Below are 240,657 nucleotides of genomic sequence, written 5' to 3'. Positions count from 1 at the left end.
GCAGGACCTTGCAGTAGCAAAAGACGTCTTCTGGCTGCTGTATCCTCGTCCATACTGCGGTATGGAGCACCAGCCTGGTCTGCGGCTCTCGAAACCCATCGGAATCGTAGAAAACTAGACCGTACGTTTCGGCTCATGGCGATGCGAGTGGCGAGCGCGTATAGGACGATCTCGTTGGAGGCAGTCTGCGTTATCGCCGGTATGATCCCGATTGGCATCACTCTGGCGGAAGACGGAGAGTGCTACAGACGGAAGGAAATCAGAGGTATCCGGAAAACAGCGAGAGTAGAATCACTATTGAAGTGGCAGCAGGAATGGGACTCGGCGGAGAAAGGTAGGTGGACGTATGGGCTCATATCGGTACTATCGACCTGGCTGATGAGGAAGCACGGGGAGGTGAATTTTCATCTGACACAGTTCCTGTCTGGACATGGCTGCTTCAGGCAATATTTGCACCGGTTCGGGCACGCAACGTCGCCACTCTGTCCGGAGTGTGAAGACGTGGAGGAAACACCAGAACACGTGGTATTCGAGTGTCCCAGGTTCACCGCAAGACCCGAGGGGCTGCCTGCCCTTCATGCCGGGAACATAGTGGAGGAAATGTGTCGCGAGGAGGGCACCTGGAACGCTGTGAACAGTGTAATCGTGCACATCATGTCCGAGCTACAGCGGAAGTGGAGGGTCGACCAGCGTGGTAATAACCCCTGACCGTAGAAGAGAAACAACTGCGAGGGCTGCTGCAACGGACTGTACCCTACGAGAGTCACTGTGACGGAGTGCGCGTCATGTTGGAGGGCATTGCCTAATCGGCGCTCCGTCGGGAAGAGAAATCCTGCGAGGGTGGCTGTGATGGGGCGCGCGTCAAGTTGGAGGGCGCCTCCTAATCGGTTCACGTCTCGACAGGTGAGAAACCCCGCGAGGGTGGCTGTGACGGGTTGCGCGTCAAGCTGGAGGGCAATTGTTAATCGGTACACGTCTCGACGGGTAAGCGGAATCTGGAGAGCAGGACAACAAAAGGGTGGCAATGCCTGTTGGTGGATTGGATGGAGGAACACTGCGAGGGTCGTCTAGACGAAGCGAGCGCCTAGGAGGGCGTCATCAGATCGGTGTGTACCCCACGAGAGCTGCTGTGACGGAGTGCGCGTTATGTTGGAGGACACTGCCTAATCGGCGCTCCGTTGGGAAGAGAAATCCTGCGAGGGTGGCTGTGACGGGGCGCGCGTCAAGTTGGAGGGCGCTTCCTAATCGGTTCACGTCTCGACAGGTGAGAAACCCCGCGAGGGTGACTGTGACGGGTTGCGCGTCAAGTTGGAGGGCAATTCCTAATCGGTACACGTCTCGACGGGTAAAAGGAATCCTTTGCAACGGATGTGCGCGGCGGAGTACAACGGATTCGTAAATGAGATATACAGAGAAAAAGGGAAGGATCAACGCTAGTTAGCGTTGAAAACTCGTGAAGTGCATGAGCACAGCCGCCCCCTGAAGTAGTCGCCTAGATGTGGTTCCGGGGGGAATGAGGCTATGAGTAGAGGGCTTGGTTTTTGTGGGTGCGATCCCCACTCGACGTCTGGGTTATCCCTTCCCAGATAAGGCTGGAACATATCTGCACTGTGTGTTGCCCAGGTACGACAACTGCGCGAGTGTACTTCGCAGAACGCGCCAACCAAAAAGCGCTATACCGGGCTGTCTGCGCCGCCGACAGAGGATACAGCGCTCTGCACTTGGCGCAAGCGGAGTACCAACTCAACTGCAATCTGCAGACAGTGGAGGAGAAGATTGCAGCTTGGAAGCAGAAGGCAGTGCATGGTGCCCACCTCCATCAACTGGACCGGCCACACGTCGACAAGGCCGCATCTAATCTGTGGCTAACGCGTGGTGAACTCTCTTCAGTAGTAGAAGCCGACATGGACAGGATAATGCCGACGAGAAACTGCAGACGGTACGTCTGGCATCAAGACGTTGATGACATTTGCCGGATGTGCCATCAACCAGGTGAAAACATAGAGCACATTATGGGAGGCTGTCCCGTTTTGGCCAACGCAGCCAACAACTGGCGCTCCAATGTGCTCTACTGGAAGACAACGTACCAAACTACCGGTACCTGCCTGCACCTGTCCTGGGAAATGACCGTTTCAAGCTGTACTGGGATCGCACTGTTCTGACCGACCGCTCGATCCACCACAACCGCCCAGATATAATGGTTTACGACAAGAGCGACCGCAAAGTCACCATCATCGATGTCGCTATTCCACTGAACCAGAATCTGGAGGAGACCCACGGTCGCAAAATCTGCAAGTACCGACCATTGGCCGTGGAGCTCAAGGAACTGTGGGGGCTAAGGGAGGTCCCAAGAATTGTTCCAGTCGTTCTCTCTGGAACTGGAATTGTCCCGAAGACACTTCTGGAAGCGCTAAGGGTGTTGAATATGGAGAAGGAATTGGCCGGCATCCAAAAGTCGGTCATCCTTAGCACCTGCGCGATTGTCCGACAATTTCTCGGTCAGAACTGAAACAGCACGAGCATGCAGATACGTGCATTCCGCAGAGCCTAGTCCTCCTTTGGCATTCAGAAGCCCGGGGGCAGGTGAAAATTCTGGCTAGGTTCGCCTAGTTAAGAAGTGAGATAAGTCTGCCAAAAAAAAAAGCACCGTACTCCCCAGATATAGTCCGGTGTGATTTTTTTCTATTTTCGAAACTCAAATTACCGCTTCTCGCGACCCATTTTGATAGCATTGAAGACATAATGACAAATTCGCTGCGTGAATATGATGGAATACGTTATCGAAATCTCTTGCAGTAAATATCAGATACAAATCACATCCCTACTAAAGATTTGTTAAATTTATAATGTTAAACTTGATAATTTTCAAAGGGTATGCGAGTTAGTATGATGAAATAATTCGGTACCGGGGAACAGTCTAGCCCTACAATCATAATTATCGTGAATGGAGGACCAGATAAGAATAAAAGACGTTATAAAGAATTATGAAGAAAGGTAATAGATAGGACGCTTCATCCTTTCATAGGCACCTAGCACCTACACCGTCATCCTCAACGAGAGCACTCCTCTTTGGTCTATAATCACCATAGTTTTAGATATGTGCAAGCGCAAGATGATGGAAGATTAGTTTTTTCACTCAACACTCGGTTGTGCGAAAGTGTGGAAAGAGAGCGCACAAACTCTCCACAGTGTAGCGAATAAATTCACTGGAGAGTACACTCTGATGAGCTAATAACTGGCGGATGCGCCCAGGTAAAAGAACAGAAGTGGCTTTCAATTAACTTAGCGCTGTGGTTCGCTGAAAAAAGTGTGGATTATATGTCGAATGAGATTGCACTCAGCAAACATTAAATCGCATAACAAGCGTATATATAACATCATATGCCCTAAAATTTGGTTGGCATATAATGCGCCTAACTGGCATATGCATGCAAAAGTGGAGGCCATATACATACATGGCAAATGCTTACCGAATTTGTTTGAATGAATATGCAACTTTGACCAGCTATAATAGCGATTATGTTGAAATTGAATTGCGATCGAATGTGAATATATTCATGAATTGTCAAAGCACCAAATGCGACTTTTGCCATACTCATATACGATTTATTACAGACATAGAAAAAAAACAAATGGCGCAAAATATTTTCGTGAAATGTTTATTATAGCCTCACGAATCGCCATTTTTATATATGAGTATTTATGTTTGTAGAAATTATAATTGTTTGATTGACTTGTGTTGGGAGTGGAATATGAATGTTTAAAATGGCACAGATTGATGTTTGGTGAAAACTGCTCCGATGTGGGTTTGAACTCCGGTCGACTGGATTATCATCCACCAGCTGCTATCTGAAATTTAATTCAACAGCGGTTAAAACTTTCGAGTGCATCAGCATTTCATTGACATTTCAATATGATGTAATATATTCTTCATTAGGATCTAATATGATTTACTGTTTCATGATTTTCTTCAGTATGCAACACGATTTACTACAGTACTGAATCGATTTAAATTATACGCTTATACGACACACAAACTGCATCAGCGTAATATCCCAGCAAACATTAAATCGCATAACAAGCGTATATATAACATCATATGCCCTAAAATTTGGTTGGCATATAATGCGCCTAACTGGCATATGCATGCAAAAGTGGAGGCCATATACATACATAGCAAATGCTTACCGAATTTGTTTGGATGAATATGCAACTTTGACCGGCTATAATAGCGACTAGTGCCATACTCATATACGATTTATTACAGACATAGAAAAAAAAACAAATGGCGCAAAATATGTATTATATATTTATATATTATATATTTATTATTGAGTATTTATGTTTGTAGAAATAATAATTGTTTGATTGACTTGTGTTGGGAGTGGAATTGAATGTTTAAAATGGCACAGATTGATGTTTGGTGAAAACTGCTCCGTTATGGGTTCGAACTCCGGTCCTCTGGATTATCATCCACCAGCTATCTCGCGCGGCTATCTGCAATTTAATTCAATAGCGGTTAAAACTTTCGAGTGCATCAGCATTTCATTGACATTTCAATATGATGTAATATGTCCTTTATTAGGATCTAATATGATTTACTGTTTCATGATTTTCCTCAGCATGCAACACGATTTACTACAGTACTGAATCGATTTAAATTATACGCTTATACGACACATAAACTGCATCAGCGTAATATACGCATATGATGCGGATTAAATATATTCTACGACAATGTACATCATAAAATTGATGTTTATTATACCGATATGCGACTTAATTTGGTAATGGTATATAAAATCGAGTTTTTAAATTTTAGGCGATTTCAAATATACACGATACATACTTTGATTGATATTATATGCGATTATGATTTATTCGGAATTCTTGTAAGACTTGGCACGTGCAAAATTATACGATTTAATGTTTGCTGGGATAAGCATATGATGCGGATCAAATATATTTTACGACAATGTACATCATAAAATTGATGTTTATTATACCGAATTGCGACTTAATTTGATAATGGTATATAAAATCGAGTTTTTACATTTTATGCGATTTCAAATATACACGATACATACTTTGATTGATATTATATGCGATTATGATTTATTCGGATCTCTTGTAAGACTTGGCACGTGCAAAATTATACGATTTAATGTTTGCTGGGCACTCTTCAGTGTACTCGTTAGTGTGGCAGAGTGCGGATCACGCGCTTCATTGCTGGTCACAGATTTTCGCACACTTGAACTCCCAAGAGTAAAGAGAGTGTAAGATAGTGTGACTCGCTCGCTCCAAGATTTCTCCCAACTAGCGCACACTGGTTCTTTATATATTCGCCAGTGAAATGAAAAAGCGTATGGTTTTTCTTTGGTAAGTGAAGACTGCATCGTTAGTTTAGGCATGAAACTCGCGCGCGGGTGAAGCATTTTAGTGAAAATGCCATAACTGAGTACCAGGGTATCCTCCACAATAAGCTTGTTATGCTTGTAAATGCATAACAAGCTTATTGTGGCGAGCGAAGGAATATTATCCCGTACATAATCGCGCAATCGACTAGGTTCCCGTGATGTAATATGGAAAAAAAGGAGCAACACAAGAAGTAAGTATTGTTCCTCGCTTCTTTGTACCATCGAAATTCACTATGATCTTGATATTTAACTGCAATAACTATACTCATGTCCATTTTGCGATGGGAAGCGATTAATCGGAGCTCATCGCGTGCTATGACAAACTGATCGCTTTAGATCGCGCGTTTTTTTTATGTTTCATTCCACTCCATTTTACGTGTAAACAACCCAGCACAAGGATGCCAAATTTGATGACATGACTTCATTTTGTAAACAATTGAATTGTGAGATATTTAATTTAGTAATAGATTTTATGTATGGGATATTTTGCTCAAAAAAGCCTCAGCCGAACATCTAAATTGAAAGTACAGTGAATGAAACATTTTTCTCAATATCATTTGGTTACTTTTTCTCAAGTTTATATATATTTTTTTTTCATTCACTCAATCAACGGCAATATTCATTTTCATGTGCACGTATTTCTGAATGCTTTATGATAAACCACGGTCAACGTCATTGAGGATCGTTTTTTCGGTGAACTTAATATCGTGTTTTTAGAACTCATTGCAACAAATAAAAAAAAACATTATAATATGCATTACGTTCAAGTTTGTACCCGCGCCTGCATCGCATCGCGTTCGCTCGGCCTTGGATGTCAATGAAAACATGAAAACAAACTGATGTTATATCATGAAGAGCGGGACACGGATAATTCTTTTGCATCTCACAACTCACACTCTCTGCAGCTCCTCAGCTCTTCAGCTCAACAGTTCTGCAGCTCTGCAGTTCCGCAGTTTTTCAGCTCAGCAGCTCTTCCGTTCTCAGCTATGAGCTGATCCGAGCTGATCCAGAATCCGCTCATAATGATGAAGCGATTCATTTGAACAGCTAATTGGTGGATGGTACATCTTTGCGCTTAGATGTCGGAGATAGATTTCGATAAGAGATCATTTTTACGTATTTTTCCTCTATTCTATATCACCGTGTATGCGTGTTGATGTCTGGAACGGCAAGTAGTTTATTATTATTTTCGTTTTGTCTGATTCATTGTCTTCTAGGTGCTCGAAGCGTCTGGAAGTTGAGCGAAATTTGCTTGATCATTCAAAAAAGCCTGTGACTGTACTTCCACAAGAAGCATAAACCGTGCAAGAAGAGTTAAACTTGTGAAATTTGTTGGGTTTATATTTGATTGTTCAGCCCTACGCAGATCCATTCGAAGTACAATCGGAGTTGAAGAAGCAAGTGTGTCCAAAAAAAAAGTTGAAGCAAAAAAGTGTCCTGTTGGTATTAATTCAAATTATAAAGCAGGTAGAAAAATAGCAAATTGGTAGTTTTCCGCTGACATCCTTCTGCGGTGTTTTATTTTGCTGGGAAAACGAAAAGTGCATTGCGAAAAGCAAAATGGTGTTCCCGCAGGCGTTGAAAATAACAGTACATCAAAAGGATGGAAATCCTGAAAACTTTCTCATGAAGGTCATGAAGAATCAGGAGGTTTGCTACAATTTCATAAATTTGAAGAACGAGGTTGTCACTCGCTACCCGGAGTTGCTGCAGTATTCTGATATCAAGTTTTACTGGATTGGTGAGTGTTCATCGTGAAAAAAAAAATGTTTTCGCTAACTGCGCACTTATTTTGTTTATTTTCTCATGGTTCGCTTTGTCTCATAGGGAAATTCAAATTTGTATACATATTTCGTAATAGATATTTGAAGGTATTTTACGCCATTGTGTGTGCACAGAAGAGGAAACTTATATAATGGATTGCACCCGTTTGAGTATCCTTAAGTCTCGATTTTTTCTGGTTTATCGAATCTTCGTTCGCATATCGAATTATTTGGAACGACGTAATTATATTAGAAAAAAAATCTTTTCTGACGAAATCGCATTAGTTTTCTGGTTCAATAAATAAATTTTCGATTCACATCGAGTTATAGCGAATCATCAAAGACAAGACGTGTTCTTTCAAGAGTTTCAAATGTTGTGTTTTGATGTGGTGGTCTCTCTATCGCTCTCGCTCTCACAGTTGGTCTGTTTTGATTCGTTTGCCTTCAAATGTTACACATGCTTACGTGCATACGCACCAACACAAATGTCCGTGTTCCCATATAGCCCTCGAAGTGCTGGCGGCCGACTAAATGTAAATGTCCGTGTACATCTGGACTGGTGTCCACACTGAGAGAAATAATTAGTAAATATAACGAATTTTTTGGTAAATACTACCAATCTATAGTCATTTTCGACCGTACTAATAAACACATATGTCAAGCAGAACCATGATTCGGAAGCCCAATATCGGCTACATTTTCTCGCCGAAAATGCACGTATCAGAATTATATCCTTATTATACCTCCGTATTGCCTTATGGGAACAATGAAAATGGTTAATACGCGCTTTTCTCACCAGTTTTCAGATATGACAATATCCAAGCTTACTAATGTTATCGAGTAAAATATACTAATCTCTGGTAGGGATGCGGGTTTGTTGACAATATGTACAAAAAATTTGTACATTATACTAATTTTGCATTACCAAATGTATTTAGTAGTTTTCGACCGAGGATTTTTCTAAGGGCACTTGTGAGATCTTGAGATAAGGATATTCATTATGGCGGGTTTACATTAGGGAGATCTATAGCTATAGATGGATTTATTCACCCGAAAATAGATGCAAACGGGTGAGAATATATATGATACACTTCTTCGAGGTATATGTGTATAGAGGGTATAAAATAAATTCAGGCATATGTAAACGCTGGTAAATTTTTCAATGTTTAGAAATCACTAAAGTTGGATGCAGTTCTATTTCAGGTGAATAAATTCACCGAAAATATGAATGTATTCATTATATAAGTTCGGGCTAGTGCAAACGGTTGATGCGATTGCTATAAATCTCATAGTTCTTCACACGAATATATCAACCCATCCTTAGAGAAGAGATTGGAATTCTCGAATATATTGTATTCTAAAAACTCCCGTTTTTTTGTTCTCGATTGATTTATATCTGTATTGAAAATGAATTTTCTATTTCAATCAAATTCCGCAATGACAAATGTACAGTGTCGACAACTGTGGGCGACATTCGTAGAAAATTTCATGACTCGCCTATATTCGGAATTTTCCTGGAAAATCAGAGAATATCAGGGATTTTTTCAAGTTTTGAGTCGACACCCTGGGTGAAAAGATGCTACCTGTTTTTAGAATAATGGTTTTTATTTCTTTAAGAACGGCGAATGTATGTGCGAATTCATGAAAACTTATTTCGCTTCGTATGGTATTTGAAATAATTTGATGGCTGTCGATCAATTGTATGATTCATTGTTGGGGAAATATCAATCAAAGTGTCAACAAAATAAGATTGAATCGAGATGTCAAGTGTTACTAAGATAACAATCCAAAGCACAAAGCACATAAAGTTCTAACATGGTTACGTTACAATTGCTCAAGAGTTAGGCCGAGGACATATTGAACGTGATGCGGCGAAACTGTTCATCGAGTGTTTTGCTGCGTATGAATGCAAGTGATGGTTGCCAGACGATTTTCATAAATATTTTCCCAATTGAGCCCATTGAACGAAAATAAAAACTATGGATGGGTTATACCTATGATATAACCGCAAGGTTGACGTAGGACTGCCGTTGGCTTAGTAATCAATTGTATTTCTTCAACTAGCAATAATCAGTCAGCTCGCGCAGTCCGAAGCCGCCGGACGCAAAGTTGTTCGTGTCCGTTATTGTGTTGGAACAATACCGTTATCGGTTTCGCTGAAGTGATTGTGTCGCTCTAACGGTGTTTTCTTTATTGCGAGAGTGAAGTGATAAGTAATCACAACCAGCGGGAGGGAGAAGTCCTCCACTGCGGGCGCTGTGAGCGTGTGCCGTTCCTCGTCATCGTATTGTGGTGCGATACACCATTGCTGTTGTGCCAAGCGATCATCACGTGGTTCGATTGGAGCACCGTTACAAATCATCCGCACCGTGCGCTTCAAGTATTTTAGTTTATATATATATTAGGTTAAGGATTTAAAAAAAAAAAAGAAAAAGTATAATTGTATATCTGCCATAATGGCAGAGTGCGATCCTCTTGATATGGACATTGAATCTGATGTTTCCTCCTCACTAACTACTGGGAAGTCGCTTAAACGCGTTCCCCCCTCAGACGATGTCTTTTCAGAGGAAGAGTTAATCAACCTCAACAAGCCCCCTTCAAGAAAATTGGCAAACTTTTCCACTTCGCCCCCTCAATCTCCCGCTCCCGCTTCCGATTATCTCCCGAACTTGCCTCCCAGCCCAACTGTTCCCGCTCCCGCTCAACAATCGACCTCGTCCTCCCCCGCAGTTGTCCCCTCTCCGCGTGTCAAGGTCTATCCAGAAGATGCATCTGGATCTGGCCCATGGGTTGTTTTCTTCCGGCCAAAACCCAACGGGAAATCGCTCAACGTCATTCAGATCATGAAAGATCTGACAAAAAATTATTCCTCCGTGGTCGAAATTAGAAAGGTTCGACCGAACAAACTGCGTGTTGTCGTGGCTGATCGGAAGCAAGCTAACGAGATTGTTGTCGACAATAGGTTCGTACTAGAATATCGCGTCTATGTGCCCTGCCATAACGTAGAAATTTCGGGGGTGATCACAGGAACGGGTCTGACGAGCGCATTAATAAAAGAGGGAGATGGCAGATTTAAAAAGCTCCCTTTGACGAAAGTTAAAATTTTGGACTGCCATCAATTAGGAAAAGTGTCCCAGGAAGAGGGAAAAACAAAATTCACGCCGTCCGACTCGTTTCGAGTAACTTTTGCTGGTTCCGCCCTCCCTGACTACGTTATGGTGGACAAATTGAGGCTTCCGCTGCGTCTCTTCGTGCCAAAGCCCATGACTTGCAACAAATGCAAGTCAGTTGGTCACACAGCAGACTACTGCGCCAACAAGGAGCGCTGTGCCACTTGCGGAGAGCAACATGTGGGCAAATCCTGCAGTGCGACTGAGCATAAGTGTCCATATTGCGGGGGGACCCCACATGAGCTCTCAGCTTGTGAAAATTACAAGAGTCGCTGGGAGAAACAGAAGCGCTCTTTAAAGGAACGCTCGAAACGCACTTTTGCGGAAATTTTAAAGGGCGCTTCTCCACAGGCCCAACAACAACAACATCCAATCTCCTCACACAATATCTTTTCCACGTTGCCAGTTGACGAAATGGAAGCGGACACAGCTCACGGGGGTACACCATTTATTTCCCAAGGGAATCCCCGGCGCAAAAATGTGACCACTCCCAAAATTCAATCACAAGTCCCTCCGGTGATATCCCCTGTTAGCTTGCCTAAAAAAACGAGTGCAGCGGACAAGCAAAATCAGGTTCCTCCTGGCTTCCGTGGGAATAGTTCACCTTCGAACGACCCAGCACTCGAGGGGACATCAAAAACCCCAACTGTCCCTATTTTTCCGTCCAGCTCAACTTCCCAATCGGGATTTATAAAGTTGTCTGACCTTTTGGATCAAATCTTCAAGTGTTTTAACGTTTCCGACTCCATCAGAACCATTGTCATTTCAATGCTTCCAGTATTAAAGACAATTTTGCAACAATTGATGCAAACATGGCCCCTCCTTGCAATGATTATCTCTCTTGATGTCTAATTCAAATAGAGAGGTCGGAGATATCACTGTTTTACAGTGGAATTGTCGTAGTCTTATCCCTAAATTGGATACATTCAAATTTTTAATTCATAAGTTCAATTGTGATGTTTTTGCTCTGTCCGAAACTTGGCTTTCTTCGCGAGATGATCTCTCTTTCCATGATTTCAATATTGTACGCTTGGACCGTGATGACAGATACGGAGGGGTGCTATTGGGGATCAATAAGTGCCACTCATTTTTTCGAATTGACCTTCCACCTATTGGAGGGATTGAAGCTGTTGCTTGTCATGCAAACATCAGAGGCAAAGACCTCTGTATTGTCAGCTTGTATTGGCCTCCGAGAGCTGCGGTTAGCCGCAAGCAACTTGTTGACATGTGCTCACTCCTTCCTGAGCCACGATTGATCTTGGGAGACTTCAACTCTCACGGAACTGCCTGGGGGGAACAGTACGACGACAATCGTTCATTGTTGATATATGACCTTTGTAACAGCTTCAATATGACCGTTTTGAACACTGGGGAAACAACACGTGTACCTAAACCTCCTGCTAACCCAAGTGCTCTTGACCTCTCGCTTTGCTCGAATTCACTATCGTTAGATTGCAAGTGGGATGTAATCCAGGACCCCAACGGTAGTGATCACTTGCCAATCAAAATTTCCATCACCATTGGGTCGAATTCTTCTGAATCTATAAACATGGCATATGACCTCACAAGACACATTGACTGGAAAAAATATGCGGACGCGATTACTCTAGCCATCAATTCCAGAGATGGTTTACCTCCATTGGAGGAGTATAACTTCCTTTCTCGTTTGATCTATGACAGCGCAGTTCGCGCTCAAACGAAACCCAATCCAGGTTCCACCATTTTCCGAAGGCCTCCCAATCTATGGTGGGATAGCCAATGTTCCAAGCTTTATGTAGAAAAATCGAATGCATTTAAAGCTTTTCGGAAACGTGGTACTCCTGAAAATTTTCAAACGTATTTAGCCCTTGAGAATCAGTTCAAAAATTTGATCAAAGGGAAAAAACGTGCTTATTGGCGAAATTTCGTGGGAGGTTTGTCACGAGAAACGTCAATGAAAAAATTATGGAAAGTGGCTCGAAACATGAGAAATCGCTCTTCATCCAATGAAAGCGAGGAATATTCACATCGATGGATCTTTAATTTTGCACGAAAGGTTTGTCCTGATTCAGCTCCTGTGCAAAAATTTGTTCGAGATATACCACAAGATAGGTGCGATCTTGATTCCGAGTTTTCGATGGTAGAATTCTCTCTTGCTCTCCTTTCATGTAACAATTCTGCTCCGGGATCGGATAGAATTAAGTTCAACTTGCTGAAAAATCTCCCTGATGTGGCGAAACATCGCTTGTTGAACTTATTCAATCGGTTTCTGGAGCATAATATTGTTCCAGATGATTGGAGACAAGTACGAGTTATAGCTATTCAAAAACCCGGAAAACCCGCGTCCGACTTCAATTCGTACCGCCCAATAGCAATGCTGTCTTGTATACGGAAATTGTTGGAGAAAATGATCTTGTTTCGCCTTGATCGATGGGTTGAAACGAATGGCCTACTCTCAGATACACAATATGGGTTCCGCAGGGGCAAGGGGACGAATGATTGTCTTGCGTTGCTTTCTTCAGAAATTCAATTGGCTTACGCCGAAAAAAAACAAATGGCTTCAGTATTCTTGGACATAAAGGGGGCCTTTGATTCTGTTTCAATAGAGGTCCTGTCAGACAAATTACACTCTCGGGGTCTGCCGCCTCTATTGAATAATATGTTATATAACTTGCTTTGTGAGAAACATTTGAATTTTTCTCACGGGGATTCGACAGTAAGTCGGGTCTCCTACATGGGACTCCCCCAGGGCTCATGTTTAAGCCCCCTTTTGTACAACTTCTATGTAAGCGACATCGACAATTGCCTTACACAAAATTGCAACCTAAGACAACTTGCAGATGATGGAGTGGTGTCTGTCGTAGGATCAAACGAATCCGAACTGCAAGGACCCTTACAAGATACTTTGAACAATTTTTCAACCTGGGCCATTGGGCTAGGGATCGAATTCTCCACGGAGAAAACAGAGATGGTGGTTTTTTCTAGGAAGCATAGACCAGCAAAACCAAAGCTTCAACTTTTGGGTAAACCGATCACTCATGCTATGTCTTTCAAGTATCTTGGGGTCTGGTTCGACTCCAAATGTACTTGGGGGGCCCATATTAGGTATCTGAGTAAAAAATGCCAACAAAGAATAAACTTTCTCCGTACAATTACCGGCACCTGGTGGGGAGCCCATCCCGAAGATCTTCTAATGTTGTATCGAACAACTATTCTCTCAATGATGGAGTATGGCAGTTTCTGTTTTCAATCAGCTGCCAAAACACACCTCATTAAACTCGAGCGAATTCAGTATCTTTGTCTCCGTATTGCGTTGGGATGTATGCCCTCAACGCATACCATGAGTCTCGAGGTTTTGGCAGGCGTACTCCCACTAAAAGATCGCTTCAATTTATTATCTCTTCGGTTCTTCATTCGGTGTAAGGTTATGAACCCATTGGTGATCGGGAATTTTGAGCAGCTGATCGAGCTAAATTTTCATTCTGGATTCATGAGCTCATATCATGAATTCGTCTCCATGCAGGTTGATCCTTCTTCGTATATTCCCAACCGTGTTTGTTTTCCTGACTACATCAATTCCTCTGTACATTTTGATCTGTCCATGATGCAGGATATCCATGGAATTCCAGATTATCATCGATCGGGGATCGTTCCTACGATTTTCGAAGCAAAGTATGGGCGTGTCAATTGTGATAATATGTACTTTACTGATGGGTCCTCTATGAATGAGTCCACAGGATTTGGAGTGTTCAACAAATTTTTTAGCACCTCACACAGTCTTCAGTATCCTTGCTCAGTGTATATTGCTGAATTGGCAGCAATACACTGGGCGCTGGACAGCGTCGCCTCACGACCTGTTGAACACTATCACATTGTAACGGATAGTCTTAGCTCTGTCGAAGCTATCCGTTCAGTGAGGCCGGAAAAGCACTCGCCGTACTTCCTTGAGAGAATACGAGAAATTTTGAGTGCTTTATCCAAACGCTGTTATGTCATTACCTTTGTCTGGGTCCCTTCACATTGCTCAATTCCGGGTAATGAGAGGGCTGACTCATTAGCAAAGGTAGGTGCAATTGAAGGCGAAATTTATCAGCGTCAAATCGCCTTCAATGAATTTTATTCTTTAGTTCGTAAAAATACCATCGTTAACTGGCAACGCAAATGGAACGAAGATGAATTGGGCCGGTGGCTCCACTCAATTATCCCTAAGGTTAGCCTCAATCCGTGGTTCAAAAGTCTGGAATTGAGTCGGGACTTTATTCGCACCTTCTCCCGACTCATGTCCAATCACTGTTCGTTAGACGCGCTGCTTTTTCGTTTTAATCTTGCCGACAGCAATCTCTGCGGTTGTGGCCATGGTTACCACGATATCGAACACGTTGTTTGGTCGTGCGAGTTGTATCTTGTCGCCAGATCGAATTTAGAAAACTCCCTTCGGGCTGGAGGAAAGCAGTCCAATGTGCCGGTGAGAGATGTGTTGGCTCGGTTAGACCTTGATTACATGTCCCAAATATATGTTTTCCTTAAAGCTATCGATCTTCGAGTGTGATTGTTTATACATCCTTTTCCCCTCCTTTTCGTCCTTCGCGAGCTATCGGTTCCCTTCCTACTAACATTAGAATAAGTTAAATTGTAAATACATATTAGATGTAAGGATAGTTTTAAGAATTGAGTGTGAAGTGTCAGTGTGAATGAGAATGTGAATGTGAATGTGAGTGCGAGTGTAAACACACATCTCCTTACATCCCATCCTTTTCCTAATGAAAATGTGTCACCCTTCTAAACTCGAGTCGACCGCGAGTAATCGGTTTCCTATTTCATTAACCATAGAATTAAGGAAACAACATGTTGATATATGCTAGTTGAAATATAGTTAAGAGTTTGGCTCCATTAAACTTATGTAACTGAGCCTGTAAAAATAAACGGATTAATAAAAAAAAAAAAAAAAACTAGCAATAATCCCTCCTCAGATGTTCCTCATTGGGTACGATATCGCCGCTGCGCAGAGCTATCTTTTGTGTGTATCGATTAAACTAGTGAATTAATGAAACTATTTACGAATTCAATTGCAAACAAATCCCAATTTAATTCAATTCATGCATTATGGTAGTAGTTATCGCAGCAAATAGTAATCAACATTTTGCCTTTTGCAGTATGCGTAGAAGTTCAGTGAAGAGATATCTTCCAATTCAGTCTTGAATAATCGAGCCAACGCGTTGCATTTGTACCCGCTTTTGTAGACCGTGTTAGCAAAACGAATTCCGGAGTGTGAAAATGCATGGGGGTATAAAAGTATTGCCGACTTGAATGTATCTGGAATGCCGATTTACCCAACTTCTTGGTTTCGGAATCTGTATTGGGAAAACCACATTCCAATTTGCAAAAACGCAAACGAGTGCAAAAGTACCCGCTGCTTGCATCTAATTTGCTATGCCAATTTCCCTTGGCTCCATAGTTTTGAAGTCTGTGTTTGGGAAACATTCCAATTTCCAGAAACGCAACGAGTATAAAAGTACCCGCAGCTTGCATCTATTTCGCAATTTCGATTTCCCCTGGCTCCATGATTTTGAAGTCTGTGTTAGGGAAACGTCCATCCATTCTAGAGATCGTACCTCAATTGTGGCGCAATCACAACTGAGTGGATTACCGAGCGGCACTCGCTTATATACCGATTGGTGTGATGTCAATAGTCTATTCTGAAAGCAATTTTAGGGCTATTGAAACAAGTTTTTGGATCAGAAACTAACAAGCATATAACGCGTAGACATTTTATCTTTCGAATGAAGTGTTTATCATACCATTTCGTTCAGTTGTTTGGGAGCTATTAACGCTCAAAATCTCGTTCTCCGGCGTAACGCTTTCATTTTCGAAACTTTGAACTTATACCCCAGTATAGAAATGAAAGACGTAGTCCTACGTCAAAATTGAGATTATTATTAATTCAATTGTTTATATAATGAAGACACGTTATCATATATGACATCCTTGTGCTGGGTTGTTACATGTAGAATGGAGTGGAATGAAATAAGGTTGAAGACAGTTGCAATGACAAGATTATCATACTAAACATTGAATCATATAATTGATCAACACTTCTGGAATCGAATTCAAATAATTTCGAATAACGTAAGAATATTAGTTTGAGTCAACTTCCATACATACCACTCTGTAGCCATCTTGGAAGTATAAACACAATACGTCAGTGATCAGCCTGTTTCAGTGGTTGACAAAATGTTATTCCACTTCTGCTTCTTCGAGAACAACAGTTTATCGGTGGTTTAGTGAATTTAAAATGGGCCGTACAAGCACCGCATCGTAAAACAAGTGCATCGACTCATTAATTGAGGCTGCATTTCAAGAGAACAAGTGGCATACATTTTGCACGAAATTTGAAATTGAAAAAGCTATCCGCGCGATGGGTGCCGCGTTTGTTGACCGTTGATGATTCAACAGCCGGTTTGGCGTTGTTGAAGCGTAATCGAGTGAACTTCTTTCGACGTTTTGTGACAATGGATGAAACGTGGATTCATTACCACAGTCCAATAGACAGTCTGCAGAGTTGCACAGAGGCATATTTTCGAGATATATACGTTTCGTACTACAGAAAGGTATGTGCTCCCGTGGCCGAGTGGTTAGCGTCTCACACTATCATGCCGGGGGTTCGGGTTCGATTCCCGTTCTGACCGGGGGATTTTTCGTCAAAGGAAATTCTTCCGACTTGCACTGTGGTCACGCGTATTCTAGAGCTTACCACTCCAGAGTACATTTAAGGCGTGTTATTCGGCATAGAAATCTCAACCAAGAGACAAATAAGCACTCGTAGTGTCGAGAACATTGCTGCCGCGCATTAATTGAGGAAGACCCAAATCAGTCTCTCACACATCGTTCTCAAGCGTTGGGAATCTCTGTGACGTCGTTGTGGCGAATTTTGCGAAAAGATCTTGGCCTACATCCTTACAAGATTAAATTGACGCAAGAATTAAAGGTGTTTCACCACCATAAGCGTCGTAAGTCCATGAATTGGGCTGAGCAATAACCTGAAAATGATCCGGATTTTCATCGAAAAATCATCTTCGTCAATAAGTCACCACTGCATCCCTAAAAAATACGGTTTGGTGCGGTTTATGGTCCGGCGGCGTTATTGGGCCGTACTTCTTCCGTGATGATCAAGACCGGCACGTTACTGTGAATGGAAATCGCTACCGCTCAATGATAACCGAATATTTTCTACCCGAATTGGATGGTATGGACTTGGACAATATGTGGTTTCAACAGGATGGCGCCACAAACCACACAGCGAATTTAACAATCAATTCATTGAAAACCAAGTTTGGTGAGCGTGTTATATCACAAAATGGCCCAGTCAGTTGGCCGCCTCGGTCGCGTAATTTGACGCCGTTAGACTATTTCCTGCGGGGCTCCGTCAAGTCTATGGCCTATGCCAACAAGCCAGCGACGATTGATGAACTTCGTACGAATATCGAACGTGAAATTGCAGCAGTATCGGCCGATTTATGCTTGAAAATCGTCGAAAATTGTGTTCAGCGTCTGGACTGCAAGCGTAACCGTGGTGGCCATGCAAATGAAATCGAGTTCCATACATAATGGCATCAATTGTACTTTCACATGAATAAAGAATTTTATTGATATCCAAAACCGTTTTTGTTTTATTTAAAAAAAACAGGAAGTGGGTTATATCTATGGTATAACCGCAAGGATGACGTAGGACTCTCGTTGATATAGAGATCATTTGTATGAAGTTGAATCTGAATTCATTCTGAATGAATGAATATTTGGAGAACTTCGAAAACGAGAGCGTTACGTTGGAGGCACAAGGTTTTATGCATCCAATATTGGATACGGAAATATCCTACTGATGGGGAAGAATAATCTTCAGAAGCTATCCTGTTGATTGCGATTGATTGAAAAACCACAAAACCAAATGTATTTGGTCACAGTGTTACATGGATAGAAAATATTCAATTAAACTCTTTCACATGAATATATTTTGAAAATTCCCAGAGATTGGCAGATTATTTTCAGTAACGATTAGATATTTCCACATTTTCCTCGATACTGGAAGCCCACCAGTGGTTAATGCCAACTCGATAACCACCTGTTAATAGCACTTGATTGAAACATATTTGGTCACAGTGTTACATGGATAGAAAACATTCAATTAAACTCTTTCACATGAATATATTTTGAAAATTCCCAGAGGAACTGGCAGATTATTTTCAGTAACGATTAGATATTTCCACATTTTCCTCGATACTGGAAGCCCACCAGTGGTTAATGCCAACTCGATAACCACCTGTTAATAGCACTTGGTTGAAACATATTTGGTCACAGTGTAACATTGATAGAAAACATTCAATTAAACTCTTTCACATGAATATATTTCGAAAATTCCCAAAGGAACTGGCAGATTATTTTCCAGCAATGATTAGATCTTTCCGGAACTTTCTCGATGCTGAATGGCATCCTAACGGAAAGAGTTCTGCGCGTGTATGTGTCGATCCTTCGCCGTCCACCTCCTCCAGCACGTTAGGCAACGATGTTGTCTTGTCGATGTCCTCACGAAAAATTAATGTGTCTCACCACCAGAATATCGCTTAAGTATGCTTTTTGTGTGTGATTGAATCGAGAGAAGGTGTGGTTTACGATGGCAATTTGGAAGGCAAACTAGAGGGGAATGAACTCTCTGAGCTCGGAACTTTCGGCGACTGAGCAATAATCGATTGCGGGCGCATACAATATTGGATACGGAAATATCCTACTGATGGGGAAGAATAATCTTCTGAAGCTATCCTGTTAATTGCGATTGATTGAAAAACCACAAAACCAAATGTATTTGGTCACAGTGTTACATGGATAGAAAACATTCAATTAAACTCTTTCACATGAATATATTTTGAAAATTCCCAGAGGAACTGGCAGATTATTCTCAGTAACGATTAGATATTTCCACATTTTCCTCGATACTGGAAGCCCACCAGTGGTTAATGCCAACTCGATAACCACCTGTTAATAGCCGCGCGTGTATGTGTGTGTAGCGATGTCTTCCCAGGGAACCGTTTGTGGCATCACTCTCCTCCTGATAGATTCCCTTCTGGCCTAGGGTGCACAAACAGGCTCTTGGTGACACCGTTCATCCGCGCTTTCATGATAAATAAAGAGCTTCACCGCAACAGCGACAACATGCTCCAATCGCTGTTCAATTAGAACTGAGTGGATTTCCGAGCGGCGCTCGCTTATATACCGATTGGTGATTTCAATAGCCTGTTTTGAAAGCAATTTTAAGACTATTGAAACAAGTTTTTGGATCAGAAGGTAACAAGTATAGAACGCGTAGACATTTTATCTATCGAATGAAGTGTTTATCATACCATTTCGTTCAGTTGTTTAGGAGCTATTAACGATCAAAATCTCGGTCTCCGGCGTAACGCTTTCGTTTTCGAAACTTTGATTTTACACCCCGGTATAGAAATGAAAGACGTAGTCCTACGTCAAAAAACTTTTTGTGGCACAAATTTCAAAATAGAACAAATACAATTTACCTGAATTCCTTGCTGCAACCGGAGGACTCTTGAGTCTTATTGAATGGTTTACGTTTAAAATTCACTGTGAAAATTAGGTAAAGGAATACCAAATGCAATTTTCAACAACAAAATGTGCCGTCAACGCGAATAGCCAGCAATCACGAACATTTTCATTTAACATAAGTGCAATTTAATAGTATTTTGGTAGAATTCCGTATAATTCAACAAAAACTTCTAAAGTCCAGAAAAAAAATCCAGGGCATTCATCTTGTATCGTCAGGGAGTCGCATTGTTTATTAAAATAGTTATATAATTTAACAATTCAACAATTCGTATCTGCCCAGAACTCAGCTGACAACGATTCCACAAAAGCCAATCGGGCCATACGTCTGTCATTTAGTCGAAGCTGATTCTTGATTTTGGCGCCAGTTCTAAAAACAACATTTCGCCTGGAATTGATGCCAACATCTAGTTCAGTGATCCTATGAACAACTGGATACAGTACATCCTCTCAGTATCTGCCGCTAGTTCTGTCACTATCAGCATTTGTACCGAAGTAAATCGTAAAAGAAGCGATCCGAAAGGTGACACTACATTCAAAATATTTTAGGTGGTCTTTGGTGAAATAAAAATCGATGTATGCGTTAAATAATATGATTCAATGATTTTCATTGGTTTTTTTCAAAATATAAAACTGATTTTAAGCATGCTGATTTGAAAGATGCCGCTTTTGTAGGTGGCCATACTATACTTTCACGAATTACACATTAAAGTGCGATACACAATAGTATGCAAACAAAGTTTATCCACGCCCTAGTGAAAAATTTGATTTCTCCCTAAAACTCACCAGAATATCAAAACACTGTTAATTGTTATTCAGTTTATTATTCTTTATGTAAAAACAAAGCCAATTTAGGAGAGTTCAAAATAAAAAACCAATTCTCTTGCATGACATGGTGCTGAATAAAGTTGAAAAATAACGCAAAAAAGTATATCCACCCCTTTGGCTCACATAATTTTAGTACTTCGTGTGATTACCTTTGGCTTCAATAATTGTTCGGCATCGTCGTCGCATCGACTCAACAAGTTTGGTAGTTGTTTCCGGGGTGATTTTGTCCCATTCAGTTGAGAATACCTGCCGCAATTACTAAATGCTTGTTGGTTTTCGCTCCTGGAGCTTAATTTTCAAAATCTCGATCTCGGGGCTCGATCGGATTATGGTCGGAAGACTGTGCTGGCCACTCCAGAACCTTGATACGCTTATCTTTGAACGACTCCCAAACCAGCTTCGAGATGTGCTTCGGATCTCCGTCTTGTTGGAACGTATATCTGTGCCCCAACTTTAGCTTTTGTGTAGACACTGGTAGTTTTCGCTTTAAAATCTTCTATCTTCCATCTTCTATATATATATAAATGGATTTCTGTCTGTCTGTCTGATTCTTATTGACTCGCAAACTACTGATCCGATCGACATAAACATTAGTATGTAGGGGTTTTAGGGGTCGGGGAAGGTTCTTATGATAGTTCAAGACCCCTCCCCTAGGATGATAATGAATGTATGGGAAAAAATCGACCCTAAAATTTCAAAATTTCAAAAAGTCCAATTAGCTAAATGTCGAACTAATTGTAAATTAATGTACTTTCAATCTGGAAACAATTTAAGAATTGGTGAAAATTGAATAATCAGGAAAGTCCCCAACTATCAATAAGCTCAGAACAACTTCCAAATTCACATACTCATCAGATCCTGGCAAACAAATTATGAAAACATCAATTTGTGTTTTATTATTATTTTGTATAATGTTTTAGAAAGCATTGAACTGTATTTCCTAAACTCTTTTTTGGAAGGTTTAATGGCCCTGAAAAGCGCCTTGTTTTATGGAATGGTTCCAATTTAGAAAACTTAGTACTCGTGGTTTTGAAAAAAAACCATTTCGAACGCCCTCGATGCCGCCTTGTTCTGGATTTGCCACCAAAGCAGTTTGTATAAAGAACAAACTTTTTTCTTCTGCTACCTGATGCCGTTTTGCGATTGCGTTTGCCACTCGCCACTCGCTGCAACTGCCTGTTGTTGTCTTGATGTCCACCGAACCGAATGTGTTCTGTTCCGAATGCGGGTTTTCTTATCGTCGCGAGCAGCTTTGCCAGCTAACTCGATCACTTCGGCGGCCGAAACTATATAACGCCGGCTAGGTAGACTGGTGCATTGGTACTAACGCGCTCGGCCTAGCTACCCTTGCGGGAAAATCCAGACCAACACGGTTCGAGCGGGATTTTGCCTTTCCCTTCACTTTTCCTCCTTTGCCATGTCCAGACATGGCTGCTTGGGTTGGTTTGTTGATGTGTTGTGATGCGAACTGATGTGGTGTACGGTTTGAATGAGAATGATCGTTACGGCAGCGGAGCGGGGATTTTTAAGCTGACTGGCTGGCTCGAGAATTATTCATGTGTGAGACTGCGACCAATGTTTCGTTCATATTTTTTTTTCCTTTCCAATCGTGCTTCATTCTATTTCGCTGCTGCTCTGGTTGCCCGTTTTGGTCGGTACGATTTGAGGGGCACAAAATGAACCAATCAAAAATGGGCACATAGTGCATTTGGACAATGCTTGATATTTCACAATTATTCAATTATTTATCTCAAGAAAAATGAAATGTTATTCGTTATGATAGATGCGTAGATATATTTCCTATCAATTGATGCAAAAACCTTTGCGATCTATTGAGAAAAACTCGAGTTATAAGCGTTCCAAATCTTGCATTTTTTCCTACTTGTTTAGTGCCTAGATTTCCATTTCACCCCCTATATCTTCCGGTTAGACGTAGTCCTACGTCAAAACACACTCCTATATCGTCTTCCATCTATATAAATAAAAATGGATCGCCGAATGTGTTGATAAGAGCAAAACTCGAGAAAAGAATTATCCGATTTAGGGCTGTCTTCATTCTATCATATTTTCTGTGCCAAACATTTATTCCATGTAAAGGAGAAACATGTTATTTGCAAGTGGATGAAAAATCTTGCACGAATTGTGTCTGAAAATAATACGATATTATAATGTCGAGTTTTGGTAGAAGTACTGAAATTTTATAGTAAAAAATAATTTGAAAGGGTAGATTAGAAGATCAATGAATAAACAGTTCTGCGATTGGAACCATGATCGTCCGCTTAGTAAGAAAACGTGGATGTGATAACGAAAAATAGATTTTGGGCGGGACGAAGTTTGCCGGGTCAGCTAGTGTCCAAATAAACCTCCTCGGTCATGATTTCATCGATGAACTCAAGTTCTCTAACGCTGGGTGTTGCCATAGATCCCCACACCATGACTCCACCTGCTGAAAAAAAATGAGTGGGTTATATCTATGATTTAACCGCAAGGTTCACGTGGAACTACCTTAGCTCAGCAATCATTCGTTTGTATTGATTAAATTCTTGATTGAATGAAACAGTTTCCAAATTCTATTGAGTTCAATATATTTGCTCTGTGAGTGAAAAAATGAAGAAATGCCGTGTAAAGTCAATTCATTTATTGTGATTGATTGTTCTTCGTTACAAGTAAATTTAAAGACGGACCTTTTACGTTTGGTATGATGACTAGAACAAAATATATGTACGGAAGAATTATCAAACGTTTGATGAACTAGCCTAAGGCTGAAAATCTTTCCAATAAAGACAAAAAAAAATTATCAAACGATTGTTTTATTTTACATTTCCCTCTGAAGTTTACATCCCAAAAGTGTACATACTTCTCGAATCTCGAATTTGCTTGAAACTGGGAAGTTCATTCGCTTCTAGTGGCTGCACGATTTTCCCAGGTTCCTAAGTTTAGAAGATTATGTTAGGACAGACATATTCCACTCTGCACAAAGGCAAGCAAGGACAAAAGTACTCGCAGTTTGCATTTATTTGCAGAGCCGATTTCCCCAGAAACCTCGGTTTTGAAGTCTGTGTTAGGGAAACACATTTCAATCGGAACAAAAATACCCCCGATTTGTATGAATTCGCAATGCCGATTTCCCCACGCTTCATGGATTTGAAGTCTGTGTTAGGGAAACACATTCCAGTCGGAACAAAAATACCCCCGACTTGCATGAATTTGAAATACCGATTTCTCCAGGCACCTTGGTTTAGAAATCTCTATTAGGGAACACATTTCGGAGGGAACAAAAGCTCCCCCTACTTTCGTGTGTTCTTTTTCTTCTTTTTGGCTTTAAGAGGGTTTAAACTTTTCAGTTCACTCGCCTCTAGGCTCTTTCGTGTGTTTGCAATGCCGATTTCGCTGCTTGGTTTTAAAGTCTGTGTTAGGGAACATTTTTCGATGAGAACAAAAGTCCCCCTACTTTCATGTATTTGCAATGCCGATTTCCCCAAGGCTGCTTGGTTTTGATGGCTGTGTTAGGGAAACCGTAAATCGGGCCAATCAAAACGATACAGTTAGGGCGTTTAGATAACGCCTAATATTTTACAGTTATTCAATTGTTTATCTAATGAAAAACAACATTTTGTTAGTTGCGATAGATGCGTAGAAATATTCCCTTTCAAGTGATGCAAACATCTCTCCTATCCAGTACGAAATGTTCGAGCTATAAGCATTCGAAATCTTTCATTTTTTCCTGCATGTTCTGTGTTTAGGTTTTCATTTTACCCTCCATATATTCCGGTTAGACGTAGTCCCACGTCAAAAATCAAAGTCATGCTCAGTTGGTTGAAATATCAATGTTGGTAAAGTAACTCACCACCGCCATGCTTGATTGTAGGCCGCAAACTTTCATCGGTTCTTCGCCAAGTTAGAGTTAGGACTGGGTCTTCTATGCATTTAAACGACATCGAGTAATCATTTCCATTCAAACTCCAACAATTCGAATTTGTTTTCGGATCTGCCAATCTGATAGAGAGTAAATTGCTCCACGAATACGGATGAATTATTTTGCATTTGTTTTGGGACAAGGCAAGGTTTGCCACATTTGCATAGAACGATTGAATTTGAGACGAATTGATTTAAGAATGCAAAAGATGATGTCGATCGAATCGTGAAGTCGAGTTTCAAACCAATCGGATTATGGGATATGGTTGATTGTTCGTTATTGTTACAAGGTGTTCTTGACTCTGACAATCGTTGGGCAGAACTATATTCGCTTCAGCTGAGCAAAACATTCAACTTTCACAATAATTGCTCACCTATTTCAGTATTAAGTATTATTAGGGCACTTATGTTCAGGCCTGTTGATAGTAATGAATAAATGAAATGAAATTAATAAATGTTGAGTTCTGCAATTCTATGTAGAAAAATTGTAAGGGGTTGTATCTAGGACACGACCGCATATTTTCGACGTAGAACTACGCAATTACATTATGCAATCCACTTGTGTACCACTTCCTATATTCCTATTAAATTTTTGTAGTGGATTATGTTCTTCGTTATAAATAAATTTGATGAACATCGTTTTACGTTTGATGTGATGCCAAGCACTACCAAAATATATGAACGGAAGAACTGTCAAACAATCATTGTATTTTACATTTCCCTCTGAAATTATTGCACATCTCATGTTTATATGGATTCTCGAACCGCGAAAGTTCATTCACCTCTAGTATCTGGAATAACGATTTTCCCAGGCTTCTCAGTTTAAAAGTACGTTTTAGGGAAACATATTCCGGTCTGCACAACAAGCGAGTACGAAAGTACTCAACACCAAAAAATACCCCCGATTTACATGTATTTGCAAAACGGATTCTCCCAGGCACATTAATTTTGAAGTCCGTGTTAGGGAAACACAGTTCAGTGCGAAAAAATACCCCCGACTTGCATGGTTTGACCAGGCGGATTGCCCCAGGAACATTGATTTCAAAGTCCGTGTTAGGGAAACACAGCTCGGTGGGAACAAAATACCCCCGACTTGCATGTATATTTGCGGAGCGGATTTCCACAGGTACATAGATTTTGAAGTCTGTGTTGGGGAAATCGTAAATCAGGTCAATCAAAACTTGGCAGTTAGGGCGTTTAGATAACGCTTGACATTTTACAGTTATTCAATTGTTCATCTCATGAAAAATAACATTTTATTAATTGTGATAGACGAATAGAAATATTTCCTATCAATTAATGCAAACATATACCCGATCTGTTAAGAAATGTTCGAATTATAAGCATTCATAAAACGGGTAGGATTAGCACACAAATCGGCAGAACAAATGTATGGGAAAAGAGGAAGTGCTTCCAGTTTTCATGAATTTAAACCGAATTCGTTCACAGTGAAAATAATTGTTAACGTTAACTTTATTTCATAAAAACGTGACCTGTTTTCTGATTTGGCACCCTTGCTGAAAGACGTAGTTCTACGTCAACAATAAATACATTTGCTAGTCCATGAATTAACGAAGCAATATGGCTGTATTTTAAATTCAAAATACCGATGTGAATACTTTATTGAATGAAATAATGCGCTACCAAATAGGCCGGTACATCAGCACCATTGAAGTTGTCTGACGTATCGTTGGACCCATTTCATGAACAGTTATAAATCTTTATAACGGCAAGCGCGTATATTCCAACAATGAGACAATAATTAAACGAAACTGATTTTCTTCATTCTATTTTTCTACCTTATGACTAAAATATATTACTTTTTTCACTTTACATTTAACTTTTAATTTAATAATTTTTTTTTATTTAACTTAACATCATACATGTCAGTTATACAAAAAGTTTTACATTATACACACTTTCGTTCAAATCCTTTCATTTGTTCTGTTTTATTGATCAGATTAGAATAATTTTATAGATCGTTAAAACATTTAAACCCAATATATTATATATATATATATATATATATATATATATATATGTTTCATTTAATACCTTAAATATTCACTGGAAATAATTGATATGGCAGAACAACGTTTACAGGGTCAGCTAGTTAAATTTTATATTTTCTACAATTTGTGTTTTCTCCGTAAATAAAAAAACAATCAAATAAAGCCATAAATATTCTTTCAACTTTCAGACGAGGAAGGAGATGAGATTGCCATTGTCAACCAGGCTGATTATATGGACTGCTTGGATGGATTGGCGGGTGCCACGGTGATAACGCGTCGGATTTACGTGAAAGGTGTAACCAAGGAGGGTCAGTCGAACCAATGTGAGCCCATGGAGGAAGCATCTGCTTCGAAACAGGACACATCCGCCCCGAATGTTCTCCCCGAGGATGTTTCCGTCCACACCAACATTGTGTGCGATGTGTGCGACGATACCATCCGAGGATATCGTTACAAGTGTATGCAGTGTTACAATTACGATTTGTGTATGCGCTGTGAGGCCAACTTTCGCCACAAGGATCATCTAATGCTGCGTATTCCATCGCCGGATGTGTATCGGCGTACCCCGTCCCGTCTGTTCGAGAAATTGCGCAGTAAGGTAGCTGATATGTCTGCTTCCAACCAAGATGTTGACTATGAGAACTGCAAGCGTTCCAAGCGTCATCACCGTAGACACAGGTGAGTTGATCGATAGATTTTGTTTTGTTTTAGTAACGTGTGATAAGATATCGCGAAAGCCGCGACACTGATGAGTCATGGTGGTGTTTGAATGAAAGTATCTATGAGCAACAGGTGGTGCCGGTTCAGTAACCGGTTAGCATTTATTTTCTGGTTTACGCAGAAAAACAAAATCCATGGACACATACTGATTTGAAGGCTTGATCATGGCTCGCGGTCAGCAGCATAACATAGTTGGGGTGGTTTTGGTACACTGATTCGTCAACTAATGTGAACGCTCAGTTCTTGTTTAACATCTATTATGCTCCTCTGGCGTTTGATTTTTAGAGGCGAATGAACTGTAAAGTTTAAAGCCTCCTAAAACAAAGGGGTGAAGTGAAACTTGATTTGGGAGGCCCAGATTCTATTGTTTTATTAATATAATTTTATGAATAATGCAAGTTAGTGCCCCATCTAGTATGATGATTGAGTTTGCAAAGCGAAAATACATCAGATGAGATAAGCAAAACTGTATCAGCGAAAATTTCTCTGATACCAATTGGCACCGACCGTATATTAGTCATCAAACTCAAGATTCTCGGTTGGCGAGTTTTATTCACACTTTGATCCCATTGAGCTACATTGTGCACCAAACAGTAGTTAAGTGTATATCCTTTTTTTTTCGCCAGAGAAATATCGTTCCATTGAAATACACATAGATAATAACGTTGTCTATAGTAGAATCGATGTGAGCGAGTCAAAATATTTCTTTACGTTTCGGAAATGAACATGTCCTTGTATTCGTTTTTCGATTTCATAAAAAATTGTTCGTGAAACTGTTATATGACAAGCAACAAGGACAACAAGATAATTTGTGAGAGCTGAATCATAAATCAATCACTGTTTGTACGCCGAAAACTGGCCAAAACATTTTTTTTGCAATGAAAACAGAAAAAAAACTATCGCTGACAGAATTGAATACTGCGGTCATTAGAGTGCCAATGGATGTATGGCAAAAAAAAATTTCAAAAATTTCATATCTCAATTTTGGCGAGTCCGACACTGCACCACTATCCTACATGGGCTGAAACGTTCCTGGATTTTTCAAAAGATGGCGCCACTGAAAATGAACAAGACTCATTTCGAGAGGTTCATCTGTCACTAGCTTTTGTGTGAAGTTTCATGACACTTCGTTTATTTGTTCACAAACGACAGTTGTTTAAGTATCACTGCCTGAGCATTCGTATGAAAAATGGAGAAGAGGAATATCGTATTTTGATCAAACATTGTCCTGAGCAACTCCTTCTTCTTTCTTTGTTTTTAAGAGGCTTTAAACTTTGCAGTTCATTCGCCTCTAAAAACTCCTGAACAATCAATGCAGTTTATCGGTGGTTCAGTGAATTTAAAATGAGATGCACAAGCACCGCAGATGTACCTTGCTCTGGAAGGCGAAAAGAGGCTCGTAATCGCAGAAATCGTAAAAAAAGTGCATCGCCTCTTTTTGAACGATTGTAAAATGAAGTGACGAAGAAGATATGCACGACATTTTAGACATAAAAAGTTCTACGCGCTATGGGTGCCGCGCTTGCTGACCGTCGACCAAAAACAGCGGCGCGTTGATGATTCAACAGGCGTTTTGGCGTTGTTGAAGCGTAATCGAGTGGATTTCCTTCGACGTTTTGTGACAATGGATGAAACATGGATCCATTACCACACTCCTGAGTCCAATAGACAGTCTTCAGAGTGGCACTGAGGCATATTTCAAAGACTTAGACGTTTTATACTACCGAAAGGGAGTCGAAATGTTGGAAACTCGTTATATCAAGTGTATTGCCCTCGAAGGAAACTATGTCAGCTTTGCCTAGAAACGATCGTTCTCATTAAAAATCCCGGGACTATTCAGCCCATGTCGTACGTCAAACTTTGTTAAATTAGAATTGAAATATAGGGGAAAGTCGGGAAAGACGGACACCCCTGATGATGTACAAACTTTCAATATAATGTATCAATACCTTTGACACTTACTGTGTACACTTAGCTGGCTTTCTGTTAAAATTGTAAATAAAAACAAAAAAGTAATCTACAAAGCGCAGCTCGATGTAAATTTTTGTCTGCAGAAAATAAGGTTTTTATTGTTACCGAGTTATTTTTCGGGCTATTTTTCGTTACGTTGATGTTTAACCATCGCTTTTCTTCCAATTTATCGAATCAGTGAGAAATATTGACGAAAATAAATTACTAAAAATTTTACTGGGGTGGTATAAAAATTTGATTAACTTTTAATTGTATTATACATTAATATATGAATAATTGATCCAATAATATTGATTAAAAATTTAAGTTACCTTAGGGATAACAGCGTTTTTTTTTAGAGTTCATATCAACAAAAAAGATTGCGACCTCGATGTTGGATTAAGAGTTATTTTTAGGTGTAGAAGTTTAAAATTTAGGTCTGTTCGATCTTTGAATTCTTACATGATCTGAGTTCAAACCGGTGTAAGCCAGGTTGGTTTCTATCTTTAATAATTAATTATATTATAGTACGAAAGGACCTAATATAAAAAATATAAATTTCATTAAAATGATTAATAATGTTTAATTACTATTTTGGCAGATTAACATTACTTGCCTTACTAATCAAGTCGGGTAAGACTGATACTGCACCGACAAAAGACATACATTTTGTTTTAAAAACAATTTGATTATCTCCTCCTCTCTTGATTCTTTGATGATTCTGATTTTATTGTAAAAAGAAATCTAGACTATCAATTTCTGGTGAGATAGCATTATAATTTTTGTAAAATTCATGAAAAAGATCAACTTTTACTTAGGGTGTCAGTTTTTACCACCCTTCGACGAGGGGGTGGGCACATTAATTTTGAAGTCCGTGTTAGGGAAACACAGTTCAGTGCGGAAAAATACCCCCGACTTGCATGGTTTGACCAGGCGGATTGCCCCAGGAACATTGATTTCAAAGTCCGTGTTAGGGAAACACAGCTCGGTGGGAACAAAATACCCCCGACTTGCATGTATATTTGCGGAGCGGATTTCCACAGGTACATAGATTTTGAAGTCTGTGTTGGGGAAATCGTAAATCGGGTCAATCAAAACATGGCAGTTAGGGCGTTTAGATAACGCTTGACATTTTACAGTTATTCAATTGTTCATCTCATGAAAAATAACATTTTAATAATTGTGATAGACGAATAGAAATATTTCCTATCAATTAATGCAAACATATTTCCGATCTGTTAAGAAATGTTCGAATTATAAGCATTCAAAAAACGGGTAGGATTAGCACACAAATCGGCAGAACAAATGTATGGGAAAAAAGGAAGTGCTTCCAGTTTTCATGAATTTAAACCGAATTCGTTCACAGTGAAAATAATTGTTAACGTTAACTTTATTCCATAAAAACGTGACCTGTTTTCTGATTTGGAACCCTTCCTGAAAGACGTAGTTCTACGTCAACAATAAATACATTCGCATTTGTGAGATAGCATTATAATTTTTGTAAGATTCATGAAAAAGATCAACTTTTACTTAGGGTGTCAGTTTTTACCACCCTTCGACAAGGGGGAGGGAGGTGTTTTGAGATTCAGAAGTTTTTAATATTGAATTCAATTTTTGAGTAAAATTTTTTAACAGTGTACTAAAAATGTTATTTTTTTCTAAATTTGTATTGAATTTTCCAACAACTTTTTCTTTTTATCCAATTTGTTTATTTATTTATGCGCATTAGCATTTTAGCTGTAACAGAGCCTGTTTTTAATCGTGTACATGTCACATATTTTTCGTCATAACTATAAATAGCATATTACACAGTTGCCACATTAGGCGTAAGAGTATTCCTTCTATACCATTGCATATGGTACATTACACAGTAGCCTCCTTCTGTTCTTCCATTGTCCAGTTAGACCGGACAGCGGAGAAAGTTGATATGATCATAATTGTGTTATTTATAGAACAACAGCTCGATGTTGCTTGCAAAGCAGAGCAGTTGTATGGATGAATCGATCTTATTCCGATCGTGGATCGTTCTCCATCGCTGATGATTGTTGCCTAGACGTAGTTATTCTGTAATAACACAAAGATGGTCAATTGAGGGCCCTGAGTTTTGAACTCACGATCGATCGAGCACTTTCAACAACTTTGTCAAACATCATATCTTGATAAGACATTTGGATTTTGAGTGATGATTTTTTTAAACCAAGATAAATGATTTTGAATATGCCTTTTTATAAAATCAGTCGTAATTTTAGTTGGTCATATGATAATGAAAATTGTGATTTTGTATAGCTTTCATCATAAGTACCAAGTTTCAAAAAATCGGAGAGGGTCGATTCAAAATTTGCTGTTTTTTGGTTGAATTGGCGTGGAATTGTTCTATGGAAAAAAGTGACCTTCGAATTTTCAAACTTTTTCAAAAATGTTGATTCTCACTAGAAAGTATCCTCAGCTCAATCGGACTTTAATTACTAGTGTCGCAAAGACGTCAAAGTTTGAGTTTTTTAAATCCGTAAAATCATCAAATATCTTAAAATTACATAAAACGCCGAAATATACTGTCACCTAGAAAAAAAAATTAGTGTCAAAAATTAACTTTTTGAGACGCTTGGTCGTTTTTCCGTCTCAAAAAGTCATTTTTGACACGGTCAACATTTTTCGACGTCTAGTTTAGGAGATCCTTTTCTCAGAGTGGTACAAAAGTTTATCGATCTTAATGTAAAATGCTTTGAAATTTGAGCAGATTTTCAAATTAACTCGCTGCATTAACATATACTGTTGATTGTTCGCTGTCTAGAGTGACACTGAAACATCCATCTTAGTTTTTAAGTAGTTCTTGAGTAACAAAAATTTCAATTTTGAAAAATTATTTTTCCAATGGTCCAAAGAACGCTCAAAATGGCCGCAGAAAATCTGAACCGAATCGATAGTGTGATGGAGTGGCGACAGCTATCGTTGCGAAACAAATTTTCACCATCAGGTTTCCACCGGAGAACACCGCTCTTATCGCTGGAAAATATTTGCTTCACATCTGGCTTGAAATGCACTCTGCACTTTGACGCCACTTTTCACCAGGAAACAATGCTCGAATTCACAAAAAAATAATGTTCGATCGGAACAGTCAACAATAAGTCTTTCTCGATTTCTCAGTCATCTAGCTAGCGATCAGATGACAGCAGCACTGTCGTAATCTCGCAAAGTGGCCAAAATTGACATTTAACTCTTTTGTTATAGATCTTTAAGGAATACTAAATACTTTTTAAAATTACGAAGTTTTACAGAAAAGCGAAAAAATTACCCCGTAAATGGTTGAATGCGGAGTGACGTAAGCGCCATCTGCCCTATGATATGACGTAAGGTCAAGTTGATTGTGATGCGTTGTGATTTTTGTCAATGCACGTAGCGCACTCAGTGTGTATCGCAAACATTCTTCTCGAGCAAGACACGATGCGATCATATATTTGTTCCTGTTCGTTATATATTTGGTAACGCATAAAACCAACAATTTATACGTATGATTCAAGCGTACACAACCAATCTCCACCAACGGTATGAATACCGACGCGGTTTGTCCTATTCAATATTTTTCTTCTTCTCTACTTCTGACCGTCAGTGCATGCTCTGTACTATACTTACTTCTCGCATATTCTGAGGCGAAAAATTTTGCACGACATTCAACACGGTAGCAAAATAGAAACTGAGGCTGGCCAGCCAGTTGTACCGCTTTTCTTACATTTTTTCCTGGCAACGAGCAAAACTGCTGTGTGTGACATCAGCATTGAGGAAGACCGCTGTCTTCTAGCTGGAGCAAGACTGCAACTTGAACAAGGATGATCATGGTTTGCATTAAAAAGAGATAAAAAAATAATTTTTTCCCGCCTCGGGCCTTGAAAGTGTCAATTTGGAAAACTAAACTAGACTAAACAGAAAAAAAACTCCAATGTATGTTCGCCAGCTGGATCCATTTGCATTCTACTGTAGAGCTTATAGATTTTCTAGTAATGATCGCGATAAGATACATCGTGCATATTTGGCTTCCTGTGATTTATTTCGTTCTAATTGTTGTGTATTCGATACACTATTAAACATCAGCCAGTAATCACAGTTCGTATAAATTCGAATAATTTGGACATTTTTCCTGTCTCATTTCAGCAAGGACCGTGAAGATTCGAAGGATCGCCAGGAAGAGAAGGAACGCAAGGAGCGCAAGTATCGTCGCGAGTGCTCGGCAAAGGCTTCCGAGCAAAGGCGGAGTACTGCCGGTGGTCGTCGTTGTGGAACCGGTTTTGGTCACAACTTTAACTTTTCCCACCTGATCAACCAGGTTATCGATCCCGCCAATATTCATTCGGCGTTCATGTCGTCCGATGCCGCTGCCGCTGCGGCAGCAGCCGCAGCTGAATCGGCCCAAGAGGCAGCTTGTGCCGCAATGAGCAATTGCCCACTGTTTGCCGCTCATCCGACCAGTACTGCTTCCGCTACCGCAACAGCATCTGCATCTGCATCCGCATCTGCTCCCACAGATAGCGAAATGAATGCAAGTGCTGAGAGACCCGAAGAAGCTTCCGCTTCCTCGTCGTCAAATGAGCCAAAGCCGCAAGTCAAACCGGTTTCCCCTGCTTCGGAGACTCGTCAGCTTGATTTTTCCTGGTTGGCTCCGACACCTGAGAGCATCCAAAGAATCAACGAAACCTTTTCCAAACTTTTGGATCCACTTGGAATGAACATTGAAATACGCAGTAACGGTTCCACACCGAAACCAGCCCAAACTCAGACGCCAACCGAGGAGAAGAAGGATCAAACTACAGAAACAGCCAATACACCAACTACAAGCACCCCAAGTCAGACCACTTCGGTGGCTGGCGGAACTACCAGTAAGTCAACAGAGATGGATCCGATCGTTGAGTTGGAGAAAAAATTAGAAACCACTTTGCTTGCTGAACCGTTGAAGAAGGTTGAAAGAGCATTAGAACAATCGCAGGATGCCATGATGAGTACCAGCGATGATGATTCTTCTTCCGTAAGCAGTGTGTCCCTATTGAGTGACAATGATGAAAATGCAGCAGCTGCCGCCGAAAGTCTAGAGAAACGATGGACTATTGTTGACTTACTTGATGACGACGAAGAAGTCGTCAAGGAAGTGTCTGATCAGATTGAATCTGGTATGGAAGAAGGAGGCCAAAATGTTACTGAAGCTACTGTTTCTGCTTCAACTTCAAAAACATCTGCAGCTCCTGCGACTCCAGCATCAGTCCCCGAAGTTGCTTCTGCTTCTTCCGCCAATAATGTCGTGACACAAATCGATTACGAGCAACTGGGAAAAGCCTTGAAGCAACATCTTGAAGCTGAGAAACTGGGCTCACAAACACCTGCAGCAGCAAGAGCGACATCCCCGGCAGCTACCGCCCCGGCACCAAAGGAAAGTTCTCCACCCCGCGTCGTCCCTACAATGGCGCAACCATCTACATCATCAGTCTCACAAGCAACTAATTCTGTTCTGGTTACACACAGTTCGAGTGAGTTTCACCTTTAGTAATCAATACATTAGGAAACTTATAATGAATTCATTTTTGAAACTTGGTTAGTTCCAAACTGACTCTGTAATATAGCGAATTCGTTTTTGTTCAGTTTCAACCCCAGTGCCGCAAAACGTTTTTTTATTCACTCAGTTGCGCACTCAGTGTCGCACTAGTTCGCCCCGAAAGCTGCTAGTTTCGCACTGAGATGCTTCACGGGTTGGCACTTGGGTTCACAAATACAACTATACTGAACTGTCAAGTTCCGAGTATTGTTTTGGAAAATCTAGAAATGAAGACTATGAAAATGGAAAAGCTACTGCTCTTGCTTTTGTATTATTGGAATCGTCATCCAATTCGGATTCTGATTTTGAAGAGTATATTCGTGTAGACGGCATTAAGCTCCGTGTGCTTTCATTGGGAGGCGAACATTATTATGGATATTCAAGAGGAATAAACATGCTCTCAAAATCAAAATTATGAATGAAAATTTACTTTAACGTATGGAATATTTATTTTATGTGATGGAATAAGAGGGTTTTTTTTCCGATTTTATATTATAATAGTAATTATTTGTGGAACAAACAGGAAATGCATCGACAAATGGTTAAGTGAGTGTCAGAACTACATGTGTTAGGTAATCAAACAATATGAAGTAAAAAATGTCATTCAAACTTTTATATTTTTACACTGCACTTGGCCCTTCTTATCTGATAGAGAATAATTTACCTCCCAAGCACTAATATCGCCACCAGACGTCGACACTGTACATTTTCGTCGCAAATATAAACAAATCAGACTATATAACGCACACCAACAAACCACCGCATTCGTGAAACTGAAAACGTTTTTTTTATTACAGAGTCAGTGTGGCACTGACTCAGTTTTAAAAACGAATTCGCTAATAGAGAAACGTTTTCGGGTTCACGAATGAGGCGGTTTGTTGGTATGCGTGATATAGTCTGATTCGTTTATATCTGTGATGACAAATGTACAGTGTCGACGTCTGGTGGCGATATTAGTATTTGGGAGGTAAATTACTCTATCAGATCAGAAGGGCCAAGTGCAGTGTAAAATTATAAAAGTTTGAATGAAAATTTCTACTTCAAGGTGTTTGATTACCTAACACATGTAGTCCTGCCACTTAACAATTTGTCGATGCATTTCCTGTTTGTTTCCCAAATAATTACCATTATAATATAAAATCATCATTAGACACAGTGTTCGTTTAATGTTTTTGCAATTTCGAAAAAAAAAATTTTTTCAGCACATAAAATACCTATTCTATACGTAAAAGTAAATTTTCATTCATAATTTTTATTTTTAAAGCATGTTTATTCCCATAATCCCTAATTATGTTCGCCTCCCAATAAAAACACACGAAGCTTAATGCCGTCTACGCGAATATACTCTTCAAAATCCAAATCCGAATTGGGTTACGATTCCTATAATACAAAAGCAAAAGCAGCAGGTTTTCCATTTTCATAGTCTTCATTTTTAGATTTTCCAAAACAACACTCGGTATTTGACAGTTCAGTATAGTTGTATCGGTGATCCCGAGTGCGAACCCATGAAACATCTCAGTGCGAACCCAATAGCATTCGGGTTGAATCTAGTGCGAAACTAGGTTGAAACTGGGTGAATAAAAAAACGTTTTGACAGCAGTTAGGTCGGAACTGGGGTTGAAACTGAACAAAAACGCATTCGCTATTAATTATCATTCTCATTCTCCCACAGGACCTCATGTAAATTTCGCTGTCAATGCCATGGTGGCAATGGGATTCAGTAACGAAGGAGGATGGCTTACCCAATTGCTGGAGTGTGTCAATGGCGACATCCCCAGGGCCTTGGATCATTTGACTCCCCACAAGATAAATCAATAGAGGCCTTGGAAGGGTTACTACACATATTCAATTATTTTAATCACAATATATGCAAAAAAAAACTTGACTATTACCCTTGAGAATGCAGCGATTAGATGAGCAATACACACTTTTCTGTAGATTTATCGATTCCCAATAAACAATCTGCGGCAATGAAACGAAAAACAAACAAAACAAAAGTAATGTGATCGTTATATTAAAAACATTGTGAATATATATTTTTTTTACATTTTCTAATTTGCTATAGATTTTAGACGAAAAAGAGTCGATAAAATTCAACATTCGAGAAGAAATACCTAAATACGCAACAATTGCACTCCCTTGATTGTTTGTAGTGTTAAGTGAATTGTACATCCACCCCGGCTATATTTTATACCCAATAACTATGTTTCTATACTAAATGGTGTTGATTATAAGGGTTAAACACTAACATGTGTAAGAATGTTTTACTGTATTTATCACATCCCTCAAACGGTCAGACTTGTAATTATAAGGTTCGAAGGAGTCTAAACTGGCTGTGAAAAAGGTTTTATTTAAAAGCAATAAACACAAAAAAATTAGACTAGGGCCAAAATTGTTTTCTTTCTTTTTTACAAAAATATATAATCAAAAAACTATGATACCTACAAAATTCAGGTCAAAGAATGAAATTTTGAAAATTATTTAAATTCGAATAAAAAAAATACAAAAAAAAATTATCTTAAAAATTAAAATTCACTTTTCTTAAAAACGTTTTTTTTTAATCTATTTATATACACTCGATAAAAAAAATGAGAGGAACAGAAAGCAAAGCCGGATATTTTAAGTGATTTTTGACATGCTTTAACTTCGTGAAAAATCAACGCATATCAATGGGATGCGCATCATTTTGAAGCTCTAACTTTCAGGTATAAGAATATTTTACGTACATATTTTTATCTTGGTGTGTGTACGTGAAGTGGGCAACAAGATCGGGAAGAAATGAAAAATCGATACAAATACAAATGGAACACAAATTTCTGCATTACTCGAGAATGATTCAAGCAAATGAAACCAAATCAGGCATATTGAGGTTTTAGGGTGCCATAAATGTTTATATGGTGGTTAGACTCTCCACTCCCCTCTCTAAGGGGGTGCTGCCATACAAATGAAACACAAATTTCTACATTACTCGAGAATTATTCAAGCAAATGAAACCAAATTTGGCATGTGGAGGTTTTAGGATGCAATAAATGTTTCTATAATGGTATGACATTTCTTCCTCCTCTGGAATGAAGAGGTAGTCCCATAAAAATATTACACATATTTTAACCGAACATATTCCAACCAAACATGACTATTGAAAATTTTCGGAAAATTCTGAAGGGAGGGGAGAATTCGTAAAATTAAATTCCCACATGTTCTAAAAATTACATAGTGACATAGTGACGAAGTGACGAAGAAGGAATTTAACGATTTAGGGCTCTCTTTATTCTATCATATTTTCTGTATAAAACATTTATTCCATGTAACGGAGAAACATGTTATTTGGTTGTGGCAAGTGGTTGAAAAATCTTGAACGAGAATTGTGTCTGAAAATAATCTGATATTATAATGATGAGTTTTGTTAGAATTACTAGGAATTTTATAGTAATAGTTTAATTCAACGGTGTCAATTAGAAGATCAATCAATGAACAGTTCTGCGATTGGACCCATGAACTTGCTCATAGTAAGAAAACGTGGATGTTTGAAGGTATTGATAACAAAACATAAATTTTGGACGAGACGAAGTTTGCCGGGTCAGCTAGTAATTCAATAAATAATCGTTGCACCGCAAATCGAAATGCGGTTTTGAAAACTTCAATAAATTCTGCACAAGGATAATTTGTTACTTGGGCGAAAAAAATTTTTTTTTGCATCGATTTAAAAGAAAATCCAAACACTGGATTTTTATAGTGGGCCTGATTCTCGAATACACTTCACGGTGGAAACGAAATAAACGGCACGCCATTGAACTACGTTTTACGAGTTAGTGAAGTGTCGAAGATAATGATGAGTTTTCAGGCAGAATGAGCGCATTTCAAATAAAAAATCATTAATGAAAATTAACTTCTTCGTATCAAACTGGTATTCAATGCGAGTGGAAAACTTTGTTTTCTTCATGTGGTATAATAATGTCATACAAAAATTTAATCTGAAGATAATTTGATATTATAATGATAAATTTAGTGGGAAACTAATCTCGCATCCAGATGTCGACACCGCACCGTTGTCATCGCGAATGCGTTTCATACCGTTTCCACCGTGAAGTGTATTCGTAGTGTATTCGAGAATCAGGCCCAGTGTTTTACAAAATCCACTGTAACTCTGCAAATATCGCAGTAAGTTCTAATGTTTACAGTCAAATTTCTAGCCTAGTGTATTCCCTGAACATCTGTGAGCTTTTCATATTGATACATTCAACCGTTTTGACGTAGGACTACGTCTAACCGGAAGATATAGGGGGTGAAATGGAAATCTAGGTACTGAACAAGTAGGAAAAATGCAAGATTTGGAACGCTTATAACTCGAGCACTTCTCAATAGATCGCAAAGGTTTTTGCATCAATTGATAGTAAATATATCTACGCATCTATCATAACGAATAACATTTCATTTTTCTTGAGATAAATAATTGGATAATTGTGAAATATCAAGCATTGTCCAAATACATTCGGTGGACATCAAGACAACAGGCAGTTGCAGCGAGTGGCGAGTGGCAAACGCAATCGCAAAACGGCAGCTGGTAGCAGAAGAAAAAAGTTTGTTCTTTTTACAATCTGCTTTGGTGGCAAATCCAGAACAAGGCGGCATCGAGGGCGTTCGAAATGGTTTTTTTCAAATCCACGAGTACAAAGTTTTCTAAATTGGAACCATTCCATAAAACAAGGCGCTTATCAGGGCCATTAAACCTTCCAAACCGCTAGAGCAGTGGTTTTCAACCTTTTCTGCTCCATTCCCCCTTTACGAAAATTAATCCCAGTGCTTCCCCCTATCAGTATTTTGTAAGTAAATCTGTAGCATATCAGTAAAATAATGAAAGAATACAAACGGCTGTCAAGTTATATTCTCAACAAATATGATTTTGTACTTGTATCTGATTGTAAAAAAAGGTATATAAAGTCAGTATGGCACCTGCGTCTGAATGATTTCCGCCAAAATCGTAATTCTTGAGCACGTTGTCGAAAAGCACACCTCTTTTTTCATCTTCGATATCCACTTTGTTACGGTGTTTTCTTTCCATCAGCAGCATTGTAGGAAATCCAGATTTACATAAATACTACACACAAGACAACAACACTCGTAACGCTTAATTCGCATATCAGGATAAAAATCGATCATTTGCAGATCGATGAGTTTGTTCTGAAATTGATCCGCAACTTTCGTCACTGCCAGTCGAAAGGGAATTCAAACCATGTCCAAATCTTGATGTAAGGAAAATATGTTTCAAGTTTAACTTGTTGTAAAATATCTTGACAAATACTGTACAATTTCCTTTTTAATTGTCTGTACTGTTTCGTCGTCCTTCAAACATTGTGAAGGTGTTCAATCGAACATTACATTCCAGATTTGGAAATGTTTGCCGAGGATTTTTTTTTTTTTGATAGTCAGTTTTGTTTATTTCATGTTTTTTTTTCATACAATAATTATTTCAGCTTTTTAAAAATAAAACCTTATTCATTTATGATTAAATAGAAGTTTAACGCATTCACATCAACGTTATTGTCAGCCTTATTCACGAAATTAACATAATTTATTGTTGTTTTTATGAACATTTTCCGTCTATTGTGTTCAATATTTTTTAGTGTTGGACGCATCACTTCATCGAATGATGGTCTCTGCCAACCGCCAAGTGCGGTAGATAACTTTCGTTGAATGAAGGTCCACGCTGCTGCCACACGCGGGCACTCACTATACTTGTGTGCAATAGTCTCCACTGCCGCATTACAGTGAAGGCAGTTAGATCCATCTGCACGCTGCATGATGTTCAACAGTCTTCGGTGTTCCACTTTTTCATTCACGAAAAGGTACATTGAGCTTCTTTGGCTCGAGGATAGTCCTGTCGACGATATATTTCTCCACACTTGACGCCAATTCGTTGCTGGATAATTTATTTCCACTCTTGGAAGTTCTGTTTTCTCAATAAAGAAACGGTGGATCAGCTCACTGGATGGGTTTTGTTGGAGTGAAAGTGGAAGGAGGGGTACTTGTTTCACTATTTCTCTTAGACAAGGCATATTTGCTATCTGAGGATTTGATCGAGTTCGGATGAAATTATAAAATGGCATCGAGTCGACCTCTTGAAGATGTCGGTTGATGAGCAGCGCTTTGCATTTAAACGCTGGTAGCTGCAAGCTCAATCCACCTTTTTCTTTACTACGCGCTAGTTGCTGCATCGGGACACGTGCTGGTAGACTTCTCCACAGGAATGACCCCATAGCAGACGTGATTTTTGCTATGTGGACATTATTCGGTCCAATGTTTGATGCTAGATACCACATTATCGATGACACAAACGTATTTAGCAGAGTCACTTTTTGTGTAAGTGTGAGAGCCCGAAGCGAGTGCAGCCAGATATTTTGCGTTATACGCGCAGCCACCGCATCCCAATTCAGTTTAATCATTGCTCGTATTGAATTTGTAAACATTATACCAGAATTTTTATCACCATTCCTGTCTGAAGCCACGGCACAACCAACCGATTTTCGTCGATCATTCCCACATCAATCGCAGTCGTTTTGTGTCTATTCAATTTCGCACCTGCAACCGATTCGAACCGGCTGAACAACTCATTCATGCGTTCGATTTTATCTGTAGATGTCGCAATTACGCTGATGTCATCTGCGTAAGCAACACATAAATCGCCGTCACAGATTCGCTTTAGTCGTGTGAGTAACGGATGGAGATAGAGTACAAAAAGTATCATTGACATCGGATCTCCTTGCCTCACCGATCTTTCGATGGGAAATTCTTGTGAGAAGTGTCCGTTTATTAACAAGCGTGACGTGGCACGCTCGGAAATGCGTTGCATAAGGTTGACGAAGCTCTGGTTTACTCCAAGAGCTAGCATCGTACGGTGTAGGAAACGATGTGAGACCCGATCGAACGCGTGGTCTAAATCATAGGAGATTAACTTCCCTCTACTTTTTCTCGCAGTGAGTTCGGCTATCCGGTCTTTTATTGACAGCGTGGCTTCGAACATCGAGCGGCCAGGGTTGCAGCTCTTCTGCGCTTCGCACGGTAAACGATGATTTCCAAGCACGTGTTCTAGTCGTGTTTTCATTATTCGACCGAGGATTTTAAAATCCACATTTAACAGTGTTATCGGTCGGTACGCTTTTGCAGTATCCTCTCCGCTCCGTTTTTTTACGAGTACGATGGTTCCACTTACGAACTCTACGGGCAGATCGGTAGTCATAGCTTCGTGGAGCACTAGATTTAGCTCTCTATGTATTACACCAAAAGCTCTCTGATACAGTTCTTTCGGTAAACCATCTGCACCGGGCGATTTCTTTGCTGCCGAAGTTTTTATCGCATGGAGTATCTCGGCGGTGGTTATGTCTGCCATCAACGCCGTGTTTGCTTCGTCATTTTCAGGAATCGCTCTGTCACATTCGAACCTATCGCCCCCTTCTTCTCTTCTTTCTGTTGCTGTGTAGAGTCCTCTAAAATATGCTAACATGTGACTCTCGATTTGTTCAGCGCTTTGCAATGAATCGCCTCTCTCGTTTTTCAATTTAGTGATGGTTGTTTTTTTTCGTCTTCGTTCTCCCAGCTGGTATGTGGAGATGCTTTCGCCAGCTACCATAGTGTCGTTGATTCTCATGAAGCTTTTTGAGAATTCACGCTGCAGCGTCAGCATTTGAGCTTTTATATGATTTATCGTGTTTATCATGGCGGGATTTCGAAAATATTCGTCATATGCGAGACGAAGCTGCACGTATAATCGTTGATGTTTTGTCTGAAATTCGTTGTAGACTTCTCGGGACTTCCAACGAAAGAACGCTTTGATTTTTGGCTTCGCGCAAGCTAGCCACCATGTTATCCAGCTGGGAAAGTTTCTTCTTTGCCGAGTCCAGAACTGCCACCGAATCTGAAGCTCGTTGATGTTTTCATTTGAAAGAAGATGAGGGCGGAGGCACCAAAAACCCCGGCCATGTGCATTGCCGAGTTCTGGGAGGCAAATTCGCGCTGTAAGAGCTTTGTGATCTGTGAAAGAGCATACATGAGTGGCGGCGCTCCTCAGTTGCTCACAGAGTCCATTACTGACGTACATGCGATCGAGCCTGGATGTCACATTATTGGTAATATACGTGGGCGCAGGGGTTGTGGGATAGAGCCTAACCCAGATATCGTGCAGCTGTAGTTGCCGCACCGTCGCTTGTAGAGCGGGACTCGTGTTTAAGTGTGTGGCGTCGTTTGGTCGGAGTACGCAATTGAAATCTCCGGCGAGAATCACGTGCTCGGTGTTGTGTCGGAGATAGTATGCGATCGTACCGTTGAAGAAACGCTCTCTCTCAGCCCGCATGGCTGTTCCCGATGGTGCGTATATATTGCAAAGTGTCGTGTTTTGCACTCTCAGTGCGATGAGGCGTCCATCCAGGCTCTTTTCGACATGCGAAAATTGGATGTGTTCTTTTACAGCTATTGCTGTCCCCCTTCTGGCGTGGTCCACATTACACACAATTTTATATCCTGGGAGAGTTAGGTGCTCGTTCTCCACCTCTTGAAGAAAGACGCTGTCAAGTTCCATCGTGCGAACAAAAGTTCGGAGAGCGTCAAGTTTGGTCTGATTTGTTATCGTGTTTATATTAAGCGTCGCGATGTTATAGCTGACGAAACGACTTTTTTTTGTGTCGGTTCACCCCGCTCGTCGTCGCTCTCTTTTCGCCGTTTCTTACCCGGCGGTCGTGTTCGAAGTGTTCGATTACTGGCTGAGGTGGATAACGAATCAGTTTCGTGGCCATCGGATTTGCCACCACTTTTGCGTACCACTCCGCCACTAGCAGGGGATCTTTGAACCTGTATAACGTTCAGTGATCCACCATCCGATGGCTGAGTCGCACTTAGTAATGCGGGAAAAGCGGATATATTTGCGGTGAAGCTGGCGCTTCGGCTGGTACTTGAAGTCGACGAAGTATCTGTTTCGTTACCGTCGTGTTTCTCGTTGTTAGATTTTTGAAATAATGCGCTGCTAGTATGGGGTCGTTGAGTTTGTACCTCGTTCCATGACCCACTTTCCGAACGCTGAATTCTGCTAGGTGAGGCGTGTCGTGCCGATTGGTCTGATTCCACATCTACGGAGCTCGAAGGGGGTTTCAGTAGCTGTTGTTTTTGTCTCGGTGGTGGCATCGAGTTTGCAGACTCTGACAGTCTTTGGTTTAGTGTCGGCAACTTTGATTTTTTTGTTGCTCGCGTTGCTGGGGCAGGCTGTTTCGCAGCATCAGCATAAGATTTCTGCACTTGCAGCTTTTTGTTCTGGGCGCACGTAACTCCATTATGTATGAAGTCGCGACAGTGACGGCAGGTTTGTTGTTGTCCGAAGTACGACAGGAGAGTGCGCTCGCCATCTATCGTTACCCACGACTCAATGTTCCGCTTCACTACCATCTTCGCAACACGGATACCAGTGGCTATGCCCGGGAAGTATAAATCAGAGCCGCATATTTGCTCTTGTACGGATATGACCTCCCCGAAGTTGCTCAGGAATTCAGCAATTTTTTGGATGGTGACTCTCTCGGACAGATCGAATATTTTTACCTCGACTGCTCCATCCTCCATCGTAATGCGTAGACGGTACTTCTTTCCATCTGTATTTACTTCGTGTTTGTTATCGTTTTCATCGCAAATTTTCTTCGCTAGCTCTGGACTGACGACCTTTACGAATGCGCATCCTTGTGTTCTACTGCACTGTATACGTGTGACTTCTCCTTGCTTCAACCCGAGTACTGTACCACAGAATTCGTGAATTCTTGGATAGTCTGGTTTCTTTGGTAGGTTCGCATATTCAATGCGAAACGTGTTCTCGCGGCGGTTCATCACAGAGTCGCCTCACGCGATGACACACAACGGCTCACCGTTGCAATGTGAGAAAAACTTGTATTTACTTCGAATATAGTTTTAGATCGACCTTCGTGTAAGCGATATCAAAGCGCGTCTGCTCAGCACGAAAGTTGAGCGCTAACTGAGGATCGCAAATTTTAGCGTATCCAATAAAGTTTTTGTGGCAATTTTTGTTAATCATTGTGAAATTCAAAGCGAAGTGAATGTGCAATAATCCTATGCAGAATTCCCCCCTTTCAATGACCAAATTCCCCACTAGGGGGGAATTCCACACCGGTTGAAAATCACTGCGCTAGAGTATAAAACACGCGGACCCCAAAAAAATATGTTATTTTCTTTCAAACCGTAAACCCGTGTGGTTGTATGGCATCATTTCACATCACATCGCATCAACGGATTGGTGCCGGAGCACCAGTATACCTAATAGCGGTTATAGAATTTCGGCCGCCGGAGTGCTCGAATTGGCTTGCAAAGCTGCTCACGACAATAAGAAAACCCGCCTACAGAACAGAGCACATTCGGTTCGGAGGCAACAACTAGTTTCAGCGAATGGCAAACGCAATCGCAAAACGGCAGCAGGTAGATGAAGGAAAAAGTTTGTTTATACAGACTGTTTTGGTGGCAAAACCAGCCACCGTAAAACACCGCGCTTTTCAGGGCCATTAAACCATTCAACGAAGAGTTATTAAAAGTTATTCACAATACCAATGCATTCTAAAGTGACATAATATGACATATAATATAAGCTGATTTATTTTGTTTATGCTTGTTCTTGAACTTATTGGTGGTTGGGGTCTTTTAAATTGAAAAAGTGGCTTCAAATTACAACACATTGTATGCAGGATGGCATTAACGAATTTTCTCGGTAGCAAGAACTGCTTTCTTTGGTTGATAACTGATGTTGAAAATTGACTGACGTTATATCTGCATTGTATAGAAAATTAACTAAGGAGCAACATGATGAGCTATGTATTTCCTGCTGCTCTGTTCTTATTTTAAAGGACTTTAATCCGAAGGTCATCCGTCCCTGTATTTACTGTTGGTTTTTCAGAACGCTTCTAGCTCGTGTATTTCTCGACAGATCGTAGAGTTCGTCTCCAAAACCTCAGTTCTTTTTCAATTTTATTAACTTTGTTTGCGGAGACTACAAATCTTACAATTCATTCGTCTCCGAAACCACAGTTTAAGGTACGGTAATGTGCTCAATAGTGAAATATATGATAGTGAATGAGCTGATAACCACCTATGCATTCCCTATCACAGCCATCATTTTGATTGTACGATATGTGCATACGCCGAAAGATGCCCGGCGTTGAACAATTAATAAATACGATACCTTCAGAAAAAAAACAAGAACCAAGTTTGTAAAAAAACGCAAAAACACAACACCAAAGGTTCTTTTCAGAACCCCCAACATGTTCATGAAGAGTAAAGAGTAAACTAATCCATTTTCCAGGTAGATAGGTAGGTATTCACGTACGAGAAGAAAATAAAAAAATATATTCGCAAAAGCTGTCCCCTTTGCAAAAGCAAAAGCTGTCCCCTTTGTATAGTCCTACGTCACTCCGGTTATGTCCCCGACATTACCCACCCGTCTTTTTTTTCTAGCCGATATTTCAAAGTTTGGAGTGAGTTAGAGGAGCATTTAATCGCAAATCATCCCAAAAGTACAAATTCTTTGATAAGGTTAATTGGATTTGCTGTTGAGTTGGTTAGCAAAAAATTGTCCAGAATATTTTTGAAAAAACAAAGAAAAAACGATTCTTCATCTCTTTCGGATATTGTTTCCCACTACACTAACACACACCAAGATAAAAATATGTACGTAAAATATTTAAAACCTGATTGTTATAGCTTCAAAATGATGCGCATCCCATCGATATGCGTTGATTTTTCACGAAGTTAAAGCATGTCGAAGATCACTTATAATTTCCGACTTTGCACTCTGTTCCTCTAATTCTTTTGTCGAGTGTAGGGGAAAAGGGGGCAGTTTTGGACGGGGGCAGTTTCGGACAACGCTTATAAAAATTAAGTAGTACAATTTTCAACCAAAATATAAGTAAGTTAACAGCCCTTCCACCAACAGCTGTCATATGGTTTGACATCTCCTGGCCGTTAATTCCTTATGAAAACAACACAGTGCCCTTTTTCATACACGTTTCGAAACTTTTGAGCTTGAAGTTGTAAGTATTTCCCTAATTCCTTTGTGAACGATTTAGAAATTTAAGTACACCACCACAGTTAGTAACTAATATGAAATGAAATAAACGTACATACAACGGGGAAATAAAGGTCTATTTATTAGATGAAATTATGATTTGTCTTCGGATGATGGTGGGGCACATTCGGACATCGTTCACGGGGAACATCCGGACACTGTTTAATACCTCATAAAATTTGTGTCTGATTGTTGTTTACTAACAAACACCTAATGATGGTTCGAAACTACAAATAGAAAACCTATAGAACCAGCATCAACGAAGATGGGATGGAAAGAGCTATCGAACGAGTTTTGAATAGAACGTTTTCATGATTCTAGCTCACAGGTGGTCCAACTCCATTGCTATTTGCTCATTTCCCAACTAACGGTTGCATAACGGGAAAACTGTTTCTCAATGTTCTGGAATATTTGAAAAAGGTAGCAAAAAGCAACGTAAACGAATCAATTTCAAAAAATCAAAAATCAATCAAAAAGTCATTGCACTTTGGAAACAATTAAAAATTGCAGAGAAAATTGCACAATTCACGTATCTTTTCCACTTTATGTCACAAATCGCAACCGCTGGATGTTTCAGTTATGGGCCCTTTCGAGCAAAAGCTCTCAGTTTCCCAGAACGATTGGCTACTCAATCATCGTGGAAAAACTATTCCTATACACGACCTTTCAGGTATAGGGCCTGATTCTCGAATACACTTCACGGTGGAAACGAAATAAACGGCACGCCATTGAACTACGTTTTACGAGTTAGTGAAGTGTCGAAGATAATGATGAGTTTTCAGGCAGAATGAGCGCATTTCAAATAAAAAATCATTAATGAAAATTAACTTCTTCGTATCAAACTGGAATTCAATGTGAGTGGAAAACTTTGTTTTTTTCATGTGATATAATAATCTCATACAAAAATTTAATCTGAAGATAATTTGATATTATAATGATAAATTTAGTGGGAAACTAATCTCACATTCAGATGTCGAAACCGTACCGTTGTCATCGCGAATACGTTTCATACCGTTTCCACCGTGAAGTGTATTCGTAGTGTATTCGAGAATCAGGCCCATAGTTGCATCGGCTTATAATGCTTCTTTCAATCTGAGTAGTATGGGTTCAAAATGACAGGTTGCTATCCATTCTCAAGAAAGGTTTTTTCGGACAAGGATTTCGAATGCTCAAATGATTTAACCTACTGGAGCGGAAGTAGCAACTGATTCATCGGGTAATACAACAATGCTGCAAAACATTGCGTCTACAGCACAGATAGATACTTTGGCAACTTTGTTCCCGGAAAATGTTGAACCTTTTCCAAAAACTTCACCGCGGAAAACCACCACTCGAAAACGGAAGAAAGCAAAATCACGATTTTTTACTGACTCTCATAGCAAGTAGTTTCCTTTCAGACAAATACTAATAAACAGAAAAATGCAGAATATGCTGGAAATAAAAGGAAACGGAAGTAATTGTTTGAATGAACATAAAATTTTAATTTTTTTTCGTTGTCCGAAAGTGCCCCGGGACTGTCCGAAATTGCCCCACACATGGAGCACATTCGGACAAAAAGGCAATTTTCGTAATCGCATCAACGCACACCTCTAACACACTCATATGATACATTGATGTCCAAATGACAACCAGGAAGAATTCAGGATTTTTTTTAAGTTTACAAAAAATATTAAAAATCAAGGAAAAAAAGTGTATATAAATGGATTTCTGTCTGGATGGATTTCTGTCTGTCTGTATGATTCTTATGGACTTGGAAACTACTGAACCGATCGACATGAAAATTGGTATGTAGGAGTTTTTGGGGTCGGGGAAAGTTCTTATGATAGTTCGAGTCCCCTACCCTCTCTGTAAAGGGGGGCTGCCATACAAATGAAACACAAATTTCAACATTACTAGAGAATTAATCAAGCAAACGAAATAAAATTTGGCATGTGGAGATTTAAGGATGCAATAAATGTTTATATGGTGGATAGATACTCCTCCCCCCTCTCTAAGGGGGGCTGTCATACAAATGAAACACAAATTTCTGCATAACTCGATCACTAATCAAGCAAATGGAACTAAATTTGAAATATGGAGGTTTTAGGGAGCAATAAATGTTTTCATGGTGGTTTGACACTCCTTGCTCCTCTCTAAAGAGGGGGAGGGGAGGGTGCTGAACAACTCGAGAACTAATCATATAAATGGAATTAAACTTAGCATATAGAGGTTTCAGGGATCGATAAACGTTTCTATGGGGGTTCGACACTTCTCCCTCCTCTCTGAGGGGAGGCTACCATATAAATGAAACACAAATTTCTGCATAACTCGAAAACTCGGTTTTTGAATATGAGAAATGTTTCTACGATGGAATGACACCCCTCCCTCCTCTGAAATGGAGAGGGCGTCCCGTAAAAATTATATACATATTCCAACCAAACATGAAAATTGAAATTTTGACGTAGAACTACGTCTTTCATTAAGGGTTTTTATGAAATAAAGTTAACGTTAATAACTATTTTTGACGCGAACGGATTTTGACGATTCACATACCAAATGAATCGGAAATTCCCTAAGATTTGTTTGATATGCTATACATTACAATATCATAGTCTGTATATGGTTCAAATTGATGAAAATTGGAAGCATTTCCATTTCCTCATACATTTGTTCTGTCCATTTGTGTGCTTTCCCGATGGAAAAAGTAAAGTTATCCAAGGACCTTTTTGAAGGTTAGAGACGAATGAACTGAAGAAGTTTAAAGTCTCATGCAACGGAGGAAGGCAGGCTTTCAGCCTCGTTCTGTATTCAAAGCAATGCATATCGCTTGTTCTTTCTTGTTTTGCGACATCACATGTCTTCGTTTCGGATTGAGCTGTGGACGCGACCGAATTACTCACTCGCATCATTCTAACGCCATTGCATTAAGGTTCTGAGCTACACAATTGTGTGGGGAATCATCAAGCTAGGTTATCGTCAGCTCGCCAAGAAAATAATTGTTCTGGAATTTTGTCAGTGATTTAGTTTCGCATGACGGTAGGAAAACTCTCTTCACAAAGGATGACAGCTAAGCTAATCTAGACTGACAATATTAACAGAAAGGGCTTCTGTTGAAAAGAGCGGAGAACGGAGATAAGTGTGTGCATATTTAGTTGCTTCAAGCCATCGATATATTGATATTTGTGTGAGTACGTGCGTGCTTCATAACCCGTACGTAGAAATAGTGCATCTTCGCTACGCTGAAGGCCCATTTGTATCTGCTTCCGTGTGCCCTGTAACGCCCTGTAACGATTGTTTGGTGTTGAAAATTATGCAGTCGTAATGATAAATATAAACAAGAAGGGGAAATAGGAGGAGAGAAATATTTACGCTATGGTAATAGTAATGAATCTCTGCTGAGGCAAATATTCAGCCTTTTTCCAAGCAGTTAACGTTGTTTGTTTTCTGTCATCAATGCATTGAACTGACGCTATGGTGAAGCAAGTGTTAAGGTTGTGCACCGAAAAAAAAATTGGGGAATACCAAGTTATTAATTTATTTAGGTTCGCGTGCCAGTCGCAAAACTGCTTTCAACTAGGATTGCATTTGTGCTAATCTTGATCATAATGAAGCAGTGCTACTCTTTTCGAGGTTTTTGAGATTAACAGATGGAGTTTATTTCGTTTATTTAGTCATCAAGAAAGTAAATGTCGTTCTGGAATTTTGTATGTGATTTGGTTTCGCTTGCCAGTAGCAAAACTTTCTCCACTAAGGATGACAGCTGCGCTTATCTCGAGCATGTATTGTTCTGCGAGCACAAGAATGAATAATCAAACAATTATCGTCAAATGATTCTACAATAAAAAACAATTCAGGGCGACCAAACTGGTAGAATGGTTGTTTCAAAATTTTCATTGCATTATAAAATAATATCCGCAGTTATAAACAAGCGACTTCAATTAAACTACAGCGTAGTTTTACGTCAACAATGCGGTCGTGTCTTGAACACAACCTCCTATAATTTTTTTTAATGTGATAAAACGCACTCGTATATCTTTTTCTATCTGTATAAATAAAAATGGATCCCCGAATGTGTTGATAAGAGCATAACTCGAGAAAGGAATTGTCCGATTTAGGGCTGTCTTTATTCTATCATATTTTCTGTAATTTTTCTGTCTTTTTTTTGTAACGGAGAAACATGTTATTTGCAAGTGGTTGAAAAATCTTGAACGAGAATCGTGTCTGAAAATAATCTGATATTATAATGACGAGTTTTGGTAGAAGTACTAGGAATTTTATCATTTTAAAGGGTAGATTAGAAAATCAATCTATGAACAGTTCGGCGATTGGACCTATGAACGTGCGCTTAGTAAGAAAACGTGAATGTGATAACGAAAAATAGATTTTGGGCGGGAAGAAGTTTGCCAGGTCAGCTAGTTCTTGAATAAATAATATGAATAGCCTTTACAATTTTCAACAAGTTGTCCATACATTGGAAGATGGACACTTTTACAGGGAAAAAGTTTTTCTAACAACAAGAGAGAGAGAGAGAGAGAGAGAGAGAGAGAGAGAGAGAGAGAGAGAGAGAGAGAGAGAGAAACGTATTAATTTTGAGGGGAGTCACTTCAAGATGCAATGAAGTCCATTTGACGAGGGAGAATGAAATGATATAGTCGAGTCGGTAGAGGTAGATAGCGACTCAACGCCCGACTGACTATTGAGTCATGTTGAAACCGCGTGAAGATGCCAAAGGTCATTTATAACTGAATACGACGGGGAATTTCTGACTAACCTAAAGCCGGGTTCAGACGGTGCGAGTAAGCATACGAGTCGGTCTAGTCAGTTACTGCAGTACAGCTACTCACACCGTGTGAACACATCATGCCAGTTAGTGTCATGTGTGATTCGGCGTGCGAGCTACTTCAAATTTTTTTGAATTTACTCGCACTCGCATCCCTCAAAACGTCAAAAACAGAATTTAGCGCTCGAATCAGGGATGCCAAATCTTTACATTGTCTTTACATGTCTCTATTTTTAAGATATTTGAAAATATGCGAAGATTATTATAGACTTGAAAATTATTGAAAAAACAAATAAAACCCTCATAGTTTCTAAGCGGAATCGTTGTTATTAAACGGTTTTATTTAGCTTGCCCTGTAATCTGTTTGTATGTTTGTAACATGTCCCACATTAGTAGAAATTTGACCCCCTTCTTGTTGACCGATTGATCTGAAATTTGGAACACACCTTTATCTCTGTAGTCATTACAAAACTGCGTATTTCATTATCTTGTAAATCCAAGATAGAGGCCGCTACAAAATGGCGGATCCCTTTCTTCCTCAAAACCTCATCAATGTGGGTTTTCCAAAACCCCATCAATATGGGTATCAAATGAAAGGGCTTGACTAGCAGAATACAGTTATTTAAGAAAAATGCAAATCCAAGATGGCTGCCACTACTAAATGGCGGACTACATAGTTTCCCAAAACTTCATTAATATGGGTGTTGGGGGGAAGCAAACTACGCCACTGATGACTTGATCTGAACCTGCGCATCCGGACGGTGCCACTCCATGACGCACCCAGACAATCATTGACAGCTAGCTGTCATCACTGTCATTCTGAAAACTTCTCTCGTACCACACATTCTTTGCTAATCACAAAAAAGGAGTAGAGATAGAACCCAAAATAAAGTTGAATTCCCAAATTGTTAAATAATTGAATCATCCTGTCGTGCTTTGAATTTAAAACGAGGAGATCAAATGTAGGTAAAACCTAATAATGTAAAGTTCTTGTTTAATTATTGTTTCTCTTAATAAATACAGCTTTGAGCTCGCTATACATTGATAAAAACGCGTGCTGAATAGAACCTCCGAAACCCCCGTAACAATGGGTATCAAATGAAAGGGATTGACTAGCAGAACACGGTTATTTGTGAAAAATGCAAATCCATCAAAATTCTACCAAATGGCGGACTACATATTATGTCAAAACACCATTAATATGGGTATCAAATGAAAGGGCTTGAATAGTAGATCACAGTAGATCATGAAAAATTAAAATCCAAGATGGCCGCAATCACAAAATAGCAATATACTTTATTAAACGGTTTTATTTAGCTTGAACTGTTCGTATGTATGTATGTATGTCTGTAGGATTGTCCCACAGTAATAGAAATTTGACCAATAGGAACTGACCGGATAGGAACTGCTGTCATTTTAAAACTGCTTATCTTGAAAAATCCAATTTGGCCTCCGCTCAAAATCGCTGATTCCATATCATCTCAAAAAAAAGGTTGATTGAGATATGTGTATCAAACCAACGAACTTGACTTGGAGAACACACTATGTATTTTCTGCAATCTACTCAATATCGGTATCAAATGAAATTTTTTGACTGATAGAATACAGTACAATGCCTTTATTGTAGAGAAATATTCTAATGAAACAGATAATGTACTAAAAACTAGAAAATAAAATGAGTAAACAAAAACTTTTTAAATTATAAAATCCATTCATTTTCATTATCCACAATTAGTGATTTCATCATATGTCCCACTATTTTATTTTAGTCTTATCAATGCCCTAGACTAATGAAGGAGAGGTGTGATAACTACTAACTGCAACTTGCCTAATTATTTTCTCTAGCTTTTAGTACATTATTATGTTTAATCACAAATAAACCGTTTAACTTAAAAAGTTTTTTTACTCATTTTATTTTGTTTTGCACGCTGGTGGGGCACGTTTTCTTTTTGAGATAGTTTTCTTGGGATTCTAAATATAAAATCATTATCGGGCACAATTTTCATTCGAAATTCACTCACAACTTCCAAAAAAGTATTGTTCTAAAAAACAGAATACATATTCCATTTAAAAAAGTAGATTTTCATTCATTATTTTAGTTTTTGAGGCGTATTTATTCCTCCTGCAAATCTACTATCATTTTCATTTCACAAATTGGTACACGAAGCTGCTGTCAAGGCGAAATAATTCAAAATTTGAAAAATCTTTTAGACTGCCATTTGTAGCACTACATACTTTCGGAATTATTTTAGCTATGGATGCTTTCGAGATTCTAAAAAAATATCGACAATAATCTGAACGATATTCCAGAAGAAAGGTACAACATTTCTAGTTTCACTTATGTAGGTATAGCATCCCTCATGAGTGTATCTTGCGTTGTATTTGTGGAGCAATTAAATCCAACAGTTTTTTCACTTTTTCAGGTGTTATTCTCAACACTGCTCTGTACTCTCGGGGATCATCATCGTAGAGTTACTTCAATATTGTATTTGTTGCTCCTTTTTTTTGCATCCAATTCCTGGACCGAATCCTTTTTTCTTTCTGCTTTTTCCGGATAGTACCTTCAGTTCAAAGAAATTCAGCACAAAGTATTTTTAAACACGGCCAGTGTGTGTTTAGCGATAAAATTGTGTAATGATAAATTCAACTGAAAATCTAAGACGAAAACTGCCAATAAAGAAGTCGATTTCGGATCAATCATCTGACAAATTCGGATCTGATTGCTGTTTCTGACGATTTGATGGACATTTGAAAAACCGCCTGGCATCTCTGGAAAACCTGTGCCGTAGTATCTAGTTTCTTGCCAGCAGCTCACATTGTGTGAACGGACAAGGCGAGTCAACCATTTGTCAAGCGAGTTCACCGGGTCAGTAGCTGCTCATTGTGAAGCCAGCTACTAGCAACGTATAAATGGGCCTTAAGTTGACTATGACTATGCCGAGCCCTGGTGCTGCCAATGGCCAGTCGAGTTGGCATGAAATTCGTGACTAGCTTTAATATGATTCTTTTGATAACGTAACGTTCTCATAATGTACATAATTATATAATATTTCGTTATTCACGTTTTTCACATGGGTGAATACTTTAGGATGTCTGTTTTATGAATACGAGTACGAGCTGAAAATGACTAACTGAAATTGTATGCTCTAACTACCATGCTTTTGTGGACATTTCGCGATGATGACATTGGGCTTCCTGTTTCGACTAGTGAAGCGAAAATGATAATGGATTTGCAAATGTGGAATAAACACACATTCAAGATAAATGTTATCATTAAAAAATATTTTTTCCGTGTTAAATATGTATTTCAAGCAGGACCCGAAATCTTCGAAGGTGAAAAATGAGGACCGACTCTACTCGCATTAGTATTAGTTAGTATTAGGCGTGCAGAATAGCGCACACACACTGCACACTATTTTATACGTGTGAGTAGTTTTCGTGTACGCTACAAAAAAATCTAGCTCACCTGCAAAGTACGTAGAATAAGAAGGTAGTCTACTCCCTGCTTTGTTCAAGTAGTGGTAGGCAAAGAAAAAAAGCAAAAAATAGTTATTAACCATAGATCGAATCCATATAAATTCAAACATTTTTTAATTTTTTAAATTATAACACAAGAACTGTCTCGAAATATGTTTCGAAATAATGGAATAGTGGTATACTTCATTATTTTAAAATTGAAAACAGTAAAATTATCGCACCTGTACTATAGAAATAATGCAAAACCGATAAACAAATGTGTGGAGAGGTTATATCGAAGCAGTGTCGTTCTCGTTCCCGATCCAAGGAGCGAATGCATGGGATAACTAAAAACATCTCCGATTAGTTTATCTCATTCGAAATTATTCTGTTCCGGCATAGCGGAACGTGGTATTTCAACATTTTGCTGAAGTAAACAAAAACTATTCAGTATGAAATCGATAGAAATTCACATAAAACGTTACTTGCAGTGAAAAACAAGTACACTATCGTGTTTAATGTCGACTAGACCGGCGATTTTGCCACTTTTTATGATGTTTATAACTTTTAAAATCGAGAAATATTGAAAAAACTTCAGAACTTCGAACAAATTGAGGATTTTTTATTACTAATTTCGTTGTGTGTGTAATACATGCGCTCTCCGTGTGTATACACAGGAAATATCCCTTACCTTCTATTCTATGTACTTTGGCTCACCTGTAGCGTTTGTCAAACCACGGTGAACTCAAACATCGATGCATGCAAACGTGTATGGGAGAGAGAGAGAGGAACGAATTCGTTTTGGGGGAAGTCACTTCAAAATGTAATGAGGACAATTTGACTGGGAAGAATGGAATGATATAGTCGAGTCGGTAGAGGGAGATAGCGACTAAACGCCCGACTGACTGTTCAGTCGTTTTGGCGGAGAAACTGCGTGAAGAGCCAAAAGTCATTTACCGACTAACCATGGATATAGTCAGTCGGTTAGTCAGCCGACTATCCTCAGTTGACTATGACTATGCCGTGCCCTGATTCTAAGTAATAGGGTAATATGTTTTTACAAGTTAGATAACATCTTGAATGAATCTTGTGTCTGTTGTTTAAGGACTCCATAATTCAACAACATCGTCCTCGTTGTGTCTGATGATTATTTGATATTATTATGGGCCCTATTGAATACCTGAAACCGGGAAAATTGAAGAAAAATTTAAAAGAATTTCATGCTAAAAAAAACAAAACATCATCATTTTACTTGCTGCGCAAAACGTAAACGATCGGTGAGACATCTGGATTTTTCTTTTGAACTAAGAAAATGATGATAATGTAATCTGAAACTCAAAAATAAATCACGTATATTTTACTTCCGGGCTTCCAAGGTAGTTCTCACCTAAGTGGTGCGGAATCAATCCACTTCATTCTCAAGCAAATTCATGCATGTTTTCAAGCGATTTCTTGCAATAAATTCTCAGACCACCAGAGATGCCAGATTTACAAATATGTTTGTATATTTACAGACATATCTGTAAAACATTCATCACATCTATTCATCACATCAAAAATATTTGTCTCACCATATGACATTTTTCCATAGTTTTAATACAGAAAAGTTATTATATTTAGTATATATCAATACACATGACGTTAGACCAGCGATACTCAATCTGCGGCCCGGCAGTCCTTCTGGTTGGTCCATCTGGTGTGTATGAACTTTTGCCTTGACATCATTGCAGACGAAAGAGAGGATACGGTTATTCACAATTAATGAAAAATTGCATTCTCTGCAGGTAAGGAAAAATCTTGAACGAAAATTGTCTCTGACAAATATTTTCTGTTCTAGATAAGATTGTTTTGCTGAAATGCAAGGAGATTTATTGAAAAATAGTTAAGTTAGGGTCAGGACTATGTCTTCTAAGTATTTAAACAACATCGAATAAAAATTTTCATTCTATTTTTAACAAATTACATTTGCTTTCGGGTCTGCTTATGACGAAATATGGGTTACTGTTCGATATTGTTACGACAGACATGGTTCATGGCCGTGTGGTGATCTAAAACTTGTATAGCCTTGCATGGCGGATGGAAAATATACACTGCATTTTCTTATAAATTTCATCAACGACAAGACCGCAAGCCTTGGTGGATGTCCAATATATCAACGGTGAAATACTGTTTTTTATAAAAATTAACAACGCGTATGTATGTGTATGTATGTGTATGTATGTATGTGTAGATCGTTGAAACATTTGAACACCTTACAGCACATAAGTTATTAAGTGGTCCAAAAAATATTTTTTTTCCACTTTTTCCCAAAAATGACAAATGAAAATTAATAACTTTTGAATCACTGAATCGATTTAGATGATCGACATATAAAATTGACCTAGCCTTTTATTAAAAAATATTTAACTTGCGAAAAAAATAATTTTATTTTAGTAATTATTGATTGTAGTCGTTTTTTATTTTTTTATGACTTTCGACTAGAGGGCGCTATATTTTTTTATATTTTTTATTGAAGGCTGAGGATTTTTTACACAACATATCTCGATATCAGAGATGCTATAATTATCGTTTTTAAGTTAGAATCCTATCTTTAACCGAGAAAACTATGAAAAACTAACTAAATCAATAATTAAAAAAACAAAACTCAATTTTTTCGCAAAAGTAATATTTTTTCAAAGAAAAATAACTCGTAAGCTTCAATTTGATATGTCGATGATATGAATCGGTCCAATAGTTTGAAAGTTATGACTTTTTGTAGTGGGATAAATTGTTTTTCGAACCATCGATTAGTTTTGAAAAATCATATTTCAAAAACGAAAAAATAGCATCTCTGATATCAAGATATTTTATGTAAAAAATTCTCAGCTTTCAATCCATATTAAAAATAGGATCCATATTATATGCAAGTTAAATATTTCTCAATTAAAGCTCATTGGCTTAAATTTGATATGTCGATCATCTAAATCGGTTGAGTGGTTCGAAAGTTATAAATTTTTGAAAAAAGTCATTTGGGAAAAAGTGGAAAAAAATGATTTTTGGGATCACCCTAAAATGGAAATGGGCACCCTAATGACAAATTAAAAAAATACGAGTTTAAACAGACATTCACATGTTTTTACAGACTTTTTTTTTAAATCATCTGGCATCTCTTCCTTCACTTTTTATCGAATATTTCCATCGCAGGAGTAAACATTTACGTGACTCTGACTTTGTTTGTTTTTATTACGTTCGGAAAAACGTTATGACAAAGAGAGGGGACATTAAAAATGCGTTGCTCAGTGAAAGGCTGAGATGCTCTTTCAGAGATGCAATGGTTAATTAAACAATTGACGGAAAAATGTAGTTCGTTCATTTTATAATTTTACTTATTTTTGCCCTTGACAACAATACCTCTTTTATAGTGTTGATTATCATAAGAAAAATAACACTCCTGATCGTTGGATCTCTTTTGACATTTCAATTGGATCTTTTTTGACAGCCGTTTTGATTCAGTCCGCACTACCTAGGTTCTCACATGCAGGAACCATGCATTTTTCAACTTGTTTTTCATTGTGCTCGCGAATTTCCATTTTCGATTCAACCATTGTCAATACTTATATAGTTTTCACAAATGAAAGAGGTAAGAAAATAACATGTTATATATGAAATTGTGTAGAATTAAAATTCTTCCAAACTCATCGCAATCAAATAATCGTTCATGATTATAATATTGTAATTTATAGAATGAACTACAAACCTTCCATAAGCTCACATTGCAAAATTTAAAACCATCAGCACTTTCACCGCAGCGCCGCCAAAAGCACGGATGTCGCTACCAGATGTCGACGCTGTACCCACATCATCGCGGAACTCAGCCATATAGTTAATGTGCGTTTCCAATTGCGAAAAAAAAATAAGGCTCGTATCTAAGCCTCAGCATAGCTGATCAATCGAGCCGGTAGTACTGAACATTATTTAGGATCAATTCTAGTGTAAATTAGGTACGAAACGAGAATTTCATTTTCATTTATCCATTGAATTTTGATTTTTCAAACTACATACAGACAAAAATGATGAGATAATTAAAAATAAATCCAATTTTTTTTATAGTTAATAGCTCTTTAACACTGAATTTATTTAGATGCAATTGGTTGAATTTGACGGGCAAAATTAGCTGGTTTTGCAAGTCAGAGACTAACCAGCTCGAAAGATTGCAAGTCTCAAAAATAGAGAACAAAAAAAAAAAAAGGTTTTACTAGCGTGTTTATGATTTTGGCGTGACTAGTGGACATCCGAGTATGGATTTTGGGAGACATGCGAAAAGCTCCAGTTTTCCAATACTAGTAGTTATTTTACTATCTGAAATTTTATTTAGTTTGTCCTTATTGTTCTAGTAACTTTGAACTGGCGATGAAACTGACAGTGATTTGGCCGGATACCGGATAACGGCTTCGAGGCCAGATAGCCGGATACCAGGCGGCCGGATATTCGGCTCTTTATAAGCTAATACAACACTAATAGATACGACAGAAACGACATTTTTAAATAAGAATTATGAACGAATACAAAATTTTTCGCTCAGAATAAATATCCTATTTAACACGTTAAGCCCTGTGTCGGTTCCTAGGGACTGCCGTTGAGCTTTTCGTTAGAAAAAGTTGATGGGTCTGAGCCAAGGAGCACGGACGGGATCTTGACATAGGACTGTGATTGTGTGTAGTAATTGCATTTGAATTGAGTTTTTTCATGGTTCAAAATCTGTATTTTTTTTCTCTTTTGATACATCAAATGGTTGCCATGAAAAAAACCGTTTCCTGTATGAATTAGTATCCTTTAACGGGTTAGAATCCGGAAGCACGTTCGTGTAACTGCTGTAGTAAATTGATCTTATTGGGTGCTAAGTTCTGCATATGTATTGGAAAGGGAAAGTAGAATTGACATGAGCATTCGAGGAAGTGAAGCGGGTTCCTTAGGAAGATATAGAAATATAGAGAGCATAATATTACGATCGCGACTACTCAAGCTATCATAATCCTCACGCATATCAGATTATGATAGCTTGAGTAGATACGGACGGGATTGTTACTGTATACCCTTTTGATCTTCTAAATCAGTAGCCAGTTAAATTCACTTATTGCATTTTTACATAACATGCTCGATATTGTGACATCCTGGACCACAATTACATGAATTGTTAGTAGCAAGACCTACACGATAAAAACGCGAATTTAGCACGAATTGATTGGACAACATACAATACAATAACTGATAAATTCCTATTATTGGTAGATGGAGAACAATTCATTATACGCATCAATTCACATTGTGAACTAAACGCTCGAATTGAGGCAAAAAGATCGTTGCGTCGGGGAAGAGTGCGAGTGGTTAGTGCAATCGAAAGAAAATATACCCGTTTAATCGTCAAATTATTAACTTATTTCACTCTTTTCACAGTTCATGTTTTAAGCAAAAAAAAAAAAGAATGCTGGATAAATTTCCTGTCTAATGGTATATAACACAACATATGTCGCAATAACGTTTTTGAGTAATATGCGTTCGAAAACTCTTAATGAATCGTTACATTTTTCGTGGAGTGACCCCCCCTATATAGAAATCAAAGCATAGTCCTATGTCAAAACGTTGATCACTGGGACTGACAGTTAAAAAAAAAGGTTTGTTTTCGGGTGTATTCTTGAATGGCGTTAACATTCCCTGAGGAACTTTTTCCGTCTCAACGTATGCATTAGCTAGCGTCATTTATTAACACTTAGTTGATATTTCTTAAGCCAAATAACACGCCTTGAATGTATTCTGAGGGGCAAGCTCTAGTCGAAGTCGAAGGAAATTTCTCTGACGAAAAATACCCCGGCCAGAACGGGAATCGAACCCGAACACCCGGCATGATAATGTGAGACGCTAAACACTCGGCCACGGGTGCACTATAATATGTATTATAATATGTGAATACTTTCTAGTAAAATTTCTAACTTTTTTTGCATACAAAAAATATATGTGTGCGCGGACTGACACTGATAATGTACAAATGCTCTCGATACGGGCTGGATGGAAAGCGCAGCGAGAATAATTTGGGACTCAACGTGTTAATAGTGTATCAAGTGTATCAAGATTCTGGACTTCTGGAAATCATTATTGTAACGATACCAAGGTGATATTGTCATGGCCCACAGTGTCAGTGTGTGTGTGACGTGAAATATAGTCTGCAAACGAACCATAGCTATTCATTAGAAATAAATCAATTTTAAGATTTCATGTGTACTTTTCCTCAAAATATCACGAAATCGTAAGTATTTTCAACAATTCTTTGTTTATTCCCCATAAACTTCATTTTGAATGTGATCAATGACGAGATTTTTTTTGTTTATCGATGTAATTCCACCCTGTGATACATTGATATTCATTAATCATTTTCAGTTAGATAGTTAAACATCCTGCCAAAAGCTAAGTTTTGTTTTTTGTTTGTTAAAACCCGTTCGAGTACATATAACAAACGACCCTTTTCATGTCCACCATTTGGAGTTTCAAAAGGATTAAACTGATTTCTGAACAATGAAATGAATGTCATTTAAAAACAACAATTGTTCCGATCAGTCACAGTCCTTCGTTAAGCTTACGACCGTGCCCCTAGGCTCAGACTCTTCTACTTTTTTTTTCTGATAATGGTTTTATATCATAATATTGTAATTTTTGCAAGTGTAATGAAATAGTTCTAATAGTCACGTTCTGAAAGATCGTGGTCCCTGCGGCGACACAACTGGCACGCGAAACCAAATCACATACACAAAATTCAAGAACCGCATTTATTCCCCACACAATTTTGTGGCGCAGATCCTTAACGCCTGCCTTGATATGGCCATCGATGCAATGATTGCAATGCCATCAGCGTCATCAGCGTGTGATATATTTGGTCGCGTCCACAACTCGAGGGGAAATAAAGACATGTGATGACGCAAAACGAGGCAAGCGATGTGCGTTGATTCGAGTATAGAACGAGACTGAAATTTTATCTCTTCTCCTTTTTGTTGAATTTTAGAGACTTTAAACTTTAAAGATTGTAGTGCGGAGCGGTGTATGAAAATTGTAGGGGAATGTTCTCCAAATCGTTTCAGGATAGTTCAGCATCTCCGTGAACTCACAAGCGGAAACAAATCAACTGATCCTGATGAGTAAATCTTTTGAACGATGATTGTTTCGATCAATTATTTGTGGTGTTATAATTTTGTTGGCAGCATTTCTTTTTCTTCTTCTTTGTTTTTAAGAGTTTTTAAACTTTGCAGTTCATTCACCTCTAGTGGGTAGCACAATTTACACAACTCATCCGTGCACTGTATTCTCTTGGAAATAAAACATAGTATTCAGATTAAAATGGTTGGTTCATAATCGATCTAATTTATTTTCCCATGCAGTCATAATATTATATCATACAGATTTTCATTAGTTTACATAATCTTGTTGCTCTCAGATGAAAGTTGCATTTTAAATCTAAAAACTGATTTCTGTTTTTTTTTACAATTATATACTTTTACACCCCGATGTTTCGCTAGCAAAAACCTAGTCAAGTTTAAATCTTCCTCCTATTTTTTCGAACATGATCATTTTTTCCGCTGTGAATCTTCTTAACTGTTGCGCTTGACATGGTTCGAATCATAAGACTAATAAATAAGTAACTATGTACATGAAAATTGATTTAGAAATCAACGCCTTAACGCTTAAGAGACCATTGTAACTTTGAATTTGATTATGCTACCTTTCAGTGAGTGAGAAAATGCCCGAATGACTCCCATCTCAAGTTCGCTGTTATGCGCTCTATCATACATTATTTACATGAAACGAAACGGGACGCTTCCTTGGCAAGCATCTGTAAGCAAACATTCAACGCTACGCAACCCTAGTGGACAATTAAATAAAGTAAAGTACGATTGGCTAGAATTCTGAGGTTACGGACAGAAAAGAAAACTGTTTACAATAAATTAAATTACTATTCCTGCGTACGAAACTAATGCGAAATATATATACGATTGAAAAACATAAAATATTGCCACCTGTTTATTACTCCTGCTCAGTCGATTGTACGTGTGGAGGAGGAGAAAACGCGATCTTTTACCCTACGAATTTTAGGTTACTCTCATTTTAGGTTAAAAACATTGCCACTACCCATGGGGGCTCTACGGGCTGCCCTGCATGCTGTCGTCGCTCTCCAGATATGTCACATAGGAATCGGTACTGTCCGGGTGATGGCCGCTCATGTCCATGTGCGAGGTAAGTGGTGGACCTTGGCCCTGGCCAGGCATCGGCTGCATGCCACCGCCGCCTCCGACGTCGTAACCGTGCATCTGTAACAGAGAGGAATTAGGAAAAATTAATTACTATCTGTGTGGCTTTCGTGTTCCGTTGGAAGGTGTGTGAGGAAATGCTGAGCGTTGAAAATGAACTATTCGATGTTCAACCAACCGTATTTCTCGAATTAGCGCGTTCGATCGCATTTATCGGAAACAAACAAATTGGTGATGAAAGGTACATGTGTACTCCCTGCTCCGTCTGCGAAACAGCGGTTGCTCTCGAATGCTCAGATACCTATCAATTAGTCTGGCTGGCAGAAGATGGGCGATCACGTAAATGGTTCTTGAGCAAAGTGGTCAGGTCATGGAACAGGACTCAGAATGATGGGTGATGTTGTCCATGACCAGGTACTCAGATCTACTGGGATTTCTTTGCTTTTTATGTGCTTTGAAAAAATTACATACTACTATATACCACGTGAACAACTTTAGGAGGGTAGGGGTTGTGAAAATGTTCACGCTTGTCCAGGGTATAGATAATGGCCAAGTGGAAACGTTAAATAAATATTTTGAAAAAGCAGCATTTATATCTGCATTCCACAATATATGAAAACTATTCTGCATTTCCAAGATATTCACCATGATATCGGAGAAAACTAAAATTCATTTGAACAAAGTTTGATAGCTTATTTAATGTTTATTCTAATTGGTATTGTTATATAGCGCATTTCATTAAACCTCCCTTGAGGTTTTGAAGCTTATTTCAAGAAATGTCAACAAAGAATATATTGCGCAACTGCGGACTGAGTTTTATGAGTTTAGAAATGATAATTGGCTTAATAAACCATTGATTAAGTGAAAATAGTCCCCGTTCTTCCACAAAAACGGAACTGTTAAAACTCATTTTTTTTCTTTCAGCTTTGAAGTTTTAGTTGCAACTCAAATCATATCCATGAAACTCTTGATTGAAACGGCATGCAACCGAAAACCTATGATTTGTGAAGTGATCGTTTGAAAGATCTAGGTTAATCTATTGTATAGTAACGGGTGTTAAATAAAAAATGAGAATTTTTTCAATCACATATAAAAAAAATTTTTTTTTCATCGATTTCAGTATTCTTTATTAATAACATAATGTATTTTCCTCAAAAAAATGTCAGTGAATGTTTGAGTAAGGGCCGTGGTCTGCTGTTCGACGCAACTTTGTCGCGATGCTCTCACAAGAACGTTGTACGGCACTTACGTCCATTTTCCGGAGACAATTCCGGATTCTTGTAGTCAGTTGCTTCGTGTCCTTGGCCCACCAATTGTTTTTATACACTGAGGCACTGAGTGAGCCACAGAAATTTTCTATTGGGCGGCACTGGGGCAAGTTTGTTGGGTTACGATCTTTCGGCACGAACGGTATCTTTTTCTCCTCAAGATACGCTAGCGTTTTCTTGGCGTAATGGGAAGACGCCTTGTCCGGCCAGAAGATGTACTTCCCATCCGCGTGATGCTCGTTCAGGAACGGCAGCAGGATTTTATCGAGGCACTCTTCTCGATAAATTTGTTGGTTGATTGCCAGACCGCTCGGCTTAAACCAAGGCTTTGAAAAGCCCCGGTCGGAAATGGCGATGTACAACATAACCTTTTTTTCAAACTTGTGCTTGAACTTGTATTTCACTTCAGGCGGTGTGGATGACTTGTCGCTGGAGTAGTAATTATCATTCCATGGAATATGCGTTTTGGACAGCGGAAAATAGCTTTCGTCGTCCAGAACGAAAGACGTCCCGCGGTATTTTTTGGTCATCCACCGACACTGTGATTTAACCGTCTCAATCTGCTCCTTCGTGTACTACGGCGACCTCGTCTTCTTCCTGCAGACGATTCCTTCCATCTTGAGGGTCCGATGGATCAATACGTAAGAGCAGCCATATTTCCGACCGGCGTCACGCAGGCTGGTTGCGTCCTTGTTGTCAAACAGCTTCTTTAACTATGTCTTCCTCTGCTTCGTCATTATCGTCACCGGACGACCACTTTCGACCTTCCGCTCTACGTTCAGGGAACCCAGGATACGATATACCGTACTGACAGGTACATTTTCTTCCTTAAAATGTGCCACCGTGAACTTTTTTCCTTGCTGGAAATGCGTTTCGTAGAACCGTACAATGCGTTCGCGGAGCACGTGCTGTTTCGACGCCATCTTTGCTTTGACTAAATTCAAACTAGCAAAACCAAACACGCCTACTGTTTCTAGGGAGCCCAAAGAGCAATTTTCTTGGATAAAGAAAATTTTACGCTCTTTATTTCAGTTACTGAAAGGTATTGAAAAAATTCTCATTTTTTATTTAACACCCGTTATAGGCCCAAAATAATAGAAATACAATGTCACCATTAGTCGAATTCTCGAGCGTAAAAAAGCAAATGTCTTCTACCGACAATATGCCTTCAGACCGCTTAAAGTTCTCCAGAATTTAACCTTCTTGCATGATTTTTTCTTCATTGATGAAATAAATCAAGGTCCAGACACGATCAACTTAAAGTGAACTTGTTCTTTCATATAATTTCAATGTTATGATGGAAATTTCCTCCATGCACTTCTTTTGACGATATTTCCGGTCAATAGTTAGAATTTCATGGGAATCTCTGGCATTTCTGATGCAGATAGAGAGATCTAATAGGAATGTCAAAAGAGATCCAATAATCAGACGGAAAATATTTTATACTTAATAATCTTCTACATGGTAAAAGTATAGTTATTAAAGACAACAAATAATCGAATTAATAAAAATAAACGAAACACATCTTCTCATCAATTAATGCTAGCGATCAAAATCATAACGGCTTAATTGACGTTTTTCCAGGAACTGAAATTTCAGTATTATTGATATATTCTAAACTTGATTACAATTCAATTTTGCTTCCCGCCAAAAATTTTTTTTTTAATTCTGAGGGCTGGAACTACATTATTTGAACATTTTCATTCATAAAAACAACTAAAAACATGAATACAAATCACAACATTTATTTCTTTCGAGTTCATTTAAAAGGCAAAAATTAAGAATAAATTCATAATACTTAAATGGTTTTAATCGCAGTGACTTTATTTGGTGAACCTCTGGTTTACAAACAATCGAAATTGAACAATGCTCGAGTCACGAAAACGTTTGTTCTTTTGAATGGGGAAAAGTTGACAACCAGTGAAGGGAAAAAGAAAGTTTCTATAAAGACATTTTTCAAGCAAATTAACTTGAAAAATAAATCTGATTGAATCCGCATGACCTAGGATGCCGGTTTTCACTCAGAGAAATTAAGGTGAAGGTGGATAGAAGCCACAAATGGCTGCCACAATGGCACTCATTTCTTTCATCTTCCTCCCTTACCACTCGGCCGATAATCAATAATTTTGCGAAACAGTGTGTAGAAAATGATCGTTTTCGCACACTTCCCATCAAGTAATATCAACCAAACTCTAATCGATTACTCACAAGATATTAAATTTTCATCTGCCGTTGCAATGTATAATGAAAAACGTCGGAAAACTCGTCGAAACGTTGAAACAGCTATGAAAACCACTCAATAAAATGTAATTCCTGAGTCATAGCATTTCGGGTCATGACAATCAATATAATAAAAAAAAAATTATTATTTTTACGTTTAATGGGTCTATAATGTATGTTTTAGCAACATTAGCATTGGTTAACAGGGGTCTTCGTAGCCTAATTGGTTGCGTGTCCGCTATTAAGCGAACAATCATGAGATTACAACACTGGGCCCTCATCTGACCATCTTTGTGTGTTATTCTAGTTACTACGTCCACGCAACAATCATCATGTGATGGTGATCCCAGCCTCTCACTCCACGTACGATCGATCTGCTGCATCAGTAATTGGTGCTATGTATAAACACAGTAATGGAATCCTCATATCAAGAGTCCCGCTGTGAACAGTTCAACTGTGAACATTCGAACAATAGGAATATTCTTACGCCGAAAAATGCGTCCTGTGTTGTGTATCGATAGAATAGGAATACTCTAACGCCTAAACGGCTAATGTGTAATATACAAAAATGTGTATCGATGAGATAGGAAAACTCTTACGCCTAAATGGCTACTGTGTAATATACAACATGAGAGAAATGTACACTATAAATTCGGCTCTGTTACAGCTGAATTGCTAGATGAGCCTAATAATAAAAATAAACAGATGGGATAAAAAAAAACCATTGGTTAAGAAAATTGTATTGCAGAGCTCGAAACACTGCCACGGCTACCTCTGCTGTCAAAAATAGTAAACGGTAAAGTATTACATTCAATCAAAATGCACCGGCCAACGAAGAGAAGGTTTAAAGCTCTCCAACGTGAATATGTAAAAAACAATACGATCGACGAAGGAAAATATTAAGAAATTATCAACATCGAGTTACTGTGCGGAAGAACTTGTTAATACCAAAAGAGCCCCAATTCGAATGTGTTATAAATTTGATCATGTTACGCTCGCGTAAAATCAGAATTTTACTTCATATGCAAATACACCTTCTATATATACTTATATTTGCAATTGTTCATCGGAACACATCGTTCTTACATTTTACTTCAGTACACCCATACCTCACTTTACGGCCTAGATACGTTCCACGAAAATCGGCCGCAAAGCGAGCAGCCGCATAAGGAATCAATTTTTCTAATACAAGTTGATACAAATTCAATCGGATCTGTTCTAAATTTGTTTGTAACATGGTTTATCATTCTAAATGCACTTTATATTTCTATTCAAGTTAAATCAAAAATACATTTTCAAAAAACTTTTTTTTTTCTTTTCTACAAAAAACTCAAACTTTCATGGCTGTGCGACACAAATAAATGAAGTTCGATTGAGCTGATATTTTGTACAGGGCAGCTTTTCGAGGGAATCAACATTTTTAAGAAGGTTCCGTTTAAAATTTCGAAATGGTCATTTTCATTGGCACTCTAATATGAATCTCCCTAGATATATCGACATTGAAAAAAAAATTTGCCGTTATAACGAAACATTTTAGGCCGTAAATCGAAAACGTGTCCTAATTCAAGAGAGCTGTTGTAGTGAAATGCCTCATAAAGAGCAGCCATATAGCGAGGTATGAGTGTATTGACTCGTGTCTCGTGTCTCGACTCGTGTCAGTGAAGCGCTGCACAGTCTGATAAGTGAATTGATCTATTTACGTGTGCATTGCTCTTCTCTAAACAAACACTATTACCCCATGAAAACAAGTGCTTTTACCCATACTACTACAATGGCTTCCGGGAGTGCGAGAATTTCAGCATTCATAACTCTTTGTCGGGTGAATGAAGTGGAATCACTTCATTCGAATGATAAAACGAGTATATGTGATGTTTGCGACTTATTGACCCAATTTTTTTTCTCTCAGACTTTCTCAGTTCATTAGCCAATTTGGAAAACTAAATTAAATACTCGATCTTGAGAAAGGCCAATTAGAATGCTTCACTGCCAAATGCCAGATCCTTAGTCGGATGACTGATAAATCGTGAAAGATTTATTGGTGTGTTTTTTCCGATGGAATAATTGATTTTCGTGAATTCGAGCACTGTTTCCGGGTTGAAAGTGGCGTTAGAGTACAGCACATTTTAAGCCGAATGTGAAGAAGGTATTTTTCAGCCGTGCGTTTTTCGGTGAAAATTTATTCCGCGGGGGTTGCTAAAGAGATTCATTCTTGAATTTCTGTAGTGTTTGTTTCTCGCCGACTATAATTTCGTGGTCATACATGAACAATACGGTCGTGTCTTGGACACCACCCTTGTTTATACATTTTTTGCGACCCGCGACACCTTGACTAGCACGTGTTTGTGGCCTATATGAAAAATAGGTTGAGTACCGCTCGATTAGAAAATATAGCAAAAAAATATAGTTTTCATGAATTTTCGTACTTTTCTTCGGATACCCTCGAACAAAGTTTGAACTCTCCGTTGGTCGAAATGTTTCAGCACGTCATATACTTCTGTAGGCTTCAAAGTGAAATTTTTACCGTCGAAAGATACAGGTATGCCAAACAATTTTCTGTCAAGAAATATCAGATACCCCTACTACCATCGTTGCTATAGAATGAACATTGATTCCGGATTCTAAACGTTTCAAGCTTTAAACGTTCAATATAGGTCTGTTCCGCTAGAATAATGCCAAACCTAACGTCTCAGTTTCTGTCCGGCAAAAATTCTTGAAGTTTGGCTGGGATTTGCTACTCCACTCGCTATTACCAGATATTGCATTTACAGATTATAGAATAAGCTCAGGTCGCTGGAAAAAAATATTTAAGGGCAAGAATTTCGACTTATTGGGAAGCATGAAAAGCATCTTGCCCAGTTGTTTGACCAGAAAACAAGATTTTGCGATGATTGAATTTTCGAGTGGCGTGAAGGATTATGAACGAGCCAAAACTATATAACACAACTCAACATTTTTGTATAACAGCGGGAAAATATCCATATCGATTTTCTATAGCCCTGCTGTCTTGTTTCGAGATTCCAATTTTCGTCGATGTTTCTTTTCATCGTGTTTCCAACAACTAAATTTCAAAAATGAAGTCCTTGATGATTTGGGCTGATTTTCTTGGAAACTCAGCCAGCTTACATCGGTTTATGATAGAACATCTCCGAGATTAAGAGTTTTGCACCGTATTCCTATACCTGTGTTACACCCCGCTCGAATCTGGTTTGCTGGTTTTTTATGCTTTGCTTAGAACGAGCGAAGACAAAACGGGCGCTAGAATTTAATGTGTGTGTTTAAAATGAGGTGCGCATCACACAAGTGAGAAGCGATGTTTAGTAGCTGAATTTTTCGCCGTGTTCGTTCCGCGCTCTCGTGTTTATGAATTCTGTACGCTTAGTACCAAGAGAGAATACGTGTTTGTAATGAACGCGTGCTGATGAAAATTAAACTCAAGTACAGCGCAGCGTATGTTTTCTGAAGACTGGATGGAACTATTACGTAATATAACGTGATAAGGTACATGAAATCACAAAAACAAAACAAAAACTTCACGGGCGAGGAACAAATCAAAGATTTGAGAACAAATCAGTTATCGCTAATCACTAATAAAACTAATATTTTTCTCAACAAAAAACATAGGATAGAACCAGACCTCAACTGGAATTCAAGTTAAATTCAACAATTTTCCCCAAAACGGAGAAATATACACGTAGGCAACAGAGGGAGGGGTATGAAAAATATCCACGCTTGTTCACAGAGGGGGAAAGGGGTGTCTAAAATCGTGCTTTTCCTGTCCACGTGGTTTATGGACAGCCCCTAAACAAGCAAATGTGTTTCTGATCCCAACAACAAAGTGCTTATAATAATCATACACTCAATAGTAACTTAACACGTTGAGTCCCGATTTTTTCTTGCTGTGCTTTCCATTCAGCGCACATCAAGAGCTTTGGCACAATATCAGTGTCGGTCCCAGTTCCTAAAGATACTTATTGTATAAATATAAAATAGTCAGCAATTAAGTCTCTTTTCTCTTGAATGGCGTTAACGTTCTCTGTGGATCTTTTGCCGTCTCAACGTATGCATTAACTAGCGTCATTTTTTTAATACTTAGTTGAGATTTCGTAAGCCAAATAACACGCCTTGAATGTATTCCGAGGGGCAAGCTCTTGAATACGCGTGACCACCTTTTCCTTTGACGAAAAATCCCCCGGCCAGAACGGGAATCGAACCCGAACACCCGGCATGATAATGTGAGACGCTGACCACTCGGCCACGGGTGCACTTAAAAGTAGTCACATTTTGTAAAACATCCGGAAACAAACCGTATATATTTTTATTTTCTCATTTTATAAATATCAGTCCTAGTCAGTCAGCATTTTCCTAACACAAAGCTCAACGTCGACCCTTAGGGACCGACGCTGGGCTCAACGTGTTAACGATAGAAGCGGAAGGGGTTACTAGCGACGGTTTAAAACACAATTCACAATTCCAAGGATGCATCAGAGCAGGGATTCTCAAACTATTTTGAGCAAGAGCACCTTTTCCAGAATGAAGTGACCTTAGACTCCTACAGTCAAATTTATTCGCAAAATTCTATCTCTTGGTTTTTCCTATTCATACAAAATACATACCAATTTAAAATTTTGGCGGTTGGTTAAGTGAGTGAACAAAATTCAACAAAATAGACATTCATTAATTTTTGGAAAAAAAAATCATAACAATCGCAAAGTCAAAAAATCTGTGATGTGATGGAAGAATCTGGTTTCTTTCTTCCAATCTATCTAAATCCGGTACAATATTGGTGAACTGAAGCTGTAAATGTTCGCTTTCGTTGATTCAAACGTTGAGTTCAAACGGATTCTTTGTTTTGTCAGAATTTTTCACGCTTTTTTACGAATTTTCATCTTGTACGAACTTGTGCACGCTCGTCGACTTGTAGAGTTTTCGAAACAATGACAACAATAATAATTTCTACTAAATAAAGTCATTCTTATATCAAGCTGGTTAACGTAACACAACCTATACAGTATCTGTAATGTTTCAAATAAGAATTTGAATTGAACTGATAGAGGCAACAGGGGTCGCTTTTTAGACCTCGTGGATCCCCAAAATCCGTTTTCGTTTATGTCGACCCCAATTTGAGAATCCCTGCATTAGAGGATGTTCCTAATACAGAAACTCCCATGTAGGCGTTCGTAAATCGAACACCCAATCGAATACTACCGAAAAAAAACCGAACCATTATTTTATCAACCAACTAGACAAATTATTTAGCAAACTAGAAGATCTGGCAACACTGGTGGCAGGCCACTTCTCAAAAGCGGAGAACCAACGATTCGTTGTTTTTTCACCCGCTACGCGGCAGTGAGAGCAAGAAATAGCGAACCACAGGTGCTGCTTCGCCACCAGCAGGAAGAGATACAGAGATATTATATTTTAATTATGTAGCGATATGACAGGTTTTAGTTTGCTGTTTTTGCCACCCCAGCTAGAAAAAAAGCTGCTCGTGGAATACAGCGAGCGAGCTTCCCGAAAAACCAGAATTAAATTCGCGGAATTGCACCGTTCTCGTCGCGGTTGAATGGTTATGAATAAATTTGCACTGTTTACTTCTTCTAGATTCCGCCTCCACTATGTTGGTTGAGCTTTTTTTTCGGGTCGGTTTTGCCCATCCTTTATATTTAATATCGAGATTCCGCCAATAGGGTTGGCTGGAGGTTTTTGCGGCTTACCTGGTTGACTAGATGCTGGAACGCAGGTGTATGGGTGTTGATCGCGCCATTATTATCGAGATCCGAGTGCAGCGCGAAATCCGACAGGGCTTTCCATGGGGGCTGATAAGCGGTTACTTCTAGGCCGTGCAAATTCAGCGGAGAATCGTGCCGCACGGGGGAGCTGGCCACCATTGGGATTCCCTGCATGCCGTACCCCAGCTTACGACCTTCCTGTTTGGGATTCGAGAGAGAGAGAGACGATGGAGCGCGATTAAGTTGGTTGGAAACTGGGACCGGGACCGAGATTAGTGCTGCGTGAAATATTAGCATTCTTCATTACCTTCTCCTGTTGCATTTGCAGCTTCATTTGGATGGTTTTCTTCTTGTCCTTACACCGCTTGTTTTGGAACCAGACTCGGATAACACGCGGCGACAGGCCGGTCATCTCCACCAGCTGCTCCTTCATCAGGGCATCCGGTCGGGGGTTAGCGTTGTAGCAGGTTCTGTTAGAAGGAAGGAAATTTCATAAATATTTTTCTGGCTTGTTTAAATCATCATCTGTATGTTCTTTTATTCGAATATTGACTATAATTAGACATAAGGATTTAAACAATGATAGTTTCAATCTTCTATAGCTTCTTAGTTCATGATAGAGGGCGCTAAATGAGTGTCAATCAACAAATAAAACGTACTAAAACGTTGATACAGCAAAGTATGGTTTCATTCAGTAGTCGCATCGTGGCGACGGAGATGGGGTTCTATTGAAGAGTGAATGTACTGAACGAACTTTAAATGACTGAGCGAAGAGTGGGGGCCTAAGTCAGCATGTATAAATAGTCTTACAAAAGACCAAAGTACTAGAGACATGGAAACGATGAACATATAGAACTTCAAATGTAGTTTTGTAGCGCATATTTTAGGTAACGTTACTTCGGTGTAATGATAAGGAAAAAATCCCTCATGGTGAATCTCAAATGTCTGTTTACCAAGTTCGATTGTAAAGTTAAAGGTGAAAGCTTCCAGTCCCTTATCAACATGTTTCATAACATGTTTGTTGTGTTTCATGTTTGTTGTCAGAAACGTAGTATGTAGGAAGCAGGACGGGAAGATGGACACTTATGTACGATCGATAAATTTTATTCTTATTTTAAATTTGAACGATGTGCAAACTTGCAAAACAGTGCATCAATACTTTTGACACTTACTGTTTGCACTTAGCTGGTCTTCTGTCAAAATCTATATGAAAAATTGAAGGCCAAAGGTGTTGCTAAGCGTAAAACCCGAGAAAGGAAGAGTTCGATTTGAGTCGTCTTTGTTGTATTCTTCTCTTCCCGTAGATCAATATAGTGGAGAGAAAAATCGGAAAATTTAATTCCCATATGTTCGAAAATCACATCATGATAAGCGATGATAAGTCCATTCGATGTTTGCGACAATGAAATTGATCTTTGTTCGAAGGTGAAAATTGATTTTAACGCGTGTTTTAACTTATAACACGTTAAAAAGACATGCAAACAACATAAAAAAGTTATAGATTGACTTAATTGCTCCACATCATCGTATTTGTTGACGGCTATCGCGAATCAATTGATTTTTTTACTTTCTATATAAATGCGGTAAACTACGAAATTCATTCGCTTCAGCCTTGAAAAAGACCAATTTGAAGATCAATCAATGAATAGTTCGGGGATTAAAGACATGAGCGGTCGCATAGTTAGAAAACGTCAATTTGGGCGGGACGAAGTTCGCCGAGTCAGCTAGTTGTTAACAAAAACATAAGAGTGATCTGGACAGAACAGTTCGATGTAAATTTTCGTCTGCATGAATTAAGGTTCTTATTGTCAACAAGTAGTTATTTGGGTATTTTTGTTACATGAGTGTTGCACCATCACTTTTCTTCCATTTTATCGAATCAACGGTAAGTTTTCTCGTTAAATTACATCATTCCAAGAACAACATTCATGCGGTACAGACAGGGTTGCCACATTTAATTCTGTAAAATGTTTCGAAAAAATCTGTATATCTGTATTATTAGCAAAAAAATCTGTATCAAAAAACTAACGGAAAAATGAAAAGAAAGGTTTATTTTTCTTATCTATGGTTTGTTAAAGTCGTATCAATACAACAAAATAAATTATAATAGGTTTTCTCATGATAAATTGCATGATGTTTATACATGGTTTTGTTGAACTTTGTCTTCAAATTTTCTGTCAATTTAATCCTTGACGCTCTTCGTTGAACCCTAACATAGTTCTTCGCTTTTGAAATAGAGTCTATCATTGTGGGAGCCAACCTTTGTTTTGTTTGCATTGTAAAGCGAGAATATTCATTCAGCACACGCTGATGAATGTGAAATTACCAGAAAGTGTCCCACAAACGACTTTAGTGGAGAAGTGAGGTGACATTTCATATGGTTCAACATTTTTTGTAAAAAAAAAATATAATTAGTAAGACAGTCGACACAGAAAATGCACTGTAATTAATTCAATATTTAAAATTGAATTGACAAAAATATAATGAAATTCTACATCTTTGCTGAAAATCTATAATTCTGTATATATAGATTCTGTATCTGAAATTTGACGAAAAATCTGTAAAATAAGAATATTCTGTATATGTGGCAACCCTGGGTATAGAACATAAAACGTTTATTCTGTAATTGAAAATTTTCAAAATGATTCCATGTGGCTAAACGAGTGTCTAACACTGTATGCCTGTATTCTGTCAACTATTAAACATGAATGTCATCCAATTTGTGATGTTTTTAGTTCTACATCCAATATAATTTTTGGCACATCTTTCGACATCTTCATTCATTACAATTAATGAGCTTTAAAGAAACAAGGAATGTGCTATACACCCATACTGGTACAGCATTTACTCAAGCGAGAGAGGCATCTGTCGCGAAAGGGTTAAAGGATCACGTTGTTTACGCTCTCCGATTTGCCCTCAGACAACACGTTCCGTGTATACTTTTAAGATTCAACTTCATTCTATCATGTGGTGTTATATTCTCGTGCATTAGTATAACAGCGCCAGTTGTTATGTGGATAGCGTGGTCGTGTGGTCCTTGGAATCCAGCCGGACTTGGTTCAATCCCTGTTTGACATCGCTTTGAGTTTTTTTCTGGCACAATTCCAAGCTGACCTTCAGTCTGAGAGAATGAGAGCTCTGCTCCATGCATACCAACATTTTAACACTCTTAAAAAAAGTGCGTTTATTTCTGCATTTGATGATATCTTTTCTGCCAAGTGAAGGCGATCTGGCGTAGTGGTATCATCCATGCCTCTCACGCTAATGGTCACGAGTTCAATTCTCACTCCCGACATTCTTCCAAAAATGGAAGTAAAAAGTGACGAACCAGCCAAATGAGTTGAAAGTCACTATAATACAGATAAAAAAAAAAATCTTTTCTGCCAACGCTTGATTGGGTCTATTCAGGTTTTCTTCTGGAGTGGAGTTTTCAATTGTCATTTTAATAGTACAGTGGAACCTCGATTATCCGCGAGCGGATGATCCGCGGTGCGGAATATCCGGGCATGCAAGTTCCCTAGTAATTCTATAAACCTTCCTGAAATTTGTCAGTGAGTGGTAGAGTCTTGCTCTTTTGTTTTGGTCATGGCTTTCACATTATCTGATCACTGATCTACACGACCTTACAGATTGACAGTTCAATAATTTCTGTATTGATTAAACATAGTTTTCATGCTAAAATATCTTTTTTTCCTGTTTGCACCTTATTTTTAGCCCTTTATTGCATTATCCGCGATTTTCGTATTCGCGGTGATCTAGCCCGACTATTTCGCGGAAAATCGGGGTTCTACTGTATTACGAAACATCTATTTGTACGAACATGTAGTGGTAAGCGTTACTGCTATGTCTTCTTATGCCTCTCTCAATACCACTTTCTTTAGAAGACAACAAAGACAATTGAAACCTTCAACAAAGATTGAAACCTTCAGTTGAATAGTTTGTGAGCGTACTTTCGCATGCAAAATGAAACACTTTAAAAATGATATTAAATATTGTTTATTCGAGCCGTTTTAATCATCAATAAAAGCTTCTGTTTTTTAAATTGAGAGGAAGCGACAGCAGATATGAACGAAAAAAGAATTCTTGTTCCGGGATACATAGAAACTCAACCAATTTCGCTTCACCTTGATAGACTTGAACCAATATATTGAAAATGGCTCCCGCTGAAGTGAAAGGTGCAAGTGACAAACATATTCGTTCCTGAATATCGAAAATGACAAGCCTCAAGTTGCATTCATTTCCCATTTAGGAATGGAAGCATTCGAATGGTGCAAATTGGTAATCCCAACACGTGATTTGAATGTCAGAGTCATATGTTGTAACAGTGTGTGTCAAAAAATTAGGAAAGAATTTGTTAGATATAACAGCGAGTGTCCGAAAAGATTCATCCTTAGCCCAACCAACTTTGAAATGGGATGTATATTGGAGTGATAACGTTAAAGTTCCCTAAGGGAGTCAAAATCTTTGGGTTTGCAGACGAAATTTCCGTACCGGTAACGGGCGAAGTATGAGAGGAGATTTGGACTGGTAGCCGAGGCGAGATCTGGACACATGGAGCAAACCTTTAGATAGCGCACCACAATGCTGGAATCGTGCTGGTCACCAACTGCAGAACTGTTCAACGAGCGAATATACCCGTTGGAGAACACCATTATTTCCAGACGCAATTTCAAGTGCTTGGGTGTGATAATCGACGACTACAATAGCCATATCAACTACGCCTGGATACCTCCACAGATTTCGACATGCGAATTCACCTCATTGCTCGCAGTGTACTCACATAGTGGAAACACCGAACCACGTAGTATTTCCCGTAGATACCCTCGGTTCAACCAAGAACGTTGCGTAATGCTCGCATCTGGCGTAGATATCAACGTGTGCAATGTGACAGAAAAATGTACAGTGACGAGAGCACTTGGAATGCTGTAGCCAGAGCGATAACTTTAATAATGACAGAGCTTCAAAGCAAATGGAGAGTTGACAGCGGTTTAGTGCATAAGCACAGTCACTAATGCTAACAGTGATCGGATATGCTTGCTTTTGACAGCGTTTGATTAAGCCAGTGATTGAATGAAACAATTTCCGTATTTAATGGCGAAAAAATCGGAATTCAGGTCAATTCATTCATTGTGAAAGATTACGTTCTTCTTTGCATGTCTTACGTATGCAATGTTCATTTCATCCAAAATCCATTACGTATGCCATGTTCAAACTTCCAAGATATGTGAACAGAAGAATGATTAAACGATCAATGTATTTTACAATTCCCTCTGAAGTTATTGCATCTCCCAAGTGTACGTATTTCTCGAACCCCAAATTTCCTTGATTTGATGAACTTCAGGCACTCAGTTTTGATTTTGACATGTAAGTTGAACGCATATTATTCAATCGACGTTATCGCAGCAAATTGTTATCGAAATTTTGCCAAACGCAGAAATTCAGTGAGTTGAAGACATGAAGGGATATCTTCCAATGCAGTCTTGAATCACCGAGCAAAAGCATTGTGTTCATACCGCATGCATGTACAAAAGTACTCGCAACTTGCATATATTTGCAATGTCGATTTTACCAGACTTTTTGGTTTTGAAGTCTGTGTTAGGGAAACTCATTCCGGTCAGCAGAAATGCATGCGAGTACAAAGGTACCCGCACCTTGCATCTATTTTGCAATGCCGATTTCCCCAGGTTCATTGGTTTTGAAATCTGTGTTAGGGAAACACATAGATTCCAGCGATGAACTTCCATCCCGGTACGGAGATGAAAAACGTCGTCCTACGTAAAAAAAATGAATACTGACCGCTGTAAAATGTATCAAATCCGTATTCGGAAAGTCTACCAAAAAGAGTTATCGAGCGAGTAGACAACCCAACCGAAGCCTCAAAAAACAAACAATGGGCAGAATCTGGGCTCGTAAGCTGTACGAACAGGGGCTCACAAAACCCGATGGATGTGTCTTCATCGACGATGAAAGCTGATTTCAACCAAATCAAGTTCCAAAATTAATTTTTAGCGTATGTTTCGTCATCCCGATTTATTTTTTTCTTTTTACTCTTGGGAAACACTTTCCCAACTCCATTTTATAATGAGGTGAAATATTATCACGGACTTACGCAACAGCACCAGTAGCTATGTGGACAGCGTGGTAGTGTAATTCAGCCTAGCATTCCTGCCAGCCTTGGTTTGATCCCCTTTTAACATCGGTTGAACTTCTTTTTTTGTACAATCACAAAGGAAAGAGATGAATAAAGAAAAAAAGAGAAAAAGCATTTTTTCTGCCAAAGATCAAATATTTTCTGGTGTAGTTTGAGTGTACAAGACCTCTGCTCGCAGCAAGGTTCCTAACTTATTCAAGTATGGAAGTATGTTCGTGGAAAAAATCGTGCCTTGGCAAGGGATCTGTTCCTGTGGCAAGAAAACCAGCATTTTTCTGACGGATAACACCATGAATACGAAAGTATATAAAAAAAAGGACAGTTGAATGTCTTCTGTATTGATAAAACATAGCTTTCATGCCTCAATATTTGTTTTGTTCGTGGAATAAAATGAGGCCTTTATTGCGTTACCCGCGATGGCCGCTCAATTCCGCGGATAATCGGGGTTCTACTGTACTGGGAAATAATGTAGCGAAAAGTGAAAATGAACCATCGACGTTGGCCAGATGAACAATTGTTCGAATCGACTGGCCAAGTCCGTGACTGAGGCAGGTGAAGTGAGAGAATTTTTTTGAAATGACGACGAATGATTTGTTACACTTTTTTTTGGAAAGGTTTGTTATTACCTTTGTTGCATTTTAAGAAAGTGTCTTGATTTAAAGAATAATAAATGATGTAAACTTTAATCACATTTTTGTTTATTTTTAATAAACACCAAAGTTATCGACGAAATAGTGATTTCATATCAACTACCAAATATACCTAATATCTTGTTCGGCTCTGACCGAATAAAACCAAGAAAAAAAAGCGAGTGGAGATGAAGCACATTAGTTGAACATAATACGGCCAGTAACACAAAACCTGTTCACAAATTACGTCAATACGGCTAACAGTTTCAAATCAATCAAATCGCTTTGCTGCGTGTTGCTGAGGAGCGGTGTAAAAGGAGCGAACTCCGGCAGCGACAGTTGGCGGGCGGTCCAAAGATGAAAGTGACAGCCGCTCGAGCTCTGTACCAATCATCCCCCGCATGCAAAGCGGTTGTCTGTGAACCGATTTGTCCGAATCGTGCTCTCGTGACTTTGACATGTTTAGCTTTGCTTGCTTTGCCGTAAGTCGGGCTGATGTGTCGATTATTGAGCCGTGGAATAAAAAAAGGTGTGATCAGCACGTTCGGTGAGCGTAATAAAATTTTACAACCATTCTAAATAAGGGAGAATCGAGGCAGAAACAGATGTATGCGTTACCTTAAGGTGTGTAGTTGTTTCTCGTTGAGCACCGTTCGCACCCTGGTGGGTTTCCCGTCGGAAGGCCCGGAGGGTCCTTTGCCACGCATACTTTTGTGGGAACCGGATTCACTGCCCGAATCTGAAAAAAACCATTGAACACAAAACAAATATGAATTAGCGTTGGCCGCGGAGATTCGTTCGATTTATTAGCAAATTTTCAAAAGGCCCACTTCCGATACACACACGACCGCGCACATTTCCTCCGGAAAACCAAATTTCTCAACCTTTTCGTACATGACGCTAATTGTTGGGAGCACTTTACCAATTTGTGCCACTAGGAGCCGTTCCGAAAAACCCGACGAACGAAGCGCGCAACCCCGAGTTCACTAGACTTCAAAAATCTCCCCATCGCTCTGATTCGGTTTCGGCATCGCGCGCCCCGTAGATCTTCTCCTCGCAGCATCAACAAGACACACGTAAAATATACACAAATGGCAAACTCAACCGCAGAGAGTTGTCTTTTCATCTTCGCCGTCGCCGTGATTAAGTACAATTGCTTCTTCTCCTCGCACGTATATGTGCACATGCCGCTGTACAGAGAGTACGCAAAGTCTATCCTTTTGCGGCCGGGCCGGCCGTAATTACCATAATACATATTCCATACCGCGGCCTCACTCACTTGGCCTTTCAACTTCCTCCATCCGAAGCTCCAACTACTAGGGAACCTCGCAAGTCGAAACGCTCGCTTGTCGGTGCAATGTGGGCTTCCCTCAGGTGTGTGGATATAATCCGGTGAACAGCGCACAAGAAAACTATTGATTCGATTTGAAAATACATTTTCCGAATACTTTCGGATGATTGCCTCTCGGCAATCGCAATGTTCTACGCCACAAACGTTTCTCCCGCGTTTTCCGGCATTGCGTTCTGACCCCCAAAATTCGGTGGTTCCGCTAATTGTGCCTACAATCAACTAGATGTGTTTAACGCTAATGAAAGAAGAAAATCATCTCTCATTTCAAAACCTCAAACGCTGCCGAATTCATACGGGAATCATTATCAGGTCGGCTTCGTGGGTTCTCGTTGCTGGTTGCTTACTGTGCTCTGGCGGTTTTGTTTTCCGCCGGTATCGATTACTGCAAATTGAACTACACAATGCTCTGTTAGGGGAAGCACATGTGTTCCATGACCTCGGACCAGAGGCGGCTCCACCAGAAGAATCATGATGAGAGACGGAAAATGGCTTATCGTTGCTAGGCCAACCGAAGTTTTGCGCGGTGCGGATGCATCGCGCTGACGAATCGTCTTCATTGGAACATAGCATGACGCTCTTGAGCCAGCCCGCAGGCGAACGCACCTTGAACTTGGACAGCTCAGGAGGTATCGGAAGCAGAAGCTGGTCTTTCGTCACTCTGGGATGTGCGCGCGCGAGGTGTCAATTATTTAATGACGCACGTTTGGTCGGAGTAATTGTGGCTATGCTGCCCGTGGGATGGCTACATGATTTTTATGCAATCGGCGGAGGTAGAGGAGCGTAATGAGTACCGATTATGTTAAATGTAAACAGTGCAAGGTTGCACGAAAATTGTCCGAACGTTTCGTTGGTTGGCTAGTGTTTCTGTCTCGGAGGAACATGAAATTTGGTGTGCTGGATTTTCTGATAGTTCCAATACAAAACCAACGCTTTTATTTCATTGATGTTATCTAAAAAATGGCGGAGGAAAGGTATTTGAATGATTCGAGCAACAGGGCTCATGTTAGCTCGAGAAAATCGGTTTGAGCTATCGTTGTGCAATAGCGAGGAAGGTTAACAGATCCGAAACAGTGATAAGCAGTGCGTTCAAGAACGGCGATCACCAAAATGAACTAGGGGAACACCGAAATAAGTAACCGTGACCACGTGGAACTGAACATAGGTGGAATGCTGTTTGGTTCTAGGATTAGAAAGGAATTTGGACTCTCGATTACCAAATCTGAAATACACAAAAGAGGTCAACAAACGTAATCTTATTTCAGTTCAGCTTGAATTTCGGGGTGCGCCAATAAAAAAAGTCGGAAACGTTTTCATCTTGTTTTGTGAATCTTCTGATGTTTTTTTTTGCAGTGTCATTGTCAGTCATTACATTGAAGAGTTTTCCGTTATGGTACATTTTGCTGTATTTTTTTTGCAAACATTCTTTGTCGCAACATACCATGTCCCACTGTCGGTTCATGTGAGCTTTAGCAAAACTCAGATGTCTTCCGATGTGAGATGGTGTAAAATGAAGATTTTTAACCTTTTAAGTCCTTTTTATGTGAGGATATTTAACCACAATTTGACGAATTGTCACCCGAACAGTTGATTAGTTGAAATATTGCCTTATTTGCACAAGGGATTTTGTGGTATTCGAACCTGTTCTAGCTATTTCTCGAACCTGTTCTAGCTATTTGCTTACCGTATCCTTGAGGATTCGCTAAATAATTTGGCACTACTTGATGGGATCGTCCAATCCAATGAGAAATTTCTCTGATACCAACACTTTCTTGGTGAAATGCATCGATTTATCTTTCTTCTCTCTCCGTGAGGACTATTCCCTTCGGCATTTTCCAGATTTAATTGATCAACACAACTAAAACGATGGAAAATGTAATTGGTATTATGAAAACTTGACAGTTGAAAATACGAAAACATTTGTTTACGCTCAGCGCTTGCACACACATATGAAAATCATGCAGTGTATGGTAGTCACCAGTACCTACACACTAGAATATAAATTGAATAATTGTTTATTTACAATGACACAAATCAGCAAGATCTTATAGAAGTTGGACGGAGTGTATATGGACAATATTTTGCACAGCCTTCAATATAATATCATATTTATACTGTATTACTGTATTACAGCAAAGTTAGTGTTGAAAGACCCCAAATGCAAGCATTGATATCACACAAGACATAACACAAGATTCACAATATTGAAACCGGCCTAACTTTCATGAAACGCATCATTATTAGAATGATAACGTGGGTTTATGATTACACTCAAAATTGATTTCGGTGCAACAGCATCATTAGCTATGTGGATTGCGTGGTCGTGTAAAACGGTCTTGCATTCCAGCCGGCCTTGGTTCGATCCCCGTTGACGTTGTTTGGACGTTCCCAAAAAAGATGGAAAAAGAAAAAAGAAAGAGATGTCTGCATCCATACATACAAACATTTTAAAGCGTTGGGGAACAGATGACATTATTTGTTCATTTGAAGCTACAAGGCATGAAAAGACATGGTTTCTGCCGAAAATGAAATGCTTTCTAGCAACATTAGTTTGGGTGTACGACACGCAACCCGAACCCGATTGTCTAAAGGCGCGTCCACATTATGCCGAATGATGCCGATTGGCCTGTATCAGGCGGCATATTCGGTTCGTTATGTAATGTGGACGCCCCATCGGGTGCACGAAGTCGTCACGAACACACGAAGCTCAATGTCGTCAACGCTAATTTACTTCGTTTTGTTTTGGTTCGACTTTCTCGAACCGGACCCACTTGTTTCGGGTTAGGTTCGGTTTGATTCGAGTCGGTTTTCGGCATGCGGCAAGCCCGGGCGGTACGTCCACATTTAGTCGGCTATACCGGGCGGCCAAGGCCGATTGGCGAAATGTGGACGCGTCTCAATGAGCAAAGCCCGATTCTCACGGTTTTCAAAGATTACGAGGGTGTCCAATGCGCTTCATAAATTTCTGCCAGACACTTGACACGGGATATTATTAAGTGATATGAAATAATTCACATGAAGAGATATAAATATTTGTTGGCAGCCAAGTTTGTGAATTTTGCACAATGATAACGCACAGTCACACATTTCTATCATTATATCCATGGAATTCAGACTCTGAACGGATGACCGGATGAACGGTTGTCGGACTACAGAAATAACCTACAATGCCGTCCTGTACCTTCTTCCTGTTCGAAGATGACTACGGAGAACGCGTTTTGGGGGGGGGGGGGATGGTCAAATTAAAACCAGTCAGATGGTGATACTGAAGAGTGCGTTCCAGAAGACTTTCGAGAATTGCTTCGTTGCTGTCCATGGGAAGTACCTCAAAGGGAACAATATTAATTTTGATGAAAAAGAATGCATTTTGAAATTCACATTCACATACACCGGCAACGGCAAACCGAAGTTGATTCCATAAGAATTGCATGGGAGAATAATTGACGTAACGTGACGGAACATGAACGTGACTTGGATGTTGGGTGTGAATCGCACTTTATACCCATGATGTTCTTCCGCGTCAGAATATTTCTAGCCTACTTGTGACTTTACATTTTTTCTTAGTGGTTGTTTCTAATTACAGTTGTTTTCTGGAAAATAAATTTTAATTTTAAAAATATTTTTTTTCAATGAATTTGTTTTCAAAAATTTGTTTTATATTTTAAAATGAAAACACGAATAATTTTCTACGTTTCATTCTATAACCAAATATTTGTAGGTCTGATAGATTTTGTGTGAGAATTTTTTTTTTGAAATTTTGAGTTTGAAAAATTACTTATCAGAAAAACTTTTCCTCTATTAACCAGTTAACTGAGATTGGCGAGTACATTCGTCATGCGTATAAATCAGTAATATTTAATTGAATTTATTGCTTTTTCAGTTAAATATGTATATAATATATGCTTATGTTAACTAAAAAAGTAAATATTAGTGATAAAATTTGAAATTTGAAAAAAAATAAACCCATCTTTCACTCTATAATTGAAGGATATACTCGTCATGGCTCGATTCTGGCGACACAAAACTGTGCGCACTTTTAAATTGAGGAGACACAGTTAACTGGTTAAAGGGAAATGGACAAAGAGAGAGGGACATTTTCCGATGCATGGACGACATGTTGAAAATTGTAAGAGCATATATTTTCCTGAGAAATACGTTTTTGAGAAAAAGGAGTTTTAATTTTCGAAATAATATTTTTTTTTCAACGAAATTAAAAAGAATTTTTGTGTTTTTTATGAGACAATTTTCTACATTTCATCTTTTGACCAGAACATTGCAAATATCCAATGTCCTGGAAAAAAGGTAATGAAGAAGGTCGAGTTTAAAGCGACATAACTATTTTTCTTTGATTGCCCACCGCATTCATGTAAAAATTCTATTTTCAGGAAGTAATTTATCAATTAAAAACGTACATTTTTGTAGAGCTCCCGCTGAATATGAGACTAATGTGATAGCGTGAAGTGGACATTTGTGAAGTCACGTCGAAAAAGACGGATAAAAGTGATATTTCCATGTGCCCTTTTCACTCGCCCATGTTCATAGAAACAAACGAAGTTTCATTATTTTACCGTTATGATGTTTCGAAGGCTCTCAGTGTCGCTGTGTATGTTGTGAGATAATAATCGCCAATTAATAAAAATTTCACCGAAAACGTTACCGCTTTCGAGAACTAAGCACACGACTGCTCTCTGGACCTTTTTACCACATGAATAATCGAAATAAGCCACGATATAATTGTCATCTGTTAAAAAGTTGAATGATTTCATGAGAATTTTGGCTCAAATTATCATGTAACCGCAAGTACTTTCAACATTGTTTTGTTTCTTCCATATACATTCCATATTGAATGCAATTAATTACGACACGATATTTGGCTTGCCAATACAGATACACTTCGCCTACTGCTCCACCTCTATATGTATCTCATTAGCAGATATCTTAGTTTAATAAATATTGCGAATATTTTTAAAAGCTGTGAGCCGTTTAATAGGAGACATATTTTCACTACTTTCAATGCATAGTACTCAACTGTAGTACAAATAGATATTATTTAATAATTCATTAAAGTTTGATATATAGATAGCCATCAAATAACACCCCAGAAAATTCAAATAACACGCGAGAATTACTATAATGTTAAATATTGGATAAAATGATTCTTTTAAGTCTTGCCAGATGAGTCATTGCTGATTTTGAACATCAAAAAAGGGCTTTCGTTGGAATTTCAACATTTTCGAAATAATCTATTATTTACGCTGAGTGGGAGTGAGAATGGGTCAAGCATAAAATAGAACATATACAAGTAAGTTGCAATGTACATGCAGAAATACACCAATACAATCACAATTAGCAGTCCTAATGAAGTTCGTCTTTATGAAACGTAACGCTTCCGTTTTAAAGCTTGGAACTGGCCAGTTTATTTACCGAATTCGGATGCGATTGAAAACCTTTGGGATATGACGATACAACGGATGATTGCTGATAATCGTCGATTTCGAACAATTCAAAAACTGAAAACCGCTGGCAACACTGTATAAATTGATTGAAGGTATGCCGAATCTTTCCGATCATTAGTTTATTTTCTGTTTCTTTTTCATTTCTTCACAAAAACTGTGAGAGGTTCATCATTTTGGAAAACCTTTTCTCGAAAATTTACTGTGGGTATACAAAAATTGTTGTTATTGTAATAAAAAAATTCTCAATATCTATCATAACTATGAGTGGATAGTGTGGATAATAATCAAGACGAAGAATGTACGAGATAGCCTGGAGGGCATTCTGTGATTCCGGAAAGCTGAAAATTCCATTTATTTCTCATTAAATGAAAAGTTTGTACATAAAAAAGGAAACAAATTAGATGAAATCTGGTAATATTTGGTCGTAAGCTGAGCAAACTGTCGTATAATTCCTTTGAATGATGCACAAGTTCATTAGAGGACTATATATTCCAAAACTCTTACTGATATTCCGAAAGTTAAACTTAGGGAGGAGTATCGTTAAAATGCAAACTTCCTCTCCTTTTCGTAGGTTGGATTCTAAAGATCAACACATGATATTACATTGAGCAGAATTTTTTAAATCGTTTCATTTCTCATGCCTCAGATCAATCGTATTGCTTCTAGCATGATCGTGACAGATTTAAAAAAAGGTAACAGATTTTAACTGGATAAATATGGTACATTTCTATAAGTGTCAATGAAATAGAAATAAATAGTTTTTTTTGTCCAATTTTTTTTTCTAGGCTCATTTGCATTTTAGCTGTAAACAGAGCCGAATTTTTATCGTGTACATGTCACATATTTATCATATCTATAATTAGCACATTACACAGTTGCCATTTTTCGGCGTTAGAGTATTCCCTTCTATACCATTCCATATGGTACACATTTACACAGTAGCAGCCATTTAGGCGTAAGAGTTTTCTATCTGTTCTTCCATTATCCAGTTAGACCGGACAGCGGAGACAGTTGATTGATCATTGTTGAGTTATTTATAGAACAGCAGCCCGATGTGTCTTGCAGAGCAGAGCAGGTGTTTAAGTTCATATTTCGACCGTGGATCGATCTCCGTCGCTGATGATTGTTGCGTGGACGTAGTTATTCTGTAACAACACAAAGATGGTCAATGAGGGCCCTGAGTTTCGAACTCACGATCGATCGCTCACAAAAAGAGATGCCAGCGAACGCGCAACCAATGTGGCTACGGAGGCCCCCAAATAAAATAAATAGTTGTATTGCCTTGATTCATTCACATTTTACTTTAAGGATACATGACACACATGTACTATCACTGGAAAAATTCCAAAAGTACTTATCTCTTCCACAACGTGCACCTAAACTAGCGTTGGCTGAAAACATTTCATCTTTGGCAGAAATGATGCCATTTCATGTGCAGGAGAGTCAAATGCGCAAATAATGAGCTGTTCTAAAAGCTTAAAAATGGTCTGTATGTATGCGAGCTGGCATCTCTTTTTGTTTTATTTTCTCATTTCATTTGGGATTGTGCCAAAAAAAGTCCATACGACGTCAATGGGGATCGAACCAGGGCCGGCTGGAATGCTAAGATATTTCATATGACCACGCCAACCATATAGCTGCCAGTGCTGTTATATAGAAGCGTGATAATATTACACCTCATCATAAAATGAAGTTGGAAAGCGTTTTCTAAGAGGATAAAGAAGAACATGAACGAGAATATATCTTTCTCTGTCTAGGTCGAGTATTTGGCAAACTATACGAAAAGCTTTCATATGCTTTCATTTAAATGTGTCTCCTGTTTCGCTCGCTCATATTGGTTCTAGCATTTATATTATACAAATGATATACATGTATTGGGGAGTAGAACATTTTCTGTTATTTTTCAGCTCATTTGATGTAATAAATCGGAATGCCATAACATGTGCCAAAAATTAACTTTAGGCGTGGTCTCAATGTTATCAGGTTACTACATTACAGTAGAAAGTTGTATACATTTGTACAGATGAGCTGCGATGTGTGGAAAAATATTCCAATAAAAGCCATTTTACAATTGAAGTAAAGTAATCAACTAGGCTCATTCGGGTGTTATCTTGTATTCCATTATTGCATGTAACAAAGTTTAGTGATCGTTGAATATTAACCATTTGATATCTTTGCCGAAACATCTTCTTTGCACAAATGATCACATTATGATTAATATGTAATAAACGCCAACAATTTTTTTTCGGTCGGCTAGCGAGCTGAGTGTCTTCAGTACACGAAAACGAATAATTTCATTACTAAATATTTGGAGGAAAAAACAAGACATTCGTTTCACTCGTTGGAGAGATAATCGCAGCGATTAACCGGAGATTATAGCCAGGGATTCGGTGCTCCGGTATTTATGAATTGGAAAATTATGCCAGCAAATTTAAACTCGTATCATCGCGTGGAGCTGCTAACGTTCACTGACACTTAGCCAATTCAAAGTGAATTACACCGGTAGTCAAACTCCAAACCGCCCCAACCTTCGCCCCCCTCTACCGCTCTGCGTTTTTACGTTCATCGATCGAGCCAGAAGAAATCGCTCACCGAGAGCTGTTGTGTTTTGGAACCGAGGCCGTGCCGTGGGTCGGCCTTATTTGAAGCAATAGTAAGCGCGGAACGGGCACGAGTGCAGTATTGTTTTTTTTTAAATCGCCCAGCCTAGCCGTTTGGCCGTACGAACTCCTTTTGAGTTCACCGCCACCGCAACCAATGCGATAGCCACGCCGGGGTATAATTATCTCGAATGTAGAATAACAAAACTTGTATAAACGGAAAACAAAAGAAAATGATAAGTTAACAGGGTACACATTCGGTGGGCGCGAGCGTAAGGCCATTCAGAGAGTGACCAGAGGTTTCCAGCTAGGAAAGTCTCCGGCACGGCACGGCATGGCACCCGACGGCACGCAGTATCCGTGGTACATGGGGACGATGGCGTGTCCAAATTTGGCATGCGCTGTGTCGGGACAGTGCATTATTCGGCCATACACCAGTCCGAGATTAACTGGGAGAGCAGCAGCGGAGAGAACTTGTTTTGCCTCCTTACTACTACCCCATTTGCTTATCTTTACGCCATGGAAGCACACCACGGACGCCCAAACTATGCTACCTTGACCCCCCCCCCCCCTGAGGATGGGTGCTTGCCAGTATATTACCCATGACTTCTCGGAGCACGAACCGGGTGGAAGCCATTGAATATGGATATGCTCTCGTGCGCGGGCTCGGAATATACTTATGTACATACATACAAACATACATTTGCCTTTCGATGATTCGCCTGTTGTGCTTTCTTTCTCCCTTTTATTTTTGTGGTCAGTCAGTCAGCCGACACTGACCGATTAACTGATTTCCATAATTGTTGAATGATGATGATGATACAGTTTTCAAAAATGATGGCTAATTGTCAAAAAAAAATATGCTTCGGCGGTTGCTTCTATCCTCTTCGATTCTGTTTCAACGAAGAATTGCAAGTCTCTATCCGTAAGCGCGGCGGCTTTGCCTTTAACTTTTCAAACTTTTGTTTTTCATGACGGAAAAAAGGTTTGGCTACTCCAATAGGGAACAGCTATGGGAGCTAATGGAACGCTGGGTTTGAGTGATGTGATAATTATCCCTGAACACCATTAGCGAAATGAAAAGTCAGCTCACGGGGTAGTATCGAACATTCGCTTCTAAACTACGATTCACGGGACGAGCCAATGCGGACGCATTGCATTTTTCCGCAAAAAATACGACAACTCCACCACGGTGAGTGGACCCCGTTGAGGTTATCTTGATGACACAAATTCATTGCGGAGATCACCGAACGAAAGCTCATTATCGGAGCAAATTTTATCATACGCGGAAACCACCCACTTTCATGCCGGCGGAGGCCATGTTTGCAAGGGCTACACTAGAAACCCCCTTTGATGTAGTCGGCAGACTGTGCACTATAACATTATGTCTAACAACGAGCGGCGACAAGCGATTGGCCGCGATGCAAAGGTATGCCGCCGCCACCGCCGCAGCCTCAAAGTCTGCGCTCCGAAGCACGCGCTAGTGTTGAACGGTTTCCCCGAGGTGGTTCTATCGTTCCATTATTTCGCAGGAAAACCGTTGAGTTGAGTTCTCGGGTTTTTGGGGCCACTTCTGAAGCCCCTTGGAAACGCGCGGCTGAATAGAGCGGAATTGATGCGTCTTTGTCGGCTTGTTCGACAACGGCCGGAATTGGTTACAATTTATTAATTATCAGGTCAAACAGCGATTGATAAGGGGGCGACATTGATTGCGGCACCGGCGTTCGGTCTGTTTGAAGTGGGGAACCTGTGCTTTGTAGAGGTGAATGTGGCTGTTTCTCTCGAGCATGTCTCTCGAGTGTCAAGGTTTTGTAATTTGCAGGTTGTCGGACAATGGTACAGTGTGATTCACATCGGAGTTTGAACTTACCCGACATCGAGCCAAGCTCGCTTGAGTGATTGTTATTGCTTATACTATTATTGTTATTGTTGTTGTTTTGGTTGGTGTTACTGCTGATGTTGTTATTTGGCTCTACGGTCTGGATAATACTGTTTTGGGTGGACTTCTCCAGGTGATCATGATCCTCTTTGCAGTACAGGGCTCCTCCGTCCCGTAACGCAAACTCGTCACCTGCGACGAAGATGGTTAGGTTGGGTAAGTATAACAAAAACCAGAGTCCAAAATTGCTGTGCCAAGCCTTACCGGGAATCAGCTGTCTCGTGCAGGCGGAACACCGAAAGCATTCTATGTGGTAGATTTTCGTTTTGGCCCTCATCACGAAGTCGTTTTTACTAAAGGAGCTTCCGCATTTATCACATTTTGTACCAAATAACCTGTCATCGAAAAATTTGAATCAATCCGTTAGGGAATGCCGTCAACGAAACATTTAGCCGAGGACACCTTACCTAACATAATCCCGCTTACAGTACGTTTTGCCATCCCTCACGAAGCAGGTACAGCTCTCGTCCAGGAATTGTCGACATTCCTGGCACTTCAGACAGGCCGCGTGCCACTCCAGGTCCGGTGCTACACGCAGGATGTACTGGTCGTGAATTTGGCCGCCGCAACCCACGCACAGCGAAAGGCGTTCCTTTTCTAGGGGCAAGAGAGAGAACGGAAAATGAAATTGGTTAGAAATGGTTGGAAATTGATTTTAGTTGTGTTCTAGATATAGATAGTTCTTAATATTCAGATTATCAGTGATGTTTCTGTTGAAGGTAATCAAGGTATACAACGTCAGAATTATTCTGGGATCACAATAAGACATTTTGGACGTGCACAACGTTGGTTTCCAGTCGCTGTCAGTGTTCTGATAGGAATGTTTATCAACTTAGTTGTTGATACTTGTTCACTGCTCGCAAATGATAAACTGATAGATGTACGATTTAATTTTCAAAAGAGCAGACCAAATACAAACGCTTCGATGGGTCACGCATCGAGTAATGTCACCACTCTGCTGAGCGTCTTAGCGCCATGAGATATGCCAGCGCACCACGAGAGAGACTCGATGTTGAACGTCAAAGGGTTAAGAAAAATAGTCAACTAACGTTGCTTGATCTAGGACTGAAATTAATTTTTTTTCATATTTTTCATTGAAAATGGTTTTATGTCGAGTGAATTGTATAAAGCTGTACTTCTGATCTGTGCTAGAGCCTCGATACGATCTGTAGTCCAAGCGGTATTCTGTCATTTATTTTGTTTGATAAGGCACCCAATTCCTGTGAAGGTCAATTGAATGTGGCCGAAATTTTCAAGCGGGTGAAACTATCGAAGAACGCTAAGAAATATTCGTTTTGGTAGGCTGTTTGCACTTGTGGCTTGAAGAGCGACATTTTGATCTATGAAATAACACCTTACATATTCATTTTAAAATTATATAGTGCTTATCTCATCGTTCAAGAGAACTTTTGTAGTCACATTTTTTTTTCCATTTCCATCTCAACGACTTATTTGTCGGAAAACAATGGAAAGATATCCTGCTGCTTTCGTTACATTCAGTTCTGCTAATGTTGACTCAATCATACACAAACACTTCCCAACTGACGGTATGAAAACCAACTCGGTGCATCTTTTCATTTCGGCTTTGAGAACAAAAATTGATTGATTGCAGCGAAGACAGTAATCATTGGGCACCTCGTTTTTCTTTTGACGTAGGACTACGTCTTTGATTTCTATATAGGGGGATCACTCTACGAGAAATGTAACGAAAAATTATGGGACTTCAAATGCATATTGCAAGGGGGTCTTCGTAGCCACTTGGTTACGCGTTCGCTTACTAAGCGATCGATCGTGAGTTCAAACTCAGGGCCCTCAATTGACCATCTTTGTGTTGTTATAGAATAATTACGTCCACGCAATCATCATCAGCTATGGAGATCGATCCACGGTGGAACAAAGATCGATTCATCCATACAACTGCTCTGCTCTGCAAGAAACATCGGGCTGCTGTTCTATAAATAACCCAACAATGATCAATATCAACTGTCTCCGCTGTCCGGTCTGCTGAACAATGGAAGAACAGATAGAATACCCTTACGCCGAAATGGCTACTAGAGTGTAATTTACCATAATGTAATGGAACAGAAAACCTAACGCCTAAATGGCTACTACTTCTACTGTGTAATTTACAATTTATAGAAACATAAACATATGTACATGTACACGATAAAAACCCGGCTCTGTTACAGATAAAATGCTAATGAGCCTGATAAATAAATAAATGGGATAAAAAAAATGAATATTGCGCAAAATTGTTATCGCGATATATGTTATACTAAAGGGTGTGTCACATCAAATTGCATCACGGAAAAACGCAGTAGAAATTTAATTTTTAGGAATTATATCTTCAGCTTTCGCTTATAATCAGATTATAGTGTATAGATCACGTTGGCCATGCTTCACTGTAAATTTTTCGTAAATTTGGAAAAATGTCGTCGAACGAAAAAGAGCGTCGTGAATTAATCCTGTGCACTCATTTCGAGAATCCGGAGTTGTCACATCGGGACATCGGTAAGATGATAGGAATCGTCCAATCCACGGTCAGCAGAGTACTAAAACGATACTTCGAGTACCTAACCATCGACCGGAAGGTGAAGAACGGCAAAAATGGATGCTCCGTCAGTGAAAAAGATCACAAGCGCGTAGTTAAGCAGTTTAGACGTAATCCGAGAAGTTGGGTCCGGGATGTCGCCAATAAGCTGAATTTGTCAAGTTCATTCGCCAGCGGACCAAGCAGCGGGAGGGCCTGCGTACATATAAGGTTCAGAAAGCTCCTAACCGCGACGAAAGGCAAAACATGGTGGGGAAGACGCGAGCCCGGAAGCTGTACACCGAAATGCTGACGAAGCCGCATTGCCTGGTAATGGACGACGAAACCTACGTCAAAGCGGACTTTCGTCAGCTGCCGGGCCTGTTGTTCTTCTCCGCAGAGGACAAATTCAGCGTTCCGGAGGAGATTCGCAAGCAGAAACTATACAAGTTTGCCAAAAAGTACATGGTGTGGCAAGCGATCTGCTCTTGCGGAAAGCGGAGCGCCCCCTTCGTGATGACCGGCACGGTAAACAACGGGCAGGTTTACCTTAAGGAGTGCCTACAGAAGCGCTTACTACCACTATTGAAGCAGCACGAGGGCCCGACCATCTTCTGGCCGGATCTCGCTTCGTGCCACTATTCAAAGGACGTGTTGGAGTGGTACGAAGCCAACGGGGTCACCTTCGTGTCAAAGGAAATGAACTCGCCCAACGCGCCGGAGCTTCGCCCAATAGAGAAATATTGGGCGATTATGAAGCAGGCCCTCCGGAAGAACCCAAAAGTTGTCAAATCGGAAGCGGACTTCAAGAGAAAATGGATTTCTGTTCAAAAAAACTACAACCTGACGTTGTACAGAACCTTATGGACGGGGTAAAGAGGAAGGTGCGAGCATACGGGCTTGGGCTCGAAGTATGAATAAAAAGGAAATGCCAAAAGTTGTTTAATAGTTTTTATTTCACTGTCTAAAATTTTCAAAAGGATCGGTCTACTGGGCGAATTTCTACAGCGTTTTTTCCGTGATGCAATTTGATGTGCAATTTGATGTGACATGCAATTTGATGTGACATATACTATTGGCTGTGAAAATTTATTCAGCTTTTTTTTTATTATGACACAAACAGTGAAGATAGTAAAACAAGTAAACTATTTAGCAACTAATGTAGGTATGTTTTTTAGATTTTACTCGCCGTTCGAGCCATGGGGGAAATGTAACAAACAACATGTTTGCATACAATTCGGGCGTAAGCCTCTGTGATAGATTTAGGCAAACCGTTCGCCAAAAAGATTGAACAAATGGTAGTTAGGCTAAGGTTACTTTGGATCGGAGTACGCACGAAAATTTGATTGTACGAATGGAAACAAACAATTTTGTTCGATAGAAGCTGACGAATTCGAACGAAGCAAGGAGAAAGCAATGTAACCACACCAATACAACTGAATGTGGTTGTTTACTTTTACTATTGCATACAATTCGTACGATCACTTTTCTGTATCCAGTGTCACCGCCGCCTTAGCCTTACGAAATGATTCCGAGCGAAAGGATTGCGATCGAACTGTTCGGGAACGAATGAAGTGCAGCTGAACTGGATACATGTGGAAAGCAAAGTGCGTTGGACGGAACGGATAAATATGATGAAAAAGCTTGGAGAAAATAAAAAAGAGGTAATATTATTGTCATTCACAAGCAAAATGCATGTAACGCTTCACTTATTTTGTTAATGTATGGTTATTTTTAAATTTATTATTAGGATTGGTTTCATTGCAATTTGATTCTCGGGAAAGCCTTTAATTTTCAATCGATTGTATTTTTTTCAATTCATGTGTAATATTCATATACTTTCTGTTTATCAGAAAAAAATTCGGAGAAAGCTGAGACAATTCATGAATGGAATAAACAAATAATTGTTGAAAATGAATGGAATAAACAAATAATTGTTGAAAAATGATTTTCATAGCTTTCAATCCATTTTTTGGCCTATTGAGTGTAAAAAAAATTATTGAAAAATCTTGGATCGAGTTTTTTTCATGATTGAATTACTATTAAATATGACATTCAATGGAATCTAGCTCGAGACCATCAGAAAATATGAAAAATTGCCAATATCAAATTATTACATGCATCATTGTCGGTGAGAAACATATTTTTATATACTATTTGTGATTATTGAAGAAGAAGAAAAAGCACCTTTTTCACATTAATTAACAAAATACTAATTTCATACAAATTGAAAGATGTCCTATCTAATCTAACGACATCAATGCCAGGAAATGAAAATCTTTGAGGTGTTGGGCTCCAGCCTAAATTCAATGTTGAAAAACGGTTCAAAAAAACTGGTTCACTCAAGTGAACGGTTAAAGACTGATCTGTTCATCAAAGTGAACTGTTCTACGCCATGGTCTGGATTCTTATTCGTTTTCACATGTTTTTGACAAGGTGAGTCGATGTGTATTTAGAAATGGTAAGCATCAAAAGAAGAGGAAATAAATTGGAAGATGGCGATACTCTATTCTCTCCAAAGCTTCGTTTCGGAAGGTTTCGGATATCTTATCAACCCAGCTACACTTCCCTAAATCCACTTGTGCCTACACCTCTTCCTTCCCTAATAACAAGAAGCACCCTTTTGGAGCGGTTCACAACAGAATTTGTCAGAAACTTTACAAGAAAGACTCACGGTCATGAGATATCTAAATTGCTTCCCCTGTCAATTTAATTATTACGAGTCTCCACAGGCAATGTTTTAGACAAGGTTAATTTCGCCGAAGCAAGCTGTCTATTCAAACTTAACTTTAAAAATGCACTGTAGATGATGGCTTCTTCTCGTATTTAGCTAAATTTAACAAACTAAAAAAAAGGCGACCGAACGATTATTATATCTGTAGGGACGGTTTTATTCAAAAGGATTTTCATTTATGAATATCGATACAAGAAAACCAAAGAATGTCGAGTGTTTCGTGTTGATCTTGGAATATCTAACTACGAGGGTCACTATTTATATTTCGGAAATTGGCAACACTGATGTCATGTGAGTCCATCTGACGGTTCCATAGTAAAGTTTGACATTTTTGACGATATACGTACTCAGAACATTTTGTCATACGGACGCTATTTGTTTAATTTATATTTAGTTGAAAGTTTGGTCTCGGCGAAAAAATGGAACTGAATCGTGAACATTTTCGTGCGATGACTTTCGACGTGGATTATCACTACAAGAGTGCGTCAATCAACTTAATTTGACTTTTGGCGATGAAGCTCCATCAAAAACCACTGTGTATCGCTGGTATAGTGAATTCAATTGTGGTCGTAGTTCGCTGTCCGACGAGTTTCGTGAAGGTCGTCCAAAATCGACTGTAGTGCCAGAAAACATCGATGCTGTGCACGAAATGATTAAGCAAGATCGTCATGTAACCTATTGTGAGATTGAGGCATCCCTAAGCATTAGTTCCACCAGCATATATGCGATTTTACATGAACACTTAGTTTTGCGAAAATTATGTTCACGTTGGCTCCCACTTAATTTGACAATCGCTCAAAAAAAAGGCTCGTGTCGATTGGAATAAATGCTTTGAAAATTGGTTTAAGCGCATGCAAAAGTGTATCGATCATCGTGGCGAGTACTTTGAAAAACAATAAAAATATATTCGCAGCTTAACTATTTGTTTTTGTTCCTATTCCCGAAATATAAATAGTGACCCTCATATCTGATTTTTTCAACATTTTTATATTAAAAATAGACAGGATTAATAATTTTCTGAATTCTCTGATTCCGGATTTTTTTTTGCCAATACAACTCTTACAATCCGTTTGGAGTTCAGTTCAGTTCATATAACCAATGGTTTTTCTAGAGCCACCAATTTGAGTACTTAATGAGTTAAATTTACGGACTAATGAACAGTTACGAAATCTCCTCAAAGTCCTACGTCAAGTTTGCATCTGTGCCTCTGCGGTCAGACCCTTCTACTTTTTACGATTGATTTCGCAATGGTATGGATATATTGAAACTCTGAGACGTTGCTACGGTAGTTGCTCGTTTTGGTCGGCACATTTAGAGAAGCACATTTTGGACCAATCAAAACATGTAATTATCGTATGGATAACGCTTGAAATTTTTCACTATTTGATCGTTTACAAGTTTCTTTACTTTGATGGATGCGAAGAAATAGTTCCAATCGATTGATGTAAACATCTCTGCAATCTGTCATGAAATTGACGGTTTATAAACATTATTATTTCGTCGCATGTTCAATGTTTTTATTTTCATTTAATATCATATACTTTTCTGTTCAACGTAGTCTTATGTTAAAAGAAAAAAAATAAAAAATAAAAAAAATAGTCAAACTGAAATTCACGTTGACGGAATTTAACTTCGTGTTCCGTTAACGTGAAGCGAAAGTGACTTCACAAGTGGAATAAACTTTGAAAATAACAATCATGAAAAAAAAAAAATTACTTTTGGGTATCAAATATGTATACCGTGTGATGGAGTAATGGAGTTTTTAAATCGATTAAAGAACTTTGTACAAGAATTGTATCTGATTTTATATTATACTGACATCGTCTGATCTTCATGAAAACGAACTAATTTTCATTATTTTTGTGATATTTTCAAGATTCACAATGTCGGTGTATGACACGGGAAAATATTTTACAATTGTACTTCACATTTTTTCAAACGTTTCACCATTTCGATCACTGTTTCCGAGAACTAATAATACTGGATCGTTCTCTGAACCTTTTCATCACTTAAATAATGGAAATATGTTATAATACATTTTTGTCGCTCATTGACAATTCAAATATCATGAAATCGCAAGTTTTTCAATATTTACGACACCAGATTTTGTTCATCAATACAAATATACTTCGCATACAAATGATGGAAAAAGCTCAAAGATTCCGAACACGGTTTTGAATACATTTATATCTTGGCAAATTTGTTTTTCTACAATCAAATTGTATTGTTTTTTGAAATACTGGGAACAAACAATTAGTTTTTTGTGTTTTTTTTCCGAAAGATTATGCATAAAAACATCGTTTCATGAAGGAGGGAGTAATCTGCAATACTTTGCAGAATATAAATCGCGTTGTTATTAGGCATTCGCTAGCAAGGTGTACACGTGTTCTGTTAAACTTTTTTTTTATTTGTTTGAGAATTAGTTCGTTCTTCCAAACCAGAACTGAGTGCATTAGCCCTGCTGAAAGCGTGACATAAAATTCTTGTACTTGAACCGATTTATTTGATATAGATCTACAAAAAATATATGGTGGGACAGTTATGAATAGAATATCAACATGGGACAATTGAGCTTGATGTTGTTTTTTTAAAAGCTGTGAACAAACTATAACTTTTTTTGTGTTTTTCCGGAATACTAGGCATAAAAACATGGTTTTATGAAGAAAAGTGAAAATTAAAAGTAACATGGGACAACTATGGGTAGAACGGCAGTATAGTTCTATGTGGCTTATTTAGCTAAAAAAAAGTGGTTTACTGAAAGAAAACAAATCAATGTACTGTTCTTTCTATTGATAGCCTAGAGCGATTCGCCGTTTTGTGCATCATTAATCACCCATTTTCAGATACACAAGTGAATTGCTTTCGAAATTACCGCGTTCGCCATTTTTTCAACTGAATAAAATGCCATAACGTTTACAAATGCAACAGCTTGAGCTTTTTGGTTCAAAACTTGTCAAACTTCGATTGTTTTGAATAAACAATCGAGGGCTATTCCAATGGAAACATATAGAAAACATATCGATTTTCAAAGTGGGCACTTTTTTGTCATGGTTTTTTTTAAATACAAAATGATTTTTTTTTGTTTTTTTGTAGAACCTTTTTTTCCAGTATTCCATAAGTGAAACGTTGAAAGAAAATAATAAATGAGATATCAAAAATGATAACAGTATGTTTACTACAATTTGAACCAAATTAATGAAAGAACTTTCTAAAATGATGAGGAGAGCACTTTATTTCCCCTATCAGTGTACAATCATTGAACGTTGCATTCGGAGCATCTGAATCTCATCTCTGTACGACTACAAGAATAAAAGGTTTAACCTGGAAGATGTCTTGAATTTGAAGAACACTCAAGCGTACGCTCTGGTTAAACTACCAAACTGTCGCCAAAATTTATCGGATTTTTTTTCTATACGATTGAAAAGATACGCATTTGAGAAGTTCGAAGGATTATGTTTTTTCAATTTTTGCTTTAAGTTTAGTACAGACTTGCTTCGGAAAATTCTCAATAAGGATTTTATCAAAACAAATAAAACAACGCTTGAAGATTTTCATCAAAACAGTTAGTTTCAATTTCGAGACTTTTTGTTACGATTCCACCCCCGTAGGGATTCAAACCCTAGAGTTTTCATGCAAGGTAATGGTAGCTAGCCCCCTAGTAAATACGTGGCTAAATTCTTTCCCTTTAAGTGTAAGCTGGAAACCATTTTGGTATTTTTCACGCGCGGATTTTTCCATTTTTTTTTGTTTCGAGGGCGAATGAAATATTACTCCAGTACAGGATGATGGTGGGCATAGTGATTGAAAGAAATCCACCCCGTCCTCCGACGCCTTACAAGGATAAAGTGAATTGATTTTCTCCCCTCGTCTCGCGCAAGCAGCCTGGACTGACGAGGGTCCGCATTGTCGGTGGGAGTGAAGGAAAAATGGCTCCCTCCTTCGGTCCGTAACTGCCGCCAGCGTTCGTCGTTTCCACTGTTCCGGCGCAGTGGCCACGGTGATGGCGATAGATCCGCTTCGATGCCGTTTTTCGGGCTGCAAGCTGGCCCGAGAAACGGATGTATTTAAATCGCACTTTAACGTGCTTAAATATTCGGGAGTGGTTGAGAGGGAACATTTTGCCGCTTTAATGTGATCCGGGGGGATATATGGTTTTCACATTAAGCGGATCCCCGGTGAGGATTTTGAGCTTCGATTGAAAAGATTTTAAACGATTATATTTCTTCCGCCGGATTGTTTCCACTTACTTAACACAAATCCTCGGCGGCAAATCTTCATTACGAGCCCATAAATCCCACGAATTAAAATAAACTAAAAATTCGTCTTTATCGCAAACATCATGAGTTATTAAAAAAGTAATTCGGAAGCGCAAGCTTGTATCGCTCGCATAAATTTGAACAAATTCTCGTATCGTTTGGTGTGTTCTTTTATCGAAGAAAACATTTCGTTTCTTGTCTAATTTTTCCTCAAGTCAAACAATTAATTCAAAACATCCACCCAAGTTCCGACAGGCAAGCGTCGAAACGACGCTAAATTCGTGAAAAGAAATATCTGTAACAATGTTAAAACGACATGAATAATTTATATAGGCGGAGTCAGAGCCTGTTCTCTGGTGTCCCAGGTCCCAGGTCTTGCGGCACAAAACGTAAACGACGGTGCAAAAAGTAGAAACAGAGCGATAGACACGGACGGACGGAGAAACTCGTTGCATCTCTGGTGGAAGCGAACCGTGTTCGGTTCTCTCTGTCTTTGTCACTCTCTCGGTCGGTTGGTACGATTCTTCAACTCCCCAACGTGGGTCTTTGTACTCACACAAACGAACGCAACGGCGCGCACAGGCAACCGGCAGCGTCAGCCTCGAGAGCGAGAGAGAGAGACGCGCGCGTGTTACGCGTTTTCCCGTCATCGTAGTTGGCGTAAGCGTTTGCCGTCGGATTGTCGATGTGTGCTTGGGCCCTGCTGTTTCTGTAGCTATCGGCATGAAACTAGACGGAGCTGAGCGGTGTAAAGCTCTCCGTGTGTTTTTTGTTGGGATGGAGGAGTCGAGGAGGTTTATGGGTAAGGCTGTGTGCGAGTCGCCGTCGGTGAATGGGAAGAGGAAAATGTGCATACTGGGAATACACGCCTCACGAAGACGACGACGACGACGATTAGAAAGACCGTGTCTACAATATTCCGCGCACTTGCATCATCTGGTGCTTTTCCTCCGCCAGTGGAGGGGGGATAAGGATATTATATCAGCCTACGGGATGCGAGAGGCTTGCGGTGGCTGCTGGGGTGCGGTGTTTGGAAAGTACATGGGGAGCATGATATAGTGTTACACATTCGAGGCATTTTCCCGCATAACCGCACAGATGTGCGAAAAACCGAAGGATTGTGCGTCATGTGTTTAATGCTGGCAGGTACTTTTGCTTTCTTCTGTGGATCTATATTGTATAAGAAGTTGAAGCTCAAGTTGGTAAAGCATTGCTAAAAAAATTGTTCATAAAGATTGTAGAGTTTTTCTAAAGTTTCTACAATGTTTATTTTGACGGTATCAATGATGCCACTAGGCAGTTTCCAAATAATTGTACGTCAAATTATAACCACCTGGACCTCTCCGTGGTAGCTGATGGTAGACACAATATGTTCGCTACGTATGCCCCTTCGAGATGGAGGAATAATTTTCTGATAATACGTACTATCTCTGTCTTTTACCGGAGTTAAATTATGCTAATCCCAAACATATCCCAAATTTTACTTTCCTCAGAGGTCCGACATATTCCCCACTATACCTCGTTCCCTCGTCTAAGATAAGACCGTTGGGGTTGAACGAATTTTCGTGGTAGCTCGAGCTTGCTGCGTACTCTTGAGATCGGTCCTTACGGTACACCGTTTTTCTCCCCTTTTTCATGTGAATTTTCGGTTCAGAAGCGTAACTGGTCGTAGTTCTTCGTTGTATCTAAGAGAGTGGAATTACTGACATATTTGTACTCGTCCTGCTTACATAGCTAGAATTTAAGTTCTTCCAGAAAACTGTTGGTTTACTCTGAAAGTGATATCTGCGTGGTTGAGGCATCGTTTATCGCTTTCACAGATTCATTTCTAGCGATTGGTCTTCTTCTCTAGCTATTCTAGTGTTATTAGACAACAGGGACAACGCAAGCTAATGGAGATCGGTGGAGGAAGCTGAGGAGTAGAATAAACACCACTTGGAGAAGAAGCAGCGACGAACAGTTTATAAAGGGCGAGTTATAACTTTTCTTCCTAAATTATATTAATGCAATGTTCTTCCTAAACTAGGTCACATGCAATGTTAGGATCCCTATACTCAGGCCCTACGGGAAACATGTTTAGGGTGTTCAAGTAAGGCCAAAAGTGCTTTATTAGCAATGTAGGAAAGAAACACAAATAAAAGTACCCATCGAAGAGCCGCCTGTGGCAGGCAGATAACTTAAGTTTCTCACTAAAAACAGTTCTAGTCTGGTTCTCACAGTACAGGAAAACCTGTTTTTGTGCGGTTGCTTTTTGTGCGATTTCTCATTTGTGTGACTGTTTAGGTGCAATATTATTATTTGTGCGATTAGTTTGTGTGATTAAAGACCCGACGTCATACTAAAATCGCATGAGAAGCGCCGCACAAACGAGGAATCACGCGAAAAGGGACCGCACAAAAACAGGTTTGCCTGTATAAATATCGTTTCATTCATAAGCCTTGATGTCTTAACTGGCGCAGTCGGCAGTCAAGCGGCACTTAAAGCTTTTAATTCTCTTAAAAATGGTCTGGGAATGCATTTCCCTTTTACTTCCTCCGAATTCGTACATTTCGTACCAATTATGGCTATAATGAGCCTATTAGCAGTATGTGTCGTGTGTTCAACCGTTGTTTTCATGTTTTTGACTATCACTTGTCTCGCTACGTGAAAAAGAGTTGGTTCCGTGGAGTGCTTGGACATACTAACCCAGTTTTGAGTTAGGATAAGTCGTATTTTTGTTAGAATTAAGATTGTGTCATTTGGACTGTATTTTCTGTTGACGCAAAAATGAGCAGGTTTTATGAAAATTGGATGGCTGCAAAACTTAAACAGGCAACATAAATTTATTACGACGAGTATTAAAATTACTCCACAACTGCTGAGCCTTAATAAGAAAGACTGCAGCACATTCGCTGGTCTTTAACTGGACACTGTCCGAGTAAAAACCATCTCAAAACATAGGTTTAGCACAAGATTATATTTGCCGCTTTTGTAATGCCGTAAGCGAAACTTCGGAACAATTGCTCTGTAACTGCGGAGATCTAACAAGACGCAGATTTCAACACCTTGATGAAGCTAAAGGGTGTGTCACATCAAATTGCATCACGGAAAAAACGCTGTAGAAATTCGCCCAGTAGACCGATCCTTTTGAAAATTTTAGACAGTAAAATAAAAACTATTAAACAACTTTTGGCATTTTCTTTTTATTCATACTTCGAGCCCAAGCCCGTATGCTCGCACCTTCCTCTTTACCCCGTCCATAAGGTTCTGTACAACGTCAGGTTGTAGTTTTTCTGAACAGAAATCCATTTTCTCTTGAAGTCCGCCTCCGATTTGACCACTTGTGGGTTCTTCCGGAGGGCCTGCTTCATAATCGCCCAATATTTCTCTATTGGTCGAAGCTCCGGCGCGTTGGGCTGGTTCATTTCCTTTGGCACGAAGGTGACCCCGTTGACTTCGTACCACTCCAACACGTCCTTTGAATAGTGGCACGAAGCGAGATCCGGCCAGAAGATGGTCGGGCCCTCGTGCTGCTTCAATAGTGGTAGTAAGCGCTTCTGTAGGCACTCCTTAAGGTAAACCTGCCCGTTTACCGTGCCGGTCATCACGAAGGGGGCGCTTCGCTTTCCGCAAGAGCAGATCGCTCGCCACACCATGTACTTTTTGGCAAACTTGGATAGTTTCTGCTTGCGAATCTCCTCCGGAACGCTGAATTTGTCCTCTGCGGAGAAGAACAACAGACCAGGCAGCTGACGAAAGTCCGCTTTGACGTAGGTTTCGTCGACCATTACCAGGCAATGCGGCTTCGTCAGCATTTCGGTGTACAGCTTCCGGGCTCGCGTCTTCCCCACCATGTTTTGCCTTTCGTCGCGGTTAGGAGCCTTCTGAACCTTGTATGTACGCAGGCCCTCCCGCTGCTTGGTCTGCTGGACGAATGAACTTGACAAATTCAGCTTATTGGCGACATCCCGGACCGAACTTCTCGGATCACGTCTAAACTGCTTAACTACGCGCTTGTGATCTTTTTCACTGACGGAGCATCCATTTTTGCCGTTCTTCACCTTCCGGTCGATGGTTAGGTTCTCGAAGTATTGTTTTAGTACTCTGCTGACCGTGGATTGGACGATTCCCAGCATCTTACCGATGTCCCGATGTGACAACTCCGAATTCTCGAAATGAGTGCACAGGATTAATTCACGACGCTCTTTTTCATTCGATGACATTTTTCCAAATTTACGAAAAATTAACAGTGAAGCATGGCCAACGTGATCTATACACTCTTATCTGATTATAAGCGAAAGCTGAAGGTATAATTCCTAAAAATTAAATGTCTACAGCGTTTTTTCCGTGATGCAATTTGATGTGACACACCCTTTAGTCTGGAGCCCAAGGAAATTTGGTCTGCGTCGCCGATCAGGATTAGAAAATTTTATCAAACAGATTATTCCTTATTTGCACCTATCTCGCTACAGCTTTCAGTCTACTCCTTTATCAATAAGCAGTAGATAAGCTTGAAGTGTAGTAGAAAAAGATAACCGTAAATATCTAGACAGTAATGTGTTCTTTCAACACGAACTAGACCCATTTTCTAGTCCGTGTTGGGGAGAGGCCTTTCTTCTGTAGGAGCATTGAACCACTGCGACCATTAGTTTGTTCAGTCACTACCCATATGCTGCCCGAAAACACGATGTCTCGATGTGTTTTTTTGGTTCCAACAAGTCTCTGTAGAAATCTGTAGAAATACAGATTATTCTGTAGATATGGTAACCCTGATTGAACCTCTGACTTTTAGCGTGAGAGGTACGGATGTTAACCACTACGCCATATCGCCTTCTCATCAATATTTCAGTTTTGAGTTTGTTACAGGTGAATATGTAATCAAACATTCAAATTAAATCTTGTATTCGTTCCTTGATCATTAGGTGGATCGAATTTAGATGGCACACCGAATTCGATTCTGATACTAATCAGAAAATTATTTTTTGCTCAAACTGCTCTGTATGAAATGAAGAACATTGTCTTCTTCATATATTTAAAGGTTCCTGCTATAAAGTTGGGCCATAGTTGCTTCTACTGACTGCCTACGTTCTTGATGTGCTGTATGTCAGATTCATGCAGGTAAAATACATCACCGGTATCCAAAATTGCCTTTTGAACTGCTTCAATAAGTTTATGAATTGCTTGCGCATCGCTATTAGAAGAATTCACTATTTATGATTTTCACAGTACGGTTTTAATGCAGAATGCAGAGATACACTATAAATAAGTCAAGTAGGCGAATACATAAATCCATGTTAGTTTGTAATATCAATTTTGGGGATCATAGCATTTGATCCATTCTTCCAACTCGAGTCCTGGAACTCATAACTGATCTTCGTCTTAGCATGTTGTTAAACAGGCAACACTGTTGGTCTGTTGATATGTTGATATGGTAAGTTATTTCCAACCATCAATTATTGGCTGATATTTATTGACTTTTGAAGATATACTGAACAGCTCGATAAGTCAGTCATTTGGCTCGATTTTGAAATTTTTCATTCTTTTAAATACACATGAACCATAATGCTAATTTTTATTCGAAACCGTTAGCTGTGTGATTTTTTCATACGTGGCTCAACAGTTCAGCGAGTCTGTTTTTTGGGAATGAACAAAAGATAAGTTGCATACCACGATTCTCCCACGAAAAACACTGAGAAAAAGTAGTTCCGGCGATGTTGAGGTATAAACTCAACACCTAACCCCACCGATACAGAGGAAAATAGATCCTTCTTACCATCCCCAATAACGGGACATTTTTCGCGAAACCTTCAAACCCCAATACTCGAGAGCTTCCTCTCCGATGACACACGTACACCAGCTGCGAGCGAAGCTCCACGAAACAAAGGAACCTGCCAAACTCTCCGAGTTCCCCCCAACATCAAAAGCGCTCGTTTTTCTTCATTTTGTAAATGCGTAATGCCGATGATGGCGGTGGATCGTCGTTATATTTGAGCCGTTCGAGCCGTCCACTCATTGTTAGTGCTTAGTGCTTCGTTTTCTTCCCACCGAAAGGAGCCGGGCAGGCGAACACAGGGAAGAAACACAACACAACAAACAGTGGATTCCTTTTTCGGTTTCGGAGGCCCTACCATTATTTCCCACTCCGCCAACCGGCCAACCACCCCATAATGCGCGCGGCTGTTGAGATTTTCTTTTGGATCTGCCGCTTATCTCCCTCGTTGATCGCAAATCACTGCCGAGCGAGCGCCCCTTTCGGAACATGCAAATGGGGACGGGAGCGCGGTGGGGGTGGAGTGTGGATGGCGGGGGTATTATAATATCGTACCCTGGCTTGGACCTGGACGGGGTTCGAGGCACGGCAAAACGGAGAGCGGTTTATGTGCGGGGAGGAGTGAGAAACCGCCGCGAACGTAAAATGTGGATTTTGAAGTTGATAGTTCCAGAAGGAGTTTTTTTGTTTTTGGTTGGCGGAAACACATAAGGATTATTACATGGCTCGCGAGTAGCTGAAAATATTTCGGAAACTCGTGACTCTTTGCTGTTGACTGTGGACAACATTATGAAGAATCGGTGGTTCTCCACATTCTTCGTTCCTCACTTTAATTGTTTTTCATTTTAATACTTTTATAATCTCTCGTAACATTACGATTTTCAAGAGCATACTCAATTCAAGCTGCCATGAACATTCTACACAAATTGGAGACAGCCTTTATTTTTGTTTTTAGCGAAAACCCAATTCCGTCGGCAGATCGTAGATCGTATTTTGAATTGGATACTGTTGACAGATATAGGAAACAACGATCGATCTTTCTTGAATTGCGTTAACGTTAACTAGCGTCATTTTTTAATACTTAGTTGAGATTTCTTACGCCAAATAACACGCCTAAAATATATTCCGAGGGGCAAACTCTTGAATACGCGTGACCACAGTGCATGTCGAAGGAAATTTCTTTGACGAAAAATCCTCCGGCCAGAACGGGAATCGAACCCGAACACCCGGAATGATAATGTGAGACGCTAACCACTCGGCCACGGGTGCACAACAACGATCGATATGACTTTCAATTTTTCACATAAGTATGCATAATTATTAATCTGTGAATTCCGGTTTTATATGCATATACCAAAACCTACTTTGTAGGATTTCATAGAAATCCTCGCGTCACGTCACATCTAGAATTTAGTGTTAAAACCCCAATCACAGAGGATTGTTTTGAATGTCGATGGTCTGTTGTTCCATCTACGACAACTCTTTTTGTGGGTATTATATATCATTAATAGAAGGCTGATTGTGCATTCCTGACTTGAACTACCTGAGTAATCAGTGATCAATAGCCCTAAATTAGCGTTATATCCGTATATAGGATATTGAACGAATACTATGTCCTGTAAGCTTATATAGGGCAAATATAACACTAAAAAGGTTTGTTTATTATTTGGATTTATTGAGCATTGTTCGAATTGGGAAGTAAGAGTTTTACTCGAAGATTTGATCTGACAAAGCCGGAAGAAAGAATTGGTCTTCTTTGGAGCATGATTTGGGTCGCTTCCCTGCAGGAATATAAATTTCTCTTTAAGGCCCGTCTGAATCAGTGAAACCTCCACATTTTCCCGCAGGATGTTGATATAGGAATCTGCCGTCATTAACCCGTCGATTTCCACAAGACTCTTCCCTAGGAGAAACTCCTCCAGACCATCACATTTCCTCCTCCATGTTTCACCGTGCCTTGGATGTGGTTCAGGAGAGCTCTTACCAGATCTGCGTAACACACGAATCCACCGCTTCCGGTTAAGCAACAATTCATCCGTCCAGAGCGCTACGAGACGGTGATGAACCGGGAACGGATAGCGGGATGGCTTCGTGAATCTCGAGAATAGTTGTCTTCGGGTTCTTCTTGATTTCGCACATGGTTTAGGTGTACGTTCTCATCTCCGTTTTCGGGGCGTTCCACCACTGATTCGAACGCTTTTAGTTTCAGAAGAATTTTCCTAACCTCTGCCTTGCTGATACTGTACTTCCTAGCGAAAGGCCGGTGAAATCAACCTTTTTGCACAACATAAACCAGTAATTTCGTACACACAAAGGTAGTTGTTCACGAAATCACTGCGTTCTCTATTTTTTCCAACTGAATCAAACACAATCACGTGTACAAATGCGAACCGCTTGCTTCGAAACATGTCAAAATGTCAAAACATAAACAATCAAGGGGTTTCCCGATGGAAAATTATCGAAAACATATCGAATTATCGGACTTTTGGGCACTTTTTTGTCACTGTTTTTTTTAGTACAGATTAGTTTTTCATTTCGTCTAGTGAATCTTTTTTGTCGGTTTTCCATGGGCGAAACTTTAGAATAATATAATGGATAGTATATCAAAAAATGATTACAGTATGTTTATTTTTATTTGAACCAAATGAATGAAAACTTTAATTTGCCTATCATCGTATTATGTTTCCTGTTTATGCGTTGCTTTTTTGAGTGTACCAGGAAAAATAAATATCATACTGATATGAGGTTCACAGTAATTATATGTTATGATACACTGCTGTTTGACATTAGCAATGCTGAATTAGTGCCATCATAGGGCTATATTTATCGTTATGATTTGTAGGAAATTAAAAGGCAGAAGTGCTGTATTAGGCAATAAATTGTAAATGTATTCAAAGTATTTTTTTAAAGAACATACATATATTTTCAAATTGAGAAGGATATACTCTTCATAACAATAAATCCAATCATTTATCAAGTGATTGTAGACACGCTAATTCTCTTAGAAGAAATCATGTTTCGAGTTAGTCTTTTAATACGCCTTGAGGCCCCAACCCCAGGGGTTCCTGCGGTTTAGACGGGGGAATAAGGTTTAGAGCAAAGTATGTGTTTTTTAACCTTTCATTTCTACGATTTCTTTACGTCGGGCGTGATTAAAAAAGCACATATTGGAATGAATCTTAGCTTGTTTTTCTAGTTCGGAGCTGTGGTTTGTTTCATGGAAAAAATATGTACAAGACATGACCGCATTTTTGGCGTAAGATTACGAAACTATTTTATTTAGTTCGCTTGTTGGGAGTGCATTGAAATATTAGAAATTAACCTTTAGTAGAAAGTTCTGATGACTCTGACGAGCGCCAATGGATTGCGTGTATTTGTAGAAGTAATTGAAATTGGTCGATTGATAATTCATTGCCCTCGCGAAAACAATAGAGAAGCCGGCCATATGTCGTAATCTCATGTGTCAATTCACGCATTTCACTGAGTATTTATCGCGAACGCTATCGAGTCGGTCTTCTCGGCAGTTGACACATCTTCGTTTACAGGCGATTATATATTTGTTGAACCAGCATAATTGTTCCACATTTCTTAACAACTTAATTCTACATTTGGCATCGCATGAAAATAACAACAATATGTGCGTGTGATGGAGAAATACAGAAGCGATTTCAACCAGACGGTATCGATAAACTTTCTGGACCGAGGTTCTAGAATTTACGGAAGCGTTACGTCCGTAGCTACAGATTGTTTAAATTCCAAATTTTTCGGGGCTGTTTTCCGGGGCCGATCGACCAATATAAAGAATTTTTGCCCAGGGATTTTGTCCGAAAACGGCCTGGCATCCCTCTTATTCGCTTTATGGTCATATGACTGCGAACCCCTATCATTCACACTGTGTTTCTCGATGAAAAAAAATGAAAAAAAAGAAACTTCAAAAAATTCACTTCAGAAATTCAGCTACTTTTGCTTTTCTGTCACTTCTAGATTATTCTGCCGATAGTAAGACGATTCTCTGCGTCTCTCTAGACATTTTCATGATCCATGATCATGATTTCTTGACCCAAAAATCTGTACCATCGAAAACATTCGTTGTAGAGAAAAATCTATTTCATTAGCCTGAATAAAATTTTCATTTATTTACTAAAAATACTTGCAAATGCAAGTCATTCGTGTGTTTGATGATGCTTATAGATAGCTTTTCTGAATGTACATTGCATGCTATTATTTATTTAAATTTTGGAGGTATTTGATCAAACCTTTTGATCTTAAAATAGCGTTCATCGTATCGTTGCTGAGTCGACTTCGAAACTTATTTTTGTTCTGATTATATAAAAAATCGCTCGTTCAAACAAAATCTATTGTATAAGAACCAGGTATACATCGATCTACTTAGTAAACGTTTCCAGGGTGCTCATTCGTTCTTTACGCACCGATATTCTGGTTAGCATCTTAGGAAATAAACAACAACGAAATTCCAGATTTCCTATTGCGAAGATTTTCCCAACGCTTTCCCCTGCCAATCATCAGCAGAGAAATGATCCCGGTGTATGCATTCGAACCGTTGTCGGACCATTATCGACAACACCTAAATCATACCCTCTATTTGTACCCCGGCAGGGCCCAAGTGGGTGCGTAGTTCCCCCACCCTCAGCCTCACCCTCGATGTGGTGGTACTGCTTTATCTTTATGGGAAAAAGCACTTAAAACTTGTACAAAGCTCACAGCTAGTGTGTGGCGCCTCGACAGTGTTTTGAAATGCTGTTCTTCTTCTGCACACGACTTTGTGCACTTCTAATCTGTTTGTCTAACAAGGTTCTCTTTTTTTTTCTTCTCTCCGGCGGGATCCAGAGACGCGGGACTCTATGGTTCAATTGATGATTTAAGCATTCCACACAGTACCGATGATCATACGCACTCATTGTGGTACCAATCATAAATGTACATATTCATGAGATCGTGTAAAAAATTAAAGTGAAGCAGAATTCATGAATATTTTAAATGTGGCAGGATGAGGTGCTAGCCGCTGTAAAGCTCGTCATGTCATGCATTTTACTAGTTTATCATATTTTTTTTCTGCTGCCAATCCAATCGCACACGTGATTCCATTACTATCCAGAAAAAAAAAGCTGGACTGAGAGAGTCAAAATGAGGGAGAGTGCGCATTAAACAGTGTATGATTTATTAACTTGATTAAAAAAAGAACCATGACACGGGGGACGGTACCGGTGGTTGGAATGTGACTGAAAAATAGTTTATAATTAGTACAAAACATGACATCACGAGATTATGTTTTATACCCTCTCCTCTGACTGTCGGCCGAACGGACGCGGACACGGAAGGCAGTGGGTGACTAAGAGGATCTCCACCTCGGGTCGTACTAATGCGGGCGTAATAACTCGGCTTGTTTCATATGTTTATTTACACAGAGCGAACTCTGCCTGGCTCCAGTGTGTGGAAGTGTGGGAGTAAATGAACAGTGTTTTTGTCGAAGCAAGAAAAAAAAGGTTATGATTAATAAACCTGTATTTGTATTAATTATGGTTCGAACGATTACAAAATTAATTTTATGACGGGGTACGGCCACTGACGGTTGTGCGACTTTGTTGCACTATACTGACCTCACCAGCTGGGCAATGTTCCATCCTCATAACTAACAGAGATGACATTCGATAAGAGCTCGCTAGTGCAAGTGCCATGAGACATTTAGATTTGCTCAAATATTCGATGTATATATTCTCAATAAAATCGGTTGAAATGACAAACAATCAAACCTGTTTTTGCCCGTCGGGTACCAATAAAATTTTCATCTTTATTCCAAAAGTTCACTGCGCGATGACAGCGCAATGGGGATATCTCATTAAATCGGCTCGTAATAATGTATGCAAATTGCGATTTGCCTTCTTAATCTTAACGCTCCGTACGTTCCTATTTTGGGGTGTTGCGTTTTGGGAAAGTGAAGTTAAAATCGAACACATTTTTCGACGCAACGGAACGGGACGGAGCGAGTCAAAGAAAGATTTGAAGCAACGATATCGTTGCAGGCTGGGGACTCGGACTCGACGACGATGGCGAACCAAACGATGACGATAATCGCGGAACAACTGCCCGTGTTGGTTTTATCAGTTCGGGGATCTATCAAAGAAGTTTAGCTCCTTTTTGCTTTGCGATAAAATACATTAAAAGCGTCGCTTAAAGTATCAACTACTGGTTTACGGCGAGATATAGCAATCCTGCTGATTCGCTATTCGCCAATCGAGTTCAAAATCAATAGTTATTCCAACTTTGAATTGAATGTGAAACCTCAAATCTTGTTAAGAGTTCATAATTTCCACTGTTATAAATCTTCGCCCGAGGAACAGTACATCTCTCACCTGCGGCAACTTTAGTCTGCGTTTCTCCTTTCTCGTTCTTCTGAAAGCCCAACAGCACCAACACAGCACAGATCACGTGAACCCACGGAAAAGGAACGAACAAAAAAAAAAAATACACAGTACCACATAAAGGAGCCGCCTTCTCCCGCAAGTTCCCAGAAATCGACCAACATTTCCAAGAAACGAATTGGAGCAGCCAGCACCTAGGGAGAATCCCTCCATTTCTTCGTTTCCCTCTGCTCGCGATCAGCGCTACCGGTTTGTGTGCGTCTTGTGCGCGATGCGTTAGTGAATTCAATCTCCGCCGCTAGGGGCCGCTCAACTACTTAAGCCGCCGGCCCAGGGACCGGGGATCTTCCGGGGCGGAACAAAACAGGGCGAGCAGAATGACTGGTCGGCGGACCGACCGACCGACCGGTGAATGGCTAATAACGATGACGATTGGATTGTTGCTCTGTTTGTGCGAATGCAAAGTCGGCATGCGATCACTCTTAAGTGGTTCGTGGATTTGGATTGTACGGATTGATGCGAGAATCTTTATTGTGTAGAGGGTTTTTTTTTGTTTGCTTGTCTGGCCGGTGGCCAAAATTGTGCCGGGCCTTTGCTCGACCCGGTCGGGAAGAGATAGTCAAGTTCACGATCATGAGTTTGACCGTCAGGAATCTGCATCGATGACGGATTCCAAACAGGAGGGATGTTCCATTTTGAGTCTCATCAACATGCTTGAATTACGAGTCTCCGATTACTGGACATATGGTGTATTGATATGCCCTCATTTATAGGCTTCTGAGCAGAACTCGAAAAGCGAGGAATGCAGGAAAGAGCTGATTGATTGTTATGTTTCTATATATGCTGGGAACATGTTCTATAAGTGGCAAGAAAGTTAGATTCGACGATCTTCTAGAATTGTCGAAAATTTGAAGCATTCCCATTTTCTCATGCATTTTTTCTGTCCAATTGTGGGCTAACTTATTCGTACCGTTCATAAGAAGCAATATGGTCAGATTCCATTGAATATTCCGCCTCGTCGATTTCGAAACTCTCCATTATTAGCAATTCCTTACCACAGAACCAACTTACAACAGTAGTTTTGATTTTTGTTTGCGTTCCTTTAATGTTGTTTGTAATGTGCTAGGATTAGAGAATTAGTATAGTTAATTTTAAGTCAGTCCGTGCGACGTAGTCGAAGATGATGTACTAAAAAAAATCGATAGCATGCATAGGCGAGGGACTATTTTTATATACCATTGGGAATTGTTCACACGAAAATCGGTTGCTCGAAATGCAAACACAGAAAACAAACACTGCAACATTTGAACGAACACTTTTGAGAGAGGAAATGTTGCAATTAAGGTTCCGCCCGGTGACAATTTATTGAAACGGGCAGAGCGTAAGAGAAGAGCGATTTTTTTTCATTATGTTTAGCCGGGAGAGAGCTTATCTGAATTTTAGAGTGTGTTTGGAATTACTAGTGATTTTTTTCGATCGATCATTCAATCTTCGTGAATTCGGACGAAAGATGCCAACCTCCCTGATTTTTCAGGATTTCCCAGACTTATTCACACTCAATTCCCTGAATCAAACACTCAATTTTGCCTGATTTTTAAGAAATGATTCTGATTTTCCCTGATTTTTGTACTCTTTACTTTAACAGAATGAAAATTATTCGTAATGAATACATTTGGATCCCTGTGAAGCGTGGAGCTCTCCAGTGTGCACATGCTTACATGAAATCAAATCCTCCTGATACGAAGCTGTACTTAACATTTTTGTCAATTTGTATGATCGTAGCAAAACGACTGAATAAGATTTCCCAGAGTGAACATTCTGAATTCTTTTGGCTACGCATAACTCTTTCGAGGCTTTTCAAAATAATGCTAAGTAATTTCTTGGAACCAGTATGTCTTACGAGTTCTACAAACGATAACGGCATTGAGTTTGAGAAACAGCATTACATTGTATGATGTGTATCTACGAGAGCCGCAGAGTGATTGTTGAAGGAATACATTTCAGAGCGTAACATTACTCAAGATAAACTATTGATTTCAAAGTCAATGTAATATGACTTTATATGACGCTTGCTCGTCAGATCCAAAGCGAAATCAACTTTAGTGCTGAAACTATAGTAAATATATCTATAATCGAATCAAATTTATAAAAATATTCAAAAAATTTATCCACTGTTGATCTGATTCCCTCATTTTGGTTGGTAAAAATTCGTTCCAAAGTATGAGAGATGAATTCAAAGAAATTATTTCCCTGCAATTCACTGTAGTGATGCTGTATGGTACTGGGAAAAAATTATAAACGATCAAAAGATCCCTGCAAAATTCTCTCAATGGCAAAAACTTCTACACTATGATCAGCATAAAAAACGCCTTGTACAATTTTTGATGAGAATGTGCTGAGTGAAAGATTGCGAAATATTGAAGAACAGATAAAAAAGAATGGAGAATGTGAAATAAAGTTGATTAAATATAAGTCTATAAAAATGATGCTTGTATTTTCCCAAAAATCGGCACGAACTTTCCGTGCAACCTAATATAAGCCATCCTGATTTTTTCCTGATTTTTATTCTCATTCTTCCTGATACACTGGAGTCGCTTTTTACGCGGGGGATACGTGCCGCGTAAACAAAAACCGCGTAAAAGAAAACCGCGTAAAAGAAAACCGCGTAAATTCCAAAATCCGCGTAAATTCCTAAATCCGCGTAAAAAAACCAGGTAATTTTTAAAATCTGTTTAAAAATCTAACAAACAGTGAATTATTAGTTTAAAATGCAACCCATATTCAAACAATTGATTACCTGAATTTTATTTCTCATCTACTAATTAGTGATACAACAAAAAATAATTTCGTTCAAAGTCACATCACTTAGCTTATTGAATATTTACGCGATTGATACGTGCCGCGTAAATTCCAAAATCAGCGTGAAAATAAACCGCGTAATTTCCAAAAACCGCGTAAAATAAAACCGCGTATAAAAAAACCGCGTAAAAAGCGACTTCAGTGTATTTGCAAATTATAGTTAGCAACCCTGATTCGGATATTGTTTTCGGCCTCAAACTGACAGCGCAATACAATCCGGATGTAAAAGTGGTATTTTCTAGCGGTGAAAGCTGTGTTAGTCGGTGGAAATTGGAGGTTAGTACTTGTTATACTAAAGTGTTCATTATCAAATTTCTATAATGTTTGTCGTCGCACAGATATTTTAGACCTCGCCGACCCCCAAAATTCGTTGTCGTTTAAGTCGACCTCTGGGAAACCAATATCAACCTCAAGGGGTCACATAATTCGATTGATTTTTCCTCGACTCGATGAAATTATTCACCGCATCAGTTTTCATACCGTCTGGTAGAGAGTGCTTGAAAATGTTTGCATTACACGCACGGAATGTTGTTACTTACCTATACGTTGCCAAAGGTTTCATGATGGTACGCATGACCCATGTGATATGTTTTGTTTATTAGCAATGATGGAACACAAATGTAATCGCCTGTTATCAGCTGCGAAAAAGTTATCCGCGTTAGCTGGTTTGGTTTTGATTTTCTAATTGACCTTTTCCAAGACTGGAGGCGATAAACTTTAGGGTTTGAAGCCTTTATAATACAAAAAAAGACGTAAAACGTTCGCGATGCATACTCAGTGCAGTAAGTACATATGAAAAAAGGACACAAATTTGGAATTGTATATCATTGTATCATTGTATCATTGTATATCAACCATCTTTAGCTACCTCTACGAATCCACGTGAACCACCCGCAGTACGTGTTAATACTAGAATTCGGACGAATATTTTAGAATATTATTGAAAGCTAACTATTATAAACAAGCGATTTGAACAAAATAATTTCTTACTTCTACGTTAACGATGCGGTCGTGTGTTTTGCACAACCCCTTATATTTTTTTTCAAATATTACATCAATGTTTCCTTGACGATTTGTCCTAAACATAGGTAAGTTGGTGAAATATTATAAAAAGAATGACAATGTTGGCCGATGAAACGGTAAGGCGAGTTTTTTTTTATATCTGTATTATAGTGATTTTCAACTCATTTGGCTGGTTAGTCACTTTTACTCCCATTTTTGGAAGAATGTCGGGAGTGAGAATTGAACTTGTGACCTTCAGCGTGAGAGGCATGGATGTTACCACTACCCCAGATCGCCTCCACGGTAAGGCGAGATCAATAGGTTGATACCATCATTGATATCACCTTACTAGTAAATTTCAAGCCAATGAGCCTGCAGACCACAACATTTTTCATTATTCAACACTAATACTCGAATGAAAAAATCATAAAAACGTATAGACTAGAGAATTTGTACGGATTTACACGAAAGAGAGAGTCTGGCATCCCTGGTTATGAGTCGATGTGTAAAGCACTGCCCCTGGGGTGGTCACCTAGACTGGTGTAAGCACCTCGAGGGTCTCAAACAATTCAACATGACTGCAATGGTGAATAAATGCAACACCAACGATGATGATGATTAACGAGCGCCCATATTTGCATTCCCCCAACGTTCTCCGCCCAATGTTTTGTTCCGAAGCGATTACGCGCGCGCCCGGAGAATGCATTTTACGCTTGCTGCACTTTCTTAGCTGTTTTTAACATCTATTACCAACAACCAACAACGAACTGATAAAGAGATACATACAGAGAGACAGAGAGGAAGTCATAATATTGATCGTCTTAGTCTCACGTCTCCCCGGTCTCTGCGAGACGTTTTCTGCGCTTATAATTTACGACCGGCCATAAAAAAGTGGACACAAGAGAGCTCAGCCAATAAGCGCATAATTTATGTCAAATTATTAAACTATTATAGGAAAATTAGCGTCGCGATCTGGCGGGCGATGCGATGGGGGATAAAAAACAACTCGATCTCTCTCTTGCGGCTTAAGGCGCCATCATTGCTGAGTAGTGTGCAGTGTGAAAGAAGCTACAAAAACTCTTGCAGCGAATAGGGGTGACTAATGACTCAATTTCCTCCGGTAGACTACCGTTGGGAAGGGGGAAGACGGTCTCAAGGAATGCGATATTACAGAACGGGGAAAGACACTGAGTTCAATGGGAAGAGGAGAAAACATTCCGACTTGGGTTGGTATGGTGCGAGTCAGGGTGAAGAAAGAACCAAGATAAAGCCAGCGTTTTGGAGACAGAGAAGCAAAGGTTTGTCGCTGTTATTCTACCAGAAATTGGTGATGGCGCCTCCAAGAAATAATGACTTATCTTGGCGCGACAATTTTCAGCCACATAAACTTACTCGAAGAAGAAGGAAGGTAGGGAACGGAATTGAAAGCAAATATATACGAGGTATAAGCCCTTCGCCACGAAGCCAAAGTTTGTAGGGTCCCGGAACTGCGCGTTAATCTGTCCGTCCGGTATGAACGGTCGAATAATTTCTGACCCAGAGGGTGCGACAGGTCATATAATGTCATTTGTTACCAGTGATTCGGCCTAAAACTTTGCGAGTTAATCCGGGTGCGTCTTGGTGAGTGTGCCTTCGACAGATCGAGTTCCATTCTCTGCTGACAGTGATGGGGCTCTAATCCGCTGATTTATGGACGGCATTTTCTCGAGGAGTGATGGAGCGACAGGATTTTATCGGTTCCAAACATTTGAGTGGCACTCTACCCAGCCTGCCAGGTTGGTAACCCTTTGCGACAGGTTGGGTGCTTTGTTGGTGCATGGTTTTTATGGTTTGATGTGTTTCAACTGAAGCGCTCACTGTAGGATTCGTCAAAGGGGTTTTCATTTGTTTTGACACTTTGTACTAATTGTTTTGAGGGGTAAGCCGAATTACTTGCAATGATCCCAAAGGTGGTACTTTATTATAATCTTCACACGAACATGTAGATATTTGGAATAAAAGGTAAACTATTTATAGGACACTATGAAGCCATTCGAACTGTTTGAGGAGTTAGGAGAAAGTCGGGATAGACGGATACATTCAATATTAATGATGTACAAACTTGCAATATAGTGTATCAATACCTTTGACACTTACTGTGCACACCCAGCTTGCCTTCTGTTAAAATTGCAGATAAAAACAAAAATGTAATCTACAAAGAGCAGCTTGATGAAAATTTTTGTCTGCAGAAAATAGGTTCTCATTGTTATCGAGTAATTTTTTGATGTATTTTTACCCCCAAAATTATTGAGTATATATGTTCAGTTATCGGCCATCTTTTCCACCCCAGTTGTCCATTTTTCCCGCCGAGTGTCCATCGTTCCCGACTCAATCTTATTTTTTGAAAGATGCCGAACACATTAATATTGTAAATTTCTGCCTCGAAGACAAACTTTATTATAAAAAGAGACCTAGACTATCAATTTGTGGTCAGATTGCTATATATTTTTTTTGTCAAATTCACGAAGAAAGTCAACGTTTACCTATGGTGTCCGTATTTACCACCCTTCCACAAATAGATCAGGAATAAAAACGAGTTATCGAGAAATTTGTTGGTGTATTTTTCATTACGTGAGTGTTTTACCATCACTTCTCTTCCAGTTCATCGAATCAGCGGTGAATTTTTCTCATTTTTACTCCAGAAATATTCATTAACAAAAAAGTACTAATCAAGTCGGGTAAGACGGACACTCCACCGAAAAGGAACGAAGTTTGTTTTGAAAACAATTTGATTATCTCCTCCTTCTTTTTTTAACAGATACCCACTAACTACGGTTGCAAGTGCAACCAGATATTATGGACGAATCGGCAGAGCGTTTTTTAAAACGTAATCCGAATTTGTCATTCAGAATGCCGGAACTATTTTAAACATGAAAAAATGAGAAAAATTACAAGCCTTTCTAGATGATTTTAGTCTAGCCTTTTTGTTCGATCATTTTTAAGGCCTATTTAGAGACCCCGAAACTTATTGAGTACATATACTTGAATTTTCAGTTAGTGTTCGTCTTTCCCACCCCAGGTGTCCATCTTTCCCGTCAAGTGTCCGTCGTTCTCAAATCAATCTTATTTTTTCTAAGATTCCGGACACATTAATTTTGTAAATTTCTGCCTCAAAGACAAACTTCATTATAAAAAGAGACCTAGACTATCAATTGGTGCGGTGATATAGCTATATATTTTCTGTGAAATTCACGAAGAAAGTCAACATTTACTTAAGGTTTCCGTCTTTACCACCCTTCCTCTATATGTTAGGTAGGCTGACCAATATATGGAATAAATATGGTACTCGTAAATCGAAAAAAAAAATTTTTTAATTTTTTTTTGTTCATTTAGGCTCATTAGCATTTTAGCAGTAACAGAGTCGGGTTTTAATCGTGTACATGTTACATGTTTTTATGGTTTCTATTAATTGTAAATTACACAGCAGTAGCCTTTTAGGCGTAAGAGTATTCTTTCTGTTCTTCCATTGTTTAGCAGACCGGACAGCGGAGACGGTTGATATGATCAGTGTTGGGTTATTAACCTTTTGTAAGGTATATTGCCACCAAGAAAACAAAAATTTTTCGCTGCACTTGAAATATTATTTCACTATTTTACATAGCCAGAACCTTCTAAAAGTATCTGGCAATACTCAATTTTTTTGGACTGCCAATAATGTACGATATTAATTTGGGAGACATTTTTATGTGACAAAATCACGATTTTAAAGCGTCGGCAGAAAATTCTGTTAAAATTCGTTGAAAATGCAGAAAGTTGATAAGACCATGCAGTTTTTTTTTTCAATAAAATATAAAAAAAAATTATGTAATTGATGTATTTGATGAAAAATTCAAATTTTATGTTTTTCCTTTGAAACTCTATATAAAAAACAGTTTTTTTTCGCTATACTAGAAATATTGTTTTGATTTTTGCGTATTGCCACAAACAAAAAATTGTTTTTTCGCTGCACTTAGAATATTATTTCAATATTTTACCTAACCAAAAACTTCTAAAGGTATTTGTCAATACTCCATTTTTTGGACTACTAAAAATGTACTATATCAATTTGGGAGACATTTGTGTGTAACCACGATTTCAATTTTTTTCTTTGAAACTCTATATAAACAAAACATTTTTTTTTCGCTGCACTAGAAATATTATAAATCGCTGAAATAATCGATATCGCTGCACTAGAAATATTGTTATGATTTTTGCAATAAAGTTAATTTACAAGGCAGTGCTTTTGGGGTTAACGGCCCGTGGCAACTATGCCACCAATTTTTTCAACTGTTTCAATAGTTAAAAATCTTTCAAAGGTAAATATGTGTTATTCTTCATGTAAGGATTATGTTCTCTGAAGTTGGAGTTTATTAGTCGCCCAGTTTCCACGGCCTTATAATTAATTAACCCTTTGCGGTCGTATTAAATTTTGGCATGGGTGTCGAACTGGTCGGAGTTATTCTTCCTTTCCTTTTATTTTTATTATCCGTTGAATATGAGAAACTTCAGTGGACCCAATAAATGTGCAATTAATGTCAGCAATCTGATCATTGCAAACAGTTGTTTGATACTGATTACCGTTATCTATTACTCATAGGAACGCCGTATTGTTTCGTGAACATGTTCACTAGACATGAAGCTTCGTTTAAGAAAAGCGTAAACTGATACATGGTTGAGTAAAATATAAGATTAGCATGGTTTCTTGCTGTGGTGGCTGAGAGCAGACAAACAACTAGAACGGTAAAAAAGGTATGGTGGCTTACAGCAGACAAACGACCGCAAAGAGTTAATAGCACAAGAGCCCGACGTTACTTGCAGAGCAGAGCAGTTGTATGGATGAATCGATCTCCATCGCTGATGATTGTTGCGTGAACTTAGTTATTCTATAAAACACAAAAATGAGTTTTGACCCACGATCGATCGCTTAGTAAGCGAACGCGCAACCAATGTGTCTACGAAGGCCCCTCCTCCTATTTTAAATTTATTGTTTAATATTTTTTTGAGGAATTTTATTGAGTTACTTACTGAAAATAAATCTAATCAATCAAACGTTTTTGAATGTACTCGCTTTGTTCCATATAACGAAGTAATAGTTAGATGATGAAGAGACTTTGCGAAGAAGATTATGATTTTTGCAAGTTTTAGCATCTAATTTGTCAAATTTCCGATCAAAGTTCTGTTGGCAATTATCATAACATTTGTAGCATGACTTTCCTGTTGTTATGTAAATATTGATCATTGTTGAAAAATCCTTCCTACTGAGACCGATGCCAGGCAAACACATAATATAACCAGTAGACTTTACGAATTCCTTACAGTCTAGATTTTTTTTTCTTTTTCTATCAATATTTGCCCACCACGATTTGCAACTCCTTACGGATAATTTTCTCTACCTTTTTATCTCACTAATCATAATTCCTGCAATCGGTATAAATTGGATTTTTTTACTATTGCCACTTTGAATCTTCGGAATGGACTTTAATAAAAGATTTTTATGTTTCCCCTTGACTAGTCTTTCATTTTTAAATGTACTCCAACGAAGTATCATGAAAAATTTTCATAGTTTTAAGAAATTTGATATATTATGCATTACAATTCCCTAATTTATAAATGGTTTAAATTAACAAAAATTGGAAGCATACCCATTTTCACACACATTTGTCCTGTGAATTTCTCTGCTTTCTATACCGAGGAACGAGTGGAGTCGTGAGGTATAATTGTTATATACCACTGCGTACGTGCGTAAAGCCCTCGCTCGAACTGCAAATGCAGTGTTCGTGTATACAGACACTGTAAAAAGAGGAGATATTGCAAAATAAAACCCGTCCGTTTAGAGTTTATTGAGTAGCAATAGGCTACACGCGATTTCTAATACTCGTTCTCGCTCCAACTAGCAAGCAGTTGGCAGTTTCTCTGTAAAAAGTTTTGCTTGACAAAAAGTGCAAATGAGTAAAAGGATTTCGGAGGATCGAAAACAATCTCTATCGTACACGATTGATCAGTGATTGCGACAAAAAAGATTTTTGTCGACATTTCAGCATTCGACGCGCTGAATCGGACTCAGATGCTGATGCTTCATGTGGCAGTGTCGTTGGTTAACCACGTTTGAGTTGCTTCAAGCATACGGGACCGATTCTTAGCGGGGAATGTCAAAATGTCGACTGAAGTCGCTTTGTTTTGCAATTACCGACCGATTGTCTTTTCACAAAATGCGCGGATGACGAAGCCCCGATGTTCACCTGACCAAACTCTTATAGTAATTGATAGTGGGATCTCAAAACAAACACAGCGGCATGGCACCGGTCCTCCAGCCTGCGTCAATAATGCGGTCTTGGACACAAGTCTACTCAATTTCTTTGAGAACACTTTACACCTCACCAATCAGAAATACTTCAACCTTTTTATGTTGAGTTTCAGTTACAGATACAGCATATTTTTAAACAAGGCAATAAACGTTTGAGGGGGTATTTTGTTCTTTTACTCAAAATAGGGTACAAATTTATAAAAATACGGGACAATCAAAAATGGTACTGTCAAAACGGTACGAAAAATTCACACATCTACGAGTGTTTCTGTAGATCTGGCATCTCTTTTCACAATGTGTGAATGCCAATTCGAGTGACAAATCTTAGCTCGCGTATCCGCTGTCTGCTGTTGTCTCCCATCAGTGCACATCACCCCCGCATATCACACGACAATGGTCGTGGTTGGATGGCTTGTGTTGTATCTACGGAATGGCGAAGCCGCCGCGGCGGCTCGATCAAAACAATTGTGGGCAAACACCGATAGACCATAGCCCATAGACACGCCTGACATCAGGTGAAGATTTCCGCCAGCACCGGAATAAGCAACCCTCACGGCACTGAGAGATGCTGATAATTAATTATCATAATTAACTCAATTTAAAATACAATATTTACACCTATTTTGTTCAACCGCGGCTAAAAATACCGGATCGGATCAAGCGGTCCCGAGAATCATCAGTGATCTACCGCAAAACAGAGACACTAAATTAAACGAGTTCGTCTCTTCTAACCTGCGCTGCGGCGACTCGTATCCGATGTCACCACAAGAAGCTGGTCTGCCGCGGTGGCCTGTTGTCAGCACCTTCCCTTAGCGGCCAAAGGTTTATGCCTTCGAATCAGAGATTTTATTTGATTTCTTCTTTCCCCCGTTTCACACCCTGGGCTGGCTGGCTGGCCACGGCTCACAGGAAGAGATACCAGAAGGTGATTAGCGTGATAGGAGATGTGAGGAGACACAATGGTTGAGAATAAAGGGATGCCGCGGCGGCTGTATGTCACTGAAGCATTGGATGCTGGCGCGCAACGCGTCTAGGCGCTGACTCAGCTGTGTGGAAGCTGTGGTACGGCGCGCTAGAGGTGACCAATGATGCATCTCGCGCGCATCGTCAGTTTAATCACACGGCGACGGTCAATGATGACCATAACGGCGCCTCTTGGTCGAGCGAAAGGGGGAAAATCACAAACACAAATCTATGCCCTAGGTAGACGGACGGAGGGAGATGACTCTTGTAACACCTCCTCGTGTCCTCCGGCGGTTTCTCGCCGCGGCCGACGGACATCTACTATAAACTAGATAAACACAGCCGTTCAACCGACTCAGTGACGACGCTCGCTTTGCTTTCACAATATTTTGGGAGTTGACTCGTCCAGCCGAAGTATATAAACAAAAAAAAAAACAAGAACCTTTAAACAAACAACGCAACTATAAAGAATGATCATAAAGACGTAATAAACGACGGCTGGGAAGAGTTGGCTTGCGTCGTGGGTTCGCCAGATGACGATGATGGGGCAGGATGCGCGCCAACGACGACAGTAAGGCTGGATCTCGGCTGGACCTGTTTGTGATGTGGCGAAAAGTATCTCTCGCTCTCTGTGGTTATTTAATTACCGAAATATGAAATTATGAACAAAGCGTGCGTAGACTGGGAGAGGGGACGGGATTTTTCCGATTTCACACCAAGGTGCGCAAGGCTTCTATTACGATAACTTCGCCAATGTGACATTCCATTGTGCGTGTGTGTGTGTGTGCGCAGGTGTGTGGTCGGGTTTAATAGATGTACAAACAGCGCAATGTGTGTACTTTTCTGGTTAACGCCACCTTTTTTTCGCTTAAATTAACATGTAGTCGATTGAATAAACTGCGGACGGAAGATTTGTGGAAGATTGTCAGCTACTGTGTGCATATACACAGTGTTATGGCCTATATTGCACCAGTGGAAAAGCACCAGTAGCTCCACAACCCAATTAAAATATGAAACAAGGTGTCAATCAACCACGGAACTGGTTCATAGGTACCCGAACTTGTTTTTTCACAGCGACAGCAGCGTGTGTGAGCAGAGATGCCAGCCTTCCTGATTTTTCAGGATTTTCTAGACTTTTAAGCACGCTCCCTAATATCCTGACGAACACTCAATTTATCCTGATTTTTCTGAAATGATCCTGATTTTCCAGATTTTTGTACTTTTTACATTATTTGTAATAAATATACTGGTTTCCATGCCAAAGTTTTCTGTCATGATAGTTCTCCGGTTCGCACTTGTATATATCTTACATTAAGTTAAAGTGTACTGAACTTTTTTTTTATCTCTACCCTCAATTGTTTCGTGGCTTCCCAAAGCAGTGCTTGAAAATTTCATGAAACCAGATTTTCTGACGAATTTATGAAATCAAAACAAGATTAAGTTTGAAGAACAACATTGCTTTATTTAGGATAATGTGTATGTAGATGTATCCCCAGAGTTATTAATGTAGGAATACGTTTCAGAGTGTAAAATTACTCATGAGAAAATATTTGAATTCACAGTCAATACAATGAGACTTTATATGTAATTTGTTCGTCTGATTCAAATTAGAATAAACTTTAATGATGGGACTATGGTAAATATATCTATAACCGTACTAAATATCATAAAAAATTAGGAAAAATTCAACAAGTCTTCCACTGCTGATATGCTTTCCTCATTTGTTGAGTGAAGCTTTATTCCAAAGCATGGATATTTAAGCTATGTGATGGCGAAAGATTGTGAAACTATGGATATATAATTAAATCATAATGCTTTGATTGAAAATTATGTTTTTGTTTTCCCAAAAAACGACATTAACTTTTCGGACAACCCAATATGAGCTATCCTGATTTATCCTGATTTATATTTTCATTCTTCCTGATTTTTTCAAATTTTAGTTGGCAACCCTGTGTGTAAGTGTTAGGATGCGCGCATCATATGAGTGATTCAATTTATGTGATGTTTGGCAATAACGATCGATGGATTTGACCCGTTTCATGGGTGTATTCTCCATAATACAAAATTACAAATAAAGTTTTGGGGGTAAATGTATAACGCATCTGAATCAATACCAATAAAATGCGAATTTTCCCGGCAAATTTCAATACCAACCATGGAAAGGGTGTATTTAAAAAAACTGTAACATTTTGATAAAAATGTCTCAGGTCTGTCTCAGGATGTTTCAGGGACAAATATATGTTTATACTTGTTGAGTAAATGTTTATATACATCATTGCAGCAGCAGTTAAATATATGTTCGAAGAGCAGTTAAAACAATTGGGCGGGATTGAAAATATGTGTAAAAAAGCGATTGGAAAGCATGTGATTAGGCACCTTCACGCCAAAGGATTTTTTTCAATCATATTTTTATACTCTGGGTTCTCTTGGTAAATAATAAGAGTTACCAAACTCCAAGTTATGCTAAAAAAATATGGTTAAAAATGTATATCTTAACGATCAATGGATAAGTATACACCTCCTAATGGATGTGTTGGCATAACTATCAGCGAGCGATAACGGATACCTAGCAAGTTATCAAGAGAACAATGTGGAAATGAAATTGAAATTTCAATATCCCGAAATTCTGACCTAACGGAACACCAAACTCAATGTCGTCAATCTTGATTGCCGATATATTTTTACCCGTGTACATCTATTTTGTCGTAGATAAATTGAAATATGTGAACAATTACAAGTAGAATTTCAGCATTAAAGCCATTTAGTGTGTAATCCAATGTAATTTTGACTACATTTGCAAAATGCGCTCTTATTGTTTTACTATAAAACCTCGAGCGCGATTTGAAAGAAATCACACTCGGAGTGTCAAATTTGATGTTCGGTTCATGGTGAGGACCCGAATTCTTCGAAGATGAGAGGTAAAAATCGACTCTCCTCTCAGTAGCTTTGCTTCGGCTACGACTACTTCGGCATTCGCCGTCAACATGATTTGAATTGACTAGAAAATGAATTGGCGAGCATTGAGAGCGAGGATGATTGATGAACTATTCTAGCCAATGGTTATTTTGATTGATGTGACTAATGAATACAAATCTACCTCTTCATTCAACCTGACTTCAATCCACACTTCTAAATACTCCCCTTGACATGAATCTCGTTACCCGCGTACATAATCTTATTTTACGTTCATATAAAGTGAAACGAAAACTTGATTTCTGATGCAAAAAAGTAGTTAACCCTTTAACGGGCCGTGAAAACTAGGCAAGGGATCGACTTCAACTTCAGAGAACATAATCCTTACATAAAGAAGAACACATATTTTCCTTTGAATTTTTTTTAAATGTTGAAACAGTTGAAAAAATTGGTGGCAATATAGTTGACACTGCCCGTTAACCCCAAAAACACTTTATTGCGCCTTTGGTTATGCAAAAATCAAAGCATTATTTCTAGTGCAGCAATACCAATTATTTCAGCGATTTACAATATTTCTAGTGCAGCGAAAAAACCTGTTTTTTATATAGAGTTTAAAAGAAAAAAAAATATTTGAATTTTTCATCAAATACACCATTCATTTAATTGAAGAAAGTGCATCATCTTACACAGTAGATCCTAATTAGTACGTTTACAGTGAAAAACTTTTCAACTTGTTGCATTTTCAACGAATTTAAACAGAATTTTCTGCCGGCGCTCTAAAATCGTGGTTTTGTTACATAAAAATGATTCCTAAATTAATATCGTACATTTTTAGCAGTCAAAAAAAAATTGGGGTATTGCCAGATACCTTTAGAAGGTTTTTTCTTGGTAAAATATTGAAAGAATATTCCAAGTGCAGAAAAAGAATATTTTTTGTTGGTGGCAATATAGTTGCCAGTAGCCGTTAAAGGGTTAATGGACGGTTTATTGTCCACCCACCGTGAACTCAAACCAACGAACTTAGACAGTTATCAGAAATGCTATAAAGGTCCTTGCCTTAGTATTAGTAAATAGCGTGCAAAATAGCGCGTAGTTTGAGAGAAATTCTAAACAAAATTTTAGTTCAATTTTGTGAAAAAAACATACAGAAAAATATATCAACAAAATTCACAAATTTGTCTGTGTTTCTGAACATAGCGTGCAGTGTTCGCTATTTTATATGATGGGAGCCACTTCAATATGTATTGACGTCCATTTGACTGAGAAGAATGAAATGAGATAGTCGAGCCGTAGAGTGAGATAGCAACTAAACGCCCGAATGACTGTTGAGTCATGTTGACGAAGAAACTGCTAGAAGAAGACAAAACTCATTGAATACGAAGGCGAATTTCTTCATGGCCCGCTGACTATCCTGACTATTTTTTGCATCAATTTACACGATCCTTTTTTGAGCAATTGTTAAATTACGCTGGAACCCATGTAAATAATTTTTTACGTTTTTATGCAATTCATACCTACACTTAGGGATGCCTGAATCTCACGATATATCACCTGCCGATCTTGAATTATTAGTTCACGAATAGTAGTGATGTCATCTGGCCTTCGGTCTTCGGTGAGCGAAATATGACCACGATTGAATTCATTAATAATTCGACAAATAATAGCCTTTTGTGGTACTTCATCACCAAAAGCGGAGGTGGAAGCAGAACAGAGTTTTCTCCGAGAAGCACGACTTTCGAATTGGACAGCATCCGGAATCGGAGGTGACTACACGAAGAACTGTTTGCCAAAAATGGTTGCTATTGTAAAAAAATGGATGAAGATATTGTATTCTGGCCGGATCTAGTTCGTGCCATTACACTAAGGCCTCTCTGGATTGGTCAGTACGTAAAGAAGACAATCCCCCAAACGTACCACAGGCGTGGCCAATCGAGTCGTATTGGGTCATGCTGTCTCAGTTGGTATACGAAATAGTTTGGGAATCTAATACAGCTCAACAATTCAAACCCCGTATCATCAGGTGTGCCGAAAAAGTTGACCTCTAGGTGGTCCAGACCATGGTGGCAAGCGTTTCGGGTTTCGGGTTCCGGGAATCTGTTTAATTGTTTCTCCCCAAGCGCACATTGTATGGTCTTGTGAAAATGCAATAAAGAACTGAATTGAAAAATTAACTTTTTTATTATTTAGTTCCGCTACTTATGACCCACCCGTTGAAATAATTACGCACTGCACCACTATTTTGCCACTGACAACGGGAAGTAAACCAGTATGATACACATGAGGGTGAAGTAGGTGGCGAAATATATTTGGATTAATAAACAAAAAAATGGTGTCATTTTTTTGCGTTGAGTATGAAGTTTATATGGAAGAAAAAAATTTTAAAAAAATATTCACAGAACCGAAATGCTCACGGAATCATATAATTGTTTGATTTTCAATAAATAGTGATAGAATTGTGAGGTTTTCCCATCATTTTATTGGCCAAATGGTACATGAGAGCAATATTTTTCGTACTTTTCTCGAGCAGTGGTTTTTTTTCGGTGAAATATGGCTTGTTTGCATTTTTCCACGTGACACACATTGAAACACATGAAGGCGAGCGAAAAATATAAAATTTTCTGACGTGACTCATTAAACTCTTATTTAGCGGTCACTTAAAAAATGCCTCCATTATTTGAAAAACATACTGAAAAAAACTTTTCACAAAACACAAAATTATGTATATCATGAGGTAAAAAAAAGTTGTTAAAACGCAGCACTCACACACTTCACCATTCACTCCACCTTGATTGATACTTTTTGCATTGATTTATTTTAGACAAAGTCAGTGTTTTCCATGTTTCCCTTGTATTCACCATGAACTATAGTCTCACTCCGTCAACATTGCGGCTTTTATTCAAGTTTCCTTCCGCCGCATTGCTCAAATCCCGGAATGATGAAGAATTTGGGCCATCCTCATCGTCATATTTCTCAGTAAATCATCTGATCGAACTTACCTGTGAAATTGAAAAGAAAAAAAACAAAATTAGAGTATGTACTAAGAGAAAATCTAAGTTTACGACAAAATGAAAAAAGTGTGATTATCAACATTGTAATAATTTCCTTATACCCCATCCTTTTCCTGAGAAAATGTCACCCTTTTAATCTCGAGTCCACCACGAGTAATCGGTTTCCCACATTACTAACCATAGATTTAAGAAAATTGTTCATATATATAGTTTTAAAAATATATTTAAGATTTCGGCTCCTTTAAACTTATGTAACTGAGCCTGTAAAAATAAACGAATTTATAAAAAAAAAAACAAAATGAAAAAAGTCAAATTTGTTCATGAAGCGATCAAAACAACCTGAATCGTCGTCAGATGAGAAAAAAAACTGATTTTCTGTGCACAAAACAATTATACATTAAGTTTTCAACACAACATCGAACGACAAATGAGTGTAACCCAAGCCGAATCCGAAAATGACTGGCTTACCAAAATATTACCAGTGGAGTTTATAGCAGTCAAACTTACCACTACACCACCTGCACCGGCAACTGATTGCTAGCCTACTACACAACCTTTCACCTCATTGTTTTATTTCCTCAGTGACAACAATGAAACTTTTATTTGAATATTAGCTGCACGCTCGAATAAATGAATGTTCCAATTTGCTCTGAAGATGACGATTACTTTAGTTTGAAGGATTAAGACGTTCGTTGCTCAGCGCGATTCGCCTGAGTTTCTTGCAGTGTCAAATTTCGACTGGCGCTAGTTAGAAAATAATTGCTTTTTTGCTGATAAATCATTAAGTGTAAATTGAACTTTGTTTGTTGTTCACGAACGACATCGCGAAATAGGAGCAAGTATCCGATAAAGCAACTCCACTCCCTACCATTAGAAATGCAATGTGTGGTGCAAAACACAACTACAAACAGCAACATAACCGGAAGCACAGCATACAATGTAACTAAAAACAAGGAAGATCAAATAGCACCCAATCGATTCCTTCTAATGTCATATTATAATTTCAAATCCAACCTTTACCCGTGTAAGAACGCAAGATTAGGCCATGTATTTAGACTGTTTTCCATTGCATATCCAAACTGTTAACCGAGTGACATCGCGTAATAAACCAGTGTTAAGAAATATTCCAAAGTGTTTTATTTCAAGACTTTTATTTTTCCAGTACAAGCCACATCCAAAGGTCTTCCTTAAGACCAAGGTACCAGTTTATCCCGATTCTTGAACTATCAACATCGAGCCCTCCTTCAGTCGAAGAATCTGAATATTCCGTCAATGGTCAGAGACAACCTTTACATGATCTAGAAATAGTTTGACGTATGATTACCTCTTTCATTTCTAACAGTTCGGCTGAAAAGTTAATAAGGTAACACAGTAAAACTTTTTTTTTTTGCAAAATTCAATTTTATTATTCAACATAATTGCATTCGAGGGCGATACAGCGATTATAGCGATTTTGCAACTTGATCCCCTTTATATGGTACTATTCCGGGTTTTCCTCAAAACAGGCCTCAGTTTTGGTAATCACTTCATCATCGGTCTTAAATTTCTTGCCAGCGAGCATTCTTTTCAGGTCTGCGAACAGAAAATAGTCGCTGGGGGCCAGATCTGGAGAATACGGTGGATGCGGAAGGAATTCGAAGCCCAAATTATGCAATTTTGTCATCGTTTTCATTCCATCTAGACGTCAACCTTATGAACTTTTCAGCCGAACTGTTGTACTGATTGAACCACAGTTCAAAGTTTTGAAAACGAGAGCGTTACGCCGGAACAACAAGATTTTGAGCGTTAATACCACACGTTAATACCTTTACCGACTGAACGAAATGACATGATAACCACTTTATTCAAAAGATAAAATGTCTACGCGTTATATGCTTGTTAAATAGTGACCCGAAAACTTGTTTCAATAGCTTAAAAATTACCTCGAAAACAGCCTATTGAGATCACACAAATCTGTATATAATCTGGTGCCCGCTCGGAAATCCATTTAGTTGTGATTGCAACGTGACATGAGAATGGTCTCGCCAGCTCGCTAAGCACTATGCTCTTCTCTCCCGATCCCATTTCTTTTCTGCCGTCGGACTGAACAGTGCAGCATTGTTTGGTGAAAGCAGCAGTCCTATTATCGAATGCTCACGAATGCCGCTATCGAGCGATGATTCCAAATATTTGCGCTGGGTACTTCCGAGGAGGAATCGATTCCTTCTTTGAGCGTTAATAATTCTTTTCCGGCTAAACGGAGTGGTTTGATAATCACTTTATTCGAAAGATAAAACGTCGCTAAGCCAAAAGCATGTTTCATTGTCGTAAAATATGGGCTTCGTAAAAAACAGTAGAACGAGCTAGTAAAACAGTGATTTGTCTCTAATTGGACATACCGGTAATGCGACACGAATAATTGGACATTTTTGTTAAATTTTCAGGTTCTCAATCATTTTCCAACAATTTTACGAGATTTTTATGTATGAAAATGATCTTCATTTTTAACGAGAAAAGAGTCACACATCACTCGGGTGTGTGAAGACGAACGTGGTCAACGAGTGAACGTGAAGCGAAAAGGGTGTACTGAAAGGAAAAGAACTGTTTTCTTCATTGAGCGTGAAAAAGAGCGGTAGCAAATAGAGCCAGCGTGATTAAGCTGTAGGGAAGCCGCGGGTAAGACGGACAGTGGGGGTATAATGGACAGGCGATTGATTTGTATAGTTGCATTATGAATTTCAAATTTCTGTTGATGGAAAACCGTTCTGCATGCTTTTCTAGAATATTTAAACAATCCTATGACAATGTATACTGATCAAAAGTGGAATAAAGAAACAAAAAACGAAAATCCAACATGATTCCGCGCAGCGTTGCCATTGTTCCAGTTTAAACTGGATTCTTCCAGTTTTTGTTCTCGATCCAGTCAAACAGTTAAATCCTGAAATCTTCCAGTTTTTCGAAATATTATCCAGTTTTATCCAGTTTTTTCATACGTGTGCTTCATTTTTATCCTTCAATTCACAATGTATAAATATTATCCCTCTCAGGGTTGCCACAATAAAATCTGTGTGTTTAATCTAAAAAAATCTCGGGTATGTTTGCATTCAAATTAATTTTTTTTCGAACTTTCTTCGTTGAAACATTTGACGATTCCGCAGATAGTCTAAAATGTCATTGTTCTACCTCGTCCAGTTCAGTAGCTCCTGTTTCTACAACTTCATCACCGATGTAGATATATTTGGCTTCTTTAGACAGGTTGTCGACTCAAACCCCGAAAAATCCCTGATTTTCCATCTATTTTTCAGAATAAACCAGTTGTAGTCTAGTAACTAAATTTCTACTAGTTATGTAGTTATAGTTATAGTATCTTAGAATGAATGGATTGTTTGTGATTTTTAATTGCATTTCACGAAACTATTACGATTTTAACGAAACTATTTTTTTGCAATCTATGGGCTTCCTTCTATGCGTTTTCCAAAATATCCTTCGTTTCACCTCGAGAAATTTCACTTCTGCTTCTAGTAGCTGTTTCATTATTTTGTATCATTTTATGCAAAAGCTCTTTTTTACCGGCTTTCCTTGCTTTCTAAAAGAAGTGAATGAAAATGTATCGATAATCTGTTTTTCTCTTATGTAATTTGAATTAATTAGCTCGACATTTTTATTTATGTTATCCCTCCAACGTGAAACACATGTCGCATTGCACAATAGTATAGTATCTACTGATACGTCCAAATTTTGATAGGAGTCAATGACGGAAAGGTCAAGAGAGGATACGATTTTCGTCGTAGGATACATCAACACTTCACAAGTTTTAAAAATAGTACATTTAACATCCCTTCGCATTTCGGATGAAATTGCAAGATATATTTCTTTAGTACCATTAAACTTTCTAATTAATTCAATAATTAAAATTATAATCGACGGAATTGCATTTTTTCCCTGATTGATGACGAAATTCCCTGATATTTCCTGATTTCAAGAATATTCCAGGTAGTCGCTGTTAGATGCTGTTCAAAATTTCGTTAGATTTGTGTATTATTGTGGGCATATATTGTTCAAGAGAGAAAGATAAATTGTTGTGGTTTCCGAATTAATCTGAGTAAATTCGGGCGTTTCAGTTTGTTTGTTCGACTTAATAATCAATAGCGAAACGTTTAACAAAATACATGTTTGGTCTTCGCATCGTTCAAATGATTCAAAATCACTATTTGGTTTTGGCCGTAGTTGAACCTGGAGGTTACGTTTAACGTTAATTACGTTAATTCAGTATTTTCAACATGGGATAGATCTGACACGGTCTTGTCTATGTTAGGGAAATAACTCGAATCTATGGGAAGTTAGAAGCTCTATTTTCAACGCTATTCACTATTTGCCATTAACTATAAGAAAATTGATAATTAAATTTATGATTAAATTTTATTTAAAAAAATATCAAAAATATCCCTCATGAAATGATGTGTTATTTTCACTTCCTATATGATTCCGAAAACGTAATCCAACATCAAAACGTGTCGATAGTACTTTCAAATATTTCAAATCCTTGAAACAAGACTTTTGAAATGAAAATGTATTTTCACGACACTGTGAGTGCACTTGCGAGGCTCACATTGCTGTGCTTTAAATATAAAAAGATAAAGAGTGTTATTTATTGTAACGCTAACCGATGACGCAGATTTTTTCTATGAATATCAGATGTAATAGATCTTCCAAAACATTCTGAAGTCAAAACCAATTGATCTACCATTGAGTTTATATAAATATTAGATATTCTAGGTCCTTCAAATCATTTTAAAGTTCAGAAGATCATAGAGTCAATGTGCTCCATATGAATATAAAAAATAAGGATACCTCATTTCTGATATTGATACCAAAATTCGAAGGAAAATCTATTACTCAAGCATTGAAATCTTTTTAGATAAATCAAAGCCGACTTTCTTAAAATAAACCGGTTTTACAAGATCCAGTTTTCTCCCTGTTTTTTTAAGAGCAATCTTCCAGTTTTTTGAAAAATATTATTGGCAACCCTGATTCCGCGTGTGGATGTCACTTTTGCGGCTTCGATATTAAGCATTTTGAGCGGTAAACCACGCAAAATTGAATTCGCTGATGGTTATATTTCGGTTTGTGAGTTGACAGAGAAGCGATATTAGGTATGAACGGAAAAGTAAATTCATTCATAAGTGGTAAATTTAAATTATTGAAATAATTGCATTGGGGGGTGAAATGTACAGTCACATCCATAATCGCATCCAATGCATGATGGAAAGTGAAGGGAATAATATTGAACTCTTTTTTATATTGTTTTCTCTTTTTATTCTACTTCAGTTACTGGACGCACAAACACTGAGAGAGAGAGTGAAATTATTCCTCTCGCGAGCGATAAACCTCTACGCTTTGTATATTATGAACCTGTCCATATCCCCCACTACATGTCCATTATACCCGCACCGATAAAAATGTTATACTTTTCGGCTTGTACTGAAATTAATTCAGTAAAAAACATGGAAAACACATTTTTATAAAACATTTGGCCAGTTATTTCGAAAACCAGTATATTGAACTGTAAGAAACTGCTTTAAAATTTTTGAAAACATGAGTTTCCAAAGATACAATTGAAGTTTTCCTTAACATGTCCGTCTTACCCCCATCTCTCCTACATTGAAATACGGTATGGTAATTATTGAGTTATTGAGTGTGAAATTGTTTCTTGTCAAAAATCAAGATCCAGAAAGCTTTCGATGCCGCACAATTGCCGACGGGTATCACTCAAGGGCGGACAACTTTTAGGTTCCAGTGATTTTTTTTCATTTTAGTACATAACTTTCCGTACTGAATTAAATCACATGGATGATTGTATGTAAAACACGAAAATGAGGGGGCAAAAAGAAATCGAATTTCTATGCGGCTCGGTTCACTTACTGCGCCGTGAAGCGTACGGTTTGTGTTATCTTGGCATAATGAGTTGTATGCTGCACAGGTTTCACAACAGTTTTGCCACTAAACATCATCCCATCAATCGCTCTTAATTTGTATATAGACCTGTCCGTTACATTCGCAATCGGCGGCAATAAAAAATAATAGCTTCTAACTAGCCGGGTGAGTCTAAAATTACCATAAATGACCAATCAACAAAGTATCTTCGATTATACGGTATCCCTGAGAAACAACAGAAACGCGGGCAGAAGGTACGAATACTATGCAATTTTGGCGCAACGCGTGTTCGCGTAACTGAGACAATTAAAGTAAGAGAAATACAATGTTGCAGCCGTCATCTTCGAGGGGCCCCTTTCCAGTGTTAGCGAACAACGGTTGACAGCTTTTATCACGACATGTGCCGTGGTCGCAATAAAACTGTAATAAAATTGTGAAAATATGAACAACGGAGTAGTTCACACCCACCGGGAATAATAAACAACGCTAGCGCGAGTTTGTTTATACTGTTTGTTTTGTTCTTGGGTAACTCGTTCGGACCTCTCGCGCGATGACCGCCGAGCTCGTGAAGGGTTCATTGTTTAGCTCAATGGAGCCGATTGTGTCGCCAATTGGCACGAGAATGGAATCCGTTTGGCCGGCCACACGATTCGCGGGAAAATATTTGCTCCCCGAGTTAGCGTTAGTTAGCAGATTTACGTATACAATTAGCACACGGGTCGGGATTACCTCAAAATTGTTTTGAACCGAAATCAGACGCGGAAAAAAACATACAGCCAAGAAGCGGAACCGTCGGCTGCTTCTGCTGCTGCTGCTGCTCATGTTTGACACCCATCCGTCAGCATCCAACGGTGCCGGTTCCGTCCAAGCCCAGCTACATGGGCAAGTACGGAACGAAGTACAAATAATGTCCTCCGCCCGTCGTTTGTGCGAATTCCAGTGTCGGTAGGGTGCTGTCGTACAGATCAGGAAAAACGAGCAACATGGCACACTGGAAAATGTATCCCCATCTCCCCATTGGAGGAGGAACGGCAACCGCTAGGAAATAAATCTACTTCTGCTCAGCCAGATGAGCCAGCCGCCTATGGAAGGTGGTGTTGATGAGGGACAAAGTGGTTGCGGTTTTGGTGGTTCTCACTCCCTGTAAGCGCACACTCGACTCGTCACGTTTGTGCCGCGGCGCGGATATCGAGCAAGAAGAAGGAGTAATAAAAATCGTATAAATTTTCTCTGATTCTTGCCCGTGTTATTATTTCTTTTTATCACTTCTCATTACACGGCTCATCGGAGCGTCCGCGAACCGAACCGTGTACGGATGGTGGATGCTGGGTGGAACACTGCACAGCGGGGCAACACCTGCGCGGAAGAGTTCGCAGAGAGGTGCGGCTTTTTGGCAGTACAAATTCGTGGCCACAACTTAGTTGACTGCGTTTATTTCTGCATTGCTGGAAACTCTAATAGTACAGCTGTACCTGTATATAGTACCTGTTCCTCTAATAGTACAGCATTTATCTTTAATTGTGTATTATTTTCATGATTATTCGCTACTTCAGGACGTTTTGTACCCCGAAAGGGAATGCATCTGCCTGTCAGGGTACCTTCATAAGTGCGAACAACAGCCGCAACCGGCAACAAAGTGCACGTAGGCATTTTCCAATAAAATTGACAAATTCGAACCATTCGTTGAACTCTTCAATTACGCTTTGGTGAGCGTGACAACGATTCGATTCACTAATTTTGATTGTACTGTTCATTTCATAGCTTTTCCTGTTGACACGAATTGAAATTTGACTGATTCAAAGGGCTAGCACCTCATGCCAGGAGCTGATAGGATAGAAAAGCGAAAATTGAATTAAGACACACTTCAAATCAAAGTAGCAAATGTTCGAATAACTGGAGTCACTCAGTTGAATTTTGTATGATTATTATGAATGATTTTCAATACTCCTCGGGGCATTGCATTGGCAAGGTTTTGAAGAATATTGGTAAAGATTTTCTCTCGACGCGTGAATGTGCGTTTTGTAAAGATCATTTAGCACTTCTTTCTGAAACTTTTTTTGAAAGATTTCTCCATCTTAGAACACTTTCCAATGTTTCGCTTATTAATTCAGGTATTTTCAGAAAAAAAAAGAATTAAAATTAAAATGTGTTCAAACAATTTAGCATTTTTTTACATAAATTTTCCATGTGTAACTCGTTAAATTTCCAAGAGCGTTAACCGAAACCACATTTCGCATTTGGGATGAGATTTTTTTTTAACTTACACCACCATATGAACAAACCTTCAAAAACCATCCCAACCGTTGTCATCACGCGACCGCAGACTTCATGCCGAAGTGACCCAAAGAACACATCTTACATCTTGCAAGCCGCAGACAACTGAAGATGCAGTAATTATTGACTGTCGAGAGGTAGCGCGCTCAACTGATACAATGATGCACCTTCATTACGTTTATTAAACAATTAAAAAAAAAACAACAACCATTTGTACTACACTGTTATCATCTTTGATGCGCTCCGTGGCCTTGCTTCGCAATCAATTAGGGGCCCATTGCCATCGGAGGCGCTGTTCGTGCGCTTTTCGGCCTTGTATTTCCCGCAAACCCTGTGGAACATTTGCAGCATTCAAATTATATGCTTCGTATCGATTGTTCACCGGTGTCTGGCGAGATGAGGCTTACTGGATGCATGTTTCGAGGAGTGTTCGATAAGTGCGAGAGGCAGTACTCTAAAAATAAAACAATAAATCGTAATGTACCAGGTTTGTTTTTTTTTTTGTAATAATGTTGACCTTTCAAGAAGATGATTTTGAATTTGTTCTATTCAGAATTTTTCAATGACATTCGACAAAAAATAGAGGAACAGAATGCAAAGAATTATTGAGTGATTTTTGACATGTTGTAACTTCGTGAAAAATTAATGCATAATGATGAGATACACATAATTTTAAAGCACCAACTTTTTTGTATTAAAACCTTCTAGGTACAAATTATTATCTGTTTGTGCAGGTGTGGTGGACATCAATATCGGAAATAATGAATAAAATTGCCAGAGTTTTTAAGGACTAACACATTTTTTATCTAACCAAACCGTAGCAAATACAATCAAGCTTATCAACCAGCTTTATATGGTTCATAGAACGCTCGTGTAGATCCTTTCCATACATAAATATTTCTGCTTGAATGAAAAGTTACTCCAAATGAACTCGAAAGGTGTTTTTGAAAACTTCTATAAATTTTGTATAAGTTTAATTTGATGCTTAGATGAAAAACAATTGATTAAAATTTTATACATCGATTTTAAAAAGGGCCCAAACAGAGTTTCTCAGATGTTTAAAAAAATCACCAGTAAGCAAGTTGTTTTGCTTGTTTATTCTCAAATAAAACAAGCCATCGATTCAGCCGTTGTTCGACACAAAGCAAAAAAAAAAGTCATAGGTGGTTGTGCCAGCAAACGACCGCATTGTTAGTGTAAAGCTACAATTTTCAAAACGATTACTCGGACATTTTCATCCGATTGTTTTGAAAATTTTTTAATTAATTTTTCAGTATAATGTTTTGGTGGCCCTGGAAAATGCCAATAGTTTGTGTAGCTTCGTGGAATTTAGCAGAAAATAATACATTTTAGCCCTCAAGTGAACAATACACAAGCTGTACATACGCCGTACTTTCTTTCCTCAATGCCAGTACTGCACTAAGTATGCAACGCGAACTTTTTCTTTTTTGTATTATATCTATAACAACTATCACAGTGGACTATTTTTCAGTTGACACGCACTCGGTCACTACATTCGTCCGACCATTCCATACTCCTGATAAACAAAACTACTATAGAGGAACTCCACCCTAAAGCAGCAGAAAAACAGTCGATTTTTACGCGACCCTCTCTATTTTTTAAACATTGTACCTATGGTGGCAGCTGTCTAAAAGCGCAATTTTCATTATTAGACGACAAATTTCTATCAACTGATTTCTTATGAGGGAGTATCCAGAATAGATTAGCTTGTATTCAAAAAAATCATAACTGGAAACCTAGCTGCCTGGTTGAAATATGATGTGCGGCAAAATTGTTCAGAAATCAGTGAATTCAGGAAAAAATACATTTTGAATACCTTCAAAAAACATTGCTCAAAAATAGAATTTAATATTAAAAAATGTTTATGGCTCAAAACATGTCCCCTTCGATATTGTTTAACTCTCCTATATTCGCGCGTACGGTCTGACAGACCGAGAATCAATGAGGTGGCTGAATTAAATGACTATTAAATCTGAATGAAGTTAAAAAATATATTTTCAGGTGTTTTTTCATTCAATTATATATTTTTCTTTAAATAAATACCAATAACACCTAAAAATACACAATAGCAATATTACAGATGCACGTACAGTTTGAGAGAATACGAGTTACGGTTTTTCGCGCGAGTACAGGAGAGTTCAAATATTTTAATTTAAAAAAAATTACATTTGAAAAAATCAAAATTTTAGATTTTCTTTTTAATTTTGAAGGGCACATGTTTTGAGCCATACATATTTTTAATATTAAATTCAATTTTTGAGTAATATTTTTAACGGAGTATTCAAAATACAGGTCGGACTCGATTATCCGGAGACTCGATTATCCGGGATTCGATTATCCGGAATTTTGGACTCGATTATCCGGAGTATTTTATTTTTGATGTTCGGAAATTTTGAATAATTTGTATAATAAATCTATATTGAATGGCCAATATGGGTATCAAAAGAAAGGGCTTGATTAGTAGAATGCAGTTATTTATGAAACATGCAAATCCAAGATGGCGGCCACTACAAAATGGCGGATTACATATTTTCTCAGAACCCCATCAATATGGGTATCAAACGAAAGGGCTTGACTAGTAGAACACAGTTATTTATGAAAAATGCAGATCCAAGATGGCGGCCACAACAAAATGGTGGATTGCATATTTTCTCAGAACTCCATCAATATGGGTATCAAATGAAAGGGCTTGACTAGTAGAACACAGTTATTTATGAAAAATGCAAATCCAAGATGGCGGCCACTACAAAATGGCGGACTTCATATTTTATCAGAACCCCATCAATATGGGCATCAAATGAATGGGCTGGACTAATAGAACACAGTTATTTATGAAAAATGCAAATCCAAATTGGCCGCCACCGCAAGATGGCGCCATATATATTTTTTCACAACCCCATCAATATGGGTATCAAATGAAAGGGCCTGACTAGTAGAATACAGTTATTTATGAAAAATGCAAATCTGAGATGGCGGCCACTACAAAATGGCGGATTACATATTTTCTCAGAACCCCATCAATATGGGTATCAAACGAAAGGGCTTGACTAGTAGAACACATTTATTTATAAAAAATGCAAATCCAAGATGGCGGCCACTACAAAATGGCGGATTGCATATTTTTTCAGAACTCCATCAATATGGGTATCGAATGAAAGGGCTTGACTAGTAGAATACAGTTATTTATGAAACATGTATCAAAAGAAAGTTCTCAACTAGTAGAACATAGTAGATTATGAAAAATTCAATTTCAAGATGACCGCAGTCCCCAAGCAACTAATTACTTTTTGAATGGTTCCATTCAGCTTGACCTTTTTCTGTGTATGTTTAAATGTTTTTTGGGTTGTCCCACATTAATAGAAAATTGATCCCGTTCCTGTTGAATGATTGATCTGAAATTTGGAACATACATTTAATTCTACTGTCATTATAAAACTACGCATTCCATGATCTTGACAATTCGCCTCAAAAAAATGGCTGAATGGCTTGATTTGGAGAATACGCTACATTATGAACAACATAAATTCGAAAAGGTCGCCGCCACAAAATGGTCGACTATGTATTTTTTTGCAATCCCCTCAATATTGGTATCAAATGAAATGATTTGACTAATAGAATACATACAGTTTCGATTATATACAGACTCGGTTATATGCGATTAGATTATATACAATTTTGGATCCGATTATATTCAGTTTGGAAACAATTTTATTTTATATTTCAAATATGGCTTATTTCATGAAGAAAAGTAACCTTTCAACGTTAAGGTGAAGTTCAAGTGGCTATTACATGTACAGTGGGGTAAATTATCGTGATTTTTGAAGATTTTGCTTGAATTTTCACCAGGAATTGTTTATATCGATATTGCAGCCAAATAAAGAAAGATAGAAGTTGTACGTCAAAGAACAAATTGTGGAGCGGTTAAAGAACTTAATTTTAATTGATAGAAAGAATATAGTTTAATATAATTTTTTAGGATAAAATTAATAATAACACATTAAAAATTATTAACTTTTAAGTGTTTCACTTCCAAAATGTTATTAATATTCACTAATTTAGTTGTTCCACTACTATATCCTGTACTAAATTTTCTCATCTTTCAAATAAAAGCATCAGAATCATCTTCCGTAGCGTACTTTTTAATGTAGAGCCAGGTTGAAGCAACAGAGTCTGAAACAAAAAAAAGTTCTGTAACTCTGTCATTGTTGAAATTCGAACATATGCGTACGAGGATTTTTTTTCGTCAAATATGATCGACTATCACCTCCTGAGAGAATTTGGATAGATTTTTTTTTTTCATGTGAGAAAGGTGTTTTCTGACTTTAAGGGGATGAATCAAAAATCAAATTCCTCTTTTATTTTCAAAAAACGAAAAATACATGCAAAAAAAAACAAATAAAGAAAAAAAATTGTTTTGACTCGATTATCCGAAAGATTCGATTATCCGGAGTGAAAAAAAAATCAATACTCCGGATAATCGAGTCCGACCTGTATTTGTTATTTGACAGGTTAGTTTAGTATTTTGATCTACGGAACATTATTCGGAATGAGAAATAAATTAGATATTAAAAATTACAGTAGAACCCCGATTATCCGCGGAATAGTCTGGCAAGGTCACCGCGAATTACAAAAACCAGTGGTCAAATAATGTGATAACCATTAATGAAACAAATGAGCACAAGCCTACCACTCACTGATAAATTTCGGGAAAGTTCATAGAATTACTGAGGAAATCGCTTTCGCGGATAAACGCACCGCGGATCATCCGCTCGTACATAATTTGGGTTCCACTGTACCTGGCAAAAATGAGATTACCAGGTACTATACAACGTCTGTTCTTCATGTACAATATAGTCAACTGTTGATACAAATGTATGAGTTGAATATAGTCACATTTCAATCAACGCTTTCATTCAGACTCCCAATGCCCTGTACTTAAGGCCGCAATATCGGAGACATGGAAAAATATCGATGAGTTCGTTCTGCTGAATTTGGTAAATAGTATGCTGCAATTTTGCGATTGACTGTATTTGGCATTGGAGACATTGAATTGGTTCAATAGAAGAGCTATACATTATGTCAAATACTATATATACCGGGAATTTGTGTTTTTGAAGAAAATGCTTTATTAATCATCTAATTTTATATTATCGTCTTCAAAATAGACCTCTTCTGAAGCAAATCAAGATTCAAGATTCAATTGATGAAAATTATAAATTGAAAATATCTGTGATGTTATTTCTAACGAGGGTTCTCGCCTGGTCCTCCATCCACATTCATAATGATTACTGGCTTGATTATTCCTTGATACTGAATAATCTAGAATTCAGGCAGCTCGAACACCCTTTTAATATCGACCCCATGTGAAAAAGCGTTCTAAGAACAGTGCTTTCTTGAACGAACAGCAACGTACATTGGATCACTGTGTTGAACTGTTTCAGCATAACCAATGTGCTCTAGATTTATTTTGCATCTTGCGATAACAGACAGAATAAGCTTATGTTTAGCAGCCATGACAAAATTATTACCCGATATATATATATATTTTTTTTTTCTTTATTTTTGAGACTTTCAGACTCCTGGGCTGGTTCGTCTCAGAAGTTATTATCCGATAGATTAACGCTATATTCGCGATGCATCAATCGGTGCCTGCTTACTGGCTGCTGTTAAGCCCACTACAACACGTGCTTCATTATCCTGGCAATCATACCTCAATCAGGCTCAGAATTGAAGCTAGCTGCTTAACCCTCCTGTACTCGCCTGCAAAATCATAACACGTATACTCGCGCACGATGTCACAGACCGAAATTTGAACTTCTCTGTAATGTTGCCATTGTGTATTTTTCAGGCTTTTTTGGCATTTATTTGTAGAAGAGGGTATGACTGAATGAAAAAACTCCAAAAAATATGTTTTCTTCGTCTTTATTATGTTTTAATAGTCATCTAATTCAGCCTCCTTAAAACAGAGTAATTTTTGATACTCCAACACAAATATCGAAATTTGAATTTTTCACTGTTATTAATTAAAAGTTAGCAACTGAATATAATTCATGGAAGTATAAAAAGCTATAAAATAACATAAAAACTTATTTATCGATTGTGGTTTCATTGGAGTAAGAATCAGAGCATAGCATAATTGCATGCTCGAAACAAACATATTTTTTTACATTTCATGCAGTTGTTGCGTGTTTCCGGGTCTTTTATTGAAGAAAAGAATGTATAACGACCTTCTGGATAATTACCAGATGATGAAGGTTCTGGAATATAAAGTTTGCATATTTCCAATATTCTTTGTCTCTGTATTCTTGGTTAACTAAGAATTGTTCCCTTTTTTAGATGGGGCATAAAAAGTTGATATGAAAGGATTTCTAGGAACTTCCTTCTCTTTTTCTCGTTTTCTTGTCGATATTGTTCATTATAAAAAAATATCCCCGAAACTGTAATTGTTAAAAATTACCATAAGCCACCGATTAGTTTATAGTTTACTGTTTACAATTCTTCCACAAGTGTGTATATGTATAACCATTATATTTAGCGAATAACTATACGAAAGTCAAACATTTTTATTTTGCTTTTGAACGTATGTCCACTTGTCCAAAAAAGTTACTCCTATTCTCACGTCGGTGTGTCAGACCGAAAGTGTTAAAAAAGTGACACACGTCCCCTTTGTACCAACACATGCGATACGCTAAACGATGACGAACGACGAATAACGAAGCTAGAGAGAATCGCAAAGTAGTGTTGATATTTTCTGAGAAATGAACGAACTATTGATTTCTCGGTGTGGAGACGATCTGGCGTAGTGGTAACATCCATGCCTCTCACGCTGAAGGTCACGAGTTCAATTCTCACTCCCGACATTCTTCCAAAAATGGAAGTAAAAGTGACGAACCAGCCAAATGAGTTGAAAATCACTATAATACAGATAAAAAAAAATTGATTTCTCGGTCTGACAGAGTATAGGAGTGTTAAGCATATAGGGGCCCGTGAATTTATTTAGGAATAAAAATGGAATTTTGTTACGTAACGATCACGGCTATCCTCCCTTCCCCCTTTGTCACACTAAGTAACGTAACCTGGAGTCCCCTCTCCCGTTCTCGTGTTACGTTATTTGTGCACGACGCCAAACCAGCACAAAGCCAGAACAACATCTGTAATCTACTTTTAGCATCGCATGTACCCAACAACAATGTGTGCGTATGATGCAAAACTACACAAGCACTCTCCACTAGAAGGCAGGGAAACTGACGCTCTGTATCATTTCATCGTGTTCCACCTTGGATATGAATAAAAACAAAATCCAGTTGTTGGTTTATCCTCGATGTTGATCGTGTAACGTGTGACAAAAAGTCCGCGTATAGTCAAAAGGATGGCACTACTGGCGTGTGTCGAGGTTATGTTTTGTTACTATCATCTCTTGGAAGAACACACACACACACACATACACATAAAGTTTCAGAAAAATCGGTCTGTTTCTTTGGGTTTGGCATTCGTTTGAATTGAGGAGGTCGAGTGATTTTTTTTGCATCACGACAGCGCACCAGCTCACGCCTCAGCAGTTTTCGTCGCAAAATTACTGGAAATAGGGTTCCAACTCGGATGTGAAACGATTTCTATTCCAATTCTCCTAACTTGGCAGACAGATTACCACTTGGTCCCCAACTTTAAGAAATGACTGATGGGAAAAAGTTTTTATTCAAACATAAATGATTACATAAATGAATGACTATTTTTCAGATTTGGACAAAATCTATTATTCGAATGGATCAACAAACTGGAGCAGCGTCAAACGAAGTCGGTGATCCTAAATGGATATAATGTTGGAAAATCAAAATGGTTTACCCTAAACATTCCCAAAAAATTGAATAGTTTTTGTTGTTTGCATGGACTTCTCCAATGATTTTGGTACTCTTTAAAAAAATCATATTAAATATGAACTAATTAAATAACTCAGGAAACTTGAACATCTTCCGAGTTGTTTTCTGTTGAATGAACGGTTGAAAGAAGGCAACGGGGGCTCGTTTGTGGGGGGAATCGCTGCCATATTCATCAGCGTTAACGGCATTCGTAGCAAACCCGACATGCTCACAAGAGACGCGTAAATATTCACGCAGCAATTGTTGCTCGTGAAGAATTCCATTTTAGATAATTATACCGCACACTTGGGCCTCTTATCGGCCATATTTATGCCATCGTCGTAATGAAGAGCGCGCGGTAGGTGCCGTGGCTCAAGCAAATATGTGAATGTTTATGCAAGTACCATCGCAACAAACAACGCCCGAGCCTATCTGGATGAAACCGCGCGAACAGTCACAGTCCACCAACCAACCAGCTAACTATCTTGTTCGAACGGCCCAGGATGCTCATTTAAATTCATGTTTGTTTTTGGATTCTGTTTGCGGGCTGTTTTTTCTCTGCTGTTGCGCCGTGTTCACTCCACTCTCCACCCGCGCCCATTGGTCTATCCATTTCGCGAGCGATTCATTTTCCATGTACTGCAGGCTTTAATCGTATCGTGCTCAACCATTAAAGTATGGCCCAAGCCCCCAGAAAGGGAGGGTGCTTAGCTGTCATCGAACGGCCATGCATACGCTGCCGCATGTTACGTTTTGTTTGATTCAATAATTAATTACGTTGGGTTTGCGTTTATAAATTTTATCGCACACGGCCGGCGATCACTCGTGCACATGTTTCTGGATTAGCGGACATTCATTTTTTGGGAGCCACCACGTGGTGGGATTCCGCTAACATCGATGCAGAATTGATTTGGAATGCGGGGTAATTGATAGCAGAAAAAAACGCATTTGCGTTTATCTGCGTTTGGCACATATGCTCGGGAAAAACCATCTGCGGATTCTGCGGTTGGTATTCATTAGCTTCCGATCAATTGAGTTGCACTAATCAAATCTAGTGAATAGTTTTTTAGTTCTAAAACAATCATGACACAATTTAAAAGCCGTTTTCGCGAAACCATCCACACGAATTAGCACATGCGAACTCGTTAACCGTGTCGCTCGGGGCTAGACAAAAAATTGATGGTGTTAATTATGACAAGACCTTGTAGTAGCTACGTGTTGATCCGGCATTATCTCGGCGAATTAAGCCATAAAATTCTTCGCTGCACTAGAGAATGATGAACGAAACGAAGAATGGAAAAAAAAGCGCTAAGTTCCACGCGGGAAAACTACCATCCATAATTCAAGCAGCTTATAGAAAAAATTGCATTTTAATGATAGCTTGTTCATTGCGCGCCTTCAATTCGTTGCGTAGGGCGCCTTCAAGAATATGGAAGCCGAATATGGAAGAAGAGGAAAAACGCCGGCTCACTGCTCAATCCACCCGCTGCAATCCAGTGGCAGTTGCTAGTCGATCGTAAACTCCGGGGGCATCCAATAGATCAGCCAGCCAACCACAGAGCCCCGACTCGAAGGGGGAATTATTCATAAGTGTTATTAATAAACACTAAAAAGTGGAATTAGTTAAAAGTACGTATGAATATGGATTGCAATAAATAACATTAATCCTAAATATTTCCTCACTCACTTTGTTTAGCTGTTTGACCAATCCAAACGCGACCGGAGGGTTGCCCCTTTGGCCATTGGTGGGAGAGCACAACTTTTAGCAGGGGAGTCTCCCGTATCGTTTTCGCTCCAGCAAAATTCACCTTTTCTTGGTGTTATTCAAACTTTATGACTAAGGGAAGGAGCAATGAAGCCGTTAGTAAGCGTCCCGTTCATTCATATGGAACGAATGGATTATTTAAAAAATCCTTTGTCCAACCGCTTGTGCTAAAGAAGAGGATTAACTTTCGAGTACGTTTTTATTTGGACAAACACACTTCAACGACGTGACATATCAGACGTTTGTGGTTCCCAGTGGGCCCTCCTCGAATATTCTAAACGATGAAGAGATTGACCGAAATTGTGAAATTCCATTAGAGGCATCCCTCGGGGAAGGCCCAATTGGACAGCTTTTAGTAAAATCAACCCGAACAGTCCCAAAGCATCAAACAAATCTCAATAATCATTACCGTAGTGCTGCCAAGAGAGATTCAATTAAACAGTCCACACTACGTACGAATCGAATCGAAGTACTTTGGCCTCTCCACCCGAACCATTGATGGACGGCCGGGCGGACGGACCGATGGACGGGCATCCATCGATTCACGAAATCATGCTCTCATGCGTCTCCAGAGGGTACCTACGCTCCGCATCTCCGCTGGTCATCAAAAATTCAACTTTTAATCAAATTACGCCTGAACAGGTGTTCCAAGGGACTTTTTGCCGCATCGAGTAGCCACACAACAGCAACAACAAAAAAAGGACAGTGTGATTGAGTTCAATTATAGCACTAAAAGTTCCCCCATCACCCAGCAAGCAGCACCAGTAGCAGCAAGAAAAGAGGCACAAAGGGTTTTCTGCTGATGGGCTTTTTACATATCCACGCTCTCGGGTTCCCGGCGCAGAGAAGGGTACGAAAAAAGGAGCCTCTGTTGTTTATTGAATTAAAGCTAGTTATGATTCTCATCGCAAGTAAATCGATGCGCCTGTCCGGGATGAATCGTGAGTCCAGATAGGTTCCCAGAGGATCGAGTGGGCGAGCGAGAAAGGGATGCTGGCAAACGTAAACAAACCCAACGGAATCTGCCAAGTTTGTCTTTTACTCTTTCGCTCGCTAGGTGATTGAGAGGTAGGGGAGCTGCAAGCGTTGTGCCAGGCAAACAAAATCTTGGAATTAATTGTAAACAAATATAATTAAATTTTATATTTGATTTTATCATTGCTTTTCTTCGTCATATTTTATTCAGCGGCCAATGCCAGAAGATGCGGCAGAAAGTTCCTCCGTTTCTGCCGTTCTTGCGGGTTCCACTCGGGTGCGATTTCGTTTGGTGCCGCATCGGTCATATCAACAAATTCGGTGGGAATGTGCTCTGCAGTGGATGTTGTTTATCATTTTCAACTTGGTGTTTGTTTCCTGCGCTTTTGAATTACTTGTTAGGTAGGGTATAATGCTTATCTGTTGTTCATGATGTAACATACACAACGTGTCAATCGAGTTCCGAAACTCAAACTATAATTTAGAAATTTTCTAGAAGGTGTTTGTTCCACCTAGCCAAGCGCTTACTGGAAAATATTATCTCAGTGTATGATGCATTTGATGACCAGTTTTAATGAAAAATATGTTCTGGAGTTTTTTCATTCAATTCAATTCAAATTTTCTTTAAAAAAATACCAACTACACCGAAAAATAAACAATAGAGGAACTGATACAAATTCGGTACCCCATTTTGATTTTTTGGACTTAGCTCTTGGCCATGTTCGGAATTTCTTCATATTACGTCAGCTTATGAAGGGATCTATTGCGGACATTTCCCCGCAAACCGATTTCAAATATCTTGATTTGGCTCGGAGCTTTGAGCATAGAAGTGAAACAACTCAAGTTCGAGTACCCGAGATGCCTGGGCATAAATTTGGCATTTTTTGACATTTTCATACAAAAATAAAGTGAAGTACACTATCTTACGTAAATTAACTCAACTTTGACGAGAAAGCATGCAATTTTACAAAACAAAGAGGAACAAAAAAAAAGATTTCTTCAAAAGAAAGTGAACAAATTTCAGCTCGATTTATTTCTAACTAAAAAAGTAAAACGAATCAAAAGCCTTTATAAAAGTCGCAAGCGTAGTTGCTGCATGGGCATGCTATACCTAGCACAGTGTATCATCAACACTATGTTTACATTGGGGTGCCAAATTATCCGCATACCGAATTTTCACTTTGGAATGAAATCTATGAAATTTGTGATTAAAATCTCGATACACTTACTCGAATTCGTTGAAGAACATCAATTTTTTTTATCCAAATCAGGTTTAATATTTAAAATCGGCTCACTATTCGATTTTAACTGATTTTTTAAGAGACGCACATGAAAAATTTTCGAGATTTAAAAAACAACAAAACTTGATTTTTTTTTTAAACACAGATATTTCGGGTTTTTGGCTTCTGACGTTTGTCACTACATTACTTTTTTTATTCACCACCAGAGTGCGCTCATTACCGCCGGAGATCCGGGAGGGTACCAAATTATCCACGGGGTACCGAATTTGTACCAATTCCTCTAGCAATATTACAGAGACAAGCACAGTCAGTGAGTATGCAAGTTACGATTTTTCGTCCGAGTATAGGAGAGTTAAATATCTTACAATAATTCAATTATTTACAATATGAAATGTTAGGTGACAGCGAATTAGAGTTCATACGAAAATTTAATACGGACTGAGTAACTGAACGAAGCATTGTGTTCTGGTCCAAAAGTCCAGCCCAAATATTTTCGTCTTGAAGAAGAACCTAGTAATAAAGGGTGTCCCACATCAAATTGCATCGCGAAAAAAAACGCTGTAGGAAATTGTGAAAAGCAACGAATTGATTTTGCGCAAGCACTTGGAAAATCCTCAACTCTCTCAACGGGACATCGGAAAACAATTCGGAATCGTGCAGTCAACGGTGGGTCGTGTTATTAAACGTTACTACAAAACTCTGTGCATCGAACGGAAGGCGAAATGCGATCAGAATGGATGTTCTATTGGTGATCAGGACCGCAAGCGTGTCGTGAAAGCGTTTAAGCGGAATCACAATGCAATGTCAGGAATGTGATCAAGAAGTTGAATCTGTCCAAGTCTTTCGTTTAGAGAGCCAAGGACCGGAAGGGACTGCATACCTACAAAGTGCAGAAAGCTCCACGAACGACAAAATACGGTGGGAAAATTCACGGGCCCGGAAACTGTGCACCTAGATGCTGACGAAGGCTCATTGTCTCATCACGGATGATGAGACTTACGTCAAGGCGGACTTCCGGCAGCTTCCGGGAGTAGTGCGCCGTTCGTGACTACCGGGACTGTAAACGGGCAAATCTACCTCAAGAAGTGTCTACAGAATCGCATGCCTCCTCTGTTGAAACAACGCGAGGGCCCTACGATCTTCTGGCCGGATCTATCTTTGTGCCACTATTCGAAGGATGTCCTGGAGTTGTACGAAGCCAACGGGATCACTTTCGTATCCAAGCACATGAGCCCTCCAATGCACCGGAACTAAGGCCCATCGAAAAATATTGGGCTATTATGAAGCAGGCACTACGGAAGCATCCAAATGAGGTCAAATCTGGGATAGACAAGTAGAAAATATTGTTGTACGGAGCATTATGAGTGGAGTTAAGCGTAAGCTGCGAGCATACGGTTGAAGTTGAATGCAAAAAAACATGCCGAAAGCTTACTTATGGGTTATATTTTATTGTCTGGAAGTTTGAAAAGGATCGGTCAACTAGGTTATTTTCTACAGCGTTTTTTTCCGTGATGCAATTTGATGTGGGACACCCTTTAGTCGATTTACTAATTAACCAGAATGATGATTTGAGTGTCATATCGAAATCTGATCCTGAAATGATTTAAGGGATTGCAGTATAACTAGACGTTTGTCAAAGAGTTATTGTTGTAGGTTTGAAATACAAGTTTGAAGCTGAAAAGGATCAAACTGAGACCCTCTGACACTTTTCATAGCCCAAAATACACAGCAGAAAGGTTACAGTAAAATGTCGATGTTATCTACTACATTCTTTCTCTTGAATCGAGCCATCTTGGTGGAGACTCACTGTGAGGAAATCTACGAAATTTGCTTGAGAGATTGAATACAATACCGGACACACGAAAAAATGTTTCCCATTTTTTTCTCATTTGAGTGAATTTTTTTCTAAATTTGATTGAATTACATTAAGAGTGTATACAATCACAATAGGCATTTGTCGTCAGGAAGTTTTCAATTATTTGCATCATGGCGTCATCATATATTGCGCGCTCGTAATGACTGAGAAATACGAAAAGGGTCAAAGTTCTCGTTAAAGTTCCTAGTTTGGTGCGAATTGATTTCAATGATTTTCCTACCATTTCGATTCGGAAACTCTCTAAGATTTTATATGAGATTTTTATATAACATACATTACAATTCGCTGAAAATGGATTTAATTGGAGGAAATCGGAATTATTTCCGATTTTCTGTAAATTTGTTCTATGCTTCTATGAGCATACCTACCCGTATCGCCGATAACGAGCAACAAATGTAGAGGCGTGGCACATATGATCTTGGTGATCACTTGGTGAGGGAGCCAGACTAACACATAAGGACAGTAATCTGTTACTCTCCAACAAACTCCGGTTGATCCTCTAGAATTGAGACGAATATGCTCTTCAAAATTCCATTAATGTTGTCGCTTGCATTAAAATCTACATCTTTCGTAATTTGAATTATGTGTGTGATTCGCGATTATAGATAATCCCCTTCGCGGTTCATCCGCTCGCGGATTATTAGTGCTATACTTGAATCCAATAATTTTGTAGCCCTACGTCAACAATGCAGTTGTGTTGTGGACCTTTTCTTTATGCAACTGATTACAATTGAATCATTCAAATTATTGTCCATCACTATCTTTAACTTTTGTCTATCTTTTTGGCAGATCTCGAATACTGTTTACATGAAAGATGTCATCTTTTGAAAACAGTGTTTCTAAGAAAGTTTAAACAGGTTTTTGCTGCGTGAGGCTGAGCTTTGTTAGGTTGTAGAATCACTTTTTCGTGTCTCTGCCCATACTGCGGTTATTTATTCGCGCAGTTCTCCGCTCAACTACATCTGTTGAATTAGAATTAGATTAGAATCGTTCCGAAATGATGGTTTTATCTAGTTTCAACAGCTCATAAGAAGTAAAGGAGTAAAGCATTTTTTGACAGTCGAAAAAACGGTGCTTAATGCCCTTTGGCTTCAAATTATAAGGAACTCCACTTTCGTGCTCTCGAATTATTCCCGAAGCTTGTACTCGCATGGAAATGGCGTTTCGATTAACTCCTAATAGTGAAGCAAGCTTTTCTTTTTTTTTGCATGAATCTTCACCGAGTAATGTCTGCAATTCAGCGTCTTTGAAGGTTTTTGGCCTTAACTCCACACAAACAGTTGTCAGCATCGAATTCACCATTTCTAAAGTGAAGAACTAGTCATGGCACATTGTTAAGGATTGAGTGTGATGAGTGTGATTGAGAGTGTGAGTGTGATCATTGTCAACATATCCTCATATCCCCTCCTTTTCCTGAAGAAAATATGTCACCCTTCTAAACTCGAGTCGACCGCGAGTAATCGGTTTCCTATCTTATTAACATTAGAATTAAGGAAAAATGTATATATACTAGTAACAATACAGTAAGGATTTCGGCTCCTTTAAACTTATGTAACTGAGCCAGTATAAATAAACGATTTAAATAAAAAAAAAATGGCACATTGTTTCACATGGAGCATTATCTCCATTCAGAGGTTTCAAAGCGCTTCGGTCGTCGCTTCCTCCGAACCAATTGAGAAAATCAAAACTTCTTGCAAATAGCGACTATTTCGCATAAAATTAGACATTCTCTCATAACAAAAAATATACGACGCTAGAAAAATAGTGGATCAAAGCGGTTAAATTACTGTTTGTCTAGCCTCGGCTCATGACGGTTCTACGTGTGTTAAAATCAACATTTTCTAAAACCATCTATTGAGATACTGCGGGAACTTAGTTGCGCACCCAATGCAGTAAACTATGATAACAAAGAAAGTGACAAAACTTTGAGAAAAAATAATCCAATCCAGTGTTTCAATCCATTTATAATAATTTATTTTTATTTTTAAAATTGATGGTAAAAAAATATATACCGTGAAAAGCTTTTGGAGTTAGTACTTAATCGTGTAACTTTTGTCACGCATCACTTCACGCACCCGGTTCGGCATGAACTCAACCAGCTTTTGGTACGTGGTGATCGGGATGGCGTACCAACAAGCTTGGATCCTATCCCACAGTTGCTGCTTATTCTTCGACTTCTCCGAGGATACACCGACCTTTTCACGATCTCCCATAGGTTCTCTATAGGGTTCAGATCGGGTGAGTGCGCTGGCCACTCCATGACGTCGACTTTATTATCCTGGAACAACGGTCTTGGTGGTGTGCTTCGAATTGTTAGCCTGCATGAACTGTCATTTCAGGGGCAACTTCAACTCGGCGTGTGGCAGCATAACATCCCTTAGGATTTGGGCGTAGAGATACTAACTCCTTCTCCGAACTGATCCAATTGAAGTGGGCATTCGCGAACTTAAGCCATGTATTCAAATGCTGCCGCGGAACTCACTTGGAGGCTCGCTTTATGGCGGAGTCATCCTTCGCGGTCGTTTTCTTTGGTCGTCCAGTTGTTTCGGTTTTTTTGCGGCCATGGAGGAATGAATGGAATGAATGGCACGCAGAAATTTGACGATATTTTTTTGTTTCTTGACAATATAAAATGTTCTATTGATGTATTTGTTGTTGGTGAAACGTGGTTAAAGAGAAAAAAAATTGTCCTTTGTATGAAATACCAAATTACACTTCAAATTTTTCATGTCGTGATACATCATCTGGTGGATTAGCAGCGTATGTGAAGAATGGATTAAATTATAATATTAAATAGAAATATTTTTTTTGATGGAATGCACCTAATTCATATAGAACTGAAAATAAATGGATTGTTATATGATGTTTTAGGAGTGTACAGGCCACCATGCTCCGACTTCAACCAATTTCATGACGGACTAGAGACCTCATTGTCAACTCGTAATTCACACCCTTGTTTTATTGTGGGAGATATAAACATTCCAATAAATTTATCTAATAATAACATTGTTCGTCGTTATGAAAATCTACTAGCATCATATGATTACATCTGTACGAATACGTTCACGACTCGCCCAATCAGTGATAATATATTGGATCACTGCATTGGACGAAAACAAGACCTTGATCGTCTACAAAATGATACAATTCATACAGATATCAGGGATCACTAAATTATTGTCACGTCTTTTAAAATGAGCAATTCCAGAGAGCATGTGATTACAACCAAGAAAATAACTGATACAAACAAACTTAATCGACTATTCACTCAGTTCAAAAAAGATTTTGTTTGTGTCGAAGATGTTAATGAATCCATTATAGCCATAACATCGGCTTATAATGACATATTGAAACAATGCATCGCATTCGAAAGTGAACGAGTGAACGAGAATATTGAGGTCAAACATTGTCCTTGGCTTGATTATTATACTTGGCAATGGATAAAACTCAAGAGCAAATATTTGATAAAAGTGAAGAAAAATCCCAATAACAACCACTTCAAAGAAATATTTTTGCTTAGCGGAAATGTTAAAGTGAATATTTTAAAAATATATTTGAGGAAGTTTCTAGTGCCAAAATATGGAAAAATCTGAATCAAATAACGGGTTGAAAGAAACAAGATTCGAATATTGAGCTCAAACATAATGATAATAAGACATCAAATAACTTAGAAATTTGTGAAATTTTCAATAAATATTTTTCTAGTATTGGAGAAAATCTAGCTAAAAGTATTCCTAGAAATAATTTAATCGTAACGGAGATTAAATTATTTCTAGGAATACTTTTAGCTAGATTTTCTCAAATTTCTAAGTTATATAAATTTCTAAGTTATTTGATGTCTTATTATCATTATGTTTGAGCTCAATATTCGAATCTTGTTTCTTTCAACCCGTTATTTGATTCAGATTTTTCCATATTTCCTGCACCTTATCTAGAACGAACTGTTTTCCTTAACCTTACTCACGATTAAGAGGTTGCTTCCCTGATAAATAATTTAAATACCAGGAAGAAATGTGGACCAGATAACCTTTCTGTATTTATTATCAAAAATAACCTAAACGCATTTTCAAAAATATTCACTGAACTTTTCAACCAAATACTGAGGCAAGGTAAATATCCTGAATGTCTGAAATTAGCAAAAGTAATTCATGTTTTCAGAGCAGGCGATGCGTCTGATCCGTGCAATTATCGACCCATCTCCACACTGTCAATAGTTAATAAAATATTTAAGAAACATAATAAAATAATGCTTATCACACACACCTTAACATGAACTGAACTAAAACTGTGTTAATATCTGTGTTTTACTCTCTTTTTGTTTTTTTCGTTTTGTAGCTACCAATTTGTATTTGCTTGTGTTTCTATTGACCAAAAAAACAAAAAAAAAAAAACAAAAGGAAGCCCATTACCAGGGGGCTCTGTGCGAGCTCTTTGGTGTGAGGGTGTGTTGGTGGGCCTAAAAAAAAGAAAAAAAAAAAGGTTTTGGATCGTCCCAAGTACTCTGCGATTTCACGTTGGCTACTGCCTGCTTTGGACATTTTGCGGATGGCCATCCGCTGTGTTTTTTCGAACAATGCAAATAAATTGTTATAAATGGATCGAAGCACTGGATTGGATTATTGGCCCAAAGTTTTGTCACATTCTTTTTTGTGCTTGAGCAGTGGTCTTAATGTTTTGTGCGACACTGTAAGTAAACAGATCTTCCACCCCGCAACACCAAGTGTACGTCACCTAGATATGGTCAAAACCAAACCATCACTCAGTTCCAGCGCATTGCCGAAAATATAGATTTAGACTTCAAATTCGGCCTGTATGTTCTTTCAACATTCACCCGTATTCTGAAATCCGATCGGGTCAGAATTGCACGAACAAATTTCAAATTCGCGAATCCGACCAAGTTTCAAATCCGATTGAATTGCGGAATGTGAGGTGAATATCAGCTTTTCAAACTCTAACAAGAATTTGTTTGTTTAGATGTTAATATTCACAAGACATCAAGTGCAATCAGGTCATTGATATTCGGTTTAGGCATATATAGCTCTAATGATGTGCTCTCGTGGCCGAGTGGTTAGCGTCACACCTATCATGCCGGGGGGTTCGGGGTCGATTCCCGTTCTGGTCGGGGAATTTTTCATCAATAAAACTTGCACTCCGACTTGCACTGGGGTCACGCGTATTCTAGAACTTACCAAACAGAATGCATTCGAAGCGTGTTATTTGGCATAGAAATCTCAACTAAGTACTAATAAAATGACTACGTTGACGGCGCCAGTGGTTGTGTGGTTAGCGTAACAGCCTCACAATCCGATCGGCCTGGGTTCAATCCCAGCTGGCGTCGTTGGGATTTTCTGAGGCGAAAAATCTCTGGTTACGTCTTCCTTCGGAGGGGAAGTAAAAGAAGTTGGCCCGGCTTATGAGTTGTTGAGTCTGATAGGTAGGAACAGGTGGAGTCGCCTCCCTGATGTCGGTGATTGGCACTGAAGTGGCGGAAATAGGCCGACGAAAAATAAGCGAAGATAAAAAAAAAAAAAAATGACTACGTTGAGACGGCGGAGTTCCTCCAGGAACGTTAGTGCCATTTAAGAAGAAGAAGAGGAAGAAGCTCTATAGTTCTATGCCAAAAATCGTATTTTTTATACTGAAATTTTAAAAAAATACTGTAGACACTGTAGCTCCCCTGTCTCCTTCCTTCGCCAAGAAGAAGCAAATCTCAATCCCAATCCCAGCCTGACGAAGATAAAACAAAAATATCGCTCCATAAAAATTGTGTCAAATTCCAAAACCAACATAAATGAATATGCATAGCGAGCTCAGCTCGATGGCGATGGCGCCCGGCCAGCCGAACAAACAAATGAGCCGTATTGTGCGCGCTACGGTCGAGACTTGAGAGCCTCATCGAAGACACGAGACCAATAGTGATAAATAGCATCAAGAATAATAGGTAGAACAGAGCATAAAACAATCCAACACGGCACCGGCAAGCGATCGTCGTGGCAGAGAGAGAGAAAGCAACGCAGTGAAAAAAGCAGGTCATAAAACGTCCCGTCCGAAGATTCTCCGTCCGTCCGCACATTCCGGATCTAGTCTGATATACAACACACAAAACAAAGGGGACTTATGAAAAGTTGCTTGTCTAATTCTTCCTCTCAACCAACAAAACAAAAAAAAAGCCAAGAGATAAACAAACAAGTTTGACCTGACGAGCATTCTCGTTGGATAATGAGGAAGTAAGGTGCATTTCTCCTCCTTCGGTTGTAAGTTATGTCTAGCCAGTTCCTTGATTTGTTTTAGGTAATTCACTTTTGGGCAACGGGTGGTAACTTGTTTACCGAGGAGAGGATTTTTCCGGTTCCACTAACCGAGTTGCAAACGGGATGGCGGAAGAAGCGTATGGTTTGCGTCAGCGTTGATTCAAAACGTTCCCCTAAATGGATGTTTTGAATAAATTCATCCGAAATATACAAATTACCACTGAATTATGACAGTGCTGATTCATTAAACGATGGTTGATGGTTGCCTACCTCTACCACAGGACCGCAATGAGTAGATTACGATACCGGTTCCCAATTTTGTCACGCCCAGCGTAAACGTAAGACAGTCACATGCTACTGTTTCGGTGCCAGGCGGCCCAAAAAAACTTTAAGTACAATATTAATTCCCAAATAGGATTACAATAATTGGTAACCTTCACGGATTTTGGCCTCCAGTTGGCATTGTGTACCCACATGGATGTCGCTAAGCTCCAAAGAGTTCTACCCGGACAAGGGAACGTCAAACTTCATACGCTGAACCGGACTCGGGACAAACTCTCACGACCCCCGAGAAACTGGTCCGGGAAGATTTCGAGCTGTCACGTTTGAAAGGCACGGAGAATTAATCGATTTAAAGCTGACATGACGGCATGCACTGGTCGGAGGCTGCCGGCGGAGTGAAAAAAAATATATATATATTGAATGATATGCATCGGTGTCTTTCAATCCGTGACAAATGTGCCGGAGAATGTGGTGGCGTTGTTGTATAACAGTAGCACCAATTCCAATCATCAAGTTTCCATAATTATTCCGATGCCTTTGGCGAGAGTGTCACTCCACGCGGACACTCATTTCCAGCTGCTTCCTCGAGCGTATTAATTTTCCGAACTTACCAAAATCAGTTAACACGAATGTCATGTGGATATCAGAAGGGATCAGAGGCGGCATGATCGAGTCTTCGGTTGAACCGCCGCCAATTTGCGCGTTCCCCTATTGCGAAGAGGGAAGATCGCGGCCTCGATACGACTCGGAAACGGCATAAATTTCTTAAATTCCTCAATTAACATCAAAATATATTTGGCAAATAATTTATTAAAAACCAATACCAAGATATTTTTATGCAAATTTGATTACTCTGCGGTCAGTTTGTGTGTTGCTTTTTTTCAGTCTTTTTTTCTCCCGTAACCCAGGTTGTTTTGCGAGCCCGATGGCACTTTTTCTTCTGGTTCCTATACTCCAGATACGCCGCGACTGTCGCTCTGCCTCATTTCGCGCACGCGGTATCTTTGTAGCAAATAGAACTCGAAGCGAAAAAGACCGCTTTTCATGTTGTGGTGTCATTCTGGATCCCGTCACCGGCCAGCTTTCCATCCCTGCCCAACTGCCGATACTGCCGGAACACACCTTTGCGGGATTCGTGTAGAGAATGATTCTTTTTTTTCCCGCGGCAGTTCTCGGTTCTCTGCAAGCCGCATCGAGTGTGGCTATATTTTTTCTCTTGTTAGCATATCCGCAGCGCTTCCACCAGACCGCATGGAACCAGTGAAGTTATTTTAGTCCCATTCGCGCGCACAAATTAGCGAAATTTTATTTGCGGTTTAAATGAGCGCAAATCGCCATCCTTAACGGGCTAGCCTTTGCGTGTGCGAAATTTGCTGCACTCACGCATTCACTTGGCAAGCAGTCGTCGTGTTCGGTGGGAGTTGCGGTCAATTAATTAACGAGAGGCATTTTTGCTAGGCTTCCAATATCTGATTGGACGCTTTCCTTTGAAACTTTGACTAGCTTATGTTATCGCAACCTAAGATCCTGTCCAAAATCACTGGGCCAAAGAGAAACTGTCACAATGAATCGATGTTTCGCAATGTTGCTCGGAACATCCGACAAATGTGAGCTCCGACTTTCTGATCCGGTTGAAGAATGTCAGTGTTCAACAATCATATTGATATTCTTTTTCCTGCCGAAATTTCACGGGCCAGCAATCAGGCGCGAGCCGGTGCATTATCATGATGCAATTCTCCTCAGTTGTTTCGTCACAGTTCTGGGCGCAAACGCCGTTGACCACTCGACCATGGGCCCTTCTCGATAGTAATTATCGTTTTTTTGTTCTATGCAAAAACTGTAACTGTAAAACATTTCACCTTGAATCGAAAAATCACGGCCTATTCGCTCTGAACGGCTGTTACCACAACGGTTGAGAAACTGACAGTCCGGTCGGGAAACCCCATTCGATCAGCGGAGACTGACGCCGATTCTGCAAACGCGCGTCGACGCCGACAGCGGCCTGTCAAACGATCGGCGTTGAGCCGAGGATATACTGAACGCGATCCGATGCGAAGCTAGGCGCTTTGCAAATCACACGGACCTGTCATAGTTAACGCGATCCGATGCGAAGCTAGGCGCTTTGCAAATCACACGGACCTGTCATAGTTAACGCGATGCGATGCGGTATTCAATGCGGCGAAGCTGTTGCAGTGTTTTGCCACGTATGAACGTGACGGTTAACAGAGGATTTTCACAAATATCTTTAAAATCGAATCTATTGAACGAAACTAAACTAAAATCAAGATAAAACCCCATCTTGATATTCATTGCAATAAATTGAAAAATAATACGTGTACAGAAAAGCGATTGTAAACAGCGTTGACAGCGGTGACTGTCCCTATTCGCGTTGACAACACCAAGGTCCGTGATTTTGCTTTTTTCTGGGCGAGCGTCGAGCGGAAATGAATTGTCTTTCTTAAGACAGGTGAAGGAGGAGTAATGGAGTAGTTTACTCTCCACAAGGGCCCTTTCATGGATAGAGACGAATGAACTGCAATAGTTTAAAGTCTCTATAAACTAAACAAGGAAGGTCGTTTCTGTGATATATCGTGAAACACCGATATAGATTATATGTAAAACGCCTAACAATTGTAACACATCTATGTTTATTGACGAATCAATCCGAACTCTGTTTGTTTACGTATCTCATCAGAGCTATACTCTAATTCAAGATATCACAGTTTCGCTGTTCCCCAATTCATCGTCTCGCATCACATCGTATCGCGTTCACTATGTCCTCGGCCTTAGAATGGAAGAGAAAACAATTCAGGATATAGTGTAATTGTTGACGTTGCGAACCCGCTGAATTTAAAAAGATGAGCTTCTTTCAGATTAGAACCATAGTTGATAAGAATTCGCCATATGGTGTTATTTTCAACTAGAGTAGAACCCCGATATTACGATAATATTCAAATACGAATAAAAGATATTTCTGCATTGAAACCATGTTTCATCAATACAGAAATCATAAAACTGTAAAATCTGTAAGGTCGCTTACACCAGTGCACAATGGTCCAGGAGATGTATTTAAGTGGAAATTATCATTTAGAGCTCGATAGTTATTCTCTAGACAAAAACTGTCTTCGACAAAGTTGTTACATATGATAGAGCGCTCATTTTTATGTTATCAAAAATAGGGTGACCAAAATTGTCGATGAAATAAAAAATCTAACTTTCTTATCTTTATAGATAGAGATAAACATAGTTCGACAATGTTGTAGTCCCAGTTATTTTAAACAACTTTGCAGAACAAAGCTTTTTTCTATCTTTTAATATAATCGATTTAGCGTCTTTTTTCTAAGTTGCAATAGGGTGATCATGAAAAAATGGTTTTTTTTTTGCTTTAACTTCTTCGAAAGGGCCTGCACACATAAACGCCTTATGACGAACCCTACTTTTTGAAATTTTCACAAGCACTCCTTCATTTGGAGACAGCTGGATGCCACTGTTCCCGTTTAACTGTTGTATGGCTGTTGTTAATTTCAACTTTATTTTTTGGACGACTTTGAATGGTGCCTACGGTACTAAGTGAACGGAACTTTTTTTATTTTTCCAATCGTTTCTTAATCTGTAAACCAATTAAACCCGAAATTGCACACGAAATTTGAGTTCAGCAGCTTAATTTATTCAAAGTCCTTGCGTATGGCTTTCTCGATATCATGGGCGCGTTCCACAATAGTTCCACAGATGCTAGCCTTATCCCGCTGCGTTCCTGTTGAATGGGGTTTTCTCATAGGTTTGATCAAAACTGGATAACTTAGTTAATCTCAGAAAAAACACCATCGTAGATATTAGATGACAACAAATCAATAACGATCTTGATGCAAAAAAAACGGATCTAACCCGGTCGAGTACTCAAAATGAAGCACATTTGTTGCAATTTAATGGAAAAATAACGGAGAAATAAATTCGATGCGGCTGTTTCGAGTGTTCTTTCGACCGCTTTTTGAAGAAAATTGATTGATCCTGGTACGTATTTATCATGTAAACAAAAAGTATGTAAGATTTAATTTCTCGAATTCCAGTTGCAGTCAACGAAAAATGGGTCGCGCGCATAATTGCGGATGGTCATCCACAAAATGTGAACATTATGGTGTGGAGATGCTACTCCTGGTTCGGGGTTGGTCCCCTGTACTGGGTGGATAAGATCATGGGTCAGTACCTCTACGCCCAAATCGTAAGGGATGTTATGCTGCCAAACGCCGAGTGGGCCATTATGCCATTATGTTTTTAAAAAATTTTCTGTATCCTGTTTTTTTACATAACATATCCAAAAATCAGAGAGATATTTTTTCTCGTTTTTGAGTTATGATCTTTCAAAGTTAACATGTTTTCAGCCTTCGTTCAATACGAATATTGCGACAAGACTAGATCTATGCGACCATCCATTTTTTCCGCAAATGTGATATTTTTTCAAAGAAGACTCCTTGACTTCAATCTGATATATCGATCATTTGGATTGGTATAGAAGTTCAAAAGTTATGAAATTAAAAAAAAAACTATTTTAGGGAAAAGGTGGAAAATGATTTTTCGGACTATCGGTGAACATTGTATACTCATAATTCGGAAACGAAAAAAACGCCTCTCTGATTTTTAGATACATTGTGTTAAAAGAACTTAGCTTTCAAGAATAAATATGAAAAAATTCCGAGCCCACGAAACAATGCAATAAAAAATTACGAAAACGAAATACATTTTTGTTCGCAAGTGTGATATTTTTGCAATGAAGACTTGCTCCTTGGCATCATTTTTGGAAAAGGAAAAAAGTTGATTTTTCGGACCATCCTAAAATGGAATTGGGCACCCTAGTGAAAAACCAAAAAACATAATATTTTGCGATTAGGAATGAAACTACCGATTTTCACGAAAATCTGAGAACCACAATATCGGTTTGGCATGGAATGGCTGAATGAGGAGAATATCATGAAGAAAAAGAGCGTATTTTCATCCACGCATAGTAATATCTCCTGCTTTGTGCAGTGTAGATGTTCTCCTGGGGGTTGAATAATGTCTTCATGTAGCAAACTTCAAACTTCAAACAATTCATTTTATGTTTTTCCGAGACGATAGTTAGGGTATATAATGTTGGTTTGTCTGATTTTGGGTGTTTTCACGCAACAGTAAATGTAAATCTATTTTTCTTCATGAAAATTACATGTAATCAAGACGTGTTTGGGTTTTGTTGAAAAGCCCCAAGTCTCTAATTGCTAATAATACCATGAGATGATCAAATTATTCTAATTATTATGTTTTTTATTATCATGGTTTGCCCGAAAAATGATCATTGATCCGGTTTTAGAAATCATTATTTTTGAATCAAGAAATTCGAATTTTCAAGTAGGATTTCTCATTCCTTGAGTTTATCATAATCATATTGATCCATTAATAATTCAGGCTTTCTTCAGAATATTGTCTATGTGAGTGTTATAATCCAAAAAAGGACTAATTACGTATCAAATAATCATCTGATGGATGATTAAAGGATAGCTCAAAATAAGGGCGCATTGACACCAATAGAAGGTGTACTTTATAAATCTTTACATGTGAATCCGTAAAATATCCTATAAAACTACTGTAAATCATGGAAAAGACAGTTTTTTTATATGTTTTGAAACATTTGTATACCCGATTTGACGTAAGTGCGCTGAACTAGAGCATTCAAAAAAGGGGACAAACCAAGATCATATTTTCGACTGGACAAACCAACATCATTCACCTTACTTCTTGTAGGGAAACAAGCCCAGGAGACTAAAAGCCTCTTAAATAAAGAATAAAAAAATACTTTTTGCGATACACCCATCAAAAAGAAGGAACTGAATAGCTCGCTCGAAGTACAGTTGCAGTGGTCGTTCTATAGACACTGACAGAAAAAGGAAATATTACAAATCATTAGAATTTATTGGATATAAAAGAAATCAATTTTCATGGCATAGTCTGGCTCCAGCTAGCAAGAAATCAAAAGCCCTCATGCCGATATTACACACAGCGGTTTTGCATGATCCCCTTGATGATTCCCAACTTCAAGTAGCAAACAACGGCCCAAGAAGAGGCTGACCGGCTTTCATAAGAAGACCGGTCTGGCAAAGAGTGCTAGTGTATTTTTGCATGTGATGCAAAATGATGTGATGAACAAATTTTATACACCGCTAGCAACCGATTGTGTGTCAACTGCGAAAATGACTGCCGCGACAACTGTTTTAGCTAGCATACAAAGAAGAGAATCATTCGCGAAGAATACTCAGTGCAGTGAGTGCATTGACATAAATAAATAAGTTGTGACATATGGCATATGGCTTGTGTATTGTTCTTACGAGGGCAAGAATGAATCCTCAATCAACTATCTCCAATGGATTCTACAAAACATTGCAAACAATTGGTCCATTGTTGGGCCACCCAAACCTTCTACTAAATAATTTCAGAAACTCGTTTGTTCTCAAATAATATTCGGAGTGATAAACAATCGATTTGAACAAAATAATTCTGCAGATCTTCTTCAACAATACGATCGCATCCTCCAATATGAAACAACTCTCCGTAATGTTTTTCATGATGACACTCAAAAACAATCATAATTTAAAAGACAATGTTCGGTTTTGACACGATTTGATTTAGACAAGATCTGTTTCTGGTTTGAGGCCAAAGTCGAACTGGTACGATAATCGGTTGTTAACGGTTGTTAACGCGTTGACGCACATCTTTTCCTGTTTTCTCAAATCCCCCCGGGTGCGATAAATCCACAAACAAAGCTGCGACAACGAATTGTACAATCGAAACAACTAACTACCACCACAACGGCGAGTAGCAAGTTGCAAACTTGAGGAAATCCGTTGGAACTTGCAAACTAGTTTGAGGCTCACGCCCGCGAACTCTACCAGAAAAGATGTCATATGCGCGGGGCCGGTTGGTTGAAAAACCAAAAAAGTGAAAACCAAAAAACATAATATTTTGCGATTAGGAATCAAACTACCGATTTTCACGAAAATCTGAGAACCACAATATCGGTTTGGCATGGAATGGCTGAATGAGGAGAATATCATGAAGAAAAAGAGCGTATTTTCATCCACGCATAGTAATATCTCCTGCTTTGTGCAGTGTAGATGTTCTCCTGGGGGTTGAATAATGTCTTCATGTAGCAAACTTCAAACTTCAAACAATTCATTTTATGTTTTTCCGAGACGATAGTTAGGGTATATAATGTTGGTTTGTCTGATTTTGGGTGTTTTCACGCAACAGTAAATGTAAATCTATTTTTCTTCATGAAAATTACATGTAATCAAGACGTGTTTGGGTTTTGTTGAAAAGCCCCAAGTCTCTAATTGCTAATAATACCATGAGATGATCAAATTATTCTAATTATTATGTTTTTTATTATCATGGTTTGCCCGAAAAATGATCATTGATCCGGTTTTAGAAATCATTATTTTTGAATCAAGAAATTCGAATTTTCAAGTAGGATTTCTCATTCCTTGAGTTTATCATAATCATATTGATCCATTAATAATTCAGGCTTTCTTCAGAATATTGTCTATGTGAGTGTCATAATCCAGAAAAGGACTAATTACGTATCAAATAATCATCTGATGGATGATTAAAGGATAGCTCAAAATAAGGGCGCATTGACACCAATAGAAGGTGTACTTTATAAATCTTTACATGTGAATCCGTAAAATATCCTATAAAACTACTGTAAATCATGGAAAAGACAGTTTTTTTTATATGTTTTGAAACATTTGTATACCCGATTTGACGTAAGTGCGCTGAACTAGAGCATTCAAAAAAGGGGACAAACCAAGATCATATTTTCGACTGGACAAACCAACATCATTCACCTTACTTCTTGTAGGGAAACAAGCCCAGGAGACTAAAAGCCTCTTAAATAAAGAATAAAAAAATACTTTTTGCGATACACCCATCAAAAAGAAGGAACTGAATAGCTCGCTCGAAGTACAGTTGCAGTGGTCGTTCTATAGACACTGACAGAAAAAGGAAATATTACAAATCATTAGAATTTATTGGATATAAAAGAAATCAATTTTCATGACATAGTCTGGCTCCAGCTAGCAAGAAATCAAAAGCCCTCATGCCGATATTACACACAGCGGTTTTGCATGATCCCCTTGATGATTCCCAACTTCAAGTAGCAAACAACGGCCCAAGAAGAGGCTGACCGGCTTTCATAAGAAGACCGGTCTGGCAAAGAGTGCTAGTGTATTTTTGCATGTGATGCAAAATGATGTGATGAACAAATTTTATACACCGCTAGCAACCGATTGTGTGTCAACTGCGAAAATGACTGCCGCGACAACTGTTTTAGCTAGCATACAAAGAAGAGAATCATTCGCGAAGAATACTCAGTGCAGTGAGTGCATTGACATAAATAAATAAGTTGTGACATATGGCATATGGCTTGTGTATTGTTCTTACGAGGGCAAGAATGAATCCTCAATCAACTATCTCCAATGGATTCTACAAAACATTGCAAACAATTGGTCCATTGTTGGGCCACCCAAACCTTCTACTAAATAATTTCAGAAACTCGTTTGTTCTCAAATAATATTCGGAGTGATAAACAATCGATTTGAACAAAATAATTCTGCAGATCTTCTTCAACAATACGATCGCATCCTCCAATATGAAACAACTCTCCGTAATGTTTTTCATGATGACACTCAAAAACAATCATAATTTAAAAGACAATGTTCGGTTTTGACACGATTTGATTTAGACAAGATCTGTTTCTGGTTTGAGGCCAAAGTCGAACTGGTACGATAATCGGTTGTTAACGGTTGTTAACGCGTTGACGCACATCTTTTCCTGTTTTCTCAAATCCCCCCGGGTGCGATAAATCCACAAACAAAGCTGCGACAACGAATTGTACAATCGAAACAACTAACTACCACCACAACGGCGAGTAGCAAGTTGCAAACTTGAGGAAATCCGTTGGAACTTGCAAACTAGTTTGAGGCTCACGCCCGCGAACTCTACCAGAAAAGATGTCATATGCGCGGGGCCGGTTGGTTGAAAAACCAAAAAAGTGAAAACCAAAAAACATAATATTTTGCGATTAGGAATCAAACTACCGATTTTCACGAAAATCTGAGAACCACAATATCGGTTTGGCATGGAATGGCTGAATGAGGAGAATATCATGAAGAAAAAGAGCGTATTTTCATCCACGCATAGTAATATCTCCTGCTTTGTGCAGTGTAGATGTTCTCCTGGGGGTTGAATAATGTCTTCATGTAGCAAACTTCAAACTTCAAACAATTCATTTTATGTTTTTCCGAGACGATAGTTAGGGTATATAATGTTGGTTTGTCTGATTTTGGGTGTTTTCACGCAACAGTAAATGTAAATCTATTTTTCTTCATGAAAATTACATGTAATCAAGACGTGTTTGGGTTTTGTTGAAAAGCCCCAAGTCTCTAATTGCTAATAATACCATGAGATGATCAAATTATTCTAATTATTATGTTTTTTATTATCATGGTTTGCCCGAAAAATGATCATTGATCCGGTTTTAGAAATCATTATTTTTGAATCAAGAAATTCGAATTTTCAAGTAGGATTTCTCATTCCTTGAGTTTATCATAATCATATTGATCCATTAATAATTCAGGCTTTCTTCAGAATATTGTCTATGTGAGTGTCATAATCCAGAAAAGGACTAATTACGTATCAAATAATCATCTGATGGATGATTAAAGGATAGCTCAAAATAAGGGCGCATTGACACCAATAGAAGGTGTACTTTATAAATCTTTACATGTGAATCCGTAAAATATCCTATAAAACTACTGTAAATCATGGAAAAGACAGTTTTTTTTATATGTTTTGAAACATTTGTATACCCGATTTGACGTAAGTGCGCTGAACTAGAGCATTCAAAAAAGGGGACAAACCAAGATCATATTTTCGACTGGACAAACCAACATCATTCACCTTACTTCTTGTAGGGAAACAAGCCCAGGAGACTAAAAGCCTCTTAAATAAAGAATAAAAAAATACTTTTTGCGATACACCCATCAAAAAGAAGGAACTGAATAGCTCGCTCGAAGTACAGTTGCAGTGGTCGTTCTATAGACACTGACAGAAAAAGGAAATATTACAAATCATTAGAATTTATTGGATATAAAAGAAATCAATTTTCATGGCATAGTCTGGCTCCAGCTAGCAAGAAATCAAAAGCCCTCATGCCGATATTACACACAGCGGTTTTGCATGATCCCCTTGATGATTCCCAACTTCAAGTAGCAAACAACGGCCCAAGAAGAGGCTGACCGGCTTTCATAAGAAGACCGGTCTGGCAAAGAGTGCTAGTGTATTTTTGCATGTGATGCAAAATGATGTGATGAACAAATTTTATACACCGCTAGCAACCGATTGTGTGTCAACTGCGAAAATGACTGCCGCGACAACTGTTTTAGCTAGCATACAAAGAAGAGAATCATTCGCGAAGAATACTCAGTGCAGTGAGTGCATTGACATAAATAAATAAGTTGTGACATATGGCATATGGCTTGTGTATTGTTCTTACGAGGGCAAGAATGAATCCTCAATCAACTATCTCCAATAGATTCTATAAAACATTGCAAACAATTGGTCCATTGTTGGGCCACCCAAACCTTCTACTAAATAATTTCAGAAACTCGTTTGTTCTCAAATAATATTCGGAGTGATAAACAATCGATTTGAACAAAATAATTCTGCAGATCTTCTTCAACAATACGATCGCATCCTCCAATATGAAACAACTCTCCGTAATGTTTTTCATGATGACACTCAAAAACAATCATAATTTAAAAGACAATGTTCGGTTTTGACACGATTTGATTTAGACAAGATCTGTTTCTGGTTTGAGGCCAAAGTCGAACTGGTACGATAATCGGTTGTTAACGGTTGTTAACGCGTTGACGCACATCTTTTCCTGTTTTCTCAAATCCCCCCGGGTGCGATAAATCCACAAACAAAGCTGCGACAACGAATTGTACAATCGAAACAACTAACTACCACCACAACGGCGAGTAGCAAGTTGCAAACTTGAGGAAATCCGTTGGAACTTGCAAACTAGTTTGAGGCTCACGCCCGCGAACTCTACCAGAAAAGATGTCATATGCGCGGGGCCGGTTGGTTGAGAGCGTGGCGGAATTCCCAAACATTACCGCATAGCTTCGTTTTTCGGTGAGCGCAGCTATACCCAACTGCAAAATGGTTTTCACTTTTAGGTGAACATTGAAGCCCACCATAAACATTGTAATGCGCAAGTAGCTGCTGCTGCGGCTACCTTGGGTACCAATGTTAACATACTTTTTTACATTGGGCGAACAATGCAACTTATCAGCGAGTGCGTGGGCGTGTTGCTTCCTTCTGTTTTCGCTGCTGAAAACTAAAACAGATTCACCGCGATACAACGCACCTAGATGTCGCTCTGATTTCGAGCTACGTATGAGCTGAGCACAAGTGAAACAATCACACACACACACACACACACACACACACGTTGTGTTTACGCAAACGTCACTCATCAGCATGTGTTCAATCAGAACATCGAGCGCACGCGTCGGTGTTTTTTTTTTGACATTTTGTTTTCATACCCACTGATGGATGGCTGGTTGGAAGGTAGATGATATGGATGCTGGCTGTTGATGTGGTCGAACCCTCAAATCACCGACAGGCGGCTGAAATTTGATGATGGTAATTTTAAAATTTATCTACAATGTTTTTTTTCGTTTCTAAAGCGAGAAAATGCGCTTTTTATCCTGGTAATATAGGGAAGTAAAAAAAACAACCAACCATTTAGCGGTTAATAGTTCACGCTCATAATTCTTCCCGGCTTGCCTCGCCACTTTCTTCCCAGGGCAAGATTTAATACCCCCGAAACGTCTATCTAATTGACTCTAAAAATAGCGCATTTTTTGGTGTTCCGGTCCCATTTCGGATCCATTATTCAGCGGGCCGTTGTTTTTTTTGATTGTTGTCAGTCATGTTTTCCCACAGAGAAGACCTCGTATGCACTTTTGACTGGCTTTTTTTCTCGTCCTCCTCATCTTACTGACAACACTGTTATTGCGGCGGCGGCGGCTGCAGCTCCAGTGGTCCGCTGTCAACCTTCCATTAGAATTGGGTGAAAATCGAGTTTCGATCCCGTCAGCCATAAATTACGCGTTGCGGTTGACAACTCGCGCTGCTATAAAGTAAAGTGGCATCCAGCTCCAGCTACTCAAGATGTTTCAGACGGGTGACCTCTCGGGGTTGACCTAGCGGCGACAACTGAGTGCAGCACGAATATGCTGCGGTTAAATGTTTATGAAGTCATCAACCGGCTGGATGTGGTGAGTGCACAAAAAACTGACAGTTGCCACCTGTAAAACTGTCACTTTCTGGGTAGTAATTCTGGTTTTTGCAACGAATGTGTTATCGTCAGCATTTGGTTTTTTTCCCGTGCAACGTATTGGGTTAATGGCTTCAAGGGATCTTTGCTTTTTTTGTTTGAAGGTTTCAGATTTTTTTTAGAACATACTAGAACTTATTTTCGAGCCAATTTTCCAGCGTCACAGAAGTGATTTATCTCGCCGCCTTCCAGTACAAGCGTCTACATATTGTCCTAGAGCACCACTACTAGCACCAATCGCGGTAATTGCGACAAAATATAAAATTAAACAGAACCTCCGTCGTAAAATCGAGCAAACGACCAGATAATTTAAGGTGTATATAAAGTTCACACTACTTTACGACCGTCGTCGTGTCAAGATGTCGTCGTAGCCGTTCGTCCTCTGGCTGGCTGGCTGGCTGGCCGGTTGGTACTTTCAATGGGAGCGATGGAACCCCAGCAAGTGTTAACGATCGGCCGGTCGCGGTCATACGAGCCACATCTGAGAGATGACCCCTACCGCACAATCGCATTCCGCTGGATTTAACGAGTGAAGCCCCGGCTTGTGTTGTTATTCGTCCAGTGGTTTGTGAATTTGGCGGATGAGTAACACTGCCAGCTCGCAGCAATGTAGAAGATCTCTAGGTACGTCATTGCGGCCGGCGAGTAGCAGCAGCAGTGCAGTTAACACTTTCAAGTGGTGCGAAATTGGTTCGGAAAAATCCTTTGATTTTCCCCCGGCAGAAGCAAATGCTGCGGCGATTATTCCATTGCGCGTGCGGCAAAAAGCTTTTTGCGGTGCACCGCTGCCGACCAATCGAAGCTGCGAAAATTATTCAATTATTTCGCACTTGCGCACCCAAATGCCCGTGCGCATATGGGCGAAACGCGCGAGCGTTTCGGCAATTTTAATTAAAATCCGAAAGTATGTCGTAAATAAATTTGTTTGGAAATAGATCCGCCACTGACCAACAACGGTCCGCGAAGATGAAAGGAAACGTCTGTGTTTGCCGCCAGCCGCAGTTGCCGTGATGAGATGAGTGGGTCCGAGCGAGGCGGCGAGCTTCACTAGAGGTTTCTTTTTGGGTGCTTTTCCGAAGAATGCGCCCATCAACCCATCCGCAATGTCACCTCCGCGAGGTGGCGGCCTAGATGGATTCTGGTACGCAATGGAACCGTGGCGGTCCATAGGCTGGATTTTTTATGGGTCCTACTCAGATTGACCGGCCGAAGACAGGTTAATCGGGTGGATGTTTTCTTGGGCGAACGCGACAGATGTGTGCGAGAGTGAGAGAACGAGAGCATTTGATGATAACCGCCGGCGAACAGGCTAGCACCAACCCAACGTAGGCTAATTATTTTAATTGGTCACAGAGCTTTAATTTAATTAGGAGGCAGCAGTCGCAAAACGATGTGCGTAAATTAGATGCTGCTGCGCATGTGATTCATTTTTTCGGCAATCAACTCGTTCAATTAACAATAATCTTTAATTTATGCTTTGCGTATTGAGTCGAACAACATTGTGTTGCATTCGTATGTTTGATATTGTTCGCTCCATCATACAAATACACAGTGTGTCAGCTGAGCTTCGGGAATGTACTTCTAAACAAGTTAGTTTATTTCATTATTCCAAGTAGTTTCGATACGTTTTTACGTCGATTTAATAGCGATTCAAGTGCGTTATTTTGAGAAACGGTATTCAATGCTTCGGTTCGGATGGTCTTGATGTAGTCAAAGTCGGATGTTGCCGAATCTAGTGAATACTGTGTAGCGGATGATTTGAGACACAGATGCGATTTGATTCAAAAATTTGCGCAGACGCACGATCAGTGATGAAACTTTTAGACAATTGAAACAAACTCCTCAACGATATTTAACTAAGAGTTAGTGTGAGACCCGACTCAATTCATCTGTGTGACCAACACACGTATTAAGGAAGGCAACATCGTATAGCATATGTTGAAGGAATTATTAAATAACGTCTAACTCCCGATGGAAAGAAAGGGAGAGGTTGTAAAAATGATCCGATGATGACCAAGATGTCGCTAAAAAATACAAGGTCCGGTTTATACAGAGAACTATAAAACTCTCTAAACTACATGCTCACAAAGTGTAACTCTGCACGCAGTTGCTCACCAAATCGTGTCTTCCATCAACTACTTGGACTTGAGTATCACTTCATGTACAAATTTGACGTTCTGAAACACATCCGAAAGAAGAAAAGGTCGATATTTGCGAGGAAATTTCTGACCTAGCAGGCGATTTTCTGATGTATAGAAGTTAGCGCTCTTTACACCTCTGGAACAGTCAGCCAGATGTACAGTGACTCAAATCCGTAATCGTACTCCACCATGCAGATCTCTTTTCCCTTCTTTTGAAAGTCGAAAACAAGCTTTCGGAACATTCTATTTAGATAAAATTATAGTGTCATATGAGAGTTAAAAGGTTTGCTATCTGTTTTCAGAATAATGGTTTTTATATCTCTAAAAATGGCGAATTCATAACGCTGGTTACGTACGCTGGTTGAAATCTCTACTCGATTTCGAAGGCGTTGGCCAATTTCCTAATTCCATCATTACTATGGTATCCCTTGTTCATTGCAACTATCTTTAGCTGTCTTTAGCCTTATCTACGAGTTTTTTGGTGTATTCAGAAGGTATATTTATCAATTTTTTCCTTAAGTGGTTTTTAAAATCGTTATTTTTAGAAATTTTATGGTTTCTAAATTTCCTACACAGATAATTCCCATAGTTTTTTACTGGGACTTTCAAAAGAAGGGATAAGAGATCTGCATGGTGGAGTACGATTACGGATTTGAGTCACTGTACATTGTAAAATTATATTTTGGTGATTAATTTCCAGTTTGTGAATACACCCCGTTCAAACAGCGAAATATACTACATGGGCTGGAAAGCCCCGATATTTTTAATGAAAACAATTGTTTTTTGGGCAAAGCTGTACTTATTACTCAATATAAATTCTTTCGAGGGCAATACACTTGGTATAGCCAGTTTCCAACATTTCGACTCCCTTTCTGTAGTACGAAACGTCTAAGTCTTCGAAATATGCCTCAGTGCCAGTGTGATAATGGATCCATGTTTCATCCATTGTCACAAAACGTCGAAAGAAATCCACTCGATTACGCTCCAACAAACGCCAAACCGGCTGTTGAATCACGTTGACGCGCCGCTGTTTTTGGTAGATGGCCAGCAAACGCGACACCCATCGCGCGGATAGCTTTTTCATGTCCCAAATGTCGTGCAAAATGTATCCCAAGCGTTCGTTTGAAATGCCTACGACCTCAGCTAACTCGCGTAACTTCACTTTACGACCTCTTAAAACGAGTTGATGCACTTGTTTTACGATTTCTGGATTCAAAGCCTCTTTTGGCCTTCCAGGGCGAGGTGCATCTTTCCCATTAAAAAAATTTTTTGATCAAAATACGATATTCCTCATTTTCCATTTTCTATACTATACGAATGCTCAGGTAGTGACACTTAACCAACTGTAGTTTGTGAACAAATAAACGGAATGTCATGAAACTTCACACATAATACAAATGAACCTCTCATTTTTTAGTCGCGCCATCTGTTGAAATATACCGGGACTTTTCAGCTCATGCAGTATTATATGCTGTACGGTTTATCCGCTAAAACGAGTTCTATACAAATTATATAGAGCTTTTCGAAATATGTCACCAGTGATTGGTAGACTCTTGCTCTCTTGTTTTGGTCATGGCTTCCACATAATCCGATCACCGGTATGCATGACCTTACAGATGGATAGTCTAATGATTTTTGCATAGATTAAACATAGTTTTCAGGCTGAAATACCTTTTTGTTCGCGTTTGCACTTAATTTCAATCCGTTTATTGCGCTATCCGTGATTTACGTTATCCGAAGTGACCGTGCCAGACTATTTCGAGGATGATCGGGGTTCTGCTGTATCATGCCGTATCAATTTAATCATTTTTTCATTTTATTTTTAATCAGCGGTAACAGAGCCAAATTTATTCGTGTACATTTCTATCTTATCGATAAGATGTGGTAGATTACACAATTGTCGCTATTCCTATTGTTTCACTGTTCACAGTTGGACCGTACGAAGCGGGACAGATGATATGAGCCTTCCCTTGTTGTGTTATTAATAGCACCAATGGCCCGATGTTTCTTGTTGCAAGTAGCAGAGTGTGTGTGAACGGATAGTGACTGGATTACTGTCACATGATGACGTGATTACTGCTGCGTGGACGTAATAGCTAGATTAGCATACAAATGTTCGATTGAGGGCCCTGAGTTGTTAGTTCACGTCGGTTCGCTCAGTAGTGGACACGCAACCACTTAGGCTACGAAGAGCCCCGAGTTGTATATCATTTCTTCAAACTTCAAAATCTACCGGTCGATCTGCTGTATGAGAATCCCGATCATCCGAAAAATTGAGTGGCGAGGCCACCGCGGATAACGAATGTCGCAAATGACGTAATAAACGATGAATACTGATATGCAACAAAATCCTCAAACTATCTCTCCGTAAAGTCGTGTACACCAGTGGTTAGATAATGGGCTTCATTCCCGTACACACTTCACTGTGAAAACGAAATGAACTACGTATTTCGAATTAGTGAAGCGTCGAAAACAATAATGGGTTTTCAGGCAGAATGAACACCCAAACAGGAGTTGTGAATGAAAATTAACTTTTCCGTATCAAATTAGTGTTCAACGTGAATGGAAAACTTTGTTTTATTCATGCGGTAAAATAATCTCTTACAAAAACTGTATCTGAAGATTATTTTATATTATAATGATAAATTTTAGTGAAAAACTAATTTCGTATCCAGAAATTAGCCCCGTTGTCATCGCGGATACACTTCATTTAATGTGTCCCGTGAAGTGGAAACGGGAATAAAACCCAATGCACAATGGTCCAGGAGATGCATTTATGTGAAATTTAGCATTTAGAGCTCGACAGTTATTCTTTAGACCAAAACTGTCTTCGACAAAGTTGTTACATATGATAGAGCGCTCATTTTTATGTTATAATAAATAGGGTGACCACAACTGTCGATGAAATAAAAAATACGCTATCGCTATCGATTATTTAGATAGAAAAACACTTTGTTCTACAAAGATGTTTCAAATAACTGGGGCTACAACATTGTCGATCCATGTATACCTCTATCTATAAAGATAAGAAAGTGAGATTTTATATTTCATCGACAATTTGGGTCACCCTATTTTTGATAACATAAAAATGAGCGCTCTATTATATGTAACAACTTTGTCGAAGACAGTTTTTGTCTAGAGAATAACTGTCGATCTCTGAATGCTAATTTCCACTTAAATGCACCTCCTGGACCATTGTGCAATGTAAAAGGTATTACCAAAACAACGGAGCAAGAGTCTGTCGCTTTTATGAAATACTATTACCATTAATAACTTTTTTTTTTCCTACGAACGGAATTTGATAAATTTATCATAGAAAATTTTGCTAAATATGATATACACTATGACTTTCTAGCCCCTAAATAAACGGAAAGTGGAAGCATTTCTGTAGGAAGCATCAATGTGTTTGTTCAGCGTTTTCCTGTACTTCCTGAACCAAGCCATCAATGACGAGTACCAAACGTGGCGGCCATGAGCAATTAAGTCCCCGTGAACAAGGAAAAGAAGAAGAAGAAGAAACAATTTCAATATCAGCCATTCCATGCCAAACCGATATAGTGGTTCTCAGAATTTGATGAAAAGTGGTAGGTTTTGTTCATTACCGCAGAATATTAGACCCGTATTTTTTATTGTTTAATTAGGACGCCCATTTCCGTTTTAGGGTGGTCTGAAAAAATAACTTTTTCCCCTTTTTGTCAAAATGACTTTTTCCAAAAATTCGTAACTTTTGAACTACCACTCCGATTTTGATCATCGATACATCAAATTAAAGGCAATGAACTAGTCTTCTTTGAAAAAATATTGAAATTTCAATTGGATTTTGTTTTCATAATTATTGATTGTATTTATTTTTTATAGTTTCTTTCAAACTATAAGTTTGGTGCGGATTTTTTACATAACATTTCCAAAAACCAGAGAGGTGTTTTTTTCGTATTGAAGTTATGATTTTTTAAAGTTAAACGATGATCTAAAAAATCAGAAACGAATAATTCATAACTTTTAAAATACTAGACCGATTCAGATGATCGACATATCAAATTGAAGCCAATGAGATAATCTTCATTGAAAAAATATCACGCTTACAAAAAAATGGGTTTTGTTTTCGTAATTATTGATTGTATTTGTTTTTTAAAGTTAACATGGTTTCTGGATGGGGAGGTGCTCCCGTGGCCGAGTGGTTATTGTTCCACATTGTAGTGCCGGGAGTTCGGGCTCAATTCCCGTTCTGGCCGGAGGATTTGTCGTCGCAGAATTTTTTTCTGACTTGCACTGTGGTCACGCGTATTCTAGAGCTTGCCACTATAGAATATGTTCAAGGCGTATTATTCGGCATAGAAAGCTCAACTGAGTAGTACTAATACAATTGACGCAAGTAATACCTACGTTGAGATGGCAAAAGTTCCACTGGGAACGTTTTTGTCATCCAACAATGGTTTCGAGACCAAGGGCGCTATATTGATGGTCCAAAAAATCAAAACATCCCCAATGAGTTATTCTTTTTTAAAAAATATTACAATTGCAAAAAACAGGATTTTACATATTCCTATCCTCTCCCCATTAAGCTATTGCAACCAAAAGATCTAAACTTTGATAAACCATAACTTCAACAAAATACAAACAAAATTTGTTGAATATGTTATGTAAAAAATCCTCAGCCTTCAAGAAAAAATATAAAAAATATAGCGCCCTTGGTCCCGAGACCATGAAAACTATGAAAAAACAAATACAATTAATTATCACGAACACAAAATTCTATTCTTTCGCAAATCCAATATTTTTCCGTAGAAAACTAGCTTATTTGCTTTACTTTGACATATCGATCATCGAAATCGATGTAGTAACTCAAAAGTTATGAATTTTTGGAAAAAAGCGGAAAATAGTGATTTTTCGGACCTAAAATAAAAACGGTCATCTTAATAAAAAAAAATAAAAAAAGGGTCTAATAATTTCCGATAAAGAACAAAACTACCAATCTTCAGGAAAATCTGAGAACCACTATATCGGTTTGCCATGGAATAGCTGTACACAAGCATCATAGACAAGCGAAAAAAATAATATTCATTAAGATAGAACGCAAGGGGGCCTCCGTAGCCACATTGGTTGCGCGTTCGCTTAGTAAGCGATCGATCGTGAGTTCGAAACTCAGGGCCCTCATTGACCATCTTTGTGTTGTTACAGAATAACTACGTCCACGCAACAATCATCAGCGATGGAAATCGATCCACGGTGGAACAAAGATCGATTCATCCATACAACTGCTCTGCTCTGCAAGACACATCGGGCTGCTGTTCTATAAATAACTCAACAATGATCAATCAACTGTCTCCGCTGTCCGGTCTAACTGGATAATGGAAGAACAGATAGAAAACTCTTACGCCTAAATGGCTGCTACTGTGTAAATGTGTACTATATGGAATGGTATACAAGGGAATACTCTAACGCCGAAAAATGGCAACTGTGTAATGTGCTAATTATAGATATGATAAATATGTGACATGTACACGATTAAAATTCGGCTCTGTTACAGCTAAAATGCCAATGAGTCTAAAATAAATAAAAGGGACAAAAAAAAAGATAGAACGCAAATAATATTCTACGAAAAAGCACAACACAACTCAATTTCTTCGATGTTGTGAGGTTTTTCAAATACTGTGCGTTATTTCTTGTTTGAAAACTAAGGAAAAGTGACCACATTTGGGAAATTCCGATAGTGTATCGGATTTCCATTGCAGGTAAGGTTTTATGTGATCTTTCCTCAATGATCCCTTTTGTTTACTTCAGCAAAATGTCCAGCTGCAACGTCCATCGATGCCGGAACAATGGTAGAATTGAAAGTGACGAAGGAGACAGGGTATCTCTACATCGTTTTCAGACAGATAAGTCGTTGAGATGGAAAGGCAAAAGTTTTTTGGATACAAAACTTCTTTTTACCTCTTTTTACCTATGAGATAATTATAGTGCTTAAAATTTCTAAATTATCCAGTAAACTGTTATTTAATTGATTCGATGCATATTTGGGAACATTTTTGTGTTACAATGTAAAAAAAATAAATATGTTTAAATTTACACGCATTCAATCGATGGTCTCAACATTATTTTTTGCTTTTTTTCTTCGATCACTACATGAACAATGCGGGGAGTAATTAAAACACTCACGGTTTCATGATGTTTTGAGCCAAATTGCTCATAAAATCTTGTAACTATTTATTTTCTAACAGCTGACTGTTCTATTCTGACTTATTTTCATTCTTTAAGTAGTAAATAGGTCCAATGAGAAGTCGTATGCTTAGTCCTCGAAAGCAGTAGCATTTTCGATGAAATGCTGCTTAATTGCAAAATTTTCCCACAACGCACGCACCAACACTGAGTACCCCAAAATTCTTGGTACCACCAAAAACAATGAAAGTTCGTTTGTTTCTATGAAGTTGGGGTAGAGTCGTCCGAGGACAGCTCGACAACCAAAAGTAATCGCCTCTGTCTAAAGGAAGATTCTAGTGAATCCAGTATAACTATATGTGATTTGAATAGTAGCTTTGAATGGTAAATAAATGGATCTGGTACTCATTTAAAAAAAAATATATATATAGCCATTCCATGTCAAACCGATATAGTAGTTCTCAGATTTTCGTCAAAAGTGGTAGTTCCGTTCATTATCGCAAACTATTAGACCCGTATTTTTTAATTTTTTTTAGAGTGCACATTTTCATTTTAGGGTGATCCGAAATATCGAATTTTTCCCCTTTTTTCCAAAAATGACATCTTTCAAAAATTCATAACTTGTGAACTACTGAATCGGTTTAGACGGTCGATATATGAAATTAAAGCTTATTATTATTAAAGCTAGTCATTCTTGGAAAAAAACTACACTTGCAAAAATTTCAGGTTTTGGTTTTGTCATTATTGATTGTATTTGTTGTTTATAGTTTTCATGGTCTCGGGACCAAGGGCGCTATATTTTTTATATTTTTTCTGGAAAGGATTTTTCACATAACATATCTCGAAACCAGGGAGGCGTTTTTTTTTGTTTTTGAGTTATGATTTTTCAAAGTTACCTGATGGTTCAACAAATAATTTTTCAAATTTAACATGTTAACTTTGAAAAATCATAACATAAAAATCAAAAATAACACTGCTCTGGTATTCGGATATATTATGTGAAAAAACCTCAGCTTTCAGGAAAAAATATAAAAAAATATGACGCTCTTGGTCCCGAAACGATGTAAGCTATAGAAAACAAATATGAGTTATCTTCAAAAAATAATAACTCAAAAACGAAAAAAAGGCCTCCCTGGTTTCGAGATATGCTATGTGAAAAATTCTCAGCTTTCCAGAAAAAATACATGGTCCCGAGGCCATGAAAACTATTAAAAAAAAACAAATACAATCATTATTAACGAAACCAAAATTAAAATTTTGTGTAACTCTGGTACTTTTTCAAAAAGATCAGCTAATTGGCTTTAATTTGATATATCGATCATTTAATTCGGCTCAGTAGTTGAAGTTTGAAAAAAGTGGAAAAATTTAATTTTTCGGACCACCCTAAAATGGAAATGGTCACCCTAACAAAAGAATAAAAAAATACGGGTCAAATGGTTTGCGACAAAGAACAAAATTCCCACTTCCCACGAAAATCTGAGATCCACTATATCGGTTTTACATGGAATGACTGTATATATAATGTAAATATGGTGTACATGGACATTTTTAATAAGCATGTCCTTCCGTGGGTTACAGAGAAAAACGGGCCGGGGCTGAATGTTGAAATACCACTCAACACAAGACCCATGCAACATCTCAAATTGTATCAAGTAGTTATTTCCGTTGTGGGCGAAAAAAAAAATGTGGCCATCATCCAGCCCTGATCTCAATCCATTGAATTATCCATTGTGGCGTGTTATGGAGACCTGTGGTTTGTTCCATGCACCACACAACTTGACCAGGTCCCTCAGCTTGACAACAAGCTTCAGACGAAGATTGAACCGTCTCTGAATACTATAGGACTATATAATTGAAACTTGTTGTATTTGAGGATACGCCCACGAAGTTACAGATTCTAATATTCAGGATACAAAAGGATAGGATAATAGGACAGTAAGCAACTGGTTTGGATGTAAGCGTTTGTCGTCATTGCCATTCGGCTACTTCCATCTGAAATGCTTCAAGCTTACGTTATATGCTTTATTTGCAAATTCGCTGAGTGATATCCTATATTGAAATCCAAGAGTCCTACGTCAATTTCGAGAAAACTTTTTTGAAGCATGCCCTTTCCTAAAGTCTCATCAATTTGATACGGATGTAATTGCTGACTATGTTTGGAAATCCGGAGTTAAAAAGTTCAAACACGTGAATTTTCGAGAAAAAAATTCCCGACTTCAGAAAGAATAAAATTTTTGAAATTACTACATGACTTGAAATCCTTAGAGCAAAAATTGTAGTTCAGTAATAAATACACGAACAACTATCAAAATCTACGCCCAACCGTGTAAAAAAGGTTGCATAGAGGTCTTGAAAGGTTGGACTTCTAATTTAGAGTTTCGAAGTTTTTTTTAAAATCGTAAAGTCAAAACGATCTTTCTCTTCTCTACTTAACATATGTTTGCTTTTACAGTTTCATTAGAATCATTTCAATTCACTAGTATCATAAAAAATACCTCAGTTATAAATTACACTATCAATTCTCGTCTAGCTATTATTATTCGAATAATAGTTCCATTTCCAATACCGAATTTAACATATCGCAAAAGCTAAGTTTGACAAAATAAACAAATTCCATCGATTCCGATCAAATCTATTTTATTTACACATGATGTAGGAATGGTAACATCGCCTAGAATATGATGCAATTGATTGTAAAATATGTCCGGTATTTATTGAATCCAATAACTGCATAGTGAATCTTCACTTGCAACTGAGGCAATTTGCATTTGAATCCACTAAGCGCTGTTACTATTTTGTGTATCATTTTGAAATGATAATCGTAAGATCATATATTGTGTATCGTAAGAAAGTTCCAGAAAATGGTAGGCATGTCAATAAAATTCGATCATATTTTTTTGCGAAATCATAGTCAGGCAGACTCGTGCTGTCTGTCCTAGCTAACGCTCATTCGGGAATTATGTGAGTGATTATCGTTTTTGATCACTCAAACTGGGTAACGTATTGGTTTGTTAATGAGAAACCGCCGACAGCAGCGTTGGGTTCGCGGATGCCTCGCTGGTGTTGACCATGTCAATTTTTTATCCTCGATGTGGTTTCACCTCATAATTACATGTATTAATAAAATGTATACAATAAAACAAAAAAAAAAGATCACTTTTATTATAAAAACCTTATCTACGATTAGGCAGTGCGTAGATAGTGATAATAAGTGTGTAACTGTTTTTTTTGCAGCAAATTCTAGAAACTGTAGTTTAAGGAAAAACGTTTTTCACCCTACAGGTAGGGCATCTGGAGATAGAGGGAACTAATTTGAAAAAAAGAAGCACGGTCAATAATGTCGCTTATGAAAACCCACAAAAGTAAAGTCGTGAAATGAAAGATTCGGTACTACAAATCAATTAAATTCTAATACACGATATGACAGAGAGAGTGTCAAAAAACAAAACAAGGTGTCACACAAGAAATCTTTCAATTCTAGTCCCATTTCCCTTTTTGCCTAAGTGGAACAGTCAAATAAATATTGTAGAAAATTTGGAACCGAATAGGTATAAAATACTAGCGGACCCGATGAACTCCGTCCCATCTTCTTCTTCTTGAATGGCGTTAACGTTCCCTGTGGAACTTTTGCCGTCTCAACGTATGTATTAACTGGCGCCATTTATTAATACATAGTTGAGATTTCTTAAGCCAAATAACACACCTTGAATGTATTCTGAGGGGCAAGCTCTAGAATACGCGTGACCACAGTGCAAGTCGAAGGAAATTTTTTTGACGAAAAATCCCCCGACCAGAACGGGAATCGAACCCGAACACCCGGCATGATAATGTGAAGCGCTAACCACTCGGCCACGGATGCACTAACTCCGTCCCATCCAAAATTCAAAATGTCAAAATCACCAATCTTGTTGTTTTGTTTTGTATTCTGGTAAATGCTGATATTTTGCCATAAAATACAATGCAAAACACTCTCCATCAAATGAACGAACAGGAACCAAGTTCCCTCAAAGCGTTTGATTTTCTAACCAATGTTGAGCTCATGAAGAAACAGACAGCACCAATGTACCATTAATGTAAAGTCATAGTTGAAGTTTGAGTTGAAACGAAATAGAGAGAATTTCACAATGTATTTTGAAATCATCTGAAACTAGAATCATTCATTGAGACAGTCATGGGTTTGAAGTTGTAACTTTAATATGTCGTTGACGATGTGGTTGGAAAAATTAGTTTCAGCCGTCGGAACAATACTTTTGGGGCAGATTTTCTAACCGCTCGACTGTATAGAAAACTTGATTGTCGTCGGATTTTCGTTCTAAATATTACAACTGTGTAGACATGATCAACTGAACCAGAATTGTTATAGACTTGAGATGGATAACTCTGCACTTCCCGTAGTTTGAAGATTGTAACGGGATTGGTCTTTCTTTTGAGTACGACAGTCACGACACTTAAAATCTCCTGTATCAAATGCTGTTGTTGAGTTTTACAGTTGAATTATTATAGGAAAATAAATTCATATTTCAGAGAGAGAAACCAAATTGAAGGTTAGACAAAAAAAAATCCGGACACCAGAACAATGCAGCCATCTCATGAGTCAGGAGTAAAAATTTTCAAAGTATCACTGAAACACGTTTAGAGTGTATAGAATCACAGTGGGCATTTTTTGGCAGAATTAGTCCATTTGTTTACATGATGGCGTCAATGTAACAAGCGTGTCGCGAATCGATCCTGCACACTGGGCAATGGAAAACCTGAACTATCCGCTCGTGAGTTGGCTGAACGTTGGGTTCAATCTCCAATCCAAGGCGTGAAATGTTCTGAAACGATTTAGAGAGCATGTGGTGACATGAAAGAGGAAAATGACAGCGAAGGTAGCAGTTCCTAGAACTTGTTGCAAAGTTATGACTCTTTTCGAGAAACGTTGCAATAGTGACAGAAGTTTCGTAATCTCATGTTTAGAAATCAAAGAAGAGAACTGGCTTGGGAAATTTTAAGGCACTAGTTACACCGAACGCGAATCAAAATCCGCCGAATTAAAGCGGAAAACAACTGGTGAATTAACAAGAGTTTCACGACCGATTTCTTTTGTTTTCAATCTTTGAAATCAGACAAGATATAAAGGATTTTTTAAAATGCCTTTCGGTTTAAATTCGGTATTCAAGTTTCGAACATGAAATTTCACGTTTTTATCGAAAACCATGAATAACAGAGTGAGTAACACGGAATAATAAACAACAGTAGGTCGAGTTTGAACATAAAAATTAGTTTCAAAATCAGTCATCAATTGTATTCTCCAAAGGGGTGGTCAATGTTCCACCATAATGACCGATTTGAGCTATAGTGTTTGTTTGAAGACAGTTGCAGTAATCATTTACTTCGTGTTTTTTATGTTGTTGGGCTTATCACAAGCAGAGCTTCCTGCATGAGTTTCTACAACTTTCTCCTTAATGACCAACACACACATTTCATCAATGAAAGATTGCCGAACACCGCGGTCAATGAAGTCCCAACGTTCATCACTGATATTCCGGAAGCAAGGCCAAGGCCGACACCCAAGACACCCTCCAACACGCGGTTGCACTTACTTGGATGAATGTTGGGTGCAAGGCAAGTTCCGCCACCGTTGTCCAGCGGATCCAGGTGGTGGTTCATCACCAGCGATGGCTGCACCAGTCCTCCCCGGTGGCTCTGCAGGGGATTCAACTGGTGTGCCAATGGGCCACCGATCTCTGCCATTACCATATAGGATGATTTTTGATTGGTTTTACTCGAAACGTCGGGTCGTCCTCGTATGGCACACACGATCGACGGTAAGATCGATCGTCACACACGCACACACACACGTATACACAGAATCCAACTCACAACACTGAGTTTGGGCAATGCACGAATGACACCCGAAAAAAATACGCTGAAATCACTTCCCACGCATAGCGCGCAGCACTTCAATGAAGTAGATCTTCTCCGATTGCTTCCGTGCCGGTTGGCAGGACGTCTTGGTCTGTCAAATGCAACCTATGATCACTATCCACGGATAAGGCACGAGTGCTGCTGCCGGTTCGACGATCGGACGATCATGAACCGCTCGACGACGCGTTTGTATTTAATTACCACCAAATTGATTAACTATTTGTTGAACAAGCTAAGCGCGTTCACTTCCGCATTTTCCGCTGCTGGGGCTGGACCGCTGCCTAGGTGTGATTTATGATGTTTACGCGTGATGATCACCGAATTTTCAATCGTTGAGCCGTTATAATTGATGGTTTCCTATATTTTCATTTCCAAAGTGGTGAACATCCATAAACACAGATTATCTTGTGGGCTACTTTTTATTTTACTATTCACGCGCGAGGAGCGCGGGGGAGGCCTCTCGAGTCGCTATCTCACTCATCAACCACCCAAAATCACTGTTCCCTCATTTCGAGTCATAAAATGATTAATAAATAATAAACAGGAGTGGCATTGACCAAATTTGGTTTGCCGAGCGTTCGTTCCGCGTAACAATTGATGAAATAACCGATATCAAAAGCCCGGAGAGTTGTCACAATTTTCGGCGAAAGGTGAGGATACGATACGATCAGATTATTGGCACGTGCATCACACCGCAATGTGGAACGATTCGCATCGCACAGTGGGATCTGTCCGTACACACGTATTGCAAGCACGACTACACTCGGAGAGAGAGAGAGCGATGGGACAGAAACGTTCAAAACAGTACCACAACGTACCCCGCGAATGGTCGGCACAGAACTAAATCAACTTCAACGGCGAGAGGTGTCACAATTTTGAATTCCTACACGAATTCCACCAACACAACCATGCGTCTGGAACAGCCAGCTGTGGATATGTGTGCGCGCTCGTTCCGATCTTATGAAAGGAGAAAAGCCGCTTCTGGCGAGCGTTGAGAATCGCACTCACACCTCAGCGATTTTTCTGCACCAACACACACACACACACACACACACTCACCAGATCGTTGCGCAACTTCAGAAAGTGTGTGGATAGAAAGAGAGCAAAAGAAGTCGGAGCCTCGCCTTCCTTTGCATCGATCGCGTTGGATTGGTTGCTAAGGTGCCAAGGCTGGGAATGCCTGCGTCTGGGAGTCGATTGTTGTGTGTGATACGTTTGCATGGAAGGGGGTGGTGGCTTTGGTTCACTTGTATTACATTGCCACACGGTACCAACACACAAACGGGGATCGCCTCTCGCAGCTAATGGGAGTGGAACAAAATGGTTGGATGCGATGGAGGTGATGCGTTGTAGGCCTGCTGTTGAGGATTTTTGCTGTCTTCTTTGCGGATCAGTTCACTCAATCAGGGCCCCGAGGAAAGATTAACTTCTTCATCCCGATGAGTGTACAATGCGTTTTTTTTCATTCGGGAACAACAGCATTCTGGATACAGGTGAAGTGCGTAATGTTATGTATATAGGGGAAGAGCGTTATATTCGTTGACGAGAGGGATTGGAAGCGAGAGAGTGCAGTCAGTTATACTGCTGTTCGTTGTGAATTTGTTCGATATGATGTTATGAAGGATTATAAGGATGGATTGCATTCAAGGATTTATGTGTTTGATAGTGTTTCGCGCTAGTTTCGTTATCCAAGAAAAAAATGAAATTTTATTCACAGAAATTCATTTCATTTTATTATAATTAAAATACCGGATCGCAGGGCACGAATTTCTTTTAATATTTATATCAGTGCTTCACAAGATTTACACTTCATCCTAGTCAAAAGAGTATAAGGAAAGATTATCGTTCACTCAGTTCTAATGTTCCATTTTGTGGTCCTTTTTCCAGATTCGTTCTGTTTTGTTATGTTCAATATGTAACAAGTGACGCCAATGTTTCTAATGTTAGGGAGCGTGTTTCCTCGTGTATAGGCAAACACTCTTTTTTGCCTTGCCTTTTGCTGAAATGATCCTAATTTCTACATTTTCCAGCATCGAAATTAAAATCAACAGGTTTGAGTGGAGAGACACTTTACCAGTGTTTTGTTGGCTGGAAACTTTGGATGAGAACTGCGAAAGGCTTTATAAGAAAACATACTGTATCATTATTATACTTTTTCATCCGATTGGAATTCGATTATTGGACGTTGATCACCGACGATCGGATCTCTATAGCACACCAAGCTTGAGTGTTCCACAGTTGATCTCGATGCTGAATGTTGAATTGAATTTTTACGCCATTAATGCTTACTTACTTACTTAATCAGCAAAAGGCCCCAGTGGCCTGTGCTGCACACAGAAGTCGTCTCAATTCACTTCGGTCCATAGCTGTTTGTCGTCAGCCATGCAGTCTGCGTGGGATCCGGAAGTTTACAGTTCCATGTTCCGAGTTTCCAATCGTAGTCCTTATTTCGTCGCCCAGGTTTTTGCCGATTGTTCCGATCCGTACCAGCAAAGGCCCCAGTTTGATGGACGTCCTAATCGAGCTGTTGATATGGGAGAACCACTCTTTTTCTAAATTTTGAACAAATATTCCCCTTCGTTCTTCTTCTTCTAGGCCCCTTAAGCACAAATATTGGATCTCGCTGAGGCAAGCTTTGAGTATCGTTAGTATAGTATAGATACGAAGCAATGAACATCGCTTGTTCTTCCTTGTGTTGCGTCATCACATGTCTTCGTTTCGGATTGAGCTGTGGACATCAAACTGACGCCATTCCATTAAGGTTCTGAACTACACAATTGTGTGGGGAATCATCAAACTAGGCTATCATCGGCTCACCAAGAAAAAACATTGTTCAGGATTTTTGTGTGTGATTTGGTTTGCATGACAGTAACAAAACTATCTCCACCAATGATGACAGCTAAGCTAATCGAGACCGGAAATATTAATAGAAAGGGCTTCTGTTGAGAAGAGCGCAAAGCGGAGGACTTGAACAAAATAACAGCGTAGTTCTACGTCAATAATTGGGCACAACCTCCTATAATTTTTTCGCAAGTTTTGTTTTCGTACTAGGTGCCACATGGATGGAAAATGGCACCTAGTTTCGTATAAAACTAGACTCTATCAGAAAAATTTGGTAAACAGAACCCGACTGCATTAGAGGGCTCTGCAGTAGGGATGATTTCAAGCTTATTTAATTAGATAACGATAAATACTTTAAAGAAATATAAAATAAACACAAATAGCTGAACAGTTATTCCAATTTTCAAACGAAAAATAGAGCATGGGTAAATTAAGAGCAGAGGTGGATCAACTTTTCTGTAAAGCATATACCGGCAATTTGTATTTTGAAATCTTCCCGCTGCACATTTTCAATTTTATTGTTTTATTTTTGAGTTGGTACTACTACCAGTGGTTTTAATTTGAATTTTGAGCTCGATCTGCCATTTAGTTTGTTAACATCGTCATTAAGAAAAAGTTAACTTTCTTTTTGTAAGGCCATTTTTGATATGGATAGTTCTGTTGAACAAGGATATTGTGTGAAATTTTGCGTTGCAAACAAAATATCTTGTGCCATGACATTGAAAATATTACAGAATAACAATTTTTGGTGACTAAACTATGTCGAAAACATGGGTGTATGAATGTATGAAAAAGTGGCATTCACGGCCGAGAAGAGATGCACGATTTGCCACGTCAAGGACAACCATCCACCTCTTCTACTAATGAAAATAATCTTATATAAAAAAGGATTTCTGTCTGTCTGCCTGTCTGTATGTCTGTCTGTCTGTCTGTCTGTTTGTCTGTCTGTCTGTCTGTCTGATTCATATGGACTCGGAAACTACTGAACCGATCGACTTGAAATTTGATATGTAGGGGTTTTTGGGGCCGGGGAAGGTTTTCATTATAGTTTGAGGGTGGGTCTGCCATACAAATGAAACAAAAATTTATGTATTACTCGGGAATTAATCAAGCAAACAAAACCAAATTAGGCATGTGAAGGTTTTGGGGTGCAATAAATGAGAGATCCTGTTCACCCGCCCTGGTCGAACACCAGTGTCGTTTGAAGACTGTCAAACGAGATTTATTGAAGAAATTCTCGAAACATCGCAACGACTTTTGGAAATCTCGTTATGCAAATGCATGTAAAAATTATAAAATTTTGAATAAGAAGCTTTTTAGTAAATATCAAATTCGAGTTCAGCGCAAATTATAGTTCAACCCGAGAAGTTTTTGGAGACATGTTGATACACAGAGGAACGAATCTGGTTTACCATCTGTCGTGACTGGCGAACAAGACGAAGCCTCTACGATACCTGACACAGCTAACTTATTCCGTCAACAATTCAGTCATGTTTTCGAAACTGAAACGATAGGTAACAACCTCATTTAAAAAGCAATTGTAAATACTCCAATTCTACCTCATCCTCATCCTGTAATTGACGTTGTAACTGTTCACAACGCCTGCTCAAAGTTGAAAGCATCATCTTGCCCTGGCCATGATGGAATTCCATCCATTGTTTTAAAACGCTGTGCTGATAGTTTGTCTTCACCGTTATCAACATTGTTCAACCGCTCTATACAATGTGGAGTTTTTCCCAAAGCATGGAAACAGTCCTATGTTTTTCCTGTGTTTAAGAAAGGGAGCAAGAAACTTGTCAGAAATTACCGTGGAATTGCTTGCTTATGTGCCATTTCCAAACTCTTCGAAGGAATTGTCCTCGATTTCATCCAACACGCATGTAAAAGTTACAGCGTCGAATAACAACATGGATTTTTCCCTAAACGCTCAACATCAACAAATATGATGTTATATACGTCATTTATATATAAAGCACTTGAATCTAAATATCAAGTCGACGCAATATACACTGATTTTTCAGCGGCCTTCGATAAACTTAACCATCAGATCACGATTGCCAAATTGCATCGAATCGGCTTTAATGGATCGTTGCCGCTCTGGCTGTAGTCTTATCTGACCGGTCGTACGATGTGTGTGAAAATAAGTGACTTTATATCACCCCCATTCGAAGTAACATCGGGCGTTCCACAGGGAAGCCACCTAGGACCTTTAATTTTTCTACTGTACCTCAACGATGTCAACCTAATATTAGAATGCAAGGAGCTTGCTTATGCGGATGACTTTAAACTTTTTATGTGCGTGGAGAACTACGAAGATGCAGTGTTTGTACAAGGACAATTAACAATTTTTGCCGGTTCGTGTGAAGCCAATCGTATGTCGCTCATCGCTTCAAAGTGCTCTGTCAAGCAAGCTTTTGGGATTGAATCTGCTCTGCGTGCGACGCAATACAACGAAAGCTCTGTTTGTTTTCGATCTCTTACAAGGGAATATCGATTGCTCAGAATTACTACGACAAATAAATTTCAATACCAGAAGGAGAAATCTGCGCAATCACGATTTTCTTCGTCTTCCAACATCGCGCACTAACTATGCCTACCATGAGCCCGTTGCAAGCATGAGTATTTAATGCTCATATCGAACTCATTGACTTCAATTAAACGAGAGAATCTATAAAAAGCCGCCTCCTCCGTAGGGGTCTGTCTTTATTCTATCATATTTTCTTTATCAAACATTTATTCCATGTAACGGAGAAGCATGTTATTTGCAAGTGGTTGAAAACTCTTGAACGAGAATTGTGTCTGAAAAATTAACCTGATATTATGATGATGAGATTTGGTAGAAGTACTAGGAATTTTTTAGTAAAAGGTAAATTCAATGGGGTCGATTAGAAGATCAATCAATGAACAGTTCTGCGATTGGACTCATGAACTTGCGCTTAGTAAGAAAACGTGAATGTTTGAAGGTATTGATAACAAAAAAACAAATTTTGGGCGGGACGAAGTTTGCCGGGTCAGCTAGTTACAAAATAAAAGAGATGGCGTTTTGATATCGTCTACTTCAATGAATACAATGTTACTGTACCTGAAAGTTGTTATTTCATAACCCTACTACCTTATCGAATGAACACATGAAGGTCAGCTTTTCCTTTGTTTAAAATATGCGTTAAAATACTGTTAACAGTACTGGCGGCGTTTATATGCCAGATCGGAAAGTTGGAATGATGTGTTGTAATAGGTGTTTTTGTAGATTTTCTTTCTTATACATTTATACCATTTCGACATTATTGCAGTTGTTACCTGTTTTGACACCTGAACAATGCCTGCAAATTGTGTAGACTTTCTTCACGAACATCATCTCAAGAAGATTGATTAATGGTCAGCTGCATCCCAATAGGAAGTATCCCGTGTCGGGCACACGTACAGAGCATCGAAGACTGCGACATACCAATTATGAGAACACTTGTAATACTAACCTCGAGTTAACCGCGAGTAATCGGTTACATATTACTAACATAGTCTAAGCAAACATTGTCAAAATATTGAACTCCCGGCCCCGTTAGGCTGACGCCATATGAGCCTTAATAAAATATATATTTTGGATAAAAAAAAAAAAATCATCTCAAGAAACTCATCACGTTCTTTGTCCATTTTACGGACGACATAATTGTCCATCAGAGCAAATACACTCGACAAAAAAAATTGATGGACAGAGCGGGAAGTCTTGGAGCGTGTAGGTGTAGTGGACAACAATACCGAGAAGAAAAAAAATGTTTTTTTTCTGTTTTTTCAAAGATTTTGTGGACTAACATAATTTTTTGCTAAATCAACAGCAAATTCAATTAATCTTACCAACGAGCTTTTATTTGGTTCCTAGAACGTTCCTTTAGGATCTTTTCATACAAGAATATTTCAGTTGGAATGAAAAATTACCCCTTCGTATTAGATGATGAATAGTTCAGTAAATAATCGTTGCACCGCAAATCGAAAGGCAGTTTTGACAACTTCAATAAATTTTGCAAAAGTATAATTCGTTACTGACGAAAAAAATTTTAATTTTTTCCATCGATTTAAAAAAAAATGCCAAAAACTGGATTTTTATAGTGATTTACAAAATCCACCGTAATTCTACAAATATCGCAGTAAGTTCTAATGTTTTCAGGCGAATTTTTAGCCTAGTGTATTTCCTAAACATCTGAGAACGTTTCATACTGATACGTTTAGCGGTTTTTTCCAGCTGATTTTTCAAAATTTTTAGTATATTAAAGGAGCATTTAATTGAAAATCGTACCAGAAGTACAAAATTCTACGCGACTCTCAGAATAAACGATTCGTAAATTTCGTTTTCATGCGATTTGGATTAGCTGCTGAGTTGGTTAGCAAAAAATTGTGTTAGTCCACAAAATCTTTGAAAAAAACAGAAAAATATCGATTTCTTTTCTCTTTTCGATATTGTTGTTCACTACACCTACACACATCAAGATAGAAATATGTACGTAAAATATTGTAATACCTGAAAGCTGTAAAATGATGTGCATCTCATCGATATGCGTTAATTTTTCACGAAGTTACAGCATGTCAAAAATCACTCAAACTTCAGACATCGCCTTCTGTTCCTCTATTTATTTTGTCTTGTGTATTTCGAGCAATTATGGGTCGTTCAAGTACCATTTTTACTCTACAATTATTTTTCATGCATCGTCAGAGACGTTGTACGGTGCGTTACGACGCTTGGTGGGGTATATGGGTCGGTGGTCCGTTTTTCTTAAAAAATTATACTGACGAGAACGTAACAGTTAATGTTGTCCTGTAAAGGGCTATGATAAACAGTTTGTTTGAACACCCTATGTAGAGGAGCTGTGGTTTAAACAAGTCGGTGCAACATGCCAGAACGCGCGTGTCGCAATGATTCCTTGAAAGAAATGTTCGGCGAATGGATAATTACGAATAATAAAATGAATGAGTTGGCTTCCAAGTTCATGCCAATAACGTTCAACTATTTTTTGTGGGGCTATGTAAAGTCTCTGATCTACGCCAAGAAGCTACAGACGATTGACACCTTGAAGCACAACATTCGATATGTGATTACTGATAAATGGCCTCCGCACTCTACTTTTACGATTTTTCATACCGTGAAATCGAATATACCGTGTTCCTTCGCAATTTTTCTTATGGATTCACCAGAATCTTGTTTTTGATAGCAGCGATAGCTTTCGGATGCCGAGTTGTCTTCAGACGTTCTGTAGGCACCTTCCCTCATAGTGATTCCTTATTTTCTCACTTCAAAACTCTTCATAGAACCCATTTCTTAGGTTGTGCGGGACAGGTCGTGAATACGCTGCAACTTCAACATGATGCCACCCGTTTCTCCAAAATTGCTTCGATGTTTTAAAAATTATCAACAGTGCTGTTATCTACAGCATGAATTCTTGAATTCACTCATAAATATTTATTTTTGACGTAGGTCCACACCTTTCAGTAAGGGTGCCAAATCAGAAAACAGGTCACTCTTATGAAATAAAGTTAACTTTAATAGTTAAAGTTAACTATCTTCACAACGAACGAATCCTGATGATTTGCATACCAATCGAATCGTAAGTTCTCTAATTTATTTGATATGCTATTCGGCACGATTCCCTAATTCGCAAACGGTTGAAATTATTGAAAATTGAAGGCATTTCCTTTTTTCCATACATTTGTTCTGCTATTCGTGTGCTTACCTACCCGTACCGTGAATAACGGACAACTAATGCATTCGTTTCGGTTCGTGTCACACACTTCTCGTTTGATGTTTGTTGAGTGAACACTGTTTGCCGACGAGCACCGAGCGGGAATGAATTGTCTTTCCCAAGACCATGTGATGTAATATTGCATCAGGCGAGAGGTATCTCCAGAAAAATTTCACCGACTTCGACTCCGACTTCCAGTTAAATGATCCAATAAAATCAAAATATTTAGATCATTAAACAAAATTTCATTCCATGATCTGCATTGTGATTGAAGAAGCAAACACACAAAAAGTGGACTTGCGCAAATCCGTTAAGAGCCGATTTGAATTGGTTGAAATCAACTTGATACTGTAATAGATGAAGTTGCCGATATGTTCAAAATATTCCACATGCGTTGCGCCGTTGAGTGGCAAATTGAGGCAAGTTTCTATAGCTGCTAGAACCCCGCAAACGGATGCAGTTCTTCAAAGAAGAGTAGGGAAAGAAACAATTTCAGATCGGGCCACTTGCTAAAGGAGTACATATCTCACGATTCAGCGACTAATTAAACTTAGAAGTTTCATAGATGGTCTGGATAATGAAAATACTTCCCTAACCGATAGTCAGTGGAACAAAGCAATCGATTTGGAGAAGCTCCTGTTTCCACCGTTCAATCTAACTGGAACACTTCTGCTTGAAGAACTGACTCCTGGAATGTTTATTTCTGGAACGAAGAAGCGAACGAAGATTTTCCGCCTTAGTGAGATAGAATGACCAATTGCAGATGGATTTGTACGGTCCATGGAGAGAAGAGAAAGTACACTTCTGGCTAACTCGATATTGTTAGCAGCAATTTACATCCATCCAAAGAGCAGAATTTTACATAACGAGAGCCAATTAATGATGGCCAAGGAAGCGCTAAGTTAAGCATCGGAAGGAATGAAAGGTTTGTTGTTGACGAAGGAGGGTGATGTACCTGTCGGCGAATCTTGCAGCGATAAACCTGAGTCTTCATCTTCACCAGAGAACACGGATTTCGATGCTTACTTCAATAACAAAAAAGCACAACGACGTTACCTCGGGAAACAAAAGAAGAAGTAAAACCTGCTTCTGAACATCTTTTGAAGTGAAAACCTAGCTTGTTTGCCAAATATTGAAAATATTTCATCGTTTCCTGAGCTCATCATGTTGCACGAACGATTACTGCCATGCCACCAACTCAAGTGAAGTCAGATCTTCGAACCTCAATCAAGGTAGATTTGGCTGAAGCAATTATATTCTTACGATCATTCGAAATTTTTTGTTTAAATTCGATTATTTTGAAAGCCGCGGTTCTTCTGTAGGAGCCTTGAACCACTGAGACCATTAGTTTGATCTACTGAAGTGAATGGCTCAAATAAAAGAATTAAAAGGAGTCAAACTCTTAACTATATTTTTACTGGTATATATGTTTTAACATTTTTCCTTAACTCTAAGGTTAATAAGGTAGGAAACTGATTACTCGCAGTCGCATATTACAATGAATATTAGAATATGTTTTCGAGGGCTACGATAAAATTACAACGAAATCAAGTATCAGGGTCACCGCAAAAAAATCTACCATATAGTTAATAATAAAATGTCGCTCCTTCCTAAGTTAATATCGAAAGTGATAATTGAATTGAATGCAATAAGTTCGTAGTCCTACGATTGTGTCACATTTACCCGAAACCCACTCACCCGAATGACAGTTACCCGAAAGACATTCACCCGAATTCCACTCACCCGAATGTAACAAATACCCGAAAGCGACAGCTTCCCGAATGTAACATCTACCCGAATTGACACTTACCCGAATGCGACATTTACCCGAATGCAACAATTACCCGAATGTAACATTTACCCGAAAGCGACACTTACCCAAAAGAAGGATATATTCAAATAACAAATTTTACTATATTTGCGTTTGTATTTGTATATTTAATTCTGATCAGTGTTATATAAAGATCATATTTGTCTCATACTTTCATTTCCATTCAAAAAGTATTTTTCGTGGGAAGTACAATTCGAGAAATACTGGCATTGAATAAAATCCTTTTCAAAATAATGAAAAGTGAAAGAATGCAGTTTTATAACGTGTTATTAAGTCCATCCATTCTGATGGATGACGCAGCCCGTTTACGAGCGTCGGACGCCATACGTTTATCTGGTGCATCACGTTTGCAGCCAGGCAATCAAAATGCATGACATGCATAATTAACCGGGCAAACGTAATGCACCAGGTAAACGTATGCAGTCCGACGCTCGTAACGCTCTGTTGGACCTGACTAAAGGATCGTCTCCTATGTTTCAAACAAACCGGGCAATCAGTGGAACACAGGTTTGCTTGCGAGAGGCCGCCGCTTCCGACGGCGGGTCGGTGGCCTACTCGGATTGCGTCACCTCGGCGGCTTGGTGCCTCTTAAAGAGCAACACGGAAAGGAAAGAAGACAGCATGTCAATTGTGCCTACACTAATTTCTAAAAATGACACAGCGAAGTCTTCAACATCTTTTTCGAATTTCCTCATTACAATTTCTCAGTTTACTTCGTAACTTCCCAACAGCAGATTCGACAAAACTCATAAACTGATTAGTCAGAATTTCTCCTTCTTCATTCGGGTAAACATCCCATTCGAGTAAATGTCGCATTCCGGTAAACGTTGCATTCGGGTAAATGTTCATTCGGGTATATGTTGCATTCGGGTATTTGTTACATTCGGGTGAATGTCATTCGGGTATGCGTTACATTCGGGTAAATGTGCTTCGGGTAAACGTGTTTCGGGTGAATGGAATTCGGGTGAATGGGACACAACCAGTCCTATGTTTACAATGTGATCGTGTCTTGGCCACCACCTTCTCCTTTTTTTTAAAGAAAAATAACCATAAGACGGCGCTGACTGATATGTCTTTGATTCGTCGGTGTGAGTGCGGCCATTTCTGTTCTGTGCAAAATTGAATTAGGGGAATTATGAGTAAAACCGATACCCTAAGATATTCCACACATTCCCGAGACGTCCAATGTTTTTCTTTACTTCAAATCGTTACCGAATCTCTCTTGAACTCTTAATAAACTGTTCCACTGAACCTGTTGATCATTATTGAGTGGAGCTCGAATTTGGCGGAAAATAATTTTGTTTTTGTTTACATTGTTTTGGTAAACCAAGTTGCTTTGAGTGCAGAATCGCTCATATAAGGTGTGTTACATTGCAAAGGATCATGGGCGGAAAGCAAATTAATTTACAAATCTTGTTGTACAAAATATTTTGTGTCACATATCACAGCGAAAGACGACTGAAAAATTCGGAAAACAAACCGGAAGCCGTGGAAGCCGTTTATGGAATTGAGCCATAATTCTATCGGGTCAGTAGCTGATAGATCCAGAAGAGATTGCCCTCGGAAGATAAATGCACGAGTAGATGGAAAACCCGTTTGGAAAAAAATTGTAAAGGGTTGTATCTAGGACATGACCGTATATTTTCGACGTAGAACTACGCAATTACATTATGTAATCCACTTGTTTACCACTTCGAATATTTTTTTAGAATGCATTGAAATTTTTGTAATAGATGTTGTTCTTTGTTAGAAATAAATTTGATGAACGTCCTTTTACGTTTGATATGATGCCTAGGACTACCAAAATATGTGAATGGAAGAATTGGCAAACGATAATTGTATTTTTCTCTGAAATTGTTGTTAGAGGAGGCGATCTGGCGTAGTGGTAACATCCATGCCTCTTACGCTGAAGGTCACGAGTTCAATTCTCACTCCCGACATTCTTCCAAAAATGGAAGTACAAGTGACGAACCAGCCAAATGAGTTGAAAATCACAGAAAATCAGAGATCACATACAGATAAAAATAAAAATAAATAAATAAATGAAATTGTTGCACATCTCATCTTTACGTAGTTCTCGAACCGTGAAAGTTCATTCACCTCTAGTATCTGGAATGACGATTTTCCCAGACTTCTCAGTTTAAAAGTACGTTTAAACGAAACATATTCCGGTCGACAAGCGAGTACAAAAGTATTCAACACCAAAAAATACCCCCAACTTGCATGTATTTGCAAAGCGCATTCCCCCAGGCACATTGATTTTGAAGTCCGTGTTAGGGAAACATAGCTCGGTGGGAACAAAAATATCCCCGACTTGCATGTATATTGGCACAACGGATTTCCACAGGTACATCGATTTTGAAGTCTGTGTTGGGGAAACCGTAAATCGGGCCAATCAAAACTTGGCAGTAAGAAGTTTTTCCAGTTTTCATGAATTTAAACCGTTTTGAGATTAGCGATTTGTAATGTATAGCATATCAACAAAATCTTAGAGAATTTCCAATTCTATTGGTATGCAAATAATGAGAATTTGTTCACAGTGAAAATTGTTATTAACGTTAACTTTATTTAATAAAAACGTGACCTGTTTTCTGATTTGGTACCCTTCCTGAAAAACGTAATTCTACGTCAAAAAATGGGTCGGTTATATCTATAATGTTACCGCAAAGTTGACGTGGGTCTACCTTAGCTTAACAATCATTTGTTTGTATTGATTAAATTTTGGATTGAATGAAACAATTTTCGAGTTCAATTGAATTCAATATAATTGCTTTTTGAGTAAATAGATTGAACAAATACCATGTAAGGTCGATTCATATATTGTGACAGATTATGGTCTTCGTTACAAGTAAATTCAATGACATTCCTTTTACGTTTGGCATGATGCCTAAGACAAAGTATGTGAACGGAAGAATTATCAAACAATTATTTTATTTTACATTTCTCTTTGAAGTGTGCATCTCTCAAGTGCACGTACTTCTTCAACCGCGAATTTGCTGGATTTGATGAACTCCAGGCACTCAGTTTCGATTTTGACATGTACGCCGAACGCATATTGTTTAATCAATAGGCGCTATCGCAGCAAATGGTTATCAGCATTTTGCCTGATCATCAAAAAGTATGCGTAGAAATTCAGTGAGCAGAAGATATGAAGGCATATCCTTCAATGAAATTTTGAATAACCGAGCCAAAGCGTTGTGTTCGTACCCGCTTCTGTAACCCGTGTTAGGAAAACACTTTTCGGAGTGCAAAAAAAAACATGCGAGTGCAGAAGTACCCCCGGCTTGCATGAATCAACAACTTCAACTTCTACTTTTTATACTACAGAGACTTTAAACTTGGAAGTTCATTCTCCTCTAGTGTCTGTACTCGCAGTTTGCATTTATTTATACCTTGGTTTCTCTGACTTGCATGAGTTGGCAATGCCAATTTCCCCACGCTTCATAGATTTGAAGTCTGTGTTAGGGAAACAAATTTCAGTCAGAACAAAAATACCCCCGACTTGCATGTATTTGCAATGTCGATTTCTCCAACGTTGTTTGTTTTTGAAGTCTGTGTTAGGGAACACTTTTCGGTGAGAACAAAAATACCCCTACTTTTATGTATTTGCAATGCCGATTTCCCCAAGGCTGCTTGGTTTTGATGGGTGTGTCGGGGAAACCGTAAATGGGGACAATCAAAACGAGGCAGTTAGGGCGTTTAGATAACGCTTAACATTTTACAGTTATTTAATTGTTTATCTAATGAAATATAACATTTTATCAATTGCGATAGATGCGTAGAAATATTTCCTATCAATTGATGCAAACATCTTTCCGATCCAGTAAGAAATGTTCGGGTAATAAGCATTCAAAATCTTTCATTTTTTCCTGCATGTTCTGTGTTCAGATTTTCATTTTACTCCCCATATATTCCGGTTAGACGTAGTCCCACATCAAAAATCGAAATTCATCGTTCGGCAAATTCAGGCCTATTTCTGGCAGAACCATCCGCCGTAGACTAGCTCAACTTTATCAGTGATTTTTCGAAGACATTTGACTACTTTTTGACTGAACTGAACAGAGCGTAATAAAATGAGAGATCATGACTTTCAAATGATGTAGTATAAATTGGTTCCATTTTCTTTTTTACTGATTTATTTTGCAATTACTAACGATTGTTAACGAACATCTAAAACTATGATATAAAACTATGCGGTGAAATAAAATGAAAATGAAAGATAGGTATGCTCGTGACAAAACAGTTTCTTTGTTATTCTTTGAGCACATTTTAACAAAAAAAAAAATCAAAACAAATCAAAACACACAATATCTAACCAATGAATCATTTCGCTTGCGCCACATTCATCAACACTTTTCGCTGACAATGAGCGTAGCAAAACAAGAAAGCCTTCCCCGTTCCAACGCGAGGGCCGAAAAATACCGAACATATGTAACGACAACAAACATGCCCATTGTTCTCAGCGAAGCGCATCGATTGTGCTGCGAGAAATTCCTAGCGCCTGCTGCGTTTGCGGGTCTTTACGGTTGTTTCGAGCTCGGAGGGTGCTCCCGGCGCAGGACATCCGTGAACCCTTAATTGACCTCTACCGAAACGAAAATAGTAGTAGCCGTAATAACGATAAATCAAACCATTAATGCTTCCTTAAGGGCGTCGCATTATAAAACGCTTTTTCTCGCCCTTCTCCGCGTTGGTTCTCTGTGTTTTTTTATAGCACTTGAATAGAGGAAATGGAACGAGGAGAATTCGGTGCCGTGTTTTGTGTCGCTCCGTCGAATATTGGTATCAACATAAATCATTTCAACAATTTCTACAAATTATTGTTTTTTGCCCATTGTCTCGCTGGAAAGAATGGATTGATCTGAAGTGATTGGGTCCGTGCCACTAAAAGCGTGGCAACAATTATCGCTTTTCCACATCTCGTGCATTCAACAATGTCAGCGTAGGATCAAAGTTGCAACAGGGTGTGTCCGTTGGGATGCATTGTGTTTGCGAAAATATTGTTCTATTTGTTCATAAACCGGAACAAAAAAAAAAAAAAGAAACGGATCAATGTTTCATCGCGTAAGGGCTTCAATATTTGTGTGGGTCCACTGAAAAGTGTCGAGCAGTACCAAAGCTGGGTGCTCACTAAACATGAACAGCATCGGTAAAAGTTCGAAAAATGAGAGTAATTTAGCAAAACGACTGGCACTCGTTTCCGGGGAATGGTTTTCAGCGAACATAACCGTAACAATGATGAGCCGCCCATGAAAATTAATGTTTTCGTAAAACACCTTTTAAGAAGGGTGCGTCGAATTGTGACTGTGTTCGGGATTTACCAAAGAAGCGGTGTTGCGATTGTATGCGAGCAAGTGTTTGGTATTTCTTTTGCATTGAACCGAGATAGGGACGACACCTGTGCGGTGATTCAATTGGTTGACTTTCGATGAATAAATTTGTTCACATAGTTTATTTTGATAAATTGTACAATGTGAAACAAATTGGAATTATTTTTTGTCAAAATATCAAAAGTTTTGTCAAGATGATAATATGATATAATCTTTCGCTGACGTTCTATTATGTAAAAAAAAACTCAGCTCTCAAGAATAAATATAAAAAATAGCACCCTTGGTCCCGAAACTATGTAAACTATAAAAGCAAATACAATTAATAATTACTAGTGATAAAACGGATAGTAGTTTGGCCGGATATTTAGTTTTTCATTTGTGAAAAAGAAACTGAAAGAAACAGCATTTGTGCATAAGCCAAATAAGTGATTAAATTTTGGGGAGATAGATCCACACATTTTTGTATAAAAATGAAAAAAAAACAATGGTGAAATTTTCCGTTTATAACCAATATTTTTCAATAAAGTATCAAGATGTCTACAAGGAACCTTGAACAGATTTTTACCTGATAAAGATTTAAAAAGATCACAATGATGAGATTCCTGTGGAATGTGTCTTCAGGGATGATAATCTGAGATATTCACTAAAATTCTGAACACTTAAGCTTTGATGGCCATTAAGCAGTGTCTCATTACTCAAAACGGTACTCTTTCGCGAAACTAATTTGATTTTTAGATACAATAGAGCCTTCTTTTTTTATTTGACTGTAATTAAATTGATTTGCAAATACATATTCATAGCGAAAAACTAAAAATATGTTTGATCACTTTTGTCTGGAATTCTGAACACCATTTTTGTCAATAACTCATATTCCAAACACTTTTGTCTCAAATTCCGAACAGCAAAAATGCAATTTTTAAAAAAAAATCATAACTACTGGACCGATTCATATGAATTCATATTCATATGAAACTACTGGACCGATTCATATGATCGATATATCAAATTAAAGTCAATTAACGATTTTTTTTGGAAAAATGTCATTCTCGCAAAAAACAATGGGTTTTGTTTTTGTTATTATTGATTGCATTTGTTTCTTAGAGTTTACATGATTTCGGGACCAAGGGAGCTATATCGGTATCCATACCTGTAAATGATGTTAAAATGAAGTCCATAACCCAAAAATGTCATAATTTCGAATTTTAAATTATTTATACCATTAAAGTTCAGTAAATTCACATTTAAAAATGTTCGCAATTTGAATCATGCGTACACCCAAACTAGCGTTGGCAGAAAACATGCCATCTTTGGCAGAAAAGATGCCATTTCCTGGTCATGAGAGTCAAATGCGCAAATAATGAGCTATTTTAAAAGCTGGTTTGTATGTATGCGAGCAGACATATCTTTCTGTTTTCTTTTCTCTTTTCATTTGGGATTGTGCAAAAAAAAGTGCATACGACGTCAATGGGGATCGAACCAAGGCCGGCTGGAATGCGAAGTTACTTTACACGACCACGCTATCCATATAGCTGCCAGCGCGATTATAAAGGAGCGTGATAATATTACATCTCATCATAAAATGAAGTTGGAAGGTGTTTTCTAAGCCGATAAAGAAGAACATGAACGAGAATATATCTTTCTCTGTCTGGGCCGTGTATTTGGCAAACTATACGAAACGCTTTCATTTAAATGTGTCTCCTGTTTCGCTCCCTCATATTGGCTCTAGCATATATATTATACAAATGATATACATGTATTGGGGAGTAGAACATCTTCCATCACAGATTATCCTCCAAGCTTATCCCAGCGCCTAATTGTAAAGTAGTAATTGATGGTGAGCCAATAGAGTGGTCTTCACAAGTCACTTATCTTGGCGTAACCATTGATTCCAAACTACTGTTCAACCAGCATGTGGATAAGGCTTTATTCAAAAGTACGATTTTGATCGAAGCTTCATACCCGCTAATTTGTCGAAAATCCAAGGTCTCCAGGTGTAATAAACTTGCCGTCCACAGACAGAAAAAAAAACTTGAAACACTTACAAAACAACAAGGAATGTTCTTTTTATCGGGATACTTATTTGCTGTAGTAGTAGTTTATTTAAGTCAATTATATTGAAAGGACGCGCGTCACAATCACACACACACACAAGGTGGCATCGGTGGATATAAACATTCAAAGGTCGTTTTTTCCCGAGCCATACGTTTAGCCGCAGGGCATAAAAATCAGGTTTTCGCATAATCACCAAGCTTTTATCTGTATTTTTTGAAAAAAAAAATACTTGGAATGTGCAATGTACAAGGTAAATATTAGAAGCGCAACGTAAGAAGTTGGTCAGATTAGTGATCTACGTAGAATTTAAAGGAATGGCGAAAGGTATTCTATTTACGAAAGAGGGGCGGAAAATAATAAAGATATTCAGTGAACAAAAGTTTTCTAATCGCTCGACCGTATTACTTAGAAAACAAAAAGAGAATTTATACTTTTTTTTAGAATGAATTCGATGAAAATAAACAATAATAGTCTTTTATGAACAAAACTGTACAAATAATTGACTTATTTTCAAAAATATTTAGAAAAAATAGGGAGCGGCTAAACGAATGTCTACCACTGTAGTAGCCCTTCAAATCTTTTATGGTTCGCCGGAATGGGACTCTTGTGCGACAACGCACCATAATAAAATCCAAAGAGCACAGAACAGTTCCTACGGATGATCCTTCACATAGAACCAGAATTGCAGAACTCCATGAAATGGCCGACATGAAAATTGTGGAAGCAAAGATCTCTGGAACGAAAACAAAACTTTTCCAACGATGTACGAGTTCAGAACTTCCACATATTAGGACACTTTTTTAAATCATCTCCCTCTTCTTTGTATTCGTATTAGTCTTAAGCTGTAAATAGTAGTTATAAGTGTAGTTTTAGATTTTAATTTATATTCAAATACCATCTGCTGAAGCATGAATAACTTCTATTCAAATTTAAAAACATAGAGTCAAATTAGTTGATAGGAGAACCATTAGAACTAAAGATGAAAAGCATGTAAGCTGTATCACTTGAATTAAATTCTGTAACTGTAATACACTAAGACTTATCGACTTCGCTGCCTCCAAGAACATGGCCATACGTAGCACCTTCTTCCAGCACAGCCTCCAATACCGTTACACCTGGAGATCACCACAGCAAACAGAAACACAAATTGACCACGTTTTGATCGACGGTCGGCACTTCTCGGATATCATCGACGTCAGAACCTATCGTGGCGCTAACATCGATTCAGACCACTACCTGGTGATGGTCAAACTGCGTTCTAAACTGTCAGTCGTCAATAACATAAGACACCAGCGCTCACCACGGTACCACCTACGACGACTACAGGAGCCGAACGTTGCTGCAACATATTCGCAGCGTCTTGAAGCTGCGTTACCGGGGGTAGACGAACTGGATGCTGTTCCCCTCGATGAATGCTGGAACACCTTAAAATCAGCAATTAGCAGCACAGCAGAGACCGTCATCGGGTATGAACAACGAGGACAACGGAACGAATGGTTTGACGACGAGTGCCGAGCGCTCCTGAACGAGAAGGATGCAGCACGCGCAGCCATGCTGCAACGAGCGACTCGACAAAACGTGGAACGATACAGACTGAAACGAAGGCAGCAAACACATCTCTTTCGGGAAAAAAAGCGCCGCCTGGAAGAGAAAGAGTGTGAGGAGATGGAGCTGCTTTATCGTTCTCGAGAATCGCGGAAGTTCTTCAAGAAACTAAACGCCTCGCACAAAGGCTTTGTGCCGCGGGCCGAAATGTGCAGAAACAAGGAAGGAGGCATCTTGACGAACGAACGCGAGGTGATCGAAAGGTTGAGGCAGCACTACGATGAACACCTGAACAGCGCGCAGACAGGAGACCTAGACGGCGTTGAGGAGGACTACACCGGTGCAATGAACAACGACGACGTACCACCCCCGACGATGGGTGAAGTTAAGGCCATTAATCAGCTCAAGAACCACAAAGCAGCTGGTAAGGATGGCCTCGTAGCGGAGCTCTTCAAGGGAGGTCCGAGAAAACTTGTAGAGTGTATGCACCGGTTGATAGTCAGGATCTGGGACACAGAACAGCTACCGGAGGAGTGGAAGGACGGGGTAATCTGCCCCATCTATAAAAAAGGCGACAAGTTGGATTGTGGGAACTATCGTGCCATCACAATCCTGAATGGTGCCTACAAAATTTTGTCTCAGATCCTCTTCCGCCGCCTATCGCCAATAGTAAGTAGATTTGTGGGAAGTTATCAGGCCGGATTCATGCCCGGTTGCTCGACGACGGACCAGATTTTTACACTGCGGCAGATCCTCCAGAAGTGCCGCGAGTATCAGGTCCCTACACACCACATCTTCGTCGACTTCAAGGCCGCATATGATTCAATCGACCGACGACAGCTATGGAGGATCATGGACGAACACGGCTTTCCCCGAAAGCTGACAAGACTGATTCAGGCAACGATGAACGGTGTGCGGTGCAGTGTGCGGATCTCAGGTGAGCTGTCGGAATCATTTGAGACTCACAGGGAACTTCGACAAGGCGATGGAATCTCCTGTCTGCTCTTCAACGTGGCGCTGGAAGGTGTTATGCGGAGAGCGGGCTTCAACATGCGGGGCACGATTTTCAACAAGTCTAGTCAGTTTATCTGCTTCGCCGACGACGTGGACATAATCGGAAGAACACATGCGACGGTAGCCGACTTGTATACCCGACTGAAACACGAAGCAGGGCTGATTGGGCTTGGGATCAATGCGTCTAAGTCTAAATACATGCTAGCTGGAGGGACTGATCGCAACAGAGTTCTTCTTGGTAGTAGTGTTGTGATCGACGGCGACGAGCTCGAGGTGGTAGAGGAATTTGTCTACCTTGGCTCGTTGATAACAACTGACAACAACAACAGCCGTGAAATTCGAAGACGCATTGTCAATGGAAGTCGTGCCTACTATGGGCTCCGCAAATCCTTGAGGTCCAACAAACTCCGACCCCGTACGAAGTGTACCATGTACAAATCCCTAATTCGACCGGTTGTTCTCTATGGGCACGAAGCATGGACGATGCTTGAAGAGGACTCACAAGCGCTTGGAGTTTTCGAACGCCGAGTGCTCAGAACAATATACGGTGGGCTACAGGAAAACGGAGTATGGAGAAGGAGAATGAACCACGAACTGGCGCAACTCTACGGCGAACCCAGCATTCAGAAAGTCGCCAAGGCTGGACGAGTGCGATGGGCAGGGCATGTTGCAAGATTGCCGGACAGCAGCCCTGCAAAGATGGTGTTCGCATCGAATCCGGTAGGAACAAGAAGGAGAGGAGCCCAGCGAGCGAGGTGGTTGGACCAGGTGGAGCAGGACTTGGCAAGAATCGGTGCAGCCGGGAGTTGGAGAACTGCAGCCATGGATCGGGACTATTGGCGAAAAATTGTGAAGAAGATCTAATCTCTCAATGGGATGTAGTATCATTATAAATAAATAAAAAACTGTAATACCCAAAACAAATACTATAAATAAATACTCATTTTATATATGTACTAGCTGACCCGGCAAAGTTCGTCCCACCCAAAGTAATGTAAATATTTTATTTTTATTTTTATTTATTCGTTTGCTTGATCAATTCTCGAGCTGAAATTTGTATTTCAGTAGTATGGTAGCCTAAAACGTCCAAACGCCGAATTTGGGTTCGTTTGCTTGATTAATTCTCGAGCTATCAAGAAATTTGTGTTTCATTTGTATGGCCTGATGGATTCCCTTCTGGCCCAAGGTGCACAAACAGGCTCTTGGTGACACCGTTCATCAGCGCTTTCATGATGAACGAAGTTAGCTTCACCACAACAGCGACAACATGCTCCAATCGCTGTTCAATTATAACTGAGTGGATTTTCGAGCGGCGCTCGCTTATATACCGATTGGTGATTTCAATAGCCTGTTTTGAAAGCAATTTTAAGGCTATTGAAACGAATTTTGGATGGAAAAGTAACAAGTATATAACGCGTAGATCTTTCGAATGAAGTGTTCATCATACCATTTCGTTCGGTTGTTAAGGAGCTATTAACGCTCAAAATCTCGATCTCCGGCGTAACGCTTTTATATTCGAAACTTTGATTTTACACCCCTGTATAGAAATGAAAAACGTAGTCCTACGTCAAAATCAGATTATATTTTTTGCTAAAAATATATACCTTAAGAGTTACCAATTCACGGATCGACACGTGCAGCAACCCGGTTGCGAAGCGTTATAACATAATTCAGTATCAACCAACAGATTGGGGGAAAATTCTTCTGAAACTATAACCGTTCGGATCAGTGGGGGTTCGCCCAGGCAGAGTCAGGAAGCACAAAACGGATGCGAGAATGTAAACTAAGAAGAACCCAATACGACTTATGTTTCCTAAGGACTATGCTGAGAAGCAGTCTTCCGAAAAACACTTACACATGTCCACGCGATGTGAAAATTCCATGCTTTTGTTTGAATTCGAACATGATTCTCGCTAGTGTTGAGTGTCTATCCCCAACACGAACAATGATACACAAACATAGACATGTGAAAACAAACACGATGTTTATAATTCAAGAACATCATGTACAAACATATCACCCGATGTCGCAGTATTCATTGCTTTCGTTTCGTTTCTTTTCATACACGGAAAGAAATTATTCATCCCAAAACATTTCTTCGTAGAATACTTTTTCACAGAAACGAACTTGAAATTTAGTTCGCATTTCAAAAATTGCACGAACTAAGAGGCTATAAGTTCATGCACCAAAATATATATTTTTATTAAGGCTCATATGGCGTCAGCCTAACGGGGCCGGGAGTTCAATATTTTGACAATGTTTGCTTACAACTATGTTAGTAATATGTAACCGATTACTCGCGGTTGACTCGAGGTTAGTATTACAAGTGTTCTCATAATTGGGGTGTTGCAGTCTTCAGTGCTCTGTACGTGTGCCCGACATGGGATACATCCTATTGGGATGCAGCTGACCATTAATCAGCAACGCCCCCTAGTCTGCACCCCATATCTAGCGAGGTGCGTCTTTTTCGACTCGAGGAATCCAGAATAGAATGATCACTAGCCGGCGCAATCATCAGCTCGTGTAGAGTTGTCATGAGCGGTACAACCTTTGGCTCTTGTTGAATCATAACATTCTCTGAATAGAAAGAAGCTTTCTATTTTTTTTTTGCGTGCATGTTGGCAATTAAAGTCTGGGGAGCCGACTGCATAGCGGGCGACGTCGTACAAATGCTGACAAAAAAAAATAAATACCCAAAAATTAGTTTTAGATGCAACCTTCAGCGGCACACAGCAGAACCAGCAGAGAAATTTCAGCGGCTAAAACACACCATTAATTTCTCGATGTTATCACAAACTGAATGAAGGAAAAAACTAAAAGCTACACTTACACTGCACTACATATGCTATGTGTGCATGCGATTGCATCATCCTTTCTTCTCCTCTTCTCCGCTCGTTTTATAGCTCGGGTCGCGATCGTCGCGAACAAGCAGTATTGGCCATTTGTATTCAAAGATCCAGCCAAAATTGTTGCTCCCGTGGTCGAGTGGTTAGCGTCACGCCTAACATGTCACTGTTGAATAATTCAATTTTAGTACTTGTTCAAATAGCTAATAATAGCGAATGTTACATGAATTCAATATATAAATTGATGCGTGCACTAAATAATGATATCAAATGTGAAAAACTCTCATATCAATCGATGTTTATTTTGTTCAGAACAGAAAAAGAGGTTTATTTTATTTGCCCAATATTTTTGATGAAGCACCCATTGTCATGAAAGGAAAGCATTTTTTCCATGTCAACATACCAACACACCACGCGTTGAGTGGTGGTGGTGTGGTGTCTAATTCGCTTCTTCTACTCTACGCACTGCCGGTGCTTGGGGTGAAAATGCAAGAGAAACTGTACACCATGTTCGAACATCATGTGAAACATTGGGATTAAACATCGTATGTCCAAACATACCACGAATACAAACATGTCACATTTTCTAACATAGGTACCAAAAAATCATGTTTGTACTCAAACACAAAACTGTGAACAGCAGCGTGGACATGTTTATTCCGGACGCAGTGTTTTTTGTGAAACATGGAAGACTGCTGAGAAGCCCCTAGAGTTCTGAAACGGAAGCACGAATTTTGATTCGACCGCCCTCAAACCCATCAAAAATTTGTGGAAGATTCTCGATACCAGGGTTGAACAAACTAGAGTTACCAATAAAAATAATAGTTTTGAAGAAAAAAGTCGTGGTCGAAGCGTGGTGAGCCGGCCCAAACCATCGCCAAGCCCGGATTGACGACCAGGAAGGTTTTGCTGTGTGTTTGGTGGGATTGGAAGGGAATCATCCACTATGAGCTGCTCAACTATGGCCAGACCCTCAACTCGGTTCTCTACTGTGAGCAGCTTGACCGTTTGAAGCAGGCGATTGACCAGAAGCGGCCTGAAATAATCAATAGGAATGGTGTTGTTTTCCACCAGGACAAGGCTCGGCCTCACACCTCTTTGATAACCCACCAGAAGCTACGGGAGCTCGGATGGGATGTCCTATTGCACCCTAGCGTAAAATTTCGATCAGAAATACGACATTTCTTTTTCCCCAACCCAATATTTTTTGCTTCTCTATCTTTTGGAGCCAACCTGAAGTGTGTTTTTGACGTACGACTACGTCTTACATTAAGGGTGCCAAATCACGTTTTTAAGAAATAAAGTTAATGGTAATAACTATTTTTGCTGCGAACGGATTTTAACGATTTGCATACCAATCGCAAATTTTCTAAGATTTGTTTTATATGTCATACATTACAATCCCATAGTTTATATATGGTTCAAATTGATGAAAATTGGAAGCATTCCCATTTGTTCTGTCCATTTGTGGGCTTTCCCGAACAGAGTTGTCAATAACGAGCGGCTTATGCAGCCGCTAGAATAAAAGCAACGAAGAGGGATAGCGAAAAGAGAATATTTGCGAAGTAAACTCCACCCTTGCATAGTAAGTACGCTGTCGCTAGCGTATAAGTATTGCATCTCCTCTGAGGAAAATTCTTAGAATCTTTCTGTGCCCGAAACAACAAAGATCACTTATTATGCTCGTTTTATGTTTTATGTTTCCCCTCGAGCTGTGAACGCTAGCGATTATGCATCTGGCATTACAATTAACACAACCATCCGACCCATAGCAAAGCAGGCGGAAAAAAAGAAGAATGCAAATGATTATAGGTCGCTTCTAGCAATCTGTGTTTGGCTTTGTGTGTGTTGCTTGTTTTCGTTGTGCGAAACTTAGAACTTGCTCATTTCGTGTACATGTGAATAGCACACCTTCGATACTTTCAGTTGTCATTCATATTTGCTCTCGTGCGCATCGGCTTTGTTCTGATGCAAAAAGTTCCTAGCTTTGTTGACGGCTTTGACCGAGAGTCGAGAAACGATTTTTCATAAACGGTCATTCTTGCGATGTTTCATTTTTATCGCTGCAACTGTGTGCATCTGTTAGACGCGTGTTTGATGCTTGTCGAAAGGCGATGCAAGGAAGATGCCTCTCGTTAAATACTCAATGCAATGCATGCAATGATAGAAGGAAACCAACCATTTGCGACATGTGACCAATAAGTGTATTGTTCTCGAAAAGGCAAGAAAGAATCGTTGCTTCTCGAAATGATTCTACAAAACCACGCAAGCCATTGGAGCTTTTCAGGGCCCCGGAACTTTTTACTAAAAAGTTATTCATGAAATTTCGACGTATCTGCAAATAATATCCGAAATGATAAACCAACAAATTGCGTAGTCCTACGTCCTAAGCGGTCGTGTCTCGGATTCAACCCCTCGATTTTATTTTTATCCAAGTTGATTTTTTGTCTTTCAGTTTTTCAGAAGTCAACATTAAAAGTAACACATCATAAAAGGAAACATTCACTTTGTTTGAACCAAATAAATGACAGAAATTCAAAAGAAGTGATGAGGTGAGCACTTTATTTGTTTAGGCAATTCAGTCTTAGTATGGAAATTATTGTATTATAGTTAATTTAAGCAGAAATAAATTTATAGTGACGTGGACATAAAACATATTTTGGAAGTTTAAATTTTGTCACATTGCTTGATCAATGGACTTGACGTTTTGAAAACGCTTATTTCCGAAAAAATCTAAATATTCCAACACCGTTCCGTGTAAATACTACCGTATTTCTTGTGGTTACATCGTTCCAGAGGAGTTAAACTCCGTATTCCATCCCAAAACATCCCCCCTTCCCCATCCTAGGATACTCAGCAGACTGCAAAACTCCGCTCAAGTCAGTCATTGCACTGTTCATCGTTCGGGGGAGTACTTCTGCCTACGTGGGATTTCCACCCACAGGCCCCCCTTATTCGAAGCGAGTACAAATGCACACATACACACCTACGGTCGGTTCGTCAGGAACAAACTAGGAGAGGAACGGTTTGGTTTTTCATACCGGGCGTGCACAGTAGCTTCATATTTTTTAATTTTCCTAATGGATATCGATCAGAAAATACGGTCGTTTTGTGTTATTTTATGCTCTCTGTTTAACCCTTCGTTTCGCCATCCGCCGCTACTGTTGCTGACGGCTGTTTCTTCAGAGTATTATTAAATGAATGTGTACGTTTATATTTATACTGTTTCCATATTTTATGTAGGATTCAACTTTTCCTCGTAGCATTCGTTTGTGTTTTTTTCTTCTACTCTACTCTTTCCGGTCTTGAATTGTGCTAACGGTAGCAATTTTGGGAACGGCTCTGGTAGATTTACGCTTGATGAGAAGATCAGAACAAGAAGATGATTGGGGTTCGCAATATGAATGTTTTATCCATTTGAAAGGATAAATTGTTGAGATTCGGAATATTGCCCTGGCTGTTGTATCAACGCAAGAAGCAGTACAGAGTGTAGTTCTGCTGACCTAATGTGAAATTGAAACGATGATAGAAACATGTCTCAACGAACTATCACTATCGACTATCGCCGGAATTTAGTTAATCGAGAAGTTTTCATCTCACTAATTCTAGGAAGAAGAAAATCGCACTCGCAAGGTTGTGTTCGTTCTATCTTTCGGCGGGAGAAAACTCAACTCCATTCACATTTCCTAACGGAAGCACATCGCTAAACATTACACGCTGCGTCGGATGTAACTCAATTTCCGTGAAGAAGTATTTTTCTTTTTTCCCAAAACGGTCGCCTCATTCGGAAGCGAAGAAGCTATAATTCAATAAATAAAGAATAATGGAAAGCTTTCTCTCTCTCCCGGTGTCTTTCTATTTCTGTTGACTTAAGAAGCAGGAAGGTAAGTCGTGAAAACTCCATTAGAGTGGAAAAATAGAAGCTGGGTTAGTGTGAAAATTTTCAGATCGTTTTAAAGACTTGTGACATTAACTGTTCTGTCGGTGCCGGAAGCGGCAGAATATGAAAACAAAATAATTACAATCAATCGTAGCAAAGTTTCACCTCCCTAAGCGAGCAAGACAAGATTGAGTAACCTGGTTGTTCAGAGAAAAAAAAAATTACAGTATTGGTCACCGTTCCACCAATTGATTAGTTTGGAAGAAATATACAGGATGTTTTTCGCGCACCAACTGAAACGATTGCATTCAACACATCTGCTCCTGCCACAATGTACCTTTAAACTCTTGTACTTTTCAGAAGCATAATTCCCAACCAATTTGCAATTTATGTTCAAATTGTTGCATCAGTTAATCTTTATAGATACATACTCAGTGTGCAACGCCTCTGCCGGGTTGAACCGGGCCAGTGTTGTGGTGATATTTGAAACGGGTGGAAAAGGAAAGCGAAGAAAAATCTTCGGCTCATAAAATTGTAACATCTTCACAGACCACACCTCCGATTGGCCGGTGCCAACAGCATCCTGTCGCCGTCTGTTCAAGGATGGAATGCTGGAAGTAAAATTTTCCTTATTCGGTTGATAGAGATGCAAGATGGTAGGGTAGGAACGTAGGTTCATATAAATGCATTATGGGTAAGTTTAGTCGTTCTTTTTTTTAAATTCGATTATTTTTACAGGCTCAGTTACATAAGTTTAAAGGAGCCGAGTTCTTAAATATAATTTTAAAACTATGTATTAGGGTGCCAATGAATGTATGGGAAAAAATCGACCCTAAAATTTCAAAAAGTTACCCTGTACAAAATGTTTACCACCTCGAAAAAACACCCTATGCCAAATATCCGCTCAATCGACTTAAGGGAGAGTGTCGCAAAGCGGTCAAAGTTTGAGTTTTTTGAAAATCTAAAAATCATCCAAGGGGAGAGTAGAGGAAATCGGGGTTTTCAAATCTTAAAATTGCATGACAAATCGATATTAACAGTTATCTCAATTTTTTTTTCGTCAAAAATCGACTTTTCAGACGGAAAAAGGACCAAGCGCCGAAAAAATGCAATTTTAGGGCATTTGGGACCAACAATTTTTTCTGAAAACCCCGATTTTCGATGATTTTCGTTTTTTCTCAAATTTTTACGTCTGTGACACTAATAAATGAAGTTCGAATGAGCTAATATTTTGCAAAGGGTATATTATCGTACTCCCGTGGCCGAGTGGTTAGCGTCATAACTAACATGCCGGGTGTTCGGGTTCGATTCCCGTTCTGGTCGGGGAAATTTTTCGTCAAAGAAATTTCCTCCGACTTGCACTGTGGTCACTCGTATTCTAGAGCTTGCCACTCAGAATGCATTCGAGTCGTGTTATTTGGCATAGAAATCTCAACTAAGTACTAATAAAAATGACGTAAGTAATACTACGTTGAGACGGTGCAGTTTCTCTAAGAAAGTTAGTGTCATTGAAGAAGAAGATATTATCGTGCAAATCAACATTTCGCAGCAAATTCCGAATGAAAAATCGAGAAAACTATTTTTATTGGTATCCAAAATCATACGTTTCGTTTCGTATTCCGAAAAAAAACCAAGTCCCAGAGTGTCGATTTTAGACAAAAAAAAACATTTTTCGAGATGACACTAGATCTCGACGTTTCATGCAATTTTAAGACATTTAGCATCAAAATTTTTTTTCGAAAACTCCGATTTCCTTTACTCCCCCCTTGGGTGATTTTTCGATTTTCAAAAAACTCGAACTTTGACCGCTTTGCGCCAATCTCCCTTTAGTTCGATTGAACTAATATTTGGCATAGGGCGTTTTTTAAAGGTGGTGAACATTTTGTATGAGGTAACTTTTTGAAATTAGAGATGACCATTTTCATTGGCACCCTAATATATTAGGCTGTCAAAAAAGTCCTGCGGTATTTTTTTTTGAATTTTCATTTGTTCATAAAATTAGTTACAATCATCTGTTTTAAGTCAAATATGCGTCGTTTTGTTCGATGACTTGTTCCCAACGAGATGCCAACTTCATAATACCCCTGTTATAGAAGCTCGCTTCCTTATTGGCAAAAAACTCGGATAGCCAATTTTCACAGGCCTCTTTTGTGGCTAACTTCTGACTACCTAGCTCGTTCGCCATGGACAAAAACAGGTGGTAGTCACTTGGTGCAAGGTCCGGACTATACGGCGGATGCAAAAGAACCTCCCATCTGAGCTCCCGGAGCTTCTGGCGCGTCACCAAAGAAGTGTGTGGCCTGGCGTTGTCCTGATGGAAGACAATGCGGCCTCTGTTTATCAAAGATGGCCTCTTCTTCATGAGTGCTACCTTCAAGCGGTCCAGTTGTTGGCAGTACAGGTTGAGCGTTTGGCCATAGGGATGCAGCTCATAATAGATTATTCCTTGACAATCCCACCAAACACACAGCAGAACCTTCCTGGCCGTTAATGAGGGCTTGGCCACTGTCTGAGCCGCTTCAGCGGGCTTCGACCACGACCGTTTGCGCTTCACGTTGTCGTAAGTGACCCACTTTTCATCGCCAGTCACCATCCGCTTCAGAAACGGGTCGATTTTGTTGCGATTCAGCAGCGATTCACATGCGTCGATACGGTCAAAGATGTTTTTTTGCGTCAACGTGTGACCATACATCGAGCTTCTTTGTGAATCCAAGCTTCTTCAAATGGTTAATAACGGTTTGATGACTTATCCCCAGCTCTTGGCCGATGCTACGGCTGCTACTATGCCGGTCTTTCTCGGCTAATTCAGCGATTTTGTCGCAATTTTCGACGACAGGCCTTCCGGAGCATGGCGCATATTCGACGACCTCTACACCTGAACGAAAACGTTGAAACCATCGTTGTGCGGTGGAAATGGAAACTGTATCGGGTCCATAAACTGTACAAATTTTATTGGCAGCTTGAGATGCATTTTTGCCTTTGTCATAGTAGTACTGTAAAATATGTCGGATTTTCTCTTTATTTTGCTCCATATTTGCGACACTATAACTCACGAACGGCTTGACCAAACGAAACACTGTCAAGGACTATATTATAGCGCGCAAAAATACCTTTCCAACAAGCTATAGTATGACTCGATACAATGAATACAACTAGAACTACGCGCTTACAACGACACCTCGCGGAAATACCGCAGGACTTTTTTGACAGCCTAATATATACAGCCTTTCCATGCCAAACCGATATAGTGGTTCTCAGATTTTCGTGAAAAGTGGTAGTTTTGCTCTTTATCGCAAAACAATAGACCCGTCTTTTTTTTTACTTCCATTTTAGGGTTGTCCGAAAAATCAACTTTTTCCCCTTTTTTCCAAAAATGACTTTTTTCAAAAATTCATAACATTTGAGCTGCTGAACCGATTCAGATGATCGACATATCAAATTAAAGCCAAACCTAGTTTTTTTTCTTAATACTACACTTGCAAAAAATTTGAATTCTGTTCTCGTTATTATTGATTGTATTCACTTTTTATTGTTTTCAGGGTCTCGGGACCAAGGGCGCTATATATTTTTATATTTTTTCAGAAAAGCTGAGAATTTTTCACATAACATATGTCGAAACCAGGGAGGCGTGTTTTTTGGTTTTTGAGTTATGATTTTTCAAAGTTAACCGATGGTTCAAAAATCTTTTTTTTAATTTTCGGTCTAGTAGTTCAAATGTTATGAATTTTTGAAAAAAGTCATTTTTGAAAAAAAAAGAAAAAGTTGATTTTTCGGACAACCCTAAAATGGAAATGGTCATCCTACTGAAAATATAAAAAAATACGGGTCTAATGTTTTGCGATAAAGAACAAAGCTACCACATTTCACGAAAATCTGAGAACCACTATATCGGTTTGGCATGGAATGGCTGTATATATATATAAACAGTTTTCTTACATCTATGGTTAGTAAGGTGGAAAACGCTACTAAACTCGGTGTACTCGAGTTTAGTAGCGTGACATATTTTTCAGGAGAAGGATGTGATATAAGGAAATTGTGACAATGTTGATGAAAACTCAATTCTTAAATCTATCCGTATATCTATTGTGAATTTACATTTCAACTTATTCTACTGTTCATAGCAAGGGGACGAATTACTCACAAGGGAAAAAGCAGGGTATAAGAATATAAGGACAATTATACACGAAGATCGATAGCTTTAAGAAAAACATATATATGGGACATGTAATCAAGGTCTAGTGCACCCGTGGCCGAGTGATTAGCGTCTCACATTATCATGCCGGGTGTTCGGGTCCGATTCCCGTTCTGGCCGGGGGATTTTTCGTCAAAGAAATTTTCTCCGACTGTGGTCACGCGTATTCTAGAGCTTGCCCCTCGGAATACATTCTAGGCGTGTTATTTGGCATAGAAATCTCATCTAAGTATTAATAAATCACGCTAATTAATGCATACGTTGAGACGGCAAAAGTTCCACAGGGAACGTTAACGCCATTCAAGTTCAATCAATGTCCAACCGAGCAAACACATCTCTCACCGGCACATTGGGCTGTCTTCCTAGGGCCCGAAGGGAGTTTTCTAAATTCGATCTGGCGGCAAGATACACCTTGCACGACCAAACAACATGCTAGATGTCGTGATAACCTTGACCACAAACGCAGATATTGTTGCTGGCAAGATTGAAACGAAAGAGTAGCGCATCTAACGAACAATGATTGAACATGAGTCGGGAGAAGGTGCGAATAAAATCCCGACTCAAGTTCAGACTTTTGAACCTCGGTTTGAGGCTAACCTTAGGAATAATCGAGTGAAACCACCGGCCTAATTCATCTTCATTCCACTTGCGTTGCCAGTTAGCGATGGTATTTTTACGGACTAAAATATAAAATTGATTGAAGGCGAATTGACGCTGATAAATGTCGCCTGCAATCGCACCCACCTTTGCTAATGAGTCAGCCTTCTCATTACCCGGGATTGAGCAATGTAAAGGGACCCAGATAAAGGTAATGACATAACAGCGTCTGGATAAAGCACTCAAAATTTTTCGTATTCTCTCAAGAAAGTGCTTTTCCGGCCTCACTGAACGGATAGCTTCGACAGAGCTAAAACTATCCGTTGCAATGTAATAGTGTTCAACAGGTCGAGAGGCGACGCTGTCCAGCGCCATAGTCGTTCTTGAGTTGTCTTCCATTTTTGTATTGGAAACAGGGCCCGAAATCTTCGAAGATGTTTCTTCATTCCATCTGGCTTCAATCCACACTTCTACTCCCCCTGACATGAATCTTGCTACCCGCGTACGCAATCTTATTTTTACGTCCATATGAAGTGAAACGAAAAGGCGTCGTGCACAAATTACGTAACGCGAGTACGATGGGGAGGGGGCGAGGTTTCGTTTCTTAATGTGACATAGGGGGGAGGCGGGGCAGCCGTGATCGTTACGTAACAGAATTCCATTTTTATTCCCAAATAAACTCACGGGCCCCTATATGCTTGAGCAGCTAGCTTCGATTCTGGGACCGAGTGAGATGTGTTTCCTGAGCCAAGATAATAAAGCACGGGTTTAATGTATTTAAGGTGAAGGTGGAAGGAAGCCACAAATGGCTGCCACACTGGCGCTCATTCATTTCATCTCCCTCCCTCACCCCTCGCCCGAAAATCAATAATTTTGCGAAACAGCGTGAAGAAAAAGATCGTTTTCGCACACTACCCATAAAGTAATATCAACCAAACCTGACCAAAACATTCACAGATAGGGGGTATCCACTTGAAGTCAGGCCCGGACTGCATGAGCATCTCCCAACAAAGCTTTCGCATCTTCGCCAAAAGACTGAGGAGAAGAAACAACAATTTTTTTTCAATTATTTTAAAATGTTTTCCTAATTTTCACCGTCTGCATTTTTCTATATTTATGAATACTAAAAAGCTTAGATAACTTATTAGGTTACAAAAGTTGTATTGAAAGGAAAAAAAAAACACATAAAAAGTGAGGTTTATAAAATTTACTAACACATAAATAAATACATAATTTTTTTTAAATTATGAAAAATAATATTTTAACAATTTCATTCAAAATTATGCTTTGCTGCACAAAGTGCGTGAAGTCCTCTTTAAAAAGTGTCCCCGAAAGACGAAATCCTACGTTAAGAGGTGCTAAGTCAAAAATAATAACATAGAACAAGAAGAGCACTTTTCGCATACAGCAAGAGGAGCGCTATCGCGCTCCCCCGTATTCAGACGGTTAATGGTCAGCTGCATCCCAATAGGAAGTATCCCGTGTCGGGCACACGTATAGTAGAGCATTGGAGACTGCAACATCCCAATTTTGAGAACACTTGTAATACTATCCTCGAGCCAACCGCGAGTAATCGGTTACATATTACTAACATAGATGATAAGAAAAAATATAAAAATATTGAAATCCCGGCCCGTCCGGTTAACGCCATAAAAATATATATTTTGGAAAAAAAGATACTATGAGTATACTATGATAAACTATGAGTATTTTTTCTACATTTTCTTTTCCAAGCTATTGAGAGTGCCGTGAAAGAAACTACGTTTTCAGCCAAAGCTCTTAGAGTGGACCATATAGGGATTCAGAAAAATTATCTAATTTTCTTATTTGCAACAATACTTTTCATAGCGCTGGTGATTAGATTTGGGATCTTTTCGCGAATACACGAATACAATACAATACGATGATAGATTATAGAAAAATTGAAAAAAAAACGCTAGAAAATCACATGAAAATGGAAATAAAAAAATATATAAAAAAATATTAGATATTTTCGTACCGTTCTCGAAATATCGAAATATTTTGAAAAAAGATCCGATCCGATTCCGCTCATCAACAAATATAATAAATACACAAACAAATGAATATACATATTTAAATATAAACTAAACCTGTAATGGGTCCCAAAATTCTAAAAAAAAACAAAATTTAGAAATATATTTATGTTTGTATCGCACATATATAGAAAAGGTGCAGAGTCAAATTTAAGTGCGAATCAGAGTAGTAGTGAATCTCCAAATCCCTCAAAAATTTTTTTCAATACTTCAAGAATTTTTTTAGTACTTGAATTTTTCATGAAAACTTTTTTTTGATAATTTTCCTCGATACACCATTATAAGATGCACTTTCAGAATTTTTTCCATTTCCAATTCCATGCCAAATCGGCCAGAATACAACAAGTTTTGACCCGATCCGATTTTTCTGAAATTTGGTACTTATGATGAATGCTACCCAAAATTATAATTTTCATTATAATATGACCAATTCAAATTACGATTGATTTTTGTAAAGGGTGTATTCAAAATCATTGAGATTTCTTTCAAAAAATTGTAACTCAAAATCCAGATGTCTGATCAAAATATGATATTTGACAAAGTTCTTGGAAAATCAATTACAATTTCGGTAAAATAACATTTAAAATACACTGTTAAAAATATTACTTAAAAATCGAATTCAATATTGAAAAAAATTATATCTCAAAACACTCCCCCTTCGATTTTTTTTTTAATATTTTTATTGGAAAGCCCTATTAATTGAACGAAGTATAGTGATGCCATGTCGGACTCACCGAAATGGAGATAGAAGTTTTTGGAAATTTATGGAATTTCAATACTTTGTGAAATCTCGAGAACGGTCAGTCCTGGGATAGAAAGATATATACAGCCATACCGATATAGTGGTTCTCAGATTTTCGTGAATAGAGGTAGATTTATTCTTTATCGCAATCAATTAGACCTGTATTTTATTTAATTTTTCGTTAGAGTGGACATTTCCGTTTTAGGGTGGTCCGAAAAATCTTTTTTTTCTTAAAAATACTTTTTTCAAAAATTCATAACTTTTGAATCACTGGACCGATTCTTATGATCGACATATCAAATTAAAGCCATCAAAAATCATCGTCTTTGCAGGAAAAATACTTCAGTTGCAGAAAAATTAAATTTTGTTTCCGTTATTATTGATTGTATTGATTTTTTATGGTTTTCTCGGGACCAAGTGCGCTGTTTATTTGTATTTTTTCTAGAAAGCTGAGGACTTTTCACATAAAATATCTCAAATCAGAGATGTGTTCTTTTCCTTGAAGCTAATTTCAAAACCTATTCGAAAAAGGATTGTAGCTCTCAAAAATTATATATAAATAAAGAATAATGAAGAACAAAAAAAAGCAAAGTCAGAATAAGTTAGAATGACACAAAACCGTAAAACAAATGTATTAACATTGAAAATGCTACTTACTGATACTGTCACTGTATATCGTAATTCTTATTGCTAATATAAACAAAATTGAGTAAAAATTGACATAAAAATTGTGTTAAAAAAATTGATGCCAAATGTCTTGAATTTGCATAAAGTGAGATCTACTGTCATCTTGAAAAAAATGGCACTCCGGGGCTAATTTTTTTTATTTGAAACTAGCTGACCCGGCAAACTTCGTCCCGCCCAAAATTTGTTTTTTGTTATCAATACCTTCAAACATTCACGTTTTATTACTATTAGCAAGTTCATGAGCCCAATCGCTGAACTGTTCATTGATTGATCTTCTTTCTATTCGACCCCGTTAAAATTAACTTTTACTATAAAATTCCTAGTATTACTAACAAAACTCATCATTCTAATATCAGATTATTTTCAGACACAATTCTCGTTCAAGATTTTTCAACCACTTGCAAATAACATGTTTCTCCGTTACATGGAATAAATGTTTTATACTGAAAATATGATAGAATAAAGACAGCCCTAAATCGGACAATTCCTTCCTCGAGTTCTGCTTTTATCAACACATCCGGCGATCCTTTTTTCTGGTATAGATAGAAGAAGATATAGGAGTGCGTTTCATCACATTAAGATCCATTTCCAGTTTCGAACAATTTCGCTAGCGCAAACATCAAATGGACTAACAGCACTCGTCACTATGTAATTCTAGAACATATGGGAATTTAATTTTCCGAATTTTCCCCTTTTCCTTCAGAGTTTTCCGAAAATTTCCAATAGTCATGTTTGGTTTGAATGTTTTTAGCTGAAATATGTGTAATATTTTTATGGGACCCCCTCTCCATTCCAGAGGAGGGAAGGGTGTCATACCATCATAGAAACATTTTTTACCCAAAAACCCTCACATCCCAAATTGTGCTTGATTAGTTCTCGAGGTATGCAGAAGTTTGTGTTTCATTTGTATGACAGCCCACCCTTAGAGAGGGAGAGGAGTGTCTAACCACCATAGAAATATTAATTGCATCCTAAAACCTCCACATGACAAATTTGGTTTCGTTTGCTTGATTAATTCTCGAGTAATTCAAAAATTTATGTTTCATTTGTATGGCTGTTTGTGTCTTAACAAAAAAAAATCTGAATGAATTTCCCTTCTACATATCTACATCTGTACATATATAATATGACATATATGGCAATAACGGTTTTGCGTAATATGCATTTCAAATCCCTTAATTTTTCGTTATATTTTTCGTAGAGTGACCCTCCTGTATAAAAATCAAAGACGTAGTCCTACATCAAACCTGTACGAACAAGATCCACCTCACCCGAGCGATGATATTCTTGAAAATCCATGCTATTTTCACTATCCATGAAAATAGTAAGATTTATACCACATAATAATGCCAGTGACCAACATAACTGTGGTAGGAATATGACAGCACTCGCCCGATGAAATATGAAACATCATAACGGGCTCGATCCATCTGCTCGTCGAATGGGAACAGCATACACGAAAGAGAGCACATGGCGTTATGCTGAGGCCACACATATCAATCCTTTTTATGTGAAGCATATGTTTGTTTTAACAAACACGTTCTCCCTCATTCACCCTTCGTCTGCTTACCTTTTCATAATGTAATTAGCATAGGGCCACGGAAAAATAATTCAGCGAAAACATTGCGAATTTGTAGCAATATCATCCAACAGTGTTTGATCTAACTTGTTCGCCGATATGTTGCTGTCGCGAGTCATCGCCAAATACAAACCATGTTCTCGTGGTAGGTGCAGCTGGTTTTGGTGGCGGCGCACCGGTTCCTTTTATTATCCTTCATGTGATATGTCATCGGGGAGAGCCGAAACAAGATGATCCGCTCGTTATCCTTGAACTTAACGATCTCCATCTCAAGAGGATCAGCGGCGTTCGTTTTTTTTTCTCTATCTTCATTTCAAGAATGCGTCGTTTTGCTGCGTCGGGGTAATAAAGTATTAAGGGCGACTCGAGAAAGGGAAAAATGCAACGATACCAAACAAGTAACGATGCCGCCACGACTCGGTACTTCTCAAGTGCCATAAAATATGTTCATGTGGGAAAGACACTTAAGCTAGCGCCAACTGAATGTTAGCTGGGAATGTTATGAGACTTTTCTCTGATGTTCGAAAAATGTTTGAAAACTTTATCTTTGTGAGTAAAAAATGATTTTAGCAATTTGAATTTTCGGTGTTCAACACATTCTGTACGCATTCTTCTGTGCACCACATTCGCGCACAAAACAAGTTTCATGAATGAACTATCGAGCTACGCTACGATACGTGTGGAATTCAGGAAGTTTGCCCATTTCTTACCTGGCATGATTTACGGTTTTATGTTTATGCTAAAACAAAATTATTATCACCACTTTAGGGGACTTAACTTTGGACTGCAGCAGAAAGTCGACCAGCAAATTACGGTCAACGGAAGTCGCCAGGCGCCACCCAGCAGGATATTGTACCGTACCGTAATCCCGGGACTATTTGCCTATCACCTTTTACAGCCCGTTTCCTTTTCGACTGGAGTTTGTTTTCTTTATCCCGCTCTGTTTGGCTATGTTTTACGGTGACCTTCATAGTTTCTCGCCGTACTTGGGAACGTCTTTCCTTTCTGCGCGTCTGGCAGGGATGTTCCCTCCCGAGAGTGATCGAAAATTGCGTTCTGATTACCTCCGTGATTCCAGGATGCGTTGCTCTACTTTTAGTTAGGTTAGTTTCCTCATCCTGCCAAGATAAGTGTGCGATTGGCTTCCAAGTGGAAGTTTGAAACAGAGATGTCACCGGCGTTTGAGGGTTTTCGTCCCTATTTTTCGAACAAGAAATTTCGTTTCCCTGCACCTCTGCATCTTCGCAGCTGAATGCAAGGGACTGTAGGATGAGTGAGAAAAAGGGATTGGTTTTGCTCCAGACGGCTGTAACAAGTCTGAAGTGTGCATTTCGTGTAATCTCTTGGGATGGTACAGTTTTTTTTTCATGTGGAAATCATGTTTCGGTTGAAGGCAATTTATATCTCGTGGCGATTAGATAGGGCCTGGGAGTAGTTAAGGTTGGCATGTACGAGTAGGGTATTACGTGAAAACCAGTAGCGAAGACGGAAACTGAATGGAATCTGATTGATGAGATGGCTAGGTGAGTCACCTTAAAGTTTTGATCGACGCTTAACGATCTGCCCGGTTTACTGTGCGTATCAATCTAATGACATAGTTTATTTGTATTCTATATATCAAAAATTGGAACGTTAGGAACGTAATCAATAAAGTATTTATATGTCTTACTATTAATGTGGTGAAATTTGATTTAAACTTAAAAATATTAGGACAAACTTGAACGCAGCCCATCAAATTAGTCAAGTATGATATTGCTTGTTTAAATTAAGAACTATCCGAGTAAGCTGATTTTCAAAATCATTTTCAGTAATTTTTTGGGTATCGAAATAATCTGACAAAATGACTGGTTTAAATGGATTACTTCGTTTATTCCAACGCTTTCAATATCAGAAGCTTACATATTTTCAACACGCTTTTGATTATCAACTTTATTGTGTAAAAAACAAGTGATACAAATGTAAAATTTGATGGTAGGACTTGTTATCACCCCTCTGATGAACAGGAATCAGCGGTACTGAACCTTTTTTTTCAAATGGGCCACAAACTCGTATTAGTCATGGTGTCGCGGGCCGCAAAAAAAAAATGAAGATGTATTGTACTACTATTGTAGGACTACGAACTTAACATTAACCTTCTTAACATCCGGCTCGGAAGGCGCTGCACTTTGACGCCACTTCTAGCCCGTGTTCAAATTCACAAAACATAATTGATCGATCGGAAAAGGTCACCAATAAGTCATTCACGATTTTTTGTCATCCTGTGACCGATCAGATGGTTGCGGCAGCGAGGCTTTCCAAATGGCCTTTCTCAAGGCGGAGTGTTTAGTTTAGCTTTCCAATTTGGTCTTTTTAAGGTTAGAGGAGAATCATCCAGAAAAGTTTGAAAGTCTAAGTTATAGTTTATAGTTACAGTAACTTTCAACACTCTTGGCTGGTTTGTCACTTTATTTCTATTTTTCGGAATAATGTCGGAAGTGAGAATTGAACTCGTGATCTTTAGTGTGAGAGGTATGGATGTTACCACTTCGCCAGATCGCCTCCACGAGGAAGCCTCTATAATTCAGAACACCATCATCACTCCACCAATAAATCCGAACACGCTTTTTAATTCACAACTTTCTTCCAGCGAAAAATATAAAAATCAATTCGCTTTTGATTACATCGAATATTGTTTTAGAATGCATCGAAATGTTTAGAATAACTATTTAGTCGAAGGCTTTGTAGCCCTGAAAAGGACCGGTGGGTTTGCGTGGTTTGGTAGAAGCAGTTGAATATGGGTGATTCATGAATCGTACTTGCTCTCGTGAGAACAACACACGAGATTTGAGTTTTTATTGTCAATGCACATAACGTACTCAGTATGCATCGTGAATATTCTTCTCGTGCTAGACACAGTGCGCCCGAGCAATTACATATTAGGTTGCGGAAAAAGTAATCCATTATTTTTGGGTGAAATTCAAAACTATTTTTGATATGCTTCGGATTGTTCGATTTGGGTCAAATATGCACCGTTTTGTTGCAAAATTTGTTGCCATTCTAAAGGTACAATCCCCACAATTTATGTATAGTTCCTTCGCCGATCAATCTTGACTTTGATGGACTTTAAAATTAACTTATAGTTATTTTCATGATTTCACCAATACATATTTATAGATTTTTGTGATTTCAATAGTTTGCTCTCAAAGCAATTTTTGTGCTATGGAAGAAATTTTTTGGATCAGTAAGAAACAAACCTCACTCATATAACTTTTATTTCGAAAGATAAAAGCTTGTCATTATTTATTTATTTTATTTATTTATTCGCCTTCGATCAAACGTACAGACTACTAATTACTCCTAAAAATCTTAATTCTATTTTCAAACACGCATCGATTGAATTCATAATCAAAACAGTCATTAGCATCGTTAAAAGCACGGAGGGCTGTGTCGAAAGGGTTAAAGTAACCGTAACTTGTCCGGTGTGCGGGGACAGCGACAATTTGTGAGTTCCTCAGTTACCGAGGGGGCAAGTATAGAGGAATGTCCTGCAAGAGTTGAGGACAGCCATTGTTGCCACGTAGAATGTCAAAGCATTTAATGTTGCCATTTTGATTAACATACAGCGGGCAGGGTAATCAGGCAGATTTGACGGGTTATTCCATGGTAGGTTCCGTAAAGCGAATCAAATAAAGAGCTTCCGTATTCGTTCAATTCTGACGACCATGGATACGTGATAAGGTGCCCAGAGAGGGGCCGCGTATTCTAAGCCACTACGAATCAAGCTGCAGCCTAATGCTTTCTATGCGTAGATGTCGGTAAATTGCCAAGTGAAGCGTCGAATGAAACCTAGAATGGTAGAGGCTTTGGCTGCGATGAGTGCAACGTGTTCATTAAATCTAATCTTGGAGTCAAACGTGACACCAAGATCACAAATCGAGGTAACGCGCTCCAGTGGAGAAGATCCGATAGCGTATTGATGTTCGATGATGGTGTTTCATCGGGAAAATGAAATCATCATGCATTTGTTAATATTGACGCTTATACCGTTTTCATTGCACCACAATAGCAGTTCGTCGATGTCTTTTTGTAGGGCGAGGCAGTCGAGTGCATTCACAATAACGCGGAAAATCTTCAGGTCGTCAGCAAACATTTGTTTAAAAGATTAGAAACAGGGACACAAGTCATTGACGAAAAGAACAAACAACAGCGGTCCAAACACGCTTGCTTGTCGTACTCTGAATGTGATTTTGAAAGTTGAAGATCGCGTGAAGTTGATCGATACGGAGAACTGACGGTCGATTAAGTAAGATAAAATCCACTCAACCAGCCAAGTTGGAAATCCCATGGCTTTTAATTTTCCGATCGTATATTGGTGTGGCACGGTGTCGAATGCTTTCGAAAAATCAATGTAGATGAAATCGACCTGCCTACGGGACTCGAACTCACGGAACAACGTATTGGTAAAGCAGATCAAATTTGTGGTAGTAGATTTGAAACTCAGATATTACGGGATGAGCCACGTTGTAAAGGGCGTTGTGGACTAAAATTTCGAAAACTTTGCTCAAGCTGCAGAGAAACGATACTCCACGGTAATTCTCAACTCGATTTCGATTTCTTGCTTTGTGAATTGGAACAATCGTAGCTATTTGCCACACGCTGAGAAAGGATCTTTCGCTCATCGAACGGTTATATTGACAGGAAATCGGCGAAGCAAGCGATCTCGCACAATACTTCAAAAGGGACGGAGGAATTCCATCTGCTCCAGGACCTTTTGATGCATCATTGTTATACAAGGCTTTCATGAAATCGTCTAGTGTGAACTGCAGCGTTGTAATGTTGAAGTCATATTCCTGAATGCGACTGAAACTCGTTGGGAGCAATGGTGGTGAATTCGTGTTGCGGACCGACTTAAAGAACTTCGCGAACAGATTAGCAACTCCAAGAGAAGTACTAGCAGTGATCCCATTGAATTTCACATTCCGTAAGCTGCGTAATTGAGAATTCCACCAGGATTGCCATGAAGTACGCCTCGCCACGCGTCGTTTGAGAGGAACCCGTGCATAAACGGTTTCAAAGAAACATAGAAACGATCAGCCAATACATCCCCGGAGTCTCCGGTTAAAATTGGTTGTCAGTCGATAATAGACAAGTTGTTGTTTGATGAGCCGTAGACACAAAGCCTGAAATTCGGTTGTGGAGAAGATTCGTAATCAGACATTACGATCGAGTTGCATTGAGCGTCCAGTTTGATGATAAACGGCTTGTGATGTTGGTCTATTTTCAGAAGAGGTGCTGATGTCCAGAAGTAGTGCTCTGTCATACCGCTTAGTTCAGCCGACACAGGGGTATTAACGCTCAAATCCTTGCACCCCGCACGTAACGCTCTCGTTTTGGAATTTTTTACACCCCAGTACAAATGCAGAAATGATGTGGTGCAAAAATGCAGAAGCACTCTCCACCAACCGGCATGAAAATTGACAAAACGTGAAACTATGAAAACGTGAGGTACAACCATAATAGCATAACAACCATAACATAAAAACATAAACCAGATTAAGAACATAGCAGCTCTGCTTTTCAGCTTTGCAGCGATTTCGTACAACCATAATAGGAACAGGGCAGCTTTCGATGTTGCGATAATTGGCACGTTGATGTGAAATTGTACCAATTATGGTAATACAAAAATACAATTTTATTTCGATAAAATCGTGTAAATTGGTCGAATCACAGCATCAAGAAGGTTGTAATGTATGCGTCTACACAGTATTTGCATCAAAACAGACAGTATGAAAATCTCATCATTTTGATCACATATTCCTTAGCAAAAAGCTAAGAGGAAAGCATCAATGGGACACACTATTTTCAAACTAGATTTTTCAAGAACAATGTTTCGCATGGAATCAAGTACCACAATCGTCAAAGAAGAAATTTATGATGTTTAAAAATCATATTAGAGCCTTTAAAAATAAGATATGTTTTCCAAACTAAAAAACAACTCACTCGTATTACCATAATAGGCGCTATCGCGATAATAGGTACTTCAACCCTACGTTGAAAATTCCAAATTTTAATGAATGCATTGATTTAATATTAAAACATACCTAATATGATAATTTTATGAAACATGGATGCAGTTAGGATGAGCAGGGCTTCATTTACTATTACATCCAGGTTTTTTTACGCGGGGGATACGTACCTCGTAAAAAAACCGTGTGAAATTGGAAAATAGATATCAAATGGGACTATCCTTACGTAGTACGGAGGTATAAAGTTGAGTGTCGCTCGCTCCCGAAAACCCGTAGTTTTTTTTCCTGCAATTTCGTTGGTTAGCTACCAGTATTGTTCGATTTTCCTCACGAATGAGGTCATCTGCTGTTGCAGGAAGATTCCCTTGTGATTTGTACACTCTATTGCCGATGCACGGGCAGTACCACTGTTGGATTGTTCAGAGCTAAGTACACAGCGGAATCCATTCACGAGTCACTGTCCGTAAAAACCTCGTCCCGTTGTACCGCCGTACCGGTACCCAACAGCTAGAACCCACGTAAGAATCGTAATAAGGTGCGGCACTAATTTCCTTCATAAGCGCTATGCTCCGTTACAAGCACTAATTACCGTAATGTGCTCTGAGGGAACATAAGAGAAAAGTGTGAGCTGATGGGGAGATGTGATATTGCACTGGTCTTTTTTTAGGCGGGTACCGCGTTAATTGGAAAATCCGCGTTAATTGGAAAATTCGCGTAAAAAAAACGCGTTAATTGGAAAACTCGCGTAAAAAAAAAACTCGTAAAAAAACCGCGCAAAAAAAACCGCGTAAAAAAACCTGGGTGTATTGCAAAGACATCACAGATTGAGTCTTCCGAAACCCGGAAAATCACCAAAGGGGGGAGTGCATGGAATCGAAGCTTTGAAACAAAAAAAAAAGTTTTCAAATTGCATGAAACGTCTCGACCTACTGTCATCTCGATTTTTTGTTCATCATCTAAATCACGAAATTCGATTTTCGATAATATCCCCTGGGGTAATTTCACGGGTTTCAAAAAACTGAAACTTTGACGGCTGTGCGACACTAGTAAATAAAGTCCGATTGAACTGAAATTTTGGATAGGGTTTTTTTTCTCGGGAATCAAAATTTTGCAGGAAGTCTCTTTTTCATTGCCAAAAAGCAGAAATTAAAAATATCCAATATTCTCTACAATATTTTTACGTAATTCTCGCAGCAGAAATTCTCTTTCCAATGGCAATCTGTTTTTCTTAGTAATAACTTTTCCGATTCCATATAAGGCTGTTTCATTGGAAACCCATTCTTCGGATTCTTCATCTTCATCAACCTGATGTAGTTCCAAAACTGATGAAGCATTCGCACCCTCAGCAGTCGAAAACGAATTTTCATCATCGTAGAAATTTGTGTTTGTATGCAAAACAATGTTGACTATGCCATCGTCGATCAGGGTATCATACTCCACATTCTCATTGTGTAAAGTATTGTCCTGGTTAATCAATTTCTTCAGAATCGAAAGTATGCATTCTTTTACAACCTACAACGGGTTATCAGCATTTTCCATGACTTGACAATGGAATCAGCCGGTACCTCGTTCCAAGCCTGGGTTACCCAAAACAGAGCATCCCTAATGTTGATTCGCTTAACAATATAATCGAACTCTCCTTGGCCTCCAAGAAGCCCACGCATAAGCTTTTGCTTGTAGTTGGACTTGATCATTTGAATAATATTGTGGTCCATGAGCTGTAACAAGGCGATGATAGTTTATTCGATTTTCAAAACATTGACCCTCCCCCGGGGGCGCCGTACAATTTCTGCCTACGACACTGCAATATACACATAAATCAGTACAAATCATAGTTATTTTACGTTTACCGAGAGATTTACTTCAATTTTTTTATGATTCGATTATCTGGAGTGAATAAAAAATCAACACTCCGAATAATCGAGTCCGACCTGTACTATCATCGTTTTCAGGAAAAAAAAAATGAATTTATTAATTGATACCTTATACAATATTTTTCATAGTGCTGTGATATTTTTATTTTGTAGAACTCGTTACATGTTTACCAAGCCCTTTGCATAAATGCATTGTGGAGCATATACACAACACTATATGCCAACCATCAATTTTTCAGGTTTTTTTTCCAGAGCATTTGGCACGTTTTCCCATCTCCTTTTGTTTCGGGATTTTTTCTTAACATAACGCGGATTTTTCATGATTTTTTTTCGTTATCAAAATAGAAATCAAACGCAATTATATTCGGCAAAGTTTAGTAACTCTACAAATGTTTGGTAATTTTAATGTTATTTAGTTTCAAATCGATCCAAGCATCATCAGGGTTAGAAACTATTTTTCTGAAGGGTGTGTCACATCAAATTGCATCACGGAAAAAACGAGGTAGAAATTTAATTTTTAGGAATTATATCTTCAGCTTTCGCTTATAATCAGATAAGAGTGTATAGATCACGTTGGCCATGCTTCACTGTCAATTTTTCGTAAATTTGGAAAAATGCCGTCGAACGAAAAAGAGCGTCGTGAATTAATCCTGTGCACTCATTTCGAGAATCCGGAGTTGTCACATCGGGACATCGGTAAGATGCTGGGAATCGTCCAATCCACGGTCAGCAGAGTACTAAAACGATACTTCGAGAACCTAACCATCGTCCGGAAGGTGAAGAACGGCGAAAATGGATGCTCCGTCAGTGAAAAAGATCACAAGCGCGTAGTTAAGCAGTTTAGACGTGATCCGAGAAGTTCGGTCCGGGATGTCGCCAATAAGCTGAATTTGTCAAGTTCATTCGTCCAGCGGACCAAGCAGCGGGAGGGCCTGCGTACATACAAGGTTCAGAAGGCTCCTAACCGCGACGAAAGGCAAAACATGGTGGGGAAGACGCGAGCCCGGAAGCGGTACACCGAAATGCTGACGAAGCCGCATTGCCTGGTCGAAACCTACGCCAAAGCGGACTTTCGTCAGCTGCCGGGCATGTTGTTCTTCTCCGCAGAGGACAAATTCAGCGTTCCGGAGGAGATTCGCAAGCAGAAACTATCCAAGTTTGCCAAAAAGTACATGGTGTGGCAAGCGATCTGCTCTTGCGGAAAGCGGAGCGCCCCCTTCGTGATGACCGGCACGGTAAACGGGCAGGTTTACCTTAAGGAGTGCCTACAGAAGCGCTTACTACCACTATTGAAGCAGCACGAGGGCCCGACCATCTTCTGGCCGGATCTCGCTTCGTGCCACTATTCAAAGAACGTGTTGGAGTGGTACGAAGGCAACGGGGTCACCTTCGTGCCAAAGGAAATGAACCCGCCCAACGCGCCGGAGCTTAGCCCAATAGAGAAATATTGGGCGATTTTGAAGCGGGCCCTCCGGAAGAACCCAAAAGTTGTCAAATCGGAGGCGGACTTCAAGAGAAAATGGATTTCTGTTCAAAAAAAACTACAACCTGACGTTGTACAGAACCTTATGGACGGGGTAAAGAGGAAGGTGCGAGCATACGGGCTTGGGCTCGAAGTATGAATAAAAAGAAAATGCCAAAAGTTGTTTAATAATTTTTATTTTACTGTCTAAAATTTTCAAAAGGATCGGTCTACTGGGAGAATTTCTACAGCGTTTTTTCCGTGATGCAATTTGATGTGACACACCCTTTATTCCTTCACTACTTCTATGTTTTGTTCATTTGGTGAATCAAGAGTTATTTCAAAGCAAAGAAGATATAATCAGAGGAGTTGTTTATTTGATTGACTTATGTGACTCATACGTATAAAAAATGTATCCTGCAGATCCTGGGATGCTGTAGTTTCTAGTTTCGACAAAAACGCGTTTGAAGTTCATTGTTATGGCCGTACCAGGTTAGATATCACATCACTAAAAATGCTATAACTCGGTAAATAATGGGATTTTCGAAAAGTCCTTTCTAGAGTATATTCTTGGATGTCTGAACTACAGAAATATGAAGGAAAAAAATTGATTTTTTTTAAATTTCTAGACTAGAATACTGCCTTAATGAACTTTACAATTGATGGGATTGGATTAAGATTCACTAAGATTGTTATTCTCAATCTTCCTGATTTTTGAAAATCATTCTTGGCAATGCTGCTCAAGTGGATTAATTGTTTCCGCTGGATGCATCATACATTCCTGACCAACTGACATCAATTTCTTATATCGGAAGAATAATCAATCAAACGATCATCTGTGAACTGTGGCCATAAATAGATTAGAATCGCGCCACGATCGATTCTATTTATGCCAATCTAACCCCAAATGCCCGACAGTGATAATCACGATAATATGTAATGTAATCAACTAATAACGTCATTGTAACCCCTATTCAACGGTACCGAACTCAAAAGTGCCTCGGTCCTCTGCGCTGTTCGTATCGGTTATTATCCAAAGTGTAAATCCAGCCTCAGAACAAGGGGTGCTACTCACACGGCAATAAAACTCTAGAGTGGCTTAGACTACGATGCAACTTTGGTATCGTCATCCTCATCACCATCATCATCATCATCGGTGTAATCATCATCGCCACTACTGTTATCCATCGCACTATGCATCGCGATAATCAGTAGCGCTCGTAATCGCCAGGATCCCTCCGAGCTAACGATGGCTTTCCTCGCGCCAGCTGACTCCTGCAGTCGGTCGAAGAGTTTGGCACTTGGAACGTGTAACAGAGAAATAAAAATCAATCAATCCTGATTAAAAACACCCTACCTCTCTGGCCCAACAATAACAGCGGCCCTGCATTGGCACGGCTCGTGGTGCGATTTTAATCTACTGTGCCCAATGTCTCGAGAGATCCCTTCCCCTAGCTTTAGTTTGTTTGTTGGTTATGGTTCATGCTGCATAACTGTTTTTTTTCTCCTCTCGCTGGCAGTGCACGGCTGGAAAGTAACAATACTAGTCTGTGACATCCCAACCCAAAAGGGGGTCGAAACAAACCATAGCGGAACACAACCAACCGACCGACCGACCAGAGTACGGAGTACGGAGTGATTTCGTGAAAATTATGTAGAATCAATTTAAAGCCCAAGAGAGCCATATGGCCTCGTAAAACTATTAGAGTGACGTGGTTAGCGAGGATACATTTCCTGCTTCACGGGTGATGGGTGCGTTCGTTCCTCTGTCTGTCGATTGCAGTGACTTTGGGTGGGTGATTTGGGTTGCAGGAGAGTTACTGAGGGAAAGGGCCGGTATTCACCAACACAAGCAATTGTGTACTTAACAACATTAACATTTAAATTAACTTAAATGTTTCAACTCAACATTTGAATTTACTTTGAGAAAGTGATCGCCGTCTGTTAGATGACTATGTTTTCTGACGTCAATCAAGACGGTCACCTGAATACCAGTCTCAACTAATTCACTTCCACCGATTACCCGTGGAACCTAGTGGAACGGTTTCGCCCTCTTTCACTCACCCCTGCTGATGGCACTTTTCAGCGTGGCGATGATCCTTGCAACGAGGAAAAGCCCCTTGTTTGTATGAAAATATTTTTCTTTGCGTGCGGACTGCACGGTGGTTAGCTTAGCTACGGAAAAAAAATATTCATATCTCCAGTTTTCCATTGCGTCAACCAGTTTCGGCATCCATTTCGCTGGCTCAAACACAGCATACACATCGGGTAGTTTGACTATCCTGCACCCAACCGCATTGTTACTGACGATGATGAAGAAACGATGGCGATGACGATGATGATGATACTCTGTTGATTATTGTTATTACGGGCAAATTTATTCATAAGTTATTACACCCAATGATGCGGTCATATAATATTTACATTTGCCGGCTTCTGCTTCTGCTGCAATCCTGCCGTATGTAGTTGTTCTTTTCCCTGCTCTGGTGTTACGACTGATGTCAGTAATTTTAGTGCTTCGATAAGAGTTATTAGGGTATGCGATGTGCAGTTCGTGAGCATAGCAAGTTTGCGATCGGTGCAAGCGCATATGTTTTATTATGGATGATTGGCAGAAATCTGTTGAAATCTAGCAATAGATTTCCATACGCAAGCGAGTGCAGTATTGTTCATCTCTGATCTCTGAAATCGGCATTGTGACTGACATAAGAGGCGGACTAATCATTCTTATATTATTAGAGCACAAATCGGCCTATACGCTCAAAACATTGTATGCCTCTTCCATCAAGCAGCCAAGCAGACCGAGAGCACATAATCTTCTTTCGGTGTCTTTGCCGCCTGTTCGTGTGAGGTGTTTCATCCCGGCAGCGGCATCAATGACGACGACTACAAATGTATGAACACATTCCGTGGCCACATGGAGCCAAGGTAATCTAAGGCTCGCGTGAAAACGAATCCCGCTGACGAAGCTGGGAGAGAGACGATAGCCGCATCCCCCGAAGAAGGATGACAGTTCGGGGCATTCGAGATTATCCAGCAGGCGCCAAGATTATCTCTGGCGCGTCGATGGCGACCATCATGGTGCTTCGTGTGCAGCAGCGGGTAACGCATTCTTTTCAAACGGATTCTTACCTCGCTGTGTATGTTCGTGTATTACGTGAAATGGGAATATCTTATGCTTAATGCAAACTTGAATTCGAAATAATGTGGAAGTTAAGAATAGCTCACAGACCTGAAATTCTCATAATATATAGATACAGTTGGTCAGAATCTGATCTAGTAAAATTGCGCTTCAATTTATTTTATTGAAGTTCCCAGCACGATGAATATGACTCATCATTCAATAAGTTCGGAGGATGACATAACAAAGAAAATTTCAAAACTATGAAAAAGCAAAGCTCTTTAAACAGAAAAAAATACTGTTAAAGGACTTATCATGGTTTGGAAGGCTAAAAAATATATAAATATAATGAAATTATTTTAGTTTTTTTTCTATTCGCCTTAGAAATCCCTTGAAGTTCATGAAATTTAATTTTCAATATTTATATAGCATTTTAACAAATCGAAATCTTGACAATATTCGGCGTTCCAGTGATACATTTACTGGAATTCCAATGAACTGGCACTATATCATTTGCACATTTACAACCACGATAAATGAGTGAAATGAACAGGGCATCATGCCATACTTGCAATAAAGAACGTAATATTAGGCTGTCAAAAAAGTCCTGCGGTATTTTTTTTGAATTTTCATTTGTTCATAAAATTAGTTACAATCATCTGTTTTAAGTCAAATATGTGCCGTTTGGTTCGATGACTTGTTCCTAACGAGATGCCAACTTCATAATATCCCTGTTATAGAAGCTCGCTTCCTTATTGGCAAAAAACTCGGATAGCCAATTTTCACAGGCCTCTTTTGTGGCTAACTTCTGACTACCTAGCTCGTTCGCCATGGACAAAAACAGGTGTTAGTCACTTGGTGCAAGGTCCGGACTATACGGCGGATGCAAAAGAACCTCCCATCCGAGCTATCGGAGCTTCTGGCGCGTCACCAAAGAAGTGTGTGGCCTGGTGTTGTCCTGATGGAAGACAATGCGGTCTCTGTTTATCAAAGATTGCCTCTTCTTCATGAGTGCTACCTTCAAGCGGTCCAGTTGTTGGCAGTACAGGTCCGAATTGAGCGTTTGGCCATATGGAAGCAGCTCATAATAGATTATTCCTTGACAATCCCACCAAACACACAGCAGAACCTTCCTGGCCGTTAATGAGGGCTTGGCCACCGTCTGAGCCGCTTCAGCGGGCTTCGACCATGACCGTGCCCACTTTTCATCGCCAGTCACCATCCGCTTCAGAAACGGGTCGATTTTGTTGCGATTCAGCAGCGATTCACATGCGTCGATGTGGCACCCATACATCGAGCTTCTTTGTGAATCTAAGCTTCTTCAAATGGTTAATAACGGTTTGATGACTTATCCCCAGCTCTTGGCCGATGCTACGGCTGCTACTATGCCGGTCTTTCTCGGCTAATTCAGCGATTTTGTCGCAATTTTCGACGACAGGCCTTCCGGAGCGTGGCGCATCTTCGACGACCTCTACACCAGAACGAAAACCTTGAAACCATCGTTGTGCGGTGGAAATGGAAACTGTATCGGGTCCATAAACTGCACAAATTTTATTGGCAGCTTGAGATGCATTTTTGCCTTTGTCATAGTAGTACTGTAAAATATGTCGGATTTTCTCTTCATTTTGCTCCATATTTGTGACACTATAACTCACGAACGACTTAACCAAACAAAACACTGTCAAGGACTATATTATAGCGCGCAAAAATACCTTTCCAACAAGCTATAGTATGACTCGATACAATGAATACAACTAGAACTACGCGCTTACAACGACACCTCGCGGAAATACCGCAGGACTTTTTTGACAGTCTAATATATCAAAAATGCATGAATTGACCTAAATTGGGATTTCGCAATTGAATTCGGAAATTGTTACATTCAATCACTGTTTTGATCAATAATCTATCCAATACACTAAAATAATTACTAAGACTAAGCTAACGGTAGTCCTACGTCAACCTTGCAGTTATATCTTAGGTATAACCCAGCCATAGCTTTTATCTCATTTGTTTATTCATTTTGGCTCACTAGCATTTTAGCTGTGACAGAGCCGGATTTTAATCGCGTACATGTTACATGTTTTATCGCATCTATAAATTGGACATTACACATTAGCCATTTAGGCGTAAGAGTATTCCTTCTATTCTTCCATTGTTCAGTTAGACCACTGGACAGTGGAGATAGTTGATATGATCATTGTTGTGTTGTTAATAGCACAACAGCCAGATGATTCATGTAGAGCATTAGCGATCTCCAACGCTAATGATTGTTGCGTGGATGTAGTTATTCTATAACAACACAGAGATGTTCAATTGAGCGCCCTGAGTTTTGAACTCATGATCGATCGCTTAAAAAGCGAACGCGCAATCAATGTAAAGATGTCGAAGTCGTAAACGATGTCGAAAATTTCCTACAATAATAATCAGTTGGATAATTTTTCATAGTACAATTTTTGCTTTTGTGACGTGACAACATCTGACTTTTTGCGGTTTTCGACTGTTCAACATTTTTGTTGTATTTTCAGTTTCGTTTCAAAATATACAAATAAACTTTGGTCTATTATTTGTCAACAAAAGATGAACGTAGTTTTCAGTATATTCAGTTTTTCAAAAAACTCGCAATAACCTTGCAAATATTGGCATGCATTTTGTGACGTGACAACACGCTCTTGGAAAAAAACAAGATCCACAAAGTGTTGTCACGTCACAAAACCAATAAAGTGTATTGGACATAAATTTCACCATATTGTAGCAAGCTATATACTAATTTTTATGTTAGCTACTATCCTGAATACTTCTCACTTTTCTCTGAGATCTTCACTTCCCCTTCCAAAATCTAAGCTATAGGGACAAGTGGTCCTTACCCGACCGGTGGTCTTGAGACTACCCCGCTTTTATCTCAGGGACGGTGCTTCCTACCATTTTTTTCAGTCGTTCCAAATGAAAGCTATCATAATGCTGAACATTTGGTTTTATTGTGACTTTTTTCTTGCTCTCTTCATTCTAGAGTTTTAGCGCCGTTTTTCGTTACCATTGCCTCAAAAACAACGAAAAATATTTTTGACCTGTATGGAAAATGAGTAAATTGTGTTTTTAGAATGCAAAAAATTACGAAATTATGCCATTTTTATGGTTCATGATCTGTGCATCAAAATAAGCTATATGAAATGAATCAATACAGCCATTCCATGTCAAACCGATATAGTGGTTCTCGGATTTTTGTGAAAAGTGGTAGTCCGAAAAATCAAGTTATTTTTTTTCCAAAAATGACTTTTTTCAAGAATTCATAATTGAAACTACTGGACCGATTCAGATGATCGACATATCAAATTAAAGCCAATAAACTAGTCTTCTAGGAATATATACTACACTCCTTGAAAAATTTGATTTTGTTTCTGTATCATTGATTGTATTTGGTTTTTTTATGGTTTACATGGTCTCGAGACAAAGGCGTTATATTTATTTTATACTAGCTCCCCCCCTGAGAGAGGGGGGAGGGGTATCTAACCACCATAGAAACATTCATTGCACCCTAAAGTTTCCATATGCCTAATTTGGTTTAATTTGCTTGATTAATTCTCGGGTAATGCAAAAATTTGTGTTTCATTTGTACGGCAGCCCCCTCTAAGAGAGGGGGAAGGAGTATCTTAACACCATAGAAACATTTATTGCATCCTAAAACCTCCACATGCCAAATTTGGTTTCATTTGCTTGATTAATTCTCGAGTAATGCAGAAATTTGTGTTTCATTTATATGGCAGCCCCCCCTTTGAGTGGGGGAAGGACTGTCTAACCATCATAGAAATATTTATTGCACCCTAAAACTTTCACATGCCAACTTTGGTTTCGTTTGATTGATTAATTTCCGAGTAATGCAAAAAATTGTGTTTCATTTGTATGGCAGCCCCCTCTAAGAGAGGGGGAAGGAGTATCTTATCACCATAGAAACATTTATTGCATCCTAAAACCTCCACATGCCAAATTTGGTTTCATTTGCTTGATTAATTCTCGAGTAATGCAGAAATTTGTGTTTCATTTGTATGGCAGCCCCCCCTTTGAGTGGGGGAAGGACTGTCTAACCATCATAGAAACATTAATTGCACCCTAAAACTTTCACATGCCAACTTTAGTTTCGTTTGCTTGGTTAATTTCCGAGTAATGCAGAAATTTGTGTTTCATTTGTATGGCAGCCCCCCCTTAGAGAGGGGGAGGGGTCTCAAAATATCACGAAAACCTTCCCCGGCCCCAAAAACCCCTACATACCAATTTTCATGTCGATCGGTTCAGTAGTTTCCGAGTCTATAAGAATCAGACAGACAGACAGACATCACTCCATTTTTATATATATAGATTGTTTCTTGCTGAGTTTTTTTACATAACATATCTAAAAATCAGAGAGGCGTTATTTTTGGTTCTTGAGTTATGATTTTTCAAAATTAACCGCTACCGAATTTACAGTATCATCAAATGAAAACTATCATAACGCTGACAATTTGGTTATATGACGTCTTTTTTCTCGTTCTCTTCATTCTTGAGTTTTAGCGCCGTTTTTCGTTTCCATTGCCTCAAAAACAGAGAAAAATATTTTTGACCTGTAAGGGAAGTGTGTTAAATGTTTTTTTAGAATGCAAAAAAATACAAAATCAGCCTATTTTAATTGCACTTGGTCTGTGCATGCAAACAAGCTATATGAATCGAATCTATATTTAGTACACGGCGAGCCGTTATTTAGGAAAAGTCGGGGTCGTCCGATCCCCAGTTTCTACTTCGTAATTATTCAACAAGTTCTTACCATCAATGGCTCGCACAAGGCTGGCTCATCGGGCGACAGGACTCACCGTGGAACGCATTTTTTGATTTCGCTATCAGACCCTTTTGATTAACTCTATGTATTTGCATCTGTGTGTGCATATGCCGTATCAGTGCAAGGGGGTTCCGTTATTTTATGTCTTGACGTCGTCGTTCGACGTTGACGTTGTTGTTGACTTTCAAGCAATACAAAATTTTTGTTGCAAGCAAACAAAATTCAGTTTACCTTTTTTTATTATTCGGATATCACATTGTATCATTAAATAAATAAATACACCCAGGTTTTTTACGCGCATTTTTACCGCGGTTGTTATGCGCGGATTTTCCGATTAAAGCGGGTATTTTATACGAATTTGCAATTAACGCGGTTTTTTTACGCGGATTTGGCAATTAACGTCCATTGGTCCTTTGGTGCATAACCTCATGGAGTGGGTCTTTTATGATTTTGAAACATAGTCATGTGGCAGAACTCAACAATAATATGAGCATTGAATTTTTTTCTCAGCTGAGACGAATAAAGTACTTCTCAACGATTCAATGTCATTCAATGTCATTCAATGTCAAAGTCTACGTAGTTGACTACATATTCCATCTGCCATGCAAGGCGATAAAAGTTTAAAATCACCCCATGTGCTATGAACCATGTTTGCGGTAACAATATCGAAGAGTCATACTTATTCCTGGATTCCATTGGTTGAAATTCGATCGGATTTTACGATATTGTTGTTTTAAAAGCGTAGACACGCTACCCGAAAATACATGATGATTTTCGCTTCACAGGCATGGAACACGAAGGGCAATGTCGTCTTTGTTGAAGTTAATATTCTGTCTACTAACTAAACTAAAATGTGTGTATGAGGTAGTCTTCGCTTCTGTCATTCAACCGTATACATTCAGCTATGTATGGGACCGAATCCGACCGGATTCTGATTAACTGTAATGCCATGACAATGCATTGCGTTTTGGCCAAGCGGTACCAAAGGCTGTGTCGGCGTTGTTCTTAATAGCATCTCGCAAGTAAATGTATTCTTCCTTACGCTGCTTACTTCTGTTTCTACATGCATATATGTAGACCGGAATGTGTTCCTCCAACACGGACTTCAAGACCAAGAAGCCGTGGGGAATCGACTTTGCAAATATAGGCAAAACTTTTTTGTGGATAGGGACCGCGCAATAAAAATCGCCTGAAACGAAACTTCACCGGTAGCTTTAAAACATTGTGTTCGGTACACAATTTGAAAAACACTTTTTTTGATCATTTGATGGAAGGATAGGATTGATTTGAGAAGTGGATAGTTTAGACGCAAATATGCTTTAGTCGCACAGAAATGCATATAAACCATCGAAAAAAACTAAATGGACGATAACTTCGTCAAATATGCTTCTTTTCATATACCGCACAAAAAATCGCACAGAAAAAACCGCACAAAAAAATCTTCTTAAATGGCACTAACGTTCTTAGAGAAACTTCGCCGTCTCAACGTAGTATTAATTGTGTTATTTTTACCAGTACTTAGTTGAGGTTCCTATGCCAAATAACACGCCTTGAATGCATTCTGAGTGCCACCTCTAGAGAATACGCGTGACCACAGTGCAAGTTGGAGAAAATTTCTTTGACGGAAAATTTACCCGACCAGAACGGGAATCGAACCCGAACCCCCGGCATATTAGGTGTGACGCTAACCACTCGGCCACGGGACCACCATGCAAGCTGCGGATACCTAATTCTTGATTGTTCAAGAATGGTTCTGAGTCCATTTCCTTCAAATTCAGTCATATCCTTCTCGCGGTAGCGTACTTTTG

At 39.0% G+C, this 240,657-nt stretch overlaps 2 protein-coding genes across 3 annotated transcripts; one reads left to right on the top strand and one right to left on the bottom strand.

Moving 5' to 3' along the window:
- Positions 1-6,612: 6,612 nt before the first annotated feature.
- LOC129777945 (protein ref(2)P) lies at positions 6,613-37,180 on the top strand. 2 transcript variants are annotated; one of them, XM_055784554.1, is made up of 4 exons: positions 6,613-7,158; positions 26,876-27,365; positions 33,504-34,931; positions 36,605-36,739. In XM_055784554.1, exons 1-3 carry the CDS (start codon positions 6,978-6,980, stop codon positions 34,882-34,884), a joined length of 2,052 nt encoding a protein of 683 aa, XP_055640529.1. In that variant the 5' UTR covers positions 6,613-6,977; the 3' UTR covers positions 34,885-34,931; positions 36,605-36,739. The 2 variants fall into 2 exon arrangements, with proteins under 2 accessions (XP_055640529.1, XP_055640528.1); XM_055784553.1 differs by having other exon boundaries at positions 6,614-7,158; positions 33,504-34,867; positions 36,605-37,180.
- Positions 37,181-62,614: 25,434 nt separating this feature from the next.
- LOC129778806 (insulin gene enhancer protein isl-1) lies at positions 62,615-185,491 on the bottom strand. The gene is made up of 8 exons (XM_055785915.1): positions 184,340-185,491; positions 91,262-91,451; positions 91,059-91,189; positions 90,786-90,986; positions 80,130-80,250; positions 73,039-73,201; positions 72,717-72,929; positions 62,615-63,574 (listed from the first exon to the last, which is right to left on the bottom strand). The coding sequence occupies exons 1-8, from the start codon at positions 184,494-184,496 to the stop codon at positions 63,407-63,409; spliced, it is 1,344 nt and encodes a 447-aa protein (XP_055641890.1). The 5' UTR covers positions 184,497-185,491; the 3' UTR covers positions 62,615-63,406.
- Positions 185,492-240,657: the final 55,166 nt, after the last annotated feature.

The sequence above is a fragment of the Toxorhynchites rutilus genome, chromosome 3 (genome assembly GCF_029784135.1).
Source record: "Toxorhynchites rutilus septentrionalis strain SRP chromosome 3, ASM2978413v1, whole genome shotgun sequence".
NCBI lineage: Eukaryota > Metazoa > Arthropoda > Insecta > Diptera > Culicidae > Toxorhynchites > Toxorhynchites rutilus.
The sequence above is the reverse complement of the archived record's forward strand: the minus strand, read 5'-3'. Positions and strand labels throughout refer to the sequence as shown.

Excerpts from the sequence above, each read along its gene's own strand:
- LOC129778806 (XM_055785915.1), bottom strand. The coding sequence starts at position 184,496 with ATGGTAATGGCAGAGATCGGTGGCCCATTGGCACACCAGTTGAATCCC. Across the intron at positions 91,190-91,261 it reads TGTAAGCGGGATTATGTTAG|GTTATTTGGTACAAAATGTG; the intron begins GTAAGGTGTCCT and ends TTTCGATGACAG. Across the intron at positions 80,251-90,785 it reads CGAGCTTGGCTCGATGTCGG|ATTCGGGCAGTGAATCCGGT; the intron begins GTAAGTTCAAAC and ends GGTTTTTTTCAG.
- LOC129777945 (XM_055784553.1), top strand. The coding sequence starts at position 6,978 with ATGGTGTTCCCGCAGGCGTTGAAAATAACAGTACATCAAAAGGATGGA. Across the intron at positions 7,159-26,875 it reads TATCAAGTTTTACTGGATTG|ACGAGGAAGGAGATGAGATT; the intron begins GTGAGTGTTCAT and ends TTCAACTTTCAG. Across the intron at positions 34,868-36,604 it reads TCTGGTTACACACAGTTCGA|GACCTCATGTAAATTTCGCT; the intron begins GTGAGTTTCACC and ends ATTCTCCCACAG.